The sequence below is a fragment of the Scomber japonicus genome, chromosome 2, assembly GCF_027409825.1.
Source record: "Scomber japonicus isolate fScoJap1 chromosome 2, fScoJap1.pri, whole genome shotgun sequence".
NCBI lineage: Eukaryota > Metazoa > Chordata > Actinopteri > Scombriformes > Scombridae > Scomber > Scomber japonicus.
Genome location: NC_070579.1, coordinates 11,339,377 through 11,604,731, shown reverse-complemented (window position 1 = coordinate 11,604,731; position 265,355 = coordinate 11,339,377). Strand labels below are relative to the sequence as shown.

Below are 265,355 nucleotides of genomic sequence, written 5' to 3'. Positions count from 1 at the left end.
ACTGTATCCTGCAACCCCACAAAATCTAGTTAGTGATGCAAATGTTCCACAGCTTTGGGAGTAAGGCTATCTAGTTAGCCAGGCATGCTAACATCTGCAGCTAAGAGTATTTGCACTGTGACCAACCTTCCAAACTCTTACTTCAACTCTGTGTACACTGATACTTTGTTGAGTAATCCAAATCCCTGAAATATTTTAAACTTACTGTTTGGTAGAGGACTTAAGTGTAATTTTCTGTCTGGCATTCGTCCCTTATCTGATTTTCTCCTGTTTTTTTGCACCAGGACTTACAAGAAGAAGGCCAGGTGTTAAAAGTTGGGAGTTTGGGTGTTCGTTGGGTGCTAATGCAGCACGCTGACCCCTGGCTTCTGACTGTAAACGCCAAGCAGTGGTCCCAGTCACGCTTAACACCTGGCAAACTTCCCTTTTTGGAGAATCAGCACAACATCCCTTTCATGCGCAAGAGATGCAGGCGGGATGTCCTAACGGAGGCAGAGGAACCGCCACCAAAAAAATCAGCCGTGGACAGACAAGAGGGCGAGCACATGCAGGATGTAGATGGATCATCGAGCAACACGGGAGAAAAACTGAATGAGCAGGAACAGACGGAAAAGCAGAACGAGGGGCAAGATAATGAAAGTGGAGACCAATTGGTGAACTTGGAAGAGAAGGGAGGAAAGCAGATGCAGCCTGAAGAGGAACAGGAAGGAGTAGAGGAGGCAGGACAGATAAAAATGGTAACAGTTGAAGAACAGAAGGAAAAGACAAATAGTAGAGGCAGAGAGAATAGTATAGACGAAGGAAGAGATGATGAAGTAGACTCTCCTACAACAGGACAAGTGGATCCTAATGAAGAGTAAGTACAGATCTTGAGTAAGTGATTGTAACTCCTTCACAGTGAATTGTGCATTTCCCTTTGCAGTGTATCACCTCTCCGCTCCTCTTAACCATGCAGGGAAAATCTGACTTTCATCAGCCGACCGTGGCGCATGGTTGATGGGAAGCTGAACCGGCAGGTGTGTAAAGGCATGCTGGAGGCCATTCTGTACCACATCATGTCCCGGCCCGGACTCACACAGCAAGCACTGGCGGAACATTACAAAGATGTGCTGCAGCCGATGGCAGTACTGGACCTTGTGCAGGTAAACACACAAATAATTTCACATCCATAATAGGGATGTCCAGTTTTACGATTAACCATGATTATAAATGTCACGGTAGGATAACTGCAAGAATTTGACAAGTTACGGTATTTCACATGGTTGGAGTAGCAGAAAATCTCTTGCAACTCGCGACGGGAGACACATCCTGTGTGTGTGTGTGTGTGTGTGTGTGTGTGTGTCTGTGTGTGTGTCTGTGTGTGTGTCTGTGTGTGTGTGTGTGTGTCTTGCTTGTGGTCATACTGTATGGCCAGCATGTCACGCATTCAGCTTACCTGGAGTGATACTCAATTGTATACACCAAACAAATGCACCAAGTCGGCAGTGTGGGACCATTTCGGATATTTAAAAATGTCGCTGGAAGGTTGTTGCTAAAGGCTCCAACATCTTCGGGATAATCATCCATCTTTTTCTGCCCAAATCAAGCTTAAAACTAAATTGGTTAAATGTACTAAACTGGCCCTAAACTATAACTCCTCCGGAGCAATCAAAGTCACCGGAATTCAAGCATTTCATCCGTTCTCTGCCTCAGCTATATATTCGGAGCTCTCATCTAGCAGCTGATGTTATAAGTGCCGTGCTGATTATCTGTTTCCTTGTCGTATTCATGCCAGGGTCAGTTATGGGGGATTGTCAATCGATGAGTCACCTCTGCTCTCGAATACTCAAGTGGTCTTTTGGACTTTTTGTAGCCATGAATGATAACTTCTATTCACTATTTTACTCGAGAGATCATTGAGGGCGAGCCTCATTTACATTGACATCAAGTCAAATTTACATGAAAATAAAATTATTTACAAAATAAAAGTATAATAATAGTAATAGTAATAACAACAACAATAATAAATACATCAAATAAAATAACAATATACAGAGCAAGTACAAGTAGATGTAAAATCAGATTTCTTAAAATGTCCAAACCTAAACCTCTTACCAAACAATATCAGACAGTGCTGGTAAAGTTATTTTGTATTCTTACCTGAGATTTTAAATCTTGTGCTGGGTTTGACATTCCCTCACTGGCTGGATGAATGCATGAATGCAGAAGCCTGCTGGGTGAGCCAGCTCTCTGCTAACATGAATGGGGATCAATTAATTTAATCATGTGGCTCATCTCGACTGTCCAAATGTTACCAGATTGAATGGATCAAATTCTGTCCATTTTGCAGGGTTTGTGGAACACTCAAAATCATTTATCTACCATTTTATAGCTGCAACTGTAGTGACGGAGTACGCTACAGCAGAGCTTATGACATAAGCTTGTGCGGCGGTGTTTTTGTAATTACTTTAATTGCCAGTAGGGGGAAACAAAACTCCCAAAGTCCAGCTTTAAAATGATTTTAGAGATATTATACAATCCATTGGGTCCTAAATGCATTGAAATACAACCTTTACAGTTATGTGCTTGACACCATCACTGTCCCCTCTGTAGGCACTTGTAGATATGGGCTGTGTGAAGAAGAAAACGCTGGTTAAAGGTCCTAAACCGTCGCTGTTCACCCGCTCGGTGCGCCAGAAGAAAAATGAGACAGACGTGAAGATAGAGGAACCAGATGCTGTGTTTTATGAGCCCACCATCAGCTGCTGCCTGAGGCTCAGTCAGGTGTTACCCAACGAGCGCCACTGGAACTACTGTATACAGTGAAAATAATTGTGGACATCTTGAACTGTCCCGGTTCGTCTCTGATTAAGTTCACTTCTGGTTTTACAGAAGACGGCTTTGTATATATATTTTTTTCAGTTGTGGAAGTTTTTTGTCTTAAATTAAATCTTTTTTTGTGTGTGTTTTCTGTTATTTGTAACTCAAATTCTGAATAAAAATCCATTAAATAACACTGATGACTCATTGCATATGTGTGTTCCTGCAAAGTGAACATGAGTGACAAGAAGCTTCATGCCAGTGCCTAGGGACCCTTGAACAGAGATGGGCTCTCAATGATGGTAGGGGGAAAACCTGCTTGTTGGACTCTACAGAAAACGCTTCACAAGGCTTGACCCATTCTCTTGATGTTGATAATTATGGTCATTAGTATGTCCAGAGTTACTAGGTTTCCACCCAGGAGCAACGTTAACCAATCATTCATGTTTTCGTGTTGTCTTCTTCTCTCTGTCATTGCTTGTTGCTGCATTTGGCAGTAGGAATGTACACTGCTTAAAAAAATGGAGGGAACACTTAAATCACACATCAAATCTTGATGAAGAAATGATTCAAAGTGAAAATCTTTACTGATTGTATAATTTGTGAAGAACAAAATTACGTAACAGCGATCAATGGAAACAAAATCATCAGCTTATTTAGGGCTGGATTTAAAAATCACACCGAAAATCCAAATGGAAAAACTGAAATCACGCTGATCCAAATTATGAGTTGCCATTTCATCATGGCAACTCATAATTTGACTGTATGGCTCCTGCGTGCCTGTATGCACTCTCAACAACGTCTGGGCATGCTCCTGATGACTTGGTGGATTAAGGCATCAGTGAGCTCCTGGGCAGTCTGTGGCGGTGTCTGATGTACCGATACATAATGTCCCATAGGCGCTCAATTGGACTTATTCCGCGAACATGAGGGCCAATCAAAGGCATCAGTGCCTTCGTCATCCAGGAACTGCCTACGTACTCAGGCCACGGTGTCCTTAAAATACCTCTTTGTAAGACAGATATCCAACAAAGGAGCAGTACATGTCTGTTATCATGGGTGGGCTCTCAGGAAAGTAAGATTGTCCCAGGAGGCTGAGCAATGTTTTTATTTTGACAGCTCTGCACAAGTTATAAGCACCAAACTTCCTGTTCTTTGTCCACTACTTTCAGTTTGGTAGCTGAAGTGTACATTCCCTATAAGCTGACAGATATCATGCACAGATCAATATGTTTGTTTGTGTGATAACTTGGATGTGATTAGTTAAGAGGGTCAGACCACTAGCAGTGAGGAAACTGAGGAAGGGTGGTGCAAATAGCCCAGGGTAAGAAAAAGTGTCCCTGAAAGAACAAGGATGGGGATTTTTCACATTTTTCTTATTGTTATATCACATTTAGAGTCAGGCGCCTCAACCAGTGTAATGACAATCAAGTGTGAGTCTGAGCTTTACAATGGATAATATAACAAGGTTTTAAAACCTTTTTGGCTTTTGAAGTCTTACAAAAAGCAGTGTGTAGTCGGGCTCACATGTCTGTGAACAGCTCCACCAAATAGTGATTTTTCACTGTAAAATTTTCATACAATATCATTTTAATAAACGTTCAATTAATCAATATCTCACCAAAAATCAAAGGGTAAACAAAACTGAAGATAGATTTGTGTATCAGAGTGTTGTATTTTTGTTACCTGGCCTACCTACCTCACCACTACATGCCACTAAATCTCACACTGGTCCTTTAAATGTCATGCCACTGTGTCTCCCTTCTTCTGTCCTCATCTTATCTTAAATCATTACCTTTTGATAGAGTCTGTTATGTCGTAAGAGTTTTGTTGTGTAATTGTGTGATATCTTAAAAAATCAAAACTAACTAAAATACTATTTAAGTAAATGCAATGAATGTCAAGTATGGATGTTTCTCTTTCTTCAGGCTTCAATGAAATGAAAGTGTCAGAGCAGACAGTAGCTTCGGGTGGGAGAAGCACTGTTGAGGAAGACAATTAGATGATGTAAATCTTATTTCCTGAGCAGATACCCAGGGGGAGTGGCCCGAAAGTCAATAGAAAAAGGGAGTGCATTCAGAGTGCATCCACTTTCGGGTTGTTGTTCGATGACTTTTTATTTGTTTTTGTTTTTATCGAGACAATAACTGGAAATAATGTTTAATGGTTTTGTTCTTGTGGTTGTTTCTGCCTTCACTGCTGTCACTGCTGGTAAGTTCAATTTTCTATGAGCTGCAGACTGCAGTCCACCTTAAAAGGGGCATATTCCCTGTATAAATAAGATTGTAATTTCTGTAATTATCTGTGCTGCTTGTTCCAAACCACCTATGTAAATATTTAAAGTTTACTGTTCTGCAGCTGTTGAACTCCATTCAACGTTTGCCTTAAAAGCTCGAAAGCGTGTGTGTGTGTGTGTGTGCGTGTGTGCGTGTGTGAGACGGATGCACTCAGGGGAGATGGAGAAGGCAGCGGATGTGTCTCACTCCTTCCCCTACAGCATGCCATGGGTGGGTGTTTCTAGATCCTGCACAATGTGGGGTTTCCGCATCTTTCTGAAACAATTAAGAAAAAAAGTTGAAGATATTACATAAGACCTTAGACTTATTTAACTAGAAGAACTTACTTCTTAAATCTTATTGCTGGTCTACAAAACACTGAACGGTCTTCGACCAAAATACATGCTCGATCTATTAGTTCCCTACGAGGCATCCAGGCCCCTCAGGTCATCAGGAACCGGGCTGTTGTGTGTCCCAAGAACGAGAACCAAACAAAGTGAGGCAGCATTTAGTTACTATGCTCCTCATCTGTAGATCTGAGGTCTGCTCAAACTGTCAGCTCTTTTAAATCAGGGCTAAAAACGTTGTTGTTTACTGTCGCTTTCTCCTAAATTCAATACCTACTTGCTGGTTTTTATTGCTCCTATTTTGTTTAATTTTTTATTTTTACTTTAAATCGTATCTGTTCTTATCCTAGCCTATATATAATGTGTGTATGTATATATATAGTATATATATATATATATATATATATATATATATATATATATATATATATATATATATATAATGTGTATATATATATCACTTAACTTTTAGTTTTCTTGAATGACAGCATTTGTGTTTTATATGCTTTACAGTGTGTCTAATTGCTCATCTTCAGGGCTGTCAATCAATTAAAATATTTAATCGTGATTAATTGTGTGATTGTCATGAGTTAACTCGCGATTAATCGCAAATTAAGTGCATTTTTAAAAAAATTCTTTCCTAATTTTATTTTAAAGGGATATTTTTCAAGTTTGTAATCCTCTTATTAACATGGGAGTGGATTACTTCATACAAATGTTTAAAAAAATCTGTTGTCATTATGATATCAGTTAGGAACTAGTTACATTCATTCCCGTACACACGCACGCACCTTTGGCGAGCGGGAGAACATCTCTCTGTATCAGCTGTGTGTTTGGTTTTTGCGACTCTGCTTGTTATCCAAAATGTTACTGCTGCATCGCTTCCTTATTTCCAAACTACAGGTTGGACACAATGTAAGCGCGTAAAAAAATTTAACGCTGTTAAAATGACAGCCATACTATTTTGTTACTAAATTCTTCATCTCAGTATTTCATGTCTTTCTTACAGATGCAAACTGTACAGAAAATCCTGTTTTCACTCCGCCCAGACTTGTAGTGAAGTATGGTGACCCAGCCTCTGCCACGTGCCTTGTTTGTCAACATAATTGCACAAGTGACACATTTGGGGTGGAAAAGTCTGTGGGGTCCACTGAAGTAAATGGAACCACGATTTCATGGAAGGTTGACAACCTGACTGAATGGGACACATCTCCAATGTGCCACTATACTGATGATGATGATAACCAGTGTATTACCAGGCTTCCTATAACCGTCTATCGTAAGTAAACTTGCAATAACAATTTAATATATATGATCAAAATAAGAAATAAGTATGTTGGATAGATTTAGTTTTTTTCATGTTTTCACCACTTGTATCTTACTGTGTGTCTCTCTTTTTTTGTCCTCAGATCCTCCAATAAATGTCGATCTCAGCTTCCTAAATCACTCTGGGCCGATGTTTGCAGGCCATCAGTACACTCTGCAGTGTACAGTCGAGGAAGTTGCTCCTATTATTAATCTCACTGTGAGTTTCTACAGAGGACAGACAGAACTACAGAGACTACAGTCCAGCAGCACAACAAAGGAGCCAGTGACTGAGACCTTCACTCTAGGCATCAACCTTAGTAAAGATGATGGAGGCCTGTACTGGTGTGAAGCAAAGCTAGACCTGGGAGCTGAAGGACCACAGCCTCCTCCAGTGGTGACGTCACAAAACATCACCGCCAATGTTTACTGTGAGTGAGAAAACAAAATTGACACACATCTCATCTCTGAGCCAGCTAGTAAAAGTTTTAATGTGACAACAGCAAAACAAACATTTGACACAGACACATAACTCTTTAAAAACAGCTTTATTTGGTCGTCACGTTGGCACCTGTCATGAAGTACACATACACATACAGCTTTACTTAACCGTTTATTCAATATAGGGCTTCATGAACGGTACACTGGTAAAATGTTCTTACTGGCTGCCATGTAACTTAGCTCTCAGCTAGTCTTCTACTGGAGGACACTGTGTATCACACAATAACAACAATGTTGCAGTGCCCTCTATTGGTGACCATAGATAGGCACATCACATCACAGCCTCTTTTGTATCTTTTGTTTAAAGAGTAACATTAAAAGATAGGTTCACAATCTTTCAATTCTGTCTTGAAACAAATCATGTAATCGTTCCTTCTGTTCATACAGGCCATTAGAGGATCCCCTCGTAATGCACTTACAGTGATGGAGGACTGAATCCACAGTGTGTCTATGCAGTCATTTTGTGCAAAACATTTTATCTGAAGCTTATGAGGCTTCAGCAGTCTGAATTTGAATCAGTTTGGCAGCTGAAGCTTCATATTAGCTTCAGATAAACACAGGACGACTGTGGATTTTGCCCCCCATCACTTACATTGTAAATGCATTATGAAGGGATCTTCTGATGGTCAGTATGAACAGGAGGAAGGATTACAGCAAGAAAAACCTGTTACAGGTTTCATTGCCCCCCTGGAGCCAGGCCTGGGGGTGGGGCTCGGTGGCGAGTGCCTGGTGGCCGGGCCTTCTCCCATGGGGCCCGGCCGGGCACAGCCTGAAAAGGGGACATCGGACCCCTTTCCCACAGACCCACCACCAGTGGGGGAGGCCAAAGGGGTTGGGTGCGCCGTGAGCTGGGCGGCAGCCGAAGGCGGGGACCTTGGCAGTCCGACCCTCGGCTGCAGAAGCTAGCTCTAGGGACGTGGAACGTCACCTCTCTGGTGGGGAAGGAGCCTGAGCTGGTGTGCGAGGTTGAGAAGTTTCGGCTAGATATAGTCGGCCTCACCTCGATGCACAGCAAGGGCTCTGGAACCAGTCTTCTCGAGAGGGGTTGGACTCTCTTCCACTCCGGAGTTGCCACTGGTGAGAGGCGCCGGTCAGAGGTGGCAATACAATACAGAGTCTCCTGTCAGAGAGAGTTTCAAGCAGGGCCTGGGGACTCGGGTGTGGGCTCTCCTGTCTCTGGGGCTGAGGTCGCTGAGGTGGTCAAAAAGCTCCTCGGTGGCAGGGCCCCAGGGGTGGATGAGATCTGCCCCGAGTTCCTCAAGGCCCTGGATGTTGTGGGGCTGTCATGGTTGACACGACTCTGCAGCATCGCGTGGACATCGGGGGCAGTGCCTCTGGATTGGCAGACTGGGGTGGTGGTCCCTCTTTTTAAGAAGGGGGACCGGAGGGTGTGTTCCAACTATAGGGGGATCACACTCCTCAGCCTCCCTGGTAAGGTCTATTCGGGGGTTCTGGAGGGGAGGGTCCGTCGGATAGTCGAAACTCGGATTCAGGAGGAGCAGTGTGGTTTTCGTCCAGGCCGTGGAATTGTGGACCAGCTCTACGCCCTCTGCAGGATCCTTGAGGGTGCATGGGAGTTTGCCCAACCAGTCCACATGTGTTTTGTGGACTTGGAGAAGGCATTTTACCGTGTCCCTCGGGGAGTCCTGTGGGTTGTTCTCCGGGAGTATGGGGTATCAGACCCCCTGATAAGGGCCATCCATTCCCTGTATGACCGGTGTCAGAGCTTGGTCCGCATTGCCAGCAATAAGTCGGACTTGTTTCCAGTGAGGGTTGGACTCCGCCAGGGCTGCCCTTTGTCACCGACCCTGTTCATAATCTTTATGGACAGGATTTCTAGGCGCAGTCAGGGTGTGGAGGGGTCTGGTTTGGTGACCTCAGGATTGGATCACTGCTTTTTGCGGATGATGTGGTCCTGTTGGCTTCATCAGACCGTGACCTCCAACCCTCACTGGATCTGTTCGCCGCCGGGATGAGAATCAGAACCTCCAAATCCGAGTCCATGGTTCTCAACCTGAAAAGGGTGGAGTGCACTCTCCGGGTCGGGGATGAGATCCTGCCCCAAGTGGAGGAGTTCAAGTACCTCGGGGTCTTGTTCACGAGTGAGGGAAGGATGGAGCGTCAGATCGACAGGCGGATCGGTGCGGATACAAGCGGCCTAAATGAGCTTCCTCCGTAGGGTGGCTAGGCTCTCCCTTAGAGATAGGGTGAGAAGCTCAGTTATCCGGGGGGAGCTCAGAGTAGACCCGCTTCTCCTCCCCGTCAAGAGGAGCCAGATGAGGTGGCTCGGGCATCTAGTCAGGATGCCTCCCGGACGCCTCCCTGGTGAGGTGTTCAGGGCACGTCCCACCGGTAGGAGACCCCGGGGAAGACCCAGGACACGCTGGAGAGACAATGTCTCTCGGCTGGCCTGGGAAGGCCTCGGGATCCCTCGGGAAGAGCTAGACGAACTGGCTGGGGAGAGGGAAGTCTGGGCTTCCCTGCTTAGGCTGTTGCATCCGCAACCCGACCCGATAAAGCAGAAGAAGACGGTACGGTACTATTGTTTTAAGAAAGACAAAAAAATTTGAACACATCCTTTTAAATAAATGGTGAGAGTACTTTGGGTAAAATAGTTGGTTACTTTCCACCACTTTTCTTTTACAAAATGACTTCTATTTCTCAGTAATAACATGTTTTGTATTTTCCCCATCAATCAACACACAGACAAGCCTCAGCTGAAGGAGAGTCCTGATCCAGAACGGATCACCGTGACAAAAGGAGACCCTCTGCATCTGAACTGCTCTAGTGAGGGAAACCCCAGCCCCTCCTACACCTGGACGCTCCCATCAACCAGTCGCTCCCCCATCAGTGGCAGCACTCTCATTATCGAGGCTGTAACTTCTACAGATGGAGGACAGTACGCCTGTTTGGTCAGAAACTCTGTGGGGAAAGTGACTAAAAAGTTTACTGTGGATGTCAAAGGTGAGTTTAAAGTCTTGTGATTTTCAGTCTTCGAGGTTATGATTGATTGTGAAAACTGAGTCACTGAAAAGTAGTTGTGGTATTGCTTTCTCACAGTAGAGGAGAACGGGGTTGGTAGTCACACTTTTTACTTTCCTTTGAATTCCTCATAAACCATAAACTGAATAAATTCCCTTTTAATTTGTAATGAAAGCCTTAAGTGTCAGGTAAGAATAGAGTGGTCTTACTCTCCTTCAGCCGATTCTGTTCAAAAGATATGGGCCGTCAAATATGTCTCAACCAACCCCACGATGGGGATGGTTGTTTTTTTAATGGGGAAAAATAAAAAATGTTTACAGTCTTAAAAACATATTTAAAATGGTTAGTTTCATTGAAATACAACAACCTAACACATCCCCTGCACCAAGAGAACATAAACAGGAAAAATCATTCCGTTAAGTGCCTTTTTTGTCCTTTATATGACAATATTGTTCATTTTCTCCTCTCTGACTGCTCTGACCATCACATCTGGAGGAGCCTGATCCTTGTTTGTCTTCCTGACAAAGTTCCTGGTCATTTTGCTATCTTAAAAGAAAGAAAGAACTAGATATATAACACCATATATGTGTATGCCAACATGTGACAACCAACCCCGAAGATCGAACATCCCCAACTGGGATTTTTTGCTCTCTCTTCATACTTTTTAATGGTAATGATTGTTTTATTATAAACTCATTGTGTAAAAGAAGAGAAACACTGAAGAGTTGGATATTTACATTTTCTCATGAAAAACACTAAAGTCCTCTTGCCTCAATGTCAAGCAGTTTACTCCAGAAATGACCTCTTAAGTAACATCTCACCTAAATTCTGAAACGTTCAGTTCCAAAACTTTTTAACAGCGCCCTCTAGGACCCGAGATCTGATGAATGTGACAACCAACCCCATTCTCCCCTACAGTACAACACATCACATAAATTAACTTCCTCTGGTTTTGGCATTGTTCTGATGTATATTATCTATTCCTGTTTTCTTTACCCACACCCTTCACCCAACCCCCTGCAGTGAACTACATCCATATTATAATAGGGGTGGTGGTAGCAGTCATCGTTCTTGCTGGCCTTGTCTTTGCTGTGTGGTATCTGAGAAGAAACACATACCGAATGGGACAGTAGAACCTGAAGAACATTTTCATTCTTTGCCATCGCTGTCAACACGTTGCTGAGCCTGTTGGAGAGTCAGTTTGTGGGTGAGGCCTCACGTGTATGGACGACCTGAACCTGTTGCTACACCATGCTAGGTTATGCTGCAGTTAGCTGTAAACCACAGATGTACACAGAAAGCATCAGAAGTCCCTTTATATGAAGAGTAACACACACATACTGTACATGGGTCAGTGACAAATAAGGGCTGGCTAGATGAGGAAATCAAAAATGTCAAAAAATTGTTTTAAAAACAGCATCAGGTTTGTGAAAATGTACATTTTGTATTTATATATATTTTTTTAGTTGTCCGTCATTTAAATTGTCATACGTTTTGTCAATAATGACCAGGACATATCCTAAGAACTATTTTCTTTTCTAAATCATTGTGTGACAAATTATATAAGATTTGTAACAAAACACAGTTCACATTTATTTTCCCGTATATAATCAGATTGTTCTGATTCACTTCCTGATCAGGTTCCTTCTCCAGTTAAGTTGTTTGTTGAAGAAATGGACACTGAAACTCAAATATGACCGTCAACAAGGTTCAGTCACCTTGATTTTTATTTCAGTTTAGAAAAAAGAATATCTAATAACAAGAAATGATTAGGATAAACTAGTTTATTATATTTTAATTCCATTTAAGAAACAATCATTGTAATTTCATTTAATCAATGAACTAATTTCTTCAACTGTAAATTATGTGCTGAAAAAAAAACATTTTACAACAACAATTTAAAAAAATGTAACTTGTGTGTTGTATCATAGAAAAAAGCAAAAAATGATGAGTCACTTTTTCCTTGTTAAAATTTGGCATCTAATAGGAAAATGTGTTTTATTTATGTAGTGTGATTTCAATTTTGTTTATATTAGTAATGAATTAGCAGAAATATAAATAATTATATTTTACTGATGTTATGTTTGAGTTTCTCCTTTAAATTAAGTATTGGATTTTTAGGTATTTTAAAGCTACTGTACATGTTAAACACTATTTTTTATGTTATATCTCTAATTAGAATCATAAACAACTGATATCTTGCAAAATTAGCATCATAGACTATTTATATTTGACAGCATTGTCCTCTAACAGAATATGACTTATGACAGAATATGGATTTGGTCTCAATATTTGAAATGTATTTTTAAAGTAAATATTCAGTTTAATGAATTCTTATGAATCATCAGTGTTTTTCTAGGGTTACACCATTTGACATTTAAACTGAGCAAACCTGACTAAATCCAAAAAACATCAGTTTATGAGTAATTGTTAAGAGCTTCTAACCTTGTCAGGCAGCAGTTGTGATCATCAGGAGTCTTTCTCTGTAAAACCACTTCCTGTTACATGACCTTCTTCAAAATGTTAACAAAATGGCCTTTTAAATGATGGTTACACTTTGAGACACTTCATGTGGTTCACTTGACTTAACATATTCTGAACAATTGTATTCCATTAATCTTTATCTAATATTAAAAACTAATAATGTAAGATCATGTCAAACTAGTTAATGTGGTGTTTTATTGCGAATTTGAGGTTTTTTAAAGCAAGTGTAATTTTTTGGGTCAAGTTTTCATGGTTATACCACTTAGACATTTTTGCCATAATCCTATAATGTTTCAAAATGGATTAAAAGTATATATTTTATACTGGGTCCACAAGAAATGAATGTGTGCAAGGTATTCAGAGGTTTATTTTCAAATTTGAACCCCTTTTTTAAATTTGACTAAACCACATGGACACAAAGAAAGTAGCATCATGTCGTTGACCAACATAGTTAAAAGCAGGTTTGAACCAACATATGGAAGTTACTTTATTAACGGAGAGATGTCCGTTGCTTAGATTAATTTAATCTATTTTTAAAACTCTATATTATTCACTATGTACGGTGTTATAGGGCCATGTCCTCTGTTAAACTTGATACATATAATATATGATACATATAATCTTTTGCCACTATATTCGTCACATTTCATCTTATAAAGCTAGAGGTAAGATTGTTTATCTGACAAACTAGTGTTTTTCTATATTTGCTTGTTGTCAACAGATCCCATAAAAACACCAAAACATGCAATGTGTCTCCATCTTTCGTGCTTTCCTTCCTTCCAAGGATCATCTTCTTACCTGCTCAGGAGACACCAGCAACAGCAGCCATTACCAACCAAGTTTAAGGTGATAGAGGAGACGCCCTCCTTCAATATTATGATGTCCATCGTTATTTCACACCCCTCTCCCTTCATACCACGCCCCCAAAGAAATATCAGAGTCGGAAGTTTGAAATTCAAAAACAGACTTGAAACCATAAAAAAATTAGATTTGATACAGAAAAAATAAGATTTGAAAACTGTAAAAAGATTTGGATGAAAATTTAAAAAAATAATCTTAATGATTTGATTTTTACACAAATGCATTTTGAAAACCTTCAAATTATTGATATTTGTTAAATTCAAAATGCTCAAAATCAGCATGTGGGTCACAGTATATGTCAAACACACTTATAAATCCATGTATGTGTATATGTGCATACACACATACAATGCCTGGTCACAACACCAGCACACATTAAATATACAAAGGTCCTCGGCCTATGCTTCAGAATGGAAACGTCCAATTGCCTACAGTCAAATAACAACATTGAACTGTCGCTGATTCTTGTCATAAGCTCTACTTATTTTAAGATACTATTCAATATTTCCACTTGTAAAGGAACAAAGGGACAAAACAATTCAACTCACACCTCTGAGCTCTGTATCCGTCTGATGAAAACAGCTCATACTCAGAGTACAGGAAATGGGCTGAATCACTCAGTCTGAGTACACACTGACCAAAGAGAGACCGGAGATTTAAAAAAAAAAAAAAAAAAAAAAGGTTATTTTTGCATCATTCACACATTTACTGTGTTTGTTCTGAGTTTGATGGATTATTTATTTATAGAGAAAAACCTGTTTTCACTCCGTCCAGACTGATTGTCAAGTATGTTGACCCAGCCTCTGCAACGTGCCTTGTTTGTCAGCAATTGCACAAGTGACATATTTGGGTTGGAAAAGTCTGTAGGAAACTCAACAGAAACCATGATTTCATGAAAGGTTGATAGCCTGATTGAATGAGGTATATCTCCCAAGTGCTGCTGCTGATAACCAGAACATGGTACATATGTACATTATATTTATTAAATAATGTATTCCCAAGTGCGCCTTTAAATCAAAAATTATCTCAAATTTAAAACTTCATTCCTGTTACCGGTTGATGAACAATAATATTAATGGTAAAATACAGTATCTAAAGCCACCACCTATAAAATGTGTATGTGATTATGCCATCTTTAATATTTTCCTGATGGCACACATCTCAGTTTGTAGCAAAATAGACAATCAGTGAGAGTTGGTGCAGTGCGGTGCAGTTTGTGGCCCCTTGTTCAGATCTGTATATTTTCTGTGTATTTTGATGCAACCACTGGGACCAAATCCTACACCACAAGTGCCAATGGAAATGGGCTAGTAGCAGATTTAATTTAATAAAACATCAACATAATGGTACAAAATAACAAAAAAACACCTTTTATTGACAACTTTTAAACAATGATTTTTCCCCCCAAGAAATAATTGGTCAGCCACTTTGGTTTGAAATATCTCTGCAACTGTTGGATTTATTGCCATGAAATTAGGTACAAATGTCCACTGTGCACACAGGATGCATCCTAATAATGATGGTGATCCCTAACTTTTCTTCTAGCACTGCTTAATAGGCATGTGTATAAAAAAATATAGCAAAGCTCTGATACACAACTCTATGGCGGTCGCTGTATATATTAACACAGAGGCAGACAACATTAGCTTCCTTTCCACTCGGCTGCAGGATTTATTCTGCTTCACAAAAGTATAGTGAACAAGTATACAATTTTACAGTGCATAACTACGTATTTCTTAACTATTCATTACACAAATACTCATACTCTTTAGGGGAATATTAACCCATCTGTACATATTAACACAGAGGCAGACAACATTAGCTTCCTTTCCACTCAGCTGCAGGATTTAATCTGCAGCACTGCCTCTATGTGCCGCTATGCGCCCCCTGCTGACATCTTTTAGTATTACACAAACACTGTAAGCAGTAAAGTACACTGTAATTGGCATTTAAATCACGGTTTGGGACATAATTATAATGAATTATTATTTTTTAACAATCAACTGTAACATAGTCCCTTAATGAACTGACATTTTTTTAACATCTTTGAAATTTCCTTTATATCACCTTCCAAATATGCTGCATTTTTTAACCTTTTACAGATGCAGTGGTCGACCTTACCTTAAATTAAAGGGGCAATGAATGAGTGGTGCTGTTAAGATTGTTCCAGGAGGCTGAGCAATGTTTATTTTGACAGCTATGCACAAGTTATGAAAACCAAACTTCCTCTACTTTGTCCACTACTTTCAGTTTGGTAGCTGAAGTGTACATTCCCTATTGGCTGACAGATATCATGCACAGATCAATATGTGTGTATGTGTGATAACTTGGTGGTGATTAGTTAAGAGGGTCAGACCACTAGCAGTGAGGAAACTGAGGAAGGGTGGTGCAAATAGCTCAGAATCCAAGAAAGTGTTTACTTAAAGGACAAGGCTGGGAATTTTCCACATTTTTCTTATTGTTATATATGTGTATGCGAAGAGCCAAAGAAATACTGACCTCATATACTTACATGTATTGTTTGTGTATCCAAAATCTGATATATCTATCTTAATTAACTGCTGAATTAACGGTAGACCTCTGTGGTTGTCCAAAAAAACATGTCAGTGTGTCACACCGCTCCTTGAGGAGCATGAATACTGTTTATTTTGAAACAGCTTCAAAGACTAAAAGCAGCGACTTGTTTACCTTATTTACATATGAATACAATACATTATTATATCATTATGAAATCCCTGAGATGTTTCCTTTTTAAATCAGAAGACAGTTTTGGGATATTGTACTCAAAAGGAACATGGCACTTATATTAATATTCCTCATGCCAAATCGTTTCTGAATTAGTAGATTTTATAATCAGGGACACTAGTTTTTAGACTTAGAAATACTTAGATTTATACAAAGCAACCTTATATCTACCAAAACTTTCTGAAATGTCCATACCTAGTTTTTAGGTTAGAAAAACTAGTAGCCTGTATGTTCACGTGTAATTTTAAACAATAGAACTTATACAGTACGCATATACTAGTTGGCTTTAAAGTAATTGAATAGAAAAAGAGATAAATGCTCTGGCGCTTAGTTGTCCCACATTAGTCAGTGTTCCATATTACCCTAATCCAACTTAACTAAGGTAAGGTAAAGTATCTTTATTGATCCCCCTAGGTAGAATTTAAAAATGTACATATAAATATGCAATTGCATAAATTCCTGATATTATATACATGTGTGCAATGTTCCTAGGATTTACATAGTAAGGACAGCATCAGTCTTTTTTAGTGGGAGTGGGAGGTATACTGGGAGCTGTGGTGTTGTGCAGTCTGATGGCTGATGGTATGAAGGAGCCCACTAAACACTTTGAGGCACATGGCTGGATGAGTCTGTGGCTGAACTGCCTCAGCTCAGCGTAGAGAGGACGAGAGGGATTTTGAAGTCCTTGTACTTTATACCTCCTCTTCACTACATTTCAGAGGGAAATATTGTTGTCTCTACTCCACTGCATTTATTTAACTCAATTTGACTGGTCTTGAAATCACAATGATTATGAACAGTATTAACATTGTTTGATTGCAGCTGTGTGCACCACTTTTTAAATCAATGCACCACTACATTATTTTTGAGAGCCATGTATTTCAGATGAAGCACTGTTGGGAAAGACATATAAAAATTTCTTGATCAGCGGGTGGTGGTGTTTGGCTCGGTGGGTGGAGGGCCCGTCCCATGTGTTGAGGCTGCAGTCGACCCTGGTTCGAGTCCCGCGCCGAGCGGTCCTATCCTGCATGTTGTTCCCCCCTCTCTGCCTCCGAGTTCCTGTCTTTCTCTCTACTATTTACATTGGAGGCAAAAAAGCCCAAAAAACATACTTAAAAAAAAAAAAAAATCCTGATCAAGGAACCAAGGACCCGCCTTCTCTGGTGACTGGCCGGATCTTTTTCTGAAAGTGGTTTCCTGACCAGTAACTTTCACATGCCACAGCCACCTGTTATTGACTTTGAAAGTGTGACTAAAAAAACTTAAAAACAAGCTGTGCTGCCAACAATATTCAATAGAAAGAAGGGAGTGGACCACGTTCAGAGTGCATTCACTTTCCGACCACTTTCGTGTTGTTGTTCAACGATTTTTCAGTGTTTTATCTTTTTAACGAGACAATATCTGGGTATAATGTTTGATCGGTTTGTTCTTGTGGCTGTTTCTGTGATCAGTTTTCTACCCGGCATCCATGCGGTCACTGCTGGTAAGTTCAGAGTTTTCTATGAGCTACAGACTTCAGCCAACCTTAAAAGGGGCATTTTACCTTAAAAGGGGCATATTCACTGTATAAATAAGATTATGACTTCTGAAATGATCTGTGCTGCTTGTTTAAGACAATGTTAATATGTTTACCGTTCTGCAGCTGTTGAACTCCATTGAACGTTTGCCTTAAAAGCTCAAAAGCACATTTATATTTCATGTATTTTGTAGTGTTTTTATATGTTCCTTTGCTTTCATTTTCAAATCACAATTCACTCTTCTTATTGTTTAAAGTCATAAGTCATTGTTTGAATCAGTGGAGATTAGATTCATTTATTAAAAGGATGACTAAAGATGAATACATCAGGATATCAGATATCCTGGATGAATAAAAACACATACAACTGACATGTAAAACGAGAATGTTTTAAGGGTTTTTTTCATGGATATTGTTAATTTACAGTTCACAACTGCATATGTATCTACCTTTTCCTTTGTGAGTCTCTCTAATGCTGTTGTGTCTTCTGATTTGCTGTTGTGTTTTTTTATTTGCTATTGTGTTTTCTGATTTGCTGTTATGTTTTCTGATTTGCTGTTATGTTTTCTGATTTGCTGTTGTGTTTTGAGATTTGCTGTTGTGTTTTGCGATTTGCTGTTGTGTTTTGTGATTTGCTGTTGTGTTTTGCGATTTGCTGTTGTGATTTGCACTTCAGGGCCACCGTACCGGAGCCCTAGAGTAGCAACTGAGAGCAAGCGGACTCAACCTCAATCCCCAGCAGAGATTTAGAGAGACCCAACCACCTTTGCCTGAGCCCTTCTAACCCCCGTTTCCCCCTTCCTGCCTGAACTATTCCTTTCATTTATATGCTTTATAGTATGTTTAATTGCTCATCTTTAGGGCTGTCAATCGATTGCAATATTTATTTGTGTGATTGTCATGAGTTAACTTGCGATTAATCCTCTTAACATGGGAGTGGATTACTTCATACAAATGTTAGTTATGTAAGGCAACACATTTTCATGTGTTTTGGGATTGCCCGGTCATTTCAAAATATTGGGAAGAAATCAAATTGAACATGGAGAAAATCATGAATGTAGTGATCCCATCAGGGTTTGCGACCTTATGTCTGGGGCTAAGACCGGACACTGTGAAGGAACCTGAAAACAAATATGTGTTTAATATTTTACTACTAGCAAGTACAAAAGCAATCACAAGGAAATGGAAGGCAAAAGACTCTCCTACAGTCAAAGACTGGATCAAAGTGGTTCAGGATATTTTCATAATGGAGAAGTTAACATTCATTCTGAAGCTTGAACAAGATAAGTTTGAGAGTTACTGGAATGTCTGGACCAACTATCTGGCAACCTATAGGCAAGATGTTGGTTAAAGTGATAGCCCCCCCCCAAACTAGTTTCTGACTTCACTCATCTGGTTCTGTTTTGTTTCTGGTGTAGTAATTACATTTAGTTAATGCTATACATGTACGCAGCAAGGTTTCTTTATTTTATTTATTATTATTACTATTATTTGAGTTACTTTTGCTCTTGTCATCGTTGTTATTACCACCCCTTTGATAAGGTTCTGTTCACAGGAGTAATCTTGGATAAAGGAAGGTACATATGGGGTAGATAAACCCACTACTACTACGGTTATTGTTGTCATTTTGTAATTATCATTATCATTTTCCATTTTTCGGATACTCAAGTTACCTATAAATTTAGGTAGTATACCTGCTCAGGAGTGCTGTGATCGAGAGTGTAGGTACTTTTGTTTTTTTACTTTTTTTTAAAACCTATTTTCTGTCTGTATATTTTTCATTGAAAAGACCTGATGAGATGTACATGTATGAGATATTAATAAGCAAATAAAAAGTTTAATAACAAAAAAAATTTAAATCTGTTAGTTATATCAGTTAGGAACTAGTTACATTCATAAATACATTCATTCCCGTTCACACGCACCTTTGGCGAGCGGGAAAACATCTCTCTGTATCAGCTGTGTGTTTGGTATTTTAAACTCTGCTTGTTATCCAAAATGTAACTGCTGCATGGGGTTTCCCTCACTAGAGCAGTTCATTTTAGTTTTCTTGAATGACGGCATTTATGTTTTATATGCTTTACAGTGTGTCTAATTGCTCATCTTCAGGGCTGTCAATCAATTAAAATATTTAATCGTGATTAATTGTGTGATTGTCATGAGTTAACTCTCGATTAATCGCAAATTAAGTGCACTTTTTTTTATTCGTTACTGATTTGTATTTTATTTTATTTTAAAGGGATATTTTTCAAGTTTGTAATCCTCTTATTAACATGGGAGTGGATTACTTCATACAAATGTTTAAAAAAATCTGTTGTCATTATGATATCAGTTAGGAACTAGTTACATTCATTCCCGTACACACGCACGCACTTTTGGCGAGCGGGAGAACATCTCTCTGTATCAGCTGTGTGTTTAGTATTTGCGACTCTGCTTGTTATCCAAAATGTTACCGCTGCATCGCTTCCTTATTTCCAAACTACAGGTTGGACACAATGTAAGCGCATAAAAAAAATTAACGCTGTTAAAATGACAGCCGTACTATTTTGTTACTAAGTTCTTCATCTCAGTATTTCATGTCTTTCTTACAGATGCAAACTGTACAGAAAATCCTGTTTTCACTCCGTCCAGACTCGTAGTGAAGTATGGTGACCCAGCCTCTGCCACGTGCCTTGTTTGTCAACATAATTGCACAAGTGACATATTTGGGGTGGAGCATGCTGTGGGGTCCATTGAAGAAAATGGAACCACGATTTCATGGAAGGTTGACAACCTGACTGAATGGGACACATCTCCAATATGCTACTATACTGATGATGATGACCCGTGTAGTACCAGGATTTATATAACCATCTATCGTAAGTAAACTTGCAGTAACAATTTAATGATCAAAATAAGAAATAAGTATAGTGAATAGATTTTGTTTTTTTCATATTTAGTCAGCTTTAGTTCCCAACCTTTATATTACTGTTTGTTTCTCTCATAGCATTTTGTTTGTGTCCCCAGAGCCTCCAAAAAATGTCCATCTCAGTTTCCTAAACCACTCTGGGCCGATGTTGGCAGGTCATCAGTACACTCTGCAGTGTACAGTCCACGAAGTTGCTCCTATTGGTAACCTCAATGTGACTTTCTACAGAGGACAGACAGAACTACAGAGACTACAGTCCAGCAACACAACAAAGGAGCCAGTGACTGAGACCTTCACCCTGGACATCAACCCTAGTAAAGATGATGGAGGCCTGTACTGGTGTGAAGCCAAGCTAGACCTGGGAGCTGAAGGTCCACAGCCTCCTCCAGTGGTGATGTCACAAAACATCACCACCACTGTTTACTGTGAGCCTGACAAAATAATAATAATCATCACTCCAACTCCTTAAAAAAACATGAAATCATTACAGACAGATGTTGTATATCTCCCTTTCTCCCATCAACACACAGATAAGCCTCAACTGAAGGGGTCTTCACATCCAGATCCAATCACCGTCATAGCAGGAAGCCCCCTACACCTGAACTGCTCTAGTGAGGGAAACCCCAGCCCCTCATACACCTGGACGCTCCCGTCAGCCAGTCGTTCCCCCTTTAGTGGCGACACTCTCGATATTAAGTCTGTAACTTCTGTGGATGGAGGACAGTACCTGTGTTTGGTCCAAAACGCTGCGGGGAATGTTACTGTGAAGTTTACTGTGGTTTTTTACAGTGAGTTCAGACTTTTAACTGTTCTCTGTTTCTCGTGTCTTTGCCTATATCTTCACCTATACCTTGATCTCTTTACCATCACAACCAACACAACACAATCTGCAAGTTTTCAGATTCTTAATAATTCAAACAGTACATTATCCTTAAAGCTAACTTTTAGTTATAGTTTAAATTGCTGAACAATTATTTAATGTCACAATGTACATTATGTACATATCTGACTATGTATGTTGCTCTGTTTGTGTCCTCAGATCCTCCAAAAAATGTCCATCTCAGCTTCCTAAATCACTCTGGGCCGATGTATATGGGTCATCAGTACACTCTGCAGTGTACAGTCCAGGAAGTTCCTCCTATTGGTAACCTCACTGTGACCTTCTACCATGGACAGACATCACTGGGTCAACAAGATGTTAAGAATAAACCAGTGGAGACACCAATTAATAAGACCTTCACCCTGAACATCAACCCTAGTAAAGATGGTGGAGGCCTGTACTGGTGTGAAGCCAAGCTAGACCTGGGAGCTGAAGGACTACAGTCTCCTCCAGTGGTGTCGTCACAAAGCATCACCGCCACTGTTTACTGTGAGCCTGACAAAATAATCATCATCATCACTCCAACTCCTTAAATAACCATCAAATCATTAATGGCAGATGTTTTTCTCACTTTCTCTTTCCCTTTCTCCCATCAATAAACACACAGATAAGCCTGAACTGAAGGGGTCTTCACATCCAGGTAATATCAACATCACAGCAGGAAGCCCCCTACACCTGAACTGCTCTAGTGAGGGAAACCCCAGCCCCTCATACACCTGGAGGCTCCCGTCAGCCAGTCGTTCCCCCTTTAGTGGCGACACTCTCGATATTAAGTCTGTAACTTCTGTGGATGGAGGACAGTACCTGTGTTTGGTCCAAAACGCTGCGGGGAATGTTACTGTGAAGTTTGCTGTGGTTTTCTACAGTGAGTTCAGACTTTTAACTGTTCTCTGTTTCTCGTGTCTTTGTCTATATCTTCACCTATACCTTGATCTCTTTACCATCACAACCAACACAACACAATCTGCAAGTTTTCAGATTCTTAATAATTCAAACAGTACATTATCCTTAAAGCTAACTTTTAGTTATAGTTTAAATTGCTGAACAATTATTTAATGTCACAATGTACATTATGTACATATCTGACTATGTGTGTTCCTCTGTTTGTGTCCTCAGATCCTCCAAAAAATGTCCATCTCAGCTTCCTAAATCACTCTGGGCCGATGTATATGGGTCATCAGTACACTCTGCAGTGTACAGTCCAGGAGGTTCCTCCTATTGGTAACCTCACTGTGACCTTCTACCATGGACAGACATCACTGGGTCAACAAAATGTTAAGAATAAACCAGTGGAGACACCAGTTAATGAGACCTTCACCCTGAACATCAACCCTACTAAAGAAGATGATGGAGACCTGTACTGGTGTGAAGCCAAGCTAGACCTGGGAGCTGAAGGACCACAGCCTCCTCCAGTGGTGACGTCACAAAACATCACCGCCACTGTTTACTGTGAGTGAGAAAACAAAATTGACACACATCTCATCTCTGAGCCAGCTAGTAAAAGTTTTAATGTGACAATGGCCAGACAAACATTTCACACAAACACATAACTCTTTAAAAACAGCTTTATTTGGTCATCATGTTGGCGTCTGTCATGAAGTACACATACAGCTTCACTTAACCGTTTATTCAATATAGGGCTTCATGAACGGTACACTGGTAACATGTTCTTACTGGCTGCCATGTAACTTAGCTCTCAGCTAGTCTTCTACTGGAGGACACTGTGTATCACACAATAACAACAATGTTGCAGTGCCCTCTATTGGTGACCATAGATAGGCACATCACATCACAGCCTCTTTTGTATCTTTTGTTTAAAGAGTAACATTAAAAGATAGGTTCACAATCTTTCAATTCTGTCTTGAAACAAATCATGTAATCGTTCCTTCTGTTCATACAGGCCATTAGAGGATCCCCTCGTAATGCACTTACAGTGATGGAGGACTGAATCCACAGTGTGTCTATGCAGTCATTTTGTGCAAAACATTTTATCTGAAGCTTATGAGGCTTCAGCAGTCTGAATTTGAATCAGTTTGGCAGCTGAAGCTTCATATTAGCTTCAGATAAACACAGGACGACTGTGGATTTTGCCCCCCATCACTTACATTGTAAATGCATTATGAAGGGATCTTCTGATGGTCAGTATGAACAGGAGAAAAGATTACAGCTGTTAAAGGGTTCATTTCAGCACCCGACCAATTGTGAACACATCCTTTAAATAAATGGTTACTAAAAGAAGAAACTGAAAGTGATATAGAAAGGCCGGTTATGGCCAGTACTGTGGGGGAAATAGTTGGGTACTTTCCATCATCTTTCTTTGGCAAAATTACTTTCATTTCAATAAATCAACACACAGACAAGCCTCAGCTGAAGGAGACTCCAGAGCAGATCACAGTGACAGAAGGAGACCCTCTGCATCTGAACTGCTCTAGTGAGGGAAACCCCAGCCCCTCCTACACCTGGACGCTCCTTTCAAACATTCGCTTCCCCATCAGTGGCAGCACTCTCATTATCGAGGCTGTAACTCGTGCAGATGGAGGACAGTACATCTGTTTGGTCAGAAACTCTGTGGGGAAAGTAACTAAAGAGTTTACTGTGGATGTCAAAGGTGAGTTTAAAGTCTTGTGATTTTCAGACTTCAGGGTTATGATTGTTAGTCACAACAGAGTCACTGAAAAGTAATTGTGGTATTGCTTTCTCACAGTACTTGAGAAATTTAACATGTGACCTCAATGAACTTCCTCTGGTTTTGGTATTGCTCTGATGTATAACATGTATCTATTCCTGTTTTCTTTACACACAGTCGTCACCGAACCTGCTACAGAGAGCAACATCTACATTATTATTATTGTGGTGGTAGCAGTCATCGTTCTGGCTGTCCTTGTCTTCGCCGTTGTGTGGCATCTGTACAAAAACAACCGAGTGGGAAAGTACAACCTGAAGGATGTCTTCTTTCTTAGCCAACGCTATCAACACATTGCTGAGCCTATTGGAGAGTAAATTTAAATCAGTTAAATTTTCATACGTTTTTTCAATATTGAGCAGGACATATCCTAAAAACTATTTTCTTCTCTAAATCATTGTGTGACAAATGATGTAAGATTTGTAACAAAACACAGTTCACATTAATTTTCCTGTATATAATCAGATTGTTCTGATTCACTTCCTGATCAGGTTCCTTCTCCAGTTAAGCTGTTTGTTGAAGAAATGGACACTGAAACTCAAATATGACCGTCAACAAGGTTCAGTCACCTTGATTTTTATTTCAGTTTAGATCTAATAACAAGAAATGATTAGGATAAACTCTTTTATTATATTTTAATTCCATTTAAGAAACAATCATTGTAATTTCATTTAATCAATGAACTAATTTCTTCAACTGTAAATTATGTGCTGATAAAAAACATTTTACAACAATAATTATCTTAAAATTTAACTTGTGTGTTGTATCATAGAAAAAAGCAAAAAATGATGAGTCACTTTTTCCTTGTTAAAATTTGGCATCTAATAGGAAAATGTGTTTTATTTATGTAGTGTGATTTCAATTTTGTTTATATTAGTAATGAAATAGCAGAAATATACATAATTATATTTTACTGATGTTATGTTTGAGTTTCTCCTTTAAATTAAGTATTGGATTTTTAGGTATTTTAAAGCTACTGTACATGTTAAACACAATTTTTTATGTTATATCTCTAATTAGAATCATAAACAACTGATATCTTGCAAAATTAGCATCATAGACTATTTATATTTGACAGCATTGTCCTCTAACAGAATATGACAGCTGTGTAAGCACATGGCTTTGGTCTCAATATTTGAAATGTATTTTTAAAGTAAATATTCAGTTTAATGAATTCTTATGAATCATCAGTGTTTTTCTAGGGTTACACCATTTGACATTTAAACTGAGCAAACCTGACTAAATCCAAAAAACATCAGTTTATGAGTAATTGTTAAGAGCTTCTAACCTTGTCAGGCAGCAGTTGTGATCATCAGGAGTCTTTCTCTGTAAAACCACTTCCTGTTACATGACCTTCTTCAAAATGTTAACAAAATGGCCTTTTAAATGATGGTTACACTTTGAGACACTTCATGTGGTTCACTTGACTTAACATATTCTGAACAATTGTATTCCATTAATCTTTATTTAATATTAAAAACTAATAATGTAAGATCATGTCAAACTACTTAATGTGGTGTTTTATTGCGAATTTGAGGTTTTTTAAAGCAAGTGTAATTTTTTGGGTCAAGTTTTCAAGGTTATACCACTTAGACATTTTTGCCATAATCCTATAATGTTTCAAAATGGATTAAAAGTATATATTTTATACTGGGTCCACAAGAAATGAATGTGTGCAAGGTATTCAGAGGTTTATTTTCAAATTTGAACCCCTTTTTTAAATTTGACTAAACCACATGGACACAAAGAAAGTAGCATCATGTCGTTGACCAACATAGTTAAAAGCAGGTTTGAACCAACATATGGAAGTTACTTTATTAACGGAGAGATGTCCGTTGCTTAGATTAATTTAATCTATTTTTAAAACTCTATATTATTCACTATGTACGGTGTTATAGGGCCATGTCCTCTGTTAAACTTGATACATATAATATATGATACATATAATCTTTTGCCACTATATTCGTCACATTTCATCTTATAAAGCTAGAGGTAAGATTGTTTATCTGACAAACTAGTGTTTTTCTATATTTGCTTGTTGTCAACAGATCCCATAAAAACACCAAAACATGCAATGTGTCTCCATCTTTTGTGCTTTCCTTCCTTCCAAGGATCATCTTCTTACCTGCTCAGGAGATACCAGCAACAGCAGCCATTACCAACCAAGTTTAAGGTGATAGAGGAGACGCCCTCCTTCATTATTATGATGTCCATTGTTATTTCACGACCCTCTCCCTTCATACCACGCCCCCAAAGCAATATCAGGGTCGAATGTTTGAAATTCAAAAACAGACTTGAAACCATAAAAAAATTTGATTTGATACAGAAAAAATAAGATTTGAAAACTGTAAAAAGATTTGGATGAAAATTTAAAAAAATAATCTTAATGATTTGATTTTTACACAAATGCATTTAGAAAGTCTTCAAATTATTGATATTTGTTAAATTCAAAATGCTCAAAATCAACATGTGGGTCACACACTTATAAATCCATGTATGTGTATATGTGCATACACACATACAATGCCTGGTCACAACACCAGCACACATTAAATATACAAAGGTCCTCGGCCTATGCTTCAGAATGGAAACGTCCAATTGCCTACAGTCAACAAACAACATTGAGCTGTCGCTGATTCTTGCAATAAGCTCTACTTATTTTAAGATACTATTTAATATTTCCACTGATAAAGGAATAAAGGGACAAAACAATTCAACTCACACCTCTGAGCTCTGTATCCGTCTGATGATAACAGCTCATACTCAGAGTACAGCTGAATCACTCAGTCTGAGTACACACTGACCAAAGAGAGACCGGAGATTTAAAAAAAAAAAAAGAAGTTAATTTTGCATCATTTACACATTTACTGTGTTTGTTCTGAGTTTGATGGATTATTCTTTTACAATAGACAGATTTACCAGGGCAACTGTTTAGAGAAAAACCTGTTTTCACTCCGTCCAGACTGATTGTCAAGTATGTTGACCCAGCCTCTGCAACGTGCCTTGTTTGTCAGCAATTGCACAAGTGACATATTTGGGTTGGAAAAGTCTGTAGGAAACTCAACAGAAACCATGATTTCATGAAAGGTTGATTGAATGAGGTATATCTCCCAAGTGCTGTTGCTGATAACCAGTACATGGTGCATATGTACAGTATATATTAAATAATGTATTCCCAAGTGCGCCTTTAAATCGAAAATTATCTCAAATTTAAAAAAAAAAAGAAAATTTCCTGTTTCCTTTTGATGAACAATAATATAAATGGTAAAATACAGTATCTAAAGCCACCACCTATAAAATGTGTATGTGATTATGCCATCTTTAATATTATCCTGATGGCACACATCTCAGTTTGTAGAAAAATAGACAATCAGTGAGAACTTCTCTGTGATGGTGGCACCCCTGATTAAGCTGTGTAGTCCTGTTGTTCCTTTTGCTTAGAATGAGGATTGTGAGCATGCCTTTGCTGCTGCCAAGTCTCTTCTCTGCAGCGCTCCAGTTCTGGCTGCCAGGTACGCGCACATGATTATAGAGGGGCAGGGGCTCAAACTCAAAAAAGGGCAGCATGTGTGCGTGCAGAGCGCACACCAATTTTTTTCCCCGGTCCTTTATACAATATGGAAATTAATGTAAAATTAAAAAATAAAGTGCTAATAGAAAGCTAACTACTTAGCTGTGTGTCCTGTGTAGGTGAAAGTGATGCATTTGCTCTTTCTTTTGTATCAACAAATTATTGTCAACATGAGTTCATTCACATTATCAAAGTCACAATAGTTAGTTTATATCTAAACTTCAGACCTGTAGTTTGGGAAAAAGTAAACACGGTGCATTTTATTTTGAAAGTTAACCCGATGTTTTATTTTGTATTTTGTACACGTTTTCCTGTCCCGCACGATCTGCTCTGTGCTATATTGACGTCCGGCAAAAATAGAAGCTGATTAATAGACTAAAATAGAGCGTTTTATTGAAATATTAAACATATTTAAGCACGTTGAATAAGTGGACGGCGACTAGTTAGACCATAACTCACAGGTTCACGTTGCTCCACTGTCACGTCTCCTTATCCATGGGGCATCTCTCTCTCTCTCTCTCTCTCTCTCTCTCTCTCTCTCTCTCTGGCGGCTCTGTGACCGAGCGGAGCCGCAACGGACAGAGGAGCAGCGGCTCAACACACACAACAACCCCGTTTTTGTTTTTTCCCCTAACAGGAATGAATTAATGTTATTTAAAACACACACACACACACACACACACAGGGCACTTTTCAATACGAGGCAAAAAGGGCAGGGGCTCAAGCACCCCTAGGGCCATATGTGTGCACATGCCTGCTGGCTGCACCCAACTTCTCTAGGCCTTTTAAACTGGAGGTGGACGCTAGTGCCCTTGGAGCTTGAGCAGTGCTGCTTGAGGATGGTGCTGATACGGTGTGTCACCCAGTGTACTTCTCCGTGAAGTTTAAAAAACACCAGTTAAACTACTCCACTATCGAGAAGGAAACACTTGCCATGCTTCTTACCCTGCAGCATTTTGAAGTCTATGTAGGCTCGACCTCTATACCGGTAACTGTCTTCACTGATCATAACCCGCTTGTCTTTCTTACACAGATGTACAATAGCAACCAGCGGTTGATGCGCTGGGTACTCCAGGCCCAGAGTTACAACATCCAGACATAAAAGGGGGGCTGAGAATCTGGTGGCAGACATGCTGTCCCGTGGGTAAGAGTGGGTGGTGGCATAAGTGTGCAAGATTTATATTATTTGGGAGGTGGGGTTGATTTTCATGGGTGGGGGTGTTACGTGCTGTGTGGTTTCCTTGTTTCTTTTCCTCTTCTTTAGGTATCGCTACTGCTATATGGTGCAGATGGTTTTGCAATCACGGACATACTGCATCCCAATTCACTGATTATATCTTATAACTTTGGCATAAGACAGACTCTACATCCTACACCTATTTGTATGCAACAAAACATAGGACCGATAAAGGATAAATGAGAGAACTGGAAAGCAGTACATGACTATAATCATGGGTGGGCTCTCAGGAAACTGTGCTGTTAAGATTGTTCCAGGAGGCTGAGCAATGTTTATTTTGACAGCTGTGCACAAGTTATTAGCACCAAACTTCCCCTACTTTGTCCACTACTTTCAATTTGGTAGCTGAAGTGTACATTCCCTATTGGCTGACAGATATCATGCACAGATCAATATGTTTGTATGTATGACTTGGTGGTGATAAGTTAAGAGGGTCAGACCACTAGCAGTGAGGAAACTGAGGAAGGGTGGTGCAAATAGCTCAGAATCCAAGAAAGTGTTTACTTAAAGGACAAGTCTGGGAATTTTCCACATTTTTCTTATTGTTATATATGTGTATGCGAAGAGCCAAAGAAATAATGACCTCATATACTTACATGTATTGTTTGTCTATCCAAAATCTGATATATCTATCTTAATTAACTGCTAAATTAACGGTAGACCTCTGAATACTGTTTATTTTGAAACAGCTTCAAAGACTAAAAGCAGCGACTTGTTTACCTTATTTACATATGAATACAATACATTATTATATCATTATGAAATCCCTGAGATGTTTCCTTGTTAAATCAGAAGACAGTTTTAGGATATTGTACTCAAAAGGAACATGGCACTTATATTAATATTCCTCATGCCAAATTGTTTCTGAATTAGTAGATTTTATAATCAGGGACACTAGTTTTTAGGCTTAGAAATACTTAGATTTATACAAAGTAACCTTATATCTACCAAAACTTTCTGAAATGTCCATATCCATAGTTTTTAGGTTAGAAAAACTAGTAGCCTGTACAGTATGTTCACATGTAATTTTAAACAATACAACTATACAGTGCGCATATACTAGTTGGCTTTAAAGTAATTGAATAGAAAAAGAGATAAATGCTCTGGCGCTTAGTTGTCCCACATTAGTCAGTGTTCCATATTACCCTAATCCAACTTAACTAAGGTAAGGTAAAGTATCTTTATTGATCCCCCTAGGTAGAATTTAAAAATGTACATATAAATATGCAATTGCATAAATTCCTGATATTATATACATGTGTGCAATGTTCCTAGGATTTACATAGTAAGGACAGCATCAGTCTTTTTTAGTGGGAGTGGGAGGCAGGGCCGGCCCGTGGCATAGGCAGTATAGGCAAATGCTAAGGGCGCCGTCCATCCAGGGGGCGCCACAAATGGGGGAAGAAAAAAAATGTAACTTCCACTATCCTTAAAACTACTTGGTATCATGTCTTAATATGATACCCCCACTAATTAGACTGTACCTGCTACCTGGGGGAGGATGGTCGTTTTTTAATGTGACCCCAAGGCAAGGCAAGCAATAGGTCATAACGTCCCAAACTGTCTGGTGCCCAGGGGAGGGAAAAAAAGAAAAGAAGAGGAGGAAAAACGAGACAAAGACAGAGGTAATGTTACAATAAAGATGATGTCATGACATTATTTGTGTGTTGCAGAACGGCGATAACGTCGTTATTCATTAGCATAACATGGTTTGTTAAACTGTTAGTTTTAACGCCAGTTAATGTTATGGAAGAGCCTAAGTTGTTATGGAAAATAGTAATGTAACTACTCCCACCTTACTTCCCAGCAAGCACATTTTGGTTGAAAAGACGTCTAAAAGACGTGTATCTATGGTAACCGGTGAAAAGACGTTGAAAATTGGTTGAAAAGTGAAAGTTTTTTTACCGGCTATATGGAGACGTTTATTCAACTTTCACATAGAAAACATATTTCACCGGGAATTGCTGTATAGAAAATTCCCAGCTTATTTAGTGTGCAGACATAGCCTATATAGTTTCATATTTATGATATTTTATTCAACATTAAATGCTTTGAAATTACGTTTTGTTTAGACGTCATTTCACCTCCTCTCATTTATAGAAAAAACGTAAAAATAATCAATACAATCTCTGTAGAGAGCTACAACTGAGGTAATTATCAACCGACATCAAACAAATGTGTGTTTTGTGACACGTTGATGTTGCAACTGTTTTTAGACGGTTGAAAAGACGTTCAGACCTCATATCAACCTGTTTTCAACCGGGAATCAAACGATGAAATTAGGGTTTGTGCTCGCTGGGTTTCCTCAGGGAAATGTGTAAATATTAGATCTATTCAGCATTTTTATTAACATCTGGTTAGCTAACGTTTTCTTAGCTTGTAATAGTCAATCAAAATGCTATTCCTTTTCCACCCTTTTATTATAGTTGTAAGCCTAGCTGTATGTTGTGTTACAGTTCATATTGTCTAAAGTGTGTTTATAGTGATAAACTTTACATCAGTGTTAAAGTGCACATCATGTTATAGCATAACTTATCATTCCCACATTCTATATTATACTGCAGTTTACTACTTCTTTGCATTCTGCTAATCAGTATTTTGTTGTAATGACAATAACATTGAATCTTATATAGTTTGCATATCAGAAAAAGTACATTGTATATTATACATGTACAGTATAGTGAACATCATGCATGTATCTCTTAGATTTTTCATTTATTATTTCATTTCATTTTATTTTATTCTCATATTAGCCTATGTATCATATCATATTTATTATTAGACTGGTGTCACATACTCCTTCTCTCTTCAGATGCACTGTTGAGGTTTCTCAGTCCCACCCCTGCAAATCTTGGGCCACCTCCAGCATCAAGCGCTCCTCCTGTTGCCTCCACCTCAGCAGCACCACCCAGAAGTGATGCAGCAGCATGTCACTTGTTTACACTTTTTATTTTGTGGGTATTTAATTCTTATACTTTATGTAAGCTATTTATATTATATTTCATATATTCATATCATATTTTTTTTGTATTTCTTTCTAATTTGTTCTAAGTATTTTGATTGGGCAATTTCTTTCTTTAAATAAAAGAATGTCCAAGATAAAGCTATTCAGTTTCTTGTGAGTATGAACACCAGCAGTGGAATTTACTTCGATGCAAGGGGGGCGCCACCTAAAATCTTGCCTAGGGCGCCACATTGGTTAGGGCCGGGTCTGGTGGGAGGTATACTGGGAGCTGTGGTGTTGTGCAGTCTGATGGCTGATGGTATGAAGGAGCCTCCCAAACACTTTGAGGCACATGGCTGGATGAGTCTGTGGCTGAACTGCCTCAGCTCAGCGTAGAGAGGACGAGAGGGATTTTGAAGTCCTTGTACTTTATACCTCCTCTTCACTACATTTCAGAGGGAAATATTGTTCTCTCTACTCCACTGCATTTATTTAACTCAATTTGACCGGTCTTGAAATCACAATGATTATGAACAGTATTAATATTGTTTGATTGCAGTTGTGTGCACCACTTTTTAAATCAATGCACCACTACATTATTTTTGAGAGCCATGTATTTCAGATGAAGCACTGTTGGGAAAGACATATAAAAATTTCTTGATCAGCGGGTGGTGGTGTTTGGCTCGGTGGGTGGAGGGCCCGTCCCATGTGTTGAGGCTGCAGTCGACCCTGGTTCGAGTCCCGCGCCGAGCGGTCCTATCCTGCATGTTGTTCCCCCCTCTCTGCCTCCGAGTTCCTGTCTTTCTCTCTACTATTTACATTGGAGGCAAAAAAGCCCAAAAAACATACTTAAAAAAAAAAAAAAATCCTGATCAAGGAACCAAGGACCCACCTTCTCTGGTGACTGGCCGGATCTTTTTCTGAAAGTGGTTTCCTGACCAGTAACTTTCACATGCCACAGCCACCTGTTATTGACTTTGAAAGTGTGACTAAAAAAACTTAAAAACAAGCTGTGCTGCCAACAATATTCAATAGAAAGAAGGGAGTGGACCACGTTCAGAGTGCATTCACTTTCCGACCACTTTCGTGTTGTTGTTCAACGATTTTTCAGTGTTTTATCTTTTTAACGAGACAATATCTGGGTATAATGTTTGATCGGTTTGTTCTTGTGGCTGTTTCTGTGATCAGTTTTCTACCCGGCATCCATGCGGTCACTGCTGGTAAGTTCAGAGTTTTCTATGAGCTACAGACTTCAGCCAACCTTAAAAGGGGCATATTACCTTAAAAGGGGCATATTCACTGTATAAATAAGATTATGACTTCTGAAATGAACTGTGCTACTTGTTCAAGACAATGTTAATATGTTTACTGTTCTGCAGCTGTTGAACTCCATTGAACGTTTGCCTTAAAAGCTCAAAAGCACATTTATATTTCATGTATTTTGTAGTGTTTTTATATTTTCCTTTGCTTTCATTTTCAAATCACAATTCACTCTTCTTATTGTTTAAAGTCATAAGTCATTGTTTGAATCAGTGGAGATTAGATTTATTTATTAAAAGGATGACTAAAGATGAATACATCAGGATATCAGATATCCTGGATGAATAAAAACACATACAACTGACATGTAAAACGAGAATGTTTTAAGGGTTTTTTTCATGGATATTGTTAATTTACAGTTCACAACTGCATATGTATCTACCTTTTCCTTTGTGAGTCTCTCTAATGCTGTTGTGTCTTCTGATTTGCTGTTGTGTTTTGAGATTTGCTGTTGTGTTTTGCGATTTGCTGTTGTGTTTTGTGATTTGCTGTTGTGTTTTGTGATTTGCTGTTGTGATTTGCACTTCAGGGCCACCGTACCGGAGCCCTAGAGTAGCAACTGAGAGCAAGCGGACTCAACCTCAATCCCCAGCAGAGATTTAGAGAGACCCAACCACCTTTGCCTGAGCCCCCGTTTCCCCCTTCCTGCCTGAACTATTCCTTTCATTTATATGCTTTATAGTATGTTTAATTGCTCATCTTTAGGGCTGTCAATCGATTGCAATATTTATTTGTGTGATTGTCATGAGTTAACTTGCGATTAATCCTCTTAACATGGGAGTGGATTACTTCATACAAATGTTAGTTATGTAAGGCAACACATTTTCATGTGTTTTGGGATTGCCCGGTCATTTCAAAATATTGGAAAGAAATCAAATTGAACATGGAGAAAATCATGAATGTAGTGATCCCATTAGGGTTTGCGTCCTTATGTCTGGGGCTAAGACCGGACACTGAAGGAACCTGAAAACAAATATGTGTTTAATATTTTACTACTAGCAAGTACAAAAGCAATCACAAGGAAATGGTTGGCAAAAGACTCTCCTACAGTCAAAGACTGGAAGACTGGATCAAAGTGGTTCAGGATATTTTCATAATGGAGAAGTTAACATTCATTCTGAAGCTTGAACAAGATAAGTTTGAGAGTTACTGGAATGTCTGGACCAACTATCTGGCAACCTATAGGCAAGATGTTGGTTAAAGTGACAGCCCCCCCCCCCCCCCCACTAGTTTCTGACTTCACTCATCTGGTTCTGTTTTGTTTCTGGTGTAGTAATTACATTTAGTTAATGCTATACATGTACGCAGCAAGGTTTCTTTATTTTACTTATTATTATTACTATTATTTGAGTTACTTTTGCTCTTGTCATCGTTGTTATTACCACCCCTTTGATAAGGTTCTGTTCACAGGAGTAATCTTGGATAAAGGAAGGTACATATGGGGTAGATAAACCCACTACTACTACAGTTATTGTTGTCATTTTGTAATTATCATTATCATTTTCCATTTTTTGGATACTCAAGTTACCTATAAATTTAGGTAGTATACCTGCTCAGGAGTGCTGTGATCGAGAGTGTAGGTACTTTTGTTTTTTTACTTTTTTTAAAAACCTATTTTCTGTCTGTATATTTTTCATTGAAAAGACCTGATGAGATGTACATGTATGAGATATTAATAAGCAAATTATTTTGTTTAATAACAAAAAAAATTAAAATCTGTTAGTTATATCAGTTAGGAACTAGTTACATTCATAAATACATTCATTCCCGTTCACACGCACCTTTGGCGAGCGGGATAACATCTCTCTGTATCAGCTGTGTGTTTGGTATTTTAAACTCTGCTTGTTATCCAAAATGTAACTGCTGCATGGGGTTTCCCTCACTAGAGCAGTTCATTTTAGTTTTCTTGAATGACGGCATTTATGTTTTATATGCTTTACAGATTCCTGATTTTTATTTTATTTTATTTTAAAGGGATATTTTTCAAGTTTGTAATCCTCTTATTAACATGGGAGTGGATTACTTCATACAAATGTTTTAAAAAATCTGTTGTCATTATGATATCAGTTAGGAACTAGTTACATTCATTCCCGTACACACGCACGCACCTTTGGCGAGCGGGAGAACATCTCTGTATCAGCTGTGTGTTTGGTTTTTGCGACTCTGCTTGTTATCCAAAATGTTACCGCTGCATCGCTTCCTTATTTCCAAACTACAGGTTGGACACAATGTAAGCGCGTAAAAAAATTTAACGCTGTTAAAATGACAGCCGTACTATTTTGTTACTAAGTTCTTCATCTCAGTATTTCATGTCTTTCTTACAGATGCAAACTGTACAGAAAATCCTGTTTTCACTCCGCCCAGACTTGTAGTGAAGTATGGTGACCCAGCCTCTGCCACGTGCCTTGTTTGTCAACATAATTGCACAAGTGACATATTTGGGGTGGAGCATGCTGTGGGGTCCATTGAAGAAAATGGAACCACAATTTCATGGAAGGTTGACAGCCTGACTGAATGGGACACATCTCCAATATGCTACTATACTGATGATGATGACCCGTGTAGTACCAGGATTTATATAACCATCTATCGTAAGTAAACTTGCAGTAACAATTTAATGATCAAAATAAGAAATAAGTATAGTGAATAGATTTTGTTTTTTTCATATTTAGTCAGCTTTAGTTCACAACCTTTATATTACTGTTTGTTTCTCTCATAGCATTTTGTTTGTGTCCCCAGAGCCTCCAATAAATGTCCATCTCAGTTTCCGAAACCACTCTGGGCCGATGTTTGCAGGTCATCAGTACACTCTGCAGTGTACAGTCCAGGAAGTTGCTCCTATTGGTAACCTCAATGTGACTTTCTACAGAGGACAGACAGAACTACAGAGACGACAGTCCAGCAACACAACAAAGGAGCCAGTGACTGAGACCTTCACCCTGGACATCAACCCTAGTAAAGATGATGGAGGGCTGTACTGGTGTGAAGCCAAGCTAGACCTGGGAGCTGAAGGTCCACAACCTCCTCCAGTGGTGACGTCACAAAACATCACCACCACTGTTTACTGTGAGTCTGACAAAATAATAATCATCATCACTCCAACTCCTTAAAAAACCATGAAATCATTAAAGACAGATGTTGTATATCTCCCTTTCTCCCATCAATCAACACACAGATAAGCCTGAACTGAAGGAGTCTTCACATCCAGATCCAATCACCGTCATAGCAGGAAGCCCCCTACACCTGAACTGCTCTAGTGAGGGAAACCCCAACCCCTCATACACCTGGACGCTCCCGTCAGCCAGTCGTTCCCCCTTCAGTGGCGACACTCTCAATATTAAGTCTGTAACTTCTGTGGATGGAGGACAGTACCTGTGTTTGGTCCAAAACGCTGCGGGGAATGTTACTGTGAAGTTTACTGTGGATTTCTACAGTGAGTTCAGACTTTTAACTGTTGTGTTTTTTAATGTCTTTGTCTATATCTTCACCTATACCTTGATCTCTTTACCATCTTCTTCTACACAACACAATCTGCAAGTTTTCAGATTCTTAATAATTCAAACAGTACACTATCCTTAAAAAGCTAACTTTTAGTTATAGTTTAAATTGCTGAACAATTATTTAATGTCACAATGTACATTATGTACATATCTGACTATGTGTGTTCCTCTGTTTGTGTCCTCAGATCCTCCAAAAAATATCCATCTCAGCTTCCTAAATCACTCTGGGCCGATGTATATGGGTCATCAGTACACTCTGCAGTGTACAGTCCAGGAAGTTCCTCCTATTGGTAACCTCACTGTGACCTTCTATCATGGACAGACATCACTGGGTCAACAAAATGTCAAGAATAAACCAGTGGGGACACCAGTTAGTAAGACCTTCATCCTGAACATCAACCCAAGTAAAGATGATGGAGGCCTGTACTGGTGTGAAGCAAAGCTAGACCTGGGAGCTGAAGGACCACAGCCTCCTCCAGTGGTGACGTCACAAAACATGACCACCACTGTTAACTGTGAGCCTGACAAAATAATAATAATCATCACTCCAACTCCTTAAATAACCATCAAATCATTAAAGACAAATGTTGTATATCTCCCTTTCTCCCATCAACACACAGATGAGCCTCAACTGAAGGGGTCTTCACATCCAGATCCAATCACCGTCATAGCAGGAAGCCCCCTACACCTGAGCTGCTCTAGTGAGGGAAACCCCAGCCCCTCATACACCTGGACGCTCCCGTCAGCCAGTCGTTCCCCCTACAATGGCAGCACTCTCGATATTAAGTCTGTAACTTCTGTGGATGGAGGACAGTACCTGTGTTTGGTCCAAAACGCTGCGGGGAATGTTACTGTGAAGTTTACTGTGGTTTTCTACAGTGAGTTCAGACTTTTAACTGTTCTCTGTTTCTTGTGTCTTTGTCTATATCTTCACCTATACCTTGATCTCTTTACCATCTTCTTCTGATCTGCAAGTTTTCAGATTCTTAATAATTCAAACAGTACATTATCCTTAAAGCTAACTTTTAGTTATAGTTTAAATTGCTGAACAAGGATTTAATGACACAATGTACATTATGTATATATCTGACTATGTGTGTTCCTCTGTTTGTGTCCTCAGATCCTCCAAAAAATGTCCATCTCAGCTTCCTAAATCACTCTGGGCCGATGTATATGGGTCATCAGTACACTCTGCAGTGTACAGTCCAGGAAGTTCCTCCTATTGGTAACCTCACTGTGACCTTATACCATGGACAGACATCACTGGGTCAACAAAATGTCAAGAATAAACCAGTGGAGACACCAGTTAATAAGACCTTCACCCTGAACATCAACCCTAGTAAAGAAGATGATGGAGACCTGTACTGGTGTGAAGCAAAGCTAGACCTGGGAGCTGAAGGACCACAGCCTCCTCCAGTGGTGACGTCACAAAACATCACCGCCACTGTTTACTGTGAGTGAGAAAACAAAATTGACACACATCTCATGTCTGAGCCAGCTAGTAAAAGTTTTAATGTGACAATGGCCAGACAAACATTTAACACAAACACATAACTCTTTAAAAACAGCTTTATTTGGTCATCATGTTGGCACCTGTCATGAAGTACACATACACATACAGCTTTACTTAACCGTTTATTCAATATAGGGCTTCATGAACGGTACACTGGTAACATGTTCTTACTGGCTGCCATGTAACTTAGCTCTCAGCTAGTCTTCTACTGGAGGACACTGTGTATCACACAATAACAACAATGTTGCAGTGCCCTCTATTGGTGACCATAGATAGGCACATCACATCACAGCCTCTTTTGTATCTTTTGTTTAAAGAGTAACATTAAAAGATAGGTTCACAATCTTTCAATTCTGTCTTGAAACAAATCATGTAATCGTTCCTTCTGTTCATACAGGCCATTAGAGGATCCCCTCGTAATGCACTTACAGTGATGGAGGACTGAATCCACAGTGTGTCTATGCAGTCATTTTGTGCAAAACATTTTATCTGAAGCTTATGAGGCTTCAGCAGTCTGAATTTGAATCAGTTTGGCAGCTGAAGCTTCATATTAGCTTCAGATAAACACAGGACGACTGTGGATTTTGCCCCCCATCACTTACATTGTAAATGCATTATGAAGGGATCTTCTGATGGTCAGTATGAACAGGAGAAAAGATTACAGCTGTTAAAGGGTTCATTTCAGCACCCGACCAATTGTGAACACATCCTTTAAATAAATGGTTACTAAAAGAAGAAACTGAAAGTGATATAGAAAGGCCGGTTATGGCCAGTACTGTGGGGGAAATAGTTGGGTACTTTCCATCATCTTTCTTTGGCAAAATTACTTTCATTTCAATAAATCAACACACAGACAAGCCTCAGCTGAAGGAGACTCCAGAGCAGATCACAGTGACAGAAGGAGACCCTCTGCATCTGAACTGCTCTAGTGAGGGAAACCCCAGCCCCTCCTACACCTGGACGCTCCTTTCAAACATTCGCTCCCCCATCAGTGGCAGCACTCTCATTATCGAGGCTGTAACTCGTGCAGATGGAGGACAGTACATCTGTTTGGTCAGAAACTCTGTGGGGAAAGTAACTAAAGAGTTTACTGTGGATGTCAAAGGTGAGTTTAAAGTCTTATGATTTTCAGTCTTCAAGGTTATGATTGTTAGTCACAACAGAGTCACTGAAAAGTAATTGTGGTATTGCTTTCTCACAGTACTTGAGAAATTTAACACGTGACCTCAATGAACTTCCTCTGGTTTTGGTATTGCTCTGATGTATAATATGTATCTATTCCTGTTTTCTTTACACACAGTCGTCACCGAACCTGCTACAGAGAGCAACATCTACATTATTATTATTGTGGTGGTAGCAGTCATCGTTCTGGCTGTCCTTGTCTTCGCCGTTGTGTGGCATCTGTACAAAAACAACCGAGTGGGAAAGTACAACCTGAAGGATGTCTTCTTTCTTAGCCAACGCTATCAACACATTGCTGAGCCTATTGGAGAGTAAATTTAAATCAGTTAAATTTTCATACGTTTTTTCAATATTGAGCAGGACATATCCTAAAAACTATTTTCTTCTCTAAATCATTGTGTGACAAATGATGTAAGATTTGTAACAAAACACAGTTCACATTTATTTTCCTGCATATAATCAGATTGTTCTGATTCACTTCATGATCAGGTTCCTTCTCCAGTTAAGCTGTTCGTTGAAGAAATGGACACTGAAACTCAAATATGACCGTCAACAAGGTTCAGTGACCTTGATTTTTATTTCAGTTTAGAAAAAGGAATATCTAATAACAAGAAATGATTAGGATAAACTCTTTTATTATATTTTAATTCCATTTAAGAAACAATCATTGTAATTTCATTTAATCAATGAACTAATTTCTTCAACTGTAAATTATGTGCTGATAAAAAACATTTTACAACAATAATTATCTTAAAATTTAACTTGTGTGTTGTATCATAGAAAAAAGCAAAAAATGATGAGTCACTTTTTCCTTGTTAAAATATGGCATCTAATAGGAAAATGTGTTTTATTTATTTAGTGTGATTTCAATTTTGTTTATATTAGTAATGAAATAGCAGAAATATAAATAATTATATTTTACTGATGTTATGTTTGAGTTTCTCCTTTAAATTAAGTATTGGATTTTTAGGTATTTTAAAGCTACTGTACATGTTAAACACAATTTTTTATGTTATATCTCTAATTAGAATCATAAACAACTGATATCTTGCAAAATTAGCATCATAGACTATTTATATTTGACAGCATTGTCCTCTAACAGAATATGACAGCTGTGTAAGCACATGGCTTTGGTCTCAATATTTGAAATGTATTTTTAAAGTAAATATTCAGTTTAATGAATTCTTATGAATCATCAGTGTTTTTCTAGGGTTACACCATTTGACATTTAAACTGAGCAAATCTGACTAAATCCAAAAAACATCAGTTTATGAGTAATTGTTAAGAGCTTCTAACCTTGTCAGGCAGCAGTTGTGATCATCAGGAGTCTTTCTCTGTAAAACCACTTCCTGTTACATGACCTTCTTCAAAATGTTAACAAAATGGCCTTTTAAATGATGGTTATACTTTGAGACACTTCATGTGGTTCACTTGACTTAACATATTCTGAACAATTGTATTCCATTAATCTTTATCTAATATTAAAAACTAATAATGTAAGATCATGTCAAACTACTTAATGTGGTGTTTTATTGCGAATTTGAGGTTTTTTAAAGCAAGTGTAATTTTTTGGGTCAAGTTTTCATGGTTATACCACTTAAACATTTTTGCCATAATCCTATAATGTTTCAAAATGGATTAAAAGTATATATTTTATACTGGGTCCACAAGAAATGAATGTGTGCAAGGTATTCAAAGGTTTATTTTCAAATTTGAACCCCTTTAAATTTGACTAAACCACATGGACACAAAGAAAGTAGCATCATGTCGTTGACCAACATAGTTAAAAGCAGGTTTGAACCAACATATGGAAGTTACTTTATTAATGGACAGATGTCCGTTGCTTAGATTAATTTAATCTATTTTTAAAACTCTATATTATTCACTATGTACGGTGTTATAGGGCCATGTCCTCTGTTAAACTTGATACATATAATATATGATACATATAATCTTTTGCCACTATATTGGTCACATTTCATCTTATAAAGCTAGAGGTAAGATTGCTTATCTGACAAACTAGTGTTTTTCTATATTTGCTTGTTGTCAACAGATCCCATAAAAACACCAAAACATGCAATGTGTCTCCATCTTTTGTGCTTTCCTTCCTTCCAAGGATCATCTTCTTACCTGCTCAGGAGATACCAGCAACAGCAGCCATTACCAACCAAGTTTAAGGTGATAGAGGAGACGCCCTCCTTCATTATTCTGATGTCCATCGTTATTTCACGACCCTCTCCCTTCATACCACGCCCCCAAAGCAATATCAGGGTCGAATGTTTGAAATTCAAAAACAGACTTGAAACCATAAAAAAATTAGATTTGATACAGAAAAAATAAGATTTGAAAACTGTAAAAAGATTTAGATGAAAATTTAAAAAAATAATCTTAATGATTTGATTTTTACACAAATGCATTTTGAAAGTCTTCAAATTATTGATATTTGTTCAATTCAAAATGCTCAAAATCAACATGTGGGTCACACACTTATAAATCCATGTATGTGTATATGTGCATACACACATACAATGCCTGGTCACAACACCAGCACACATTAAATATACAAAGGTCCTCGGCCTATGCTTCAGAACGGAAAACGTCCAATTGCCTACAGTCAAAAAACAACATTGAACTGTCGCTGATTCTTGTCATAAGCTCTACTTATTTTAAGATACTATTTAATATTTCCACTGATAAAGGAACAAAGGGACAAAACAATTCAACTCACACCTCTGAGCTCTGTATCCGTCTGATGAAAACAGCTCATACTCAGAGTACAGGAAATGGGCTGAATCACTCAGTCTGAGTACACACTGACCAAAGAGAGACCGGAGATTTAAAAAAAAAAAAAAGAAGTTAATTTTGCATCATTCACACATTTACTGTGTTTGTTCTGAGTTTGATGGATTATTCCTTTACAATAGACAGATTTACCAGGGCAACTGTTTAGAGAAAAACCTGTTTTCACTCCGTCCAGACTGATTGTCAAGTATGTTGACCCAGCCTCTGCAACGTGCCTTGTTTGTCAGCAATTGCACAAGTGACATATTTGGGTTGGAAAAGTCTGTAGGAAACTCAACAGAAACCATGATTTCATGAAAGGTTGATTGAATGAGGTATATCTCCCAAGTGCTGTTGCTGATAACCAGTACATGGTGCATATGTACAGTATATATTAAATAATGTATTCCCAAGTGCGCCTTTAAATCAAAAATTATCTCAAATTAAAAAAAAAAAGAAAATTTCCTGTTTCCTTTTGATGAACAATAATATAAATGGTAAAATACACTATCTAAAGCCACCACCTATAAAATGTGTATGTGATTATGCCATCTTTAATATTTTCCTGATGGCACACATCTGAGTTTGTAGAAAAATTAGACAATCAGTGAGAGTTGGTGCAGTGCATCCATGTTCGTGGCCCCTTGTTCAGATCTGTATATTTTCTGTGTATTTTGATGCAACCACTGGGAGGCGCCAGAGTTTTAAAAGAAAACTCCATATCCTACACCACAAGTGCCAAAGGAAATGGGCTAGTAGCAGATTTAATTTAATAAAACATCAACATAATGGTACAAAATAACATACAAAAAACGCCTTTATTGACAACTCTTAAACAATGATCCCCCCCCCCCCCCACCCCAAGAAATAATTGGTCAGCCACTTTGGTTTGAAATATCTCAGCAACTGCTGGATTTATTGTCATGAAATTAGGTACAAATGTCCACTGTGCACACAGGATGCATCCTAATAATGATGGTGATCCCTAACTTTTCTTCTAGCACTGCTTAATTAGCATGTGTATAAAAAAATATAGCAAAGCTCTGATACACAACTCTATGGCGGTCGCTGTATATATTAACACAGAGGCAGACAACATTAGCTTCCTTTCCACTCAGCTGCAGGATTTATTCTGCAGCACTGCCTCTATGTGGGTTTCAGGTTCCTCCTGACCGCTATGCGCCCTCTGCTGACATCTTTTAGTATTACACAAACACTAAGCAGTAAAGTACACTGTAATTGGCATTTAAATCACGGTTTAGGACACAATTAAAATCAATTATTATTTTTAACATACAACTGTAACCCTTAATGAACTGACTTTCTTTGAAATGTCCTTTATATCACCTTTCAAATACATATGCTGCATTTTTTAACCCTTACCTAAACTTAAAGGGGCAATGAAGGGGTGGTTATACATAGAGAGAGGGTTAAACATGAATATACATTTGTTTATAAAAATGTAAAATTCAGTAAAAGGAGGAAGAGCCTTTGTGCTGTGTTACGTGCCGTGTGGTTTCCTTGTTTCTTCTCCTTTTCTTTAGGTACCCCCCCTCCCCTGATTAGCGCAGCTGTGGCACATCAGGCCTGCCTGTGAAGCTGGTGCATCATTAATCGGTTTTCCCTTGCTTTGGAAGCTCATATTTAGTTTGACCGTTAATAAATTGAGTTTTCTCTGTGATGGTGGCGCCCCTGATTAAGCTGTGTAGTCCTGTTGTTCCCTTTGCTTAGAATGAGGATTGTGAGCATGCCTTTGCTGCTGCCAAGTCTCTTCTCTGCAGCGCTCCAGTTCTGGCTGCCAGGTACGCGCACATGATTATAGAGGGGCAGGGGCTCAAACTCAAAAAAGGGCAGCATGTGTGCGTGCAGAGCGCACACCAAATTTTTTTCCCGGTCCTTTACACAATATGGAAATTAATGTAAAATTAAAAAATAAAGTGCTAATAGAAAGTTAACTACTTAGCTGTGTGTCCTGTGTAGGTGAAAGTGATGCATTTGCTCTTTCTTTTGTATCAACAAATTATTGTCAACATGAGTTCATTCACATTATCAAAGTCACAATAGTTAGTTTATATCTAAACTTCAGACCTGTAGTTTGGGAAAAACGATCCGCAGTAAACACGGTGCATTTTATTTTGAAAGTTAACCCGATGTTTTATTTTGTATTTTGTACACGTTTTCCTGTCCCGCACGATCTGCTCTGTGCTATATTGACGTCCGGCAAAAATAGAAGCTGATTAATAGACTAAAATAGAGCGTTTTATTGAAATATTAAACATATTTAAGCACGTTGAATAAGTGGACGGCGACTAGTTAGACCATAACTCACAGGTTCACGTTGCTACACTGTCACGTCTCCTTATCCATGGGGCATCTCTCTCTCTCTCTCTCTCTCTCTCTCTCTCTCTCTCTCTCTCTCTCTCTCTCTCTCTCTCTGGCGGCTCTGTGACCGAGCGGAGCCGCAACGGACAGAGGAGCAGCGGCTCAACACACACAACAACCCCGTTTTTGTTTTTTCCCCTAACAGGAATGAATTAATGTTATTTAAACACACACACACACACACACACACACACACACACACACACACACACACACACACACACACACACACACAGGGCACTTTTCAATACGAGGCAAAAAGGGCAGGGGCTCAAGCACCCCTAGGGCCATATGTGTGCACATGCCTGCTGGCTGCACCCAACTTCTCTAGGCCTTTTAAACTGGAGGTGGACGCTAGTGCCCTTGGAGCTTGAGCAGTGCTGCTTGAGGATGGTGCTGATACGGTGTGTCACCCAGTGTACTTCTCCGTGAAGTTTAAAAAACACCAGTTAAACTACTCCACTATCGAGAAGGAAACACTTGCCATGCTTCTTACCCTGCAGCATTTTGAAGTCTATGTAGGCTCGACCTCTATACCGGTAACTGTCTTCACTGATCATAACCCGCTTGTCTTTCTTACACAGATGTACAATAGCAACCAGCGGTTGATGCGCTGGGTACTCCAGGCCCAGAGTTACAACATCCAGACATAAAAGGGGGGCTGAGAATCTGGTGGCAGACATGCTGTCCCGTGGGTAAGAGTGGGTGGTGGCATAAGCGTGCAAGATTTATATTATTTGGGAGGTGGGGTTGATTTTCATGGGTGGGGGTGTTACGTGCTGTGTGGTTTCCTTGTTTCTTTTCCTCTTCTTTAGGTATCGCTACTGCTATATGGTGCAGATGGTTTTGCAATCACGGACATACTGCATCCCAATTCACTGATTATATCTTATAACTTTGGCATAAGACAGACTCTACATCCTACACCTATTTGTATGCAACAAAACATAGGACCGATAAAGGATAAATGAGAGAACTGGAAAGCAGTACATGACTATAATCATGGGTGGGCTCTCAGGAAACTGTGCTGTTAAGATTGTTCCAGGAGGCTGAGCAATGTTTATTTTGACAGCTGTGCACAAGTTATTAGCACCAAACTTCCCCTACTTTGTCCACTACTTTCAGTTTGGTAGCTGATGTGTACATTCCCTATTGGCTGACAGATATCATGCACAGATCAATATGTTTGTATGTGTGGTAACTTGGTGGTGATTAGTTAAGACCACTAGCAGTGAGGAAACTGAGGAAGGGTGGTGCAAATAGCTGAGAATCCAAGAAAGTGTTTACTTAAAGGACAAGGCTGGGAATTTTCCACATTTTTCTTATTGTTATATATGTGTATGCGAAGAGCCAAAGAAATAATGACCTCATATACTTACATGTATTGTTTGTCTATCCAAAATCTGATATATCTATCTTAATTAACTACTAAATTAACTGTAGACCTCTGAATACTGTTTATTTTGAAACAGCTTCAAAGACTAAAAGCAGCGACTTGTTTACCTCATTTACATATGAATACACTACATTATATCATTATGAAATCCCTGAGATGTTTCCTTGTTAAATCAGAAGACAGTTTTGGGATATTGTACTCAAAAGGAACATGGCACTTATATAAATATTTCTCGTGCCAAATCGTTTCTGAATTAGTAGATTTTATAATCAGGGACACTAGTTTTTAGGCTTAGAAATACTTAGATTTATACAAAGCAACCTTATATCTACCAAAACTTTCTGAAATGTGCATACCTAGTTTTTAGGTTAGAAAAACCAGTAGCCTGTATGTTCACGTGTAATTTTAAACAATATAACTTATACAGTACGCATATACTAGTTGGCTTTAAAGTAATTGAATAGAAAAAGAGATAAATGCACTGGAGCTTAATTGTCCCACATTAGTCAATGTTCCATATTACCCTAATCCAACTTAACTAAGGTAAGGTAAAGTATCTTTATTGATCCCCCAAGGGAGAATTTAAAAATTGACATATAAATATGCAATTGCATAAATTCCTGATATTATATACATGTGTGCAATGTTCCTAGGATTTACATAGTAAGGACAGCATCAGTCTTTTTTAGTGGGAGTGGGAGGTATACTGGGAGCTGTGGTGTTGTGCAGTCTGATGGCTGATGGTATGAAAGAGCCTCCCAAACACTTTGAGGCACATGGCTGGATGAGTCTGTGGCTGAACTGCCTCAGCTCAGCGTAGAGCGGACGAGAGGTCCTATCCTGCATGTTGTTCCCCCCTCTCTGCCTCCAAGTTCCTGTCTCTCTCTCTCTCTCTCTCTACTATCTACATTGGAGGCAAAAAAGCCCCCAAAAAATAAAAATAAAAACATTTCCTGATCACGGAACCAAGGACCTGCCTCCTCTGGTGACTGGCCTGATCGTTTTCTGAAAGTGGCTTCCTGACCAGTAACTTTAACATGCCACAGTCACCAGTTATTGACTTTGAAAGTGTGACTAAAAAAAACTTGGAGAGGATATGTGATCTAAAAACAAGCTGTGCTGCCAACAATATTCAATAGAAAGAAGGGAGTGGACCACGTTCAGAGTGCATTCACTTTCCGACCACTTTCGTGTTGTTGTTCAACGATTGTTCTTAGTGTTTTATCTTTTTAACGAGACAATATCTGGGTATAATGTTTGATCGGTTTGTTCTTTTGGCTGTTTCTGTGATCAGTTTTCTGCCCGGCTTCCATGTTGTCACTGCTGGTAAGTTCAGACTTTTCTATGAGCTACAGACTTCAGTCCACCTTAAAAGGGGCATATTGCCTTAAAAGGGGCATATTCATTGTATAAATAAGATTTCTGTAATGAACTGTGCTGCTTGTTTAAGACAATGTTAATATGTTTACTGTTCTGCAGCTGTTGAACTCCATTGAACGTTTGCCTTAAAAGGGTTTTTATATTTTCCTGTGCTTTCATTTTCAAATCACGATTCACTCTTCTTCTCATTGTTTAAAGTCACAAGTCAGTGTTTGAATCAGTGGAGATTAGATTTATTTATTAAAAGGATGACTAAAGATGAATACATCAGGATATCAGATATCCTGGATGAATAAAAACACATACAACTGACATGTAAAATGAGAATGTTTTAAGGTTTTTTTTCATGGATATTGTTAATTTACAGTTCACAACTGCATGTAGTACATATTCAGGACAAATGATTTGATTCATTGATCTCATAGACAGTCAGCAATTGAGGTATGATAGTAATATCTACTACAGCAAATAAAAAGGTCTGTCTGAAGGCTTTTTTAGTGTCTGATTCTGAGAAAATGAGAAAAACAATAAAATGACTCTCTTTAACAAAATCAAAACACATTTATACTATTACATGTGACCTCCCTTTGATAACTAATGTAATAACAAATAGTTTTTCACCTTCATGCACTTAGCCTTCTCTCAAACTGTGTGAAGCCCCCCTGTAGAGACCCACCTCCCACTTTGAAAACCTCTGATCTAAAAAAATATATATTAAATTTTAGTAAACAAACACAAAGCTACAGTCTTCCCCTTTTCTTGAACAACAGCATGTGTGTAATGACTGTTTTCAGGCCGTTCTCATCCTCTGTTCCTATGATACACCCGCTATTGTCCAAAACGGCAGAAACAAAACTTATTTCTCACAGTCAAAGGTTGAAATAATTAAAGCTGATGGTTATAATATTCACCCAGCATTATCCAGTCTTCCCGGGACTTATAAACAGGGGTAAAATCTCCTAGTTCAATGTTGAATAATATAGTATAATAATATAATATATATTATGATAATATAATACAAATATTTTTAAAGTAATATATTTATGGATTATTGGATTTAATCAACAGATTAAATTTCTGGGCTATTTTAAAAACTGCCGTGAGACTTGGCGCACTGATAACTATCTATTGACATTTGTATGATATCATCCGAAAAGTAGTTTGCACAACTTTTCGTACAATATTACACAAACAGAGGGTGAGAATACATTGCTGTTTTATGTTCTTTGTAGTGTATCTAATTGCTTATTTTACACCAAGTTTTTCATCTCAGCATTTCATGTCTGCCTTACAGATGAAAAATGTACAGGAGAAAAACCTGTTTTCACTCCATCCAGACTGGTAGTGAAGTATGGTGACCCGGCCTCTGCCACGTGCCTTGTTTGTCAGCATAATTGCACAAGTGATGAATTTGGGTTGGAAAAGTCTGTGGGGTCCACTGAAGTAAATGGAATCACAATTTCATGGAAGGTTGACAACCTGACTGAATGGGAAATATCTCCACAGTGCTACTATACTCATGATGAAAATAATCAGTGTGTTACCAAGCTTCCTATAACCGTCTATCGTAAGTAAACTTGCTGTTAAACAAAACATTACTGCAGTAACAATTTAATATATATTATCAAAATAAGAAATAAGTGTGTTGGATAATTTAGTTTTGTTCATGTTGTTACCACTTATATCTTATTGTGTGTCTCTCCTTTTTTCTCCTCAGAGCCTCCAAAAAATGTCCATCTCAGCTTCCTAAATCACTCTGGGCCGATGTTTGCAGGTCATCAGTACACTCTGCAGTGTACAGTCCAGGAAGTTGCTCCTATTGGTAACCTCACTGTGATCTTCTACAGAGGACAGACAGAACTACAGAGACGACTGTCCAGCAGCACAACAAGGGTGCCAGTTAATGAGACCTTCACCCTGAACATCAACCCTAGTAAAGATGACGGAGGCCTGTACTGGTGTGAAGCCAAGCTAGACCTGGGAGCTGAAGGACCACAGCCTCCTCCAGTGGTGACGTCACAAAACATCATCACCACTGTTTACTGTGAGTCTGACAAAATAATAATCATCATCACTCCAACTCCTTAAAAAACATTGAATCATTAAAGTTGTATATCTCCCTTTCTCCCATCAATCAACACACAGATAAGCCTGAACTGAAGGGGTCTTCACATCCAGATCCAATCACCGTCATAGCAGGAAGCCCCCTACACCTGAACTGCTCTAGTGAGGGAAATCCCAGCCCCTCATACACCTGGAGGCTCCCGTCAGCCATTCGTTCCCCCTACAATGGCAGCACTCTCGATATTAAGTCTGTAACTTCTATGGATGGAGGACAGTACCTGTGTTTGGTCCAAAACGCTGCGGGGAATGTTACTGTGAAGTTTGCTGTGGTTTTTTACAGTGAGTTCAGACTTTTAACTGTTCTCTGTTTCTTGTGTCTTTGTCTATATCTTCACCTATACCTTGATCTCTTTACCATCTTCTTCTACACAACACAATCTGCAAGTTTTCAGATTCTTAATAATTCAAACAGTACATTATCCTTAAAGCTAACTTTTAGTTATAGTTTAAATTGCTGAACAATTATTTAATGTCACAATGTACATTATGTACATATCTGACTATGTGTGTTCCTCTGTTTGTGTCCTCAGATCCTCCAAAAAATATCCATCTCAGCTTCCTAAATCACTCTGGGCCGATGTATATGGGTCATCAGTACACTCTGCAGTGTACAGTCCAGGAAGTTCCTCCTATTGGTAACCTCACTGTGACCTTCTACCATGGACAGACATCACTGGGTCAACAAAATGTCAAGAATAAACCAGTGGAGACACCAGTTAATGAGACCTTCACCCTGAACATCAACCCTAGTAAAGATGATGGAGACCTGTACTGGTGTGAAGCCAAGCTAGACCTGGGAGCTGAAGGACTACAGTCTCCTCCAGTGGTGTCGTCACAAAGCATCACCGCCACTGTTTACTGTGAGCCTGACAAAATAATAATCATCATCACTCCAACTCCTTAAATAACCATCAAATCATTAATGGCAGATGTTTTTCTCACTTTCTCTTTCCCTTTCTCCCATCAATAAACACACAGATAAGCCTGAACTGAAGGGGTCTTCACATCCAGATAATATCAACGTCACAGCAGGAAGCCCCCTACACCTGAACTGCTCTAGTGAGGGAAACCCCAGCCCCTCATACACCTGGACGCTCCCGTCAGCCAGTCGTTCCCCCTACAATGGCAGCACTCTCGATATTAAGTCTGTAACTTCTATGGATGGAGGACAGTACCTGTGTTTGGTCCAAAACGCTGCGGGGAATGTTACTGTGAAGTTTACTGTGGATTTCTACAGTGAGTTCAGACTTCTAATTGTTGTGTTTTTTAATGTCTTTGCCTATATCTTCACCTATACCTTGATCTCTTCACCATCTTCTTCTACACAGCTGTAAACCTCGTCGAAATATCGCGCAATCACGCACAGATCTCTAGATGTGCTGTGTGGGATCTCGCGGGTATTTCTGTGATCGTGCGATATTTCGACAATGTTTACAGCTTTAGCAGTAGCAGCAGAGTAAAAGCCATCAGGTAAGTGTTTAAATAAACTCCCAGTTTACTTAAAAACTTTTCAATGCATCGATTTATGACTAAAGACCCTATTTGTACTACTGTAGAAGTTTGATAACAATCCAGACATTATTAGTGGGGTAATTTACGAGATACACTGGTGGTCCTGTTAGCGCCTGTACTAAGCCATTCGGCTGATGGCTCCAACTCCACTATTTTCCGACCAAATGAAAATAAATGGCTGAGGCGCTTATTAGATAGACCTCATGGTGCATATGGTGCTAGGTCGAACTTACACCGAACCATAGCTTTAAGATGTGTGAAAAGCTTTATTGATTACTATCTCTATCCATCCATGTTATTTTATTATGTTGATATATTTAGTATTGTTCTACAATGGAGAAAACAGTAAAAAGTAAGGAGAAACCATTGAATGAGTTGTTGTGTCCAAACGTTTGACTAGTAGAGTATATGCTAATATTGAGATGTCTGCGGTCTGGGAAGGCATATCCTTGGAGGGTCGCACAGACCTCCATGTCATAGCAGGGGTACCCTGACTGCTGTTAGGTACTGGGATGAAATCCTCAGAGTGATTGTCAGACCTTACGCTGCTGTAGTGGGCCCTAGGTTCCTCCTGGTGCAGGACAATGCCTGGCCCCATGTGGCTAGAGTATGTAGGCAGTTCCTGGATGAGGAAGGCACTGATGCCTTTGACTGACCCTCATGGTCCCCTGACCTAAATCCAATTGAGCACCTATGGGACATTATGTATCAGTACATCAGACATCAACAAGTACCGCCACAGACTGTCCAGGAGCTCACTGATGCCTCAATCCAGGTGTGAGAGGAGATCCACCAAGACACCATCTGACTCATCAGGAGCATGTCCAGACATTGCCGGGACTGCATACTAGCACGCAGGAGCCATACACAGTCAAATTATGAGTTGCCATGATGATTTTGGTTTCCATTGACCGTTGTTACATAATTATGTTCTCAACAAATTATACAGTGTCCCCTTAATTTTTTTGAGCAGTGCATTTACTACCCCACCTTTGTATGCTGTTTTATCTTTGATGCATCTAATAACCTTTTACTCCCTTTTGTGAGTTAGGGGGCTCCATATTTTCAACCCAACGGTGTGAGAGTTGTTAATTTATAAATGTAAAGATATGTTATCACTGAGAGGTGATACAATACACCGAACTGATCAGCATTTTTAAAAGAATGAGCAAAAATTACTCATATCAGTCACTCAGGGAAAGATGTTGGTTGGAATCATCACAAGTTAACTTTATGTGTCTCCACAGGTTTGCCGACAACATCGCCAAGGACGACCACAACACCAAACAGCAGTAACAACAACATACTGGTTCACAGGTTTACTATGTGTCTCATGCTTTTATTCGTTGCTCTGGTTAATTCCAGGGAAATTTAAGATGCAGTTTGTTTTCAGAACAACTACATGTAAATAGACTAAAGAATATAGTTGGGCAATAAAAAGCATTTTATCCTTGTCCATTATATCAAACATCTAATGTCAATACAACCTGCCAACCTAATATAAACTGAGAAAGGGCTGTTAAGAATGCTTACTTTTTACAATATTATACTGGTGTTTAACTATTAGAGCACTTTGGCTTGTATGCGAACAATGTTCAAAGGGGACATATTATGGTATTTGTAATTTTTATAGTGTTATAATATTGGATGCATACATCCAACATAATGGATGCCAACATAATCAATGTTTCAAAACTTGAGGTGAATATATGTATAATTGTCCTTGTCAAAAGACAATAGCAAACATTTCAACCTGCTCTAAAAGCTCAGTTTTGCAAAGTGTATCCTGCATCCTTGTGATGACATCAGATCATCTGAAAAAAAAAAATCACTGTTTAAGAGTTGTAAATAAAAGATGTTTTCTGTATGTTATACCATTACATTGATGTTTTATTAAATTAAAGCTGTTATTAGCCCATTTTCATCGGCTCTTGGGTGTAGGATTTGAATATTTTTAACTCTGGGGCCTCCCAGTGGTCACATCGAAACAGATCTGACCATGGGGCCACTAACATGAATGCACTGCACCAATTTTCACTGGGATTGTCTCATTTTTCTATAAACTGAGACATGTGCCATCAGAAAAATAATGACATGCAAATTCTATAAGTGGTGGCTTTAAATACTGTATTTTACCATTAATGTTCATCAACAGGTAACAGAAATTAAGTTTTAAATTTGAGTGAATTTTCCATTGTTGACTTAAGGTCGCACTGTAGGGTTATTATTTAATATATTCTGTACATATATAATTTTCCACACATGTTCTCTGTTTGAAAGCTTGAACACATTGACGCAATACTAAACTTTCAGCACTGGAGGGCTTAAATGAATTTCATAAAAACTTAAATTTCAGCAAGGAAAGCCAATTTATGGTTTCCAGTTAATGTAACCTGCATGTCTTTAGCAGAAGGGTGGGAAGCAGAGAGTCAGAAAGTAACCCACAAAAACAACACAATGTCTTTGGTGTAAAAACAATGGAAATAGCAAATGGTATGATTCATTCAGGACCATACAGGAACTGGATGGCTGTGTTCCACCTTTGTCTGAAACTGTCAGATGTTGTCACTGCCAAAGAAAGGTTACTAGTTCAGCTCAGAGCGGTGGACTAGAACAGGCTCTGGTTCAGCCTGAAAACACACTTGAGGTGATAAACATGAAAAAGAAAATTCCACACTGCTGTACGCCTAGTAATCCAAAATGCAGTTGCTGTCGGATAGTCACTACCTTCATTAAATTACTGAACAGAAAGTAGGGTGCAAATATTTAATTCTCAGATAATATTCTCTTAACAATTACTGTAACTCAAAGAAATCAGTCTGCCTTGTGTTTCTGATATCACAGGAACAAGGAAAAATACATTCAAAACTAGAATTATAGTAATAGCCAGTGTTGCAGAAAAAACCTTCACCATGGCAAGTTGAAATGTAGGATTCTTCTCAACATTTCTATGCAATTAAACAAAGAACTTAGAGTCAAGTGATAGATTTACTGTGCATCAAAAATGTGATAAATTTACAGGCAACACATCTTCAGTGGATTGATCCAGGAGTAGCCCCCAAAATTGTTACGACCCAAATGTCTAGGAGGGAAGGGAAAGTAACCGTTGGTATTTTTGGTGACTATTTGGAGTTAAAAATAAAGTTTCTCCCATCCACGTCTTTCCTCCCGTCATTTCCTCTAAGTGCCCCCAGGAGAAAAATTAAGTAGGGGAGGAAAAAGGTATAGTGAAACATTAATAATTGTCACACTCAAGCTAGGCTTTAACCATAGCAAACAAATGTTTAGATGAGCCCCATTTCCGCAACAAAAAAGGGAATCGCATGAATAAAGCATCTAAAATAACATTATGAACTCAAGTTAAAATAGAATAATGTTAGTCAATGAAATCAGTAATGAATGCAATGTGTGGATGAGTGAAATATATAATGTGTGCAACCAAAACCAAAACCCTAGCACTGGTGGCTGGTGCAGGCCTGGAAGGAAGACAAGAGAGAGATTAATTAGCAAGGAAGACAGATAAATAGGTTGAGGCTGACAGTGGTGGTAGTTTCCTGATGTCCCCTCTAGCCCCGTCCACTGGCTCCTGAGGCAGGAAGCTTAAGCAAAAAGGGAGAGTGGGACGTCACAGATGTACTTACACATTCCACCCTGAATACAATCTTCGCACTGGACTTTCCTTTAAAAGCCACAGATATCTAAACATCTCAAGAGTTTTGAATTGTATAAACAGGAAATCGTCCGGTGTTTTTGGAGTTCGGTGTACTTTCCACTTTGTCACATAGTAAAACGAAGAATGCATGTCTGATGACCTGTCATGCATACAAACAAGAAAATGTTCTATTCTTACATGAATTGCTGGTATCTAAGGCCCATTTGTAACTTAATATAAGTTAACATATTTAGAAAATAGCATGATCAACTCAACTACAGAAACACTTAGAGGCAGCACATATTAATGTTGTGTTTGTGTAATTTTTCTTTTTCCCTTAGAAAATGGCAAAATAGAAAATTTCTTCCAGTTTCTCTTTTTTTCCCTAATTAATTATAAGCTACACACAATGTAGCTTATAATTAATCTTACAATTATAAGGTAAATAATCTTCTAAAATTGCAGACTTGTCGTATAACTCATTTGAAACATCAATATTATGTCATATAAAATATGTGCCTGTGTTTTTTTCTTTTTCTTTGGGGTTTTGTGATAAGTGATCTTTTTTTTCTTTTTCTTTTTTTGTTGTTGTTGTTGTTCAGGTCATTTATTTATAGTGAATTCCACAGACAGTCCTGCTGCCGAACATACACTGGTGCACCAAATGTGTATTAATCCACACAAGAAAATAGTCTCCAATAAATTAACAATTTACTATTGTTTGGGTACATTTGATTAAAACTACAGTGTCCTGCTGCTGTAAGAAATTACTGAGCCCCTTTAAGAAAACATGAACTATATTTGTAACCAGTTTTTAAAGTTTTATGCCTTCAATATAGAAAAACACTAGTAACAATCTTACCTTTAGCTTTATAAAATAGAGTGACAATATATTACATTTGTATCAAACTTAACGGAGGACTTGGCCTATAACACTATACATAGTGAATATATACTTTTTTTTTAATATTGAAATAATCTAAGAAATGGACACCTCTCCATAAACAAAGCAACACTTCAACATGTCGGTTTAACCTGCTTTTAACTCCTCATACAGGTGCTACAGCAGTTGGGTTAGGCTACATACATTTGTGGTTTACAGCTAACTGCAGTTTATGAGCATAACTGCAGCACATGACATTGCAACTGTGTTTTGTAGTGAGTTTCCCCCAAAAACTTCTGAACTGAGATGACTCCTGATGGCAAAAATGTCCAATAATTGGGCCAGAGTCTTGATGGGATATTCAGAGAATGATCTGAGTCTGGTCAACCGTGACTGGGCACACAATAAAGTTACATAAGGTTACATCACAGACGCCTGAGCACATCAAAGCCACATTCCCTGTGAGAATGGAGCAACATTTCTTCATGTGAGCAAGAAGATGTGGCCGTGGCAGAGGTAGATTTAGAGGTGGCTGTGGAGATCAACTTACGAGTGATCCAGATATTTGTTTTCACTGTGGCAAAAGGGGACATTGGGTCAAAGACTGACCAAAGAAGAATCCAACTCAAATGGCTGATTGACTCAAGGCGGCGGTGCAGGACACATGATGAGAGACATTAGAATGGTGATTGCACCACACACACACACACAGACACACACACACGCACACTTCTTGTTGATTCTGGCATAACACTATTAAATTTGACACTTTTCCAACAACTCCAAAGATTAAGTCTGTAGGGGCATCTGGTGAAATGTGTATCTTGTTTCAACACCAGAGGGAATTATTGTTACTCTAAGAAGTGAATTTGCTTTCCCTGACACGCATTATGTACATTGGGGAATGGCCATACCTGTGCTGGGGGAATGTAGGCCAGAGGGAACATAAGGCCCAATTTTGATGGGAGGAACATTTCTTAGAAATGAGGGAACATAGAAGCAGTGTTGGGGAAGACATTAAGATAAAAATGTCCAGAACAAGGAATCAGGGCCCAGTCACCAGTTACTGACTGATAAAAACTTGGAGAGGATATGTGATCTGAAAACAAGCTGTGCTGCCAGCAATGTTCAATATAAAGAAGGGAGTGGACCACTTTCAGAGTGCATTCACTTTTCGACCACTTTCATGTTGATGTTTTATGTTTTTTGATCAAATAATGTTTAATAGGTTTGTTCTTTTGGTTGTATCTGTGATCGATTTTCTGCCCGGCTTCCATGTTGTCACTGCTGGTAAGTTCAGACTTTTCTATGAGCTGCAGACTGTGATCCACCTTAAAAGGGGCATATTACCTTAAAAGGGGCATATTCCCTGTATAAATAAGATTATGATTTCTGTAATGAACTGTGCTGCTTGTTATAAACAACCTGTAAATATGTTTACTGTTCTGCAGCTGTTGAACTCCATTGAGCGTTTGCCTTAAAAGCTCATATTTCATGTATTTTGTAGTGTTTTTATATTTTCCTGTGCTTTCATTTTTAAATCACAATTCATACTTTCCCCCCATTATTTAAAGTCATAAATCATTGTTTGAATCAGTGGAGATTAGATTTATTTATTAAAAGAATGAAAGTGATGAAACAGTAAAATCACTATTTCTTCAACAAAATCAAAACACATTTAGGCTATGTGACCTCCCTTTGATAACTAATGTAATAACTATTTAAGATTTTTTCACCTTCATGCACTTAGCCTCTTAACCGTCTATTGTAAGTAAACTTTCTGTTAAACAAAGAATACTACAGTAACAATTTAATATATATGATCAAAATAAGAAATAAGTATGTTGGTTAGAATTAGTTTTTTTCATGTTGTCAGCTGTAGTTCACCACTTGTATCTTACTGTGTGTCTCTCTTTTTTTGTCTTCCCAGAGCCTCCAAAAAATGTCCATCTCAGCTTCCTAAATCACTCTGGGCCGATGTTTGAGGGTCATCAGTACACTCTGCAGTGTACAGTCCAGGATGTTGCTCCTATTGGTAACCTCAATGTGACTTCTACAGAGGACAGACAGAACTACAGAGACTACAGTCCAGCAGCAACACAACAAAGGAGCCAGTCAATGAGACCTTCACCCTGGACATCAACCCTACTAAAGAAGATGATGGGGTCCAGTACTGGTGGGAAGCCAAACTCGACCTGGGAGCTGAAGGACCACAGCCTCCTCCAGTGGTGACATCAGGTAACCTCACCAACACTGTGCACTGCAGTGAGTAAAGTAAAACAAATTAAAATACATAAAAGATAAATAAATAAAAACAATAAAATAAAATAAATAAAATGAATGTCTCACAAGGTGTCAAAGGCCAAGGAGAAGAGATGGGTTTTATGAAGAGATTTAAAAACAGACAGAGAAGAGGCCTGTCTAATGTGCAGAGAAGTATGGTGGGACAAGACCAAGACCATTCAAAGCAAATAAATGAAATTTAAAATGCATCCTAAAGTGTATGGGCAGCCAGTGGAGTGAGCCTACAATGGGGGGAATGTGCTCGTGTTTACGTGTCAGTTAAAAGACGAGCGGCAGCGTTGGAGGACCCACTAACCCCCACATAGGGCCTGATTTACTAAAGGTCTCTGCGTGTAAAAACGTGCGCAAACTTGACATTACGCGCGAAAAAATGTGCAAGCTGATCTACTAACACGCACTTTCAACTGTGCAAGATAGTATGTGTTCTGCTCTCAGAATCATTTTTATGATTTAATGTACTTGTAATTATTTAATTAATGTATTAGATTAAATTTATGGTAAGAAATTCTGGATAAGAAACACCAAAACACACCCGCTCTGTTATAGTTGTAAAGCGATCTGGAATTTTATTTTGAAGGCTACATAACGGTTTATACGGTTTATACTTGTAACGTAGCAACCAGCAGTAAGAAAGACGGCTGGTCACTCTGAATCCTCTTTTCTCATACTCACGAAAGCAATAGCTGTAAGTTTGTTAATTTGATATTTGATGTAATATATAATATAATATGTAATGTTAAGTTTAGTATTGTAATGTGTGATGTTTATTGACTGGGAAGTCATAGAAGTGTTAAAAGTAATTTGAGAGCTGATGTAAAGTGAGCTCAGCCTACTGTTAAGGTAAACGGCTCATTTGTGCCGTGTAGATTTTCAGCTATTCTTTAAATATTATTACTGTTTATTAGTTTTCTTTACAGCGTGTCGCTAAGGTTTTGTAGCTATTGTCTTTTATTTGCAGTTTCACAAGCGGTATTTCAACAAAAACTAAGGAACTAAAAGGAGCAAGACGCTCTGATCCTGGCTCAAGTGTTATACCTGAGTTTGGCTGACTGTTAAACTGATAATGTACACGAAGCACATAACACACAGGGAGATCAGTACAGTATGCGTTGTCCGTTTGCATTTCAACCCCAGTGTGCAAAATACAGGGAGGAGAAAATGCAAATATGTCTATCATCTATAAATATTATATTACCTTTGAAGGGCAGATAGGCCTATTAACCGGCTGATCACTGCGCTCATGCCTTCTGTCCCTGTGGAGACTGGAGAGGAGGAGACGGAGTTGACAGAATACGCAGGACGGATTTTTTCCTCAAGTGTTAATATTTTGGAGTGGAATATTATTGGCAATATTAGTTTTTTTATATAACTCAATATATTTGTTAACCTCTTCCACTAGAACCTGATCACATTTCATTTTGCGCTTGCAGCTTTCTGCTCGTCCAAACTCTCCATTCAGACACGCAAAACCCTCATTTAAATACTGCTGTCTCCACCCTGTTGCACCTGTTTTCATTTACGCAGTTATTCTAAGTAGATCACCCGCAAAACACACGCAAACGAAATGCGCAATCTATTGCACTGTAAACGCAATTTAGTAGGCCTACCCTTTATTTGAGATCTTAGTAAATCAGGCCCATAGTGCATTACAGTAATCCATCTGAGTGGTAACTTGGATTACTGTCTCAAAGCGCTGCCTCGGAAGAATTGGCTTTATTTTGGCCAGCTGCCTCCTTTGGAAAAAGCTTGTTTTATTGTTGTCTCACGTGTTTTTTATTCAGAACAGAAAAAACTTACAAAAGCCGTCAGTAGGGGGCAGTATAACATCTTCTCAACACTGTCAAATTACTTTTTCCTACAACACTCCCACTTAATTTTACACTGGCATTTAAGCACTTAAGCAATTTCCATAACTAAGATCAGTGTTCAACCTCACAAATAATGTCAAAATAATAAATCCTTCCAAACTTGCATTTGTTTTTTTCTTATTATTTTTCCTCTTATTTCCTGTTATCTTGCGTACTGTTTTCCTAACATAACTTTCTGCCGAAAATATCCAAAATAAAGGAACATCTACACCTTTTCTTAACACAGATCATCTATTTATTAAATTAAAGAGTACGGGTTAGACCTGCTCTATGTGTGAAGTGCCTTGAGATGACTTTTGTTGTGATTTGGTGCTATATAAATAAAGATGGATTGATGTTTATGCACAGGGTAATTACTAGTTAAGCTGTCCTAGACATTTGATATTTTCAGCAGATATATCGTTTTAAAACCCTATTTTACAACCAGAAAACATTTCTCTTTCTCTCACATGCACTGCATTGACAGTCACACAAATACACACAATCCCTCTCGTGCGGACACTACATGATCACGCAATCACTCTCTAATGTGCGTGCTTTTGCTCGCTCGCTCCAGATACTCGAAGGTTGTATATCATTTCCTGCCGTCAGGGAGGGAGCCGGTATCCCAGAACTTCCTGGAGAGTTGAGGTGTCTGCATTTCTATAAGTCTTGTGGCATATTCAACAAGCTTTTTATTGTACAGGTTCTACAAGCAAGTTGGTGCTTTCTGTAGATTGTTTCAGAGTGTGTTTTTAAATTTCAGAGTGTGTTTTTAAAAAGCAAGTACCAGTCATTTGACGGAACAACTTCCACTTCTTCCACTTCCACTTAACACTTTACAGTGATTCCTGTAGCAGAGCTCACAGCTTTGGTATGTGCTTCATGCTTTTCCTCTCTGCTCTAGTTCGAGTTCATTTGCAGGGCAAAAATGAACTGTGAGGACAGTTTGTTTCCACAGCAACATAGTTTTCTACATAGCTCGCATCTGATGCTAATATATCAGTTCTCCACATGAGAAGCTGCCTGTTGTGTAAGAGCAGTTAATTCTCATAATGTAATAGCCTACTAATATTTAATTACTATAATGAAAGCTACTATACTACTATACTACTATAATGAAATATTGTCTACAAAATGAGCAGTGCATCATGCTATACTTAAAGAAGCCAATAATAGTTATCGGCTTAATTTTGTTCCTAATCTGTATCTTTTTGTTTAAATAAAATTCTGCATTGTGTTTATTTCTTCAGTTAAATATTGTATTTCAGTAGGCCTAGTCATTATTCTTGAGTCAAGATAACAATCAAAGTATGTTCACTGTCTTAAGTCTCAATCCATTTCCTCCCATTCAAAACTTGGATTGCAGAAAAGGAAACAATTAGAGTCACATCTCAAGTACATGTACAAATGGACTGTACTTATATAGCGTCTTTGGCCAACCTGCTCATCATGAATTTAACCAGCAACAGGAGCAATTTGGGGTTAAGTGTTTTGCCAAGACATGTGGAGCCGGGAATTGAACCGCCGATCTTCCAATTGGAAGACAACAGCTCTACCTCCTGAGCCACAGCTGCCCTTCACAGCCTTTGAGGCTTCTTTGGTTAAATTATTTTATAAGCTGCTTAATTTTTTTAATTCCATGTTTCATTTGAATGGTTGTATGGAATTAATATGATGGTCAACACCTTAAGTTATTAGTAGGGACATTTTTCTCTAATGCCATTATTACATAAAAATTTAAATAATAATCTGTTTTTCTATCCAAAAAAAACTTAATTTACCATATCAAAATCCTTAAGATTGTGTCCTGTCTCCCATTGAAATATCTATGAATAAATAATTACGTTTAGCTGCTGGATGCCTCCTCCTTTGGAAAGTTGCATTTTGGACCAAGATTGACTCCCAAACAAGTTGTCATGTAAAAAAATAAAAAAATAAAATCATGGTAATTAGTAAACTCAGCACATCAACTGTGATTCTTCTATATCAGGAGCTGTGTTGAGACTGTCACTATCAACAAGCGTATCCGTGTATTCCCAAACAGGAAGCATTGGATAACAAAGGTGATCTGGCTTCTCCTGAAAGAGTGCAACGTAGCCTACAGATCTGGGAACAGAAAGCAGTATAGTATGGCCAGACACAACCTCAAAAGAGGTATAAAAACAGCAAAGGAGGCATTCAAGGAGAGGGTTAAGAGTCACTTCACTTCAAAGGACCCAGCAGGTGTGTGAGAGGGCATCCAGCATATAACCAACTTCAGGGGTAGCGGAGACCCACTGACAGCAGTGCATCACTGGCTAAGGGACTCAATCACTTCTTTGCCCAATTTGAGAAAGGACCAGACAACGCTGATTCACCCCATCTGGACACTGCTGACGACTCGTTTACCCTGCAGGTCAAACGAGTCCTGAAAGCTGTGAATATCAAGCAGGCAGCAGGCCCAGGTGGGATCCCATACAGGGTTCTCAGGCATTGTGCTCACCAGCTCACAGAGGTCTCTCCCGGGTGCATACTGCTGTTCCAGCCTGTCTGAAAACTGCCACTATCATCCCAGTGCCCAACCTTACCAACATCAGCTCCCTGAAGGACTACAGTTCAGTTACAGATCTGTAGTCAGGACACATCAAATCCACCCTCTCCCCCGTATTAGACCAGCACCAGTATGCATACAGGGCAAACAGATCCACTGAGGATGTCATAAACACAGCCCTCCATACAGAGACCCACCTGGAGCAAAAGTGGACATATGTTTGGATTTCGTGGATTACAGCTCTGTGTTTTAACACTATCATCTCCAGCAGGCGGGTCAGGAAAATGCAGGGCCTTGGTCTCAGTAACAAACTGTGTCTGTGGATTAAGGACTTTTTCAGCAACCGCCAACAGAAACGGAGACTTGAACCTTTCATCTCCCAGAGCCTGACCCTGTTAATAAAATATCAGATAGCTACTCATTAATGTTAAGCCAATATAGTGCTACGTTGACCTAAACTGGGTGATTTTTAGTGACTGACATTACTGTAATGTCTATGTGCATCCAGTTTAAAGTTTAATATCTAACTGGTACAAAGTCCTTCCTTCACGTCCAGTCCCAGTAACACCAAAATACAGTGATGAATAAAACAGCTACAGCACAAATATCTGCCAGAAAACATTACTTTATATTTCAAATTGTCATTGGAAGCTGTCATTCATTGTTGTATGTCTTTATATAAGTCATGTAAAGAAGTGGTACTGCCATAAAAAAGCATATATTACTTCTGAGTGTTTAAAAGTTTAAGATGTAGCAAGTATGACTGATCTATGTGATGTCAGCAATTTAACACAGAACTGACAGATGGTGCCATTCGTGACGTATGTGATTACATTTAGTAATACTGTCATCTGAAAGTCATGCTGTTTCTTGCCCATTTCAGATGAAGCAATGCTTCCTATGAAAAACTCCTTTTTTAGATTTAAAGGTTACCCAGGGTCAACTTCCCCTAATGCCAGCAAATGTTCTACATTAACCTCAGTTTTACTTCTGTTTACTTTGGAGAACTGGAAAACTGATTTCAAGTAAATCAAAGTGCATTTACTCTAAAAAGATACATGAACACTTTCATTTTTGCCTAGAGAGCTAAATTAGAAATCTTCTCAAATTAGTTACTTTAAGTAAACAACAAAATAGAAATACAATGAAAAAAAAGCCACTAATTTCATGCAAATATATAAAATACGGAAAGATAAAACATATAAGTGTTAATAGGAAATCTACTTTTCAAGGTGGGATCAGATCACTTATTTATGATGTAAGGTGAGAAGTTAATGAAACTTCTTTTCATTATGTGTTATTGTTGTATTTATGTAGATATTTATTTGCTGGTTCTATTCACACTGATCTAGTTGTTTTTTAGTTTTTGTTTTATTCTGTTATTGATGTTGTATATTTAAGATGTTATCTTAAGCTCACTAATTAAGAAACGATAACAGGAAACATGATAAAACTGAAGCAGGATAAACTTTACTTTAGTGTAACAGTCTAAGAGGCTTTCAATAATGAAACAAAGACAGCCAGTGTGAGTCATGCCACAATGACCTTTAATTATAAAACAATAAATAATATAGTTAGAAAAGGGAGCCAACCATAATGAGAGAAACTGGGAGTATGACTAAAAACAAAAACAAGAACACCACAAACTTGCTACCACATACCTCAAACTATCAAAATGAACTCCCAAGGGACAACTACTACTTTGACTGAACTCCACCAACCGCAATATTGAGGACCACAAGGGTCACAGAAAGGGTAATAAGGCATTTCATTAATTAATAAAGTTTTGTCTGTAAAAACATGAAAACAGCACTATTCAAACTGGCCTAAGGTTACTATGATTAACTCATTCATACTTTGAGCCAGGTATTTAAAAATCAGTTTCTCCTTTTTTTCTTCTTCTTTCTTGTAGAATTAATAAAAAAAGGTGCATCAGGATATATTTTTGCATCCTTACATTACCCAACAAAAACGCATACAATGTGATAAAATAATAATAATACCACCAAAAACATACAGTATACTAATAATTGTTACCTGTTCAGCAGCAAGAGCAGGAACAGCCACACTGCAGACCGTCATATCTGTGCTCACTGACCTAAAATAACCTGATCCCCCTCATAGACCCCCCCCCCCCCCCCCCCCCAGAGATAGGAAACTCCATGTTACACTAGGGGGAAACAACCACTGTCCAAAGGCAACAAAGTACACCTATACTTCTTGGAGTGAGACACAGGCTATTAACCAGCTTCTGAAAACAGCTCGACCACACTGGTTTGAGAGTGTTAGACTATTAATCTTCTCATGAAACTCTCCAAAAGACAGAAATGAAAATGTCAAACATGTTAAACTTTTGATTTCTGTCTTTTTGTAGATCCATAAAACAAATCATAGATTTTTAGTTTTCTTTTTCAAACGTGTTCTTATGAATAGTATACATTAGTAAATGAGTTACGAGCACTGGCAAATCTATAAATCAGACTTGACATTAGCCACTTTCTGTCACTGCTCTTGCCTGAGCATGAAGAGCATGAAGTGAAAGTGCCAATGATATCTGGCTTTCTCACGTGGCCTCGGACGCCGAGCTGAACTGGGGGAGGGGTCGGCATTTGACACAGTAGAAACAGAGAGAGTAAAAAAAAAAAAAAGTAGAAAGGCATAACAGCTGAAGAGAAATATGTGGAGAATAACGAGAATGTGAGTTCAAATGAATGAAGTTGACCCGGTCTTTAATCACTTACTGAGAGCAGTTGTGGCCTTGGGTTTGCCTCATACAGACAGGAAAGGTTATCAGGAAAGTGGAAGGAAGTCAGATTTGCTTGTGCATTTCTTTCCACCAACAGATATGAAACTTGGTTGCTGGTGTTTTAGACTAGAGGCTGTGAGGTCCCATGGTGGAAAGTAACCAAGTTTATTTACTAAATTAGCTATGCTTTTGAGGTACTTGTACTTTACCTGACTATTTCCATTTTATACCACTTCATACTCTGCTGCATTTCAGAGGGAAATATTGTATTTTCTACTCCACTACACTGTACATTCATTTGAAACTAGCTCCACCTCCAGCAGCTACAACAGTCACATGCTGCTCTAACACTGATGCTTCAGTATCAGTGATTGAATGATGTCATACATAACAATATATCAGTCAGAGGAACCAAACCACTACTTTTACTGTAATACTGATACTACATCACTCATAATACTTATTGTAATACTTAATACATTAAGAACACAATACTTATGACTTAGAAGACTTTATTGTCATTGTACAATTGCACAACGAAATTCTGTTGGCATTTCTCAGGCAATCAGACAATCACAGGAAGATAAATTAAACCATAAAAGGACGAAGACAATCACTATGTTTACTTTAACTTTATCAAGATCAGAATACTTCTTGTACTTTTACTGCAATATTTTAACTACATTTCGCTGCTAATATTAGTACTTAAGTAGCATTTTTTATTTGTTTTATTTGTTATGGATCTCTCTCTCTCTCTCTCTCTCTCTCTCTCTCTCTCACTCTCTCTCTCTCTCTCTCTTTCTTTCTTTTCTTTAAAAAACAAATTAACGATTTTAGCGTTTTTATTTGTTTCAGTAGGTAAACTTGGTATTTTTCATTTAAGGAAATGATCTAAGTCCTTCCCATCACCGATAGTTTCACAGTGAATCAGAGGTCTGTAAGGACACATTAATAGTCTAGAGAGAACTGGGTTTTCCCAAAAACCAGTGACGAGTAGGCTATCAATTTTCCACCCATCGACGTGAAGTCAAAATCGAGTCGGCGTTACTTTCGATTTCAGTCTTGCTCTAGTCGTAACCTTGGTCTGAGCGATTTTCTTTTAGGGTCAGGATCTCCATTTGCTCACAGGACTAAGAGATAATAATGTTTCTCCGTTACGCGTTGGTCGTTGTTTCTGTGCTGAACTTCCTGCAAAACTTCCATGTGAGCTGCGGTGAGTTTCCCACATTTCGTTTGTTCGCCATATAAAGTGATATAAAAATGATAGACGTTAAGTAGATACATAGTCAAGATAGTTTAGCGTGTTGTTCTGTTGATTTATTTGCTTAATTTTGTGGTTTTCAGCATTTAGTTATGGCATATTATGAAATTACTGGTTCAGATGCAGTTATAGGCTATATTCATGTTAGGTTTGCCAAAATGGGGTTTTCTGTCATTATTGTTCGCTATATTGTAATGTGGGGTACGACATATATAGCCTTTATAGTGTTGTATAGATGTTAACCTCACACGACGCTTAAATATAATGCCAATTAAAGATAATTTAGAGTATATACTTATCAACCTGGGAGGGAAAGTGTATGTGTGTGTGTGTGTGCGCGCGCCCGCGTGTGTGTGGCTGGCTGGGTGGGTGGGTTGGTTCCTGTCATACTCTCGGAGACAAATTTCATGATTAGAGCAGTAAATTGAGCTGAACTGGGAGATAGCTGATTTTTTTTTTTTTTTTGGGGGGGGGGGGGGGGGGGGGGTTCAATGATTTTAAGATTAGGGTTAGACAAGTAGAGGTTATAATTTAAGATTAGGAAATGAATGAATGAGTGTAATGGCCCCTGATTTTGGAGTCTAATCCCAGAGCAGCCAAAGCAAAGGAACACCTTTTTTTTGGATGGTTCACATGTGCGGAATTTAATTTGACTGTATTGTATGACTACTGCCAACATTAGTAGTAGTAGAAGTGATTTATTTTGGTTCTTATTAACCATTTTCCAAAAAGAATACACATAGAAATAAATAAAAACAATAAAACAATAAGGCCTTAAATCAAAGAGAAAACAAAATAAATATTACATTACTTGTTAATAACATTTCACTCAGTAACACTGCCTCAGTTGAAATGTCTTCATAAATTTCACTCTTAATCTCAATTGATAAAAATTCATTCAGATTCAGTCAGCAGTTTGTTGGAGTCACTTTTGAGAAAACATTCAGGGCTGCAGCCCCACAAGCCGCACCTTCGCTCCGCCCTTGGTGTGTGTGTGCTGAAAAACACACGTAAGCAGGACAACTGCTAATTTTAGGATTACAGACTATCTTTCATACAAGAAATGTAGCTCAAACAAAAGCAACTACATGCATCAAGTGCTCCACATGAATGACACATTTTTAAAAAACATAAAATATAAAAACAAACAACAACTCAGAAAATATAAATTAGTTGAATAAACACACACACAAACACAATGTGTGTGTGTGTGTGTGTGTGAAATGACCGTTTCATGTGCTTACATTGTGTTCAATGTGATTTCTAACTTTTAAATCCAGTTTTGTTGATCTCAGTATTTCATGTCTGTCTTACAGATGAAAACTGTACAGAAAAACCTGTTTTCACTCCGTCCAGACTGGTAGTGAAGTATGGTGACCCAGCCTCTGCTGCATGCCTTGTTTGTCAGCATAATTGCACAAGTGATGAATTTGGGGTGGAGCATGCTGTGGGGTCCACTGTAAAAAATGGAACCACGATTTCATGGAAGGTTGACAACCTGACTGAATGGGACATATCTCCACAGTGCTATTATACTGATGATGATGGTTATCAGTGTATTACCAGGCTGCCTATAACCGTCTATCGTAAGTAAACTTGCTGTTAAACAAAGAATATTACAGTAATTTAATATATATGATCAAAATAAGAAATAAGTATGTTGAATAGATTCAGTTTTTTTCATGTTGTCAGCTGTAGTTCACAACTTTGTGTCTTACTGTGTGTGTCTCTGTTTGTCTCCTCAGATCCTCCAATAAATGTCGATCTCAGCTTCAAAAATCACTCTGGGCCGATGTTTGCAGGTCATCAGTACACTCTGCAGTGTACAGTCCACGAAGTTGCTCCTATTGGTAACCTCAGTGTGATCTTCTACAGAGGACAGACAGAACTACAGAGACTACAGCCCAACAGCACAACAAAGGAGCCAGTGACTGAGACCTTCACCCTGAACATCAACCCTAGTAAAGAAGATGATGGAGACCTGTACTGGTGTGAAGCCAAGCTAGACCTGGGAGCTGAAGGACCACAGCCTCCTTCAGTGGTGACGTCACAAAAAATCACCACCACTGTTTACTGTGAGTGAGAAAACAAAATTGACACACACCTCATCTCTGAGCCAGCTAGTAAAAGTTTTAATGTGACAACAGCAAAACAAACATTTGACACAGACACATAACTCTTTAAAAACAGCTTTATTTGGTCATCATGTTGGCCTCTTTTGTATCTTTTGTTTAAACAGTAACATTAAAAGATAGGTTCACAATCTTTCAAGTCTGTCTTAAAACAAATCATTCACAAAACATTTATTCCTTCCTTCTGTTCATACAGGCCATTAGAGGATCCCCTCGTAATGCACTTACAGTGATGGAGGCCAAAAGCCACAGTGTGTCTATGCAGTCATTTTGTGCAAAACATTTTATCTGAAGCTTATGTGAGGCTTCAGCAGTCTGAATATGTCTTATCAGGTGGATATCTGCCACATTTACAGACTTTTTATCATCACATTCCCTCTTTGTGTTTCATTGTTGAGCTGTGGTGGAAGTATAGTAACAAAAAGAGGGACTTTAGACCTTATGTTGAAAGATATCGACTGGATTTGAATCATTTTGGCAGCTGAAGCTCCATATTAGCTTCAGATAAACACAGAAGGAGGACTGTGGATTTTTCCCCCCATCACTTACATTGTAAATGCATTATGAAGGGATCTTCTGATGGTCAGCATGAACAGGAGAAAAGATTACAGCTGTTAAAGTGTTCATTTCGGCACCCGACCATTGTTTCAAGAAAGAAAAAAAAATTGTGAACACATCCTTTAAATAAATGGCAACTAAAAGAAGAAACTGAAAGTGATATAGAAAGGCCGGTTATGGCCAGTACTGTGGGGAAAATAGTTAGGTACTTTCCATCATCTTTCTTTGACAAAATTACTTTCATTTTCATTTCTAAATGATGACATGTTTTGTACCCCTCCCCCTCCCCCAATCAATCAACACACAGACAAGCCTCAGCTGAAGGAGAGTCCCAGTCCAGAACCGATCACCGTGACAGAAGGAGGCCCTCTGCAGCTGAACTGCTCTAGTGAGGGAAACCCCAGCCCCTCCTACACCTGGACGCTCCCGTCAACCAGTCATCCCCCCATCAGTGACAGCACTCTCAGTTTCGAGGCTGTAACTCGTGCAGATGGAGGACAGTACATCTGTTTGGTCAGAAACTCTGTGGGGAATGTGACTAAAGAGTTTACTGTGGATGTCAAAGGTGAGTTTAAAGTCTTGTGATTTTCAGTCTTCAGGGTTATGATTGTTAGTCACAACAGAGTCACTGAAAAGTTATTGTGGTATTGCTTTCTCACAGTAGAGGAGAAATTTAACACGTGACCTCAATGAACTTCCTCTGGTTTTGGTATTGCTCTGATGTATAACATGTATCTATTCCTGTTTTCTTTATGCACACTCCTCACCCAACCTGCTACAGAGAGCAACATCTACATTATTATTATTGTGGTGGTAGCAGTCATCGTTCTGGCTGTCCTTGTCTCCGCCGTTGTGTGGCATCTGTACAAAAACAACCGAGTGGGAAAGTACAACCTGAAGGATGTCTTCTCTCTTAGCCAACGCCATCAACACGTTGCTGTGCCTGTTGGAGAGTAAATTTGTGTGAGGCCTCACATGTGTATGGACTTCCTGAACCTGTTGCTATGTCATGCTGCGGTTCTGCTGCAGTTAGCTGTAACCACAGATGTACATGGCCTAACCCCAACTGCTATCGAAAGCACATGGACTCCCTCTATATGAGGAGAAACACACACATGCTGTAAATACGGTTAAACGGTTTTTTGTTTTTTTCACATATATTATTTACCATGTATAGTGTTAAAGGTCCAAGTCTTCCGTTATGTTTGATAAAAGATGTAATATATTGTCACTATTTTGGTCACATTTTATTTTATAAAGTTAAAGGTAAAATTGTTACTAGTGTTTTTCTATATGTACTGTCCGATGTCCCCATCACGCCTGTGACTCTCAGCCCCAAGTCCATTCATTTCTACTAAAACAAAAAACTTTTTTAAAGTAATTTCCTACAGCAGCAGGGTACTGTAGTTTTAAGCAAACGTTACTAAAACAAGGGTAAATTGTTTGTGAATTTATTGGGGACTACTTTCATGCACGGATGAATACACATTTGATGCACTAGTGTATGTCCGGCAGCAGGACAGTGTATGCGGGATTGATTCAAAATAAACAACAGTGCTTTTATCACATTCATCACACTTGATTCTCACTGATTGGTTTTTAAGTGGTCGTCAGGCTTTTTGGCTTACCGCTTGCCTTATCTTTTAACAACCACGAGTCTGGTACATACAGAAAGGAAGCTTTACAAAAAACACGCAGGCACATATTTTATATGACATAATATTGAATGTTTCAAATGAGTTATATGACTGGTCTGCAATTTTATGCAAGATTATTTTTGTAAGATAAATCATAGGAGAAATTGTATGTATCTTATAATTAAATACTGGGACCATTTTTCTATTTTACCATTTTCTTAGGGAAATAAAAAATGAATACACATAATACACAACATTAATATGTGGTGCTTATTCAGCCACATGGGGCCTAAATGTTTCTGTAGTTGAGTTGATGGTGCTGTTTTACGGTTTCTCTCTATTTCATTTTGCTTGTGTCACTGCAAATAACTTTTTTTTCACATTCATGTCCACGTGTTAAACCACTGAAAGCACAGGGCTGAACTTCCTCACACCAACCTACAGCTACTAATGGAGCGACAGTCGCCTCATGTGCATGTATTCGTGTGTATTTATGTGTGTGTGTATTTTGGTTCTACTGTGGCTGAGAGAGGTATGCATACAAGCAGAAACTTTGTTGTACTTATAAGCATACTGAAAGCACAATAAGCTTTGTACAGCATTGTCATCTTTGTTATTAAAGTGAACGAAAAGACAAAACTAACAAATGAACTAACTTTGTACATAACACTCACATGTATCCTCATTGTCTTTTTTATATTTGTATGTTCAAGTTGTTGGCATGATAAATAATAGACCAGTAAATGTTAAACCAGCAACATGTGTAAAAAATACTGCATTATCTTCTTGTTTGTATGTACAGTATGAAAGATCGTCAGACATGCTCACTACGTTTTACTGTGTGACAAAGTGGAAAGTACACCGAACTCCAAAAGTAAGATGGCCAAGAAATTATAGATTTCCTGTTTATATAATTCAAACTCTTGAGGCATTTGGATATCTGAGGCTTTTAAAGGAACGTCCAGTGCTGAGATTGTGTTCAGATTGGAATGTGTAAATATATCCCAGAAATGTTTCACTCCTACCTTTTCCCTCCCCTCCTTACTATTTCTCCTGTTGGTACTTGAAGGAGATGAAGGGTGGAAAGACGTGGACAGGAGAAACTATATTTTTACCTCCAAACAGTCATCAATAATGGATAAGCAACTGATGAAGTACCCCAGTCATACCTAATGAAACCTGCATTGTTATCCAACTGCTGTTCATTTAAAACACAGTAGGTCTGCTGCCTGTCTTAGCGTTTCCTACCTTGTGCATAACAACCCTGAAACTGAAAGGGAATGATTAAAACTTTTAAAGATGCTATCATGGATGGTGTTTATTATGTTGTGGGTATATTTTCACAGTATCGTCGCAACCAAAAAACTGAAAACACCGTCGGAGGAAACATCTGTGCATCCTGACCTCAGGCACAATTTCCCATGTGTGAGTTTTCATACCTGATTCCTTGTTTAGTAAGCACTCAATCAAAAATCTCCTTGGCTCACAAGCTCAGATCAAAACACAGACTACTGGATGTAGACAGTGAAGCAGTGGGACATAAAGTACAGCTGTGACATACTGACAACATTAGACATCCATGAAAACACTGAATATATACATGGCCTACTTGCAGTGGTGGAAGAAATGTTTAGATCCTTCACTTCAAGAAGTGCCAATACAACAATGTAAAAATACTCTATTACAAGTAAAAGTCCTTAATGAAACATACTACTTACGTAAAAGTACGTACAGTAGGTATGAGGAGCAAAATGTAATCAAAATGTTACAGTAAAAGTAGTGGTTTGGTCCCTCTGACTGATATATTATTACATATGACATAATTAGATTATTAATAGTGAAGCATCAGTGTTAGAGCAGCATGTTACTGTTGTAGCTGCTGGAGGTTGAGCTAGTTTACACTACTTTATATACAGTTAGCTAGTTTAGCCCAGTGGTTCCCAACCTAGGGGTGGGGCCCCTCCAAAGGGTCACTAGATAAATCTGGGGGGTCATGAGATGATTAATGGGAGAGGAGAGGAGAAAAAACAAAGTTCTGATACACAAATCTATTTTCAGTTTTTGGACTTTTTTCTTTCATCATTATTTTTCGTCATATTGCATCATTTGAACATTTATTAAAGTGAGACCATGTGAGAAGTTTAGAGGGGAAAATCCCTTTTCGGTGGAGCTGTTAACAACTCAGACATCTGAAATGTGACCTCGACTACACACTGCTTTTTGTAAGATGTCAAAAGACAAAAAGGTTGGAAACCACTGATTTCATCTTTAACAATGTGCTGTACTTCATCTGAAAAGTAAAATCAAATCAAATGCTTAAGTAAAGTAAAGTAACCTCAAAGTAGTCCTTAAGTACAGTACTTTTGGATCATTTGAACATTGATTGAAATAAAACCATGTGAGAAGTTTAGAGGGAGAGTTTATGGTACAGAGAGTTTCAGGATTTGGGTGAGATGTTACTTCCACAGTCATTTCTGGAGTAAACCATGTGACATTAAGATGAGACGACATTTAGTGTTTTTCATTGGAAAATGTAAATATCCAGCTCTTCAGTGTTTAGGTAGGTTAGGTATAGGTTTTTTCTTAGTTACGCTACAAGATTTAGTTATTAGCTTTGCTGGTAGCAAAAAATCCCAGTTGGGGATGCTTATCACATTCTCTTTGGGGTTGGTTGTCACATGTTGGCATATATATATGGTGTGATTTATGTTGTCCTTTATTTATTTTTAAAGAACAAAATGACCAGGAATTTTGTCAGGAATACAAACCAAGGCCAGATTCCTCAAGATGTGATGCCCAGGGGCAGTCAGAGAGGTTAAACTGCACTATATTGTTAAGGATTTATAGGAATGGGTTTTCCTGTTTATGCTCTCTTTATGCAGATGTGTTGTTGTATTGTTGTACCTTTTTTGATTTTCCCCACAGGGACAACCAACCCCATAGTGTGTTACTACCAACCCTATGATGGGGATGGTTGTCACAAGTACACAAGACATATTTGATGGTTTTGAACAGAATCAGCTTAAGGAAAGTAAGGTCACTCTATTCCTACCTGACACTTTAGATTTCCATTATACATTAAAGGGTAATCTATCCAGTAGACAGTTTATGAGGAATTCAAGGGAAAGTAAAAAGTGTGACAACCAAACCCCTTCTCCCCTAGTTGAGTAAATGTGCTAAGTTACTTCCTACCACTGCACATGTCATAATTACCAATTAATGCAATGTATTTAGACCTTTACCTTGAGCCATGTGCCATCCTCCTTTAACCAGGAGCGCCTGAACATAATGAGCATACAGGATGAACAAAACCAACACAGCAGCGACTCGGAGCTGCCACTGGTAATGAGATTAGTATAAACAGCTTGGTGCTGCTAATCTTTGGTGAGAGGATTGAGAAACCATCATCTTGTCTTCTTGTGTACGGACATTGAGTCGGTGTAGTGCCACAGCTGAGCTTTATTTTTTTTTTTACTGCAGCCAAAACCTGAAAGTCCCAAGGAGAGACGGAGAGAAGGAGAGAGAAATACCTGGAAGATGAGTACCGGAGCGGGCATCGACTACAGCGTCTGGGATCACATCTATGTGTCGGACGATGAAGATGTGACCAGTCCGTTTGTGGACACTCCGAGCCTGTTCAGGATGAGACACCGGGTCAGCCTTGAAACTTATTGTAGCCGTGAAGTTTGGAGTCTTTTACCTGGTTAGTTTTTAGATCAGAAATCTGTCATCGGTGAAATATTGTGACAGTAAAATGTAGTGAAAGCATTGCAGTAAAAGTAGTGGTTTGTCCCTCTGATTGATATATATCATCATTAGATTATTGATACTGAAGCATCCGTATGTTAAGCAGCATTTTAGTGTTGTAGCTGCTGTGGGTGGAGCTAGTTTAAAATATATGTAGTTTATTTTAATCCAGTGGTTCCCAACCAAGGGCGTGGGCCCTATCAAAGGGTGACCAGATACATCTGAGAGGCTGTGAGATGATTAAGGGGAGAGGAAAGAAGAAAAAACAAAGTTTTGATCAGTTTTTTTTAAACTTTTTCTTTAATCTTTGATTTTTGGTGAAATCATTTGAACATTTATTGAAATGAAACCATGTGAGAAGTTTAGTGGGAAAAATCCACTATTCATCACTATGTTAACAACTCATAGACATCTGAAATGTGACCCAGACTACACACTGCTTTCTGTAAGACCAAGCCATAAAGGTTGGAAACCACTGGTTTCATCTCTAAAGCTGTCAAATGTCCCTCTGATGTAGTGTAGGACAATGCTTGAGTAAATACTTATTTACTTTCCACTGTTAGAAGACCCCTTCATAAAGCACTTACAATGTAAGTGATGGAGGCCAAAATGTATTTAATCTGAAGCTAATATGAAGTGTCAGGTGCCCAAATGAGTCAAATCAAGCAGCTATCTTTCAATGATACAGTCTCTCTTTTTGTTAATACTTCCACAGGGAAACACTGTCTGAGGAAACAGTATGAACAGGAGGAATGATTACAACAAACAAACAGTTTCAGTGCTCATTTGATTGTTTGATTGTTGTTTACTATCTGCATTGGTCAACCTCAGTTTGTGTGGTTCAGTTTCTGTGTGACTAATGGGCTTAGCTGCTGCCCAGCTGTCACATGACTTGTTTAGTGAAAGGTCTAGAGTGACTTGCAGTCTTCACTATCACTCTGTTTGTTCTTTTTTTTTGGCCATGCTAGCTGCATTTCACAACCATGACATCAGTCAGTTTGTGGTCCAAGCTGAAATATCTCACCCTTTACATTCACAGTAACACTCAACATCAACATGCTGGCATCATCATTATGAGAATATCAGCATATGGCTGTGAGCATTTAGTTAACGTCCAGCCTCTTAGAGCTGCTATCATGGCTGTCATAGTGTTCATTTTATTTTGATTGCTGTGTTTCTTAAATCTAATATTTGGAGAGAGTCAAAGTTTGCAGACTTGTGGGGAAGTCAAAATAACACCAATAACTGAAACATTATTGGCTGGTTCACCAGAGTATGAGGGTCAGTATCATCGCTCATTTCAGTTTGTGACCGTACATTACATTACTACAAGTGAGGCTGAACAGGTCATTCTGATTCATATCCCTCATGTATTTCATAGCTCATAAACATGCCTAATGATTTCCACCCACAAGACATTTGAGATCTTTCTCCCACATAGCTGCTGATTTAATGTTGTTTAAAAAGGAAAAACAAAAAAGTCCTCAGATTGCAAAATGTTACTTTTAGGTAATGAACTCTTTCACCATTTGTCAGTATTTCTTTGTGTGTCTGTGTTTGTTTTTCCATCTGATTCCTTTATTGAGTATCTTCTCTCCAACTAATGCCTTCTAGCACTCATCCTCTCCTCTGTGTTTCACTAGTTCATCATTCCCACCTTTAACCAGCTCCGTTTTATCTTTCTTTTTCATGTGTGTACTCTGTCCTGCCATCAACAGTCCCGGCTGGAAAGGATGATCGATTTTCAGCAGAGAGGGGAAGAGCTGGAGGATCATTTTGCAGAATGCAAGAGGTTTCTAGAGGAAGCTCAGGGACGGCTCAGAGAGCTGGAAGAAGGAAGGAAGGAGGGAGAGGAGGACGAGGAGAAAGAGGCTGAGCTAGAGAAAATTCAAGCCGAGGTGAGAAAACTGAAGAAGGATAAAAAGTCGTTTGAGAAAATGATAGAGGAATATCGTCGAGAAGAAAAGAACCTGCCGTGGAACGTTGACACAATCAGCAAAGAGGGTTTCAGCAAGGTAAGGCGTGACATCAAGATACAGTGTTACTTCAATTGGTGTCAGTATCCCAATTTACGTGCTCCTTTATCTTGTTTTCCAGAGTGTTCTCAACGTTAAGCCTGTCACAAAGGAGGACACACGGGAGGAAAAGGTGGAGAAGCATAAGGCCTTTGTGGAAAAATATGCAAAGGAAATCAGACACTTTGGTATACTTTCTTTTCCTGTTATCTTTTTTAATTTTAATTTTTGCCTTTATTTGGTAGTCGATGGCAGGCCAACAGGAAGCAGGGGGGTGACCTGAAGCAAAGGTCCCTTGCTTCATCTATCTTTCCTGTTATCTTACATTGTTTCTTCCCTTGCAGATATTCTTTCAATGTTAAAACTTGTTCAAAACACTTAGACACTAACCTTTCATTGTGTAGTTAAGTGTTAAAACAAACAAGAGTAGTAGTTTCTCTTTAAAAATGCTCAGCCCATGGAAAGAATTGTTTCCACTTATTTTTCCATTATGGTTTGAAGTGTGTCACATAAATGCTTAAAACACTATTTTTGAAACAGGAACAAGGTTCAGTGTTCTTATAAACAGGAACACAAATCATACTTGACTTCCCGTTTTAAAAACAAAACCTTAAGAACTCCACTTTAAGGAAGCATTTTGCTGTGTGTGTGTGTGTGTGTGTGTGTGTGTGTGTGTGTGTGTGTGTGTGTGTGTGTGTGTGTGTGTGTGTGTGTGTAACAGGTATGATGCGGCGTTGGGACGACAGTCAGAAGTATCTGTCAGACAACCCTCATCTGGTGTGTGATGAGACGGCTAATTGTCTTGTTGTCATCTGTATTGACTTTGAGATAGATGAGGTGAGTGCCGTATTTGTCTCCACTCACCACGAGTAAAAGGTGTGTACATATTTTGATTAAAAAAGAACAAAAATACTAATTAGACAAAGTAAAGCCTTGTAAATCCTGCTTGTCTCTGTTGTAGAAACATGGACTGATGGAGCAGGTCGCCCACCAGGCCATCGTCATGCAGTCCATCTTAGATTTGGCTCGAACGCTGAAGGTTGACCCACGAGGCTGCTTCAGACAATTCTTCTCCAAGATCAAGGTAAGTAGTTTATTTCTATGAGGAAGTTCTTTGTGTTTGTTTGTTTGTACCGTTTCATTGTTTTCACATCCGTGTCAGACTGCAGACAAGTCATACCAAGACGCGTTCGACCGTGAGCTGGAGCTGCTGAAGGAGCGTATCCGTACCTGTGCACAGCTTCGGATGGAGAATGCTATGAAGGAGCTGGAGGAGGAGGAAAAGCAGAAGAGGCTGGGTCCGGGTGGTTTAGACCCTGTAGAGGTCTACGAATCACTGCCAAAGGTAAATCTCACAATTAAAGATCTGGGATTTCAGCCCTGACATACAGGAGTTGTAGATAGATAGATAGATAGATAGATAGATAGATAGATAGATAGATAGATAGATAGATATAGATAGATACAAGCAAACAACACTGAAATGTCGCCCGCCCTTGCTCTAACCTCTACTTATTTAAAGACATTATTTAATATTCCAACTGATAAAGGAACAAAGGGGTAAAACGATTCAACTTACACCTCTGAGCTCTGGATCGTCTGCCTGATGGTAACAGCTCATACTCAGAGTACAGAAAATGGGCCAGAGTTGCTTTCAATCAAATCTGTAACAGATTAAACTTCTTTTTAGCCTAGTAATTAACATCATGTTTTTTAAAAAAAAGAGTAGGAGCCACTTTAAACTAGTATGTTCACTTTGGATTACGTCAGCAGAATGTAATACAGCCTTTACACTGCAACTAAAAAACTGTGTGTTGACCCTCACGACATCCAGCGAGGCTGTGGGTGTGTGTCCCATTACACTTTCAGTTTACACACCACAATTGTGGTGAAAACTCATTGTTTTGTGCTAGCTGAAGCTACAAGGCTTGTTTTGAGAAAACATGGCTTCCCTTCACATAACATTCAAATCCTATTTACGTTGATATAAAGTGTGTTACCACTTGGATAATCAGTGAAGTCAATACTCAGATCAGTAGAACGGACTCCACCCGTCAAACATGAGCTCTCTGTGCAAGGTAAATAGCATCATCTACTTTCCATAAGTGTAAAATATAAGCTTGAACAAATTTCCTGTTTTGTGACGTGGAAAAGTACTCAGCTCACAATGTAGCACACAAGTACATAAAAAGTTTTTGTTTCACAGGAAATGCAGAGAAGCTTTGATGAGAAGAACATTCAGATGCTGCATGACATCATTAACAAAATGGACATTGAGGTGGGTGTGCCATTGAAAAAGTAACCTAATAAAGGCCAGAAAGTGTCCTAGATTTATACAAAATGCTAAAAACGTAGGTGTTTGTTCATTAATTCATTTTATCTTTCTACAGGAGGGAAAGTACCACTTGAAGAGGTGTATTGACTCTGGACTTTGGGTCCCTGACTCAGGAGAGGGTGATGATGAAGAGGAAAATTATGAAGAGGATGAGGAAGAAGATTAAACAGAGAAGGAGGAACCTGCTGTAAATGAATGGCTCCCTTTTGTTCCACCTTGGTCAACAGCGCCATCTCATGTCTGTTTGTGGGTATAGTTGTGTTGAGCAGAGACAAAAATTTGAACCACCCCTGAACACAGATCTGTGCAATGGACTCATTTTGGACACAAATTAAAGTCGTGGCTGCTAAATAACAAACACTTTAAAATACAATACATAATTATTCTACATTGAATAGGAATTTAGTTAACTTTTAAAAAGTTTTTTTTCTTGTTGAAACTATCAGAGGTTTCAATTCAAGTAGAAACTGATGTGAAGTACTTTCTGTCGTGGTTATAAAAGGTTATCCTTCAACAAGGTAGAGACTCCAGTCGTCTCCTGTAAGGATGTTGGTGTGTCATATAAAACCGGACTAAACTTTGCATAACTGGGAAGTTTTTAGTCTGCTATGAGCCTGTTTGACAGAATGTAAGTCCAATTAAGATAGTTTTATTGTTGCTGCTGTGATGTGACTACATGCAATGGTTCCTGTGTGTACTCATTTGTGGTTTTTACTACTTAAAACCACAATAGCAATATTTTTTTGTTTTTACTGTTGTAGGTATGCAGTTGTTTTAATCATGTGTTGTGAATATTGTACAATAAACCAGGCTTATTTTCTGCCATACTTGTCTCAACATCTCTCTCTCACTTTCTCGCATAATTAATCGCTGGGTCGCTCTCTTTGTCTTGTTCTCCCTTTCTCTCCTTCATATTTGATTGGTGGGTCTGATTTAGTGGTCTGAGGTGCTTCTGATCTAATTATATGTACAGTATTAGTCAAAAGTTTGGACACACGTACTAATTTGTTTTTTACCAGGGCTCCAGATTTTCAACCCAGCAGTGTGAGTGTTGTTAATTTATAAATGTGAAGACATGTTAACACTGAGAGGTCATACGATACACCATACTGATCAACAGTTTTAAAAGAATGAGCAAAAATGCATCATGTCATTCCCTCAGGGAAAGCTATTGGTTGGCAGCATCACAAATTAACCATGTGTGTCCGCAGGTTTACCAGCAACATCTCCAAGAACGACCACAACCGCAAACGGCAGTAACAACAGCATACTGATTTACAGGTTTACTATATGTCTCATATTTTATATTTGTTGCTCTTGCTAATTCCAGGGACATTTAAGACACAGTTTGTTATCAGAACAATATAATTATACTCTAAAGAAAAGTTGGGCAATAAAAAGCATTTTATCCTTGTCCATTATATCAAACATCTAATGTCAATACAACCTGCTAACGTAATACAAAATGAGAAAGGGCTGTTAAGAAGACTTACTTTTTACAATGTTGTACTGGTGTTTAACTACTAGAGCACTGTAGCTTGTATGTGAACAATGTTTAAAGGGGACATATGAAATGTTTTATTTTTCTGTTATTTTAATAGTGTTATAATATTGGATGCGTATAATAAACATGGTCAAAGTTTCAAAACTTGAGGTGAATATATGTAAAATTGTCCTTGTCAAAAGACAGTAGCAAACATTTCAACCTGCTCTAAAAGCTCAGTTTTGCAAAGTTACATCTACTGCATCCTTGTGATGACATCAGATCATCAGATCATCTGAGCATGCCCACAAAATATCCTCCACTCTGTACTCGCTGATCCATGGGTTGTTTGCTTTGCCCACTCTATACTATCATAGTCCAGCATGTTAACATGCTAAATGCTCTCATTGTAACTTAACGACACAACTGAGGCTGATGAGAATGTGTTTGAGGTATTTGGTCGTAACAAATGTATTGGACAAATTTAACTGGCTAATGATATCGTTAAACATTGATATTGCGCCATTCAGTCTAGTAGATGTTGAGATACCTCACTGAAAACTGCACATGCAAATTAAACAGTGGGGTCAGAAGAAAAGTTAGGGATCACCATCATCATTAGCATGCATCCTTCGTGCACAGTGGATATTTGTACCTAATTTCATGGCAATATATACAATAGTTGCTAAGATATTTCAGACCAAAGTGGCTGACCAACTTTTTTTTTTGAAAAAATCACTGTTTAAGGGTTTTCAATTAAGGTGTTTTCTGTATATGTTGTACCATTATGTTGATGTTTTATTAAAATAAATCTGCTATTAGCCCTTTTCCATTGGCACTTGTGGTATAGGATTTGAATATTTTCTAACTCTGGCGCCCCCCAGTGGTTGCATCAAAATACACACAAACAGATCTGACCAAGGGGCCACTGTACGAGCTGCACTGCACCAATTTTCACTGTGATTATCTAATTTTTCCAGTGTGAGACTTGTGCCATCACAATAATGTTACAGACACATAACATAATCAGGCACATATTCTATAGGTGGTGGCTTAAAATACTGTATTTTACCATTAATGTTAATATACATCAAGGTAACCGAAATTAAATTTTAAATTTCAGTAAATTCTCCACTCTCTGATTCAAGGTTGCACTGTAGGCATACATTATTTAAAATATACTATAAATATGTGATTTTCCACACCTATGTCCTCTCATTGAAAGATTATACACATTGATACAATACTTAACTATTGGCACTGCAGGGCTTGTATGATTTCATAAAAACTTACAATATTAACAAGAAAGGAAAGGTAATTTCCAATTCACCTGACCTACATGTCTTTACCAGAAGGGTGTGTTGACTTGTGAATAAAAGGACACCAGAATCTCAACAAGTGCTGTTTAGTTTGGTAGGCCAATAGTAAATAACAAAAAACATATAGTAACAACAATGTAGTGGCCATCTTTCTCTAACGCTGCCTATCACAGTATTTACTTTACAACACTGCCATCTAGTGGAATAAAGTAGCAAAGATACAAATGATGAACACATCTAAATAACAGTCCTTATGGCACTTGGGCTTGTATATAGCACGTGGCTGTTTGTGAGAGATGTGGCTGTGTATTGATCTCGTAGTGTTACAGTCTTGTCTAGCCACAGAGTAAGAAAGAGTTCAATTTCTCACCATTGTTGGGTTAGGGTTAGATTTAACAGTTCGATTAATATTGAATATTAACATATAACTATTTATTTTTACATACATTTTTAACATTTATATATAACATGTTTTACACAAATTGGTGTCTTAAATGAAAGAAAAATTAGCTAAATGTGAGATAAGTGAGCTAATCAGCTATAAAGCTGTGCAGACTGATACTTATAATATTTTCAATGATTTTACACACAACCCAGATAAAATGCAACATGTCTGTAAAACTGCATATTCATAGTATGAATTGTGGTTTGTTTGGTTAGTAACTGGTTTTACTTTTTGCATCAGTAGACTATCATACAAAATTACGTGCGCTGAGGCAGAGACAGTTCACAAACTACAACTGGTAGCCTATTTAATTGACGTGACGGGCAAAAGAGGGCGATGTGGGCGGCTGTGGATTTAGATAACGTTAGGCTACCATATCTATCCGCCACTAGGCTCCCTGATAACAGTCAACTCGGGTGCATCTCAGGATGAGCTGCAGCTAAGAAGTTAAAACCGAGAAGTCGTAGCTTTGGTCTCGGCGATGTTTATTTTATTAGCAGGGTCTCCATTTGCTCACAGGAAAATAATGTTTCTCCGTTACGTGTTTGTTATTATTTCTGTGCTGAATTCCCTGCACGACTTCCACGTGTGCTGCGGTGAGTCTCCCACATTTCGTTTTTTCGCCATAAAGTGTTAAAAATGTTCCCTGTGGACGACATGAATGATCTATAAATAGTGAAGTAGACATACAGTCTAGATATGAGAAGTCAAAGATAGTTTAACGTGTTATTCTGTTGATTTATTTGCTTATTTGTAATGTACTGATTCAGTTCAGATTCAGTTGCCAAAATAGGGGGTTTCTTTCATTATTGTTTGCTATATTGTATATTAATGTGCTTTTAGTGTATGATACTACCCTCTATAGTGTTGTGTAGTATTAATGTCTTTCTCAATTAGTTTTTTCTTGCACTGTATGCTAAACCTCACACAACATGGCTTGGGAGTTTTGTGCTTTTAAATATAGGCTAATGCCAATAAAAGCAAATTAGAATTTAAGGGTAAATACTTCAAACTGAGAAAATGGGTGTGTATGTGTGGGTGGGCAGTTTCTGTCATAGGCTACTTTCATTGGAAACATTTCAGACTTCAGAGCAGTTAGGATACATGGGGACAGCTTGTCAAACTGGAGACAAAAGTCGTGTTCACAAGTGGGAAAAAGTCAGTGATTAAGATTAGGGTTAAGCAAGTAGAGGTTATAATTTGCGGTTAGGGTAAATGTCATCAGGAAATGAATGAATGAGTGGCCCCAGAATTGACCCGTGCGTGTGTGTGTGTGTGTGCGCACGCTGAAAAACTTGAAAGCAGGATAATTTTAGGTTGACTGGCAACATCCAGCCAATCTATCTAAAATTCATGTATAATAAGATGGAAAATGAGACCTGCTTGGTAAGATAAGACAAGACAAGATAAAATAAAGTGAAAATACAATAGAACAAATACTTCAACTGTGACAATTTGGGACTTACAGTATATAAATTAGTTGAATAAACAAACTAAATCTCTGATGAACTGTTGGCTCCTTGAACATTGATACATTGACACAAACATACTGTAATTTCTGACTTTTAAATCCATTTTTGTTCATCTCAGTATTTCATGTTTGTCTTACAGATGAAAGCTGTACAGTAAGACCTGTTTTCACTCCGTCCAGACTGGTAGTGAAGTATGGTGACCCAGCCTCTGCCACATGCCTTGTTTTTCATAATTGGACAAATAACCCATTGGGGGTGGAGCATGCTGTGGGGTACACTGCAGCAAATGGAACTACGATTTCATGGAAGGTTGACAACCTGACTGAATGGGAAACATCTCCAATGTGCTATTATACTGATGATGATAATAATCAGTGTACTACGAGCCTGCCTATAACCGTCTATCGTAAGTAGACTTGCTGTTAAACAGCAGTAACAATTTAATATATATTATCAAAATAAGAAATAAGTATGTTGGATAGATTCAGTTTTTTTCATGTTGTCAGCTGTAGTTCACCACTTGTATCTTACTGTGTGTCTCTCTGTTTGTGTCCTCAGAGCCTCCAAAAAATGTCGATCTCAGCTTCCTAAATCCCTCTGGGCCGATGTTTGCAGGTCGTCAGTACACTCTGCAGTGTACAGTCCACGAAGTTGCTCCTATTAGTAACCTCATTGTGACTTTCTACAGAGGACAGACAGAACTACAGAGACTACAGTCCAGCAGCACAACAAAGGAGCCAGTGACTGAGACCTTCACCCTGGACATCAACCTTAGTAAAGATGATGGAGACCCGTACTGGTGTGAAGCAAAGCTAGACCTGGGAGCTGAAGGACCACAGCCTCCTCCAGTGGTGACATCACAAAAAATCACCACTAATGATCACTGTGAGTGAGAAACAAAATTGACACACATCTCATCTCTGAGCCAGTTAGTAAAAGTTTTAATGTGACAATGGCAAAACAAACATTTGACACGAACAGATAACTCTTTAAAAACAGCTTTATTTGGTCATCACATTGGCCTCTTTTGTATTCTTTGTTTAAAGAGTCACAAAGGATAGATTTACAATTTTTAAAGCCTGTCTTAAATTCAATAATTCACAAATAATGTAATGGTTGCTTCTGTTCATACAGGCCGTTAGAGGATCCCCTCGTAATCACTTACAGTGATGGGAGTCAAAATCTACAGTCATTTCGTGCAAAAAAATGCATTTAAAAGTTTATCTGAAGCTTATGCAAGGTTTCAACATGCTGAATTTGTCATATGAGTTGGATGTCTGTCTTTTTAGCATCATATACCCTCTTTGTGTTTCCATGTTGAGCTGTGGTAGAAGTATGATAACAAAAAGAGGGACTTTAGCATTAAAATGTCTGTAATGTTGAAAGATATTGACTGGATTTGAATCATTTTGGCAGCTGAAGCTTCATGTAAGCTTCAGATAAACATAATTTCAAAATTACTTCAATTTCTCAGTAATGACGTCTTGTATCCCCCCTCCCATCAATCAACACACAGTTGAGCCTCAGCTGAAAGAGAAAACACATGACATCAGTGAACTTCCTCTGGTTTTGGCATTGCTCTAATGTATAATATTATCTATTCCTGTTTTCTTTAGCCACACCCCTGACCCAACCTCCTGCAGAGAACTACATCCACATTATTATTGTGGTGGTAGCAGTCATCATTGTGGCTGTCCTTGTATTCGCCGTTGTGTACTATCAGTACACAAACTACCGAATGGGACAGTTTAACCTGCCGGACGTTGCTGTGCCTGTTGGAGAGTAAATTTGTGGGTGAAGCCTCACATGTGTGTGGACGACCTGAACCTGTTGCTATGTCAAGTGCTGCAGTTAGGTGTAAACCACAGATGTACACAGAAAGCATCAGAAGTACCTGTATATGACGTGTAACACACACACACTGTTCATGGGTCAATGAAAAATAAGGGCTGGCAAGATGAGTAATTCAAAAACGTCTTAAAAATTGTTTTAAAAACGGCATCAGGTTTGTTAATATGTACTTTTTGTATTAATGTTGGTTTTACGTAATTTGAAATGTCATTTGCAACATGTTTTTACAAACGTAGGACTCAATGCGCCTGAAAATATCCAATGGTGTAACCACAAAATAATGATAAATAAATATTTTATCTTTACCTACAGTGTGTTTAAAATTTTAAAACATCAAATGAAAAGAAAAACATTTGGAGTATTCCTTCAACCAGTTGCCACAAGCACATTACGAATGCATTCCCCAGTCAAAGTTAAAATTTCCAAGTGAAACAACCTGTTTTCAGTGGTGACCCCCTTTAGTTCAAAGCATTCATGAGGGCATTTGGCCATACTATTCTTGACATAGCTGATGGGGGGGGGGGGGGGGGGGTGACATAAAAAATACTGAAGATAAAAGAAAATCTTTTGCAAATGTGAGAATGTCAAGAGCACCCAAACCAAAGGGGAGTACATTTGCCACAAGTGTATCATCATCTGCAAATGAAAAGTCACCTGAAAATGGTAAGCACTTCTCTCACTCTAACAGCGATGCCTCTCAGAAGACATGTATACTGTGAAAAACAACACAGATTGTCAGACTGTCACAAAATTAGAAATCAGCCTTATAAGGAAAGGGTGGATTTTCTCAAAGAAAATGTTCAGATTAGATTAGATTCTTTATTGTCAGTTTTCAAAACATACAACGAAATTCAGGAGCGCGGAGGAAATGTATAAATTATTGCACATTTAGCGGTGATGTGTTCCGGGGTTTTGCTTTCTGTAGAGAGCTGAGCTGCTGCATGTAATGCCGCTTTTCCACTACACAGTTCTAGCACTAGTCGGGTCGACTCGACATGGTTCCAGGAACGACCTTTTCCATTACAGAAAGGTACCTACTCAATGTGGGTGGGGTCGTCATAGCACGGCTCCGCGAAACTGCCGTGACTTCGTTTTCTACTTCTATGCGACACAAACACATAAACAATGGAGGACATGGAGGTGATGGTGTACTTGCTGCTGTATGTGGCTTTCTATCACACACAAAAAAACAAAATTGAGCCGTATGACTGTAACACTGTTGCCGGTATTTAAAAATGCCGGGTTTGATTCTTGTGTGGGACGGCTCATGACTCTTCCAGCGACAACTCTTCTGACCAATCAGTGGCTGGCAGTCTGCTGACGTCACATTTAGTATCAGCTCGGCTCGCTTGGAACCTCAGCAGAACAGGTACTAAAAAAGTACCAGGTACCAGGTACTATCCCTAGTGGAAACGCAAAAAAAAAAACGAGTCGAGCGGTCAAGTCGTGCTGGAACTGTGAAGTGGAAAAGCGCCATAAGTGCACCGCTATCTTGCCAACCATGTCAAGGACTGTGTTTTGGTTGTCTGACACAAGGACATTTGAGTAAAGCTTGTAAGAAAAAAGCTACATGTGAATACTGCCCCAAGAAACATTCAAACATGCTTCGTCTCACAAAGGAAGAGGACAATGAAGCGGTGGGCAGCAATCAGAAAGACACAACTGAAAATACTGCTACAAATGAATCAACACATATCTCAGGTAGGACCTGTGGAGCTACCGGGGCTGGAGATGACGATCGTGTTCTGTCGATTGTACCTGTATGTGTCAAGTTAAAGAAAGGCAATTACATAAAAGAGACTTATGCATTCATGGACAATGGAAGCCAAGACACATTCTGCTCTGAAAAGTTAATGAAACTGTTTGACATTGAAGGGAAGAAAACCCAAATCCAGCTTCCCACAATGGGCCAGGAAAGGGTGGAGCCAAACTACCTTCTTTCAGGGTTAGAGGTGCGTGGTTTAAAAGAGAACATTTGCATTCACTTACTTGAGGTTAACATAAACAAAGACATTCCAGTGTCCAAAGAGAACATTTCAGTGCAGGAAGATTTGAAAGAGTGGCCTCACCTTCATGGAATAGAGCTGCCTCCGATAGATGCACTTGAACTTCTGGTGCAACAATTCAACCACGATTTTCCAGAGAAAACTACTGAGGAAAAACTTGAAGTGTCATGAGAAGACATACAGCTTCTAGACTGTGTTAATGAAACTGCAAATAAGTTGATGGGCATTACAGTATAGGCTGCCCTTTGAGAAACAAAAATGTGAAAATGCTAGGTAACCACAGCATGGTTGTGCAGAGAGCAGAGAACCTGAAAAGAAACTCGTCAAAAGCAAAGACTTTCACAGAGAATATCAAAGTTTTATGTCTGACCTGTTAAAGTACCAAATGACAAGACTGAAAAAATGTCTGAAAATGGGCAAGTGTGGTACGTACCTTATCAGGGGGTTTACCACCACCATAAAAGAAAACTAGGAGTAGCTTTTGACAGTGCAGTATCTTATCAAGGGAAGTCATTGAATGGAAAGATTTGGCAAGGTCCAGATTTGACTAACACATTGATTGGCCTGTTATGTGGATGATTGCCTTCTGTCAGTGCCAGATGAAACCCAAGCATGTGATATGGTCAGGGACTTGACAGCACTGTGTGAGAGTGGAGGATTCCATTTAACTAAGTGGATGAGTATTCTTCACCTCAATACCTGAAACAGATAGAACAAAAGAGGGGAAAAGACTTGGATATAAGTCATGATGCATTGCCTGATGAGAGAGTCTATAGGAGTAAAGTGGTGCACTGAGTCAGATGTATTCAAGATCAGGATAAATGCAAAAAAAACACCACAGACAAGATGTGGTGTGCTTTCAAGTGTAAGTGCTATATATGATCCATTAGGGTTTTTGTCACCTGTCATCCTCCCAGCAAAAATTATTCTGCAGGAACTATGTGGCAAGAAAGTTCCTGGGATGAAGATATCCCTGCTGAACTTGCTCAAAGAGTTTTTATAAAAAAGTGGCTTTCCCACCTCACAAGGTGTCATGGCTTCACAGTGGACAGGTGTTTGAAACCAGCTGGATTTGGAACAATCACATCTGCACAATTGCATCACTTTGCAGATGCAAGTGAGAGAGTATATGGAGTTGTTTCCTCCTATGATAATCATAACTACAGCCATAACGAGAACCACGTTAGCATCCACAGTTATGAATAATGTCCTGTAAAGTTGTGTCTGCAGCTAATTATTGATGAGCTGCTATTGCTGGACATTGTAAAGAGAAAGAAAATGAAAGAAAGAAAAACAGAGTTCAGAGGTTTTAATAATACTGACCTATCTAAAGAAATCCCCTCTAGGTGTCATCCTGCTCCAATTTACAGCGCGTCAATCCGTGGTGAGAGAGGAGCAATGCCTCATAAAAATAAATACAAATAAATACATCAGTTTCCAAAAGCAGATTTTGTTGTATTGTATGGTTTTTTGGAAGAATTTTGATTGGCTTCTAGCCTTTTTATTGTTCATCAAATCGCTCTGAAAGTAATCCCAACGATATCCATTATCGTTGTCATTGTGGTATGGACCCAAATTAGAACAATAGGCTATTTAAAATTATATATTTATAGTTATTGTTACAGTTATCATTCTCAGAGTTTTAAACCAGTTTATTGTCATTTCACATTATGCATTGTAGTTTATTTGGTTAGTGATTTGATTTTCTTTGCATTAGTAGACTAAATTACGTGCTCTTTCCCTATCCTCCTACCTCAGACTTTGAGTGGAGAGACCTGCAACAAGATTAATTCGTCCACAAGGTGGCATAATATCATTAATGTGATGGGGGAAAAAGGGAAATGGGCGTTTTCCTGTACATTTAAATCCGCCACTGGGCTGAATGCACTTAAAATCCACTTGTCAACTCGGGCGCATCTAATGGTTAGCTAAGAAGAAGAAGTTAAAACCAAGTAGTCGTAGCCTTGGTCTCAGCGATTTTCTTTTATTACCAGGATCTCCATTTGTTCACAAGACCATCGGAATATAATGTTTCTCCGTTACGTGTTTGTTATTATTTCTGTGCTGAATTTTCTGCACAACTTCCACGTGTGCTGCGGTGAGTCTCCCACATTTCGTTTTTTCGTCATAGTGTTAAAAATGTTCCCTGTAGACGACATGAATGATCTATAAATAGTTAAGTAGACACACGGTCTAGATATGAGAAGTCTAAGACAGTTGAACGTGTTGTTCTGTTGATTTATTTGCTTATTTTTTTGATGTTCTCAGCATTTGTATTTGAGATAATGAAAATTGGCACTTAATCAAATGACTGGTTTCAGATTCATTTGTCAAAATTAGGTTATATTTCATTATTGTTTGCTATATTGTATATTAATGTAAGTTCAGTGTATGATAACCTCCACAGTGTTGTGTATAGAATTAATATCCTTTTTATATAATCAATTAGTTTTTCTTGCACTGTAAACCTAACACAACATGCTTTGGGAATGTTGTGCTTAATTATGGGTTAATGCAAATTTGAATTTAAGGCTAAATACTTATTAAACTGAGAAAGAAATCACTTAGCTAAACAATCCACTCTTAAGGGAACAATACACACCATGTGAGCAGTTGCAAAGCTCTGCTGACTTCAGGCTAAAATCACACACCTTATGAGTATAGAATACTCATTTTGAGAAATGAAAGTTCTGTTGTAGCCTGTGGTTTCGTATGAGTACATCTTTTAGGTATATGTACTTTAAAATGTGTCCACATTAGGCTTTAACTTTCTGAAAGCAGATGAGGGTCCTTATAACTCAGAAGCAAATGCCATCTCATGAGAGCACAAGGATTAAAGATATCTGGAGATTTAAAAAACAGTTTGTCTCTTAACTCAGTGACAGGCAGGCGGTATCTGTGTGTCTATAATAGACAACTTTTGGAGACAAATTTTGAAAAGCGTGCCCAATTGAGGCAGGACAAAGATGATTTTTGGGTCACTGGTTACGGTTATCGCTGGGGTAAATCTACAGGAAATGAATGTAAGTCTATGTAATGTACTCAAAAGTGACCTAGGTGTGTGTGTGTGGGTGTAAAAAGACATAGAATAACTGTTAATTTTAGGTTTACAGACCATATTAGGTGGTCCAGCAACATCCAGCCATTAAGAAGAGATGGATAGGAAAAAACTATAAATTCATAATAATTATAATAACTTTCATAAAAGAAATGAATGTACTTCACATGAAAAACAAAGCAAATAAAATGAAATCATGGAGAAAAAAAATTATGTATCATAAGATGAAAAATGAAACCTGTTTGCTAACATTAATAAACACAAGATAAAACAAAGTGAAATAACAATAGAAACAATAGAATGCGTACTTCAATTAAAACAATTTGAGACTTAAGTAAAAACTCAGAAAATATAAATTAGTTAAATAAAAAAACAAAGCCTCTGAACTGTTGGCTCCTTGAACATTGACACAAACACACTGTGGGTTAAATGATCGTTTCATGTGCTTACATTGTGTTCTATGTGATTTCTTACTTTTACATCCAGTTTTGTTCATCTCTCATGTCATGTCTGTCTTACAGATGAAAACTGTGCCGAAAAACCTGTTTTCACTCCGTCCAGACTGGTAGTGAAGTATGGTGACCCAGCCTCTGCCACGTGCCTTGTTTGTCAACATAATTGCACAAGTGACCAATTTGGGTTGGAAAAGCCTGTAGGGTACACTGAAGAATATGGAACCACGATTTCATGGAAGGTTGACAACCTGACTGAATGGGACATATCTCCACAGTGCTATTATACTGATGATGATGGTAACCAGTGTATTACCAGGCTTCCTATAACCGTCTATCGTAAGTAAACTTTCTGTTAAACAAAGACTTTATTACAGTAACCATTTAATATATATTATCAAAATAAGAAATAAGTATGTTGGATAGATTTCGTTTTTTCATGTTGTTACCACTTATATCTTATTGTGTGTCTCTCCTTTTTTCTCCTCAGATCCTCCAAAAAATGTCCATCTGAGCTTCCTAAATCACTCTGGGCCGATGTTTGCAGGTCATCAGTACACTCTGCAGTGTACAGTCCAGGAAGTTGCTCCTATTGGTAACCTCATTGTGACCTTCTACAGAGGACAGACAGAACTACAGAGACTACAGTCCAGCAGCACAACAAGTGAGCCAGTGACTGAGACCTTCACCCTGGACATCAACCCTACTAAAGAAGATGATGGGGTCCAGTACTGGTGTGAAGCCAAGCTAGACCTGGGAGCTGAAGGACCACAGCCTCCTCCAGTGGTGACGTCACAAAAAATCACCACCACTGTTTACTGTGAGTTTGACAAAATAATAATAATCATCACTCCAACTCCTTAAAAAACCATCAAATCATTAAAGACAGATGTATATCTCCCTTTCTCCCATCAACACACAGATCAGCCTGAACTGAAGGGGTCTTCACATCCAGATCCAATCACCGTCATAGCAGGAAGCCCCCTACACCTGAACTGCTCTAGTGAGGGAAACCCCAGCCCCTCATACACCTGGACGCTCCCGTCAGCCAGTCGTTCCCCCTTCAGTGGCGACACTCTCGATATTAAGTCTGTAACTTCTGTGGATGGAGGACAGTACCTGTGTTTGGTCCAAAACGCTGCGGGGAATGTTACTGTGAAGTTTACTGTGGATTTCTACAGTGAGTTCAGACTTTTAACTGTTCTCTGTTTCTCGTGTCTTTGCCTATATCTTCACCTATACCTTGATCTCTTTACCATCACAACCAACACAACACAATCTGCAAGTTTTCAGATTCTTAATAATTCAAACAGTACATTATCCTTAAAAAGCTAACTTTTAGTTATAGTTTAAATTGCTGAACAATTATTTAATGTCACAATGTACATTATGTACATATCTGACTATGTATGTTGCTCTGTTTGTGTCCTCAGATCCTCCAAAAAATGTCCATCTCAGCTTCCTAAATCACTCTGGGCCGATGTATATGGGTCATCAGTACACTCTGCAGTGTACAGTCCAGGAAGTTCCTCCTATTGGTAACCTCACTGTGACCTTATACCATGGACAGACATCACTGGGTCAACAACATGTCAAGAATAAACCAGTGGAGACACCAGTTAATGAGACCTTCACCCTGAACATCAACCCTCGTAAAGAAGATGATGGAGGCCTGTACTGGTGTGAAGCCAAGCTAGACCTGGGAGCTGAAGGACCACAGCCTCCTCCAGTGGTGACGTCACAAAACATCACCACCACTGTTTACTGTGAGTGAGAAAACAATATTGACACACATCTCATCTCTGAGCCAGCTAGTAAAAGTTTTAATGTGACAACAGCAAAACAAACATTTGACACAAACACATAACTCTTTAAAAACAGCTTTATTTGGTCATCACGTTTTGCTTCTTTTGTATCTTTTGTTTAAAGAGTAACATTGAAGGATAGGTTCACAATTTTTCAAGTCTGTATTAAAACAAATAATTCGCAAATCATGTAATCATTCCTTCTGTTCATACAGGCCATTAGAGGATCCTCTCATAATACACTTACAGTGATGGAGGCCATGCAATCATTTTGTGCAAAAAATGCATTTAAAAGGTTTGAATTAGTCATATGAGTTGGATATCTGCCACATTTAAAGACTTTTTATTATCAAATTCCCTCCTTGTGTTTCCCTGAGCTGTGGTGGAAGTATAGTAACAAAAAGAGGGACTCTGGCTCTAAAATGTCTGTAATCTCGATTGGGGGCGGATTTAGTCATTTTGGGGCCCAAGGCAAACACAGACGCCCTTTTAAGACCCACGTTGTGTTTTAGTTTTTTAGCAGTGTAAAACCTTGGTTAAGGTGACTGTGAATCTGCTGAGTTGGTGATGACTGTAAAATGTCATCATCCTCTTGGTCTGGCTGGATGCTCACAGCCATCACTGTCTCAGTCTGAAAGCCAACACACAACATAGTGTTACTCTTGTGCCCAGTGGTATAAAATAACTAAATGCATTTCCTCAAGTACTGTACTTCAGTACAAATTTGACATAATTGTACTTGAGTATTTACAATGTATGCTACTTTGTACTTCTCTTTCACTACATCTCAGGGATAAATATTTTTCTCCCAACAATGATTTTGAATATGAATGTTTGTGATAAACTGAACAGGTTGAGACATTTCTCTGATGTCTTGAGCTAGATTGTCTTTAAATCTCTCGTGGGTCATATGGAAAATTCATCACAAAGTTGAAAACAGCTTGTTTTTCTGACTTTTTACAGAAATATTGTTTGAGAGGAGAACCAAATTGCAAACACACAATGATCTTACACAGTATGATGCATTGATGTGTTTTACACAAGCCAACAGTAGCCTATATTAAGTTGTTTTAAGAAAGACAAACAATTGTGAACACATCCTTTAAATAAGTGTTGAGAACGAAAATGTTTGAGAATGTTAATTTCTTTCCGGACAAGAGACCATGCATACTTTCCACCACTTTCCTTCGACACACAGACAAGCCTCAGCTGAAGGGGAGTCCTGATCCAGAACGGATCAACGTGACAGAAGGAGACCCTCTGCATCTGAACTGCTCTAGTGAGGGAAACCCCAGCCCCTCCTACACCTGGACGCTCCCGTCAACCAGTCACTTCAGTGGCAGCACTTTCAGTATCGAGGCTGTAACTTCTACAGATGGAGGACAGTACATCTGTTTGGTCAGCAACTCTGTGGGGAATGTGACTAAAGAGTTTACTGTGGATGTCAAAGGTGAGTTTAAAGTCTTGTGATTTTCAGTCTTCAAGGTTATGATTGTTAGTCACAACAGAGTCACTGAAAAGTAATTGTGGTATTGCTTTCTCACAGTACTTGAGGAATTTAAGTCAGTGAACTTCCTCTGATTATCTATTCTTGTTTTCTTTACCCAAAGCCCTCATCCAAGGCCAGGCAGGGAACTACAGCCATATCATTATTTTTATTGTCGTGGTGGTAGCAGTCACCGTTCTGGCTGCCCTTTTCTTCGTTCGTCGCAAACGCCGTCAACGCTGTCAACACTTTGCTGTGCCTGTTGGAGAGTAAATTTGTGTGAGGCCTCACATGTGTATGGACTTCCTGAACCTGTTGCTACGTCATGCTGCGGTTATGCCCGTAAACTGCTGTTAGCTGTAAACCACAGATGTACATGGCCTAACCACAACTGCTATCGAAAGCACCTGGAGTCCCTGAATATGAGGAGTAACACACACATGCTGTAAATACGGTTAAAATCAGGCGTAAACCAACATACTGAAGTGTTGCTTTGTTAATGGAGAGATGTCCATTGCTTAGATTATTTCAATATTTAAAAAAAAAAAAAAAAAGTTGGTACAAATGTACAAATTGTCACTATATTTTATATTTTATAAAGTAAACTTTAGAAATTGGTCACAAATATAATACTTTTATTTTTTTTAAAGGGGCTGCTGTATTCCTACAGCAGCAGGGTACTGTAGTTTTAATCAAACGTAAAACAATAGTAAATTGTTATTATTTATTGGGGACTATTTTCATGTGCGGATTAATACACATTTGATGCACTAGTGTATGTCCGGCAGCAGGACAGTGTCTGTGGGATTGACTCAAAATAAACAACAGTGCCTGAACATTTATCACACTTGGTGCGTGTGGCTCACTGATTGGTTTTTAAATAGTTTTTGGAAAACAGTGGAGGAAGAAGCTTTTTGGCTTACCGCTTGCCTTATCCTTTAACAACCACGAGTCTGGTACATACAGAAAGGAAGCTTTACAAAAAAACATGCAGGCACATATTTTATATGACATAATATTGAATGTTTCAAATGAGTTATATGACTGGTCTGCAATTTTATGCAAGATTATTTTTGTAAGATAAATCATAGGAGAAATTGTATGTATCTTATAATTAAATAGGACATTTTGCGAAACTGGAACCAATTTTCTGTTTTGCCATTTTCTTAGGGAAATAAAAAATGAATACACAACATTAATATTATTTATTGAATACAAAATGCTCAAAATCAGCATGTGGGTCACAGCATGTCATACACACTTATAAATCCATGCATGTGTGAATGTTCATACACATATTTTATATAATATATTTTTATATATATTAGTTATTTGGTCCAGCACCTGCGTTTTTACTGCAGACGCGTGTGTCTACTACACAACTTTCCAATTAAGTCTACTAACCATTTATTTTATCTGTAAAGTTGTGTGGTGTGATGTTCCCGGTTTTTCCATATATGCTCAACAGGTTTGTAGTGCAGCCACACTTCAGGGCATTTAGGTGGCATCTTGGCTGCTGAACTGCTAAACGCACTCACTCAAAATCACAGCGACTTCACCACCACAGATGGGTTGTAGCTGCTGCGGCAGTGGGCCAATCACATGTCACATTAAATTGAAGAATTCTTGTGTTGATTGGCTGTGAGCAAGTCCATACAAATAGTTATATTTTCTAGCTCTGAGTGCAAAAATTATTAATAATTGTAGGTATCTAGGTAACTTGTTTTCACCAACCCACAGCTAATGGAGCAACAGTAGCATGTATTCATGTTTATTTGTGTGTGTGTATTTTTGTGCTACTGTTGCTGAGTAAAAATGAAAAAGAGGTATGCATAAAAAGCCAAATCTGCATTGTGATTGTCAACATACTGAAAGCTCAGTAAGCTTTGGACAGCTTTCATATTTTTAAAGTGAATGAAATGACAAAACTCACAAATAAATGGTGACACTTTTGTACACAACACTCACATGTATCCTCATTGTCTTTCTTATATGTGATTTATATTTTAAAGTTGTTGGCATGATAAACCAGTAAATAAAACAGAGACGTCTTAGAAGTATTGCATTCATCTTCTTTATCTCTTTCATAATGTTAACTTAAAATATTATAATGACAAATTGACCTTAGATATCAGAAAATCAATCATAGATGAACAACTGATGAAATAGCCTTACCTAATGAAAGTTGGTCTGCTGTCTGTTTTAATATTTCATGCCTTGTACATAACAAAACTACAATTATAAGGAAATGATAATAGCTTCTTTTTTTTGGTGCTATCACGGATGGTGTTCATTTTTCTTTGGAAATATGTTCAAAGTATCATCACGACCCAAACACTGAAAACTCTGTCAGAGTAAACATCTGTGCTTGTTGACCTCAGGCATGATTACCCATGTATGAGTTTTCATACCCATTTCCTTGTTTACTATACACTTAAAAAAAACATTTATTAAGATGAAACCATGTGAGAAGTTTAGAGGGGGAAATCCCTTTTCGGTGCAGCTGTTAACAACTCAGACATCTAAAATATGACCTCGACTACACACTGCTTTTTGTAAGATGTCAAAAGACAAAAAGGTTGGAAACCACTGATTTAATTAAAGTGATCTTTTTAGACCTCAATCAGACCCTCACCATGGTCTTTACCTTGAGTGATACCATCATCTCAAAGTCATGTGACTAATTTTAGGTGGCTTGGCTCGCTGCCTATATAAGCATCCACATGAACAAACCTTCTCCTGTAACCTGGAGAACCTCAGCCTGTCCTGAGCCATAAGAAATGGTAATGGTCATCAACTTAAATATAGTGAACAATATCTTTACAACCCTCTTTTTTATGCACTGCAAGGAGTGCTTTAACATAATGATGAGCATACAGTGCAAAAAAATTGCAACTTGATGACGCACAGAGAGCAGGTCTAGACTCTAGACCGAACTCAATTTAATTCAGAGATCCAACATTCCCCCATGAACAAGCACTTGGCGACATAACAGGAATAACATAACAGTGCTTAAAATACTATTTTCGAGACATGAACAAGGCAGTGTTACTGTCATTCAGGTTCAGTGCTCTTATAACATTGAATACAAAGCATACTTGACTTCCCCTTTTGAAAACAAAACCTTAAGAACTCCACTTTAAGGAAGCATTTTGCTCTGTGTGTGTGTGTGTGTGTGTGTGTGTGTGTGTGTGTGTGTGTGTGAATGTGTGTAACAGCCAGGTATGATGCGGCATTGGGACGACAGTCAGAAGTATCTGTCAGACAACCCTCATCTGGTGTGTGTGCTTCAGACAATTCTTCTTTAAGATCAAGGTAAGTTGTTCAGTAAGTTTTTCTGTGTTGTTTGTGTAGTTTATTTCTATGAGGAAGTTGTTTGTGTTTGTTTGCGAGTGATTGCACTGTGCTAATTTTACTTGACCTCAGTTCTGCATTTGATACTGTAGACCGCAGTATTCTGATAAAGAGGCTACGTGACTGGGTGGGCATATACGAAAAGGTTAATGGTTGACTAATGGACAGAATAAAATACACAACATTTTTTGACCGAATAAACATTCAGTCTATTGAGCAAAAGCTCAATAGACTATTTTATCTTATGAATGAGCATGTTCACACCTGTGTCCAGATGGTTTAGACCCTGTAGAGGTCTACGAATCACTGCCAAAGGTAAAACTCTAAAGATCTGGGATTTCAGCCCTGCCATATGGGAGTGGTTGGTAGTTAGGTAGGTAGGTAGGTAGGTAGGTGCACAACACCAGCACACATAAGACTACATACTAGGCCTATACTACAGGTAGAACTGTAATTACAGCTACAAAACATAAAGACACTGTCATCGATATCTTTGATATTCAGTTGTCAGACAACTGCACTATTATAAAACTAATTAAATTAAGTGTCTTCAAATAAACAGCCTAGTCAATGATTCCTGGGTGATAAGATCCAATAAGATCTGTATCAGATTAAACCTCTTTTTTAGCCTAGTAATTAACATTATGTTTAAAAATAATAGTGGGTTTCCAGAGCCACTAACTAAGATGTTCACTGTGGATTACATGAGTAAAATGTAATATAGCCTTTACACTGCAACTAAAAAACTGTATGTTCACCCTCATGACATCCAGGGAGGCTGTAGATATGTCTTCCATTTCAGTCAGATTACACACCACATCCTGTTGTGTCTCACTTGGATAATCAGTGATGTCAATGCTCAGATCAGCACAACGGACTTCCCCCGTCAGGCATGAGCTCTCTGTGCAAGGTAAACAGCATCATCTACTCTCCATAAGTTTAAAATATAAGTGTGAAAGTTTCTATTCTATGACATGGAAAATGGCAATGTAGTAAAATCAAGTCAAAAGAATAATGAATTTGAAATTATTAACACTGGTGTTCACAATGCATGTTAAAGTGACAATATGCTGACATTTTAAACAGGACAATGATTGTTTTTCCTTCTTCACTCACTCAAATTCAGTGTTGAGATGACAGTAGAAAGTACTCAGCTCACAATGTAGCTCACGAGTATGAACAGGAAATGCAGAGGAACTGTGATGAGAAGAACATTCAGATGCTGCATGACGTCATTAACAAAATGGACACTGAGGTGGGTGTGCCATTGAAAAAGTAACCTAATAAAGGCCAGAAAGTGTCTTAGATTTATACAAAATGCTAAAAACGTATCTGTTTGTTCATTAATTCATTTTGTCTTTCTACAGGAGGGAAAGTACCACTTGAAGAGGTGTATTGACTGAAATGAATGGCTCCCTTTTGTTTCACCTTGGTCAACAGCGCCATCTCATGTCTGTTTGTGGGTATAGTTGTGTGGAGCAGAGACAAACATATAAACCCCTGAACACAGATCTGTCATGATTTGCTGCACCTATCATGTGTTTGATTGATCAATTTAAAGACTACCAAGAGAGTAATCTGTAATCTAGGCTATATCAGCCAATATCAACTGGCCTTAAACTGATCGGAGCATCCCTACCAAGTTGTACTTTACAGTCAAATTAATCTTTGTTTGTGTCCAGTGCAATTGACTTATTTTGGACAAACATGGACACAAATTAAAGTCGTGGCTGCTAAATAACAAACACTTTAAACTAGAATCTATAATTATCCTACATTGAATAGGAATTTAGCTAACTCTTAAAAAGTTTCTTCTTTGTTGAGACTATCAGAGGTTTCAATTCAAGTAGAAATTGAAGCTTTTAGTCTGATAAAAGTCTGTTCGACAGAATGTAAGTCCAATTAAGATTTTATTGTTGCTACTGTGATGTGACTACATGTAATGGTTCCTGTTTGTACTCATTTCTGGTTTTTACTACTTAACCTCCTAAGACGCGAGTGTAACCCCTGTGTTGGTGTGTCTTCTCTTTAAATAAACACTTGAAGCTGCTGGTTGGGGTAACAGCCGGTTTATTCTGCATGTATGACAAAAAGGGACAGAAGTAAGAAGTAAGTAACGCTGTTCTCCCTCTCGTGGGCACAGTCAGTCTCTTTCGTTCAAATCCTCGTTTACATTGACAATCATAAATGAGATAGAGTTACAATTCAAATAAAATAAAATAAAACACAATACTTTCAGGTTGATCGTATAGTGGTTTTTTGTACTGAAATATCTGTGAATAAAATAAAATAGAATGTGTATAAAATAAAAATAAAAGAGTGTATGTGCTATAAATGCAAGTTCAGAAGAATGCATTTTAAAATAAAATACATGCTATGTTTCTGACATATGGCTATTACCTTTTTCAAATATGTTTTATACTCAACAAACCAGTAGTTACATGAAATAACCACAAAATAATTTTTAACACACACACATCTGCTGTCTTGGAACATTCACTCACATACCTGCATGTATGACAAAAAGGGACAGAAGTAAGAAGTAAGTAACGCTGTTCTCCCTCTCGTGGGCACAGTCAGTCTCTACAGAAGAAACAACATTGTGTTACGCTAATACTGTTAGCTCCATGCTACTTGTTTCTCTCGACGCCAATACAAAACAAAAACACAGCGAATCCGCGGAGAGCATGGAAAAATCAACAACAACGTACAACAAGTCAGTATACAGTATAATCTTGATGTTACATGACTTAAACAACTGTAAATAAAGTTTTAGCCCAGGAGCCTGTGAGAAACGTTACCTTTCGTTCAAATCCTCGTTTACATTGAGGATTTCCCACAATCCCTTTCTCTATACCCGTTCCAGCGGCACACGCGATAGACAGCAGAGGGCGCTCATCCCACATTTAGCTGGATTTATACAGCTTCTTTTAACTATGTTACATACACCCCTCAGAAATCCTGCTAAATTGGGGTACAGTAAAAAAAATACTCAAAAAAAAACACATGTATATAAGCCACAAATTACTGCCTGTGCAGCCATAAGCACACTACTCAGTCAAAATCAGTTATAAACTTTCCACTAGGGAATAAGCGAGTAAGGTTTTGGCCAATCCCCTTACCAACCTAGACACAAAAGATGCCGTGTACACCTCTCATATAATAAACAGTGCTCAATAGCAGAGATGACTTACGTATCATAGGCCACAGTTAGGCAAAAAAAAACATGTATCTGGATCACTCAAACTACCCAGAAAACATATTCCTCACAAAAGAAAACAGTGAATCAACTGTTGAAGCTGAATCATCTATGACCTGTCCATTCATCTCACAAATTAGCCTAGCTGGAGGTTTTACAGGTCTACCTGACCTAGTGTTAAGTGCAGGTGGCTGTACCCTAACAACATGGTCTTGTGTGTGTGTAGGAGGCTGTGTATCAGTCAAGTGTTCAGGGGAGGGGCCCTGGTCAGGTGGTATAGGTGACATTGACACTGAACTTTCAGCAGTGGCCGCAAGAGCAGGCGGCTGGTCAGCACACTCCAAAGAAGCAAGGGCATCCAGGACCTCACTCACAACATCTGGGGCCACAGTCACTTCTGCACCTGAGGGTTGAGCCTCAACATCCCCTTCGGGAGAACAATCAGGCAGGACGGCCGTCACAACCTCGTCAATCCCATCATCCATGTGCATGAGCCAGTTAATGGTCTTTGTCTCACTGTCCTGAACATCGGAAGGAACTGCCGGTTCACACACTCCACTCCCAGCAACAGATGAGCAGTCAGAGTCCACAATGTCATCACCTCCTGCAGGTAGGAAACTCACAGGGAGCAGAAGGTTTCTGTGAACAACTTTTTCTCTTGATGTGACAGGATCTCTGATATGATACACATTGATTCCATGCTTTACAGACACCACTTCAAACACTGTGGATTCCCATTTGTCTGCAATTTTCCTTTTTCCTCTCTCACCACGGTTTGCAAGCAAAACTCTGTCCCCGACAGTGAGAGGGGAACCTTTGGCTTTGCGGTTGTAGTTCTGTGCTTGACGTGTCTGTTCAACGTGACTGTTCTGCTGGGCAATGCGTGCAGCTTCAGATAAGTCATGTTTCAAACGTGCAACAAACTCCTGATGGTCAACAACAGTATCGCTGGGGAGGGCATGCTGGAACAAAACATCAACAGGCAACCGAGGGATCCTCCCAAACATCAGGAAAAAGGGGGCAAATCCTGTTGTTTCATGCTCAGTGCAGTTGTAACAAAAAGTCAGCATCTGAAGCATTTGGGGCCACCTCGCCTTGGATTGTGGGGGCAGGGCTCTTATCATATTCCCAAGAGTCCTGTTGTACCGCTCAACAACACCGTTCCCCATGGGATGGTACGGGGTGGTATGCGATTTCTGGACGCCAGCCATCTCTAGGAGCTCTTTAATGAGCCGACTTTCAAAATTGGCTCCTTGATCCGAATGGATGCGTTTAGGGAAACCATAAATGCAGAAAAAGTCGTTCCAGAGACGACGGGCAACCTGTTTTGCTGACTGGTTTTTGCATGGGAACGCATGAGACAGTTTGGAAAAATGATCAGTGACAACAAGAACATCCACACATTTCTTGTCAGTCTGTTCTGCAGTCCAGAAGTCAATACATACAAGTTCCATTGGTCCAGAGGTGCGTATGCTTTCAAGTGGAGCACGATCGTTGGGCTCAGGGGTTTTCCCCACTACACAGCGAAAACAGTTCCTCACATGATTGATGATGTCACGTTCCATCCCTATCCAGAAAAACCTCTGCCTGGCGAGGGAGAGTGTACGAGCCTGGCCCTGATGACCAGCCGAATCATGTAGGCCATGGAGGACTTGGGATTTCAAGGAGTCTGGAACAACAAACTGGAGAGTGGTAGTGTTCATTTGTCTGTCTTTCTTTACCTTGTACAACACACCGTCTTTGATGGAAAGTTTGGGCCAGTGTCTCAAGAGTTTCATCACACCACGAGGTTCCTCCGTACGCTCACGTCTAGTGGGTCTCCGGTGACGCTGGACGTAGTGGAGCACTCTGCCCAGAACAGCGTCCTGCTCTTGTAGGTTTATCAGCTCACTCCTTGGTGTAGAAGCAGCCTGGTCGACATTGAAAAGTTGGGGAATAGCTGGACCTGTGCCTCTCACTCGGCTGACACCACCTGAGTCATGTGCTTCCAGAACAGCTGACACGTCCTGTGACTGCAGGGACCCTGAAGGAGGAGGTGAGAGGACAGCTTCTTCCTCGGGCTGATCAGTGACAAACTGACAGTTGTTAGTGAATCTAAATGCATCTTGTACTGTCCTATCCACCATCCCACTGACTTGGTTTAATAGGAAAGCATAAGGCTCGCTCACAAGACGGTGGCTCATGCATGACTGGACAAATGGCTCTCTGCTTAGCGCGTCAGCAACTACATTTTTTGTGCCAGGGACATAGTTTAGATCGAAACTGAATGCTGCAAGCTTTGAAACCCACCTCTGTTCGCATGCATCTAACCTAGGCTTAGTCAAGATGTATGTTAGGGGGTTATTATCGGTCCAAACTGTGAAATGCCGTCCCTTTAACCAGTGGCTAAATTTGTCACAGACTGCCCATTTAAGAGCGAGAAACTCTAGTCGATGCGCTGGATAGTTCAGCTGGGCATGGGAGAGTGTTTTGCTGGCAAACGCCACTGGCCTGGCGATCTTTCCACCAGGAGGCAACTGTGAGAGGACAGCTCCTAGGCCATCAAAGGAGGCATCGACAGCGAGGATGAACGGAGCATTAAAATCTGGATGAGCTAATGTGGCACTGTGTAATAGCCCATGTTTCAAAGTTTCAAATGAATCCCTACACCCATCAGTCCAGTCAGCCTGGGACAGTTTCACATGACCTTTTTTAAATTTAGGCTTATGGCCTCTACCTCTCTTTGGTGTAGCAGCGGGTTCCGCCACCAGGTTGAACAGTGGCTTAGCCTTAGCAGAGCATCCCTCAATGAAGTGATGATAGTAGAGAACCATCCCTAAGAATGATCTGATCTTCTTAGCGCACGGCGTTTTTCCATCAGACTCCATCAGGTCAGATTCCTGGACATTGCTGATAGCCTGTACCTTATCTGGGTCAGTCCTGACACCACCCTCACATATGATGTGTCCCAAAAACTTCACAGACCGGCGGAGGAAGTAGCACTTTTTAGGTGAGAGCTTCAAGTTGTTCGCTGCGAGGCGTGTGAAAATCATCTGCAAACGCTGAAGAGCAACACATTCAGATGGAGCAAAAACCATAAGATCATCCAGGTAACATAATAGACTTGTGAAGTTCTCATCCCCGAAAATTGACATCATCATTCGCATGAATGTGGCAGGGCTGTTGGTCAGGCCTTGGGGCATCCTGTTATATTCATGGAGACCGAATGGAGAAGAGAAAGCTGTGTATTTTTTGTCATTTTCATGAAGTCTAACATTATAAAACCCGGAGGTCAAGTCCATCGTAGAAAAAAACACATTACCACCGAGTGCAGCGAGTGCGTCTGTCTGGTGAGGTAATGGATGCGCATCTTTCACTGTTCTTGCGTTTAACCATCTGAAATCATTACAGATGCGGAGATCACCGTTCGGCTTGACAACAAGGACAAGGGGAGATGAATATTCACTCTGGGACTTCCTGATTATCCCCAATTCCTCCATTTCATTTAGAGCTGTCCTGAGTTTATCATAATGGCATGGTGGGACTCGCCTGTACGGGAACCTGAAGGGTTTGTCATCCACCAGGCGGATTCTGTGGACAAAATCTGGTGCTTCACCACAGTCCATTTTGTGTTTTGAAAAAATTGATTCAAACTGCACAATGATCTGCAACAGTTTATCTTTCCACTCAGGGGAGACTTCACAAGATGAGAGATCCAGATCCTGAAGGCCCATTTCGGTCAAGACATGTGATATCTCTTCCTCTGACCGAGGTGCAGGTGATGAACTCTGTGTGTGCTGCACGTTGGATTGGATGCTGACAGGTTCAGGTAAGTCCTGCACAGAAGAGCAGTTGGACACATCTGCAACTTTAGCATTTCTTTTCAAGGTGAGTATTTTTTCTGTGGGATTCACTATTTTGACTGGAACCCAGCCATCACCCCATAAGTGAGTGACAACTCTCCCCACTAGAATATGTGCAGGTCTGCATTTGGACTGAGTGGGTTCAATTATTACTGTGCTGCCCACTGCAGAGACATCAGGTGCAGACAGCTTAGCCCACACTAAATGTTCAGACATGGGCTGTAGATTCACACATTTCTTGAGTTTAGCTGTGCCGATTCTGTGTGACACTGTCCCGCCCTCCCTGTCATTTGAGGAAGACAACATAGACAACAATTGAGGCAGGTTGTCCTGAGCATTGCAGGCTGAAGATGTGACGTTCTGGACTTTAGCTGTGTCTTTCACCTGTGAGATCAGCCACTTGATAGCATTGTTGCCCAGAATCATGTCATCAGCTTGGCCTGGCACAACTAAAACAGGAATGATCACTTTAAAGCCATAAACAGATACAGTCAGGTCATATATGGCAGTAGGTGCGACAGGGTGACCGCCACAACCAACAATGACATAATCTTCAGCAGATCGTTTTTCAATGTTTGGAATCGACTGGGAAAGTTTGGAGTCAGCCGTCTCACTTACAGTGCATGCCATGGATCCACTATCCACCAAAGCTCTGAGGACTTCACCACCATCAGTAGACACATCTGTATAGAACAGTTCATTTGTCTCTGGAAGTCTTTGCAGGTTTTGCACAATCAGTGTCTTGTTTGATGTCAACGAGCTACTGTAGGTGTGACACAAAGTTTCATAATCGTCTTCTGTCAAGTCCAAGGTGGGAGGTTCACTGACATGATCTGCGCTGTCCTCCCCTGTACGCAGATCATTCAGTTTCCCTGCTGACCACGAAGAGGAGGGCGTCTCCCCTCTGGGCAGGTGCGTCTTGAGTGGCCAGGTGAGTGACACAGGAAACACAGTCTGTTCTCTCGGCAGTGTGTGAGGGCTGTGTGAGAGCTGTCTTTACATACAGAACATGGTGTGTCAGTCAAACCCTCAATTCTAGGAGCCCTGTTGTTGTTTGGGGTTCTACTGGCTCGGGCTTGGCCCTGGAGCAGCACTTTTTCTAGCATGCTAATCAGTCTTTCAAGAGTGGCGTTGTCTTGACTAACATTCTTTTTTAGCTCAGGAGTGTCAGAAACAGGAGTATTAGGGCTAAACTCAGCTGCATTAATGTTGATCCTGTTACCCTCTCTCTTAGAAGACTTGACACACTTCTCAAGATGATATTCATCTAAAACTTCCTGCACTTCACGAGCTGACCATTTATCAACTGTCTTGGAGCGAAAAGTAAGAGCTAGGTCTCTACTTGGGCAGTGTCTGATGAACATACGTGTGACTTCTACACTGGGGTTGTCAAAAACTTTACCCTGCTCTCTGAGGCAGCTAGCAACAACATCAGCAGCTCTGTTCAGTCTGAGCCAATACTCATATGAGTCTTCTTGGTCTTTTGGTGTTGTGGAATAAAAGTCAGCTAGAGGTACAGTGGAGCAATAGCTAGAGCTGAAGTGTTTGCGCAAAAGTCCATAAATTGCTTGTGGGTTGTGCTGTACATCAATGTCACCATTTCTTATTCCAAACCGTACAACATCTTTTGCTCTGCCTCGTAGGTGGATGAGGATTTCCTCTGCTTGATTCTCCAGCTGTACACCACTTTTCCGAATGTAGGTCCTCATAGATTCCTCCCATTCATCAACAGTCAACACATCTGAACTCTCTCCTCGGAATGCAGGTGGGTCCTTAACTTCTCGCTGAGTGACCAGCTGGACATGGGAGAGGTCCAGTGTGCGTCCAGGGGTGAAGTCTTTATTATCAGATGTCTTGACATTGTCTGTGTGCATTGCAGATGTGGGACTAGATGTGGCAAGATGTGACATAATGCTATCAGCTACTTGTTGCCCAATCTGCTGTGCAATGGCGCACACTTGGTCAGCTAGTCTACCATCATCAAGAGGAGGGCATGGAACTGATGTATCAGTGCATTGTGGTGGATTTAAATCATCTAAGGGCTGAGCCTGAGGTGTCACTACACTCCCACATTTGAAAGGACTATGCACAGAATCATCATCATAACCAGACTTATCTCCCGCCCCATGGTTACCCAAAGAAAATGGAGCTGGTGTACTGTGAAACCCTCTACCTCTGCCAAAACCGAGGGGGAACACATCAAAGGTATCAGACTTACTGAAACTCATACTTGGTACAGGTAAAACAACATTCAAAGAAAATAACAGCCCACGGAGAAAATAGCTGTGATCTATATCAAACAGTCAAATACACTCAAAAAATTGATACAGCTCCAAGGCGGTGTAGCGACGAGAAGACATCCACCCGGTCCGGCGTGGTCATGGACGAGTCACGGCACCAATGTAACCCCTGTGTTGGTGTGTCTTCTCTTTAAATAAACACTTGAAGCTGCTGGTTGGGGTAACAGCCGGTTTATTCTGCATGTATGACAAAAAGGGACAGAAGTAAGAAGTAAGTAACGCTGTTCTCCCTCTCGTGGGCACAGTCAGTCTCTTTCGTTCAAATCCTCGTTTACATTGACAATCATAAATGAGATAGAGTTACAATTCAAATAAAATAAAATAAAACACAATACTTTCAGGTTGATCGTATAGTGGTTTTTTGTACTGAAATATCTGTGAATAAAATAAAATAGAATGTGTATAAAATAAAAATAAAAGAGTGTATGTGCTATAAATGCAAGTTCAGAAGAATGCATTTTAAAATAAAATACATGCTATGTTTCTGACATATGGCTATTACTTTTTTCAAATATGTTTTATACTCAACAAACCAGTAGTTACATGAAATAACCACAAAATAATTTTTAACACACACACATCTGCTGTCTTGGAACATTCACTCACATACCTGCATGTATGACAAAAAGGGACAGAAGTAAGAAGTAAGTAACGCTGTTCTCCCTCTCGTGGGCACAGTCAGTCTCTACAGAAGAAACAACATTGTGTTACGCTAATACTGTTAGCTCCATGCTACTTGTTTCTCTCGACGCCAATACAAAACAAAAACACAGCGAATCCGCGGAGAGCATGGAAAAATCAACAACAACGTACAACAAGTCAGTATACAGTATAATCTTGATGTTACATGACTTAAACAACTGTAAATAAAGTTTTAGCCCAGGAGCCTGTGAGAAACGTTACCTTTCGTTCAAATCCTCGTTTACATTGAGGATTTCCCACAATCCCTTTCTCTATACCCGTTCCAGCGGCACACGCGATAGACAGCAGAGGGCGCTCATCCCACATTTAGCTGGATTTATACAGCTTCTTTTAACTATGTTACACGAGCTCTTGTTTGATATGCATTTATTATTTCTCTTTGCTATTTGGGCTCATTAGAACCTGATAAGTATAAAAACTAAGCATCATCTTTTGACATGATATACTTTTAGAGAAAAATTATGTCCACATACAGTATATGGACACTCGGTCTGAATTTCCATAAAAGCACATTGTAAACACACATCTGCGCATGCGTTGTGTATTGATATCAGCTAATCCAAGCAATATTTTCATGAAGAGCATCAATATCTCGGGAACCCATTGGTCACTTTGGACCAATCACACCTCTAATGAAAGTCCACGCCCTCTAGAAAGTAGTGCAGTTGGCTAAATATGTCACAATAGCACAATTCAACCACTAGATGGACACAAAGACCATGTGTTCGCATTGAGGACGAGGCAAGCTGTGCAATTCATCCCCCATGCCATAAATAAATGGAAACTGGCTTGAATTGACTCAAAATGACCCAGGGACATTGGAGTAGCTGTTACTGGGAATATTAAGTGACCAGTTTGTGTGCATATCGTGAAATTAAAGATACGAGGACCGCTGTGACTGTGGGATGCGCAGAGGAGCGTTTTTTGCAAATAGCGCAATCAGTTGCTTGGTGTTTGACTTGTGTTTTGTTGAACTGTAATAGTAGTAGTGCTGGCTCGATAGCTGACTTTCTTCTGAACAAAACGGTGTATCATATGACTATATTGGTGCTTGTTTAACTGCTCTGAGGCGTTTTTCATTTTTGGGGGGCACTGTTGCCCTCGCGGGCGGGGGCTGTCGAGCTTAGGCTAAGAGGTCTGTAGGCTACCATATGTGTACATCATGTTTAGCGGCATACTAAATCGTTACTGTTACAAATTTTTGTATAATTTTCATGTCATGCCAAACTTACAATGCTTTTATACATATCTAAATCAGAATAAGCAATGAAATATGATTGGGCTTTTTACCTTGTCGATGTTTGTGTTTGGAGTGGCCACCTGAACCTTCCCTTGTGCTCGCAGCTATTTTGAATTTTTCCCATAGTGTGTTGTACTCTTCTGACACCACTAGATGGTAGTGTAAGTGTCCGCAATCCGCATACGACCATAAGGCCCCGGTTAAGCAGAATTAACGACTGTGGTAATATGACCCAAAATGTGATGTCCACGCATGTGTACGTCAGGTCTTAAGAGGTTAAAACCACAATATCTAATTATACGTACAATATCAGTCAAAAGTTTGTACACACCCACTCAGAGGTTTATCTCCTCTCTTTATCTCCTCTCTGGGAGAGGACAGGGACAACTGTGTTGTTTTTTCACATTATAATAGAGAATACAGTTCCAGCATCTTTGCAATAATAAAGATCAATCTAAAGAAATCACCTCTGGGTGTCAACCTGCTCAAATTTACAGCGCATCAGTCGGTGGTGATAGAGGAGTAGCAGCAATGTCTCTGCATGTACTGCCTAATCCTAAACACCGATTGGCTTGTGTGTGGTGTCGTCAGAAGCAGAAGAGGCTCACGGTCGTAAACATCTAGTCACATGTACTCTGAGATGGACGCGCAGGTCAGGAAATGACGTAAACGGACCGTATATGGTTTGTTATTTTTGTTATTACATTACGTGTTGGACTAAATACATGGACATATTGAGGAAAATATTCCGGTTTTATGGAAACGGATTTCATATTTCACAAGAATGGATACTTGGCGAGCTGTACAGAAAGTCCTGTGTCATAAGATGATCGTTGTGGATAAAGGGAAGACTTTGAAGGTATGTAGGCATTATAGCTTTTCTCACTTAGCTGAGTGGCTAGCCGAGCTAATCGCTAATACTATTACGGCTGTGAGCAACCATATAAGTCGTGAGTGGTCTTGAATGAATCAGAACAATCTAAGCTTTCCAACAATGTACGGCATGAATATATATGTTTAAGGGTTGGTGTTTAAAACATTCAGAAGAACGTGTGGCTACCTCCTAACATCCGTCCCGTTCCGTGAACGGAACAGCGTGCGTTAAGAGGTTAATGATCAAATATCAAAATCCGAATAGCGTCAGAAAGTCAACCCACTCTCCACATTTCCACATTTCCATTGCTACCGTTTTGATACTTCATGGTACACAAACAAATAGCATCTCATATGAAAGCTAAGACCCTGGCGAGTTCAACAGTACCACTATTATTGAGCTAAAAACTCAGTGAACCAGCAGCCAAACAATACAAAGGTCAATAACCACTTATCTACAGCTACTAACCGATATTCTGTCTTACCTTCGAAGTTTTGTGATGAAAAGTTGTATTTGAGAGCAAAAAACGCTGGTTTTAGTAAGTCCAACACGGCTCTACTTGTTTACAACTCCATTTCACCCAGTGCCAGCCTACAGTAGCTGCACCGGAACAACAGACAACCCTGGCAACCCGCACTTCCGGCCGCTAAATGGCTGGTACAGTGTACACAGAACGTGTCAGAACGTCATTGTCGAACCCGTCAAAAAAATTTAAAAATATTAATTCAGACTAAATATTATATTATAAATATATATTTTTTTATGGAAAAGCAATACTTTCATTCTGTACCCCTCAAAACGCCCTGTGGCTGTATTATTTTTTAAAATATATAGCTTTTAATAACTATTCTACATATTCAACCTTTAAAATAAATAAATACAAAAAAAGGTGTTCATCATTCAGGTTTAGGGGAAGGATTTTGATTGGCTCTCAGCATTTTTATCGTTCATCAAATCGTTCCAAAAGTGATCCCAACGATATTGTTCTCCATTGTCGTTGTCATTAGGGGAGCACAGGGTTGGTAGCCACACCTGTTACTTTCCTTTGAATTCCTCATAAACCATATACTGGATAGATTCCTTTTTATGTGTAATGGAAACCTAAAGTGTCAGGTAAAAATGGAGTGTCAGCTGATTCTGTTCAAAAGTGGACCATCAAATATGTCTTGTGTACTTGTGACAACTGTTCCCATTGTGGGGTTGGTAGTCAAACACTATGGGGTTGGTTGTCCCACTGTTATTGTAATGGGAGAAAACGTAAGCAAACTAATAGTTTCATTGAAATACAACAACCTCTCCTGCACATCTCCATACACAGGAGAAATCATTCCTATAAGTGCAAAACCCTTTTTGTCCTTATATAACATTATTATGCATGTTCAGCTCTCTGACTGCTGCTCTGCTCTTAATCCAGAAATTACCTTGGAAGTAACATCTCACCTAAATTCTGAAACTTTCAGTACCAACATTTTTAAAGAGCGACCTTTACAGACCAAGATCTAAAGAATGTGACAACCAATGTAGGCAAGTTGTGGTATGGACTATCCACTTGAATTAGAACAATATTTAAAACTATAGTTATCGTTACAGTTATCATTCTCAGTGTGGATGACCCTTAAACCAGTTCATCGTGGTGGTGTGCAGACTGATTTTAAATAATTATCAATTATTTCACACATGTTAAAACCGAGAAGAAAATGCAACGTGTCTGTTAAACTACATACTTCACAGTATGAATTGTGGTATATTTGGTTAGTGACTGGTTTTCCTTTTTTCATCAGTAGACTATCATACAAAATTAGCTGTGCTAGATTCCCCATCCCCCTACCTCGGACTTTTAGTGGCCCTGACCATATCCTACTTCTGATTGTGGGACCTTCACATGAGATCTGCTAGTTTACAAACTACAACTGCAACAAGGCCAATTGACCCACAAGGTGGCATTATTGATGCATGTGACGGATAAGAGGGCGATATGGGCGTTTGCAAATTTAGACAACCATAATCCACCACTGGCCTGGATTCAGTTCAAAGCCTCCTGTCAACTCGGGTGCATCTAATGATATGATGCCGCTAAGAAGAAGTTAACACCAAGAAGTCGTAGCCTTGGTTTCAGCGATTTATTTTATTACCAGGATCTCTATTTGTTCACAAGACCATCGGAAAATGTTTCTCCGTTACGGGTTTGTTATTGTTTCTGTGTTGAATTTCCTGCACGACTTCCACGTGTGCTGCGGTGAGTAGATTTGGGTCGTCAAAGTTTAGCGTGTTGTTCTGTTGATTTATTTGCTTATTTTGTATGTTTTCAGCTGTGTATGAGATTACTGGTCTGATTCAGCTGCCAAAATTAGGGTTTCTTTCATTATTGTTTGCTACATTGTATATTAATGAACGTTTATTATAAGGTTATTAATATCTTTCACTTATATTCTGTTTTTCTGGTAACGTAAACGTTACACAAAATGCTTTGGGAGGGTTAGGTGTACAGACCATTTTAAGTTGACCAGCAACATCCAGCCATTAAGTAGAGATGGATGTTCTACTTAGGACAATATTTAGGACAATTATTACAATAATTAAAATAATAACTTTAATTATATACTAGCTTTTATACAAGAAAGGCAGTTCAATGTGTTTTACAACAAAATAAATTACATGCATGTACTCAACATGAAATACTTTTTTTAAACATAAAATCTTGAAAAAAAAAATCATGTATCATAAGACGAAAAAAGAAACCTGCTTGGTAACATTAATAAACACAAGATAAAATAAATTGAAAATACAAATATGCGTACTTCAATTAAGATCATCTGGGACTTAATAAGCGAAAACTCTTGAACATTGACACAAACATACTGTGAGTGAAATGACCGTTTCATGTGCTTACATTGTGTTCAATGTGATTTCTAACTTTTACATCCAGTTTTGTTCATCTCAGTATTTCATGTCTGTCTTACAGATGAAAACTGTGCAGAAAAACCTGTTTTCACTCCGTCCAGACTGGTTGTTAAGTATGGTGACCCAGCCTCTGCCACGTGCCTTGTTTGTCAACATAATTGCACAAGTGATGAATTTGGGGTGGAGCATGCTGTGGGGTCCATTGAAGTAAATGGAACCACGATTTCATAACCATCTATCGTAAGTAAACTTGCTGTTAAACAAAGAATACTGCAGAAATATTTATATTGGATATATTTCGTTTTTTTCATATTGTCAGCTGTAGTTCACAACCTTTACATTACTGTATGTATGTTTCTCTCATAGTGTTTTGTTTGTGTCCCCAGAGCCTCCAAAAAATGTCCATCTCAGCTTCCTAAATCACTCTGGGCGGATGTTTGCAGGCCATCAGTACACTCTGCAGTGTACAGTCCAGGAAGTTGCTCCGATTGGTAACCTCATTGTGATCTTCTACAGAGGACAGACAGAACTACTGAGACTACAGTCCAGCAGCACAACAAAGGTGCCAGTGACTGAGACCTTCACCCTGGACATCAACCCTAGTAAAGAAGATGATGGAGGCCTGTACTGGTGTGAAGCAAAGCTAGACCTGGGAGCTGAAGGACCACAGCCTCCTCCAGTGGTGACGTCACAAAACATCACCGCCACTGTTCACTGTGAGTGAGAAAACAAAATTGACACACATCTCATCTCTGAGCCAGCTAGTAAAAGTTTTAATGTGACAACAGCAAAACAAACATTTGACACAGACACATAACTCTTTAAAAACAGCTTTATTGAAGGATAGGTTCACAATTTTCAAGTCTGTCCTAAAACAAATCATTCACAAAACATTTATTCCTTCCTTCTGTTCATACAGGCCATTAGAGGATCCTCTTGTAATACACTTACAGTGATGGAGGACTGAATCCACAGTGTGTCTACGCAGTTATTTTGTGCAAAACAATCATTTAAAAGTTTATCTGAAGCTTACATGAGGCTATCTGCCACATTTACAGTCTTTTTAGCATCATATTCCTTTTTTGTGTTTCCCTGTTAAGCTGTGGTGGAAGTATAGTAACAAAAAGAGGGACTTCAGCACTAAAATGTATGTAATGTTAAAAGCCCCCTATCTCTTACATTGTAAGTGCATCATGAAGGGATCTTCTGATGGTCAGTATGAACAGGAGGAAAGATTACAGCTGTTACAGGTTTCATTTCGGCACCTGGCCATTGTTTCAAGAAAGACCAAAAATTGTCAACACATCCTTTGATTAAAAATTTCCCCTCTCATATAATGAAGTACAACTTATGGCCAGTGCTGTGGGTAAAATAGTTGGGTACTTTCCACCACTTTTCTTTTACTCATACTAATTTCAAAATGATGACATGTTTTGTATTTCCCCCTCCCATCAATCAACACACAGACAAACCTCAGCTGAAGGGGAGTCCTGATCCAGAACAGATCACCGTGACAGAAGGAGACCCTCTGCACCTGAACTGCTCAAGTGAGGGAAACCCCAGCCCCTCCTACACCTGGACGCTCCCGTCAAACAGTCACCCCCCCTTCAGTGACAGCACTCTCAGTATCGAGGCTGCAACTCCTGCAGATGGAGGACAGTACATCTGTTTGGTCAGAAACTCTGTGGGGAAAGTGACTAAAGAGTTTACTGTGAATGTCAAAGGTGAGTTTAAAGTTCAGTAATTTTCAGTCTTCAAGGTTATGATTGTTAGTCACAACAGAGTCACTGAAAAGTAATTGTCGTATTGCTTATTCACAGTACTTGAGAAATTTAACACATCACATGAACTTCCTCTAGTTTTGGCATTGTTCTGACGTACATTTTCTCTTCCTGTTTTCTTTACCCACACCTCTCACCCAACCCCCTGCAGTGAACTACATCAACATTATAATAGGGGTGGTGGTAGCAGTCATCATTATTGCTGCCCTTGTCTTTGTTATGTGGTATCTGAACAGAAACAAATGAATGGGACAGTAGAACCTGAAGGATATTTTCATTCTTTGCCATCACCATCAACACGTTGCTGTGCCTGTCGGAGAGTCAGTTTGTGGGTGAGGCCTCACATGGACTTCCTGAATCTGTTGCTGTGTCATCCCTTAGCAAAAAGTGGTGTACTTGAAGTTCATTTATTAAGTATGCTTGAGTGTAAGTATAAGTATAGCAAGTATACTACGGACCATGTACTTGTAGTGTACTAGAAAGCATACTAATTTAATACCTCTTCGGACTAAATTGGAACATTTTTCAGTTTATAAAAGTATACTTTAAGTGTACTTTATAAGGTCATTTTAAGTTGACAAAAGTAGACTTTCAAATATACAACAAGTACACTCATCTATATACTACTAGTGTACTAGGTATATACTTCTAGTCCACATTTTAGTTTATTGAAGTATACCTAAAGTATACCACAAGTACACTCTTCTATATGGTGCCATTGTACTAGTTATATACTATATGATCTTGAACATATAAGTTAATAACAGGGGTAATACCTCAAAGCTAATGTGTGTAGTGAAAAACATTTTTATTTTTCTAAATTAAATGTAAGCACAAGTCAATGACTTGACCTTATTCTGTACTTGGATCAGGATATACTAAGCATTAGTACTTTGTGGCAGAAAGAAGTAAACAATATACTAAAGTACAAGTATAAGCTTTAGTATTAAACCTGCAGTTGTTAAGTCTTATAAAAGTAACTTTTTGTCATATTTGCTAAGACTGTCACTATGTAAAGACAGCATTACATGAAACTAGTAATCTGTAAAAAAAACAAACAAAAGAAAACCCAGGCTCATTTAGCCCCACCTACTGCTCCTACTGCAAATTGCCAGAATCCACTGCAGCCGGGAAAAAAAAGAACCAATCAGAGCCAGGATTGTGTCTGATGGAGTGTCTGACAGCTGTCAATCATTGCTCATGCACACAGGCCCCTCCCCCTTCCTCCTCACAGGCTCCTCCCCCTTCCTCCTCAGCTTGGTCAAGCTCATATCTCCGAGTTTCTAGGTAAGGTATAGCCATGTGAAAGTCACTGTAAAGCGTTTTATATCTAGCTGTGTGGAGTGTAGTTCATGTATTACTGATCACGTGCACGTGGTTTGTGTGCACGTCAGCCTCCTCTGGGGGAGGGACTTTGGAGGCAGGGCAGGAGTGCAGCGGAGAGGGAGGGGGAGGGATCTGACAGTTGTACTTCTTCAAATTTGATGCTAAAGTCCTCTCTCTCCTCAAAGTTACCAACTGCAGCTTTAAAGTATAAGTGTAAGTCTTAGTATTAATGTACTTAGTCTTAGACTTTTCTTTATACTTTTGTGAACAACTGTTTTATTGAAATTTTAGTTTCACATGACAAGGTCAGATAATACAGACAGCATTCCCCCTCCCCCCTCCCCCTATATTGTCACTACATTTTATAAAGCTAGAGGTAAGATGTTAATCTGATAAAACAAGTGTTTTTCTGTATTTTCTTGTTGTGAACAGAAAAAAAAACACCAAGACATGCAATGTGTCTCGTCCCCACCCTGTCTGTGACTCTCAACCCCAAGTCCATTCATTTCTACTGAAGACGTAAAACTTTAAAAACTGGTCACAAATATAGTTTCTTTCCTTTTTAAAAAAAAAGAGACTCAATAATTTCCTACAGCAGCAGGGTACTGTAGTTTTAAGCACACAAGAGTAAATCGTGAATTTATTGGGGACGATTTTCATGTGCGGATTAATATACATTTGATGCACTAGTGTATGTCCGGCAGCAGGACAGTGTCCGTGGGATTGACTCAAAATAAACGACAGTGCCTGAACATTTATCACACTCGATGCTCACTGATTGGTTTTTAAGTAGTTGTCAGAAAACAGTGGAGGTCTGTGGAGGAAGAAGGTTTTTGGCTTACCGCTTGCCTTATCTTTTAACAACCACAAGTCTGGTACATACAGAAAGGAAGCAAAAAAACATGTGACAAGATAAATCATAGGAGAAATTGTGTGTAGCTTATAATTAAATAGGACATTTTGAGGAACTGGAACCAATTTTCTGTTTTGCCATTTTCTTAGGGAAATAAAAAATGAATACACATAATACACAACATTAATATGTGGTGCTTATTCAGCCACTGGGGCCTACGTGTTTCTGTAGTTGAGTTGATGGTGCTATTTTACGGTTTCTCTCTAATTCATTTTGCTTGTGTCACTGCAAATAACTTTTTTTTAAAGAAAGTTTGTACGTGAATAGATTAGTATTGTGAAAATTGTCACATTTAGTCCATGGCCACGTGTTAAACCACTGAAAGCACAGGGCTGAACTTTCTCTCACCAACCTACAGCTACTAATGGAGCGACAGTTTCCTCATGTGCATGTATTCATGTTTATTTGTGTGTGTGTATGTTTGTGCTACTGTTGCTTAGTGAGAATGAAAATTGCATAAAAGCAGAAACTGCATTATGAATGTCAGCCAAGCCCAACAAGCTTTGTACAGCTTTATTTTTGAAGTGACAAAACTCACAAATAAAAGTTGCTGAGTGAGAATGAAGAGAGATTTGCATAAAAGCAGACACTGCATTATGAATGTCAGCATACTGAACGCCCAATAAGCTTTGTACAGCTTTATTTTTGAAGTGACAAAACTCACAAATAAAAGGCAACACTTTGTACATAACACTGACATGCATCCGCGTTGTCTTTTTTATATGTTCCATTGTATGTTAAAGTTGTTGGGTTGATATATAACTTCCTGCCTATACTACTGTAATACTGTGACAAAGTGGGTGAAATCATTTGTCACCATTTTTTCACTATGACTATGCTTGTTAATTGCTTGTTTAACCATTAGTTTACCACTAATCATATGTACTATCCTGGGTTTGTTTGTGTTTTGCATTATATTTGGTTAGATTTAAATTCAGCAAACTTTTGGTTAAACACCAAGCAGCTGATGGGCTTAAATATGTCTTTCTAAATACGTTAATTTAAAATATTATAGTTACAAATTGGCCTTAGATACCAGCAATCCATGTAACAATCAGAGAATCAAGTTTTACTGTGTGACAAAGTGTAAAGTACACCAAAGCACTGGACGAGGACATTATAGATTTACTGTTTCTAAAATTAAAAACTCTTGAGGCATTTGGATATCTGAGGCTTTTAAAGGAGCGTCCAGTGCTGAGATTGTGTTCAGATTGGAATGTGTAAATATATCCCAGAAATGTTTCACTCCTACCTTTTCCCTCCCCTCCTTACCGGTACCGTACTCCTGTTGGTACTTGAAGGAGATGAGGGGTGGAAAGACGTGGACAGGAGAAACTATATTTTTACCTCCAAACAGTCATCAATAATAGATAAGCAACTGATGAAGTAGCTCAGTTATACCTAATGAAACCTGCATTGTTATCCAACTGCTGTTCATTTAAAACATTGTCTGTCTTAGCATTTTATGCCTTTTGCATAACAATCCTGAAACTGCCTTATCTTTTAACAATCATGAGTATGGTAGATACAGAGAGGAAGCTTTAAAAACACAAGAACACACACACAAAGAAAAAAAAATATGTAGGCACATATTTTATATGACATAATATTGATGTTTCAAATTAGTTATACGAGTCCACAATTTCATTCAAGATTATAATTCAACTGAACAATAGTGTAGATTGTTCATTGTAAGATTAGTTATAAGAGAAATTTCCTATAATTATATAGGAACATTTGAATAAACTGGACCAATTTTCTATTTTGCCATTTTCTAAGGGAAATAGAAAATGAATACACATGCTTGTGACACAGCAAATAACTTTTTAAAAAGAGAGTTTGTACATGAATAGATTAGTGTGAAAATTCTCACATTTCAGTCCATGGCCACGTGTTAAACCACTGAAAGCACAGGGCTGAACTTCCTCACACCAACCTACAGCTACTAATGGAGCAACAGTCGCCTCATGTGCATGTATTCATGTATATTATCTGTAGTTTAGTTATGGTGCTATTTTACTGTTTCTCTCTGTCATTTAAAAAATACAATGCCACTACCAATCCAAGTCCCTTAAAATGATACTGATACCAAGTGTATATGTGCATACACACATAGACTGCTACTACAGTGACAAAGGTAAACCAAAGACACAGACAGACAGACAGACAGGCAGGCAGGCAGGCAGGCAGGCAGGCAGGCAGGCAGGCAGGCAGGCAGTTCTCAGAAGTACTCAGTTCACAATGTAGTTCACAAGTACTTTAACAGTTTTTTTTTCACAGGAAATGCAGAGGAGGTTTGGTGAGAAGAACGTTCAGATGCTGCATGACACTAGGAAAATAATCTAATAAAGGTCAGAAAATTTCTACAGGATGGAAAGTACCACTTGAAGAGGTGTAATGACTCTGGACTTTGGGTCCCTGACTCAGGAGAGGGTCAACAGCGCCATCTCATGTCTGTTTGTGGGTATAGTTGTGTGGAGCAGAGACAAACATATAAACCCCTGAACACAGATCTGTCATGATTTGCTGCACCTATCATGTGTTTTTATTGATCAATTTAAAGACTACCAAGAGAGTAATCTGTAATCTAGGCTATATCAGCCAATATCAACTGGCCTTAAACTGATTTGAGCAAGTTGTGTTTATTAGTCAAATTAATCTTTGTTTGTGTCCAGTGCAATGGACTCACTTTGGACAAACATGGACACAAATTAAAGTCGTGGCTGCAAAATAACAAACACTTTAAACTAGAATATAATTATCCTACATTGAATAGGAATTTATTGAACTGAAAGGTAGAAAGTGATGTGAAGTACTTTCTGTCGTGGTTATGAAAGTTTATCCTTCAAGGTAGAGACTCCAGTCCTCTCCTGTCAAGGTGTGTCATATAAAACCGGACTCATTTTTGCATAACTGGGAAGTTTTTAGTCTGCTAAGAGCCTGTTTGACAGAATGTAAGTCCAGACTAAGATAGTTTTATTGTTGCTGCTGTGATGTGACTACATGCAATGGTTCCTGTGTGTACTCATTTGTAGTTTTTACTACTTAAAACCACAATAGCAATATTTTTTTGTGTTTACTGTTGTAGGTATGCAGTTGTTTTAACCCTCCTGTTGTCCTCGAGTCAAGGAAGGAAGGAAAGGAGGAAGGAAGGAAGGAAAGGAGGGAGGAAGGAAGGAAGGATGTAAGGAATGGAGGAGGAAGGGAGGAAAGAAGGAAAGGAGGGAGGAAGGGAAGAAGGAAGGAAAGGAGGGAGGAAGGAATGGAGGAAGAAGGATGGAAGGGAGGGAAGAAGAAGGAAGGAGGGAAGGAAGGAAGGGAGGAAGGAAGGAAGGAACAGTCAAAACAGAGGGAGGATGACACAAGGGTTAATCATGTGTTTTAGATATCGGAGAATAAACCAATTAGTTTGTTTTTTATTTATTTATCATCTTTGAATCCTGACTTATTTTCTGCCATAGGCTACTTGTCTCTCCATCTCTCTCTCTCACTTACTTGTATAATTAATTGCTGGATCGCTCTCTTTCTCTCTCGTTCTCCCTTTCTCTCCTTCATAATTAATTGGTGGGTTTGATTTAGTGGTCTGTGCAGGTTTGGGTTGTTTTTTTTTTGGGCAAAGCTTTTTTGTGCAGTCACTTTTGTAAATAGAAAACAATCAGTGCAGACCCAGGCCATAAATCAAATCTAGATAATGCCTATAAAAGCCGATGGGAGAGAAACAGAATAGAATCACAGCTTCATGCAAAACTGCTCATGTGAGTGTATTTGCGTAATGTCTGTGTAGCTGTAATTGTGACAATCCGGTCCTCTTATGATGCGTGAATGTTATACTAATTAATTTTTAAAAAGCACCATGTGATCATCAGAGGCTGTTGTGCTGATATTTTGTGTACAATCACAGTCTGTCCTACAGAGCCGAGACATCAGTCGTAATCGCAACTATTTTGTCAATTTATCAATCATTTCAAGTCATTTTTTCAAGCAAATATGTAAAATATTCTCTGCTTTTAGCCTAAACTGTGAGGATTTTGCCATCTTTACTTGTGTTATGTTATAGTAAACTAAATATATGTGAGGTTTGTACTCTTTGTCAGCCAAAAACATAGTAATTTTAACACTTAATCTTTGGTGTTTCTCACTATTTTCTGATATTTTTACAGCCTAAATGATTAATTACTTATTCAAGAAAATAAGTGAGTGATTAATTGATAATGAAAATCAATTTGTAGTTGCAGCCTTTACTGTCTGTTTTGTTATGAATGGATTAAATTCACTAAGTGTAGGTTAAACACAAAAATAGAGCTTTGTGGGTGTTTGCTCTCCAGCTCATCCATGTACATATTTGCACCAAACAGTCCAAAATAAATAAATTAAAAAAACAAAAACATGTTGCTCCTCATGGATAATTGTTCAGTATGCCCTTGAATGACTGTAAAAGGACACAGTCGATAGAAAATGGGAGAAAAGAAAAGAGGGAGAGTGACTAACTGGAGAGAGAGTCATTATTGTGATTATTTAGAATGAGTGGTGCACTACAATAAAAATGTGCTGTGTGTGTGTGGGTGTGAATGATGGAGAGAAATGACTCCTGACTGTTGAAGCACAGAATCGGCGTGTGGCTGCTAATAAGAGAGAGAGAGAGAGAGAGAGAGAGAGAGAGAGAGAGAGAGAGAGAGAGAGAGAGAGAGAGAGAGAGAGAGAGAGAGAGACGGGCATTGCCAGAAAGAAAAGAAAAAAAGAAAAAGAAAAAAAAGGCAGGGGTGCCGATGGGGGAGAGGAGGAGCGGAGGCTGTTGTATGAGATTAATGGACACACTACAGGGGAGGAGATGAGATGGGAGGGGAGGGGAGATGGGCTTCTCCATGGAGGCTGTGGTGGTGGTGATGGTGGGGGTGGTTGGGGGAGACCACTGTGGTAAGAGAGAGGGAGAGGATAGACGGGGAGGGAAGCTGGTGGTGAAGCCGCGGATATTCATGAAGACGCCAAGTGTTTTCTCTCTCTCTCTCTCTCTCTCTCTCTCTCTCTCTCTCTCTCTCTCTCTCTCTCCCTCGCCGTGGTGACACACTGCTAGTCTGCAGAGAGACAGAGGGAGCGGGGAAGAAGGAAGGGAAGGAGACAAGTGAAAGCAAGACGAGGTCCAGCCCATCTTGCCATTGATCTTGAGGCGATCAAGGTGAGCCTGTTTTTATTCTTACATGCTGCAGGCTGTGACTGTCAGCGTGAATGTGTTTGTATGTGTGTGCGTGTGTGTGTACATGTGTGTGTGTGTGTGTACATGTGTGTGTGTGTGTGTGTGTGCGTGCGTGTGTGTGTGTGTGTGTGTGTGTGTGTGTGTGTGTTCATGTGTGTGTGTGTGTGTGTGTGTGTGTGTGTGTGTGTGTGTGTGTGTGTGTGTGACATATCTATTACAGTGCGTGTGCACACAAGCATGATGGCAGGGCTGTCCTCATGTATGCATGGTGTCAGTGTGTCATTTATTTATTTATTTATTTATATATTTATTTATTTCATGTATTTGGGTGTTTTGTAGCAGAAGAGCAAGCTGCTGCTAGTTGAGCTGCATATTGATGCATTGCTGCTTGGTTTTATAAGCTGCTTTATCTGTAGTGGAGGTGGTACTGGTGGCAGCCATGGTTTATTTGTGTGTGTATGCTCAAAATTCTCATTGTCTGTGCATATATATGTCACTGTGTCACTATGCATTTGTCGATTTCTCCACACTGACACCCCCCCCCCCCTTCTCTTGTGAATGTGTGCAGGCTCTGATGTTTGCTTTCATTGAGTGGGTGTGTTCTTGGTGACCCTGGTAAAAGTCGTCTCCACCACTATCTGTCTGTGTACCAGCTCAATCAGAATCTGATATGCTGAATCTGTCCTATCCAATGAAATTAGGTCAGCTCGGACTGCTATGAGTAATTATATAACATCACAGAGCTTTGATATTGCAGTATCTGCTCGGAATTAGCCACACGCAGGTCCTGCGTGGCCACGACAATCAAAACATTTTGATATGACAGCCTTTCTTCATGTTTTACCACTTTTTGCAGGTTTGGTTCTGAAATCATGATTATTAGTTTTGAGTGTTTTTTCCATACAGGAGCTTTTAACTGGGATACATAATTGATCTTTTTTACCCAAATACAACTGCAAGATGATTTGCATTACTTAGTAGTACTGTATATACACAGGGAAAGAATGTTCTCATATTTGATGATGCACCAAATTAATTAATTACATAAAAGCAGGACAGTGAGTTCTGAAACGAGGCAGGAAAGATGACTCAAAGACCAAATTAGCTGTGAAATTCTGGTAACTCTTTAATTTCTGCTTTCAAACAGGGAAACTCAACTGAAGAGGAAACACGAGCATGGATCCTGACACATCAAACCTGCAGTTTTGAGATCTGGACTTCTCATATAAGCCAATCATACACAACATTTTTCCCTATGCAGACTTTGGATCCAGCTGACCAATCAGACCGTTGAAAACCTGACCTGAGACAGTAGAGACCTGGAGCAGATTCTCCTACAAACCTTCTGGATTTTGGATTCTTAATTATTGGAAAACTGCATTCATGTGGGAGCAGGTTTACAACTGGGAAACATGCATATACTCCATGTTGGATAAGTGTCTCAGAAAACTTGGAGAAAGGATTTCTTCTTGAGTATAACAACAGTTGCATCATGAGCTCTGACTGGGATGTCGCACTGGCTCGTCTGGCCAAAGCAGGACAACATGCAGGCAGATATCTTTCCCCACAAACTGCTCGCTTACACTAAAATGGAGTAAGGATTTTCTTTTCTGTTTTTTCTTTCTTCCACTTTTCACTTGTGTGAAAAAACAACAGCTCATAACAAAGGTCATCAACCTCTGACTGAACCTGGAACCTCTAGAGGGGCACATAAATGCATCTTTAGCGTTTCACGGCAGGAGGACGCCCGGTTTCAGCCATCTGAAGACTGAGGTGTGGACGGAGCGTGAGGTGAGGTGAGGCGGTTGGCTGGCTGAGTCAGCTCCAATGGGGGCCGGTAGTGACCCGGTCTGACCCCGGTTTGGCCTTGCAGTGACCTTTGACCTCTCCGGTCCTGGCTCTCCACCTGCTCTGCTGCCTGGGTTCCGGAACGCTCCGCCCTGGGGCCCAGAACGAGCCAATCAGGATGAAGAAGAGCCGCAGCGTGCTGTCGGTGACTGGAGAAGAGGTGAGGAGTATAAACAAATCAGGGATGTATACTTGAGAAACATAAAAATCTCTGTCACTAGTTAAACACCAGGCTCAGCAGACTGGATTATGTATGCATGTTTTCTTGAACGCCTATTATGACATACAAACCCCGTGACTTTCACACATCCAGGGCTCCCTTTGTTCTCGTCGTCAAGGTCTGTGGACGCACTCAAAAGCCGGAGTGGACAGTCTGTATCCTCCAGCCTCCACTCTCATAGTGTGAACAACTCAGTCAGTCACAGTCTTCTATGTAAATGAGCCCCAGCTAAATGAGTGCTCTATGTAAATGAGTTATTTTCTTTTAAAGGTAACGTCTTGGCTGAAGGACATAATAACATGCATTATTCAAACCGCTTTTTTATTGATTATGCTGAGCAAGTGCCCATACATTTGTGTGTGTGTGTGTGTGTACTGTATGTTTGTGTGTATGAGAGCATCTTTCCACATCACATCTGGGTCTGGACGACATCAAACGCAGCATGGAAGCAACACGGCACTGTTGCCTAGCAACTGCTACCATTCCCCCAGTGTTTTGTTGCTACGGTACTGCAGTGCAGATCAGCCTCTAAGAGCTCAGTCTGTAGAGGCCTTATCCCAGACACGCACACACATATCCAAACACACGCACATGCACACATAACACACATACAATGATCTTTTTTTTGGTTTAGTTTCTGTTTTTTGTTTTTACTCATCAGATTTTCCACAAGGTACATTAACAGGGCTCGGTAAAGTGAGACGAAAGGACAACTGCATGTACCCAGAATTCTTTATTTTCATTTTTTTATTGGATATACAATATTATTTTTTATTTACAAAGAAGAAGAAAAAAAAACATCATTCATATTTTATCTTTTGTCTCTGTTTCCCCTCACCCGCTCTCCCCCTTCCTGTCTCACAGGGCAATGACACAAATATAACAGGTGCTGGGGAGAAGGCGGAGTCATCTCGCTACAGCCGATCCTATACGTCCGGAGCCACACTGGGGGCCGAGCTACGCAGAGGAAGGACCAGAAGACTCTCTTCTAGTCTCCAGGTACTGGAAGGAAACATGGGCACATTAACACGCTTGGGGGGTAAAAATGAACCGTGGGCTCCTGTTAACAACCACTCATCCTGTTTGTGCATCACATATTCTGTTGCCTCCAAGTACACAATACTTTCTTCAAGAGCATTGTACATTAAAATGTTAATGCAACATATACTTTAAGGACCTTACCAGTGATGTAGCATGCTTTACTATAAATCATGAACTGTATATTACAGCTAAGCATTTTGAACACCATGTTACTGTCTGTGTTTTTCTCCCTTTGCACAAATCCACTGGGTTTCATTCATGTCTGTACAATATTATGACTTAGTTGAGTTGCTTAATTCATAAAAGTTATACTGTCATAATGAGGTAAAGCATTGGTAATGTAACACTGAGAAAATACTAGGTAGAATTTAAGACTGCACTAACAATTTAAAACTGCACTAATCAATATTTTTATGTTAACAAAAGATGATGTGACTGTGTGTACATTAAAGAGGTCTCTCATGGTGACTAAGAATTATCACCGGACTCTTATCAGCGTCACTTCTAGCAGCAGGGAGCTGTTTTAAGTGAAAGAAGCTCCCCACTGTACATTACCTGCTCAGCATCCATGGCAGACAAAGTTAGGGACTAGCTGGTGAACTTAGTGCTGAAGCAGTAGATAAAGAGACGGATATTTCCCTCCAGAGTTGGTGATGACCAAAACAGAGCTGAAATTAGACTGAATATTGCACTTAAATTTGCACGAATTACAGAACCAGCACTAATGTTGTGGCTGCTGTTGCTTTATTTACTAGGCGTGTAAATAGGCAACTGTTTGCTAACATATTCATCACACAAGAGCTTTACAATGTGATCATATGTCAATGTTGTTTCAGTTTGTCCTGTTGAACAATGCTGCACTAATGCTGCTTTAAGTGAATAAAAATTAAACCAAATGCAAAAAAGTCAGTTAATTGATTTTCATATTGGAAACAAATAGCTGCAACTGTATCAAAAATACATTAAAAATATGTTTTATTTCCTTTATTATTTAAAGGTTCATCACACTGTGTATGCAAGTTTTGGATTCTTAATTACAAATCATGTATATTTGTTGCTGAGTATCCTGAAATGCATACCATAAAGTTTTTAATAAACGTTTTAAATGTATTTTTTTAATATGTATGCAGCTGTTTGTTTCCATACTTTTACATACAGTATAAAAATCAACTAACTGACCTTTTTGCATGTTTACATTTAGTTTTGATTCACTTAAAGCAGCGTAAATGCAGCATTATTCAGCAGAACAAGCTGAAACAACATTGACTTATTATCACCTTACAAAGCTGTTGTAGTGAACATGACAGCAAATAAACACCCAGCAAACACAATACAACATTAGCATTCATTTGGAGTTGTGTATCTGGCAATCTGGCAAATTTAAGTCCAATATTTAATATAATTTGAGCTCTGTTTTTGTATATACGTATATATTATGTATGTTTTTCGAGTTTGTTGTGCTGAACAATGCTGCACTTACGCTGCTTTACTAAACTAAAACATGTAAAAAGGACTGTTAGTTGATTTTTATACTTTATGTAAAAGTATGTTAACAAATAGCTGCAACTGTTGAAAAAATGACATTAAAACATTTAAAACTTTATGGTATGCATTTGAAGATAGTCAGCAAATAAAAACATGATTTATAGTTAAGAATCCAAAACTTGCAGACACAGTGTTATGGCCCATTAAATAATAAAGGAAATAAAAGTTTGACTTGACTGGAGTTAATGTTGCATATCCCCCAAACATTTGTAATGAATCAAGTCATATTAAACCAGATAACAGTGAACTTGGGCTTTCTTGAGGTAGTTGCTCCAGCCTTGTATATCGATAAATTGACAGGTATCTACTATCCTCTGTGCTCTCATACCTTTCTAACTCTTCAGGTTCCCTGCTGGCTCCGCCCTCGTGACCGCACTCGCTCACCGGAGGTCTTGAGCAACGTGCCGCGTCCCACAACTCTTCCCCTCCGCATCCCACCGCGCATCTCCATCACACAAGCAGACACTGACAGGTTCACGCACGATGACACTTTACACCAATTTCATCCTCCACTAGAAAGCTTTCCTCTCTCATCATCCAATCTTTCCCCTTTTTCTCTTCATGTTCCAGTTACGAAGCAGAAAATGGCGTGTCTCCGGGTCACACCCCTCTGGGCTCACAGAGTCCAGGCCTCACCCTGCATACCTTCCCCCAGGGCCAGAGAAGAGAGTCCTTCCTCTACCGCTCTGACTCCGACTACGACATGTCGCCCAAGACCGTTTCACGTAACTCCTCCCTGGCCAGCGAAGGGTGAGAGACATCAAGACTGAATGAGAGGGAGAGAGAGAGTGTGCATGTGTGATGCCAATATGTTGATATTTTCAAGAGAAATACGGCTCTCACCTTTACTCCCTCCCTCTCTCTCTTTGTCAAATCTCTCTGTCCCTTCTTCTCTCAGGCACACAGGAGAGGACTTTATTGTCACACCTTTTGCTCAAGTGAGACTTACTATTGACAGTCTTGTGTTGTGTGTATTATTTAGTAAATTATTCTGTAATAATTCTGTATATATCCTGTGATACTGTGATGATTTAGGTACTGGCCAGTCTGCGATCGGTACGGAGTAACTTCACCGTTCTTGCCAACGTCTCCACGCCGACAGTCAAGTCAGTATCATCCTATAGCACTGAAATATCTCACTTATGCACATTATGACAGTATGTTGTCCTCTGTCTAAAAAGGGAATGAGGTAGTTTGACTTTACCTCTACCTGTTCATTAGGCCTGTCACAATAATTACCACTCCCCCGCCCCCCCCCCCCCCTTGCATTATTATGTTATTATATTATCATTATATCAGTGGTATAAAATGATCTTCAAATGACAATAATATTGTTTATCGTGATTATTTCTGAGACAGTACCCCAAACTAATAAATTAAAACTCAATGAGAGATTAGTAGTAGTTAAACCTCACAGTTTGAAGGCCTGAGCCTGAGGAGTACTGGGAACAAGCTCCTTTAAGGCTTATTGAAGTCTTTTAAGATGGTGAATGGTATGTTTACCTGGACCCCAGGAAGAGTAGCTGTTGCCTGGGTAACAGCTAATGGGGATCCAAATAAACTAAACTAAACTAAACAGTATATCGCCCAACAAAAGTAGTTATTGTGACAGGAGTTTGTATCTCACATCACACTCATGACACACATTTTGGGACTACAATAACATAACTTAATGTAAACTCTTTCACTAAAACAGTATCTAACTACATTCACCTGCAGCCTCAGAGTGATGACTACTTATTTATTTAACCATTTCAAACTTTGCTAGTTAAAAAGTGTTGTGTCACCTCTGCAGCTAGCTTAAGCCAATCTTTGGTTTCTTGCCAGTCTTACTAACTGTTGCTACTGTTCTCAGGCGGTCTCCTCTGGGTGGACTGTGTCCGAGTCCCAGGGCGACACTATCAGACCAACAGTACCAGCAGCTCGCCCTGGACACACTGGAGGAGCTGGACTGGTGCTTAGACCAGCTGGAGACCATTCAGACACACCGCTCCGTCAGCGAAATGGCCTCCAACAAGGTATGCCAGCATCTATAAATCATATTATAATGATATCTGGACATATGTGCTTATCACAGCTATATAAGCATCATAGTGTTTAATGGAAGATAGATTATTTTGATTTATTATGAGTTTTATCTATCTATCTATCTATCTATCTATCTATCTATCTATCTATCTATCTATCTATCTATCTATCTATCTATCTATCTATCTATCTATATATCTTATTGATCATTACTTTACTTTCATTGTCAAAGATAAAACATTGATTAAGTTGTAAGTGCATTTTTGTCAAAACTTTAATAGCCAAATTTAAGAGGTCATCAACATAAATGTCAGTGAAAAAAACAAATTAATTATCTTTTTTTTATTATTGTAAAGCATATTTATCAATGTGAGCCTTAAAAGTATAATTAAATTCTTATTTTCACCAATATGACAAAACAGTTTTACCATACTATTTATTACAAGTTTGCAACAAGTTTTACTGAAACTTTAAAACGTATTTAATTTCCCCCAAATCCAAAAAAAGACCTGCTGTATAATTGATTATTGATTATTACTCCTCTGATACACAATCTCACAATCAAAACTGACACGCAAGCACAGAAATATCAGACTGACTCATATCTCTGTTTTGCTCTCATTCTGCCACAGTTTAAGAGGATGCTGAACAGGGAGCTGTCCCACCTGTCAGAGATGAGTCGCTCCGGTAACCAGGTGTCTGAATACATCTCCAGCACCTTCATGGGTGAGTGGGACCACAATCTGATTGCGGTCTGGACCACATTTAAGACTTTTTCCTAATAAAAAAACTAAACAATGAATCATTCTGTGTGTGTGTTTGTCCATCAATCTGTAGACAAGCAGAACGAAGTGGAAATCCCGTCTCCTACTCTGAAAGACAAACCGATGAGTCACATCAGCGGAGTGAGGAAACTGTCTCACAGCTCCAGCCTCTCCAGCACCTCAATGCCTCGCTTCGGTGTCAACACAGACCACGAGGATGAGCTTGCCAAGGTCTTGTTGTCTGTCTGTTTTTTTTTCTGGCTCACACAAGATAAGTTATACAAATCAGCCTTGTTCAGACTTGGACTGTGTTGTGTGCACACTGAATGATTCGAGTTGTCTCTTGTGCACAGGAAGAAAAAAAAAGAAAAGAAAAAAAAAAGTTGGCGCCTTTGTTGACTTCAGCGTTGTGGGGAAAATTGCGGCCTACACTTCTTGTTTTAGTGATTTACTGCTGAGGCGCTGCTGTTAAGACATCACATCAGGGGGACTGAAACAGGAGATTCCCTGCAGGACCTGCATTTGATAAAAACATAATAGAATATGATAGTAGAAGAGTTTATTACACATTTTACTGGAAAATCAACAAGAAGCTTTTTTTTTAAAGGGATAGTTTGACATTTTTGGATTAATGCACACTCATTTTTTCTTGCAGAGAGTAAGACGTATAACATTCTTGGGTACATTAAATATATAACTAGAGGTGATTAGCTTAGCTCAGTATAAAGACTCAAAGCAGGTAGTTGGGCTCCAAAGGTTTGATAGTTTTATCTTGTTTGTTTAATCCAAAAGTGAAGTGTAAAAAGGACAAGCTGTGGTTTTACAGGCAAATTTGTGCCGAACTGTTGCTTGAGAGCAGCCTCTTCCTGACCTCCAAGTGCTGGTAGGCTCGCTCTTTCCCCCTGCCTCCCATCTTAATGCTAAGCTAAGCTAAGCTAATCACCTGCTGTTCTCAGCTTCACAAACCTGTGAGTGATATCAGTCTTCTCATCTAAGTCTCTGTAGGAAAGCCACTGAGCAGATTTCTGAAAGGAAATGTTGAACTATTCCTTTAAGAGGGCAGCTACTCTCTACTCAGAGTTAAGCCACTGGATGTTTTAGATTAAAACGTCATATAATGTTGTACTTCCATGTCTGCATCACATAAAACTGGAATCCACATTCAGTCTTTTCTTATTTCTTTTCTTCTGCTTTTTTTTTTTTTTTGTGCTCGGCGCCTCATTGTTTACTTCCATCCAGTCTGTAGCACCAAATGTTTGGAAAGCTGAGCAGTAGGACGGAGACTGTCTCCGATGATTCTGAGTCTTCATTTAGCACGACATAAATCAGATGCAACTCAGCTCCTCTGAAAAACATTTTTTATGCCCTGTCATTAAGAAACTCGACCCTTCATTCAGTGAAAGACGCCGCAGATATTCCCCCGGTACATCTCTGGCACACCTGGTTTGAAGGATTGAGGTTATTTTGAGTAACATAAAAGGGATGTCTGCTGTGTGATCATTGTTCAAAAGGCAGCAGGACTCACTGACAGAAGCTGGACGCTGGATGTATGACCCAAAATCTACATGATGATAAATCCTCACATACACATTTAGAGTATATTTCTTACTTGTGTTGGCTCATGTTTGTCCTAATTAATTACTAGACTTCTAGTTATGGTATCTTTTCTCAGGATGGGATTCAAACTACTTTTGCTGATAAGGTCCATAAGAGATCCATAATGGCAGTCATTTTGATAAATCTGTGCATGAGATGAGGAATTTAAGCTTTTAATGACCGTATTTTGTTGATTAAGATTTTTTAATATATATATTTCTGACTCAATAATTCGTATTATTTTTGTTTGTGTGTTTAATCAGGAGTTGGATGATCTGGACAAGTGGGGTTTTAACATATTCAGATTAGCAGAATTCTCCAACAACAGACCTCTCAGCTGCATCATGTATGCCATCTTCCAGGTATAAAACATTAGTGTGTGTGTGTGTGTGTGTGTGTGTGTGTGTGTGTGTGTGTGTGTGTGTGTGTGCGTGTGTGTGTGTGTGCATGTGTGTATTCTGCAGAATCATTGCAACCTAAAGTGTTTGTAGGTTTGCTGATATACTCCTGTCAAAGTGTATGTGAAGTTAAAGCTATACCTCCTCTCCTCCCTGCTCAGGAGCGAGAGCTGCTGAAAACATTTCGTATCCCAGTCGACACCTTTGTCACTTATGTGATGACCCTGGAGGACCATTACCATGGAAACGTAGCGTACCACAACAGCCTACATGCTGCAGATGTCACCCAGTCCACGCACGTTCTCCTCTCCACACCTGCCCTTGATGTATGTCGACGTGTCTATACACACACACACACACACACACACACACACACACACACACAAACACATTTCAGAGGACGTTACATTGACTCACATTAACTTCCTGGAGACTTGCCTAAACTGTAACCTCAACCCTAACCACTTCTTGCGTAACTCAACTCTTACTCTAATTTTAAACCAAGTCTTCCACCGACAATTTTATGATTTACTTCCTTTTTGAAGGGAAGCGAATCCTGATAGTGTGCCTGTGTAAGGGTCAATTATGTTTTTTTGTCCATGTGGTTTAATCAAATTTTATAGGGTTAAAATTTAAAAATAAACGTAAATGTATGAATTTTAAAAAAATAAGCAATTATTTGTATAAATACACTTAAATACACTGTAGGTGGTTAAAATATTTCATATTCATCATTCTTTTGTGGTTGCACCATTTGACATTTTCATGAACATTCAGTCTTACTTTTGGTTTAAAAAAAGGTGCAAGAGTAACACAAGTTGGTTTGAGCTTGGAAAAACTTAGCTACCCAACTTACCCGGGTCCACCAAGGAAAAAATGCTAATCTTCTGTTTGTCATGACCAAAATACACAATCAAATACATCACAACAGAACTTTATTATTCTACCAAAGCTGGGATATTATTTATAACCTAACCACAGTGAATAAACATAAATGAACCCTTAATAGTGTATATAACACATCACAGACTTAACAGAGAGGTTGAGTAACATACAAATCAATAAATCAGTCACATTCAGAGACAAAGGCGAAAAGCAACTGTAGATCATAACTCTCTTTATTGAATGCTGACATAAAGCTGACATAGATAAAGCTGAAAACTGGCGTGGATAAAAATAAAACTTTTTTTTTCTGTTTATAACGCTGTCAGAAAGAAACTTCAAAAGCCCCTTTTTGATCTAAAAGTTCCTGGAACCAGAGAAACTACCCAGAGCCATGTTTCCACTGCAGGAACTTTCCAAAGGGGCTAAAAGAAAGATAAATTTACCCTCCAAAAAGTCCCTGCTTTGAGGGGCTTTTACTCTCCAAAAGCGCAGGCGGAGTTTGTAGGGCTGACCATCACTGACGAGAGCAGAGCACCACTTCATTCATAAAACTAGGAAGTACTCTAGTATCGATATTAGGACGAGGGGAGGGCATAATCATCCCTTTTTAACATTAAAAACACTTTTAAGTTGAGCTTTCCAACATTATTTTCTGATTGTTTCATGCAAAGCAGAAATAAATAACCATCAAACACTCAACAGATGATTTACTGCGGAGGAAGACGCTCTTAAGTTTCAGTTTCACTTTCTTCCTCTGCACTTCTTCATTCAGTCATTCATTCATTACATCCAACTCATGCAACAGTAAATACAAAAAAGCAGGTTATGTGATGTTTTTTTACTCATTTGTTGTCATCATTTTCTTAATTCTTAATTTCTCACTGGTTGCATGATCAGATGAACCTAAAGCTGCTCAATTAATCGAAATTTGATCGTGATTACGATTTAGGGGCCAAACGATCTCAAAACTAATAAAATCGAGGGGAAACGATTTTTTAATAATAATGAGATAGCGCTCAATAACAAAGGTTTTATTTTGAAAAGCTTAGACAGGAAGCCACCGCAGCACCGTTAGTTTGACAGAAGCTGAAACACACGGCGAAATGTTTTAACTGTAAGTAGAAGTGCAGAGTTTCCAGCCTGTGTCAGACGATGCTGAGTTTACTGACTAATTACTAATTATTAAAAACCAGGAAGTGACGTGTGAACTGTCGTCATGGTAACCAGCTCAGCTCTAATATCTCCAAACATGTTCTGCTGTGTGTTGCGTTAAGCGGCAGATAAAAGGCTGCTGCTAGGAGAGAAAATTAATTAAGCTGAATGGACAATAAATGCAGCATGTTTCTAAAGTAAAAAAAATCGTTTGACCCAAATAATCGTGATTATGATTTTTTCCATAATCGAGCAGCCCTATCATGAACCTGGTTCTTAGTTCCTGAGATAAGTTCCTCTGGAGGATCTTGGTGCTCTGGTGGGAAAATCCTCCAGTGGAAACACCTCAAAGGCTCTGAACGCTGTAATTAGTCTTTCTGAAGTGTTCAGTGCAGCGACATTATAATTACATCATGTCAGCGTAATGACAAACTGTTATAACGTTACAAATCTAACAAGTTGTACTCGTGTGGTTTACTTGAGGTTAAATTAAGAGCTTTTGGCGCCAATATAACACAATAATAACACTGATATATAAAACCTCTCATTTTTCTTACTTCCTGGCTAACATCAGGTTATAACAGCTGGATCTGTCGCTCTACAGCAGCGTTAGTTTTACACTGACAGTGACATTATTAACTAAATAATAATATAAAAAAGATATAATAATAATAATAATATTGATGATAATAATAATAATAATAATAATAATTGCTTTTTTTCTATAGCACCTTTCTAAACTGATCTTACATGGTGCTCCATATAATAGCCTACAAAAAACACCATTTAAGCAAAATAAAATAATAATAATAATAATAGTAATAATTATAATAATATATTTTATTTATAGAGTGCTTTTAACAAAACTCGCTATACAGAATCATGTACAATGAAAACAATAAAACCATATAGAATAAATGAAAACACAATTAATAAAAGCAATGCAGAGAAGAAGAAGAAACAAAACAGAACAAACAAAACAATTAAAAGAAAACATTAAATCAAAACAAAACAATTAAAAGCGGATTTGAAAAGGTGGGTCTTGTGATTTTAATTTGATTATGTCAGTTCGGTCACGGAGGGATTTGGAGAGTGAGTTTCAGAGAGTGGCTAAACTAAACGAAGAAAAAAAAAGGGGTCAAGCATAAATAGACAAATATAAAATGAACATATTGAAACATTGTCATTAGTTTGTGTCAGTTTTACATCTTATTTAAACCTGATTTATTCAAACTATGTGTCCTCCTGAAATAAAGGAACTTGATGATTAGTCTTAAGGTCGCTGAGCTGTTCTGCTTCCCTGAACTCATCTTCCTTCCTGTCCCTCTTCCAGGCCGTCTTCACCGACCTGGAGATCCTCGCTGCTCTCTTCGCTGCAGCTATCCACGACGTCGACCATCCTGGAGTTTCCAATCAGTTCCTCATCAACACTAGTGAGCGAGACGAGACGAGACAAATGGTGAAATATGTCTTGATATTAACATTAACTGTGCTTACACTCCGTCCTCTGTCCCTCAGACTCCGAGCTGGCCCTGATGTATAACGATGAGTCGGTCCTGGAGAACCACCACCTCGCCGTTGGCTTCAAGCTCCTTCACCAGGAGAACTGCGACATTTTTCAGAACCTCACCAAGCGACAGCGCCAGAGCCTTCGCAAGCTCGTCATCGACATGGTCAGAGCCTCGTCCTCCTCTCACACATCTCACACATCTCATATTCAATTAACTTTTGTGTCGTCCTCCTGGGTCAAATTGACCCCATCTGATTTGACTGTTCCTTCCTTCCTTCCTTCCTTCTTTCCTTTCCTTTCCTTCCTCCCTTCCTTCTGTCCTTCTTTCCTTCCCTTCTTCCTTCCTTTCTTTCCTCCCTTCCTTCTGTCCTTCTTTCCTTCCCTTCTTCCTTCCCTTCCTTCCTCCCTTCCTTCTGTCCTCCTTGCCTTCCCTTCCTTCCTTCTGTTCTTCTTTCCTCCTTCCTTCCTTCCTTCCTTCCCTCCCTCTTTCTCTCTTTCCTCCCTTCCTTCCTTCCTTGCCTTCTTCCTCCCTTCCGTCCTTCCTTCCTTCCTTCCTTGCCTTCTTCCTCCCTTCCTTCTTCCTTTCCTTCCTTCTTCCTCCCTTCCTTCCTCCTTTCCTTCCTTCTTCCTCCCTTCCGAACTTCCTTCCTTGACTCGAGGACAACAGGAGGGTTAAGAACTTATTTAACTCCTCCTTTAGCTATTTTAATATTTTGTTTTCCATTTCATCAAACTGTAGAACAAATACAGCGCACACATTTCATCACTCGCTCCATATTTCTTATGACAAAGCAGCTACTCTTCCTCTCCTTCCTCACCAATTATATTACTAACAAATCTAATTTATCTTTTTTTTTTCTTCCCAGCTATTTCTGGTTAGTGCCGTAGTTCTGGCTACTCTCTCCCCAGCGGTCCTCTGGCTGCAAATGCCATGAAAATCTCATTATTTATCATGTGATAGTTTTAAAGTGGTCTCATTCATTATTGATTAGTTTTAGGTTGCGCTTGTGTTCTTAGGCTCTTAGGATGTGATGTTTTATATTATTTATTTAACAATTACATGCTGACTCATAATTAGTCTCCACACCAATTCACATTCATAAACTCCCCATCAGTCGTTAATAAATGTTAGAGATGTCAGAGAGTGTATTCTTTATTTATTCATGGAGAAAAAAGACACTATTTTATGATCCAAGAATATGAAGAATACAACATCATGTTTGAATGGAGTTTTTTTTTATTTTGTACATTTGAATATACAAAGAATGTGTATCAGCTGCACAAAAATGTTTTAAAATGATGCATTTTATTTCCATTTTTGTATACTGTGCATCACATTAGGATAAGTCAGGCTAAAAGAAATATGCATACCATCAGTGGTGGAGGTGAGGCGTTCAGGTACCTGCAGCCTCTCTGAGCCTCCATCAGAGGTGGAGGTGAGGCGTTCAGGTACCTGCAGCCTCTCTGAGCCTCCATCAGAGGAGGAGGTGAGGCGTTCAGGTACCTGCAGCTCTCGTTTGTAAAAAATGGCTCAAATTTGACCCTGAACAGTATGTAAGGGTTAAAGATGATAAAATGTCATCTTTTTATGCTGTAATCTGTTGCTACACATCTTGAACCAGGGCGCTCTTCATTAAGAGATTTTAATTTCAGTGTTTGCTTGTTAAATAAATATTAAAACAGTTAATAAAAAATAACACATTTTTAATTCAAGTGTTTTGAAGAAAACTTTTCAACATGACAGCCAAGAATTTCTGGTCTCTCTGTGAGTCTCCACAATAATGAGCTGATGATCTCAGATAGTGTAAGAGCTGGATTTCTTCCCAAAACTGAAATATGGACAAAACTTTTAACCATTTATTACAAAGTGCTGTTTGAGTTGTAGTTACTGGTTTAAACTAAAAGTGAAATCCCCTGTTTAGACTTAATTGACTTCTGTGGCCTTCTTCACCCCTACTTTTGTTTCTCTTTTGGTTAATTGAGTTTTAGTCTTTTATTTATTTGATACATTTGCTCACAATAAATTACAAGAGAGCGGTAGAAAGACATTAAATGACGAGTTCAAACAATAATGACGGCTACTGTGACGGCTTTTTATCAACAAAAAAGAAGTTTAAGGAAATAAAACAAGAGAAATAAGAGCAGAATATTATCCTTCCTTCATAGTTTTTCTTTCTCTCTTTGTCTCCAGGTGTTGGCCACAGACATGTCCAAACACATGACGCTGCTGGCCGACCTGAAAACGATGGTGGAGACCAAGAAGGTGACCAGCTCTGGTGTGCTGCTCCTGGATCACTATACAGAACGCATACAGGTACGTTTCCATCTACACAGACCAGTATGGCTGCACAGGACATGATATGTGTGTATATCTATTGTTAATGTGTGTGTGTGTGTGTGTGTGTGTGTGTGTGTGTGTGTGTGTGTGTGTGTGTGTGTGTGTGTGTGTGTGTGTGTGTGTGTGTGTGTAGGTACTAAGGAACATGGTGCACTGCGCAGACCTCAGCAACCCCACCAAGCATTTATCGCTATACAGACAGTGGACAGAGAGGATCATGGAGGAGTTCTTTCGACAGGGTGACAAGGAGCGAGAAAGAGGCATGGAGATCAGCGCCATGTGTGACAAACACACCGCCTCTGTGGAGAAGAGTCAGGTAATTATTATCCTTATTTGGATTCCCATCAACGTCCACAAATTGGTCACTAGTCTCCCTGGGGTTCACACTGATCAATAAGACAAGAAGAAACTAAATGAGCCACACGTAGAGATCAGAAAATACGTGAAATAACTTCTAAGTAAAAGGTAGAAAATACAAACTTGCAATAAAATCAAGAACAAAATTGTCAAAATAAAAAGAAAGTAATCAAAAAGTTCTGAAACCACAATAACCAAAAGCATCATTTATACAACCAGAGTTCATCAGATTTCTAGATTTACCATCTCTCTCTCTCTCTCTCTCCCATTAACTGCATCATTGTTAAAGCTATAAATCCAAATTCATGATGAGTTAGAAAGTGCATATCTTCTGGATGTTACATTAGTTCTCAGTCAGAGGCTTTTATACATTTCTTCATATACAGGGTTAGGGTTAGGGTTAGGGTTAGTCATACAGGAGGTGGAGAAATAACAGAAATATCTCCACTTAGTGATGCAACAGCCCTGAAATAAGAAGCTGTTTGGTAAAGCTGAAAACTTCTGTTAATGGTGAGATTGGCAGATGTGTTATTGGACTTCTTTTTTTCTTTCCTAGACCTTTGCTGATGTGTCATTCAGAAACACGGCAAAGATGTGTAATATGGAAGTGAAGTGAGGGAAATAACAAATTTCATAATGTTTTGCCACACAGGAAGGCTGCATTGGCAAAGAGGAACAGATGTCATAAATAGATGTGTACCAACACTAAACCAAGAAACACAAAGATACTCGCTGGAAAAATGACCGTTAAGAGTTGAATCAACACCTTCAGCAGCCAATAAAACTCAAAACCTAAAATAGTATTTACTGCAGGGATGCTGTGTTGTATCAAAAAGTTGTTTTTAGCATATTTGCCACCAGTGTTTCTTATTAAACAGAAAGGCAATGAGTTTATTTGAACCTGCTAATAACCAATAAGTCTTTGTATTGAAACATAACATTAATATTAAAAGCAGCTGCAAAACATGCGTATAACTTTTAATTAAAATCAATAATAATAATGCATTTTATTTAGAGGCGCCTTTCAAAGCACTCAAGGTCACCTCTCAAGGCACATATAACACAACAACATGCAAATATGCAAAATGTTCTACAGTATAATTAAATCAAACTCTTGATTTGACCTCAGATTTATGTGATTAAATAATACTGATTGGGCCTTTAATAAAAGCTAAATGGTAATTTAATGTGTCTGTTTATTTAGTTTGGTATTGTGACAGGAAGAGACGGACTTGGCTAGTGGTTGCGCTGCAGTTTTTTTGTCTCCCAACATTAAAAAAAAACCCTTTTCCTTTCATAAATCTGGCAGCGTAACCATGCCTGGAAAAGCTCACGATAAACTCTGGCATCATTAATTCTTTTGTTATTGTGTTTTGGATACTCATATGAGAAATGTTTTGGGTTTTTTCCCCCCTGTGTCCAACTGGCAGCGGCTACAGATATATCACTCCTTTAATCTCCGTGATGTTAAACAGTGACATCTCTCTCTGTCAAGGCTGTGGTCACCGATTCTGTACTTGTACTTCTTCTGTTTGTTTGTTATTGGGGCCTGTCGGATTTCTCTGTGCTTTAAAAGAAATGGTTCAACATTTCCGGTAATGCTCTTACTCGCTAGTTAGTTGAGAAGATCGATACCACCAAAATCATTTATCAGTCCAACAAGAGACTGGAGAACAGTTAGCTTAGCTTAGCATACATACTATAAACAATGGGAAACTGCTAATCTGGCTTTCTCTAAAGGTAACAAAAAAAAACCTAAACTAAAACTAAACAAAAAAGCTTATGTGCAAAAATGAAACTTTTATGGCTTTACAGTCTGTGACGCAGGACTATTTCATGGCTAAGTGCAATGATTTCCTGGAGTCACCGTATACATAACGCCCCATTAAGCCATTTTTTCACAGTTCAAACCTTAGTTTGTTCATTTCAAATATGCTAAAATAAAAAAAGAAAAGCTTTTGGTAGAAAACAAAATAGAAATGTAGAAAGACAACAAAAATAATAACCACTCAATGTTCGAAAAGGGTGTAGGATGAAGGGAGGAACTTTTAGTGAGGTGAGGAAGCAAAAAACACAAGAGAATTAAAAAACAACTAGAATTTAGAAACATTCATTCATTTATTCATTTTCCATACCACTTATCCTCTAGATCAGTGGTCTCCAACCCTGCCCTGCAAAATGTAGGTATCTTCCCACTCTAACACACCTGATTCTAATAATTAACTCGTTAACAAGCAGCTGGAGCTTGTCAAAGGGCTTGATAACGAGTTCATTATTAGAGTCAGGTGTGTTAGAGTGGGAAGATACCTAAAATTTGCAGGGCAGTAGCTTTCCAGGAGCAGGGTTGGAGCCAATCCCAGCTGACACTGGGCGAGAGGCTGAGTACACCCTCAACGGGCTCCCAGTCCGTCACAGGGCTAACATATCGTAGACAAACAACCAGTCATTCACACCTACGGGCGATTTAGAGTCACCAATTAACCTGCATGTTTTGTGAGGCGATAGTCAATCAATCAATCTTTATTTATATAGAGCCAAATCACAAAAATAGTCATCTGAAGACACTTTCCATAGAGCAGATCTGAACCGCACTCTTCAAATTAATTTAAAGAGACTCAACACCAAGAGCCAGGCTAGCTGTTTCCCCCTGTTTCTAGTCTTTATGCTAAGCTAAGCTAGCTCTGTATTAAACAATATTATAAGAGAGAGGTTCTGATTTTCTTATGTAAGAAAGAAAGTAAATGCATTTCCCCAAGTATCCTTATGGTGCATCTACTGTATTTACTGTGTGACTCTCTTTCTCGTCTAGGTGGGTTTCATCGACTACATCGTCCACCCGCTGTGGGAGACGTGGGCCGACCTGGTGCACCCAGACGCCCAAGAGCTGTTGGACACGCTGGAGGAGAACAGGGAGTGGTACCTGAACACGATGCCTCAGTCTCCCTCGCCTCCACCGGACAGACACCTCCAGCACGACCGCTTCCAGTTCGAACTCACCCTGGAGGACCTGGAACACAACAACCACAACCACATCCACCTGACGAACAGCGACGGGACGAACGCTGAAGGCCAGAAAGACAGCTGCAACGACGACGACGACAGCGAGGATGGAGAGCCGAACCTCGAGGAGCAGAACCACGTCGAAACTGAGAAAGAAGACGAGGAGAATCACAACAGCGAACAGAATGGAGTCCAAGACGAAGATGAGGAGACGGAGGCTGGAGATAGGGTGGGAGAAGAGGAGGATGAAGAGCGCGGAGAGGAGCAGATAGAAGAGGAGGAGAACCCAGGAGGGCAGACGGATGAAACGGAAGGAGGAGAGGAAATGAATGATGCAGCGGAGGAGGATGAGGAGACAAAAGGAGAGGAGGAGGAGAGCGAGCAAAATCAGGAAGGAGAGGGAAATGAGGAGGATGAAGCGGAGCAAGAAGAGGAGGGTGATGAGCAAGAGGAAAAAGAGGATGAAGGTGAGGAGGCAACAGAAGGGGGAATGGATGGAGAAGAGGAAGGCGAGGGGGAGGAGGAAGGAGAGACTGAGGAGAATGTAGAGGAGGAGATAGAGAGAGAGGAAGAGGATGAGGACAAAGTTGAGGAAGAGGAGGAGGCAGAAACAGAGGAAAATGTAGAACAAGAGGAGGAGGAGACAGAGGAGAAAGCAGAGGAGGAAGAGGGAGAAGCAGAGGAAAATGTGATCGAGGAAGAGGAGACAGGAGAAGCAGCAGAAGAGGAAGAGGAAGAGGAGGCGGCAGCTGAAGATGAAGATAAGGAGGAGGAAGGAGAGGAGAGTTAGTTAGGGCATAAAAACTTGACAAGATCAGAGAGGAAATTCATTTAAAAGAGGAGATAAGAAGGAAGAGGAGAGGCTGCAACGGTCAATAACGTCACTGCGGAGGAAGAGGATGAAGAGGATGAATAGACGTCCCTTCTTTCCGGATAACGTGCTCGGTGGTCCAACTTTGGTCATGTGACGCTCTCACGGCTGAAGGCTCGGCGTTACACTCCGCTACTCAAAACTTCACAGCTAAAACATTTTTTAAGTAAGTTTTTAACAAACGCCTTCCAGGGGACGGCCTTCTCCATCGAGAATCAGCCGGTAGCGAGTCTTCATCACCTGATATCTGTACACTCATCACTGCCGTAGGGGGTAATAACTAATAAACCAAGGGGGGGTTTAAAAAGTGGGGGCAGGAGGGGTGGTGGGGCAGTTTTAACGACTTTTTGTAGCGCCTGAAAAATCTTAAAAACCTTGAACATGCAAATAAGTGTGTGCCTGTCCTCCTTATCTCACGGACCGCTTCCCATCGTCTCGTTTATGAGATCCGTCAATAAGAATGTCAACTTCTTCTGAGAGGGAGGGATGGAGAGAGGGAGGGATGGATGGAGGGAGGGAGTGGGGGACAAAATAAGCAAAAAAATGCAAAAAATGACAAAAAAAAGGTCTGGAAAGTGTAGTCTGTCGTCTTCTATTTACTACAAAAAACTTTCCACTTGTGATCAGGAGTGCCGTGTGTGACTCCTCTGGGCTAGGAGCAGTTTAACCTCCTCACATACTAACCTTAAAAACCACTGTTTGTCGTTTGCGGTACTGTAAGAACAAAACAAAAAAAAACCTGGACCCGGTGCAGCTTTTTTTTTTTTAAAGATGAAATTAAAAAAGGCTGACCCTGTTGTATGTGTCGATGTCGGTTCATGTTATTTAAAAAAAAACAAAAAAAAACAAAACAAAACCCAAACAGTGTTCATGCCATCACAATGGTTTTCACGACTCCCCAAGTCTGTGACTGTGACCCCCCCTTCCCTTTCACCCCCCCTCCCGGGTGAATCGTGCCAAACTGTTACCACGACGACCAGCACTGAGCAATTCAGCCTTCCTCCTACAAGGTGGCTACTCGTCCATGAAGCAATGAATTGTGGGACCAGGCTTAAAAAAAAAAAAGGGTGTGAAGGTCTTCCACAAGTTGATTTTTTTGTTTTAGTTTTTGTATAAAAATAAAAGAAAAAGAAGAAAAGGTATTTGGCACTTTATCACCCCTGTTGCATATATGTACATAATAAACATGTATTTTAATCTGCTGATGTCATATAATAAATATGATCAATGAAGTTGATGGGTTGCCGTTGTCAGTTGCAGATATTTGGGAACTTTTCATGACATCTTCCTACTTTTATCAATTATTAAATATTAAATATGTCTTCTTCTTTTTTTAAATCCTTAGTGGTTTCCAGGAAAGAAATGTAAGATTTGTTGTTAATTATTAGACTAATTACAATAATTCAAGACTAATCCATTTAATTGCTTGAGGGTTTTAGTCATGCCCTCAGACTGCCAGGGTCACTCTGTCCAACACGTTGTATAAAGTTTAATAAAATCCATCCAGGAGTTAAAGAGAGATTTATGATGGAGGACCTCTGGCGCCATCATGAGGTTCACATTGGTATTTCTGAGTGAAATGTTTCAGTAACTGTTGGATGGATTGTTGTCGACGTGTATGTCCAACTGAGGATGAATCAAATGATTTCAATGGAAGATATTTTGACTTCTCAAAGCAGGAAAATCACAGCTGCTGCACTTTACTTAGCTGAGCCAGTTCCAGTGTTCTGGTATCGAGCTCATTCACTGACTGGGATTACTGGGACATTGTTAATGTCAGGTCAACATGTCTGCAGTGTGTTCTCATCCAGCAGCATCATCAGGTCAAGATTTAAATTTGTCCAGTACTGTGATTTATGACTAAATATACAACTAACATTTAGCCTCAGCTGAACTTTGTTTTCAGTAATAATTAGCTAATATTAGCTGCGGTGGTCTCTCAGAGCTGATAAATGAGGCTTTAAACGTTTGTTAGTCGACAGAAAGTCAAGCTGAACATCCAACAATGTGAAATAATAAATCATAAACTGATATTAACTTGACTTTAAGTGAAACAAGTCTTTTGAAGAAATTCTTACTTTCCATGCAGATAAATACTAAATTAGAGTTATTTCCATGAAACGTTCTAATAAAATAGAGATTATGGACTCATAAAATGAATGACAGTAACTGTTTTATGTGATGATACGGCTGTTATCTACTCTTTGAATAGAAACTTGAAGTCCTATTAGTGTTTTCATGTGACCTTAACCCTCCTGTTGTCCTCGAGTCAAGGAAGGAAGGAAGGAAAGGAAGGAAAGCTGGAAAGAAGGAAGGAAAGGAGGAAAGGAGGAAGAAGGAAGGAAAGGAGAAGTGAAGGAGGGAAGGAAGGGAGGAAGGAAAGGAAGGAAGGACAGAGGAAAGTAGGAAGAAAAGAAGGACAGAGGAAGGAAGGAAGGAAGGAAGGAAGGAAGGAAGGAAGAAACGAAGGAAGGAAGGAACAGTCAAAACAGACGGGGTCAATTTGACCCGGGAGGACGACACAAAGGTTAAATGATGAGTCCATTAACGGAGAAATCAGAAACCAATTTAGTTAATTTACTGTTTTAGTTACTTTTTCAAGCAAACACTGACGAGCTCTAGATGCACTGAGCTTGTCTCTGCCGACAGATATTTCAGTTTTAGACTATTACTTAAAGGACCAATATATAATATGTTTATTGTTCTAACTCATAAAGCAACTGATGTATTTTTAGACATTAAGTGAACATACTGGTTTCTGCGGCTATAATACTACTCTCCTCTCTTGTGTGTGTTTTGGTTTTGGCCAGTGTGTGATTCGACCCGTCCAACCTGGCGCATCATTTTAACACATTTTGTATTCCTGTGTGAGATCAGGTTGACGCCCATTTCAACACCTCAGATTGCCAGATATGACACACCGGCACATAAACGCAGCATGCTGTAACCATGGAGACAAACAAACAAAATGGACCAACTGAGATCGATTTCACCAGAGCTAAAACCTGTGAACTCAACTTAACCTTCGTGTCGTTCTCCCGGGTCAAACTGACCCCGTCTGTTTTGACTGTTCCTTCTTTCCTCCCTTCCTTCATTATTCTTTCAATTTTTCCTCCCTTCTTCCTCACCTTACTCCTTTCCTTCCTCCTTTCCTTCCTTCATTCCTTCTTCCTTTCCTCCTTACTCCTTTCCTTCCTTCCTCGTTCCTTCCTCCCTCCCTCCTTACTCCTTTCCTCCCTCCCTCCTTACTCCTTTCCTTCCTTCCTCTTTTCGTCCTTACTCCTTTCCTTTCTTCCATCCTTCCTTCTCCCTTCCTCCTTTCCTCCCTCATTACTCCCTTCCTTCCTTCCTTCTCCCTTCCTCCTTTCCTTCCTCCCTTCCTTCCTTCCTTCCTTCTCTCTTTCCTTCCCTCCTTCCTTCTCCTTTCCTCCTTTCCTTCCTTCCTTCCCTCTTTCCTTCCTCCCTCTCTCCCTCCCTCCTTTCCTTCCTTCTTCCTCCCTTCCTTCCTTGACTCGAGGACAACAGGAGGGTTAAATGTAGCAGTTTATATGAGTCAACTTGGGCTTTAACACATTCTGATTCATATAAATGGATCAATTAATTTAGAAAATATTTGCAGATGAATCCAAAATAAAAAATAGTTGTTAGTTGCAGAATTGTCTTAATGTTAAAGTCTCTTAATGTCAGCGTCTGCCTTTGTGTTGTACGAAGGGTTCGACTCTGAAAACCTGAAAGACTGAAACAAGCTGAGTCAGTTGAGGGTGATTAAAAACACATTTTTAGATTTGGATTCAGAATATTTGATAAAACAGAGTTTGAACTTTGGCATTTGTATTTATTGATGAAGTCATACTGACACATGGCAGAGCAACACACGACAGACAGAAATATGGCAGATAATCAGTCCTGCAGAATAAAACCTGATTAAAACCAAAAAGCAGAAGTTTCTTAACAGTAACGGAGGAGATGAAATTGCTCTGGGATCAAAAATAGCATCATAAAGTTTCACAGACTACAAATTAAACACCGATCTGGTCAGAAAACAATAACCCAGTTGACGATGTATTGATGAAAAATTCAAGATCAAGGTCAAAATCAAATAATAAGGTTCAATAAACCCTGCATCAGATTCATGGGAACATTATATTGTCTCTTATAAAATGTTTTTACATCTTTGAATAGCAAGAATACAAAAAGGCTGCTCACACATTCACTTCATAAAGAAAAACCTCATTCATAGCATAAATACACAGAAGTGTAATGATGAGCTCAAAATATGGACTTTACCTCAGAATTATGATTTCTGGACATTAATCTTAAAAATGTTTATTTTCAGGTCTGCATATACAGATTCAGCTTTGTTCATCCATTAACTTACAAAAAAGAGGAAGATACTTAAATAGAGCGGCTCAAAACAGCCCAATAACACAACTTAATGTTTTTTCTGCAGTCTGTCAAAAAAAAAGTGACTGAAAAATGGCTGAAGCTGCATATATCATTATTATTATTATTATATTGCCTAACCCTTTTAAAGTGTGTGAAAAGGGTTTCGGCAATTTTCCATCTTAAGGCACTTAAGAAACAAACTGTGATGTCACAACAGTATTAAAAGCAAATAAATACAAATATTCACTGGCAGATATTTCACTAGGCTGCATAGTCAAACTTTAACAACCAGCAGAAAGTTAGAGATTAAATTTCTCCATAACTGAACAAAATTTCCCAAAGTATCAAACAAAAAAAACCTTAATTTAAAACTATTATGTTTCAAATCAAATGACCCAAGAGGGAAAAACTACACAAGAGTGCCGCATTTCATTACAATATTCTCTACTTTCTTTTATTGATCTGTATTTCTCTTCTGTCGGCACTTTTTCTTTTTAAAGTTTCAGTTCTGACACAATGCCATTAAAATGCTGCGTTCACATTGGCTGAAAGCACAACACAAGGGTTAGGGTCCCGTTTAAAACAGGTTGTCTTAAAGGGGACATATCATGCACATTTCTATGTCTATATTTATATTCTGGGGCTCTACGTGAATATATTTGATGATCTAAAGTTTAAAAATAAACAACAAACTTTAGTTAACTTATTCTGGCTCTTCATGCAGACCCTCAGTTCAGCCTCTGTCTGAAACAAGCCAAAAGTAACCCCTCTTAATCATCACTTATCACCTATAGAAGTGTGTGGTCGTGTATTTGTTTCTTTTCTTAAGACCTTGACCTCTTTCTCATTATCTTGCTGTGGTCAGGACGTTTCTCAGCCAATAACAGTGTGCACAGTGTGAGATCAGGACTCTAAATATATATATATATATATATATAAAAACATAGTGACCAGTTTACATTTCTGTTTCTGTCTCTCGAGGCCGAACTACAGACACGCAGAGCAGAGCAGAGAGGCCACAGCATCTTTCACACAACATCCAGTAATGCTTCTTCACCTTCCTGAGTGTTTTTATTTGTGCTTTTGAACGTAACCACCATGAAACAATCGGAAAATTATGTTTTATTTATCTGATTCACGACTTTCTTCTCACTTGCTCCATTCTCTCTCTCTCTCTCTCTCTCTCTTCATTCACTCTCTAGCTCGGCTCAGGACCAACCAAAATCCTGCATAGTATACCTTTAAGGACATACTATATTTGTTCCACGTCTGTTCCTATAAATGCCACTAAACACTTAATATGCTACACACTGGTTCTATGAATTATTTTACCACCACTGTGATGAGATTGTGTCAGAACTGAAACTGAGAATATTGTAACTACACATCTTGTATAGTTTAATTGCAAATTTTACCTTTATCTTTTTTTCAATACATTTTCTTTTTGATTGATTCTTGGAAGATTTTGTTAAGCTGCTGAAACAAACAGTATCTAATCTCACAGAAGGCAGCGATCGCAGTAACAACACAAATAAGACAACAGCAGAAGACTGAAAACCTGAATCAGACACGATCAGGGATGTACCGGACCCACTTGAACTGTCAAAGTCTCTTATCCTTTCATACGTGGAACACAGTTTACCCACCTTTCTTTTAGAGTAAAGCAAGTCTTGAGATTACTTTTTGTCCACATCAGTTTGCTGATCTTTTTACGTCTTATCTCAAAAGGGCTTCATTTAACTCTCTGTATTCAAAATCTAGATTTCCTGGTCTAGATCCTTCACAGGTGAAAGTTTTCTGAAGCAAAGTCTCTCTGATGGTTTTGTTTTTAGTGGCCGATTAAAGATGTCCAGTCAGGGAAGTTGTCTACCTCTCCGGTCTCGTTCAGCTGTTGGTCTCCGTGTGTCAGTGTCAGCTTGTAGCGTAGACGCACGTTACGCTAATGAAACGAGGACAGGAAGTCAGTCACGGAGTTAGATCAGTCTATGTGTGAAAATGTGTTATTATGATGCAAACCCTCAAACTCACCTTCTGTGGATTAGCCAATAGGAGGACCTGAGAGATGGCAGGTGGAGGCAGAAGAGGGTTGTAAGGAGGTAGGATTGTCCCTGACGCAGGCTGAAGTTTCACCGACATGGTCTGCAGGTATTAAAACTGATTATTAACTGAATGTTTCAATCACAAACAGCTCGATTTGCACACAGAATTATGTTTAATAGAACAGGAACGTGCATAAAATATCAACAAAGACAAACAACAAAAAGGAAAGAGCAAAGTTAAAAGTGTGGCAAGTGTTTGGAAAGTGTCTGAAATGTGAAGTGGAGGCCTGGCTCCAGCAGGGGGCGCCTCGGACACCCAGACGGATCTCCTGACGTCACTCTGATTGACAAGAGTTTTTGCACTGTTCAATTAATTCAAGACTTTAAAGATGATTTTATCTCATTGGATGCAATTTAAAATGACAGAAAACCAGTAGTAGTAAATTATAACTAATGTTTACCATCTGCAGCAGAAAAGGAAATGAATCTGTAGACCTTTGTAGATTAAATTTAAGACTTTTTAGATTCGTCTCAGGCCTTTTTTTTAGGTAAATGAATTCACTGCTTTTTGTGAGTTTTCAAGACCTGCAGATACTTTGCATTTAACATCTTTTGGATGAATTTCAACACTTAAATCTACAGAAAAGAGCATCCATCCAGCAGCACCGATATCAACACTTGAGACACGACAGATGTGCCAGCTGTTATCTGGGCCACAGGTGGTCAAACTATGGAAACCTTTTTGATTGGAAACATGTATTTAAGTACAAAAGACTAAACTTACTGAACTATAAGACCGAAGTAGACAAATTATTTGCATGATTGATAATAATTAAAAATATATTTGGTAATTGTTCGAGCTAGAAGATGTCAAATATACTTAAAGTTCAAATAAAGATCTCAAAGCCTAAAGTTGCATCTTTAAGTGGCTCGTTTGGTCTGACCAACAATCATATCCTCATATTTAAGAGAATGTAATATGTGAATATGGAAATAGTTGCTGGTTCATTTTGAGGACTCAAACAGATGAGAGCAATTTTGTCAACCACACTTTATAATATTTCGATAACAGATTTTAAATGTGTGTTTATATGATCAGAGGTTTTTTTTACCTTTGGAACAGCAGCTTGAAACAGGAAGTCTCTCACAGTGAGGGGTGAGGTGTTCACAGTGGAGAGGACGACTACAGCAACGTCGGGGTGACCCAGTGGAGAGTCTTTGGCGAAATGGAGCGAGACGTGTACACCGCCCTGATCAAATAAAGTGATTGGCTCCAGTTGACCTTTCAGAAACAAGAAGGACACACACTTAACCGTAAAGTCAAAGGAGAAAGCTTCAAAACAGGCGGGTGATATGGCTTTTCCTTCATTTATATTATAATTTCAAACACTCGGAACGTACTGGATTTGATGGTCTCCATGGGAACGAAGATATTTTTCAGTACATGTTGGTGACACAAGCCCTCCTCTGATTTCACTGGAGACCCAGACATTTCATTTGGGTGTTTCTGAGAGTTTGATGATGACCCCGAACTTGTAAACTGTTGATCTGAAGGAAGTGACCTGAAAAAAAAAAAAGAGTTTAATAATGATACGGATATAAAAAAGGGCAAATAATGTCTAAATGTACTAATAACCTGCTTTAAACAATCATTAAAGTAAAAAACATAGTATATCTTGATTGTAGTATGTTAAAGAAGTGTTTTCAAACCTGAACTAGAGTATTAACATAAACTAAAACATTACATCTTAAAATCAGAGACACTGATTTTACTATCTGTGAGACTTTAACCTTCCTGTTGTCCTCCACTCAAAGAAGGAGGGAAGGAGGGAAGGAAAGGAAAGGAAGAGAGAAGGAGGGAGGGAGGACAGATGGAAGGAGGGAGGGAGGAAGGGAGGAAAGGAAAGGAAAGAAGGAAGGGAGGCAGGAAGGAGGGAAGGAAAGGAAGAGAGAAGGAGGGAGGGAGGGAGGACAGATGGAAAGAAGGAAGGGAGGAAAGGAAGGAGGGAAGGAAAGAAGGAGGGATCCTTACCATATGTCCATCCCATTTGATGAGGCACCGTTTCCTCCGCACCCACGGGCTCTCAGCACAGGGCCTCTTCCCCCAAACTGCTCAGCATTCATTATCTGAACGTCATCATTAAGCTGTCAATAAAGAACACACCATTTAACACACTTTACCAAATAAAACCACTTTTAAACCTTTAATATTTAACTTTATATCCAAGTCTCACCTGCATTAGTTCTTCAAAATACGACTTCGGACTCTCTTGGCTGGGTTTTGAGACCAGATGATGTAAGTCTGTAATTACAGGACGACACAATGAAATATATTGTTCAATTCTACAGAGAATAAATTAGAAAAAGTGGGGGACATGGATGTGGGAGGATACCTAATTCTGTAAAGTCCTGGTCAGCTGCTGAGAGGAAGGGGTTGAAAGCAGGTGAAGAGGATTCGAAGGTCGGCGGTGGCGGTGAATCAGTGTTTCTGTGTGTTTGCGGCGAGTCCAGAGCCGACAGGTCGATGAGGTGGTAGCTCTTAATCTCTCTGGGACTTGTAGGAGCTAAAATAAGAAGGAACGGGGTCAAATACAAGCAGAAGAGAGCAGTACCAAACACACAGTGAAAGCATCCACAGATAATGTGAACAAAATCAGGCATTTTGGAAGCAAATCATTACATTTATTGGTCACTTTCTCTTCTTCTTCACTTTTACTTCTTTCACTTCGTCCGTTACACACTCCTTTCCCAACCCGCTCTTTGTAGACGGTCACTGCGAGTGTCAGCTCGTCGTTAGCCGCTAAGATTCGAGCCAGAGCTGCATCGTCGTCCACCGTGTCGCTGGCCAGGCGGAACAGACTGGGCCTCAGCCGGTCACAGCGTTCGTACAGCGCCTGCAGCAGAGAGAGCCAAGGGTCAAATAATGTCAGCGTGGCAGCATTTATATCTCACTTCCACACAAACACATTCACTAGCAGAACAAATATTTGTAGGTTAGCTGGACTCAAACATAATTTCCTGTTCTCAAATGTCACACCTCTAGAAATGTATTTATAGTACATGATACTTGTTTTACTGCAGAAGTCAAAAGACAAAAAAAAAGGCTACCACAAATTTATTTTTATTATTCTTTAATCTGTCTACTACTTTCTAAATCAATCAGTTAACGGTTTTGTCTATAAATTTAAAGAAAAGTGAAAAACACCAGTAGCAATGTCTCAGAGCCCAAGACCAGTTTTTTGAATTGTTTAGTCCAATAAACAGTTAAAAACCCAAAGATGTTTAATGTACTCTGATTTCCCATTTTTGCATTAATCTGCTGTCAACTGACAATCTATCAACTCATCTTTCCAACTGTACAATAAAAGTCTACACATAGTGGTTTTAACTTCCCAGAGTAGGACTATAAGCCCAAGTAGTTAATATAATATATAACTATATGTAATATTGATATCAATGGTAAAAATCCAATGCTAATAATATTAACTGTGGATTTCTTCACTGAAGTCCTGAACTGAAATTCATGCAAATATCTCATATATTATTGTATTTAAGGTCTAAAGGCATCTAGAAATCAAGCTGAAGGCTGAGCTAAATGTGTCATTTTAGGTCTAAATGCGGAAATCTGTCCAGTATTGAGCGAGAGCACCACAAGACGAGCTCCAATGTAATCTTTTGGGAAATGATGCTGATGGTGGGGCGGGTCATTAAGGATTAAATATACAGCCTACTTCTTAACAACAATGTTGGGTAAATCTACCAGCGACCTGACGTCACAAAAGCACCAAGCAGCGGGCCACAACAAGCCAGAATCAAAAGACGGGGCAGGTCAAATTATTTCATAAATGTGGGACCCGCGGGTTAGAAAAAACCCAGACCCACGCATCACTACCCAGGGCACATCGTTTCGTTTATGTCTGAGACTGTGATTAGCTCAGCGTCTCTTCATGCTGGAGTCAATATTAACATTAGTCACACGGTTACGTGTTGTAATTCCAATCTAAAAATCTCAAAAGTGTTTTTTTTTTCTTGCAGAAATGATTCATAACTTCCTCTTTTGTTAATCATCTCCATTTACAGGATGTATTTACAGATTTATTTTGTGAACCATTACGAGGGTCGGAAACACCAGATTGGAAAAACACTGATTGATGTATAACATTTAAATGTGAATGTTTTAACCTTCAAATTACTGAATAAATGTTTACTGGTTCAGTCCAATCACAGGGAGGTGAATCAAGTGTCAACCTGTTCATTAAGCAGCCACTAGATGGCGATAGAGAGGCTTTAATCACAGCACTGGACTCAACAAACCTCCAACCCTGCGGCCGGCTGGTGTCTTGTTTATTTGGCTCTATCAGATCATTTTAATACCTTCAAGTCATCACTGGGCTGTAGCGACGGTCCCGTGACACTGTGCTGATTCAGCATCTCTCTGAGCTGCTTACTGCTGCTCTCCACCTCCTGCAGAGTAGATTCACGCTTTGACACTTTCTCTGCTTTCTCCTGCTCCTAAAACACACACATACACACACAAGAATGTGAACCCAATTCATACATTTATAAATATATGTGTATGAGATGACGTCTACTTCCATCATATGCACAACCTCACCTCTTTGATTGTGTTTTTAATGAGTCTGTTGGCAGTTTCCAGATCTTCAAGACGTTGACTTTTCAGTAATCTGGCTAAAAGCTGCAGAGAGACAAACACATGTAATCACTTCATATTTCTGTGTTGTTGTTTTTTTTACTTTTTATTTATTCCACATATTTGAAAAACATGAAGATGTACATACAATCACAAATAGTTGCTACTGAGAGAATATTAAAAATAAATATATAAATTTAAAAAAAAAAAAAAGGAGAAAAAGGTGCTTAGAGTTCTGATATAATTTTTGTTATAGGTTCCCATCTTTTCTCAAATGCCGTAGTTTTCTCCATCGTAAATATAATTTGTGTGTTTTTATTAATTGATGTGATTTTAAACACACACACACACACACACACACACACACACACACACACACACACACACACACACACACACACACACTCACTTTGGCCTTCTCCTCCTGGTCAAACACTGAGTTTGTGGTTCTTTGTGGCGGAGGAGCCATTATAACTGCATCTGGTAGTTTGGGATCTTTCTTTACAATACCTGAAACAACAAGAACAACAAGTGTAAGATGGTTTGATTCTTGAGAAAAAGCCACATTATTACACCTTAGTATAGAGTATCTATTCTAAACTGAACATCAGGCTAATCTCAGATTTTAAAAATGCTGCATCCAGACCTTGTTTCTTGAGCATAGAGTACGCTTCCTGGATCTTGGGTTCTTCTTTAAGCCAGAGCGTCCAGCCGTAAAGAACCTCTGTCACTCGGTCTTTTACTTTCTGGGAGGTCCACGCACCGAAATACTGCTCAGGAAAGATAAACATTACATCTTAAAATTAGAGACACTGATTCATCTGTGAGACTTTAACCTTCCTGTTGTCCTCGAGTCAAAGAAGGAAGGGAGGAAGGAAGGAGGGAAGGAAGGGAAGAGAGAAGGAGGGAGGGAGGAAGGAAAGGAAGGAAGGAAGTACAGAGGAAAGAAGGAAGGGAGGACGGAGGGAGGATAGAAGGGAGGGAGGAAGGGAAGAAAGGAAAGAAGGAAGGCAGGAAGGAAGGAAGGAGGAAGGACTGAAGGAAGGAAGAAAGGGGAGGGAAGGAAGGAAGAAAGGGGAGGGAAGGAAGGAAGAGAGGAAAGAGAGAGGAAGGAAGGAAGTAAGGAAGTAAGGAAGTAAGGAAGGAAGGAAGGAAGGAAGGAAGGAAGGAAGGAACAGTCAAACCAGACGGGGTCAATTTGACCCGGGAGGACGACAGGAAAGTTAAAGCAGTCAAATTAGATAAAGATAAAGACAAAGTCAGCCAGACAGACAGCTTTTATATGGCTAATACATTTAGCTCTGATATTATAACTAATGTAAATAATGTTCTTGTTTTTAATGGAGATGATGAAACTGTCTCTGTAATCATTTTATATGATTTAGTTGGAGTTTTGTTGTGTGGTGATTCAGTTTCATGTTTCTGGTAATTGCTTTGTTCTTTATTTTAACCGCAGCTTTGTACAGTAGATGACTGGTGGTTGTTAAGTTGTGGTGCTAAAACCAAAAATAAAACTGAACACTAAAACCGAATCAAACACAAAATAAAATCACACACAGATCAGACCTGATGAAAGTCACTCAGCCAAAACATTAACATGGAGATCAGTTAGTTAATTAATTGATTGGCTGTTAACTATTAAATTAACCAGCATCTATTTTGATAATCGATTCATTGTTTAGGAATCAGCTTTTAAATGTGGATATTTTCTGATTTCAATGACAGTGAAATTAATATTTTTGAGTTGTGAACAAAAGATGACATTTGAGGATGTCATTTTGTGTTTGGGGGAGACAGTGATCGACATTTTTTACTATTTTAAATATTTATAGTATTTTTAAACCAAAAAAACACCATAAATTCAATCAAATTATACATTTATTGCAGCTATTAACATGTTTGTCTCACACTAGATATATCTCTGTGAGGTTAGACATGTAATGTTTGCTATTTTTGCCATCTGAGCACAAAACTCAGATCAAATGAGAAAAAAGAGCATTAGACAATTATTATGTTTGCTATCAGAGTCGATGACATCAATGAAGCAGCCTTAGTGCACACCCGACTAGGAACTCTACTCTTCAGTTCCTCTTTTCTGCATTAAAGGGCGTCTTTGCTTTTTAGATACATGCATACGTATCCAGCCTGCAACCTACTTTACATACAATCACATCCAACATGTTTCGTATTACTATATTTGCACATTACATGAACTGTTTGTACTGTCAATATTTGCACTTCCAGGTCAAGTGCTCTTTTAAAAGTGCTCTGCAAATAAACTTTATTATGATCATTATCTGACTTTATTAACCCTCCTGTTGTCCTCGAGTCAAGGAAGGAAGGGACAAAGAAGGAAGGGACAAAGAAGGAAGGAAAGGAGGAAGGGAGGGAGGGAGGGAGGGAGGGAGGGAGGAAGGTAAGAGGGAGGGAGAAAAGAAAAGAGGAAGGGAGGATGGAAGGGAGGGAGGGAGGGAGGAAGGAAGGAAGGAAGGAAGGAAGGAAGGAAAGAAGGAAGGACGGAGGAAGGAAGGAAGGAAGGGAGGGACAGAGGAAAGAAGGAAGGGATGAATAAGGAAGGAAGGATGGAAGGATGGAAGGAAGGGAGGGAGGAAGGAAGGAAGGAAGGACAGACGGAAGGAAGGGACAAAGAAGGGACGAAGGGAGGAAGGGAAGGAGGGAGGAAGAAAGGAAGGACGGAGGAAAGAAGGAAGGAGGGAGAAAGGAAAAGAGGAAGGGAGGAAAGAAGGAACAGTCAAAACAGACGGGAGGACGACAGGAAGGTTAATTGTTATAAAAAAGCTTCACCAGAGCAAATTCCTTGTTTGTAGTAATTTAGCAATAAACCTGTTTTTTGATTCTTATATTTGGCTAATCATCACTAATCATGTTGCCATAACGACAGACTGACTGTGTTTACCTTTGGTGTTAAGACTTTGATGAGCTCATTCAGAAAGCGAAACTTGGCAGCCTCTCTGTGGAACCTCTTGCCACAGTTGTTCATACACGCCTCGAGAACCTGAAAAGAGAAGCAGAGAAAATATGATGTGCAAAAGCTTCGTAAACAAGTGGAAATGAAAAAAAAAAAAAAAGAGAAAGATTTCCTTTTGTTCTCTTGTAAACCAATAGAAACGAAACTGATTTGTCACAGCCTCTTTGTGGTTAACCACCTCGGCATGTCACATGACACGAAGCACATGAACCGTCGAGAAACGTCTCCAAGGTGCACCAACGTTAAAGTGAAACGCTGTAAAAGACAACTAACTGTGTTTCTGCTGGATCGGATTCAAATGAAGATTAAACTCCTCGTGTCACTCGGGGCTCATGTGATAAAAATTAGTCACAGCTATTATTCACAGACGGTCATCCCCCCTCTGCTGCAACAAAGGACTGAACCTTTGAAGGCCCTGTGAATAATGTCAAGAATAAGCCATGAGAATACTTTATGATTACACAAAGATACTATAGCTACTGTTTGATTGAATGATCGGAGATTGAATAATATTTTTTTGTTATTTTTTAAACATCCTGTTGTCTTCCTGTTAATAGAGCAACTTTTTCCTCCTGGGTGAATTTAGACTGTGTTGACTGTTTATAAAGCTTTAAAGGTTTAAATGATCACCCGTCTCTGTGTTAGACCCTAGACCACTTATTTTTCATAATGAATTAAATGACCTTATACCTTTTTTTCAGTTAAAAAAAAAAGCTGAAATTCTGAATTGTAATATCAAAATTTATATCAGATGAAAATATGTTGATAGGTTTATGTCAGATTAAATCAAATATGTGATTAATGTTAAGAATAAGCCATGAGAAACAGCAGAAGTATACTTTATGATTGCACAAAGATACTATAGCTACTGTTTGATTGAATAATATTTTTTTGTCATTTTTAAACATCCTGTTATCTTCCTGTTAATAGTGCTTACTTACGTACTTTTTCCTCCTGGGTGAATTTACAGTAGACTGTGTTGACTGTTTATAAAGCTTAAGGTTTAAATGATCAACCAACTCTGTGTTAGACCTTTTTAGTCAACTTTATTCCAACATAGTATCACACATTTTACACTTATTTTTGATAATGATGTCAATATGCCTAATTTAAATGACCTTATACCTATTTTTTTCAGTTTAAAAAAAAAGCTACAATTCTGAATTGTAATATTAAATTTAAATCAGATGAAAATATGTTGATTTGTTATCACAGACTGGTTTAGGTCAGTTTAGGTCGGATCCTGTTTTGAAACCATTTTGAATGTTTGAATGGAAGCACATAATCACTCCAGTTGTCCTCCTGGTTTGAATTACTTTAACAACTTCTTCCTTAAGTATAAAAAACTGACATTTTAAATGATAAAATTAGGGCACAACATGTTACTGGTAGCTTCGCAGATAAAATACTGAAGTTTTGACAACAGTATTATCATCAGTGTGTCATCGGTGTGTCATGTAAGTCTGATTACTTACAGTGACAGCTTGCAGCGACTCTTTTTCTTGGGGGGACTGGATTTTATGACCGAGGAGACGAATGGCTATCTGTGGGCTGAAACACACAGAATGAGATTAAAAAGAGGTGCAGAGCTTCAACACATACAGTAAGCATGCTTCAGTACTTCTGATAGAAATGGTTGGAAACCTGCTAAACAGGATTTTTATCATAGCTCTGATTGGTGCAGCTTTCCATGCAACTCAAATCCAACATGGTGTTAAATATACTGCTCTAATATATATTCATAAAACAAGAGAAAAAAGGTTTAAAAGGGTGAAAGGAGCCGTAGAGTTCCCCCTCACTGTTGCACTAAGAAATATGACAACATGGATGTGAAGCAACTCTTTCTCAAACTCTTTAAGTAACTTCCAGAAGCAACTGGTTTCCCTCTAAAACTTGAATTGGTGTTCATTGTTCATCATCAGGAGATCCATATAGGGTTGTTCTCATGAAATGACTCTGAGCTGAAAGCAATTAATCAATTAGTAATTCATCAGAGGATGAATTGGTTACAATTTTGATATTTATTTGATTTTTTGACAGCAAAAATGCAAAATTTTCACAGTTAAAGTGACTATTTGATACTTTTGTTTGTCATAAATGTGATTATAAAGAATATTTTTAGGGTTTTGGAGTTTTGGCTGAATAAAACAAAACCTTTGAATATGTTAACTTAGGTTTTGGGAAGGTTATGATGGTCAATTTTCAATATTTTCTGTCATTTTATAGATAAAATGATTCATTGACTAACTCAGGAAGTATTAAAATTCATATTCGTGTTGTGCTCACCCGTCCGTCTCCTGGTTGACGAGCTGGTAGAAGCCCTGGATGCAGTCCCATCGGTCCTCCTGGTTGTTTGGGTTTGTGGCCTGATCTGAAACAATGAGACCAGAGAAACAGTTTAAACACACAGACAAGAACATTTAGTGACAAACCGGATCAAAGACATGTAAATATGCAAAATAAGAAAAGATAATAGATTTTCACAAGGAAGTGAAAATAGACAGATCTCCACAAAAAGTAGGGAAAAGGTGCCAGTGTTTCAGTTAATGATGCGTGGTGCGTAATGTAGTATAAGGTTAGCAACTGGTGGTTACTTTATTAATGAATGAATCTGTTGAATGCTTATTATAACTTTTGTATTTTAACAATTACCAAATGAGGAAAATGTATTTGTTTTTATTCCAAGTGCAATCAACATTTTAAACTAGTCTTGCTCCGTGATGTTTTATAGACTAGTCAGTACCAGTCTATCAACTACTACTGTACAATACTTTTATTACTGTTCTGAGTTACTGATGTTTGATTCAAGTCTATTTGTGGCTGTCTTTAACACTTTTAATCACACTTCATTTCAGAGGAAGACTTTGTGGTTTTCACCTCTTCATTCAACTGACTGATAGAGTAACTACTTCGAATACACTGAACATGAGATAAACTCATTAAATACAACATTTATCAGGTCTAGATCTTATCCTGTATCTCTAAAAGGTGATTGTTTCATTTCATTTAAAGAATAAATATGTTGACACACTTCTGATCACACTGGAGAGCTCCTTCAGCTACAGACTGCTTCACACTTCCTCCAGCTGTTAGAGAGCACAACCCGCACTGATCCCTGTAAACCTCACACACACCTCCAACCTGGACAATATCACAAACTGCACCTAATGTTCACTACTGTGCAATATCAGTATTTCAGGTATACTACTAATTTCAGCTCAACTGTGCAATATATTTTCAAACTCAGGTATATTATCACTCAACATCAATATTACTCTTGTACATAATGTTACAATATTCTATGTACTACTATTGTTTTAATTGCTTTTGTGCTTATTATTTATTGTTCTTTATTCTTTTTTATTGATGCTCTTCTATCTCTACTGTCCACTTTGCTGCTGCAATACTGTTGGAGGAATATCTTATCTTAACCCTTACATACTGTTCAGGGTTGGATTTGACCCATTTTTACATTTGACAGTTGTAAAAACATCCTATACACTTTTCTTTTAGCCAGACTTTCCCAATATAACCTACAGTATATACAAATAGTGTACATAGTGTGTGCATGCTGATACACATTTCTATATATGCAAATGCACAAGTTTGGCATGTATATATTAAAAAATAATCCAAAAATCAGCTTTAAAACATACAGTTGTATTAATCATAGTCTATAAAATGTGAACTGGTGTAGAGACTAATTGCACGTCAGAATGTGAACAGTGTGTAAAGGTTAAGATGTTCAGAAAGAGGATGTTGCTGTCTTCCCACCTTGCATGCAAAGGTCACATGCATGTCTACCTTCAACTATCTGAATGAAGATGACCAAAATTGAGGACATGAAGATTTGTAGTTCACAATTATGGCACTAATGTTGTTTTACACCTTCTACAGCGAGTCCTAACATTATAAACATATTTAACTGCTTTAATAATAAATCCAAAAACTTCAACATGCAAAAAACGTATAAACTTATAAACGCTCCTCCACAGTGCGCGGGCACGGACTTAACGCACGACGGACACGCGCACGCGATAGGCAACTTCCTGTTCCAGCTGTTACTTTCTGCACTAAAACACTAAAAACTTACATTTTTAAGAGCTATAAGAAATATAAGAATTAAAATAAAGAAAAATAATCAGAGTTAAGCCGCAAAAACAAAGTATCAACACTTCAAAATTACGTAAAAGAGACGTAACTGTATACTGCAGCTGATAGCGCTGTGAGACGTTCACGGACACTCAAATAAAAAGCTCAAAAAAAGAAAAACACACAAAAAAACAAGCAAACATCTCTATATTCTCCGTTTACTTACTGAGCCATGACTCGTAAGTTTCCTGGCTGTCACCGGTCGCCATTGCCGCCCGTCTGCTGCAGGATCCTGGGTGGTGTTTTTTTGTTTTTAGCTGCTGATGTGTGCGTCCGTCTCTGAAGGGAAGAGCAGCTGTCAAAGTGCCGCCTGCAGCCTGGCGACATGTGACACTCACACACCCAGTCACACTCCTGACACACTAACCAATTTATGTCACACCCCCGTCCCCCTCCTTCCCTCAATGTGGTGACAGCACCTGATACACTCACCACATTTAACAACACACACAAAGCAAAACTGTAAACTATATGTCCTTTAACAAAAATGTTAAAAAAGTGGAGCTTATAAGCTAATATAAATATTAACCCTTGCATGGTCACATTTGACCCATTTTTACATTTAAGAGCTGTAAAAACACCCTATGCACATTTCCTTTACCCGGTCTTTCCCCAATGTGACCCACAGTATACAAAAATGGAAATAAAATTCATCTTTTTTTTATGTACAATGCACATTTCTTACCTGTGTTTTTTTGTTTTGTTTCCTTTTTGGTCTGTTTGCTGTACGGATGAGAGTAGTGATGGTTGGAGTCCGGTCTTGAATGCACCTGAATTTCATTGTATGTTCTGTACAATGACAATAAAGTAATCTTTAATCTTCAAAATGTTCTCTTGGACCATAAAATAGTTAATACCTTTTATAAGATAGTAGTTGGGTTTTTTGTTGTTTTTTTTATGGTGTAGAGGTGAAGACTTTCAATAAAATACATTTAAATAAGTATTGCTTTGTTGTATTTTCATGTTTTAGGTAAAACAGGACATGATATTGTGTGATAATAGTGGTGTAAAACCTAAAAATTTACACTCTCTGAGCTCTTTGAAACATTAATCAAGGTTTAATCACATATTTATTGATCAGTCTGATCGATTATTGATGCTTTCTAAACCGATTTTTAAACTAGACCTAGAAAATACTGCTTGGGTGTAGAATATGATCAGTATGTAAGTGTTAAAAAACACAGGGCTAAACTGTGAAACAAAGTCCTTTATCAAAAAGTGGAGCTTATATTAAATTGCCGTAGCTTGAGCTTCCCTTGAATATGTCCATGTTGCATTACTTGTACTTCATCTGTACTTTACTACACTGCAGAGGGAAACACTAGTTACACATTTTACTCCACTATACTTACTTCAAAGCTATAGTAAGTAGCCATTTTTCAGATCCATATTTCTTTATTCTATTTATTTTATTTAAGTGCAATATCTTCCATGCTAAGCTATTATAGCTGCATCTCACCTTTTACACTATGTCATATTTTTTAGCTGCGTATGTCTTGTTTTTATCTGGTTGTTATGTTTTTATTTGTCTTTAAAAGCACAAATGGAGAGGCACCTGTAATCTCATTATATATCAAATATAATGACAATAAAGTTTTCTATTTCTATTTGTGCAAAACTATCACTTAATAAAACATGCAGGGTTATAGATAACTGATAACTGTATACACTCACTGGCCTCTTTATTAAGTAGACCTGTGAAATCTAATGCAATCCAACACAACATCTGCACTTTAAAAATTAACCATACTCTTGCAGCATCATAACCTCTCTCACTATTATATTCTATGCAACGGTAAAATGTCACCTTTTTTCTGCACATTTCTTTTCTTTTCTTATTCTGCATGTATTACTTTTTTGTAATATGCATTTTTTTTCTTTATGTGCAATACATAAACAAACAGCTCCGCCATAAATTCTACATTTATAAAGTTTATACATTTTAAGTTTTTGTTGACACTGTCAGGAAGATGATAATTCTGCTTTATGTGTATTATTGAGGTCATCGTGGGTGATGGTTGTGTACAAGGGTGCATTATACTGAATGGTGTTCATAATATTTTGTCCACTCCATTAACATACATGAAGGTGGCATATATGAACTATTGGGTATAATTTATTAAAAAAAAATCTTATGTTAAATTCAACTCAAAGCTTTAAATCGTGATGATTTGACGGTGAAACAGCTTGGCAGCAACTGTCAGTAAGGTTTAGCATCCGCATTTACGTTAATGAGTAAGATACCACTCTTAATCATTAACTCTTACTTTTCTCAAAATCACTCAGTGAAATAATATTTGTCTCCTTTAAGCATGACTGGCTTAAATCTTGCTGTTTCATGTTTGGTCTGGAAGCCTTTTATGAAAACATCTGCATGCTGGAGTTCGTTAACTGAATTTCTCGAGTAAAAACATTTGCATAAAAATACCGAGGTACTTCCCATCCTTGGTTATCACCTGGTCCTTCAAAGTCTGAAGAAGCATCAAATAAACACAAGCACTGAATGAAAAATAAATAAATAAAAAGAGAGCATGTGCACAAATCATAGTTTCCATCTTTTATAAAATATTTGTAATAGTTCAAGTATCATTCAAGTGTCATTCAGCTTATTTCAGTGGGATAAAGTTCAATGTGGTTGTGTCCCACTTAGTTCAGGCAGAATCACCATGGCGTGGCGTCTGTGGTTAAGCGTGTCTCTTTAAACAGTCAACAGCTCCCATCCCACCCATGTGGGTTGAGGTGACATGAGGTGACATGAGGTGACATGAGGCGACGTGGTGACAGGCTGTCTGGTTGTTAACTCGTTTCTGAAAGCTGCAGAATTTTCTGGAATCGATGGCCGACCTCTGCAGATCCCAGAGACACCATCATCTCAGCCACACTGGGACCTTGCTGCGGGTCAGATGAGAACAGAGGATCAGCAAAATAATGCAATCAGTCACGATAAAAAGCATCAGAATGAATTTCCTCTTTCTGCAGGGTTACTATGGTGACTGAATCGCTGTGGATTAACTTGGCCTTTAGTCGTTACGATCATAGTAAAAAAAGAATCATGTGTTACTTTAACATGCTATTTTAAAGTTTAGCTTAGTCATGTTATGGACAGAAATAATATTTAAAAAAAGACAAAAGGCTATTGCAACAGACTAGAAAGGATCTCCGAGTCGTTCGTTGTGATTATTACTGTACAGACAAAAATGATTGAATTTTCCGTGTTGCAGTTTGCGAGCTGTTCCTGTTTTTAAAAATAGAAATACAGTGATGTGTGAAAAGTGCAAGTAAGTTGTGAAATATGACTGCGCAGTATTAACAGTTGAAAAGCTTGTAGGGCAGATAAGTGTTCTTCAGGCAGCTGTAAAAATAACTATGCAAACATCAGAAGTACAAACATGTAAGGGTTTTTTTTCTTAGTCGGAGTTGAGTCAATCACAGAGAGACAAACTGGTTTGAAGGAGAGAAGGTTTCTTTAGTGGTTTTTCAGTTTGTTTGTGCTGTGATTTGACTTTGCTGATATTAATGCTTCAAGGTTGGAGAATTCATCCATCTAATGCTGGAAAGGTGATGAAAGACAAGCATTTTTACATTAAGATAAATATTGCTGCAAAATCTTAAAAAAACATGTTGAATTAATGTTTTACATTTGTGCAATTGGAAGATCACAATTTGGTAGAGGTGCTGCTTACAGAAAATGCCTTAATAACATTTAATTGCTAAAGCCTGAGGCAGACTAAGTATATTTTTGGGGGCTTGTTTGCCTTTAATGTACAGGTTAGTAGAGAGAGACAGGAAACTGGAGGCAGAGAGGGGGGATTGACACGCAGGATAGGACCACTCGGTGCAGGATTCAAACCGGGGTCACCTGCAGCGAGGACTGTAGCCTCAACACATAGGGTGGGTGCTCTACCAGCTGAGCTAAACACCACCACCTCCTGATGCAGACTAAATGACTTTCGCCATCATTTGCCTCTTCCAGACAAAAAAAATCCCCGTCTGCAACGTTACAACATCAGCAGTTTTACGTGTTGCAAAAGGTCATGTAGTTCAAAACTGCAACTGACCTGCAACACCTTTGTTACCACCTTTTTCAGTCACTTTAATCAGCAGGCAATCAAAAAGCGGCACGTCTGTTAAAGTTAAAGTCAAACGTCTCATCAAGTCTCACTCAGCTGGGGATATGTGATGAAACACTCAACACGCATGTAAAAAGACCACAAACACGGCTCCTGTTGAAACGCTGGTTAAAGTTAGTAATAACCAATTAACCACTTCTGCTAAAACTCCTTCCTGCAATGAAGCTTTGTCAAATTCCTATGAAAATGTGTCTTGAGTCTTGAATTACCTGCAGACCACTGAGAGCCAGCCGTAGCAGCTTCATCACCTCTCTGTACTTGGTGGCTTTAGCCTGCTTAGTCAGCGTCTTCAGATCTTTATTGAGTCGATCCACTGCCAGCTCCTCTCCTCGCTCCTCTATCAATCTATAAACACAGAGACACTTTCAGAATCCAGCTGAAACTGAAGCAGCATGAAGGTGTTGAAAGTGAGAATTGCAGTTGGAAAGTTATCAAAACTACATACTTGAGCACTAAAGAGGCAATTTGGTGTGCTTCTGCAGTGAGTGCTGCCACCTGCTGGCTGGAGACAGAAGGACGCACCCACAAGTAAGAGTAAACAGGACTTAGGAGCTCCTTCAGGGAGGATATGTGACCCTGCAGAGAGGAGGGGAAGAGACAAGTTTCAGTATGACAGAAGAGAAAGAAAGACAAGCAAAAAAATCCAGATCTGAGAGACTGGAGGAAGAGGTCATGAATAAAAGACTAAGTACAAGCTTACTTTAATAAAATGACAGAAGCTTTGAGGTCTGACTTCAAATATTAGATGCCAAAAACTAAAAAGATGTATTATTACCAATCAAATGCGTTTTCAAGTTTATACTGTACATGTTCATATTTCCATGGCAACCACTATCTAGACAGCTAAGTTTACCCTGTAGGGATAATAACAAAACTAATGAAGACTTCAAATTTAAGTTTAACAGACATGTTTCTTTATTATTTAAATGGTCTGAACACATATCTGTATATCTGCTGGCTGTTACTGTTACCTTGCGTAGATGTAGAACCCGCCTGATATAATCCTCATGTAGGACTTCTTGATCCTGGATCTCTGCTGTATAGGCCTGTCGGATTTGTCCTTGCAGATCGTTTATCAGTAAACGACACTGCTCCTCGTCTTCAATTCGCTGCTCCAGGTGGATTCTGACACAATCAGAGAGAGATTGATGAGCTTATCAAGTATTATAACTCAAAAAGAGGAAAAAAGGCCCCATAGGCTTTATAGATTTCACTTCCTCTGTTTAAGCAATTAACGGAAATTTACATAATCAAGATATGACTGCAGTTGTGCAACCTGTTCCGCACTGCTGCCTTTTTTCCATCCTCAACACTAATCAGGTAGAAATGTAAAATTTGAGTCAAAGGTAGCACTAGAAGAAAGCAACACACTGGTAGCTGAATTAAAAAAGGGTTTACTCTCTGTACAACAAACATTTAAGACATCGAACGCTCTTCATTGACCGACTTGAATCAAATTTCATTCATTGACATTCTTTTCCATCCCTTTTCAGGTCAGTGTATCTGTAGCTGAAACTAGACATGTTAGCATGATATGATAAAACTACGCTTATGTGGAGCTGAGGCTGATGAGGATTTCAACCAGGTGGTGTCACCATGTAAAAACATCCAGGGGATCATTGCTCAGTATTCAGTAACTCATGTCAATCCAATAAATAACTGTCAGGATATTTCACTCCATCAAACCGACTGATAATCTCAGAGCTACAGACGTCATCACATCTCATGATCCACCAAGAAAAGTGGAGCTAATAAGAGTAATGTTATTTCCGGGGAGCCTAGTTCTTGCAAATCCATTACGTATGCGTTTCTGTAATACAATTCATTGCTCTTCCTGTTAATTGTATTTTGTCTTCATTCATAGAGTATACCACACTGAATAGGTACCTTGTGAGTAAAGGCCTCTTCTATACAAACTAGGTTAATGTCCCATAGATGCATTATCCTGCTTATGGACCTAATATGGTGTCTATCATGTCCATTATTAGATATAACTCTTGCCTCTCTACCAGTGTGATTATATGACTGGCCTCAATCTACTGCATGTATGAATACTGTATTGTACTTTGCTGTACTGTATAATGACTTAAATGCATGTCAATTTTGTTTCACATCCACCTTATTTTAGTATTCCTTCTTCTTGTGTTGCATGCTGACCCTGATAAAGACCGCAAGCTGAAACAACTCGGTCTCACAATAAAGCTCTATCTTCATACTGCCTTGTTTTTTTAAATCCTACACATTCTTGTCAATCCTCCACTGAGCCAAATTGTTTTGCGAGAAAGCACAATGTCAGAGCCACAAGGTCCACATTTAGAGGGGAGGGAGTGTCTTGTTCCTTATAGAAGTAGCACTTGCGGATGGTCGGCCTTCTCTGTATAAGCAACAACACATTAGCAGTACAACCCTTCCTCTTTAACCTCTTTAACCTCTTTAACCTTAACACTGGCTCAAAACAACACCAGAACTGTACCCATAACTAAATCTACAACTTCTATGTGTATCACCGTCAGACTCTATTATGGACTTTTACTCACTTTTTGTATTAATAATGTGCTATTTATAGTTCTAAATGTAATGTTTATTTTAACCCTTTCATGCATGAATTATGATAACCTCAGTCAGGAGTTTTCTCATTTCTCTTTAGGCATGAAAAAAAAGATATACTATGACATTATAATAACATAAATCAACTGATCTACAACCAGAAACATTACTGCAGGTTTAGTGGTGATGTATGTGATGATGCACTAGTGTTCACTGTGGTGGCTGAAGTGTAACTATGCCATCAAAATCCTTTCATACATAAGAAAACAGCTTTTAAACAGCTGTCCACTGCAGTGACCGCTATGCGTGAAAGAGTTAATATTATTTTTTCTTTTCTTTTTTCTTCTTTTTATTGTGCTTGGCTAAGTTGTTGACCTGCAGGGGACTACAGATAAAAACTAGCCTCTTAGCTAACTCTGACACATTACAGTGCAATTCGAACTAAAATGTTGATTGATGTGTACTGTCCCTGCTAAATAAATCTTAAATAAATAACATTTTTAAGTGTTTAGTGTTTAAGTGTGTTTAAGTGTTTCTGGAGTGTTTACCCCTTCCTTGTAAGTGTCCTACTATAATGTTTATTTTATCCCATAATGTAAAGTTAATACATGAATAAGAAGCTTTTATGTGCTGTTATAATGAGAAACATGGCAATAAAGAAAAAGAAGAAAGAGTTTTGGCTTACTTGTTGAACTCTGGTAGTTTTTCCAGGTCTAACAGAGCCGAGTGCGTCGTGATCTTTGAAGGATTAAACTCAGAGATCAGCTCATCTATCTTCCGTCCCATTCGAGTGGCTACAAGGCAACACAAGTAATTTAGAGGCAAGTAATTGTTCTTATTATAATAGTTTCAAAGCATTATTTTCCAGCTGCAAGTTTCTTTTTCTCTTTATTCACTCCCTGATTAAGTGTCCATCACTCACTGTTGAATCCAGATCCACAGTTAGTCGTGATATCCAGCAGTGCCTCTGGCAGCACACCGTCTCTCTGGTAGCTCTGAATGAATATATCTCCTTGTCTCTTGGACAGTTTACTGCCGTCTTTGTTCATCAGGAGCGGCAGGTGTCCGAAGGTGGGCGCCTGCCACCCGAGAGCGCGGTACATGAGGAGATGTTTGGAGGTGGAGATGAGCCACTCGGAGCCCCGCAGAACATGGCTGACCTTCATGTGATGATCGTCTACTATGTTAGCGAGATGATAGGTGGGAAAACCGTCTGCTTTTATCACCACGGGGTCGCCCTCCACCTGGAAGAGAGGGCAGAAGGTATGGAAACAGAGACTAAAGCAAAGAAAGAGCATTAAATCAGTGCATGACTTGAGTTTTGGTTTGTGTTTTTAGCTGCAGTCAGAGGTTTGTGTTACTCGTTCGAGTTACATTAAGCTCTGTTGGTAAAGCATGCTTCAAATGCCAGAAATAAAGAGTTTGAAGTGAATAAATCAATTTATTGGATTGAAAAAGCACGAAAAGCACGCCTTGGTTTTTGCTGAAAAAGTGGGGAATTAATATTTCTGCAGCAAAATGTTGAAGAATCTCTCGAGCGTGTCCCTGATTCTCTGCTACATAATTTAGTGTGAAAGATATCACAGAGACAAGAAGAAACTATACATAATGGAGATCTTGATTAAACAACTGAGAAATCACAACAAATATAAAATCAATAAATCCTGCCCGACCTCGGCCACCTCGTGACGATTCCACCCGAAGATCAGATCCTGAAAAGGCTCGACTCCCGTTTCTAGACGGAACCTGATCACATGCGGCGTTCCCTGAGCGAGCTTCTGCTGAACCTGCTCGGCCCGAAGGTGACGACACCTGTTATCATACCTGGAGAGAGAAAGAGACATGGTCAGTGACTTAAAGGATAAAGATAGTGATTGCAGAGCCAAAGCAACTGTAGTGACTAGTCCTAAACTTAAAGCCACTACTGGCTGCTAATGGCTGGATGTTCTGACGTGCACTCAATACGCAGACTACTTAACTGGTTGATCTATTATTTATTGGTCGTGTAAACACAACGCTTAGGTTTCGTTTGTTGCTCTTAATACAAAATAACATAATAAACCAAAACAACAGAGAATAGCTGCGACCTGAACGCAGTCAAAAAACTTTTTGCCCTCACCATCAGCGCACCTGTGGTGATTGGCATGACCCTATAAGAATAAGTCAGTGTGCTGCCAGCATAACCATGCACCCCCTGCTGTTTGGGAGGAGCACCACACTCACATTCATATCTGGCTCCTACAGCAACAATGAACTGATCTACTTAGAAGTATTGTGTGTATCCAAAGCCTGATATGTTTTATTCCTCTGTGCCATAGAGTTCTGTTCTTTGTACAAAAACTATTAAAAACATGTCAATGAACAGTTTGACTCATTGACTTTTTGGACAACAATGGAGGTCTATGGCACAGTAGAATAAGCTATACACATAAAACGCTTTTAAAGGAGGATCAGTTTATTGTGGGTTTGGAAATAAGAAAAACACAGAAAACCAGCAGTCATATCTTAGTCGTACTGTCTTTTTTCAAGTCTGTGAGAACTTGTGAATATCTGTGTGCGATCATGTAATGCAGCCACCTTGGTGTCTGTCCACTCCTCAGCGCCTCTTTTTTGAGAAGTTCGAGTCTCTGTGAGCTGCAGAAACAATAGTAGGCGTAACCGCTCTCAACAAGCTGCAGGGCGGTTTGATTGTAGAGGTCTAGTCTCTGGGACTGCAGGTATGGACCCATCTGCCCACCTTGACGAGGACTCTCATCTGGAGGTATACCTGGAGGTGGAAATGAGTTTAGCTAAAATTATAACAATGACCATAAATACAGACAAAAGAAACTACTTTAATTAACGTTTAATTACTAGGAAACTAGTAATCATTTAGGGTTACTGAGCACAGAGACATTTAATTGGTATATTATACAACTATGGACCAGTGTGTCCTACCAGCCCACTCCAGCATATCCTCTATGGACTCTGCAGCTCCTGGTACCAGTCTGCTCTGATCAGTGTCCTCCAGGCGCAGGATGAACGAGCCTCCGTACTTCTTGGCAAAGATGTAGTTGTAGAGAGCAGTGCGGAGGCCTCCGAGGTGCAAGAACCCTGCAGCACAGAACGACATAATGTTATAACATCAGACTGCTGAAGAAGACAATAATGTAACTAAATAGGCCTGGTCCTGGTCATGTTGCATGCCTGTGTCAGGTAATCACAGCCAAGTGTCCTCCTTTATTCTCACTACCAGAAGGGGGAGACAAAAGTCCTGCACTCCAGCTTTAAAGCATTTACTAGCATTACAATTCAGCAGCAAATTCAGAGGAAGCGTTAAAGAAGACTCTTAATGTTGAAAGATATCTAGTTGACTTGACTAACTCTGATGGCTGAAGCTTCATAGTAGCTTCAGATAAACTTTGAAATACATTTTTAGACAGAAGGAGGACTTTGGATGGATTTGTCCACCATCACTAAGACTATAAGTGCACAATGAAAGGACCCTTTAATGGTCACTATGAGCAGGAGGAATGATTACAGCGAGAAAGACATGCTACAATGTTCATTTGGGCTCCTGACTGCTGCTTTGAGACTTAAAAGACTGTGCAGAAAACTAATGAGGGGAATATAAACAATACAGAATAAAATAATATTTTGGACAATAACCTATTTTCAACCTTGTGGCAGCAGCTTGGGGAAGACTCTCATGTTTCAACAACAATATCCCCGTACACAAAGCCAGATCAAAAAAAAAAAAGGTTTTCTGAGTTTGGTGTGGATGAATTGAGTGACCTGCACAGATCTCTGACCTTGACCCCATCCAAACCCTTAAATTAGGATGAATAGGAATTAGAAGCCAGGTCTTATCACCCAACATCAGCAGCCTGTACCACTACTCTTATTACTGGCTGAATGGGAGCAGCATCTCTGCAGCCAGACCCCAAATATTATGGAAAGCCTTCACATAAGATTACAAGATGATCAAAAAGTGCATGTGTGTCCTTTTCAGATTTCAGATTAGACTTGAAACCATATTCTCGACATGCATCAGACAGATTATCAGTAAATTGATGTGTGCAGGTGTGTTTGATTTGTTGGTCCATGATGTAAAAAATGCTGCAGTGGAAAAGACAAGAAAGTCTATAGTTGACAGCTCCAGATAATGTTATGGGGCATTTAAAGGCTGTGTGTTCAGATGCACTACACCTTACCTGTAGGACTGGGGGCAAACCGGACCCTCACCTCTCCTTGGACCGTGGAGCAGCATCTTAAAACAGCTTGAGTCCGTCTGTGTCTGACTGATGTGGGACACTGAAGTCCTCTGAGAGCCACAGTGTGACAAGATCTCAGCCAGGACGACATGACAGCTGAACACACGTTCTGACGGTCACACCGGTGTTACGCTTCAAAGAGTGACCGTGTTATATGGTGACTTCCAGCCGAGTGTGTCTGTGATTTATCGGTTCAATATGAGACACTTTTCTACTGAGGATAAGTGTATAATATCACAAGAGAGACTGCAAATGTATATGCTAAAGTTTGTTTCCCACATTACAAGAAATGACTGAATGTCACCAGATAACACGGTCACTCGTTAGCCCGAAACACCGGTGATATAATCGCATCATGTGAAGTTCATCCCCTCAGTCCAGCTCGGTAAGTGAGCACAGTGCTGACTGAAAACTGCATTTTGACAGACGGCAGCAACATAATCCTTTTCAAAGTTGTCCCTCACATGTATGAACGATCATCTTTGAGTCATTCTTCTTCTCTGTCGAAACAAAAACAGGAAGATGAATGTAGCCATCTTTGTAGTGAACACTGCCACCAGGCGGAGGAGGTTATTATTTCTTCCTCAATTTAAGAGGCTGGGGGTGGCTCTGCTGATTTTACACATTCAGTCTTTATAATCGTGAGCAATGCTGTCCAGTTTATAGGTGTAAAATGGAGATATATATTAAATATAGCCGACTTCTTTTTAAATGTCAGATATTAGGAATGAAAATTGACTCTTCTACTTCTACTGACTCTTACATTTCCAAAAGTCTGGTCTTGTACATTTTTTACTGGAATTTATGTGCTAGTTTGTTGTTAGTGACTAAAATTGTCATATGGTGTGTCGTGTGACATGAAAGGTATTGTGTATAAAATGTTAATTACATTATAATCTCTTTTTTTATCAACACACAAAGTAAGACATTTGTTTTCAATCTTTCAATATACTTCAAATTAATTTTGACATACCTTAATATAAAAGTACCAAAATGCTTGTAATCTTTTTCTTTTTTTTGATCAAGGTTTTTTTTATTTCCAAATATGACAGACAAAAGATATACAATTTTCACATGAAACACTCAAGTCTAGTTCCTGTACATTCAGAACAACATCCCAATGCCCCCCACCCACAGGTACTGGATCATCAGTAAATTTCCATAAATCCAGACATCCACACAAAAAGTAAATAAAAGAAAAAAAAAGAAAGAAAAAAAAAGAAAAAAGAAAAAAAAAGCTTGTAATCTTTGCTGACACTATTTCCCATCTTCCCCATTGAAGTTTAGGTAGATAGATAGGCGTACCTCCTACATCTACTATTTGGACTCTATCAGATATGTCAAGATATGACTGTATCCATTTCAAGGCCTCCACATTAAAACCTATTGCCTCTAATTTATGCAGCAATTTCTGGTGATCCACTGTGTCAAATATGCAATTCTTAGTTGAACAAGACTGTCTAAAATCTGACTGACAATCATCTACCTTATCAAACTGGTTAACATACTTAGAAATCTGTTCAGAAAGGGCCATTTCCATAATTGTACTTAATAAACATATACACACAGGCCTATAGTCACTTAGCTCAGTCGGACTGCCTTTTTTATTTAGAGCAGTAACTCTGGCCATTATAAATTCCTGTGGGACTTTTGATTGTGAGATTGAAAGATTAATTATTTGTGTAACAAATGGAGCAATAACCACTGCAGCTGCTTTCAGGAATTTCACTAGGATAGCATCCATGCTGGTGTCTAAGTCCCTGAGTATGTTGGTGATTGTTGGGGTTGTTACTGAATTAAAAGAAAATCTGATCTTGATGTTCCTTGATGTTCTCTCATCTGCAATCATACCTTTATCAAAACTAATACTTTGTTTATCGAACGTTGCTAACTGCATTGTTGAATTATTTTCATATTTTACCCTTGTCCTAGGGTAAGGCTTCTTTGTGTCAACTATCATTGATTTTACTCTATTTCTAACATGTTTGTATTTATTATAAGTATGCGTCTTATTGTTACACAAATATTCTCCCAATACAATTTCTCTCTGATAAATAGTATCTATAATGTCCTTATTTATCCTAGCATTTTCATCAAAAACCTGAAAAAAAATACTCAGGAAGTGAACCAATGCTTTATCTACATCTTGACTACAAATAACCATAGACCAATCCATGCTATTAAGCATATCCTTGAATTTGTCATACCTTTGAAAACTATTGATAACAGCAGACAAATCCATGTTCTTAAGCATATCTTTGAATGTGTCATGCCATTGAAAACTATCCATATCATTACTTGGGGTCAAGCTCTTACAGGTAACTGTACAGTACGTTACATTATGATCGCTGAGTCCATATATGAAGACACCACTTTTAGAGATTTGGTTTGGGTCTAAAACCATAATAAGATCTATAGCAGTGCTACTGGTTTTAGTAATTCTAGTCGCCTTATTTATAATTTGTGTGAGACCAAATTTCTTCTGTAAGTTTAATAGTGGCTTATAAAGTTGGTGATCGTCCTTCAATACATTGATATTGAAATCACCCATTAAAACAACGTTGTCGTATAAAAAACCAATACGACCCAACACTTTTTCCAAGGTTTCAATGAAGTCATTACATTTCGGAGGTCTATATAAAGCACCAATCAGTATTAATTTACTTTCAGGAACTGAAATATCAGTCCAAGCTGCTTCAAGGTTATCATTTTCGAGGTCAGCTCTTCGCTTCCATTTTATACCTGACCTCACATATATACATACTCCTCCCCCTTGTCTGTTTCTGTCCTTACAAATGACTGAATAGTTTTCAATTGCAATATCAGTGTCTGGGATGGAAGCGTCTAGCCAAGTTTCAGATAAACACATTATACTAGGATTATTTAGATTTGCAAATATACGAATTTCATCTATCTTTGTTCGTAAGCTGCAAACATTTAGATGCAAGCATTTCAAACCCATATAAGTAGCCATCTTCACTCCCACAATGGTCAGCATGCTCTTCGTGTCAGTCACTGGAAGAAGTCCCATAAGCGTCTCTTCCGGGTCACAGCGGGCCCTTGCCATCTCTGCGTCTGCCGTGCACAGCACTCTCTTCTGCATCCCCTTAGGTAGGCTTCAGGGCTGTACATAATAGAGAGAATGCCAATCAGTGGACAGCTTAATATCAATTTCAACTCACTTATTCGTGATGTGGGTCTAAGAAGGACCATGCCTTTACACAGGGAAATAGGAAGCGATGCTTACATGTAGGAGGCAATGTGGAAGGGGGCTGATCTCCTCTGTGTTTGAAGAGGCCAGCTTCGTTAAAGACAAGATCGATTTCAAAACAGGGTTGGCACGTTGCCACTTCTGCCTCTCAGCAAGATTCACCACACCTGTGGACAACAGTACAGTCAAGGAAAACATACTTTTGGACATCACAAGTTACAGGTTTGGCTAAAAGCAATAAATAATGATGATTAAATATAATTATTATAAAAAATCAATAGACATTATTAATAAGAATTAATGATAGTGTAAATCATTAAATCATTAATCAGTAAATTCTGATTAATAATTGAATTAATATCGGCAACCAAAATTATCATATTGAGCAGAGGTTGGCAAAATTAATTATTGCACAACATTAAACAGAATACAAAAGCATTTATTTAAAACAACCAAAGCAAAACACACAATTTGTAATCTTAGCTAAAATATACTAAAAGAACAAAAATGCACAATATGCAATATAAGTGCACTTACACAGATGTGTGTGTCTGTGTGTGTATTTGTATTGAAATGGGAACTGCAAATAGGTGACAAGACGCTAAATGGCGTAAGATGGTGACTAACCAGACAACATGGCCGACACAGACAAAAGGCCATTCCACGTGGTGCCTTGAAACCATGTGCGCTTCCAGAGGCAAAGTTTGCAAAGTTGGGTTTTAAACTTAACTGTGTGGGGACTCTGTTTAAGGCCAATTGATGAAGCATAAAATGTACCAGATTAGGAAGAGGTTATTACACGCAAGGCCTCGTGACTGGATGTAACGTGTGAGGTATGCTAACATCGTCTTAGCAGCGTGGCTATACAATAACCTGACGATTAATAGGACATCACAACAACAGAGGTAAATGAACAACAATAAACAAATCAGAACACGTACATCAATACAGTTAAACAATCTTACTTAACCAAATGTGCTACTCTGCTATTCAGCACTGTTTGCTAGGCAAAGCATAGGCAAAGCACAGGTCTTACCGGTCTTTGGAGTGAGAGAGGTGCGCCTTTGCTGGCAATCGGTAAGGTGGTCAGGCTGTGACAAGCTTTGGCTCCGGCCTGAATGGTTCTACTACTACTAGATTTGTGTTTGTCTCAGTTTACCGATTACCTGTAGCGACGCGGTGGAAAGAGAAAGCAGCGAACACGTCCTCTGTTTTTTATATCCTGGATGACGTCATTACATATTACGTATTACGACTGGGTGCGTGCGTACCATTTTCCCCGCCTTGATGTGGTTTTGTTCCTTCCTCCACACAACATCCTACCACACCGGGGCTATTTTTATTTGTCTATTTTGATTAAAATAGACAAATAAAGAAACCATTACACTACACATCCTACTCTAGTATATTACCCTAGAGTCTTGAAACATGTGGTCGTCCAATGAGACCCAACACAGACCCATCCCCAGTACAATTCAAGTTCAAGTCCCAGTTCAAAGCTCCCTCCCTAAAGTCAGTTCATTCAAATTCAAATTCCAGTTCAATATTATCTCCTCCAAGTCACACTTCATTTTCACAATATCATCCTGTGACACCATGAATAATTATTTCTTATTCTCTGTTGCTCCTTGTTTTCACATCTTTATTGAACACTCAACTTAAAAACAAATGACTAAAACCCTGTTCTAAATAATCATTTGTGTCACATACCAATAACAGTCAATTACCTCATTTAAATTTTAAAATAACATCTCCTCCTTCTTCCGCATTGACAAATCCATTATATATAAAATAGATAAACATTGTTAATTTCAAAATCTGAACTGTCGGATACAAATGCCTATTCTCAGTATATGTTTACTGGAAGCTTCGGGTGATTATACACTATTTTCAGGTGATTATACACTAATTAAAACATATTTATGAATATTATATTCAATTTCTGCCATGTCCATACCCCTAGATGTCACTAAATTCCACATACTACATTTTTAGTTATAGCAATGCAACTTGGATTTTTATTAGAAAAAAGGGAAAATAAGAATAACACTATATGCTAAATTGATTTCGCCTGTTTTAACAAACATATCTAATACTTTGCACTTTTTTATTGAGAACATTACTGCACTTCGTACAAATACATGGACCAATGAAAGACAAACAACAAAACAAATTAAAAAAACCCATCAGAAAGTAACAAAACATTAAATAATATAAAGACTCAAATGAGTGACTAAATGACAGGTTAAGTATGTGATCTTCTGCAGGTTGTACTCATTAACACATTAAGGAACAAACGGAACAACACATTTTTGAAAGGAAGAGGACTAAGTCCGTTGACTGCAGCAGTGAGAAGCATCTGGGGAACGATCAGGTGGATGCAAAGCCCGGGGAGTCGTCATATGATGGAGGGAGCCAAAGAGATACTAAGGAAACACTTAATTAGACACAAGTAATTTAGTCACATGTTTATCAATAAAGGTTTTCACAAGGTATAAGGTTTTGCTATTTTATTTTTCTCCAGACATTTGTGACAGTTTCTTGAATATCTTAAAGGTGCAGTGTGTGGGATTTAGTGACATCTAGTGGTGAGGATATTGAGTGCAACCAACTGAATACCCCTCCCCTCAGCCCCTCGTTTTCAAGTGTATAAGATAACCTATAGAAACTGCAGCACCTGGGGGACGATCAGAGGGACGCAGGGCTGAGGGACCTTAGGGAGCTTAGGGAGCTCAGGGAGTCGTCATATGATGGAGGGAGCTGAAGAGACACTGAGGAAAACAGCAAGTCATCCAGTCACATGTTCTCAATAAAGGTTTTAATAATTAAAGTTTTGCTTATTTTTTTCTCCAAAAACGTGTGACAGGTTATTGAATTTCTTGAGTAAGGGACTGCAACTCTGACTTTTATTAGAAAAAGGGGAAATAAGGATAGTATAGATTTTTGTTTTTTTGTTTTAAGGAACACATTAAATATTATCAGTTTGTCACTTTTTTATTGAGATAATAGAATATATATTTTTGAGCATATAAACCCATCTCCCTGTTTCCTTCAATTTCCTCCTACATTCATCTATTTTTTAATGATTTAGATGCATTGAAGAAAAACCAACAAAAACATTAATATTGATATAAACTCACTCATAAAAAGAGAATCCAAGCAGGAAAACAGAGCGATTTCTCCCCTTTTAAGATACAATATATCGTCTAAGATTTACCATTATATTTAGATTAAAACATGACCTGATACCCAACATCAAGACTAAAGGGTTTCCAGATGTAAGCACTTAGTTATTTTTCAGTGTATTTTTATTTTTATATTGTAATTTGGCACCATACAGATATAATTGACTTGACTTTTTAAACATTTTTTAATCTATTCTTACGTCACTGTAAGAGTGAAGGTTAAGGGTGGAGTGATTACTTAATTCTTTACACGTTAGTTATGAGTACCTATAATCCTGAATGCTGTCTGTTTGCTGCCTCAGATGTTTAACCAACCTGTTTAACCTGATCTGTGTGTGCATGCCACAGTGTGTGTGTATGTGTGTGTATATGTGTGTGTGTGTGTGAATGTCTTTTACCTCTCAGTCACTGCAATGTTTAAAGACCACATTTTGATTTCACCGCTCTCTTTTATCACCCTTTATTTGCTTTGGCATTGAAGCTAATTCACTGACTTCTATGAAATAAATATGAACTTATATTCGGGATTATTACCACTGTATCACCTTTAAACGCCTTTAAAGGGATAACATCTCATGAGTTGTTTATGGTCAACATGTTTTAGTGGCTACACAGGATGACCGGGTTTTATTCAGATTCACTTCATATTCAAATTTTATGACATGAAAGACAAGAGCTTCTTTTTAACATTTATAATAAATAAATCCATATATATCTGAATTTTGCAATAATATCCCGTTGTCCTGTCTCTGATCTTTAAATAATTGGTTATGTCAGATATAACGCCCACACTGCTTTTATTGTAAACAAAGCTACAGGCTTATATATCAAAAATGAAATACCATGAAGGTGTAACCTGCTGAACCTCCTGAAAGAGCAGAAAGAAACTTTATACTATGTGTCTTCTTCTTTCTCTTGTCTAACTCCCTTTCACACGGGCATCCATACACAAAGCTATGTTAAAACGTGCCCACACACACACACACACACACACACACACACACACACACACACACACACACACACACACACAAAAGAACAATCCTAATGCAGTGCACGCCCAGAGCAGAGGAGCCGATCTGGTCCTGCCCCCTTGTGCTGCATGGGGGAGCTAGCTATCCTTACCTGTGTCATCGTCACAAGACAACACACCCTTCAGACATTAACAGGTACACCTGCGTCTCAGGTGTCAGAAGGGAGAAAGAGAGAGAGTGTTATAACCTCTGCAATTTAGAGCACTCAAGGACTAGATCTGGTAAGAGATTCAGCTTTGATTTAATGTCAATGTGTTGTTTTATTTCCTACGTAAATGTGATTTTATGTAGTTATGTTATTTTACTTCTAATGTAAATCTGTCAGTGTGCTTTAAAGAACCTTATTTCTACAGTATGTGCTTCTCACAGACAACAGAGCATTAATGGTTTATACTGGATGTTTGTACAATGATTAATACAATACATACAATCAGTGAAGAAATCAGTGAGGTGATCACTTACTATAATATTGTCCTTATATATATTGTGTGAGTGTGTTGTGTACCTGAGGCAACCACATGCCGTTTGGGGATTTCATCAGTGGGAATAATGAGTTCTGCCTCATTAAATTGGGTTAGAGTGAGTCGTAGCATATCTGATTTAAAATATGTGACTTTTTAAATGTAATGCCCTTTGAGAGGAAAAAAATGACAAATGAATAACAGGAAAAAATCATTGAATAAACTCAGTGGATTGTAACAGCAGAGGATTCAATTATTTAAAGGACAGGTTCACAAGTCAGTCTTAAAACAGTCAGATGCTCAAATAAACACTGAAAGAGGTTTTCCATGTCATAATCATTCCTCTTGTGTCTACTAGCAATTAAAAGATCTTTAAATGTAAGTGATCGGGGATAAAAGCAACAGTTTGTCCACACCGTCATTTTGTGCAAAAATGCATTTAAAAGTTTATCTGAAGCTAATTTGAGGCTTCAACAGTCTGAGTTAATCATGTCAAGTGGATATCTGCCACATTTACAATATATTTTAAGCATCAAACTCCCTCTTTGTGTTCCCCTGCTGAGCTGTGGTGGAAGTATGGTAACAAAAAGAGGGACTTTGGCCCTAAAAAAGACTGTAATCTACATAAGTGCATTATGAGACGACCTTTTAATTGGCTCAGTATGAATAAAAGGAATAATTATGGCAAGAAAAACCTGTTTCAGTGTTTGTTTTGGCACCTGACTGTTGCTTTTAAACAGACTTGAAAAATTGTGAACCAGTCAGTTAAGTTTTTGATTTAAGTAAAACTACGATAATGTAATATAAAAATACTGCATTACATGTTAAAGTCGTACATTCAGCATTTTACTAAAGAAAAGTTTAGAAAGCATTTGAAATATAATTAAAGTATCTAAAAGAATCCGTCATAAAAAAAGTGCATTGTCAGTGTTACATAATAGGCTATATATAGTATACATTACATTATATCATCATTATTATTACTGCTTTGAGCTCGTAGCGACGCAGTTTATTTTATATGCTGATGATACTTATACTGATATTACATGCTTTTTGTTGTTGTTTTTTAAATCAGCAAAGTTATTAGTACCTTTAAGTGCAACATTAACGTTCAGTACGATCCAGACCCTGTAAAGCTCAGAAAATGCCAGTTTGTGGATCTTGAGTTTAGATTATTTCGTCACTTTTTGTCACGGTGATCCAAAGTTCAAATAATAATAATTTAAGATTACTACATTTGTCAGTTTTAGTCTATCATTAGTAATAATAGCTCATAATTATATTCTCCTTTCAGTCCTGAGTGAATGTTTTACTTCTACACACCTCCGTTTTAAATGTGTATCTTTCTTAAAAGAGAGAGGGAAATGAGCAAAGGATTTGTTTTCTTTGTTTGTATATGAGAGACGTCTTTTAACCTTTTTAACCTTTTCAGACGCTTTCACATTTTCACACCACTGTTGTTATAAGGTCCAGCTTTGGAAATAGCCTATTAATCACAGTCAGAGTCGGAGCAGTGTTTATCCAAACCTGTGAAACTGGCAGGACTGATCCTGAACAAACACTTCAACTTTAACCATTATTTATTCTAACACAAAGATGTATGTGGCAATATAGGAACGAATCAAAGGGTCAAAACGTTGGGAGGCAACTTTTGAATGTGTGTGTGCATGAAATCTTGTCTTGGTGACATTGTGGGGACTCACCTCTCATTTGGGCCCACATGGTTAACATTTTAATATTTATATATTAACAGTGGCTCAAATGATTGTGTGTAATGTGAAATAGTTTGTGTGTAGAGACAAATCTACAGAGACGTATCACCAGCTCAGCAATTAACTAATCTCTAATGTGTTTTGTGTTTTGGTTTTCTGGTCTCATCTGATTCCAGTCACAGCAGATAGTCGCTCTGATAAATGAGCTACCTGCCCGAAACCGAAAACACATAGCAGTTAGCCACGAGTCAGTGAAGGATTTAGTACAGTAGCGACCAGTTATTCCTGTCAGGAGTTGGAGGAGACCAAAACAGAGCTAAAAGGATACTGGAATATGTCGAATATGTTTTAATATCTTCACAGTATTGTTAAAGATTGGGAAATATTGCTGTTATGGCGAATAGACTATAGTTGAATTAGGTCACACTGGGCATCAACTGGATACTGGACTCCATTCACTCAAATAAATATTGTTCACCTGGTGTTTTAGCCCTAAAAGTTTTCTAGCATCCAGGTTTGCTTCTCTGTTGTGTGGCCAGCTGCACAGGTGCTTTAAACCAGGCTCAGACTACAAGAGTTTGGGTTGATTTAGTCCTGATTCACACTTCCTGACAATCGGAGGAGAAATCTGGTCTCGGACCTTAATTGGTATCAGCCCAGTTTTTCTTGTAAATGTGAGAGAGAATCCTTCAGAACTGCTCGTGGACTCATCAGGGCGGCCCCAAATAATTTCAACGTATTTGATTTTTCTTTTTTTAAGAGTTTTAAGAGTTCCGAGCAAGACCACAATAGACAGTTACAATCTCACTTCCAGTTTTTTCAGTTAATGAACAGAAAACCTGTGTTGATTGCATCTTCCTATTTTTTCATCTACTCATTCAGCCTGCTTTTGTTTCTGTTTCTCTCACTACAAAGCACTTCGTATAAATCTATTTCCCCTGTGAAACCCATTGAGTTCACATGGGATCACAAGACAAGGTTAGAGAGGAGAGCACCTGTGAAGTTTCTCCTTATGTGTGTGATGCAACATGATTTCATAACCAGTCAGGATTTTAAAGCTCTTGTAGTCTGAGCTGTGTTTACGTGTTTCTTCTGCTGGTCCTGCTTGTGTGTTCCCACTCGGCTGATAAAGTTTACATCGGAAAATCACTTTTCAGGGTTGTCGGAAAGTTTTATAAATATAAAACCTTCATGAGTTAAACATGTATTCATACAAAGAGTCGCTGACCTTAGTTTTGAGGTCAATGATGACATTTATCTCAAGAAGCCTCTGGAACAAATTAGCATCAAGGCCAGCTCTTGTTATACATCCATGGAGCTTCTTACAGCTTCCTCATCAGGATCTTTATCTTAAGTAATGTTATAAACTTACAAATAATGTATGTGGGCAGTTATGACAGGAATTTAATTCAGATCCATCAGGTTGGACTGGATCACTTACAAGCTGATTACTAAACACTGAGTGTCACAGAGCAGTAGAAAAATAAAACGCTCCGCAGCCCAAACCTCCCGAAGCCGTGTTGTTACTGTAGATCAGAGAAATTAATTAATTAGATCTCAAACACATAATAATACTGTTAGATTGTATATTGTGTTTTCAGTTTGTTTCACTACACCAAAGCTACCAAAAAGTCATTTGATACCGCCTTTAACTTTAGAGTTGAATGGTCGTTTAACAAGAGTCAGATGCCCAAATAAACACAGATTCATTGTTTTGCTTTTCATACCTGCTAAGATTTAACCTCATAATGAACTTTCCGTTTAAATGATAGGGGACAAAATCTGATATCCTTCTGCCGTAAGGTTATTTGAGGTTAAAATGAGGCTTCAGCTGTCCAAATCCTTCTAATCAAGTCAACATATTTCAATTTTCTTACTAAAAATGCTATAACTGTGGAAGATGTTCACTTTTGTTTGACTAACTCAACTGTGGATTTTGTCCCCCATCACTTACATTGGAGGGGATCTTCTAATGGCCTGTACGAACATGACTTATCACTGCCAGCAAAACCTGCTTCAGCGCTCATTTGGACACCTGACTGATATTTTACAGACTCAGAAAAAACAGCGGTTCAAAACTGTAACTAATAATCATAAGTCAAGTCAATGCAACGTCGACTTAAGTGACAAAAATACGCCTGTCTGTGTGAATGCAATGAAAGCAATCAGTGTATTGTATGTTCTCACTTTACCATGACGGACTACGTGACGATGTGAATGAATGCGTCATTTCAACATAACTTAGATTTAACTCATACTGCACCAGTGTACACACCTCCGAACCCTTGGACTGACGCTTGACCTTCACATACTGTTCATAATCTAAATCAATCCACTCATGAAAAGTGTCTATATCAAATTTTGAGCCACATATCTGTTTAAAAAGCATCAATAGTCGATCTGGCTGATCAATAAATGGGTGATTAAACCTTGATTAATGTGTCAGAGAGCAGAGAGAGTGTATTTTTTGGGATTTACACCACTCATTTTTGAAGGAAAAACACCTACTATAACACAAAATCATGTCCTATTTTACCTAAGAAATGAAAATATAATTTATATAAATATATAAATTCAATAATTATTTTAATGTATTTTATTGAAATTACAAGAACTTTATGGAGCTGTGGGGTTTATTGTATAACCATTACAGCCATCAACCTTCACTGTACATCATGAAAAGAAATCCACATACAGTAACTACTATCTTATTAAAACTATTATCTATTCATTTAACTAAAAGCCATGTCAATAGATACGGGTCAAATTTGACCCAGAACAGCCTCAATGGACAAAAGTATAACATTTTAATATCTGTCCACTTCATTAAAAGTAATCAAATTTCAGGGTAAAAGAACGTTTGGGGTGTTTTTACGGTGTTAAATGTCAAAATGGGTTAAATTTGACCCAATCAGTATTTAAAGGGGTTAACCGCTCTTATTCAGTGATTTTTGTGCTTGACTTTTGAACCTGGACACTTCTTTCTTGTGATATAACTAATCAACCATAGATAAAAGACACCAGCAGTCTTTATGTACCACTGTAAACAAGATCTATTCTTTATTCTGGACCAAATATGTTTTTCATAGCGAGTTCATGTGCTCAGTGTCTTTGTATCCATTGTTCGGAGATGAATGGTTTAGGGTTTCAACATTCTTTCCACTAATGCATCTATTGTCTCATCATCTTTGCACCGCTATGTTAAAGGTCGTCTATGTCACTGAGCGCCGCTCCCTGATTCCTATCAGCCATCGACCATATTGGCTCATTCAGTGTCATCTAACCAAGTCTGTGAGCGTTAAACAGCGCTGACAGCTTCAGACAACAACCGTCTGACAGATGAATGTGTTCAAATGAGTTTTTATGTAATATTTTAAGTTTTGACAAGACTTTTTATTCTTTTTTTGTTATTATTTTTATGTTATTAGGATCCCCATTAGCTCCTACAAATGGCCGCTAGTCTTCCTGGGTCCAATCAAAAGCCAGAATAACAAATAATAAATAAAATCAAAGAGTCAGTCAAATAAAAAGGTAAAACAAGCCAAATATAAAGATCAGAAAAAGTGAAAATAATATAAAACAATTTTAAAAAAGTAACTTTTTACAAACAGAAACAATTTTCAATTCAAATGTTCCAAAATCAATAAATACCAAAATACCATCTATCGAGATTAATCAACTTTTATTTTAGTAACCTTTTTAAAAGAAAATCTAGACATGATTTCAGAGGTGGAGGAAGTTGTCGGACATTGTGATAACGATTATATAACCACAATTCTTTCATGCTGTTCATAATGTTCTGATGAGATAATTGGTGGTGATGTTCCTCTTTTTTTTAACATGTTGCATTGTATTGAACTTGACCTCAAAACTAAGAGGATAAAAATGATGTGATTCAGATTTTTTTTACATGCTCTAATCAACCTTTGATGAGACTAAACCTGCTTGATTCAGATTACGATCCCAGATCTGCTCATCTTGAAGGACTTGTGGGTGTAGTGACTCACTGTGCTTTCTCTGGTTTCCTCTCCAGTGATTTTCGACACAAAGCCCTTTCACCCCATGAGACTTGCCACATCATGAGGTCGAGCTACATATTCCTGTTGGTTTACCTGGGGATCTGCTTCGGTAAGAGAGGATTATGATATTAAGATCTTACCCTTACTTTCTCTCTCTCTACCTCTCTTTCTCTCTCTCTTATTTTTTTATAAACCCCATGAAAAGACAATGAGTTAATCCTACTAACTTGTATTGTCTGTGCAGCCAAAGCCTGATATATCTGATTTCTTGGTATCACGGACTTCTATTGTTGTCCACAAACTATTGAAAGCACATAAATGAGGCATACCATTACACTGATTCACCATCATGACCATAGATACTGCCATTTATTTTAATCCTATCCCATGTATATGAATACTGCTGCCTCCAATACTCAGTAGAGCACTGAATGTGTATTAATACGCCAAAGATTGGATATTGGTTGCCTATTTTTTTTTTAAAGCTTTACGAACTTTGGGTGGAGACAGGAAAGAAGAGAAGTTGTAACATACTAAGAAACGTACGAACACAGTGTTGGTTTTGCTCTTTTTACTTGAATCGTAGACAATAAGAAATGAATGTTTAGGTATTTGTTTGGGCTGCACCCATTGCGTCAGTTGTGTTGATTGACACATATGGGTGTGGTTTCATCTTATTATACCTGTTCATTGGGGTGGTGGTGGGAGTTTAGACAAAGAACATGTTTGTAGGGCTTAATATCGCATCAGGTATTGTTCAATAATTATAGTTCAACAACCGCTTGTCAATCTTTTTAGTTTTTCATTCAATAAATATTGTTAATCTGGACTTCAGCATAGATTTGTGTGGACATATATGAGCCTATTAAGTCTCTACAAGAGTAGTCACTGCAATAAACAGTACACAGTATTGGCAGCGTTATTATTTAAATGATGAGTCTTATTTTATTCAATATTTATATGAAATATTTATTTCCTGAAATCCCATGAGAAGACAAAAATGAACAAGGTCGGTGTTAGTCCGTCTCTTCTTCTTCTTCTTTACTGTGTCTGTGGCCCCAACTTTGTTCCTAATGAAGACCTAAATCTTTAAAAACACAAATGTCTAGTTTCTTTACAGCTGAGCACTGTAGTTTTAACAAACAGCATCAGTCAAACAGAAACTAGCGCATTTGTTTGGGACTATTTTCAGCTGCAGATTTACTGTATACACAAATTTAACGCATGAATGAACATTTACTGCAGCAGAACGGTTTATGTGGGAATGACTTATAAACAGGGAAGGAACATGTCACCAGTGCTACAGTGTGTATTTAATGTGTATTTAATAGTTTTTGGACAACAATAGAGCTCTACGGCAAAGAGTAATAAGACAGACAGTATATGAAGCTTTGGATATACTGATAACATTTGTTAATCATCATCATTTCATGGCTGTTTTTTCAGAGTTTTTACAGGATTTATTGACAATAAGTAAAAGCTAGATTGTTACCAACACCATCCTTTAAAGATTTGATATGTGTACCTTGACTTTTTGGGCCCATATCAGTATTTTCCTTCCTATTTTGATCAAATACAGTCACCCAGTGTAAATAGGCCCAAAAGCCTTTGACTGATGACACACATTAGGTTTTGGTGTTATTGTCTCAGAATCAAAGAGCATTTTTTTAAAATCTATTTATCATTTTTACATTCAATATGCATCACCAGTCAAAGGTGTCGACACACTGTCTCACCCAAGTGAATAGGAAGGTGTGTCTGATCTTTTGACTGGTGCTGCACATTCAAGAGGATAATTAAAGGAGAAAGATCATGATTCAATGAAACTTTACACTTGTCTCTATCAGTATTGCTAGAGCTCAAATATCTAACTGAAGTAGACTTTAAAGTGGATGATCAAGATGAGAGAGAGCTAAATAATTATCATTTATTGGGATAACTCAAACAACAGTATCCAAGGGTGGAAATCTTTAAAATGTCTTAATTAGTAAAAATGTAATAAGTGTGTGTTCCCCAAAATCTCATGTCAGCTTTAACAATGAACTCTGTCTTTTCCCAACAGGTTCATCAAGAGAACACAGGTAAAATCATGAACTTAAAATCTTTCAATGGTAACATCATCTCTGTTGCAAAGCCAGCAGAGAATAAAATGTTCTTTTCTTTCTGTAAAGACTTCACGCTGTTCTAAATATAATATCATCTTTTGTCTCTAAATATTTGCCTGTCTGCTTCACTGATGGAAATTCACAGAAATGCAGCGTGCGTTACGAAAGGAACCTGTGACCAGGTGAGTGCAGCCTGTTGAAGCATTGTCACATTAACAGATAAACATCAAAAGAAAAGTGTTTTGCTCCTGTTCTTCTTTCTTTCTCTTCCCGATTTTGTTCATAAATCTGGATTTAAGATTATAATCAAATCACGCCCAAAGCTACAGGTAAACACGTCATGCTCTGATTTTATCTTATATTTGAAGATGAATCAACAAACAATAAGACGACTGCTGTTAACAACAAGCATTGTGACTCTTGTGCTCGCTCCATGTCTGCAGAGAAACTCAGAGATTTTTAAGTTTTTCACTACACAATATATTAATTTAAAATTTGCTCCCTTAAAGTTTCGGTTCAGGGGCAAAACTGGCAGAAATAAATGACATTAGTGTCATTTACTCACATAAACATGGTGAGGGCATGCAAAATCAATATAGTCAGACCAAGGATAATTATTAATGATTTATACATTAATGATTAATTAATATTTTGGGGCAATGGTTCTTCTTCCTGTGAGTGATTCAGCATTTTAACCAATGACTCACCACCATGCCCTCAGAGTCATGGTCCGCTTGTATCTTCACTGTCTCAGATCTACTGTCGTCAAACCGGCCAAATCACATACCAGCAAGTTCAAGAACAGTTTGCACGTTGTTCACATGGCAATTATCTTAGTCAGCCTGATAATATGCATTCGTTTATCAAAATATCTGGTCGAATGGAGGCTCGGACAACATTACTGGAATAGAAAACAATAGATCGGCCTGCAAGAAAGATCTCTATGGTGAAACCTGTTCATGTTGTTAGGACTGTTTTTACACAAGTGTTTTCCTTCATAATGCATCATTTTGCAGGTTTTGTAGTATTTGATAGAACAGTGACACACATATAAGTGTCTTACAGTCACCATATTTAGTGTCAACATTGTGCACATTGTGAGGAAAATAGGCTGTGCAGACACTTACTGAAATATTATATGGGCCTTTTACACAGAAGACAAAAACAGAGGTATCAGTGTACTTATTGATGGATCTGGTCCAGCATGCAAACTAGTAGGGCACCATGAATGACACCCATGTCCATAATGCAAATTATGGCCAAATTTACCTGCGGGTACAAATAAAGACATCTAATCTAATTTAATCTAATGCATCATAAACATACTTACATTGTGTTATAATCCATGTATAATTAGAGTTATCAACACATTATACAGCATTTTATCATAAGGACAAATATCTTAATTATTCATAATTGCTGGTTACTCTCTGACTTTTTGGATCATAGTGTATTATAATCATCTGTTATAATAAACTATTTAAAAGTAAATAGACAAAAAAGGCAAAGAAAAAGAAAAATATAACACAATTATTGAAATAAGGTGTAAGCAGCAACACGTGATATCATTTACATGTCACATTAGAGAATGTTAACAATGTTAAAACAGCTTAAAATAACGTGCCAACACTGAAGCGAGCGTTACTCAAATGAGCATATTATACATGAAGTATGCAACAGGACAAAGCATCCAGGAAGTACAGAGGTATGTAGACGTAACGTGAAACAACACATGAATCTCACTGAGATAACTACACAAGATACACAAACTACATGAGACTCTACAGCAGCTGGAGAAACAAGTTCACATACATAGTTCACACGCAGACACTCACATAACAGCAGCAGAGAGGAAGTATATTGTAGTACTGACAGATCTGACCATCAATCACCTACTGTTTTAAATGAGAAGTAAATTAATTTTACTTTTTTTCTGATATGTATTCATATAGAGTTCCACTAATGTTAGACTGATTGATAAAAGGCACTTCTCCAAAGAGCAATAATACAGTTCCCTTGTAACTCCTCTTGTAATCCGATTTGAGTTTGTTAACAAAATCTGTGTGAGAGTGTGTGTGTGTAATCAGGTTTTTACAGCTTATTAGTGGGTTGTATTTCTTTAGAAAATATTTTTAGTCTATATTTAGACACCCTGAAATTTAGTCAGAACTGTAATGGTATAAAAACTATGTCTATATGCATTGTTAGTGAGCGTTCAAACTTTACCATCTGCTCAATAGATTTCCAATGTGCTTTTGGCTGGTGAGTGAAACAAATCTAACAGCCACTTGCATATTTTATCAACATTTGGCTGGTGCTATTTTGTGCTCTGTCTATATAAGAAAAAAAAACCTTCAGCACCAGTTTTGTTTTTATACTGTATATCTGAATCGGATTGTTTTTATCTTGTTTTCTCCGTTCCCTTGTTGTAAATGTTGTGCTGTCAGTTTAAAAAAAAACAATAAAAACCCAATAAACCTCATTCCTCTGGTGTCGAGCCAACACCAACACACCACCACAATCTGTCAATCTGCTCTGGCTACCTGGGAAATGTCCTGTCAGTACATCACACATGTCCCTGAACATGATGTACTAATCACATTATTAACTGAGATGCAGTAGATAGGAAATCCAACATTTCTTTGCCTCCATAATTTGGTTTTCTATTTATCTAATTGTGTCCTTATTCTTCCTTATTCTTGTCATTCTTGTCATTCAATCCAAGGTGCGAGATCCACCTCATTACTTCCTCCAATGTGTGGGATTATCTCCAAATGACACAGGGAAAGACCACATGCGGCGGCTGAAAGGAATGCTTGAGGGGGCGATGGACCTGTACACCTTCATGGTACGCCATAAGACTTAACCACAGCAAAGGAATCTCCTTCAGTACACTAACAGTGGAAGGAATGCTGCCACCATTTTCAACCTGACTAGTTGGTTTTGTTTTTTTTGTGTGTGTCATGGAGAGACTTGAAGAGTTCTCCGAGTGATGTGGATCAACAATACAATACAATACAATACAACGCCTTAAAGTCTTCTGCTATTTTTGGGCTGGATGTTGAAAGATGACTTCACAGTTTTTAAAGCCAAGTCATAAATTAATAACTGTGTGCCTAAACTAACATTGACACATGTTTTCCATGTTGTAATCATTCCTTCTGTTCATACTGATCATTAAAAGGACCACTTCACTTACACTTACAATACAGGGGAATAAAATCCAGCTTCATTAGCTTTGGAGTGAAACAATCATACACATTGCAGTATATTTCCACTGACACCTCTCCTCCTCCTCCTCCTCCTCCTCTACCACAGAAATCCAGCATGACAGGAGTGCCAATTCTCAGTCTGCAGGGGGCACTGGATCTCAAGCCCGGAGCAGACCCCCTCCAGAACGAAGCCCTGGTCCAGATGTGGCTGGAGGTCAAGATGAAACCACTGCTGAGATCCGTCACCAGACACTTCCTGTCCTGCCTGAGCACCAAAAACTTCAGCTGCTCCACCTACCAGACCGTGTAAGCCTGTCTCTGCCCTCCTGTGTGTCTCTGTCACGATGGCCTTCATGTTAACAGTGTTCTCATCCTCCTCTTCCTCCTCTTCCTCCTCTTGCAGGGTGAGGGAGTTAAGCCACCATTTCTCTGAGATGAATCCAGTCAGACAAAAGTGGATCTACACATTCTTCATGTATCCCTTCCTGTCTGGAGACAGAGTAGCTGGTAAAGACTTTATGTTAATAATAATTATAACTTCTAATTAACTACAAATTACCGAGTTCACACCTCCACTAAAGCTGCTCATGTTGAGAATTTAACATTTGTTTTATCTATCTTTATCCAATTCTGAATCAAACTACAAACATTTAGACAGTAATATGTGAAAAACTGCTAAACTCTGCCCAGAAATGTTATGCATAATTTCCTCTGAGTCAGATGCACAACCACTTAATGATGATCATTTAAATTTATAATGTTGCCATAGAGCCATAAGTAGGCAAAATGTGATCAAACTTTGCAGAATCATTGGTTGATTTGTGCATGTCATCAAAAATGTAGTTTTAGCTGCACATTGCATTTAAAGGAAAGGTTCACAATTTTTCAAGTAATATTAAAAATATAATATTGTACCTTTCATATAAGAAATCTATCTCCAAGTGCTTTACAGCAGAGAAATGACATCCACCAAGTGCTTCACAAAGGACATAAAAGGGAGTAACAAGTATTAATCTAACATACGATGGAAAATATAATGCACTTGATAACATTAATAGAATTGAGATCAAATAAAGCGAAAATACAAGTATAAAACCTGCTGACACAAAATAGAGTAGTAAATAAAATATAGTGACATAAAATAACAAAACATAGTTAAAACATAGAATAAATAGAATTTATAAAATCATGATTTTATATACACAGACTGATGACCTCTGCCTCGTTAAACGACAGTCAGGTGCCTGTATGAACATTAAAAACAGGTTTTTCTTCCTGTAATCCCTTCATAATCAAGATCCCTTCATGATGCACTTACAATGTAAGTGACGTGGAATGAAAAGTCATCATTTTGAGGAAGACAATGGATAGTGCTTCCCTAGAAGAAAAGAAACAAAAAGAGGGACTTTGACACTAAAATGACTGTAATGTTGAAATACAACTGCTTTATTTGACACATTTGGACGGCTGAGGCTGTTTTAAGACACACTTGAAACATTTTAACATTTAACAATTAGGATGTTAGGAGGCTTTTTTTAACATATATGTAGGATTTATTATCTGCTTTAATTTGTGTACATGTATATTGTATATGTGTTGAATCAGTGTGCATGTTTCTGTACAGGTTGTGTGAAGCCGGATGAGAGCAGCGAAGATTGGCTGATCAAGAATTTTGGTGCTTTCAGAGCCATGGCCCGAATGGAGGACTTCTCAAAACTCAACATGGTCTTCAGTGGAGTGAGTTTGACTTTGCTTTAAGGTTTAGATGATGGTTTACAGTTTTGAGGTACCAATCAGCGAATCTAACCTCTCTCTTCCCCTTCCTCTATCTTGTTCTCTTTCTCCTTCGATACTTTTCTCTCCACCACAGATGGAAGTTCTTCAACTGCTCTCCCCAGCACAGAAGGCTGAGCTGCTGTTGAGGCCCGAAGTTGCAAGTTTAGACAACGGCACCTTAACCCTGGTCTTCCACAGTTTGTTGACAGGAGATACTAGACCTCCACCCACCATGAGCCCTGGAGGGGGCCACAACTGGACGAACCCAACTTTCTATCCGGCCAGCCTCTCATATGAGCCCCCACACGACAGCCTCACAGAGGTACTGTAGCAAGAATCTGTAGATGTTTCTTAACATTACTTATCAAGTGTTAGATATATTGTTTTCACCATTTATTTGAAATTATTTGTTTATCTCAGTAAAGGTGAATGTGCAACTGACAAGTGAACTATAACACAGACATCCTGATATATAATTTAAAGAGCTCTGGTATGAACATCAACTATCTACCAATGGATCCATGTGTGCAAATTGATGTAGTTTTCTTCAAACCTGAAAAGCATTTCCCAAAAAAAAACATCTTCAGTAAAACAGTATAGTCAGGTTGTATTTTTGGTCAACGTCTATAAAGTACATTTTAGACCATCTCGAAATTACTTTTAGTATAAAACAGCTAACGGTGCAGCCATAATATTATCATTTTGAGAATTTCAAGATACTATAGTACAACTTCAGTGAACTGCTCTGATATAATGATAAAATGTGTTTGGTTTTTTAATGTAACTATAATCAATACTTTTTAAAATCATAAACAATAGGTCAAATGACAATATTCAAGTTATTTAAAGTTATTTGAAAGGGGATGAACTCACATTTTCACCTGACTGAGCAGTTGAGTCTTTAAGCATCTTTTGGCTCATTGTTTTGGTTTTCTGAGCCGCAAGTTTACAGTAAGAAAGTTTTGATAAACCTGCTGTACTTTTCCAGCGTCGCACCAAATACCGCAGATCGAAACATTTTATTATCTCTTCTCTTTTGTCATACTCTCAGGTTGCAAGTCGGTTCATGATGGCTCTCAGACCTGTTGGAAGCTTCGTTCATGACTTTGTGTCTTTCACACATCAGGTACAAGCACTCACACACCAACACACACATAGATTAAAAACTATTATGCATATTATATATCGTATATAGCTATGTATTTGAGCCATGTAAAATGACTCTCTCTTCTGTGTTTCCAGAGGAACATGTCAGAAATAAGAAGCGCCACCCTGACCCAGTTTCTGCTCAACTGGACTCTGTCTGAGCTGGCAGACTTGTACCAGCCGCACAACACATCTGTAGTTCCAGAAATGTTAGAGTTTGATGTGACGAATGTGGAGGACTGGTATCAGCACGTTGTGATGCCGGTGTTACGCAGGTTCTTGCCAGACGACCAGGCCCTGATGCATAGAAACATCACACTCGCCTTCCACGAAGTTTTGTATGTCAGACTAACTCCTTTTTATTTGCATTCTTCATCACTAAATACATTTTTTCACTGTGTTTTGTTTATTAAGTGTTGAAAATTAGATTAAGTCAAAATACAAGTTCAAATACCTATGAAGCATGTTGACTGGAGACTTCCACCAGCCGGGATCGCTAACCTTCACCGACTAACGAGAGGGTTTAACCCTCTGACTAACTTGAATGGGGATTTTAAAAAATCAGTTATGTGGCTCTTCTAGACCTACGGGTGTGACTTCTTTTTTTAGACTTTCACAATGTTATCTCACTGGATGGATCAAAAATTCTGATGAAATTCGTCATTTTGCGGGGGTTGTGACATTCCAAAAAATGTATTTGCTGATTTAAAGATGTCTCCTCACAGTCTAAGAGTTTGGCCATTATGTCAAATTGGCTTCACAGCCTGGTATTAGGCAACAGCTACTATGTCAGCTGTAAGATAAATAAAGCAAAAATATGCAAAAGTGGGTTTGTTGTGGAGGACTTCTGCCCCCTAGTGACAAAAAACAAAATTGTAGCTTTAAGAAATCATCCACAGGTCGGCCGGTGTGTTTCTGTGTTATAACGTCTGTTGTGTATGTTTGTGTCTCATTTATCTGCAGCTATTTGGATCATGGTATGAAAAATGAAAATGAAACAGAAATCGAGGACGTCTGTAGCATCACCCTTGACAAGGCACCTTGCGGGGTATTTTTAAAATTTTTAATTTCTATATATACCAATCAAGTTTGAATGTTTGAAGTCCATTTAAACTTACATGAATATCCATCTCCTCTTATCTTCTCGCGCCTCTTTCAACCCCTTCACCTATCTTTCTTTTTTCATGTTACCAGTTGACTGATACAGTGGAAAATGTGGCCCATATTTTGCACTGTGCTGCTCGTACCAACCTGACATTGTCCGACACAACGGCCATGATACTAATTGAAGAGCTGATGATGCACCTGAACTCGCTGATCAAAGAGCTGTCCACGGCGGTGAGTATTGACCACTTAATAAACGCATCTATCTATCTATCTATCTATCTATCTATCTATCTATCTATCTATCTATCTGTCTATCTATCTATCTATCTATCTATCTATCTATCTATCTATCTATCTATCTATCTATCTATCTATCTATCTATCTAATAATTTCTATTGCTAGGACTAATTTTAATACGCTTTTTACAATGAGTGCATCTCCATTTTTTCCCCCGTCTGCAGAACTTCAAGGAGGTGGCGGCCGAGTTTCAGGAGATCTTTGGAAAGCCAGACTCTCCGTCTCTGACCCAGAGCCACCTGGACGACCCAGACTTCATCAAGCTCTGGTTCAAGGTGAAGCTGATGCCCCTCCTGCCTGATGTGCCCATTGAGCTCCTCTCCTGCCTCAGCACCAAGAACTTCTCATGCCCCGTCTACCAAACCATGTAAGTTCACTGTTTTCAGGTTGTTTTTTTATTTTACATACAAACATTATGGTGCAGTTACAATAATTTTCTTTTTCTTTTTTTGTTCTTGTACATGTGCAGTGTTAGAGCACTTAGTGAACACATGAGATTCATGCATGCTGACCCGAAGCACAGTCATAACATGTACAACCACTTCATCTTTCCCTTTCTGCTGCATCACAACACATCAGGTGAGTAAAGTGACAGTAGCAAATGTATGGAGGTAAAAAGATAATCACAAATTTGAAATTATTTTGCAACCAGTGGTAGAAGAAGTATTCAGAATCTTTACTTGAGGAATTACAAGAAAAAGTACTGCATGAATAATCCTACTTAAGTAAAAGTACATGAGTATTGGCAGTAATACAGTAGTAATTGTATGTGACATCATTAGATTATTAATACTGAAGCATCAGTGTTAGAGCAGCATGTTACTGTTGTAGCTGCTGGAGGTGGAGCTAGTTTATACTACTTTATATACAGTTAGCTGGTTTAGTCCAGTGGTTCCCAACCTAGTTTCTGATACACATATCTTTTGCAGTTTTTGGACTTTTTCAAATTTTTAAAATTTTATGTACATGTGTTTCAGACCCTCAGTGTCTCTCAACAACCAATCATAGCGCAGAATGGCTGAAGAGGAACTTTGGTTTCTTCTCAACATTTGCCCCCATCACAGACTTCTACATGCTCAACAGAAACTTCTCTGCAGTAAGTCAGAAAAAACAAAACATGCTTCATCTAAAACTAAATTAACCTATGTCTTCAATTCAAATATTGATATCATTAATACAAATTAAAATAATCTCTTCTCTTTTCTCTCCTCTCCAGCTGGAGGCTCTTCCCGTACTGACACCGAAGCAGATGGCAGAGCTGCTGCTGTTGCCTCTTCCGACTCCTTCACATGTTGTTATCAACCAAGTGTTTGACTTCCTGATGGAGTCCCATGGAGATGGGAAGCTTGAGGAGGTCCTGCACTTCCTGGCAAAGCTTGCTGAAGAGGTTACTGCTTTTACTATGACGACTTAATAATGTTCATCAATTTTGTATCTGTCCTTGATGACCAATTGTAAAATATTTGATTTCTTAGGTCACTCCACCCTGCCATGTCTACAGACAAATGTGAGTACTTTCAGATGTTACTGTTCGCCAAATTTTGTGATATTTTGAATTGTCAAACACAATCACAAGTAATAAACTCACTAATTACTGCATTGCATTGCAATACTTTCAGAAAATGCTAAAATACAGTCCAATAGGGTTAATTTTCAGGAACATTATTTGAGAAACTTTATGTATAAAATAAATAGACAGGGATGTTTTCACATTGATGCAAACCTAAATAAAATGCAATATTTAATTTCTTTGGGCTTCCAAGGATATGAATGACAGAAATGAATTAATTAATGTAACAACCCTGTCCTTATTTCTATTTGTTAATCTATTTGTTTGTTAGAAGCAAGACAGTTTCAGTTTTCTTTAGGATATTTGATACCAAATTCAGCAGATTTTGTAACTTTTAAGTAGTACAGTATAAATGGTCAGATCTCTAGTTTCATGGGAGTTTTGTTTATTTGTTTTGTCAGTTTTGAGCGACTGTACAGAGCCGTATCATCTGTGCCTGCTGACATGGAACCAGTCATCTGGGCTGGCATAGACAACCTGATCAGTGTTGCGCCCGAAGGTTCGTCTCTTTTTCTTTCATACTCACACATACCCACAACATTTATGCAGTTACCTCTTGTATACAAAAGTCAACATTTGGCGTAGGTGCAAAGATAATTTAATTTAAGATTATTTTTTGTTATCATGTGCACACTGTGGTTGACTGAATGTTTTGTCTTTTTCCCCTCTATTGTTTCCATTGAACAGAGTGTCTGCCAGAAAACGTCACGGTGAGATTTCTTTATCTCAGCTTATTTATATATTCACATTGAATGTATTAAACTGTATTTTGTAGCCCTGTTTCATTATTTTTTATTACATTTTTAAACCTTTCATTTCCAGTGCCCAGTAACCACGTTCAATGGTAAGAGCTTTTCATGCTTGTCTTATTTTTTTACTCATTACATGATTATAAATGCTTTTAGATGTATTATTACTTAACTTTTTTTTATTCTGTGCTATTTGACAGGCACTAACATCTGCAGAGGAATCAACAGGTATTTCATTCATTATGAACTGAAGTCACAATAGTCCATGTTGTTCAAGTTGCGGCACTAACATGTGTTTAACTTATATTCACAGCTCTGATTTACACGCTCACTTGAACACATCGATGAACGTTCCCTGTCACTTTACCTTGGAGGAATATGCTTGTGCACAGGTGACTGTTTAGGATTTATTCTGGAAATAGCTTCTATACAACCTGACGTCTGTTTGAGTAACTAACATGTGACCTGTCTCATATCCAGCTGGACAACTTCAGCGCCCATCAGCTGGTGTCTCTCCTGAAGTGTAATCTGCCCGGAAACAGCAGCCACTCCACAATATTGTGGAAGATGCTGCTCACCAAGGTTTCGTCTGTCTTGGATCCAGCTCTGGACATCCTGGCGAACATGGTCAGTAGTTTCACGTACAACTACATCATATCCTCATTTATCCTCAAGTAAAAAAGTGTGAATCCGTTTTGAAAGTAACGTAAATGAAGGACGAGAGCTCCAATTGATATTATTCAATCAAATCTTATTGATTGATTGATTGAGTGTCGCTTCACCTGGTCCTTGATTTTGACTTAGATTCAGTGTTTAGCATAAGGATCGATTGATGTACAAAGGAATGCTTAAGCCTGATCTTATTGAATGAGGGTACTCTGAATCTACAGTATAGTTTGATGGTAACAGTTGAAATTCTTTGTTTAAAACATGGTTATGATTATTAGAGATGATATTGGGGTTGGCCCACAATTTTTGGGCAGATGTTTAATTGCTGTAACAATTTGGCTCTAAAAAGGTTGTAGGCAAACTCGTGAACCATACAATGTTGCAGTATTGTAAGATGCTCATTCTGACTGAGGTGAAGAAAAGGAGAAGAATTTGTCTGCTCACCCCGAAAGATCTGAGGCGGCGAAGAAAGTATATCCTCTGCTTTGTTCTTTTGCAGACATAATCTATATGATCTTAACAGGTTATCTATCCATACTCCTTGCGGGAAGACACCTGCCTGATCTTGTCAGTGTGAATTAGACAAGGAGTTCTGTGGGAGTTGGGTGGTGATTCAAACACAATTTCCTCTGTTTTCTGTTTGTTGATCTCGCTCTACCACTTTGTTCACCCCCTGCGTGTACCTCGGTAGTGCTTGATTGATTTAAAAGAGACAGAAGGACTGTATCATCAGAGTACTTTATAATGTACTGATTAGGTGTTTCTATATGACAGTCATCGGTATACAAGGTAAAAAGCACTGCTGAATTCACACAGTCTTCCTCCATTAGTTATGATGGCAGATGAGAGGGTTTTATTAACTTTAACAATGTGGGTTCTGTTAGTGAGAAGGAGGCATACCAGTGGATTAGAAAGGGATTCAGTTTCTGCAAGATCATCTTGGACACTGAAAGATTTGTTTGTATTGTGTTGAACACTGATGATAAGTCTAAAAATAGGGCTCTAGCGTATATCTTGGGTTTGTCCAAGTCTTTAGATATTAGATGGACCAGTGTGGCGACAGCATCCTTTGTTCCACTGCCCTGATTATAGGCAAATTGCAGGTCAAATTGGTCTTTCACAGTACTGACCAGGTACAAGAGCAAAATTATTTCAAGTGATTTCATGATCACTGAGGTCAAAGCTGTTGGCCTAAAGTCCTTGTTTTGTTTTAGACATGGGGTCTTTGGTATTGGACTAATATAGGAGGTTTTCCGTAGTGAAGGAACAGTATGTGTGTCAGTGGATGCCTGAAAGATTGGTTGCCACACCGTTGCCAGTTTCTTTAAGAAGAAAAGAGCTGCATTCATCAGGCCCTGCAGCTTTCTTTGGGTTTGTATGTTGAAAAGTTTTTCTTACATCCTCAGTTGTGATGATATTGGGTTGATCTCTCCTACAGACCATGCCTCCTCCATCAGCGTCACAGATTTTGGATGTGATTGGAGAGATCAGGGTGTTGATGCTGACCGATGAGCAGCTGAGGAACAGCAGTGTCGTCGCAAAGTGGTTCTCCGGCCGTCTGAGAGGGTTCCTGCCGTCTGCGTCTGGAAGGTTCCTGCACTGTCTGAGCCGCAGGAACATCAGCTGTCAGTCCTACCAGCAAATGTATGTGATCATCAACAGATTTACAGCTCTACTTTTATAACATCATGCATGTATCTCATGTTTTAATGTCTGTATGTCTATCTGATATTTTAAAAGTTCAGTTTCAATGACACAGGTTCACATTTACTGTTTTGATGGTGGTCTGTTGGACAATCAATCGTTCTTTTGGTCCAACATTTGGGTACCTTCATTTGAATATTGAATGGATTGCCATTTTTACTTGATACAAACATTGATGCCTCCAAGTGGGTGCATCCTCATGACCTGACTTTTCAATTTAGTGCCACCAGCAGGTGAAAATTTCTCCTAAACAACACTTTCATAGGTTTTATGTAATTTAAATGTAATCCTAATACAACATGCAAACTTTATCCAAGTTTACAGGCTTACATGATGCTAAATGTTAACAGTCCACCAGTAGTGATGTGAGATTTACTGCTACAGGCTACCATACTATACACGTCTAGCATCAGTGACTACAAAAAGTAAAACAAAGAGCAAGCTGAGTCATTTTGATGTTTGCTGTACTGTTATTAAAGTACTGCAGACTCAGCACAGTGTTAGCAATCATGTCTCATGACAATAAAGGAGCTAAGACATTAATTGTAGCATTTTTCAGGCTAGTGTTAGCATTAAATCTTCAAAGTAAACTTAATACAAATGCAGATAACAGCTAAGGCAGACAGGTTTATCTTAGGTTGGCAGATGTTTAGCAAATTAAAGTAAAACTGAGTTGAAATCTTAAATCTAAATCAGTTTACGACTTGTGAGCGTTCACATCATCAAACAACTCAAGACGATTGTTTGATTAGAGAGTTGGTCAAGTGATGGTTAAAAACACTGCACAGACAACATAACACCATATCCATTAATTTTGTGTTTAATCAGCATAAAAGACCCATGATCTCATAACCTCTTAAAGTAACTCCGATATGACCGACATCAACTTTCAGTATGGAGTCGACAACAGGGGTGCTTGCACAAATTCATTTTATTGTGTTTCCTGTGTCTAAAAACAACAAACTTTTGTTGTTTCAGGAGACTTCTAACAACATAATTAACTTACATATAAATAACTTCAAAATGACTTAAAATAAAATTATTGTAACCACAGCTCCCAGCTTCTCTGTAGGGATCTAAGAAGAGCAAAGTTGTATCTCACATTTTTCATCAACTCCAAAGAAGTTAGTTTACAGCCTCGAATGGAGACGCTTACTTTAGACTATTAGATAAACCTTAGAGATATGAAATTATAACTTTATTTATTAATTAATTATTGTCATTAATTATGGCTTTGACTTCATTTTCAGACTGCGGGTATTCAGCCATCAGTTTGACAACATGACCTTACATCAGCAGCACGTGGTCTTAAAGAGCTTCGTCCTGCGTTTCTTGTCTCATCCACTCTCAGGTACTCATGATGATGACTCTTTTTTTTTTCTTTTTTTTTCAATTCACATTTGTATGATTAGAAAATTAAAGGGGTGTTAGCATTCACTGATTTCTCTCCATCTCCTCAACATGGTCCAGGTCCAGGCTGTGTGTCGGGATCCAACAGCAGCGCAGAGTGGCTGAAGAAGAATCTGGGTCCATTTTCAGTGTTTTTGCCCCTCAGAGAGCTTCTGCTTCTCAACCCACAATTCAACCCTGTAAGATTTAACTTTCCCAATTAACAAGGAATCTAACAAATTGGTCAATGCCTTTTTATTTTTTTTACATTATTCCCAAATAACAGCCACATTTTCTTTCCCTCTCTTCTTTCTTTTTAGCTGGAGGTCCTTCAGTTGCTGTCTCCAAAGCAGAGTGCAGAGCTGCTGGTGTTGACTCTAAATACTCTTCCAGAGAAAGAAGACATCATCAATCTGCTGTTTGATTCCCTGACTCAGCCATCTCAGGAGAAGAAACTTCCTGAGTTCCTGTCGAGCCTCGTCATGTTCCTTCAGAGGGTAAAAAGATGTTCTTCATGTCTTCATTCATGATTTACGCCATCGTTAACTGCTGTTTGAAAGTAATCATTGTTCTTTTCTGCATTTACAGGGAAATCTTTCCTGTTCAGCATACAAAACACTGTGAGTTATTGTCTAAATATATTCAGTTTCATGGAGGATACATACATAATTTTATATATATGACTTCACTGTGATATTAACACCACGTGTTGCTGTGTTACAGGTTTGCCAGATTGGACTTGGCCCTGACTACAGTTTCTCCTGATATAGCGTCATCCATCACCTACAACAAAATTGACTTATCCAAGCACATACCGCCTGGTGAGAGGCATCATCCTCAAAATAAATGCAAACATAAAAAGAGTATATAAGAATACGCTTTAGTGTAGAAAACCTTTTGCCACAAGGCCCCTTAAAGTCAAGGTGAAATGAAAGTTTGAGTCTTTAAAAATATTTTATGAAGTAATTTTCATTTATTTGTGCTTTCATTACAGGTTGCATCATATACAATGGAGAGGTAACTATGTTTTTTTGTCTTTTAGTCTGTTATTATTAGTAATGTCTTATGAAAACTGACTCATAACTATGTTAATCTCTTTCTCCCCGAAGTGCAAAGTCACCATGATTAATGGTAAGTCTTCTTATTATCTACACTAATCCATTTATAAAATGATGTAACATTTTAATCTTACTAATCACAATTAATTAATTTATTGCTGTTATTCACAGTAACCAACATTTGCATTGGAGTGAACAGGTGAGAGATTTGTAAAGCAAAATTAAACCTTTGTAATTTTGAGTTAACCAAAACCCTGTTTTGCCATTAGATTAACATTTGTGATCACATTTACAGCACAATGCTGCAGCAGCACCTTGACAGCGGGAAGATGAATGGACGTTTCTGTCACTTTGGTGTTGAGGAATTCGCCTGTGCCGAGGTAAAACACGAAAACATCTTGGATTAACTTGCCATCTTGAAACTACCACTCTATATGTGACCTTCACTATATTTTCTGATATTCCTTTATCACTTACTTGATGTCATTCTTCTCTTTCTTTACAGCTGTCAGCTTTAAAAGCCGAGGATCTGGCAGAGATTTTAAAGTGTAATCGCACCTTCAGCTCCAGTGGCTCCAGACCCGTCTGGAAGCTTCTCCTCTCTAAAGCCTCTCATGTGCTGGATGAAGCTCTTGATCTTCTAGCCAACATGGTAAGAATCAAAAATACTCCTCACTTTCTCTTCTCCTGATCAGAGCAAGACACCAGATATTTTTATTTTTATTTTGTAGACACTGGACCCCAGAAACCCTGCACTGTCTATGGTTTTGGACTCAATACGAGAAATCAGACTGGACACCTTCAACATGGCTCACTTCAACGATCCTGCCTTCATACAGCTGTGGTTCATCCACAGGCTTCGCCCGTTCCTGCCTGCTGTTTCCCCTGACTTCCTGTCATGTCTCACCACGAGAGATTTGAGCTGCAGAACCTACCAACACATGTAAGCAGTTCCTGCATCCATCTTCAACCAGACTGCTTTGACTTCAGAGCAGATCTGAATCTCACTTTTGTTATGTTGAAATATCATCACACACTGCATTAATCAGATGACCCTTCAACTCATTTTTAACCCCAGTGTGCAGATTTTGAGCCATCTTAAGCCGCACATGACGGTCCCCATGCAGATGACTGTCTACACACACTTCATGAAGGTTTTCCTGACCAGGAACGACACAGCTGGTACGTTCTTGCTTTGTTAGCTTAAAGATGTTGGTGGTTGAAGAAACAATGGTTTTGTTTCATTTGTTTTGCGGAAGTATCTAAGTACAAGTATTTAGTCTCACTAGCACACGCCAGAAAACAAAACTGCAGGATGGATGAAAAAAATGTAGAAATAACTATTTTTAGGTTCTTCCCAAAAAAAAAATTGGCAAAACACATGTTCACTACACCTCAGCCTCATCTGTGCTTCTGATGCATTCAAGACATATTTGCATAAGATTGAAGATGTACAAAATAAACCAAATCAGAAACACTCTTGAATTATATATATATATGATTATCCACATTGCTTATATACAGTTAGCTAGTTTAGTCCAGTGGTTCTCAACCTAAGGGTCATGCCCCTTCAAAGGGTCACCAGATAAATGTGAAGGGTCATGAGATGATTAATTTGGGGAGGAAAGAAGAAAAAAACTAGTTTCGGATATACATACCTTTTGCAGTTTCGGGAGTTTTTTTCTAATCTTTGATGATCATTTGAACATTTATTGAAATGCAACCATGTGAGAAATTTACTATTTGGTGGAGCTGTTAACAACTCATAGACATTTGACATGTGACCCTGACTACACACTGCTTTTTGTAAGACGTCCAAAGACAAAAAGGTTTGAAACCACTGGTTTCATCTTTAACAATGTGTTGTATTTTGAATGCTTGGTATATTATCTATTGTGTCAAATCTTCATCCGAAAAGTAACTAAAGCTGTTAAATAAATGTGGTGGAGTAGAAAGTACATAGTGAAGTATAAGTACCTCAAAATTGTTCTTAACCTCTTAAGACCTGGCGTACACATGCACGGACATCACATTTTGGGTCATATTACCACAGTCGTTAATTCTGCTTAACTGGGGCCTTATGGTCACGTATGTGGACACTTACACTACCATCTAGTGGTGTCAGAAGAGTACAACACACTACGGGAAAAATTCAAAATAGCTGCGAGCACAAGGGAAGGTTCAGGTGGCCACTCCAAACACAAACATCGACAAGGTAAAAAGCCCAATCATATTTCATTGCTTATTCTGATTTAGATATGTATAAAAGCATTGTAAGTTTGCCATGACATGAAAATTTGACAAAAATTAGTAACAGTAACGATTTAGTATGCCGCTAAACATTATGTGTACACTGTACAGAGGGACGTAGTTTCGTTGAAAAAACCTCTTAAGCCCGACAGCCCCCGCCCGTGAGGGCAACAGCACCCCCTATAAATGACAAACGTCTCAGAGCAGTTAAACAAGCACCAATATAGTCATATCACACCATTTTGTTCAGAAGAAGCTCAGCTGTCGAGCCAGCGCATCCATTTACAGTTCAACAAAACACCGGCTACAGATCCGTCAAATAAAAGCTGAGAATTCACTGATTCTAACAATGTAACTCCCATTACTGTCCGACCAAAACTCGCGGAATAAACCGTCAAAGAAAAATCCAAACAAACTTCCCATTGTAAATGTATAACTACAGTCATACCTTCGCTGCTTTTATGGTTAAAAGTTGTGTCTAGTCGCATAATATTCCTAGTAGCAGCTACTCCAATGTCTCTGGGTCATTTTGAGTCGATTCAAGCCATTTTCCATTTATTTACATGGCATAGGGGATGAATTGCATAGCCTGCCTCGTCGTCCTCAATGCGAACACACATACGGTGTTTGTCTCCATCTAGTGGTTGAACTGTGCTATTGTGACATATTTAGCCAACTGCACTACTTTCTAGAATCTAGAGGGTGTGGACTTTCATTAGAGGTGTGATTGGTCCAAATTGACCAATGGGTTCCCGAGATATTGATGCTCTTCATTAAAATATTGCTTGGATTAGCTGATATCAATACACAACGCATGCGCAGATGTGTGTTTACACTGTGTTTTTATGGATATTCAGACCCAGTGTCCACATATGTGGACATAATTTTTCTCTAAGAGTACATCATGTCAAAAGATGATGCTTAGTTTTTATACTTATCAGGTTCCAATAAGCCCAAATAGCAAAGAGAAATAAAAAATGCATATCAAACAAGAGCTCAGGTCTTAGGAGGTGTACTTAGTGACTTTTCAATCACTGTAAAACTACGGTACTTGCTCTCTCTTTATCATAAGGAAACTATAATCTTCATACGTTTTTTTTGTACATGTGTTTCAGACCCTCAGTGTCTCTCAACAACCAATCATAGCGCAGAATGGCTGAAGAGGAACTTTGGTTTGTTCTCGACATTTGTCCCCATCATAGACTTCTACAGGCTCAACAGAAACTTCTCTGCAGTAAGTCTAAAAACCAAAGCATGCTTCATCTAAAACTAAATTAACCAAAGTCTCGACTTAAAATATTGATATTATCAATACAAATTAAAATGATCTCTTCTCTTTTCTCTCCTCTCCAGCTGGAGGCTCTTCCCGTACTGTCACCGAAGCAGATAGCAGAGCTGCTGCTGTTGCCTCTTCCGACTCCTTCACATGTTGTTATCAACCAAGTGTTTGACTTCCTGATGGAGTCCCATGGAGATGGGAAGCTTGAGAAGGTCCTGCACTTCCTGGCAAAGCTTGCTGAAAAGGTAACTGCTTTTACTATGACGACTTAATAATGTTCATCAATTTTGTATCTGTCCTTGATGACCAATTGTAAAATATTTGATTTCTTAGGTCACTCCACCCTGCCATGTCTACAGACAAATGTGAGTACTTTCAGATGTTTTTAGCAAACCTAAATAAAATTCAGTATTTAATTTCTTTGGGCTTCCAAGGATATGAATGACAGAAGATGTTCAGAAAGTACTGCATAAAGCAAATATAATCAGATTTAATTTGATACCAAATTCAGCAGATTTTGTAACTTTTAAGTAGTACAGTATAAATGGTCAGATCTCTAGTTTCATGGGAGTTTTGTTTATTTGGTTTGTCAGTTTTGAGCGACTGTACAGAGCCGTATCATCTGTGCCTGCTGACATGGAACCAGTCATCTGGGCTGGCATAGACAACCTGATCAGTGTTGCGCCCGAAGGTTCGTCTCTTTTTCTTTCATACTCACACATACCCACAACATTTATGCAGTTACCTCTTGTATACAAAAGTCAACATTTGGCGTAGGTGCAAAGATAATTTAATTTAAGATTATTTTTTGTTATCATGTGCACACTGTGGTTGACTGAATGTTTTGTCTCCCCCCCCCCATTGTTTCCATTGAACAGAGTGTCTGCCAGAAAACGTCACGGTGAGATTTCTTTATCTCAGCTTATTTATATATTCACATTGAATGTATTAAACTGTATTTTGTAGCCCTGTTTCATTATTTTTTATTAAATTTATTAAACCTTTCATTTCCAGTGCCCAGTAACCATGTTCAATGGTAAGAGCTTTTCATGCTTGTCTTATTTTTTTACTCATTACATGATTATAAATGCTTTTAGATGTATTATTACTTAACTTTTTTTATTCTGTGCTATTTGACAGGCACTAACATCTGCAGAGGAATCAACAGGTATCTTATTCATTATGAACTGAAGTCACAATAGTCCATGTTGCTCAAGTTGCGGCACTAACATGTGTTTAACTTATATTCACAGCTCTGATTTACACGCTCACTTGAACACATCGATGAACGTTCCCTGTCACTTTACCTTGGAGGAATATGCTTGTGCACAGGTGACTGTCTAAACTTTTCCAATTTTTACTACATTTATACATTTTAATTAATGTTTAAACCATTTGTTAAAACCTCACCCTTCTAATTATCCTCACTAACATGTGACCTGTCTCGCATCCAGCTGGACAACTTCAGCGCCCATCAGCTGGTGTCTCTCTTGAAGTGTAATCTGCCCAGAAACAGCAGCCACTCCACAATATTGTGGAAGATGCTGCTCACCAAGGTTTCGTCTGTCTTGGATCCAGCTCTGGACATCCTAGCGAACATGGTCAGTAGTTTCACGTACAACTACATCATATCCTCATTTATCCTCAAGTAAAAAAGTGTGAATCAGTTTTAAAGGTAAAGTAAGTGAAGGAGGAGAGCTCCAATTGATATTATTCAATCAAATCTTATTGATTGATTGATTGGTCTTTGATTTTGCCTTAGATTCAGTGTTTAGCATAAGGATCGATTGATGTAGAGCTCCAATTGAGATAGTTTGTTCAATCAAATCTTATATTGGGTTGATCTCTCCTACAGTCCATGCCTCCTCCATCAGCGTCACAGATTTTGGATGTGATTGGAGAGATCAGGGTGTCGTTGCTGACCGATGAGCAGCTGAGGAACAGCAGTGTCGTCGCAAAGTGGTTCTCCGGCCGCCTGAGAGGGTTCCTGCCGTCTGCGTCTGGAAGATTCCTGCACTGTCTGAGCCGCAGGAACATCAGCTGTCAATCCTACCAACAAATGTATGTGATCATCTACAGATTTATGCTTACTTTAGACTATTAGATGGATATGAAATTATGACTTTATTTATTAATTAATTATCGTTGTTAATTATGGCTTTGACTTCATTTTCAGACTGCGGGTATTCAGCCATCAGTTTGACAACATGACCTTACATCAGCAGCACGTGGTCTTCAAGAACTTCGTCCTGCGTTTCTTGTCTCATCCACTCTCAGGTACTCATGATGATGACTCTTTTCTTTTCTTTTTAAAAAAAAAATCACATTTGTATGATTAGAAAATTAAAGGGGTGTTAGCATTCACTGATTTCTCTCCATCTCCTCAACATGGTCCAGGTCCAGGCTGTGTGTCGGGATCCAACAGCAGCGCAGAGTGGCTGAAGAAGAATCTGGGTCCATTTTCAGTGTTTTTGCCCCTCAGAGAGCTTCTGCTTCTCAACCCACAATTCAACCCTGTACGATTTAACTTTCCCAATTAACAAGGAATCTAACAAATTGGTCAATGCCTTTTTCTTTTTTTTTTACATTATTCCCAAATAACAGCCACATTTTCTTTCCCTCTCTTCTTTCTTTTTAGCTGGAGGTCCTTCAGTTGCTGTCTCCAAAGCAGAGTGCAGAGCTGCTGGTGTTGACTCTAAATACTCTTCCAGAGAAAGAAGACATCATCAATCTGCTTTTTGATTCCCTGACTCAGCCGTCCCAGCAGAAGAAACTTCCTGAGTTCCTGTCGAGCCTCGTCATGTTCCTTCAGAGGGTAAAAAGATGTTCTTCATGTCTTCATTCATGATTTACGCCATCATTAACTGCTGTTTGAAAGTAATCATCGTTCTTTTCTGCATTTACAGGGAAATCTTTCCTGTTCAGCATACAAAACACTGTGAGTTCTTGTCTAAATATATTCAGTTTCATGGAGGATACATACATAATTATATATATATGACTTCACTGTGATATTAACACCACGTGTTGCTGTGTTACAGGTTTGCCAGATTGGACTTGGCCATGACTATGGTTTCTCCTGATATAGCGTCATCCATCACCTACAACAAGATGGACTTATCCAAGCACATACCACCTGGTGAGAGGCATCATCCTCAAAATTAATGCAAACATACAAAGACTATATAAGAATAAACTTTAGTGTAGAAAACCTTTTGCCACAAGGCCCCTTAAAGTCGAGGTGAAATGAAATGTTGAGTCTTTCAAAATATTTTATGAAGTAATTTTCATTTATTTGTGCTTTCATTACAGGTTGCATCATATACACTGGAGGGGTAACTATGTTTTTTTGTCTTTTAGTCTGTTATTATTAGTATTGTCTTATGAAAACTGACTCATAACTATGTTAATCTCTTTCTCCCCGAAGTGCAATGTCACCATCACTAATGGTAAGTCTTATTATCTACACTAATCCATTTATAAAATGATGTAACATTTTAATCTTACTAATCACAATTAATTCATGTATTGCTGTTTTTCACAGAAACCAACATTTGCATTGGAGTGAACAGGTGAGTTTTGTAAAGCAAAATTAAACCCTTGTAATTTTGAGTTAACCAAAACCCTGTTTTGCCATTAGATTAACATTTGTGATCACATTTACAGCACAATGCTGCAGCAGCACCTAGACAGCGGGAAGATGAACGGACGTCTCTGTCACTTTGGTGTTGAGGAATTCGCCTGTGCCGAGGTAAAACACAAAAACATCTTGGATTAACTTGCCATCTTAAAACTACCACTCCATATGTGACCTTCACTATATTTTCTGATATTCCTTTAACACTTACTTGATGTCATTCTTCTCTTTCATTACAGCTGTCAGCTTTAAAAGCCGAGGATCTGGCAGAGATTTTAAAGTGTAATCGCACATTCAGCTCCAGTGGCTCCAGACCCGTCTGGAAGCTTCTCCTCTCTAAAGCCTCTCATGTGCTGGATGAAGCTCTTGATCTTCTAGCCAACATGGTAAGAATCAAAAATACTCCTCACTTTCTCTTCTCCTGATCAGAGCAAGACACCAGATATTTTTATTTTTATTTTTATTTTGTAGACACTGGACCCCAGAAACCCTGCACTGTCGATGGTTTTGGACTCAATACGAGAAATCAGACTGGACACCTTCAACATGGCCCTCCTCAATGATCCTGCCTTCATACAGCTGTGGTTCATCCGTAGGCTTCGCCCGTTCCTGCCTGCTGTTTCCCCTGACTTCCTGTCATGTCTCACCACGAGAGGTTTGAGTTGCAGAACCTACCAACACATGTAAGCAGTTCCTGCATCCATCTTCAACCAGACTGCTTTGACTTCAGAGCAGATCTGAATCTCACTTTTGTTATGTTGAAATATCATCACACACTGCATTAATCAGATGACCCTTCAACTCATTTTTAACCCCAGTGTGCAGATTTTGAGCCATCTTAAGCCGCACATGACGGTCCCCATGCAGATGACTGTCTACACACACTTCATGAAGGTTTTCCTGACCAGGAGCAACACAGCTGGTACGTTCTTGCTTTGTTATCTTAAAAATGTTGGTGGTTAAAGAAACAATGGTTTTGTTTCATTTGTTTTGTGGAAGTATCTAAGTACAAGTTTTCTCTTTATTAAATATCAGTTTCTTGCAGGTTTTTTTTAAATCTTACATTGCACATTTTGGTAAAGTTGTGTTTGTCATGTGTGCCAACGTGTTACAGACCCGAGCTGCAGCTTACACAGTAACAACAGTGGAATCTGGCTGCAGAAGAACTTGGGAGCTTTCTCTGCTCTCGTGTCCTTCCACGACATACAGAAGCTCTACCCCGACTTTTCAGCGGTACTCTTTTCGGCATTTCGTGTCCTGTTATCATATTTTTTTGTTCATATGATTTTGGTTTACACTCTATTTTGACTGTTTGTGTTTTTTTGTGTATATGTGTGTGTGTGTGTGTAGATGGAAGCATTACCACAGCTGACAGTCAGACAGCTGGCTCAGGTGTCCTCCACACCAGGTCAGCTCACCTCTGCTGCCCAGGTTGATATGGTGACGAAGCATGTCCCCGACAGACTCCTGTCAGCCTTCTTTGATGACTTCTCACCTGCTATCATGGTGAGTGTGCGTCATATTGAACATACAACGACCAAACTTCCTGTTCAACCTGGGTGTCTCGAGTCCCGATAAATATCTGTAAAACACTAGAATGTGATTTTCAACATTCATGACCAAATTGTCCCCATTTTCACCACAATTGAGATAATAATTATGTTAATATACTTGTTTTCAGCACAGAACAGTAAAAACATACTAATTGTCCTCCAACATGATGAAAACAGCTATGCATAAGAGCATACTTGTGTGTGTGTGTGTGTGTGTGTGTGTGTGTGTGTGTGCGTGTGTGCGTGTGTGCTGAACATATTATACAAAATTTGGTCTTAGGTTGGTACTAGGAAATTAAATTATTGACAAAGAACATTTATCTATACTAATTACTTTTCCTGCAGGTGATTTAACATTTATTGGTGGATGGTGACATGATTGACAGTCACAAAGTCGTTGCATTTCTTAACCTCATGTTGTAATCACTTGTTTTCTGCAGGGTCATCAAAATAAAATCCCCTCTGTGGTGAGGTCAGCCATGTTACAAGTCGTGTTTGATCGTGCAAACCTGTCAAGTCACTCCGTGGGTGATTCAGTTGTTTTGGGGTGGCTCCACAATCGGCTGCGCCCCCTGCTGGTCGAGCTGTCAGCAGACCATGTTGCGCCATTCTTCAAAATACTGGCAGGAAGAAACTGCAGCATCGAGCAGCAGGGGTATGCTTCAAACTGCTTAAACAGAATAATTGATTACATGTTACTGGAATTAAACCACATCAGTTTTATTTTGATATTCATGTCAGATGTTTTTAGCTGTGAGAAGCTTTTTGGATCACATCGAAATCGACCTCCAGGGAATATCACAATAGATACACTGCTCCATTAAGGTGCAAAAGTTAAAATGATAGAAAATTAAAACAAATTAATTAAAAGAAAATTGGGAGAGAGAAGAAGAGAGAGGCATAGTGAAAATCAAGCAACATGTAGCCACTATAATATAGGATGTTTAACTTTTGTACCTTGGAGAAACAGTGTACCTTGACTTTTTTTTTGGAGAATATATTCAGCCTATTTTGTAGACATTGATTGCTCAACTGTACATCATTGATTGCTTTATTGTCCTTTATCTATTTCAGTGTGTATGACCTGAATGGGACGATCTCAACTCTCGGTATGAGAACGCAGAAAGAAATCCACAATCACATCGTTAAGTCTCTCAAAGGTAAATAAATCACACCAAAAGGAAACCAGTGAACTGTTGTAGTTTTTGTGGAGTGACACTTTACCAAATTATGCATTACTTCAGTCACATCTCTCACGCATCTCTGTAACAAGTACAAGAAGCCATCAGACTATTTAACCCAGTACAGTATTAATCACATGACAGTTACTGATCTAACAGAGAGGTTTAAAAGTGTCCTGTGCAGGTTTTGACCACTAGTAGCCAGATAGTTTGTTTTCTTTTACTCATGAAATAAAAGCTAATTCAGTAAAGTACAGTAAGTTCAGAGCTTACACAGCAGTCTGAAGAGTTTGAATCTTCACTGAGCAATTTACTAGGAACACCTGTGCACTAATGCAATCCTAATGCAATGCTACTCTAATATAACAGCTCTGCGATAAATTTCTACTTTTACAAAGCTTAAATATTTTCATTACTTCTTGACATTGTCAGAAAGGTGATAATTGTGTAAAAGTGTATTACATACTTACATTTTTAGCATTTTCTTATTTCATTACAAACTCCTCTTTGCCATTAGAGACTCGGGGGAAGGAGTAAATTAACATAAATATCATGTTTATACCTGTAACACACATGAAACTAAGGCTTTTTTTTGGTATAATCTTGTACAGACAATTATTTTTTAACATGCATGACAGTTAACTGCAAGAAAATGTGCATTGTTTAAATTAACAATAACTCATAACTTCTTATTTACCATCTTTTAAACCAAATCTACCCCCGATGCCATCCTCTTTCATATTCTCCTATCCTAGGACCATCGCCTCTCCGTTGCTATGGTGACAACTTCAACCGCAGTTTCTACGGATACCTGAAGGGTTCATTCTTGGGTTTTGAATTCCCCAAACTGACCACCTTCCTGTCCCTCATGCCTCCCAACAAAACGCATCAGGTGTGTGCCCAGAAATAAAGCAGACAGCATTAGGAGGTTTCAATTACTAAGATGAAGGATATGAAGAGTAAATACAAATGCAGAAGAGAATGACTGATCTGATGTTTGCTGTGCTTCTAGTTGGTGAACTCCATGCCTCTATCCGATCTTGGGGATTTCCTCCGTCGTCCTGACATTGTCGACAACGATGAACAGCTCTGTGTGATTTACAAAAACTACATGAAGACACAAGTGTTCCTGGAGATGGTATGTCCTGCACAAACTAACACATGCACAGAAATACAAACGCTTTAGTGATGATAATGTGTGTGATAATCACATGACTGTAAACTACAGGAGGCTCTTCCGGCAGCGGTGCAGCGGCCAACGCTACCTTGCGTCTGGCCCATGGCTCTCAGTAGCTCCGAGAGGTCAGAGGTCAATGCCTGGTTTGACAAAAGCCTCAAAAACGACATAGTCTTCCTCACAAAGAGTCTGCTCAGCTCCAACACCACACAAGGCGCCTCCTGCGTGGCCTTCCCAAAGTTGTATGTATGCTCTATACACCACTCGTATGAAAAATTGTGTGGTTTTTCTGTAAAGGACAAGTTCCCAATTTTGTCTTAAAACAACAGTCGGGTTTCCACATGAACACTGAAAGAGGTTTTTCTTTCTGTAATCATTCATACTGGCTTTTAAAAGATCTCAAATGTGGTCTCTTTCAATGGAAGTGATGGGGGCCAAAATCAACAAGTTATTTTTTGCAAAAATACATTTAAAAGTTGATGTGAAGTTTATATGAGGCTTCAGCAGTCTGAAGTGGATATCTGCCACATTTCTTTTTATCATCAAATTCCCTCTTTGTGTTTCCCTGTTGTGCTGTGTTGGAAGTATAGTAACATAAAGATGGACTTTGGCATTAAGAAGGCTGATATATTATTGATTTTAGCTTTACATAAACTTTTAAATACATTTTTTCACAGTAGGAGGCCCCCCATCACTTATATTAATAATGTAGTATGAAAGAACTCTTGACTTGAAAGATTTTGATCCGGTCTTGTAAGATGTTTGCAAATGTTCTGATTTCACCCTGTTTTGTTTCAGCGTCTTAGTTCTTGGTGTGCACAACTACACTGCTGCAGACTTTGTGGAGCCAGATGTGTACAGCACCATCAGGTCCTACCTCACCTCAGGTCAGACTTAAGACTAATAATAACATCTCCAAATTCATGTAATATTTAAAAGATTATGTCTTAATTCAGAAATTCACAGCTGTCAGGAGAACAAAAGTGTCCACACCGAGAAGAAAACTTTTGAGTCTTAATTATATTTTATGTAATCTCAAAGCAAAAAGCCTCCACTTAAATAACTTTTGTTTGTCATTGTAGTGACGGTGCCAAAATGCTACAATGCAAGTGACCCAGAACTAAACTCAACGGCCTGGTTTGTTGAATACATCGGCCCTTTCATGCCTTATCTCACTCTGGAGGATCTTCAGTCATTTGGATCTGCAGAGGTGCTGAATTTAACTAAAACTCCTGCATATAAATGAACAAAGACAGACCAACTCGTCAGTGTTCATAACTCCTCTTTCCTCTCTGCAGGTTATCCAGGTGTTCACCGTGAACCCCTTGAACATCGCCCTCCTCAACCACAGCGTCTTACCTCTCAACCTCACCAACTACTACACAGAGCTGATATATCAAGAGAACAGCAATTTCAACCCCTTACTGTGAGTCTAAACCTTGAAAGAACTGAGAGTAGGAGCAATATAGTATTATATTTTGTAAATGATATATAGTAAAGTTCATATATGTGTCTCTTATGACATTTGAGGGGTTGAGGCCGGAAGTTAATATGCATTTTTAAGTTAAGCCCTTTGTATTAAATTAAATCTGGGACTATTTATTCATATCTTGCATTGCACTGTAGCTGCACTGTCTTTTTATATTATCTTCTGTTTCTTCTGTTTCCCATCGTAATGCTGTTTAAATAAAGCACTTTGAATTGAAAGTTGCTACACAAAAGAAACTTGCCTTGTCATATTTGTGTGCTGAACCACTCCCAACTCTCGCGCACTCTCTTTCTGCAGTCTTCCTCTGTTGTGTCGGTGTGTTGCTCCCGGGCCAGCCTTCACTCAGCTGACTAAAGAAGAGAGTATGGTCGTTCTGTACAACCTGACCAATGTCTGCACAGACCTGGACCCACAGGTAATAAACACACCCAAAGGTCACGTTTGCACTAGTTCAGGAACTAAAGGACCTGCAGCATTTAAAAAAAAAATCGTATACTGCAATTGACTTTTTCTTTTGTGTCTAGATTTCTGCTGCTTTGGCGAGTAACCTCGGTGAAGACATTGATTCCACGGCCATTACTGCCCTCGGCAACGAAAGCACCGGCATTTCCACTGGCCAGATCAAGGAAATCAAGCCTCAGGACATACTTGCTTCCCTCGCCATCCTTAGCAATGTGATCGGCTGGAATGAAGGTCAGGCCAGGGCCATCATCCAGATTCTGATGTCTTCAGGGATGATGCAGGTAGCTGCCCTCTGCCTGTCAGTGTTATTGAATTCATAATTTTCCAAGGTTGTGTCACTGACCACTGACTGGTGGAAGAACTAAGGACTAAAAGTTCTGCAGGACTTAAGGAAAAGTACATAAGAATTAACAGCAAAACATACTCAGTATTTAAGTGCTCATTCCTTCTTTCTGACTGATATATTATTAAATATGACATCATTAGATTATTAATACTGAAGCATCAGTGTTTGATCAGCATGTTACTGTTGTAGCTGCTGGAGGTGGAGCTAGTTTCAAATACTTTATACACAGTTAGCTAGTTTAGTCCAGTGGTTCCCAATCTAGGGGAGGAGGCCCTCCAAAGGGTCACCAGATAAATCTGAGAGGTTGTGAGAGCACAAGATCACAGTTCTGATCCAGAAATGTGTTTCCAGTTTTTTGATGTTTCTTTTTTGGTGAAATATTGGATTATTTGAACATTTATTGAAATGAAAGCATGTGAGAAGTGGTGGAGCTGTTAACAACTCATAGACATCTGAAAATGTGAGTCAGACTACACACTGCTTTTTGTATTATGTCAAAAGATGAAAAGGTTGGAAACCACTGATTTCAACTTTAACAATGTATTGTATTTCAAAAGCATGTTATATTGTCACATTATGTCAAATCTTTATCTGAGTAAGTAAAGTAACTAAAGCTAGTCAAATAAACAAAGTGGAGTAGAAAGTACAATATTTCCCTCTGAAATGTAGTGTAGCGGAGTAGCATCACATGGAAATACTCCTGTAAAGTACAAGTACTTCAAAATTGTACTGAGGTACAGCACTTGGGTGAATGTACTTCACCGCTGCTCAGCAAACCAACAAAAATGAAGTTGATCTCATTTGTGTGCTGCTTCCACCATCTTCCTCTCCCCAGATCAACAGCGCGTCATCATTGTTTACGCTGGGCTCTCTTGTTACGGGCGTACCAACGACAACGTTCACCAGCATCAGCAGCAGCCAGCTGATTCTCGCAGGCCAGAACCCATCGTTCCTGTTTCACATGGTGTCCGCTCCGGTGGTTGTCCAGCAGACCTTTGTTACTCAGGTATGAGTTAAATGTATTCTGTTAACAGATTTAATAGGATAAATGAATGTAAAGTCATGTTATTTATGAAGCCCATAAGTCATACATTTCTTTCAGAGGGCTTACTTTTTTTTTTTTTTAAACATAAAGCAGTCTCTCTGCTTAGAACGGCGATGAATATATAAAGAAACTAAATCTTTATAGTAGTAGTACACAGAGAGAAAGTACAGGCAGAGCAACAGTTAACAAAAGTAAAATTAAACGAACATAAGCTCTGTCAAATATAGAAAGCAGATATTCAGAGCAAATGTGAAAATGAAACACGTATCTGTCTGCAGCAATTGTATAAAAACCTGTCAAACTGTTTCATGTGAAAGAAACTAACTTGACAGCAGTTTGGTGGATGCTACAGTATCCAATGCCTCAAACACAGCAGTCACGTAACATATCAGCTTGTTGGATTGTCCAGTTTGTGCAAAAGTGGTGAGTTCACCTAATTTCCTTTCATCTACTCCCAGATCATAGCCACGAACACTAACAGTGAGGTGATCATAGACAACGTTCCTGATGAACTGGCCACTGAGATCCCCCCTTCTCGGCTGCTTGGCTTCACAAGTAGTAGTAGTACCACCATTATTAAAAAACTCAACAAGAAGAAATGGAAACGGCAGCAGGTAGCGAATCCAGCACTGAAACACACACTTTTGTTCTCAACACACCCGCTGCTTCACTGTATGTCATTACACACTGTTTATCTATTCATTTTTATTTCAGGCTTCGTTGTTCTTTAATGTGATCGGTGGGGAAAGTGCCACCACTGCGCTGGGAAGTGCAGACGAGTGAGTTTCAAAATGAGTTTTCAATGAAGCTACAAAGCAAGAGTTTACACCAAATAACGTGTGTGTGTATGTGTGTGTGTTTGCAGGTTGTCATCCTCTGTGCTGCAAGGGTTCACCTGTATTGGAGTAAGGACTATAAGAAGGGTGCAGATCAGAAGGCTGATCAGAGCTTGTCGGAGGAGACGCACGAGGAAGGTTACACTGGTGGAGACTCAGGTGAGAGAGTAGGGGAGTGTGTGTGTGTATATACCTGACAGAGAGATGTAGACCAGCAAGTGTTAATTTTGCGGTTTTTAAGATCATAAGACATCCTATTTTTTATAGTAAAATCCTGTCAAAGGTTTCCAGGTGTCTAGTTTACACCATAGACTCACTGTATAAAAGAAACTAGTGATTGAGACATAAACACATTTTGAAAACGTTTACTGAGGTTAGAAATCAAGTGAGAAGTTGGTCAATTCTCCATTGACTTGTATAGTGACGGAAGTCCTTTTGACACCAAAACGGTCGCCCCCTGGTGGCCTTTTGCTAGAATGCAGTTCTCATTTACTTCCGCGTTGGCCTCATTTCAGAGGACTGGAACTCCCCGCCTGGTTTACACGTAACCATGATTTTTACGGCATTCAAAAGATTATTTTTCAATGTAGTGACGGCCATGACAACACATTTTTATACAGCTGTTCAAGTGCTGTTAAAACAAGACTTTTAAGTTGTATTTAACATCGCTTTCCAACCAAATAAAGCCGTTTTCAACATAAACTTTAAGATATCTTTTCACTTACAAATCACCAAATAACCGCTCACTGCAACAGTAAAGGAAACGCTGTATTATTGATTAACGCTTCATGCTTTTTCACCAACAGCTGACCTGCATGTACAACTACATCAGAAACGAAACAGACGCCACCAGCTTTGAGCTCTACCCTCCAGACATGCTGATGTATTATGAGTGAGTTCAGAATTGATCAGTTTCATTTCTGTTGGCTTCAGGTTAAAACAGGCCAGGATGTAATAGGGTCAGTGACAAATAAGGGTTGGCAAGATGAATAATTCAAAAATATCTGAAAAAATTGTCTTAAAAGCAGCAGCAGGTTTGTTAAAATGTACATTTTGTATTTTTGTTGGTTTCATGTCATTTGAAGTTACATTTGCATCATTTCTTTTTTTTTTTTACCAAAAGTAAGACTGAATGCTCCTGAAAATGTCAAATGGTGTAACCACAAAAGAATGATAAATATTAATATTTTATCAATTTACAGTGCATTTAAGTGTACTTATACAAAAATATTTACTTCATTTAAAAATTGAAATGGTTCCTGATTTACATGATTCCCCAGATTAAATTTAATATTTAGAATAAATAATAAACCAAACTAGTTGATAAGGTGTTGTAATGAGAATGTAGTGTTTTAAAGCAAGTTCAATTATTTGGTTCAAACTTTTAATGGTTACACCACTTAGACATTTTTTTTGCCATAATATATAATAATATATTCTCTCAAAATAGATTAAAAGCAGGAATTTTCCTTTAAAGTTAAGTTAAAGTTATTAATATGTTTATTTTCACATTTTAACCCTTTTAAATTTGACTAAACCACACAGACAAAAACAAAAAACGTAATTGATCCAATAACAGATCACTTTTCATTAGTTACTGTCTGTTTCTCTCTACAGCTACTCCTTGGTGCCACAGGCCAGCTGCAGGTCCTACTTTGAACAGCTGGCAGATGCAGACTTCTGGATCTTCTCCAGGGCTCTCGGATATAAACGGACTGCTCTGTTTAACAACGCTAGGAGCTGTCTGGTGAGTCCATGAACAATAATCAACAACGTCAAAGTTCAGATTAAATGAAAAATGCTTTTTTTAACCGTTTAGTGTGCACCTCTTTAGCAATATATGCCAAAATAATACATTTCTTTGTATTCTTATATCAATATCCAGCGATTTCTTCATGTAAAACAAAATATAATATCATGAAATCCACCCAATCAATTAATTTCAAGTAATCGTTTTTTTGGCAGCACAGAGTTGAGATTCATTATGACATGCCCACTTTTTAAAATGTCACTCTCCACATGTTGTTTCATCTGGTCTTTATTCCATCCAAGATTAGTCTTGGATCTGGACTACGGCGGGCTATTAAACTAAATTTAAACTGGGTTTCTCAGACATGGTTTGGAATAGTAAGAATATACTATTTGGCCTAGTGTTGACACATGAACTGTTTTTGTAATTGTTAAGTTTCTCTAGGACTGCATAGTCCAGATATCTTATATCTAATATTTCAATATTATATTCTATTATTATTCCATATATATGTTACATTAAGACTATTTCTGTGTAAAAACACAATTTTGAGTTTCATCAGTGTAAATCTAATCCAAGTCAGATACCTTGTACTTCTCTTTTAATGTTCTGATGTGTAATTCATCTGTTTTACATTCCTTATCTTTCTAAGGGTATCAACAGCACGAGTTTGACTGAGGATAATATATCAGTTTTGGGAAACATGTGCTGTGCTCTGGATGGGTCCTACATTGAGAACTCTGACCCGTCCATCTTGGAAAAACTCAAGAACTGCCCTAACCTCAATTATAATCAGGGTGTTGCTGTTCAGTCTCTGCTGCTGAGCGGGAAAACACCGTACGGGTACGTCCACAGCTGCAATACAGTCCTCTATTAAATCAAATAAAACTTTATTTATATATATATACATATATATATGTATTGTATGTGTACTGTACTGTACTGAAATAAATCCCCCATTTTTCTCTTTTTGTTCTATATTTTTCTTTCCAAAAAAACAGAAGAAGAAATATAGGTTATTGTCTAAGATTGATAATTTACTAACATTTATACTTTGTGTTTTTCCATCATCAGAGTCTCATCAACATGGACTTTGCAAACTTTGAAGGACCTTGATATGTTACCGCTGTATTTGAAAACAACCTTCTATGATGAATTTGACAAAGTGAGTAACAAAGGAACATGTGCATGTCTTCATTTAATGGACGAGGTGACGTCATCTGTAGGTGTTTGACTCATTTTTGTTTTTTCTTTAAATGTCACGCAGAGAACGAAGCGGAGATTCATGAGGTACTTCATGAGGATTCTCAGGAGGAACAGAGTGAGCAGATACAAGAGGAGGCAGTTGAGACGTCAAATTAGAGCATCACTTAGAAAGAGGTCAAAGCGATCTACAGGTTAGTCTCTCTCGCTCTCTTTCTCTGTTATTGCCTCTGCTCATTTAGTCATTTCCACAGGTGTAAAGTATGTTTTCATCAACCACTAGTCCCTCACTGTAACTCGTAACTCCTCTCTATGACTCTTCTCTCTGTTTTAGTAAACGAGTGCACCGTAGGAAATATCACCCAGGTGACCATCAGTGATGAGGCGTTCCCCTTCGACTACGACGAAGTCAGCCAGTTCAACTGCTGCCTGAGTGCCACGGTCGTCAAAGATAACTTGGCTGCCATCACTGAGAAGGTGGACGAGGAGGAGTATCTAAAGATTGTTCTCACCAAGCTGCATGAGGTGGGTGAAAGCAGCCAGTGTGTTTGGTTTGTAGGAGCCTTTTTAAACTGTGCTTACTCACTAAGTTAAAAAATAATAATTAAAATCAATAAATAAATGGATAATGGAAAGAGAATGAGTACCTTGAATAAAAGCATAAAGACGAAAAAGACTTCATGTCTTTATGATGACTAACAAAGTACCAAAGAAAAGAGACAATGTGCTTTATAGATACCAGGAGTTGTTGGACTTTTTCTCTATCCTAGGATTGTTGCTGAAATATTGGATCACTTGAACATTTACTGAAATGAAACCATACGAGAAGTTTAAAGGGAAAAATCACTATTTGATGGAGCTGTTAACAACTCATAGACATGTGAAATGTGACCCCGGCTACACACTGCTTCTTGTAAGACGTCAAAAGGTTTAACAGTGTGATGTATTTTAATGTATCGTTAATGTGTTCTAAGATTTTTATATTATCCACTTTGTCAAATCTTCATCTGAAAAGTAAATACAGCTGTCAAATAAATGTAGTGACATAAAGGTTTAAAGTAGCATCAAATGGAAATACTCAATTAAAGTACGAGTGGGTTGATTTGTATTAAAGACAAAACATCTGCATTTTTAAACATAATGTTGCAGTTATGTGGTATGCATTATAACCAGCACAAACCAGGACATACCTTTTAAACTAAATGTGTTATATGACATTATCTGGATACCACTTATTGTTTTTACATTCAGAGAATTTCATGAGCAGGTAGTAAAAAAGCCCACAAAATTTAAAAGGAGTGTGGTCTGAACAGAAAGAAATGATGATGATAAATTGATCAAATTGCTTCCTATAGTGCACATATCTGAATGTGTTTGTAATAATAACATAATTGAACAATCTTTTAAATATTAAACTAAAATGATACAATAATCTGGTTGAGAATAGTTTTGAAAAAAGATTTTGAGTGGCTAATTCGCATTTTTTCTCCATTTCTGTGGAATCTTTAATAAATGAATTGACTCTAGATTTAGATTTTCTGGCGGGTGATGTCTTCTCACTGATTCTCACATATTTACAGGGGTACTCAGGCATCTCAATCCCAGAGGATCAGGTTCAACTCTTAGGAGCAGCGTCCCGCCTGGCCACCGTTAATGACATCAATCTATGGACTATCACCAAGATCGACACGCTCTCTGCTTTGATGGACTCGTCCAATGGAGAGTGGGACCCGAGCCTGGTATGGAAAACAAGTGAAGTGTGTTGAGCGTGTTGTAAGTTCTGTATACTCTTTGTTGTTTGTTCTCATCAAAGCACGTTTCTCCTCATCCAGGCGAATGCCATCATCTCCAAGTATCTGAGTAAAGAAGGGAACAAACTCGGCAGCGCAGAGATCAACGTCATCGGAGGAGTCAACCTGTGTTCCCTGGACGCTGACGTCCTAAAGAATATTTCCCAAGAAAGCCTGAAGTAAGAAGTCTGTGTTTGTGTGTGTATGTGTGTGTGTGTGTGTGTGTGTGTGTCCAAACAGTGTTTAATGCCTGCTGACATTTCAACTGACTGTTCATATACTGTAGTTATGAGGGCTTCATGTAGGTTACACCATTGCATATGCTGATGTGGGTGAAGTCGGGCTTGTTTAACCAAAAAAACCTAACAAATAACAAATCATGATTAAACGTATAGATATATGTATGGTTCTTGAGTACTAATAAGTAATCGGTCCGTTTAAATAGTAACTGGTAACTGTAACTAGTTTTAGACAAAAAGAAATAAAAAGTCTCAAAATGTTTACTTGTCTTTTCACTTGTTGGTCGGAGTGTTTGGTTTTCCCATCTCATACCTGGATGTGTTTTTGTAACTCCTGCAGAGATGCCGACGCACTGACAGTATCCAACTGCACCCTGGAGAAAAAGAAAGAACTGTTCAGCATCGCCCAACTAGCATTTGCCGACAGCACCCGCTCAACTGTCTCCCAGACCTCCTACCAGCTCACACAACCATACCTCGGTAGGCAAACAGACACAAACATGAATACTTTTACACTGCATGCAGATAAACTTCAGCTTAACTCACTGTTTTTTTTCCGCATGCAGGCGGTGCAACAAATGCTTATGTCAGAAGTTTGGTGGCCTCCGACGTCAACATGGAAATGGATACTTTCACCAGTCTAGATGAGAGTGTTGTACAGGTCAGTGGAGCACGTGTGTCAAATTAAAACCTCTAGTTGATGCTGTCTCACTATTTAGATATAAGTCCAGACTGTAATTATAATTTTAACAGTGTTTGAGTCAATGGGAGGCAGGAATTAAATTACTTATAAACTACTATAACACTTATCAATTACAGGTATCATTTGATGTTTCGATATTACTTGACATCAATTTATTTTGGTCGAGACCTTAAAGGTATTGAGTACCGATACCCAGCCCTACTTATAAAGTGCTCTGTTTCTGTAGCTTGTGGCAGACAAAACACTGCTACCTGTATGCTTAGTTAGGGCTGTGTCTCACTGGTGTTGATCAGTTTTTATGTTGTGTTTGATTTTTTTTATTTTATGTGTTTTTATTCGCACAAGTGTAATATTTATTTGCTCTGCTCTCTCTAGGACCTCAGTGTTGATGATGTTAAAAGTCTTCTTGGCACCAATCTGCCAGAGTTGAAGTCCTATGAAAACGAAACAGTGGTACAGAACTGGATCACCAGCAGGTTCCAGTCAGAGCTTGAAACGCTGGGGCTGGGGCTGACAGGGGGCAGGGCTGGCTCGGCCTCAACCACCAATGCTCCTGCCTCTACCAAGGCTCCTGCCTCTACAAAGGCTCCTGCCTCCACCAAGGCTCCTGCCTCCACCAATGCTCCTGCCTCTACAAAGGCTCCTGCTTCCACCAAGGCTCCTGCTTCCACCAATGCTCCTGCCTCTACAAAGGCTCCTGCCTCCACCGCCGCTGCTAAAACCACTCGCTCCTCCCAAACTACCACCAAGGGTGAGTACTGGAAAAGTTGTGTGACAAAATAACTTAAGAAACAATTGACAGTCTGCTATAACCCTCCCCCGAACAGTCATTGTCCAATCATAGCTCAGCAATTCGTAACTCAGCACATCAGGCCTGTCAAACTTTGGATTTTGCAGCATATTGAAGTGGTGTGCAGAAACATTTTTACTTATTATACTTACTATTGCTGGCACTTAACTGCAATACACTAACATTGCTGTTTCTTAATTTCCGTATCTTCTACAAGCACAACTTCATGTAGGTAGCCATCAAGTGCATATTTAAAGCAGCCATGTTATGCACATTTTTAATCTTTGGCCTCTACTGGAATATCGTTGCATGATTTATAAAAAAAAAACTTATTTAACTCTATCTGGCTCTTAATGCACCGTCCCAGTTCAGCCTCTGTCCGAAAACAGCCTGTTTTAGCTCCTGTTTCTTTAAGGCCCCCCAGTTAGCCCGCTTGGCTCTGATTGGTTAGCTTTTGGAAGCTGCGTCACGACCAGGCGGGGAGTTACGGTCCTCTGAAATGAGGCCAACGCAGAAGTAACTTAGAACTGCATTCTAGCAAAAGGCCACCAGGGGGCGACCGTTTTGGTGTCAACAGGACTTCCGTCTCAATACAAGTCAATGGAGATTGAGAGATTGGGAGATTGAAGAAAAATTCACCAACTTCTCACTTGATTTTTAACCTCAGTAAACGTTTTCAAAATGTGTTTATGGTCTCAATCGCTAGTTTAAAGCCTTCTTCAATACAGTATGATGTTCATTTGTGAAATTTTGGCCTCCCTGATTTTAAATTTGACACTAAAGCAGGGTATGCATTAGGGCGTGGCTCCGTCGTGATTGACAGGTTGATTGCACAATGTCCTCGATCCAGCCCTCGCAACCATAGCAACCTCCCCACTCTGCCCATGGCCCCGCCGCATGCCCATATAAGTAGAATCCGTGTTTTTATTTTTCCCAGCATGCACCTGAAATTTTCAAGATGGAGCTGCCTAGATTCGAAACTATTTGCATCCGAGCAGCAGTCCACAAACCAATGGGTGACGTCATGGATGTTACGTCCGTTTCTTCTATACAGTCTATGGTCACGACCGACTTCTGGCCGCTCAGGAGGCTATATCAGCACGCCATAAATCAAACTATAGTAGTAGGATTATTCTCGGTCATTACTAAAAAAGTCAACTTTATATGAATGATTGAAATATAATTATAACAGAAAATCACAATAATCATAATATGGCCCATTTAAGCCCTTTTTACACTGTATCTGCTTTAAAAGTCTGAAACATTAAAAAGTCTGACGGAGACAGACTTATCAACAAACTGATGGAGCTAACATTAGCTAAATCAGCTAATTATTTGGGTAGCTTGCTACAGCTAAAAATATCTGTTAGAAACAGTTAAAATTTCAGACAGCAGAAGCCTGTTTGGTCTGTCTGTATTAAATTAAGGACAAGTTAAAAAGTTGTAGATCTGTTGCCAGTATCATTGTAAATTAAGTGTCTGGTTAACATGGAAAGACAGGTGTTGCAACCATAACTAAGGAGGATGGTTGTCTAAATAGCCACTAGATGGCAGAAATGTTCACAAATTGGGAAGCTGCTTTCACGCATTAGCATCTCACTCTTCCAGTAAAGACACTCCAATCCTCCTCCTAACTGTAGATCAATACATTGTAAATGTAATAAGTTATTCTAAATCAAGGGAAAATACAGCCTTCCTCATCTCTAATGTACATTTTTCTGTTTCAGGTAACAATGGCGCCCGTGTCCGAGCAGACCAGGCAGGCTTGTCCTTCCTTGTTGTCCTCGCATTCCTCATCGCCTCTCAGCACTTTGCAGTCCTGTAGGAACGGGGCTCTAGTGCACATAATTTGTTACAAACTACGCTGTATTGCTTACTACTACTTGTACACCATATTTCATGTGCAATAACATTAAATGTAAATAATGTATTTTGGATTAATTAGTCCTTAATGTCAGAAATGTGTACACAGACACCTACTCATTTTAAACTGCATTTATTTTGCTTTAACTAACCCTTTTTCTTATTGTCTTGATGGTTTGATTAACTGATTTGTTAAAAAATGAAGGTTTATTGAAAAATGAAGGTTTAATTGAAGAATGAAGGTGAAAGTTCATATCTATTTTTATGATGCTGTAAATTCTTTGTATCCCTATGAAGCACTTATTGTATTTAAGCACCCATAATCATCGGTTGATCCATATTAAATGGTGTGCATGGGGCCACTTCATTTCATCTATGAAGTAACACATTATGAATGGAAATTATTGCTATATATTGGAATAAGCCTGATATTTAAACTACATTATGTAACACCTTATGTCTCTAGTCCAGGGTGTCAAACTCATTTTTGTTTAAGGGCCATATACAGCCCAATTTGATCTCAAGTGGGCCAGAAAAGTAAAACCATTGCATAACCTATAAATACTATATATGTAATGTATTTTTACTATAATAAACCATCTATTTACAACGCAGATGAACAGCCTGAGATGCCTTAAGAAAAACAAACTTTTTTTTCAACAATAATAGGTCTGTCTTATACAGATTATTTTGCACAGAAACTGCTGATTGACAACATTTTGCACAATGTTAAATATATGAATGGTTTAAATATGACCATGATATGTATTCATTGATTTTTTTTCAGACATTTGTATTCTGGTCAGGGTGGAAAAACCTCTGAAGCAGTATTTTACATGAAATAGGCTCCTCACATTTTAACTTGCTCCTGAAAACTGACATCATACTTTGCAAAGTTATTATAAATCATTGCACACTGATCAAAGCTCATCCACCACTTGGTCACAGTTTATTAATGTTTTTAAGGGTATTAAGGGAGAACACTTTAAGGGGGTTACAGTATTTATTCTGTACATTAACATCAACAACTAATTTAAGTCAATATAATCATCAGGAATGTAAAAGTAAGTTTAAACTTTAACTTTCTCCAGTCTAACTTTGTGAAGCTCTTGCAACTGAATAAGAGACACAAGCTGGTATATAACAGTGTCGGTGAATATTTCTATTACTGTCAGATTCAATATAACTAAGTTTAGCAATTTTTCCAGATTCAACACTGGTTCATTCATTCTCCTGGAGGCAGAAACGCTGTTGTCTGCAGAGTGGTGAACTGATGAACCCAAGGAAGGACACCAGATCAATTATAAGCGTTTATACACGCCAAGTACAGTCTTGCAGGTAGGACAGGTGTGCTTTGCATCTTTCAGCCGGTTCACACAGAATGGGATGAGACAGCAACCTAAAACAAAGCTGGAGAGAAGAGCAGCAAAAGTCAGGAGCTCATCTATAAGGTTAAATATTATATTCTTTCATCATTTATCAAAGCATTTTTAAAATTGTTATGCCTTTTACACGCCAATTTCTTATGGTCACACAAGAATTTATAACCAAACACAATTTAATCAATTACCTATTGTTAGTTTCAGACCTTTTTTAAAACCACACTAGTATATATGTCTACTGAGCTGTTCCTACTTATTGGTCCAAAGTGAAATATCTTGACAGTTATCGAATTTACTGCCATAAAATCTGTTAACAGATATTCAGATTCAGATATTGTTAATTTGCACTTTAACCCGTACAACTTGCACTTTATTAGGTCTATCAATCAATCAATCAATCAATCTATCTATCAATCTACCGGTATCTATCTATTTATCTATCTATCTTTGGTGGTCGCCCATGAACCCACTGACAGGTCAAAAATGTCACTTGTCAGATAGTTAGAAACGGATAACCAAAATCTACTGTGCCAACATGCTAATGCTGGAAACCCTCCAGTTAGGCTATTCTGTCCTGTTCACACACATTTCCATAGATTTCAAGATATCAACAATACTACCATTGTAGTCACACCGGAAACACGGAAATCAAAGCTGTATTACCTGTTTTAAATGTGTTATATATGCATTATATTTTTGCATATGTACATTTGCAAAATCACATATAGCCCATTCTCCATTATCTACATCTATTTTAACTATGAACACAAACAGTGAAGTCAAGTAGTATGCACCGTCATGTTTCTACCCAGAAGGGAAAAATCAAACACTGACTCTAGAGAGGGTCTCTGCGTTTTTTGTCAGTTTCACAGCCAGCATAGGTTCTACACCAATGGTCACCAACCCTGAGAGCTACTGCCCTGCATGTTTTAGGTATCTGCCCACTCTAACACCCCTGATTCTAATAATAAGTTTCATATGGAATTATTGCCATTGCAAAACGTGCCATTATCAGTCAGTAGGGGCCCCCTTTCCCAAGTTTTCTTTGGGGTCTCCACACATTTTTGATAAGTTTGAACAACGAATTATTTTGTCTCTTTTTCATCCACTCAACAAAAAGTGTTCAAGAATATTAAAATGGAGTAAATAATGCTTCATTTCATACCCGCAGAAGAAGAGGCCACCACAGAAAAGGTAGGTGAGTAAACCAGAGGAGTAATCCACCTTGGAGAGGACAGTCTGATGGCATTTAGGACAGGCAATCTGAACCGGATTGTCTCCCAACGGGCCGACTGTCACTAGACCACGAGGATGGACAGACGACAGAGAGGTGAATAGCATTAGATTCCCATTAATGTGACAGGAAATTAGAGTGATGTGACTATAACAGAGAAGTCCACAGGTCTAAATGTTTTCTGATGTGACTGAGCTGCTCCAGATCACAAACACACTCACCAACAGTTGCTTGTGCAGTTGCCATCGTTCCTGTAAGCAATTCATATCTGGTTAAATATTAGTAAAACACAAAAACTACATTTATACTTTTTATACTTTTTTATGGTAACTTTTGACGTATTTTGGTGATCACAAAGCTTCTTATCCAGTGAATTGTTGATTTTTGATTATTTAGCAATCTGACCCCTCTTTACACCTTAATAAACCTTAGTAAAATACGTCATATTTAATGTAGTTAGGTTGTTTTATGTATAAAATAGTTTGAAGTTGTATAAGTAACCCTTATAATGTATTCAACTTTAATCACTCTTCACAATCAAACAGGAAACACACATTTTGTCTCTAGCATTGATATTTACAGAAATATAAGGTAGTGCACTTAAATTCACAATGTGACAACAAATCTAAAAAAAACCCCTCTAAATGAACAGTGACTTATCTAAATGATTTAAATGAGTACTCACAGTTGTAGAAGAAAGTTAATTCTGCAGTTGGTACAGTTTTCACACAGCTTTCTGCAGCGATACACCTTCCCCTGCCAACCTCGTTTTTCTTCCCACAGCAGTCATGAGATTCGTCTCACTGACCCAACCCTCTCACAAACCCACTGATTGAGGAAATAGTCTAACAGGAACAACCGTCCTACTATTTCCCAGATTTGTGCATGAGAGAAACTTGCTGTTGGATTTTTCCCATAGATGTTAACGCAACCTTTTAGATGTCCTTTTTTTGGGAGATGCAGTGGAAAAAGATTAATGGGGATTTTTTTTTAAAGAAGAAGCTGTGTAACCTACTTTCTTGAATGGGAATGATTTTATTCTTAAAATCACCATCACAACAACCACCACATGTATCATCAAAGCAAATAATTACAGCTATTGTCTTCTGTCCTTTGTGCTGCGTCAGATTAAGGCAGATAATCCCACACCCGCCCAAAAAAATCAAAATTTTTAGATAAAAAAAAAAAAGAGTAAAGAAGAGCATAATGTGGACCGGGTGTTTTTTAAGGTGTGAAATGACCTGGTTTACTGCAAAACATCTCTGTTGCTAGGAGACGTGCAATGTATGAAACTAACTAAAGACAAATAAGCGTCCATTCAGACTGAAATTAATAGCACATGCTCCCGCTGCTGCAAATTAGATTAAATTAAGTTTAACTCTTTGGTACCTCACACAGTGCCAGTCTGTTATGAGCCTGTATTTTCCTAAACTTATTTAAAAAGAAAGAGAAAATCTGGGCTTTTTTGGGGAGTGTTATATTGGGCTAGTGGTCTAAAAAGACAAAGCACATAATAATAAATACCCCAGGTCTGAATATGGATGGACATTTCCTGTGCCTCTATTTTTTCTGTGTTGCATCTAAAAGTAAAATATTGGTACAACTTTACACTAGAGCCGGACTGATATATGGATCAGCCAATATTGACCTTATGACACATATATCGGTATCAGTGAATATGTTTTACAATATTTTACGGTAATTTAAATAGGCAGCATTTTATGTGACCCTTTTCTTAACTTACATTTATGTATTCCTTTATTAGTCCCACAATGTGTAATAAGAACAAAAAATAAGTACGAAAAACAATAAGAACAATAATAGTAGAAATACATAATAAAAATAAAAATGATCGTGACTTTATTTACAAGAGTGATATTGGTATTCATAATATTGGCAAATATGCTTTGAAAACCATATTTGAGGGATAATTACGAAAAAATTATGTGTTATGTAAATACAGGATATATTCATCATCCGTGTTAAATAAACTGTCAGATTTTGTCAGTCAGCTAGGGATGTGACGAGTTTTCGTGTCACGAGATTAAAACGTGATATTTCTCGTCAAGGTGAGCGCTGTCTCGTGAATTCGTGATTCAGTGGGCGGTATGGAGCGTGCACGCATGTTGATGAATACAACTCTATGATTTTACTCAGGAGTAGGGTTTTTTACTCATTTTTAATATTTACATGTTACTGAATACATATATTGCTGTTTTTAATCCTTTGGAATCAATGTCCTCAAAAATTGCAAATAAATCATTACGTGGACTTTATTTGGAGCACACATGGGCTAAAATGGTGTCAATTAACCCTTTGAAGGTCACACCAAGAAAGTGCTATTTAAAAAGTAATTTCTTTGCTTTTACTACCTCTTTGAGGCCATGACAACATAAAACATGGATATGTTAGAGACTCATTCTGTTTGTGTTCAAGATGAAAAAATGAAACTGAACTTCAAAAATGTCTCTAGCCTGATCTCTTATGTCAGCAGTGATTTGTGTTATTCTTCATTTATACACTAGCACAAAACCTGTATCTATAGCAACTATTATGCAATATGATGGTCTTTTGTGTGTTACACAGATCATACAAGTGGTAAAGATTGAAAAGTTAAATGGCCTACAGCCCATGCCAGACTTTTAACTTTTTCATAAAATATCTTTATTTTATATTCCAAAATCTCCATGAATACATTTTCAAATGAGAGATAAATCTTGCTTTATAGTTTATAAGAAATTATCCCCCTTGTAAATCAAGACAGTATCCATGAAAAACACTTAAACCTAGATTTTGGTGGGTACATTTATCCTAACAGCTGAAAACATCTGCTAGAAATTTAGAAGAGTTATCAAAAAGTTATCAGATACATTAGTTTAAATAGGGTAACTAGTAATCTGTAATCCATTACATTTCCAAATGAACCTTCCCAACCCTGGTTATTATTTATTTATTTATTTATTCACCTTCCTCCCGCTGTCTCCACGCAGTTCAGTTTATGTTAAACATCCTAAATACCATCACTATTATCGACACAGCACGGGACCCGGCTAATTCCTGACACCACACCACACATGCGCATTGCATGGGACCCGGCTAATTCCTGACACTGACAGATCCTCTTTCAAACCGCCATTTATTCTGGGAGGGATGATTGCTATAAAAGCCTCCACCACTTGCATTTACAAGCTGTGTTAAACCACCCTTCGTCAATTAAAGTAACAGTAATTTATATTTTCTATGACTAATTTATAAAGATATTAGTTTAAATGTTTAATAAGTGCAATCACTCACCTTATTTCTGCTCCTCACCCAGATTTAAAAATCCCGCCTTTTTACCGCCAAATAGTGAAACAGAGATGAAATGAAGGTGAAGGTATTCATCCGCAGCTTGTTTGTTCACTGTGCTTCTATCTGCTTAATCTCTCTCTTCTTCTGTTAATGGGGAGCAGAGATTAAAATAGCAGTGTTACAAGGATTTTACATCATTCTTCCCGGTTCCCTTATCAAATCAACACCAAATTTACAGGACTATTTTTCAGCGCGCATTAATATTGGCGCCCCACCAGAGGTCAGACATTGCGAGGCTATGGGCTCACTAATTACTACCAGCTGGTCACCGTTTCTGTTTTTAGCAAATGCATTATAACAGCATATTACTGATTTAGAAAGGGTTCATAACTAACAAGCCAATGATAAACCATTTATAAAGCCTTTATAACAGGACCCTTATTGTAAAGTGGTAGTGGTCTTACTCTCCCGAACCCTTACATACTGTTCGGGTCAAATTTGACCCATTTTGACATTTAACAGATGTAAAACACCCCAAATGCTCTTATACCCTTAAATTTGATGACTTTTCCTGATATGGCCCAAACTGCACAAAAATTAAGAGATTTTAAAATGTTATACGTTTGTTTAGGTGCTTCAAATTTTTGCTCCAGGTCAAATTTTGACTATTAGGCTAATTATTAAGTTTTAATAAATAAGTGTACGTCTGTGATAATCAAGCAACCTAAGCAACCTAGTCGGAATAGGAACAAGGTATTATTTGTTTTTTGTATTTTATTAATAGTTATTATATAATAGTTAGTATATAATAGATTTATGTTAAGTAATATTTGTTCAGTATTGGGCTTCTGTAAACGTTCATGGTAACGGTTAAAGGAAACTGATAAATGTATTACGGTTAAATGCTAATGTTAGATATAAAGCGTCTCTTGTTAAATCACAAGAGATATAGGATATGTTAGTGAGTGTTAGAAACCTTTTATTGATGCCCATCGGTACAGTTAATGGAGTTTGACTGACGTTTGTGCTCGTGATTTGTGTTATATTTTATTTGTTTATTTATTTGGTTTTACCTGCAGCTCATATGGTGTTTTTTGAAAGAACACAAGGATAAATATTTGTGTTGATACAGTGAACATAAATGATAAAACCCAGATAGTAAGACAACATTGAAAACATGGGACTAATAAAGGAGTATCTTATCTTATCTTCCTATTTACTGACTCATCACCCAAGAGTTTCCATTTCTGTTGAAACAATTTGTCAGAATACTTGGAATAAATATATTTATAGTCTATCCTTCTCTTCTTGCAGTTTTCATGTCATGGGAGGAAAAGCAATTGGTGTTACTAATAACTCTTTTCTATTCAGGTATGTCAGTAAGCCATGATAAAATACCAGAACCCTGAAACTCAAGCAGCTAAGTGGAATTCAGGGATCATTGAATGACAATTGTAGATTTGTAGATTTTGTAGATTTATTTATTTAAGAAGGTATTAATCAAAAACATTAACATGTAAATACACAAGATTATAGCCAGTGGCTAATTTCCATCTTTAGTGGGCTGGGGGTCCTTCTGCTGCTCCTTGCTATGCTGACTTCTGGCATCTGTGTCGATCGTCCTCCTTCCACTGGTTCATCCGCCATCAACCAGAGCGCTGACCATCTGAAAAAAGTAATGTCTTAATATCATGTATGGATCCCGCTGGTTTGGGTGGGTGGGAAAACCTTCCGTCCTTCTGCAACTCTGATTGAATCAACCTGATATGCTTACCCAAACCAATCTCATTCATTCCTAAACTTAACCAACCAGATCAAGAAAGGCAAAACAGAGATTCTTCTCAACTTTGGTCTCTGGTCTTCAGGTTCCCGGTCCTTCCATCTTCACTTCATGGTCTTCTGGCTCTTCAGGAGCGTCCCACCACCCTACACCCTGTTCTACACCTGAAAATACAGACAAGACAAGAGACTCACAGTGAGTATACTGGTGATGTTTCAAAGTGTGCATCTTCTTCTGGAGTTCAGTGCAGAATGTTACAGTGTTGTCTTCCCACCAGTCTCTTGTAGAAAAGGATGTAGGCCGATTTCTGCCTCCTCGTGTTCTTGTGTTCTCCATCTTGAACACCAGGTTGTCTTCTACGGGGCAGGTGTAGCATGTGTCCATGGTCTTTGCGGTCTCCTTCAGCAAAAAAGACAGACCCTTCATCTGCTCCACGATTGTTGTTATAAATTCATGAGCGTCCTGAAAACACAGAATCACACGGATGAGTTTAAAAACAGGAGAAACCATCAGGAGTGTGTGAAAATAACCAAACATAAAACCAGGTGACTCACTTTCTGCTGATGATCCCTGAACTCTGGAGCCTGGACAGTGACCGTCTCCTTGAAGGATTGGAGGAGACAGCGTTTGCTCTTGGCGTCAGAGGTGTGAGCATCTCTGATTGTGATGATGGTCCTGCAGAGGGTGTATGTGAAAAGAAGCAATGTGTTAGATATCTTATTACATTTTGATCTTAGAGTTTGTAGATATAATTTAAGAAGTCATTAGGGTGTATGAGCTGCTGTACCTAATCAGCTGAGCCTTAGAGACTGTACTCCAGACCCTCCTCTGGCGGCTGATGTCCCTCACGAAGTCAACCAGTATCAGGAGGCTTTGCAAGCTAGAGTTGATGTAGCAGGTGTTTCCGATGTTAGGGTTAGGGTTAGACACACACACCGGACACACACACAGTGAGTCAAAACACATGTTTCTTTTCTATTATAACCTTTTCTATTACAATTTTTCTATTAACCCTAACCCTTAACTGACTGTACATACATTTTTGGATCATCGCTCACATTATATACTGCTTTTTCTTTTCAATTATATATTTTTGTTGTTGTTGTTGTTTTACTTGTGTATTTACTACTTGTATATTTTTATATAAACAAATATATTTATTGACTTTCTTCTCATGTCATTCTTTCACATATATTCTTTCAAGTGCAATGAGAGATTGAAGTGTAGACTGGTCAGTTTCTAAATAAAGGTTAAAGTAAAGAAAAGAAAGTTTAATGGTATAATATCAGATGTGTCAGTATGGTATGAATTGATGTTACATGCATAAATAGTTAGTAGTGGTAGTGGTAGTTATACTGCAGGAGTATTGCTCAATAGTTGTATTTGGGTGGCTCTTAAAAGAGCCGTTTTTGGGGTGCCTATGAAGGTCTCCCGAACCCTGATGGCCTCTCTCGCAGAGTTGTTTGCTCCAACTCTCTACAGACCTGGCCGTGGCTCCACCTCACTCCCTGCGATGCTCCCCCCAACACCAGGTGTCTGGGCTGTCATCCGCAGGAAGTTGTGAAGAAGACAGGTCGCCTTCACACATTTCTCCGCAACTTCCGGGTGGACCTCAAGGACACGGTGGTACATCCTCCACTGAGACGCAAGGATGCCAAAAGCATTTTCAACCACCAACCGGGCCCGGGACAGACGGTAGTTGAAAATCCTCTTGTCTCTGGGGAGGATGCGTCCAGGGAATGGCCTCATGAGGTTTCTCCTGAGTGGAAACGCCTCATCAGCAACAAAACAGTGAGGCTGAGGTCCTCGGTGCTCAGCTGCTGGTAGAGGCTGGTCAGCAGGCAAGTGGAGGGTTCCAGCATGAAGTGCCTGTCCAAAGGCAGAGTTGGCCAGGATACCTCCATCGCTGGAGAGGAAAATTCCACCTCTGCTGAAATTGCTTTGAGATGGACCTCCACTTCTCTGTGGTGGGCACGGCCATGAACTCCTCGACCAGGCAGTCCCAAAACGCACTCACCACAGCAGGAACAATGGCAGAGACAGTAGATATGCCCACATGGAAACTGTTCGCAATGCTCCTGCAGGAGTCTCCTGTAGCCAGGAACCTGCAACAACATAGGATAGATGGGTCAGGCTTAAGTTCTCCAAACTTTTATCTATTCTACATTTAAACTTAAATTAGAAATTGCAAGCTTTGTGGTAAAAATATGTCCATGTATATTATGTTAAAAATGCTCTGCAATCACATTATAAAATAAGAACCATATTATTTCATAATATCTGGCAAGAAAGGTGAACAATATTTTTTCTCTCCCCTTTCAGACTAAATACATTCATTTGACTGAAGAAAAAAAATGAGTTTAGCTTAATATGCACAATATATGTTTCAGTATGCGTGTATCTGTACAGTCAGTTAAGCTAGCAGTTAAGTTAGCAGTATGAGGTTACCTATGCTATATATTTTTACATATTCATTTTGCAGCAGGCTAATTAGTTGACGAATTATGAAAAGGCAACTCACCTCAGACAGATGGACAGGCGCTCTGCAGCTGGGATGGAGATCCTGTAGTTGGTGTCCAGGCGGGAGATCATGGCACCGACCCGAGCTAGCAGGTCCTCAAACTGGGCACCAGTCAGCCTGAGGTACCGCTGGAACCGGCTGTCATCCAGACGGAGCTCCTGGAGAAGACGGTGAAATTCCCCCAGCTCCGTGCGCCTCCGGAGGATGTCATGTATCCAGACACGACGGCGGGTGGTTTTCCGGCGCTTCTCGGTTTTATACAGTAGATACAGTGCAGCAACGGTGTTTATGTCCGCCATGATATAAACAATCTACGAGCCGTTTTTTTTTCGAGCGACAAGCGCGAATGGAGCGAATGAAGGGGCGGGACCATAGACTGTATAAAAGGCGGGAACTTGCTGTGAAAGACGGGGGCGTTGGATTTACGTCACAGGTGCGCCGCGCCGGGCGGAACAATAATAATTTTAAGTCAATTATTACGTTTTTATAATCGCGGGAGGCCAAAATCGATAATACGATCAAAATTAAATTAATCGTCCAGCCCTACTTGGAGCTACTTTCAACCAACAGTCATTTTGTGCGATAAAATATTTTTCACTGTATGGCAATTAGCTTGATAACTACATAAGAAGATATAACATGTAAATAAGAAAGCTTTGAGTTGTTTGAATAGTTTTCTTTTTTCACTGTTGATGGAGTGGGCTCTAATGGTTAAACAATAAACCCCACAGCTCCACAAAGTTCTTGTAATTTTCAGTTTCAATAAGATACATTTAAATAAATATTGCTATGTTATATTTTCATAAATAAAATCTAGAAAATACACCTCTTTGCTCTCTGAAACATTTATTGTATTATAAATATATCTGCGCTCCAAAATTTGGTGTAGACACTAAGGCCCAGCTCCAAATTGACCTGGTCTAAGTATGCACACTCACCCTCATTACATTATTTTATTCCTTTGCTTGTTTTATGCTGCCTACTTTATGTTTGCTTATTGTCTTATTATTTTCTTATGATGCATATTGAGGTGAGATTCCTTCTATAAACCTTGAGAAGTTTTCTAAATCTTACACTGCATTGCTGCTGCAGTAGTTCCTGATGTTATAACACTGAGGTCATGCTGTATTTTCAATTCTGATAGAAATCAACCATAAAACACAGGAGAACACTTATGATGAAAGATTTTTTATTTTAATCAGTAAAAACCGGTGCAATATTTCACATGTAAACAATTGCAGCATCTCATTCTTAATACCTGAATAGTTACGTAGAAATTATATTTTAGTGATTCAAGGATTCCTGTAAAAATAGATCAGTTTAACAAAACAACTATATCCCCTTCAAAAAAAAGAAAAGAAAAGAAAAATCTTGCTGATTATTTCAAGTGATCAAAGGCTTCTCCTACAGATCAGCGCCTCAGCTTCATTAGTAGCCCTCGCAGCCGTCCTGCAGCCAAATTCTACATCGCTGACTGTGTTAATGCGCCTGCTTCCTGCTGTGCATTGATATAAAAGTAGACGTGGTAGAGAAGACATCATTACTGACTCACAGCTTGTAGGGCAGCAGGTTAGTGCATACGTCAGGGATGGGAGAGAATTTGGCTGCAGGGTCAGTCGCTGTATAAAAAGTTTCAGGATTCTCCTTCACCATTAACAGAAATTACATTTTTGCAAGCGCAGCATCAGAAGAGAGTAGTTTAAATCAGGCGTTTGGCACTGATTTCTCATCCTAGTGTGTTCCTAAGTGTGTGGATGAGCCCCACAATCATTACAGTGTTACTTGTCTCTGAGAAACACTGCAGCTTCATTCAATACTTATCCATCTTTTTTATCTTTTGAGTGCTTCCTTACTTCTGTTCTGACTTAGCAGCAGTCTTAAATTTTTATCACAACTGCTATTTCGTCCTCATGACAAAATGTAGCATGTCGTGTCCTCCTCACTTCAGCTTCTTCAAAGTTCCTTCCCATTTCTCCACATCTCAGGTCTACTCACACCTCTTTCCTCTCTTCATTTCCAGGCCCTGCTGCCTCTGCTTTTTTTCTCTCACAGGAATCCCCCGCAGACTTAAGTTCAGGAGGCCATGTGGCTTCTTTTCTGTTCTGCCTCTTTTCTCTCCACCTCTGCCTCTGTCCTGTCTTTCAGTGCCCTCAGCAGGATCCTGAGCAGTGTGTTTTCATTCAGCAGGTTTTCGGAGGTGTCCGCCAGCTCCTGCAGCCGTCTCACCGCCTCCCCGAGCTGTCGGCTTTTCTCCCGGTGCTGTTCCTCTAAGCTGTGCCTTTCTCGCTGCAGCTCTGTGTTCTGGGCCCCTAAGCTGTTCGTATAAAATGTCAGTCGCCGGTTCTCTCGCCACAGCTGCGCCAGCTGTTGTGAGAGGCGCTCGCGGGCGTTATGGAGTGCCTGAACCTCTCGCTGGAGCACCAGAAACTCTGCGCGGAGGACAGAGCTGGCTCCTGACCCGTCTGGCTCGGCTGAGGACGTCGCTGGTTTGTCTGCGTAGTGCGGAGAACCACAGTGCTGCAGGATGAAGTGGAGGAGGTTGGGTAATGTGATGGGCAGGTCGTCTGGAAACTTCACGCTGAGGTTTTTTCTTAAAATGAAGCAGAAATAGAAAAGAGTTAAAACAATTCTGCTGGAATTAATTGATATTTTAGTTAAATATTAGTATTTTGTCCTCGTTTTCTTTTTGTGCCCACACAGAAAATCAATATCCCTGTACGGTAAGTATAACTAATCAATCAAGACTGTATTCAGGGCAGTGTTGAGGTTACATTAATTACAGAGTACTATATGATACATCTACTCCTGTCACTGCCAGCTGACATCTGGGTATAAATATAAAATGCAAACTGAGATCTCAACAATGATTATTCTCACCTGTATTTGGGAAACAGAAGAATGGTGGGGACATGATCCACCATGAACTCCCAAGGAAGGTCATTACGGGCAACATTCACCCTACAAAAAGGAAAATGTAGTTATATATATGTAGTTATTTAATTATAAGTGGGACCAGAGAACTAATGTCGAACTGTTTGTTTATTTCTGCATTGAAATTAAAGCTGTAATTCAACTAAAAACTCACATTACTGCCACAATAGTTTCATGAACAGTCGAACATACCGGGCCACAGTGATGTTGCTGTTTCCTTGTAGTAATCTGGCCAACTGGATGATGACGTGGTTGAGAACGGAGCAGAAGCCGCACCACTGAGTGTAGTAGAACAGCAGCACGTCCTACAGGAGAACAAACACACTCATTTATATTTTCATGAAATTGACACAAATTCATCTTTAGACCCGATTGTGAGACTCCTGCAGCTGTGATGGAGGGTCAACGTGAGGACGGAAATATTGGACATCGTGGATAATTAACAGATTCAATGATTTCCTGGCTGCTGTGTTGCCTGTAAATGCAAAACATCTGTAAAACAATGAGCATGTGTATCAACCTTTTGAAGATATAACACAGTTACACACTCATCCTGTTGGCAAAGTTAATTAAGGACACTATTAATCAGCAGAGATCCTTTAAGCCTTCCTTCTCGTAAAAGTGACATACTTCCATTAAAATAAGACGTAAATCCCACATATGTGTATCTTACTTTTCTGTATTTTAGTCATTTTTAGTTTTTCCTGTGGATAGTTAGAGATGTGTTTTATTTTATGTGTGGCTTGGTCTTGACTGGGAAGGAATCTATCTATCTATCCATCCATCCATCCATCCATCCATAGCTCCTCGTTGTCTGTGATAGCTGTGATAGTGATATCAGCTGATGTGTGTATGAATTTAAGGACTGTGATAATTTCCATTTTTTTCCATTTTAGCATCCCTACTCATTTATTTACCTATTTATACACATGAATCATTGGGGAGACATAACTTCAATGATGCTTTCCCTCTCCTTGTGCTGTGTGGTGTGAGGGACAGAGTGAGGGAGTAGCAGGCAGAAAGGAGTAATATCTCACCTTCTGAATGTCCATGACGGAGGGCAGGAAGGAGGAAGTGGTCAGTTCTGTGATGAGGCGTGGCGGCGGTGTCGGCTGGTGTTGTTTGGTTGGATGTCCGGCTTGTTCTTCTTCTCCTCCTTTTTTGTCCTTCTCTCCAACCAAGTGTCTCTGCAAGAGGCTGTGCGGAGCGCTGAAGTTCCTGATGAAGGCCTCTTTAACAAGAAACACACACAGACGTACAGTGAGAACAGAAAAATCCTGCCAGGCTCACTTTAAAATGAGCTCAAGTGAAAAAAGTGATCAACAATAATGAAATCCACATCTCTGTTCAGGAGAGCGTCTAAATATTCTGTTTCAAAGTGATAAAGACCAAATCAGAGGTAATATCTTTAATAGCGACTGTAGTATGCTGTGTAGATACATTTAATTTTGGTGGTAACATACAATATACTATCTTATATATTGACTTTAACTATAATTTCATTAATAGACAAAGATATATATATTATTAGATATACTATAAACACAATTTTTAGCACGTTTACAGTTGCTGTAAAAAAACCCAAAAGCCTGTAAAGTGAACAGAAAAGCTTGTCAATAAGTAACGTTGAACTTTTGATGACCGGCTTTTATCAGAGCAGAAAATCACAGCAATGAATAATAAATCTAGTGATGCCTAAATGACATTTATCTTTGTTTTGAGGCTCATGCTGGGTCACTGTGACATTTAGAAATAACAGAGCCATTGTTAATGTTATTAGAAACATCTGCGTTTATCATTCTATAAGTCAAAATGTCGGCTGTGATAAAAAAAAAAAAAAAATTCATCTTTGAAAACGAAACATCCAGAGATTAAAACTGAAAGAAGTAAAAACAGATTTTGTCCCTGATGTAAATGTGAGCTGTAAAATTAAAGGTCTCAAGCTTATTGGATTAAAACCCTGATTTTCATTATTTCATTCATTATTTGGAATAACTTTTCTTCCTTTACACACTGGGCCCTATGTGTATGAAATAAGAGCCTCCTAAGCCCTCATATATGATTTAAATTAGAACTGACATCATTATACATCCTCCTGGAGCCAACTATATCGTTAAAACTCCCTTTGACCGACTCTATTGCAGATTTTTAGTTGTGAGTTTTCCCTGGAAGCATCTGTGTGGATTTATGCAAAACACAGCAAAACACCATGAAACACCACGAAACAAAGATGCATCAGATAATCTGCTGATAAGAAAAAAATATGCAAAGCTCAGGTCTCTTTCATTGGCTGTGACATTACATCAAACTATGAGTAAAGAATCAGTCAGACATGATGACTGCAGGACCTTCGATTTAATTATCACAAACTACACTAGAGCCCGACCAACATATCACAGATATATCGGTATGAGCATACTGTATGTTGTCCAATATTTACTGATATTTTTATTTTATTTTTAAGTTATACAGGCAGCATTGTATGCATATTTGATCCTTTTTTAAATTTAAGTTTAGTATAAACATAATTTTTTTATTCATAATTATTTATAATGATTAAATTCCCAGTTACATTGACTGTTTCAGTGCACTGATGTCATTTGAAACCTCCATTACAAATCTTTGTGTGTTTGATGACCAAGATTTTATTTGATTTTATGATGATTTTATTTAGGTTTATTCTCTATTCTGAACTTTGAAATTAATTGATGAATAAAAACTATTTACAGTATTATTTTTTTTTTTATCTCTATCCTCACTTAACTTTGAGTGCCAAACTTTTTCCCAGCTCTACATGAAAGTTTGAGGGACTCTGCAAATGTATATATCCTGTATGTAGAAGATTATCAGCTGATACGCTGATGCTGACTGATGTTTTTTTGTACTCCCTATTATCCGTATTGGCCCAAAGAAATGCAGTATTGGTCGGGCCCTATCGGACACATAACACATAAATGTATCACAGCCTCTTTAATGACAAGTGTAAGTTCAGCTGTGTCATGTTTTAATTTATTCATTATTGTTGTCCTGTAAACTGGATGAGAACGATCAATGTCATTATTTTAGGGTGAATGTAGCAGCATTTTCTTTACTTCTGCACATCATAAATAGTTTTGAGTGAAGAAATTTGCCAAATATGATAAACTCATAGAGGAGTAAGAGTTATGAATATTATCAGACCATGTGAACTAACTAAGTCACTGTTCTAGTCTTACCCAGAGACTCCGTCAGTGTAACGGCTGGGCTGCGGTGGAGAACGTAATGAACTTCATCCTTCAGGTTCACGATAGTCGCAAACGACCCGTCTCCGCTCCCGTCGGCGTGGTAACGAGGAGTGCTTCTGTTGACCGAAGCTCCGAGCCTCTCCGCCAGAGGCCAGTTCAGAGCAACGTCGAGCACGTAGAACCTGAGCGTCCTATTGGTCTGACAGCGGAGACCTGTGATGCCGTCCCCCTCCTGCTGAGGGGCAGACGATGGAGGGATGGAGGAAGGAGGAGGCGGAAGGGGAACTCTTTGTGTTTCCGACCCCTTTTTGGCTTGTGAAGAAGATTCATTGTTGAGGTGAGGTTCTACTTTTCTGCAGCAGGCACTGTACTGAATGAACGGGCTGTAACTGTTAAGAAAGTTGCTACAACCCGGTGAGGTCTCGGTTTTTACGGAGGCGGGGGCAGGTAGTTGGTGTAGGCAGCAGTGTTGAAGATAAGACCGCAGCACGTCTCCTCCTGGAACCGCGGAGGGGAACGAGCAGTGCGTTGAAGAGCTGGTCGAGTCCCGCCGTGACAAGCTGAGGCACACCTCGCACACGCTCGTATTGGACTCCGGGAGAATGACCGACTGGCAGCACGGCGAGCGGGAGGAGAAGCTTTTGTCTGACGTGGAGTGGTGTTTATCGCTACAGGAATGATAACGCACAGCGATGTCTGCAACCTGAAAAAACAAGAAACAGAAAGAGTGAGAGAGTGAGGGAGAATACGTTCATCTTCTGTGATTTTTATTTTTTTCTCTCATCACTGCGCACTAGGGCAGAATCAAATATCACAATATTTTTGAACAAATACCTCGATATCGATATTTTGACAATATTGTACGGACAAATGAGATTTTTGAAACTCATCAGCACATAATGACGAAGTGGATAAAGGCAGATAATAGAAGTCTGTTAAGCTCAGAAAATGACATTTTTAATGTAATGCCGCCTTTAAAAGCAGGAAAAGACACTTATTCCATATCTTGATATTACGATATTTAAAATCTAAGATGATATCTATAAAATATCACGATATGGATATAATATCAATTTATTGCCCAGCCCAACCAAAATAAATGGATACCAAGTAGTATCGAAACGTCTCCCATCAAATGATACCTGCAATCGATCCTTTTTGCACTCAGAGCTAGAATATGACTATTTGTGTGGACTTATTTACTGTACAGCCAATCAATGCAAGTGTTCTTCCATTAATAAATATTAATAATTTGACTTTCAAAATGCATTTGTGTAAAAATCAAATCATTTAAATGTGAAGGAGTGGTGACATTTTATGCAATTTAATGTTTCTGTTGACATGATAAGTACTCAGTTAGTATCGAGTATCGGTATCACTTTAAGGGTCCTTGGTTGGTACTGGTATTGTCCTTTCTTAAACGACACAAAGCCCTACCGCTCACCTGCTGCAGGATAGGGTTGGACGTGTGTGCGAGTGGATTGTGTGGCAGGAACAGCAGCAGCGCAGGACCTTTCGTCAGCTCGTGCTCCAGGAGGCGGGACTTTGTTTCTGGGGGCTGAAGCCACTGGAGGACGGTCTCACGGTGCTCAAACACCCAGCTACAGATGGCCTCTGATGTGAAGTTACGCTCCCTTCGAGGGAAAATCTGAGAGAAGGAAACAAACAAACAGCATACGGACAACATTTAATCAGCATTTTATCACATTTACCAGGATTTTTAATGTACAGTCTTTCATGGTGTGATGACCCTGCTTACCAAAGAGGAGTTAAATCTTCTGTGGAGGTAAACTGTTTCATCTTCTTTCAGTGAGATGGCGCCTGCCACGTGTCTGTTGGTCACCACCCCGAAACGTATCACGCCACGGAAATCTGCAACAGCACAACAGAAACTCAGAACTGACGACTGGAAACTTTCTGTCACTTACTTTTTGACAAGCAAACAACATACAGTACGCAGCGCTGCACATTACACATGTTTTATCATTTGGAGTCACATGGGATTATTATTTGTAATCTAATCTTAAATACATGATATAAAACTGGGACAGAATAATCACCAAGGCAAGTTTTGTGAAGTTTGGTCAAATCTTTTAATGTACATAAAGAAACCTAACAGGAAGTAAATACTACTCCTACAATTTCTTTTTTTGAGGAAAATGTGCTACCCCATTTATTTGATACCAAATATTTACTTATTTTAAATTGATTTACTGTAATATATGGTCATGTTTTTCATTATGTTTTATATATACTTAAAAACTTAATGAAATATTTAATTACAAAAACTTGTTCAGAGTCTAAAGCTCTGGCCTTAAAGCTGCACCATCACTTCTTACCCCTTTTTAGAGCCTGCAGGGCAGAGGCCAGAAACGTGATGTATCCTGGCGGCTGAGGAGAGGAGTTAAACTGGAAGAAACCCACCACTCGAGGCTAGAGACACAGAAGACACAGCCAATTCAGAGCACATCATGAGGAAATACAGTTTAAATCAAAGTAGACACCAGAGAAAAGACACTCCTCGCTCCTTGAGGAAAGCTAATATTAGCAAATTACATAAGTGTAACAGTTTAAAGTGCACGTGTGAGCTCAATCAGGAGCAGCTCACACGGTTTTAGTCAACACAGACGACCTGAAGAGCAAAGCCACTGTACTGTACCTCATGACAGGAGAGGAACTCCTCCAACGTGGCTTTCGACGGGAGGTACGTTAACGGTGTGATGACTCTCAGGATAAAACTCTCCACATACGGAGCCACAAATGGACCCTTGTACTCTATAGGCCCGAACCTGCAGCACAGAGAGGCAGAGATAAAAAACAATATAATGGATCTTTAAAGGTGATCAGCCACTAGCAGCTCGCTCGGAGCAGTCGTGATTGTGTTAAAACATTCAAAATTAAATTACACTCAGGAAATGAAACACAAACAGGGATAAAGAGACAACAAGATGAGACTTTGATGAGATGACTTTCCTTATAATAATTTACAGCTAAATGGCCATAAATTGCAAATATTTTCAGTAATGTTTGGTTTTATTTTTCACACAGTTCATTCTTCATCATCTCCCGCCTCTGTTTGCACACACATCTCATTTAAAGGTTGGGGATTATTCATCACCGTCATAAACAAAGACACTCCTCTCTGTCTCACCGTCTATAGAACAGATGGATGATCGGGTACTGGTAGAAGCGGTTATGCTTCCTGCATTTCCCCTGACTCCACCAGCAGTTAACAGCCACAAACTGCACCTGTGTTTGAGAGAGAGAGACGGAGACGGAGAGACGGAGAGAGACAGAGAGAGAGAGAGAGAGAGAGAGAGAGAGAGAGAGAGAGAGAGAGAGAGAGAGAGAGAGAGAGAGAGAGAGAGAGAGAGAGAGAAGAGAAAGAGAGCGAGAGAGAGAGAGAGAGAGAGAGAGAGAGAGAAAGAGAGCGAGAGAGACAGGGACAGAGAGAGAGAGTGAGAGAGAGAGAGAGAGAGAGATAAACAAATAAAATCATTTACAGACCTCAATCAGGTTATGGTGCGTTTTCATTTTGAGTCATGTCTAAAAAGGCCTCATGACAAACTGGCTCTGAAAATGTGTCTGAAAAACTAGACCCAAGCAGTTAGAGAAGTCCACTATATGTATAGTTTCTCTGTGAATTAAACAGTCTTTGATTTTATAATTATAACCAATTCTTAACTCTGCATAAATTAAAGTTTATGATTTTTTTTTTTGTTTTTTTAAATGGCACACATGAAAAATTACTGCTCTAAACTCAAGTATTACTTTAGATAGACCCTATTGTACAACATTTTATATATACAGTATGTATGTATCAAAATACATACATATATAAAGTTATAAAATCAGGTCATCAGAATGTCAAATTAGTAGAAGTCTTATGAGCTATATTCAGATGTAAGATGTCGACAATAATGTTTCTATAACAACCAAGTACTCAGTATGCCGTCAGTTGAGGCTTTAATCTGATATGTAAACAAACCCAGAGTGCTTCTCGTTGTGTTCTCAGCTGATCCGTACCTGTTTGGCCAGCTTCTTCGCTACCAGCTGCACTTCCTGCCGGGCGGCCATCGAGTGAGCACACCAGGGAGCGTAGAAGAAAATGAGAGACACCTCGGCCACGCTCCTGAGACGCTCCATCTGGAGAGGAAATTAACGTCACGGACATGATGTACTCTTTAGTCGCTGTCCTAGATTCAGTGACTGTTTGATGTGTGGCGTTCAGGCGTCCGTCTCTTTGAGTCTTACCTGATCCAGTTGACCCAAGTAGAGGTCGACTACCGGGGCCTCGGCAGAGAAGAACCGCAGCGGAGGCCGAGCTGCTGCCACCACATTCTTAGCACGGCTGCAGAGAGATGAAAAAGTAAATCAGGACTCATAACGACACCGATAATGACACATGAGTGATAAGACGGTATACATCATCTTACTACCACTCACTTTGTTCTGTTTATTAGAGCTGGAGCTGATCGATAGATAATAAAAGTCTGTTTTTAAGTCAAATATTCCAGATCTTTAACCCTCCTGTCGTCCTCCCGGGTCAAATTGACCTCGTCTGTTTTAACTGTTCCTTATTTCCTTCCTTTTTCTTTATTTTTTCCTTCGTTCTTCCCCTCCTTCCCTCTTTCTTTGCTCCCTCCTCCTTCCATACTCCTTTCCTTCCTTCCTCCCTTCCTTCTCTCCTTCCTCTTTTCCTCCTTTCCTTCATTCTCTCCTTCCTTCCTCCCTGCCTCCTCTTTTCCTCCTTACTCCTTTCCTTCATTTTCTCCTGCCTTCCTTCCTTTCCTTCCTTCCTTCCTTCCTTCCTTCCTTCCCTCCCTCTCTCCCTCCCTTCCTTCCTTCCTTGACCTGAGGACAACAGGAGGGATAAACAAGAGAATTTTCTGCCTTTCATATTGGAGTAAATTAAATATCTTTATCTGATATTCCCAATAGAGAGGATAACTTATATATTAAAGGCTAAACATGTTTTTGAAGAGTATATGGAGGCCCTTTGTTAATTATGTTAAAGATTTAGATTTAACAGATGATCAGGTGATTTAATAACTTCTGGGATTAACACAGTTCCCAAATAGTTTAATTTTAGTACTTATTGTATTTTCTATGTACATGGTGGTGTACAAAAATGTATATGTTTAAAAAGCTGTGTTTTTGATGTGTTTGGACAAAAAAGAACATTTGATAACATCACCGTGTTATAAATATATGATCCCTTTCTAGTCTTCCAACCACTCAAAGCACTATAATTTACTTTTTACTTCATCATTCACCCATCCAACACACTGACGATGCCAATCTTTTCATCAGGATCTAATCAAATGCACAAACACTCACACATTGAGCAATGTGGGGTTCAGTATCTTGCCCAAAAGACACTGAAGACACTTTGACATGCTGACTAGAGGACCAAGGGACCAAAACGCTGATTTCCGATTAGAGGACAACCTGCTCTACTTCCCTCCTGAGCCACAGCTGCCCCATAATGACAGTACTTGTTAATAGTTGCCTTACTATTTATATGATTCATTAGATGAATTAGATATTATGGTTATTTTATTCATTAACAGGTGCTCAATTGATTTTTCCAAACACTGTACTACATCAGGATACGTATCAACATTACAGATTTACAAATCTAATACGCTGGATCGATACCAGTGTTGAAACATAATGACCTTATTAAGCAGAGCGGGTATACAATATAAATCCAGACCATCAGAAAGGTCAGCGTTTCTAATCAATAGCACCACAATAATGCCTGACTTCACACTGTCTTATATAAAACTTATTCCACACAGTATAAAAAGAGAGTGCACTGATATCTGACTAGTTAATATATCATAATCTGCTTCGGGAGAGAAAAAAGTTGTATCTGTACCTTCCTACATCTCAAAATAAAAAGGATATCTATGACTGGAACTAATTATTATTATGTTTCTTTAAAGATCAAGGTGACGTCCTCAAACGTCTCAAAACTGCCCCTGAACAGGATGTAAGTCTGGATGTGAGAGGGTAATTTGTCTGTATTTGTTTAAAGTTTCAGTGTCTCTCTGTGTGTGTGTGTGTGTGTGTGTGTGTGTGTGTGTGTGTGTGTGTGTGTGTGTGTGTCCGTCCACAGCTGGGTTCACTGGAAGATAAGTGTGTGTTATTTATTACAAAGCTGTGGTAGATACACTGACACTAATAAAAATACACTCACCGAGCACTTTATTAGGAACGCATGTGCAATCTAAAGCAATTAAATACAAAAGCTCTGCCATAAATTATACTTTTACAAAGCTTATACATTTACATTGTCATAAAGATTATTATTTGGTCTACTTTACTTTTAATAAAGGTTGTAGTTAATAGTGAGGTCGTAGTATGTGGTGGTGTCCTGGAGTGCATTAGACTCTCATCTATGTTAATGGACTGCACTATAACTAATCAATGACTATAACCATCAATATAATGTTGTTTTCCCACCAAAAAAAGTTCAATTATACTGTTAAAATTTTTTTAATATTATTTATCCTCCCTTCTCCCTCGTTACAAATAAAATCCATAATCTAAAATTATACAAATTTATTTAATCTCAGAAGTTAAACAGCTGGACACAAGATGCCCCCTACTACATTTTAAGTCAGTGTATGCTCACTAGAGGTTTCAAGCTTATAGATCTCATATAAACACATACCTATAGCGCACAAATGTACAGTATTATTACTATATAGCGTATATATACTGTAAATTGTATAAATTCTCTGCAGTAGGAGCAAAAAAAATTGTATGGGGTGCAACCAGTAAACACTAACTTCTCCGTAACAATAACTTACATCATCTGACCAAAACATCCAATATTGAGGCTCAATAACGATCAAAACTTTTGTTAAAACTCCAAAACAATTGAAGCAGTGGCATGAACACTGATAGTGCACTGTCTGTTTAAAAAGGTTTACAGCATTGGTTAATCCTCTTGTCCTTTACAGCACACGTCAGATTAGCTCCAACAACACAGCATCATCTCTACGGACCTTCACTGTTCCTCCATGGTCTGAAGTTTCTACATTTTTTTCTCTCATTTTGATTATCATTTTTTGGTGGGTATCTTAATTTAATGTGGGATTAGCATTATGCTTCTGCCTATACCTTTTCAGTCATTAACATCATACATTAATTACTTTATGCTGTTATTTAGAAGCTATATACTTATTGTATACTGTAAGTACTCTTCTGTTTGTTGTGTTGTGATGACTGAATAAACACTACTACTACTATCATATATAAAGGAGTAGCTAATTAACTGCTAAAGTATAACCACAGTGTTGAGTCAGTCTCATTAAGGCCTTGTTAAACATAAACATGAAGCTCAGACTAAGGGTGATGATAATAATAGTAATAATAATAAGTACAGGTGCTGCTGCTGGTTGTTGTTCACCTGCATGTGAACTTGACAGCCAGTATGCATTTTCACAAGTAGAATAAAGCTTTCACAACTTCTGAAACTGTCTATGTAGAAAATACTTGTTTTGTGCCTGCCCCCCTCACTTCTCAAACCAAAGTTACACCCTTGAGTGGATTATTTTATATAGAAAGGAGTAGCTAATTTGTTGAGTTAGTCTCATTAAGGCCTTGTTAAACATAAACCTAAACATAAACATGAACATGAAGCTCAGACTAAGGGTGATAATAATAATAAGTACAGGTGCTGCTGCTGGTGGTGGTGGTTGTTTACCTGCATGTGAACTTGACGGCCAGTATGAGCAGGACGCTGAGCACCACAGCCCCGCAGAGGAGAGCCGGTCTGCGGGCCATCAGATACAGCACCTGCCGGAGAGACTGCCGCACCCGGCGCAGCATTACAGGCTGTCGTCAAGCTCTCCGTCCCATTTATACGCCCAACGCGTCCATTTGCCTAGACTGGGGGGGAAGGAGGAGGGTGTGTTTTATCTGTGCGTGTGTGAGTGTGTGTGTGTGTGTGTGAGAGAGAGAGAGTGTGCAGACAGACAGAGCTAACCTGGATTGGACATCGGTGCTGCTGCTGTGTAAGGTTTTCAAACACGGTCAGACCAACCTTTCTTCCCCACGTAGACTTTTCACTTCCGCGACTACGACGCAAGGGAGCGTGTGTGAAAATGTTGCCGGTTGGGTTATTGTTGTTGACGCTGCCACGAAAATGTCGATAAAAAAAACAACACGATTATTACTGAAGATACAAATATATTAAAGACTTATAGATCGATATAGACGTCCTAAATATATTTTTTAAATTCATAATTTCTTCATAATTAGTGTGTTTAAAGCTAGTTATGCGTGTTGCGTTGGATGTGATTTTTTTGAGACAGTCCCTATGGTGACAAACGTTGCTGCCATGGAGACGGAGCAGCGCTAGAGGGCGACCTTTTATTTTAGTGTTTTATTACTAAATCTTTATCGTTATAATTATTTATTTAAAGTGGTTTGAAGAAGTACTCAGACATTTTACTGTACTGAAAAGTGGCAATATCTGTTTTTGGACTCAATTTTTCTTTTATTTAACTTTAACTCTCTTTTATTACCTAAATGTTTCTTTTCTTTTGTTTTTTAAATCTATTTTAACCTAGTTGTTTTTTTTACTCTAACATTTTCTCTTATTCCCTCTTATTTTTTATTATTTTTTTATTTATGTATTTTTATTTATTGTGTTTACATTTTCTAAACATTTTTAGCATCCATATTTTCTCTTGCATGCATTGGTCTCAATTTTTATTCCTTTTCTTTATGTTATCATTTGTTCTGTTTTATTATCAGCTTGTAAATCGACTATAAAGCATTTTGAACTACACTAGCCTGTATGAAAGGTGCTATATGAATAAAATTGGATTGCTTGAAGTTTGAATATCACTATGTTTGAATACATCTGGTATTAGCTAAATTTTAAACCACAGTATTCACAATCAGTAACAAGTGCATGGCCAAGTAGGTTTACACATTCAAGGTGCTGTGGTGCATAACAGTCAAAATATACACATATTAAAGTCCTCCTCCATTCAAAAATGTGTTTTTCTTCTTGTTCCTACAGTTTAATGTTTGAGCTTCACTGTGCAGATTGATGCATGTGCAGAGTTTGACACTTGAAGGCTATTTTAACTTTTCAGCTGCTGAAAGTGGAAAGTTGAAGATGGCATTATTGTGAAATCACAACTAGTCTGGAGGTCAATACTGATCCAGTGATGCTGCTGCTTGAAGCCTCCAGTGCTCATACACTGAGAAAAGGACTTTACAGACCAGTAGGAGACATTATGTGTGTAGCAGTTCAATTTATGAAATGAAATATGCACTCAGAGTTTACTCATTTTGAGTTTTTGTTGATATTATTTTATTTTATGTTTATTACTGAGGTAATATTAAGTGGTGGTGGCGAGTTCCTATTTGAATGAGTTCCTGTTTTTATGATTTATTTTTGTTTGTTTGCTCTGGATATGTAAAGCACTCTGTGTTGCATCGCGATGTATGAAAAGTGCTATTCAAATTCAGTTTGATATTGAATTGGACCTAATAAAGAGGCCAGTGAGTGTATTTACAAATATCAGCCACTTCTTGATTTTGCCACTTTCAATTAAGTGCCATTTGATAATCAAACCACACAAATATATAAATGAACACAAAAACAAACCCACACAAGTGATAACATTATTTAAAAATCTTTATTTTTTATTCTTTTTTTTTAGTCTTTGTCATTAGATAATCAAAAAAAGATAATTAACAGAACAAAATCACAGTGTAGAACTTTAGTGCAAATAAACAATGTAAAAATAAAACATCTTTGATTAAGCTCTACCACCCATCAAATGGATATAGTATCCCATGAGGCTACTACATCAATCCAGTATAATATCCAGTATACCGCAAACAAAATTATTTCGAATAAAAAAAAAAGAAGTATGATGCAATATCTGTCAGCAGTATAAGCGAGTAAAATCTGCTACGAACAATTTCTTTTTAAAACAACCGCAAAAAAAAAAGTAAGAACATATTTCCTTTAAAAAAAAAATCTAAGTGCCACATAGCTTTCGAAAGGAACTACTGAAACTCCTGCAACAGACTTCAGTGTTATATGTTCCTGTTTTTCTCCTGTTTGAGGCTCCAGATCAGGCCGCAAAAGAACAACTAACATCCTCTCGTTAATTTGACACATTTGCACAATCATGTTTCCAAACCTTTAAAGGAAGAGTGAATTTTTGGACGGCTCTGTAGCACCGAGATTGCCGATAAGACCCCTAAAAATTCAGACTTTTATGCAGAATATAGATTCATGTACACTAATAATAATAATAATACTGCTTCATTCAAACTGATACTATGTTTAATTGATTTTGGATTACGTGCTGTGAAGACATTTGATTTGTATATGCATGAAAAAGCTTGCTCGTCTCACTGCTACAGAGCCATCAGCTTATAAAGAATCCATGATACCAATCTTCACCAAACACCAGCTTTTTGCAACATGACTCGTTGTTTGCATAACTGCCCTCTGGACCATTAGGCAATGTGGTTTGTGAATGCAGGATGCAGGCAGAGAGAGCGACAGAGAGAGACAGAGAGACAGAGAGAGAGAGAGAGAGAGAGAGAGAGAGACAGAGACAGAGACAGAGACAGAGAGAGAGAGAGAGACAGAGAGAGAGAGAGAGACAGAGAGAGAGAGAGCTGCAGTAATCTCCTCTTTGTCAATAACAACACAGATATTTTACTGTCTCTCATCTCGTCGGGTTTTTGTTTCTTTCTACAGTAGCTCAATGCCTCTCTTGTTCCACATGCCAACTACCTAGCCGATAGAGAGAGAGAGAGAGAGAGAGAGAGGGACAACAAAGGAAGCGAGAAAACTTCCTTTCCTACAGCAAATAAACCAGTCTCGTGTGAGTTCGCTGCTGAATATAAAAACACCTCTATTCTCCGGGAGCTGGATATCTGGTGATTTTTTTATTTGCTGCTAACTGTGCGGCAATTGTTCGGGCGCTGCGGTCACTACATGCAGTCTGTCACAGCGCCTGCGTTTCTGGGTGCATTAGCTGCTGCACCACCAGGTCTATGTTAATGATGGGGCTGAAGTAGAGGGCCCAGTAGAAGAGGCAGTTGCACACGAACTGAGGGACGAAAGGCCACAGGAGGGCAAAGGCAAACCCCTGAGATAACATCTTCCACATGTGGTTCCACATCTTGCCCGGCAGTGCCCTGAGGAAAGTGAGTGAAAAAAAAAAGTGTGGTTAATGTAAAAGTAGTATAATTAATAATCAAGCTGTTGTATTGATTAGTGTATATTCTACTAGAGTAACTGGCTGGTTCACAAATTTTCCAAATATGTCTTAAAACAACATTTTTCTTGCTGTAATCATTCCTCCTGTTCATACTGACCATTAGAAGATCCCTTCATAATGCACTTATAATATAAGTGATGGGGGGGGGGGGGGGGGGGATCCATAGTCCTTTAATCTGAAGCTAGTATGAAGCTTCAGCCGTCCAAATGAGTCAAATCATATAGATCATCTTTCAATGTTACGATCTTTTTAGTGTCAAAGTTCCTCTTTTTGTTACTAATACTTCCACTGCAGCTCAATAAGGAAACAAAAAGAGAAAATTTGATGCCACAAAGAGGGAATTTGATGCCAAAAAGACTGTAGATGTGGCAAATATCCACCTGATATGACTAACTCAGACTGCTGAAGCCTCATATAAGCTTCAGATAAACCTTTAAATGAATGTGGATTTTGGCTCCCATCACTTCCATTAAAAAGCATCTGAAGACGATCTTTTAATAGTCAGTGTGAACACATGGAATAATTACAGCGAGGACAATCGTCAATCTTTCAATCTTCATATGGACACCTGACTATTGTTTTAAGACTGTCCTTTGATGTGTAGCCACTGTCATTGTTTCTGCTTCTGTTTCCACTGAACTCAGGTTTCAGTACTAATTTTGGCACAGTCCAGGAGTTCACATTAAGTCCATGTTCCAGGTACAAAAACGAGGAGGGGGGGGGGGGGGGTTGCAATACAACAAAGACAGCAATGAATAAAATCTGTTTATAATCATTGCAAGGAAGTGTGTTTCAATGAACAGGAAACATTATGATTGTGTGTGTGTGTTGCTGCCTCATTATGCATTTGTCCATTTAAACTGCAGATTGTTGGCTCAGTGTTGAGGGTGTGCTACTATTTCAACTACATTTTCCAGTAATCTTGGAATCTATGTAAAATTATTTGCAAAATCACAAATTGTTTCCAGAAGTGGGATCATTTTTTCCACTAAGTAGTAACCAAACACTACAACGCTATATTTATGCCTCAATATTTATGTTGCTATATTTAATTTTTCCACTTCCTACTGTGTGTGGGCTTCTATTAATTTGATTAGACTGACATTTACTGTAAGGGATTCACATGCAAAATAAACTGATATATATACACACCACTTATTCCATTGCTTCCACAACTGCACTCCACCAATGAGTGCATAAAAATGACAACGCTTGGTGTCAATGGGATGACCTACAAAACTTATTGGTTTGTGAAACTAAATGGAAACTTCAGGCAGAACCTTGCACCAAATTATGATAAGCTCCAGATTACAGAGTTGTTTCAATCTAATAATGGAGAAGGTCTATTTCTGACTGTTTGTGTGTGTGTTAGTGTCACAAACTCCCAGCTCTCCCACTCTGTGTACCTGATACTGGCTCTTGTCCAGATCCTCCACAGAGCGCAGCCTTCCAGCACAGACAGAAGCATGGCGTTGACAATAATGAAGCGAGACGTCCAGTAATGAACGCCCAGCCAGTCCCAAGCAAACTCTGCGATCAGCTGGTACGGCAGCAGCAGGTACTTGACGAGAAACTCTCCCCACTGCCGCCAGCTGGGCTCCACCTAATGAACAGAGAGAATACAGAGAAGACACAAGTGGACAGTTATGGAAGAAATTATTTAAAAAGGTGCTTTTAAATTAGACATATGAGAAAAAGTTCGTTTTTATATATTTACAGTAAGCTTTACCATCATTACATCATCTGAGCAGGTAATCTATAACCTCAGTAGGTATATTTATGCACAGATTAACAATTTGCATGTAAATGAAGACCATTCTAGTTGCATTCATTAAGTGAGAATAAGGTTAACATCGCTCATCACAGTTAGCATAATTCCTCTTTAGCACCTCTAGTCGTCTAAATATGGCTTTTAGCATTCTAGTACCATTTTTAGTATAGTTTATATGAACATCTGAATAAATCTACTTTATTTTAACCGGGTTTTGTTTGGTCACCTGCGTGTAGAGGAAGCTGCTCTCCACCGACTGGTCGATGCGCGTGATGGCCGGACAGCAGGTGTGCAGGAAGGGCAGGAACGTTTCCGAGTAGTCGAATAAATACAGATAGAAGAGCGTGAGGCGAGGGGAGCGCTTCAGTGCGTACAGCAAGAACAGAGACTTCCCCGCATTAGCCGCCTGGCAGAAATGGAGAAAGATAAAAGTTAGAAAGCAGTCGATTGATTCTACATATTAAAGCGTTTTGTCATATAATCAGAGTATTGACCTTGTACTCCCAGAGGTTCTGCGGAGGTTTGACTCCCAGGACTTTAACTCTGTCCAGTTCAGCCACAACAGCCCGTCTGTGAGCCTGATTTTCGATGTTGTAAGGAGGCTTTGACAACTCTTCGTCTCCCAGCATCAACAGAAGCCTAAAGAAAAGGAATAGGGTTAGGGTTAGGGTTCTGGGGTTTTTCTCTTTAAAGTTAAACTGGTCTATGAAAAGCTCAAACTTAATAGATAATAAAAAAGGGTTAAAAATCTAAAATTGTTGTATTTTTTTTCTACCTTCCGTTGACTTTCTCCTGCAGGAAGGGCTCCCTGTACAGCTGAGCCCAGGGTCCCAAATGTTCCAGCCAGGAAACGACTTCCTCCGGCGTCCAGCGAGACACGGGCTTACTGATCAGCAAGTCGTGCTCCTCCACCACGCCACTGCTCCAGTGATACACCAGCACCATCACCTGGAAACACACAGATCAGGTTTACAAGTGAAGTAGTTGATTCTGAGTTTTAACAGGTTTGTACAGCGGCTAAAATTCCTCACATGTCAGACGAGTGTTAACATGACAAACACTGGTGCTTCACAGCTGCACATATCACACATCACCACTAGATGTCACTGTCTCTGTTTTAACTAAAACTGAGAAAATTTTGGTTTGACTCGACACAAACGTTAATGATTTGAATTGTGACCTTAATACATTTTATAAACAATATAATACTCACTAATTTTCACAGTTCTGAGCATTTATAGTTAAACATGATCACAGCCACAGTGTGTTATTTATAAGCCAGGCATGTGTGTTTTTACATGTTTTCCCATCACCTGATTTCCTCAGTTATGATAGATATGGAATGAGCACACATTAACCACATTTACTCTCTTTAATTATGCTCCAAAATGATGTAATCCTCTACCTAAAGCTATAAGAGATGTGGGCTATGAACATTTTTAAACAACAGCTGACATATTTATTTAATCTTTTGTCATTTAATTAATGTCATTTTAACTTGTTTTTTAGTTTTATTGTGTCGTATTTTTTTATTTTTCTCTGTAAAGCACTTTGCTCTATAAATAAAGTTTATTATTATTAAAGTTTAGATACGCCTCATATTGTTGTGTTATCTGTGTAACAATGACAAAATCACTGCTGAGGAGAAGCTAAAATAAAAATAAATCATTTTAAGACGTTGTGCATCATCTTGGCACTTTCACCCCTATTTGTGCTGTTTTTAAGTTTTTTGAGATGAGTAAACTGACAGATGTGTAAACTTGAGTCTAGAGAAAAAGGAGCCACGTACTAGACGGAGAATGTCATTTTGAAATGATATTAGCACAAATTTGGCAACTTTTGGCAACTTCTGACATCAAGAAAGAAAAAAAATAATTGAACTATGAATCTCTCTGTTTACAGGTGATGTTTTTTTAGTATGATGATTCATAGGAGTGAAAGAAAATAAAATCTTAAACAAACAAATAAGTGGGTTAAACACACTCATGACTCAAAGAACTGGTCCAGGCTACGGGTCATTTTCCTAAAATGACCCGATTCAATAATGATGTTCATCTATGAACTGGGGTCAAAAATGAGGACCATGCTGTAATCTATTTGCTTACTCCCAGAAACCCCCCCCCCCCACACACACACACACACACACACACACACACACCCACCCACACACACACACAAATTGCCGCGTGGCAAGACACACACTGACGTTGCTCCCGAGTGCCACATGAACAAAATAAACATGGTCTGTGTACATGATATGAACGGCCGACCTGTTCATTCACGACTGTAACAGCTTCGAAACATTACAAAACACTGCTGTTTGAAAGGTTTGATGATAAAGGCATATTTGGTGGGTTTTTAAATTATTAAATTATGTTTAAAAGGACCTCATACATCATTCTGTCTGTATTCTACTAAACATTAGAAATGTACTGACAATGAGCAACAGAATGAGCTCAAACCCTGGACTGTGCATTGTCTCTAATAAACTACTGCAAAGTGATCCAATGACTCATTAAGTTCTCAGAAATGACATTGATCCACAACAACTTCCAACGGACTGCAGCAGGAAAATGTGATGTCTATTTTTTGGGGGGAAATAAAATCACTTTCATGTCATTTTCTGTAAAACATCATCACTACGAAACATTTACAGTAGTAATTCATACATAAAGCACCTCTATGAAGACACTAATAACACAAATGTAACTTCAAATTCAGAGTTTAGTTTAGAGCTGCAACGATTAGTCAATTAATCAGTTGGATGATTGACAGAAGCTATTTCTTATATTAAATTATGGTCATTTTTAAGCAAATACGCCAAAATTGCTGCTTTTATCTTCTCAAATGTAATGACTATTAATTATTTTCTTTTTCATGCATCACAGTAAAGTGAATATCTTTGGGTTTTGGACTTCTGATTGGACAAATGATTAAAATGAAATGAGACAAACTAAATAAAGAAAATAATTGGCAGATTAATCAATAATGAAGATAATAATTTGCTGCAGTTCTAGTTCAGTTTTTGTTCAGCTAAGCGAAAAAATGTAGTCAGGTTGACCCTAAATGTTCATATTTTATATCTCTTATATTTTATATCCGATCAATAAATCAAAGAGCAGCTGGTGAATCTGAATTGGAGGAGTTGGCTAGTTATCAGGAGCTCAGTTTGGAAGCCACCTGCTATTTGAGGTCATTTGACTAGACAAGATAACGCGGAGAAAGTTTGGTTGAGTTGTTTTGTTTGTTTTGTTTTTACTGTTTGATACTTACGGCCACGCATGAGAGCGCAGTGAGGACTCCAGAGAAGAAGAAACCGGCTCCTTTGTGCTGATTGGTCCTGGATCTGCCCAGATTGTCACCATACCTAAAAAAACACACGTGGATAGTTAAATAAAAAGTACTTCCCTTTGCCTCAGAACAGAAATAAAGGTGAGCACAGAGTAGTAGGTGTATCTCAGATTATAAATCACCTCTGGAAGGCCAGTAGACTCCGGGAGACTTTGGGGTTATCCTGGATCTCTGTTCTCCTCCGCTGCACAACCTCACCGAACAGCTTGTCTGTTGCATCTCTGGAAAAAGAGAAGCTTTAAGTTAACATGTGGGTAAAAATAATGAAAAGAAAAAAGTGTGTAATTTAATTTGTGAATGAAAACAGTTTAATAAAACCTCCTTTAGTTTAGTTTAGTTTAGTTTATTTGGATCCCCATTAGCTGTTACCCAGGCAACAGCTACTCTTCCTGGGGTCCATGTTTGAGTGATTTGTGCAAATGTAAACACCCTGATCAAGTCTTTCCCTTTCATACAAGTCACTGTGCACCTTATCCATGGTTGTGATAATAATAATAATTCAGTATTCGTCAGTATAAAGACATTTCCAGATCTTTCTTAAACCACCACACAGCATCACTTCCTGCTTCAATGCCTCGAGATTCTCAGCACGACAACATACTGTAAATAGAAAACCATCACCATCCATCATCCGTCTGCACAGCTGTCGAGTTTGAATAATAAACCAAAACAACAAAGAAGCTCTGGACGTAACGCTGAAAAACCTGAAATAGGGAGGAGGAGACTGTGAGGTCGGTCACGGTCGAAGAAAAGAGGGAGACTACATGAAACGCTGATTTTGCAGCTCCCAGTATAATCCTCCCACTCACACTGAAATAGACTGATGCTGTCCTTATTATTTAATCCCAGGAACAATGAAGACTATATATAATCTCAGGAACTTCTGCATATTGCACATTTATATATACACTGCAGATATATTAACACAGAGATTGTTTTAATGTATATAGATTTTATTTTATCACTTTCACTACTACCTTTTTTCCCACTGTACTGTTGTGTCAATTTGAATTTCTCCCAATATGGGATCAATAAAGATACATCTTATCTTATGTTAAACATGTTTGTAATAATAAGTGTATTATTCAGCATCATTTCATTGTCACATTCTGACACTATACTGAAAGCTTTGAATCTGCTGTTGGTGAACGTGACTGGAAGTGTGATCTAGGACGACTCAACCATTTTGGACGGACCATCTCACCGCTTTACTTTCACTATTGTAAACCTTCATCTGGACCAGCCTCACGTCTCACAGTGTAAAAGGGTTTTAACTCTTGTTGAGAAGCAGCTTAAATGATGTCAGTGAAAAATAAGGGTTGGATAGACGAGCAATTCACAAATATGTTTAAAAATGGTTTTAAAAGCAGCATCAGGTTTGTTAAAATGTACATTTTGTATTTTTGTTGGTTTTATGTCATTTTAAATTACATTTGCACCATTTTTTAAACCACAAGTAAGACTGAATGCTCTTGAAAATGTCAAATGGTGCAACCACAAAAGAATGATGAATAGTAAATATTTTATCCACCTACAGTGTATTTAAAGTGATGGTTCGGCGTAATTTCGACCTAACGTCATATGCGCCATGATGTCTATCTAAACACCACCTCAGCCGTTCATTTTCATTTGGTCGGAAAATAGTGGAGTTAGACCACACTGGTGGTCCCGTTAGCGCCTGTGCTAATCCATTCAGCTGATGGCTCTAACTCCACTATTTTCTGACCAAATGAAAATAAATGGTTGAGGCGCTGATTAGATAGACCTCATGGTGCATATGACACTAGGTCGAAATTATGCCGAACCATCGTTTTAAGTGCACTTACATAAATGTAAAAAAATGTAAATGGTTCCTGATTGACATGATTCCCCAGATTAAATTTAATATTTAGAACAATTTTATTTCATTACCTTTATTGAATATAAAAAAGTTAGAATGTAAGATCATGCCAAACTAGTTGATTTGGTGTTTTATTGAGAATTTAGCGTTTTAACCAAGTTTAATTTAATTATTTGCTTTTATGGTTACACCACTTTGACATGTTTGCCATAACCCTCTAATATATTCTCTCAAAATGGATTAAAAGCAGGAATTTTATGCTGAGTTCACAAAAAAAAGTTATTTATATGCTTATTTTCTAATTTTAACGCCTTTAAATTTGACTAAACCACATAGACACAAAAAAACGTCATTGACCCAAATACTGAGTTTATCTGGAGGTGTATTTGAACTTCACCTCTCACACACATTTTTCCCCCTGCGGTTCTCCGCAGTATGTGAGAGCAGCAGAATCAACGCCGTGGTCGCAAATCAAACATCGGAGCGTTGATATGCGTCTAGCTGTGAAAAGCATACCTCAGCAGGATGTTGATTTTAGGAAAGCCTTCCCACTTCTCCCGACACTCGGGGCACTCGTTCTTGTGAGAAGATTCCCACCACAGAGCCAGACAGTGGCGGCAGAAGTTATGGCCGCAGGTCAACGTGGTGGGGTTCACCAGGATGTCGTAGCAGCAGTGGCACGAGAATTCATGTTCGGAGATGTCCGAGGACTTGGAGGGAGGAGGAGGAGGATCATCCATTAATGCCTCCAATCTGTCATTTGATAAATCTCCCTCCATCTGGTGCAGCATCGCCAAGCCTGGAAAAGACGAGACACAAAGTTATAAGAGATGGTGCATTTTATTCAATCAATCTCAATCAATCAATCAATCAATCAATCAATCTTTATTTGTATAGCGCCAAATCACAACAGAGTTATCTCAAGGCACTTTGCACATAGAGCAGGTTCTAAACCGAACTCTTCAGGTTTTAACTTTAAAGAGACCCAACATTCCCACATGAGCAACAGTGGTAAGAAAAAACTCCCTTTTAACAGGAAGAAACCTCAGAACCAGACTCCGAGTGGGCGTATTTCCTTCTTTGTAGACTGTGGGTCACATGAGGAAAAGTGAATATTAAAAAAAAAGGCCAGATTTGACGTAAAAGGTTAAAAAGGTTCATACCAGTTGCTTTACATGTTGTGTCATATTTACACTGCTTCATCTATTTATGCTTGGCCATGTATTTGATTTGATTTGGTTGAGTGGTGGTTCTCCTCCCAAACGCTACGGGGAACATGGTAAAGGCCGACTGGGCACAGATTTATAAGGTCATGCCAATCATAACAGGCGGTGGCCGATGGTGAGAGAAGTTTTTTGACTTAACTGTAGTGACTATGCTCTATACTTTAGCCATTAGCAGCCAATATAGGCTAAAGTATTGGGCATAGTGACTACATTGTGTTTTTGTGTATGATATTCTGTTAAATGGTGTAGAATGTATTATGAGAAGCACCTTGTAGACTTGGTTTGTAAAGCTACTGTAGAAATAAAGCTCATTATTATTATATATATTATTTATATATGGGGTGGCTGTGGATCAGGAAGATTGGTGGTTCGATTCCCGGCTCCTCCAGTCCACATGTCGATGTGTCCTTGGGCAAGACACTTAACCCCCAAATTGCTCCCGTTGCTGCGCCAACAGTGTATGAATGTGGATGAATGGTTAACTTCCTCCTGATGAGCAGGTTGGCCCCCTGTGTGGTAGCTCCTGCCATCAGTGTATGAATGAGTGTGAATGGGTGAATGGGTTGTAATGTAAAGCGCTTTGAGTGGTCGCAAAGACTAGAAAGGCGCTATATAAGTACAGTCCATTTACCATTCAGTCCATATATCTTTGTTACTACAGTAGATATTATAGTCAAGTATAATTCCTGGTGTAACCTTGGCAACCAAGACATCATACCCCATTATAATTCAAATTTACATTAAATCCTGTCATTTCCCCCTGTTGTAATTGAGATATCATGTGTTGGGGGTTTTTTTGCTTCTTTTTGGCTTTCATTCATTTCTTCACAGCAACAAAATATTAGCAGACTTTTAAAACTTGCTTAAACTGTTTAAATCCATCAAAATCAACATCAAGTCTGCATTATTGGGTCAAACTGCATTTAAATGGCAGATTTAGTGAAGCCAAGTGAAGCTGATTCTGGTGCATCTCTCTTGACTTTTTGGCATGATCGCTGCTTTTCTTATGACACTTACTTTATACCTGGCATGAACCTGTGGTGTGATTTCTGCTGTTTAAGTTGGCATACAGCACATGACAGTGGTGTGTACAGTGGCGGCAAATCGTGGTGCCAGGATGCCGCTTGTGGTTTCTACTCACTGCTCACTACACTACACGTGGAGCTGATGACTGCAGGGTGACAACACTTCAACATGCCGCCTCATCAGCCGCTCGTCACTCGATACGTACCAGCTGTCAACATCACACTGAGGCATGCACTTTCTCTCCAAATGCACTTCTATGCATTCGGCTGCTAATTTTTTGTTCTTTTATTTGGTTTTAGGGCTAAAAGGAACAAAATTTGGGTTTTTTTATGTGTGGTTGCATGCAAGTACACAAGAAAATTACAATAATCTTAATCTTAATTACATGCAAATATGTATTAAAAAAAAAATAGGAAGTGGTACCTGGCAGTGATGACAACTTTTTTTTTTTTGGTGTCATAAGTTGGTTACAGTAACATACCACTGAAATTTGGCACATACCACAGGGAGTAAACCATCATACATATATACGTACATACAGTAATTGGCCACTTCATTACCAATCAATCAATCAATCATTATGTGTATAGCACTTGTCATACATGCATGTAACACAAAGTGCTTTACATATTTGGAACAAACAAACTTTAAAAATAGGAACTCAGGAAATGCTATCTGCAATGAGGTAACACCAGATGTAGCATAACAACGTAAAAATAAATAAATAAATAAATAAAATAATTAATGAATAAATAAACTAAAATAAATAGCTAATAAAAGATTAAATTCTATTTTTCTGAAGTTTATACGGTTTTTGTTTTAACATTATAAAAAAAAGTGCTAATTTACTTTATATGTATTAACGAGGTCGTACTAAGGTGGATTATATTGACTGGTGTTCATAATATTTTGTCCACTCCATTATATATACACAATATACAAATATTATGAACACACCAGTCAATGATAATGCACTTCAGTAGCCACCACCACTTTATACGACCTCAGTAATAAACATATAGTAAAAAGACAATGTATAAACTTCATAAATGTACAATTTAAAGCAGATCTGTTGCATTGGATTGAATTAAATTGCACAGGTGTAACTAATTAAGAGGCTGGTGACTGTATATACCATACAAAATGGTGATATATTACCAGTGACATATGTAAATAATATAATATAATATAATATAATATAATATAATACAATATAATAAAACAATAGGAAGAGGTATACATGCTCACTTTCAAATAATGTTTCAAACCACAGAAAATATATAGAAACCAAAAGTAAACAAGCACGCAGGTTATAATAGCTTCAAATAACGAGCTTATTATTTAAAAAGCACTGAATAATAAAGGTTAAAACTCATCAGCATAATACAATAACCCAAATAGAAACTAAGAAACATGCTTAGTTTTGACACTAAGGTGAAATAATTGTGATAGCAGACCTGTGAATTAATCACATCCTGGTTTGAACATTAGCTGTAAACGCTACTATGTGATAGCTGTAGCAAGTCATCAGCTATCAGCTAGTTAGCAGCAGTATACACAACATTTTATTAACATTACAGAGGCCTAAATATAGTGTGTTGAGCGTTAAGATTGATGTTTTGTCATCAGGCATCAATGGAAAGCTACAAGCTAACACTTCACCCAGTTACCTTTGCTATGTCAGCGTCCCTCTGTAACAATAACCCGTGTTTACCTTTTCTCAGGAGCGTCCTCTGACAGGTGACCCGCAGGAGGAGGACATCACTGTCAACTTAGATAACTTAGAGTGTGTTTGTAGAGAAATAAAAACCCTTAAATAAAGCAGTCAGTGTCCCCGGGAGCGCGCATAGAATGTTTCTGCTCTAGTCGCTGTCGCCATGGCTGCGCGCCGCCGCGGAAAACCCCTCGTGAACACGCCTACGTGCACGTCGACGTGTCATGCGGATGGTTGTTGGTGATGAAACTCCTCCTCATTGGGTTTTCACACACACCTACACTCACACGCACGCATATACACACAAACACACACACGCACACACACATAAACACATGCACAGACACAGACAGAGACACATACACACTCAAACACGCACACACAAACACACACAGACACACGCACTCACCCACCCACACAAAGACACACAGACAATACAGTCACATACATATTCACACACACACACACACACACACACACACACACACACACACACACACACACACACACACACACACACATATTGGTCTGTAGTGCACAGTCCTCAGTTATGATGCAGCAGAGTTTGCCCTGCAGAGACCTGATCTTTGTCCATGTGGCTTTTAAAAGCGGCTCTGGTGCAAAGTTCAGATTAGCTTCACCTCTCTGGCTCTGAGGCAACTCACATATGTCTCTTATTTCTGACCAGGATAATAATCAAAAACAGTTACTTATTAACAGAGGATGATCATACTACAGTGTTTCTACAGATAAGTTAGTCCTAAATCACAAAATTATATGACAAATTATCTTATCTTGATATTGAAGCCAAATATCGCGATATCGATATATAATATACGATATGACTTTGATTTCACATTTGTTTGAAATTTAAAGTGTAGCAATAGTGAAAATTAAGCATTCTTAAACAATAAACGACAACATGTGTCTTCCTCAAGCTTGGCTCCTCCACCAGAGGAGTTTGAGGGTTCTGCGTAGTATCTTAGCTGTTTGTAGGACTGCAGTGTTCTGGACAGAGACGTCAGATGTACCTGGAATCTGCAGGAGCCTCCCACAGCTCCCATTGCTGTGGGGAGTAAAGTCAACAGTGGTGCCATTGGTAATGCCAATGGCACCACTGTTGACTTTACTCCCCACATCTTTTCTAGCTCCTTTTTCAGCTCTTGATATTTTTCGAGCTTCTTATGTTCCTTCTTCCTAATGTTGCTGTCGCTCGGGATTGCATATGTCTATCACCTCCGCCTTCTTCTGTTGTTTGTCACGATGTCCGTTAGTTAGCCATCACCAGTTTGTTAGTCTGGATCTGGAAATCCCCCAGGATCTTAGCTCGATCATCCTCAACCACCTTACCTGTGTCTTCCATTCTGACCTCGGGCCTTCCAGCCCAAACTCACTTCAGATCTTCCTGGACACTATGCCAGCCAGTTCGTTATGGCGTTCCATGCACTCTGTTCCTGCCTTCATCTTACACCTGAATTGTCTCAGGAGCATCTTTGCACCCTGAGGTCCTGTCTGGTGTGGTAGACCCCCCACCTCCATTGATCTTTTAGTAAGCGTCTGTTCTTGTGCCACCATGATTAGTGCTTCTGTGCTGTGTCTGAGTCCAGCCTTTTCCAGCCACTGGTAGGATTTCTTGATATCAGCCATTTCTTCTATCTGTCGGTGGTACGTGTCATTTGGATATCACCAGCAGTGACGTTTTGAGCAATTTAGTCTGAGGAAGAGCAGATTGCTTGAAATGTCACTACTGGTGATATCCAAATAAATTGCCTGCATTGTGAGCTGCAGTGTGCGGACTATTCTCTTGTTCTTTATTATCATTTATCAATATCATTATTATTATCAAAGTTAGCAATTAAAAAAAAATCTATATACATCTACACAGTGCAGAATAGACAATTAAACAATATACACAATGTGAAGTTAAGTTATGTACAACCTCCCACATGCCCCCCCCCCCCCCACTTTTCAAATTATTTTATTATTATTATTATTATTATTATTTTGAATCTTTTCCTGCATGGTCGAAAATGGTCTACATACATATGAAAGAAACAGTGACAGCTGCCTTTATTGCATTTTCACAAATAGAATAAAGCTTTCACAATTCTGAAACTGTGTTTTAAAGAGACTTTGGGCCTCTCTGAGATAATCCAGTCCAGATTGTACCAGTCTAGGTAGGTGATACTAGCCTTTACTTTCTGGCAGAATATATCATTATGACCAATTTAAGTATTTCCTGGATTTTGTATCACCATAGTCCCTAAATGTATGTATGATGTATGTATAACATTTTTTACTAGAGGAC

The 265,355-nt window shown here is 38.7% G+C and overlaps 17 protein-coding genes across 18 annotated transcripts in view; 12 read left to right on the top strand and 5 right to left on the bottom strand.

Moving 5' to 3' along the window:
• The window catches only part of LOC128367699 (general transcription factor 3C polypeptide 1-like), a 24,574-nt gene extending 21,579 nt beyond the window's left edge, over positions 1 to 2,995 (top strand). The window contains exons 38-40 of the mRNA XM_053328314.1: positions 285 to 856; positions 956 to 1,142; positions 2,593 to 2,995. Of these exons, the coding sequence (XP_053184289.1) occupies positions 285 to 856; positions 956 to 1,142; positions 2,593 to 2,805 (972 nt within the window). The 3' untranslated portion in view covers positions 2,806 to 2,995. The remainder of the gene's footprint in view (positions 1 to 284; positions 857 to 955; positions 1,143 to 2,592) is intronic.
• Positions 2,996 to 6,510: 3,515 nt separating this feature from the next.
• Positions 6,511 to 11,470, top strand: LOC128367659 (pregnancy-specific beta-1-glycoprotein 8-like). Its single transcript, XM_053328274.1, has 4 exons — positions 6,511 to 6,701; positions 6,832 to 7,158; positions 9,935 to 10,192; positions 11,234 to 11,470. Exons 1-4 carry the CDS (start codon positions 6,638 to 6,640, stop codon positions 11,341 to 11,343), a joined length of 759 nt encoding a protein of 252 aa, XP_053184249.1. The 5' UTR covers positions 6,511 to 6,637; the 3' UTR covers positions 11,344 to 11,470.
• A 6,240-nt stretch (positions 11,471 to 17,710) lies between these two features.
• On the top strand, positions 17,711 to 21,796 carry LOC128365307 (immunoglobulin superfamily member 10-like). Its single transcript, XM_053325992.1, has 4 exons — positions 17,711 to 17,783; positions 20,823 to 21,149; positions 21,255 to 21,502; positions 21,764 to 21,796. Exons 1-4 carry the CDS (start codon positions 17,711 to 17,713, stop codon positions 21,794 to 21,796), a joined length of 681 nt encoding a protein of 226 aa, XP_053181967.1.
• A 5,948-nt stretch (positions 21,797 to 27,744) lies between these two features.
• Positions 27,745 to 37,418, top strand: LOC128365299 (vascular cell adhesion protein 1-like). Its single transcript, XM_053325981.1, has 5 exons — positions 27,745 to 27,799; positions 35,684 to 35,950; positions 36,099 to 36,425; positions 36,535 to 36,792; positions 37,045 to 37,418. The coding sequence occupies exons 1-5, from the start codon at positions 27,745 to 27,747 to the stop codon at positions 37,416 to 37,418; spliced, it is 1,281 nt and encodes a 426-aa protein (XP_053181956.1).
• Positions 37,419 to 39,137: 1,719 nt separating this feature from the next.
• On the top strand, positions 39,138 to 39,869 carry LOC128365289 (cell surface A33 antigen-like). Its single transcript, XM_053325969.1, has 2 exons — positions 39,138 to 39,477; positions 39,694 to 39,869. The coding sequence occupies exons 1-2, from the start codon at positions 39,138 to 39,140 to the stop codon at positions 39,867 to 39,869; spliced, it is 516 nt and encodes a 171-aa protein (XP_053181944.1).
• Positions 39,870 to 47,366: 7,497 nt separating this feature from the next.
• Positions 47,367 to 50,180, top strand: LOC128365279 (vascular cell adhesion protein 1-like). The gene is made up of 5 exons (XM_053325958.1): positions 47,367 to 47,439; positions 48,788 to 49,060; positions 49,211 to 49,537; positions 49,639 to 49,808; positions 50,148 to 50,180. The coding sequence occupies exons 1-5, from the start codon at positions 47,367 to 47,369 to the stop codon at positions 50,178 to 50,180; spliced, it is 876 nt and encodes a 291-aa protein (XP_053181933.1).
• A 14-nt stretch (positions 50,181 to 50,194) lies between these two features.
• On the top strand, positions 50,195 to 57,902 carry LOC128365268 (vascular cell adhesion protein 1-like). The gene is made up of 3 exons (XM_053325946.1): positions 50,195 to 50,477; positions 50,596 to 50,853; positions 57,595 to 57,902. The coding sequence occupies exons 1-3, from the start codon at positions 50,195 to 50,197 to the stop codon at positions 57,894 to 57,896; spliced, it is 843 nt and encodes a 280-aa protein (XP_053181921.1). The 3' UTR covers positions 57,897 to 57,902.
• An 8,164-nt stretch (positions 57,903 to 66,066) lies between these two features.
• Positions 66,067 to 85,621, top strand: LOC128365260 (uncharacterized). The gene is made up of 18 exons (XM_053325934.1): positions 66,067 to 66,325; positions 67,687 to 67,941; positions 68,101 to 68,430; positions 69,353 to 69,610; positions 69,827 to 69,998; positions 73,565 to 73,574; positions 73,956 to 74,024; positions 74,163 to 74,336; positions 76,148 to 76,444; positions 76,527 to 76,577; positions 77,406 to 77,528; positions 77,607 to 77,789; positions 78,651 to 78,722; positions 78,835 to 78,898; positions 82,488 to 82,622; positions 83,638 to 83,904; positions 84,057 to 84,383; positions 85,115 to 85,621. Exons 1-18 carry the CDS (start codon positions 66,238 to 66,240, stop codon positions 85,282 to 85,284), a joined length of 3,045 nt encoding a protein of 1,014 aa, XP_053181909.1. The 5' UTR covers positions 66,067 to 66,237; the 3' UTR covers positions 85,285 to 85,621.
• LOC128367648 (hsp90 co-chaperone Cdc37-like) lies at positions 74,220 to 79,216 on the top strand. Its single transcript, XM_053328263.1, has 8 exons — positions 74,220 to 74,336; positions 76,148 to 76,444; positions 76,527 to 76,632; positions 77,166 to 77,281; positions 77,406 to 77,528; positions 77,607 to 77,789; positions 78,651 to 78,722; positions 78,835 to 79,216. The coding sequence occupies exons 1-8, from the start codon at positions 74,220 to 74,222 to the stop codon at positions 78,943 to 78,945; spliced, it is 1,125 nt and encodes a 374-aa protein (XP_053184238.1). The 3' UTR covers positions 78,946 to 79,216.
• A 3,675-nt stretch (positions 85,622 to 89,296) lies between the features above and the next one.
• Positions 89,297 to 114,682, top strand: LOC128365250 (vascular cell adhesion protein 1-like). The gene is made up of 7 exons (XM_053325923.1): positions 89,297 to 89,453; positions 90,935 to 91,204; positions 91,356 to 91,685; positions 91,788 to 92,045; positions 92,299 to 92,631; positions 93,869 to 94,120; positions 114,501 to 114,682. Exons 1-7 carry the CDS (start codon positions 89,384 to 89,386, stop codon positions 114,593 to 114,595), a joined length of 1,608 nt encoding a protein of 535 aa, XP_053181898.1. The 5' UTR covers positions 89,297 to 89,383; the 3' UTR covers positions 114,596 to 114,682.
• Positions 114,683 to 123,676: 8,994 nt separating this feature from the next.
• LOC128367551 (cAMP-specific 3',5'-cyclic phosphodiesterase 4B-like) lies at positions 123,677 to 141,251 on the top strand. The gene is made up of 17 exons (XM_053328142.1): positions 123,677 to 123,787; positions 124,712 to 124,846; positions 126,778 to 126,905; positions 127,004 to 127,183; positions 127,332 to 127,371; positions 127,469 to 127,539; positions 128,289 to 128,451; positions 129,094 to 129,187; positions 129,299 to 129,456; positions 131,085 to 131,183; positions 131,381 to 131,545; positions 134,590 to 134,689; positions 134,775 to 134,929; positions 136,958 to 137,080; positions 137,238 to 137,420; positions 140,271 to 140,461; positions 141,197 to 141,251. The coding sequence occupies exons 1-17, from the start codon at positions 123,746 to 123,748 to the stop codon at positions 141,249 to 141,251; spliced, it is 2,082 nt and encodes a 693-aa protein (XP_053184117.1). The 5' UTR covers positions 123,677 to 123,745.
• Positions 141,252 to 147,541: 6,290 nt separating this feature from the next.
• On the bottom strand, positions 147,542 to 159,866 carry LOC128367714 (ADP-ribosylation factor-binding protein GGA3-like). Its single transcript, XM_053328326.1, has 16 exons — positions 159,716 to 159,866; positions 157,684 to 157,768; positions 156,873 to 156,948; positions 155,326 to 155,424; positions 153,055 to 153,178; positions 152,818 to 152,918; positions 152,373 to 152,453; positions 152,132 to 152,269; positions 150,438 to 150,651; positions 150,151 to 150,321; positions 149,992 to 150,059; positions 149,790 to 149,902; positions 149,159 to 149,319; positions 148,870 to 149,039; positions 147,747 to 147,857; positions 147,542 to 147,657 (listed from the first exon to the last, which is right to left on the bottom strand). The coding sequence occupies exons 1-16, from the start codon at positions 159,756 to 159,758 to the stop codon at positions 147,547 to 147,549; spliced, it is 1,866 nt and encodes a 621-aa protein (XP_053184301.1). The 5' UTR covers positions 159,759 to 159,866; the 3' UTR covers positions 147,542 to 147,546.
• Positions 159,867 to 162,310: 2,444 nt separating this feature from the next.
• ears2 (glutamyl-tRNA synthetase 2, mitochondrial) lies at positions 162,311 to 170,621 on the bottom strand. The gene is made up of 10 exons (XM_053328153.1): positions 170,420 to 170,621; positions 169,164 to 169,319; positions 168,804 to 168,993; positions 167,900 to 168,050; positions 167,149 to 167,470; positions 166,912 to 167,020; positions 164,651 to 164,804; positions 164,125 to 164,255; positions 163,889 to 164,024; positions 162,311 to 162,441 (listed from the first exon to the last, which is right to left on the bottom strand). The coding sequence occupies exons 1-10, from the start codon at positions 170,568 to 170,570 to the stop codon at positions 162,346 to 162,348; spliced, it is 1,596 nt and encodes a 531-aa protein (XP_053184128.1). The 5' UTR covers positions 170,571 to 170,621; the 3' UTR covers positions 162,311 to 162,345.
• Positions 170,622 to 173,466: 2,845 nt separating this feature from the next.
• On the top strand, positions 173,467 to 224,439 carry LOC128365242 (uncharacterized). Its single transcript, XM_053325910.1, has 64 exons — positions 173,467 to 173,590; positions 173,774 to 173,912; positions 186,164 to 186,182; positions 188,932 to 189,054; positions 189,525 to 189,724; positions 189,822 to 189,925; positions 191,043 to 191,155; positions 191,289 to 191,516; positions 192,246 to 192,320; positions 192,437 to 192,678; positions 193,304 to 193,388; positions 193,535 to 193,678; positions 193,910 to 194,112; positions 194,215 to 194,324; positions 194,723 to 194,841; positions 194,962 to 195,132; positions 195,221 to 195,252; positions 195,717 to 195,814; positions 196,003 to 196,025; positions 196,138 to 196,159; positions 196,265 to 196,292; positions 196,378 to 196,456; positions 196,545 to 196,691; positions 198,172 to 198,377; positions 199,688 to 199,788; positions 199,908 to 200,026; positions 200,147 to 200,323; positions 200,415 to 200,446; positions 200,550 to 200,647; positions 200,821 to 200,843; positions 200,936 to 200,957; positions 207,958 to 207,985; positions 208,080 to 208,164; positions 208,290 to 208,436; positions 208,522 to 208,733; positions 208,869 to 208,972; positions 209,165 to 209,283; positions 209,401 to 209,556; positions 210,044 to 210,258; positions 210,678 to 210,763; positions 211,540 to 211,676; positions 211,797 to 211,922; positions 212,013 to 212,203; positions 212,760 to 212,848; positions 213,044 to 213,171; positions 213,260 to 213,387; positions 213,748 to 213,865; positions 213,975 to 214,193; positions 215,094 to 215,264; positions 215,762 to 215,917; positions 216,018 to 216,082; positions 216,169 to 216,298; positions 216,946 to 217,031; positions 217,757 to 217,886; positions 218,542 to 218,732; positions 218,964 to 219,054; positions 219,157 to 219,286; positions 219,427 to 219,617; positions 220,673 to 220,831; positions 220,925 to 221,061; positions 221,462 to 221,601; positions 221,688 to 221,782; positions 222,200 to 222,575; positions 224,342 to 224,439. The coding sequence occupies exons 1-64, from the start codon at positions 173,467 to 173,469 to the stop codon at positions 224,437 to 224,439; spliced, it is 8,040 nt and encodes a 2,679-aa protein (XP_053181885.1).
• Positions 224,440 to 225,656: 1,217 nt separating this feature from the next.
• Positions 225,657 to 227,339, bottom strand: LOC128365232 (lipopolysaccharide-induced tumor necrosis factor-alpha factor homolog). Its single transcript, XM_053325897.1, has 3 exons — positions 227,315 to 227,339; positions 227,025 to 227,157; positions 225,657 to 225,887 (listed from the first exon to the last, which is right to left on the bottom strand). Exons 1-3 carry the CDS (start codon positions 227,337 to 227,339, stop codon positions 225,779 to 225,781), a joined length of 267 nt encoding a protein of 88 aa, XP_053181872.1. The 3' UTR covers positions 225,657 to 225,778.
• An 8,524-nt stretch (positions 227,340 to 235,863) lies between these two features.
• Positions 235,864 to 248,860, bottom strand: txndc11 (thioredoxin domain containing 11). Of its 2 annotated transcripts, XM_053328089.1 has the most exons (14): positions 248,843 to 248,860; positions 248,561 to 248,745; positions 245,095 to 245,191; positions 244,867 to 244,986; positions 243,992 to 244,089; positions 243,500 to 243,629; positions 243,180 to 243,273; positions 242,600 to 242,712; positions 242,285 to 242,488; positions 240,832 to 241,543; positions 238,654 to 238,847; positions 237,809 to 237,921; positions 237,563 to 237,643; positions 235,864 to 237,275 (listed from the first exon to the last, which is right to left on the bottom strand). In XM_053328089.1, exons 2-14 carry the CDS (start codon positions 248,683 to 248,685, stop codon positions 236,759 to 236,761), a joined length of 2,598 nt encoding a protein of 865 aa, XP_053184064.1. In that variant the 5' UTR covers positions 248,686 to 248,745; positions 248,843 to 248,860; the 3' UTR covers positions 235,864 to 236,758. The 2 variants fall into 2 exon arrangements, with proteins under 2 accessions (XP_053184064.1, XP_053184057.1); XM_053328082.1 differs by lacking the exon at positions 248,843 to 248,860 and having other exon boundaries at positions 248,561 to 248,832.
• Positions 248,861 to 251,644: 2,784 nt separating this feature from the next.
• Positions 251,645 to 263,262, bottom strand: LOC128367607 (bifunctional apoptosis regulator-like). The gene is made up of 9 exons (XM_053328222.1): positions 263,048 to 263,262; positions 259,598 to 259,880; positions 257,364 to 257,462; positions 257,164 to 257,257; positions 254,666 to 254,838; positions 254,385 to 254,529; positions 254,117 to 254,296; positions 253,526 to 253,722; positions 251,645 to 252,036 (listed from the first exon to the last, which is right to left on the bottom strand). The coding sequence occupies exons 2-9, from the start codon at positions 259,870 to 259,872 to the stop codon at positions 251,844 to 251,846; spliced, it is 1,356 nt and encodes a 451-aa protein (XP_053184197.1). The 5' UTR covers positions 259,873 to 259,880; positions 263,048 to 263,262; the 3' UTR covers positions 251,645 to 251,843.
• Between the last annotated feature and the right edge of the window lie 2,093 nt (positions 263,263 to 265,355).

Excerpts from the sequence above, each read along its gene's own strand:
- LOC128367659 (XM_053328274.1), top strand. The coding sequence starts at position 6,638 with ATGTGCCACTATACTGATGATGATGATAACCAGTGTATTACCAGGCTT. Across the intron at positions 6,702-6,831 it reads GCTTCCTATAACCGTCTATC|ATCCTCCAATAAATGTCGAT; the intron begins GTAAGTAAACTT and ends TTTTGTCCTCAG. Across the intron at positions 10,193-11,233 it reads GTTTACTGTGGATGTCAAAG|TGAACTACATCCATATTATA; the intron begins GTGAGTTTAAAG and ends AACCCCCTGCAG.
- LOC128365307 (XM_053325992.1), top strand. The coding sequence starts at position 17,711 with ATGTTTGATCGGTTTGTTCTTGTGGCTGTTTCTGTGATCAGTTTTCTA. Across the intron at positions 21,150-21,254 it reads CATCACCACCACTGTTTACT|ATAAGCCTCAACTGAAGGGG; the intron begins GTGAGCCTGACA and ends ATCAACACACAG. Across the intron at positions 21,503-21,763 it reads TTACTGTGAAGTTTACTGTG|ATCCTCCAAAAAATGTCCAT; the intron begins GTTTTTTACAGT and ends TTGTGTCCTCAG.
- LOC128365299 (XM_053325981.1), top strand. The coding sequence starts at position 27,745 with ATGCCTTTGCTGCTGCCAAGTCTCTTCTCTGCAGCGCTCCAGTTCTGG. Across the intron at positions 36,426-36,534 it reads CATCACCACCACTGTTTACT|ATAAGCCTGAACTGAAGGAG; the intron begins GTGAGTCTGACA and ends ATCAACACACAG. Across the intron at positions 36,793-37,044 it reads GTTTACTGTGGATTTCTACA|ATCCTCCAAAAAATATCCAT; the intron begins GTGAGTTCAGAC and ends TTGTGTCCTCAG.
- LOC128365289 (XM_053325969.1), top strand. The coding sequence starts at position 39,138 with ATGGCCAGTACTGTGGGGGAAATAGTTGGGTACTTTCCATCATCTTTC. Across the intron at positions 39,478-39,693 it reads GTTTACTGTGGATGTCAAAG|AGAGCAACATCTACATTATT; the intron begins GTGAGTTTAAAG and ends AACCTGCTACAG.
- LOC128365279 (XM_053325958.1), top strand. The coding sequence starts at position 47,367 with ATGTTTGATCGGTTTGTTCTTTTGGCTGTTTCTGTGATCAGTTTTCTG. Across the intron at positions 49,061-49,210 it reads GCTTCCTATAACCGTCTATC|AGCCTCCAAAAAATGTCCAT; the intron begins GTAAGTAAACTT and ends TTTTCTCCTCAG. Across the intron at positions 49,538-49,638 it reads CATCATCACCACTGTTTACT|ATAAGCCTGAACTGAAGGGG; the intron begins GTGAGTCTGACA and ends ATCAACACACAG.
- LOC128365268 (XM_053325946.1), top strand. The coding sequence starts at position 50,195 with ATGTATATGGGTCATCAGTACACTCTGCAGTGTACAGTCCAGGAAGTT. Across the intron at positions 50,478-50,595 it reads CATCACCGCCACTGTTTACT|ATAAGCCTGAACTGAAGGGG; the intron begins GTGAGCCTGACA and ends ATAAACACACAG. Across the intron at positions 50,854-57,594 it reads GTTTACTGTGGATTTCTACA|AGCCTCCAAAAAATGTCCAT; the intron begins GTGAGTTCAGAC and ends TTGTCTTCCCAG.
- LOC128365260 (XM_053325934.1), top strand. The coding sequence starts at position 66,238 with ATGTTTCTCCGTTACGCGTTGGTCGTTGTTTCTGTGCTGAACTTCCTG. Across the intron at positions 78,723-78,834 it reads TTAACAAAATGGACATTGAG|GAGGGAAAGTACCACTTGAA; the intron begins GTGGGTGTGCCA and ends ATCTTTCTACAG. Across the intron at positions 83,905-84,056 it reads CCTGCCTATAACCGTCTATC|AGCCTCCAAAAAATGTCGAT; the intron begins GTAAGTAGACTT and ends TTGTGTCCTCAG.
- LOC128367648 (XM_053328263.1), top strand. The coding sequence starts at position 74,220 with ATGAGTACCGGAGCGGGCATCGACTACAGCGTCTGGGATCACATCTAT. Across the intron at positions 76,633-77,165 it reads AAAGGAAATCAGACACTTTG|GTATGATGCGGCGTTGGGAC; the intron begins GTATACTTTCTT and ends TGTGTGTAACAG. Across the intron at positions 77,529-77,606 it reads AATTCTTCTCCAAGATCAAG|ACTGCAGACAAGTCATACCA; the intron begins GTAAGTAGTTTA and ends CATCCGTGTCAG.
- LOC128365250 (XM_053325923.1), top strand. The coding sequence starts at position 89,384 with ATGTTTCTCCGTTACGTGTTTGTTATTATTTCTGTGCTGAATTTTCTG. Across the intron at positions 91,205-91,355 it reads GCTTCCTATAACCGTCTATC|ATCCTCCAAAAAATGTCCAT; the intron begins GTAAGTAAACTT and ends TTTTCTCCTCAG. Across the intron at positions 91,686-91,787 it reads AATCACCACCACTGTTTACT|ATCAGCCTGAACTGAAGGGG; the intron begins GTGAGTTTGACA and ends ATCAACACACAG.
- LOC128367551 (XM_053328142.1), top strand. The coding sequence starts at position 123,746 with ATGAAGAAGAGCCGCAGCGTGCTGTCGGTGACTGGAGAAGAG. Across the intron at positions 131,546-134,589 it reads TCTCCACACCTGCCCTTGAT|GCCGTCTTCACCGACCTGGA; the intron begins GTATGTCGACGT and ends TCCCTCTTCCAG. Across the intron at positions 140,462-141,196 it reads TTCCAGTTCGAACTCACCCT|AGAGGAGGCGGCAGCTGAAG; the intron begins GGAGGACCTGGA and ends AGAGGAAGAGGA.
- LOC128367714 (XM_053328326.1), bottom strand. The coding sequence starts at position 159,758 with ATGGCGACCGGTGACAGCCAGGAAACTTACGAGTCATGGCTCA. Across the intron at positions 150,652-152,131 it reads AGCCCAGTGATGACTTGAAG|GCGCTGTACGAACGCTGTGA; the intron begins GTATTAAAATGA and ends TCTCTGCTGCAG. Across the intron at positions 149,903-149,991 it reads ATTTTGAAGAACTAATGCAG|CTTAATGATGACGTTCAGAT; the intron begins GTGAGACTTGGA and ends CTTTATTGACAG.
- ears2 (XM_053328153.1), bottom strand. The coding sequence starts at position 170,570 with ATGTCGTCCTGGCTGAGATCTTGTCACACTGTGGCTCTCAGAGGACTT. Across the intron at positions 168,051-168,803 it reads AGGAGTGGACAGACACCAAG|GTATGATAACAGGTGTCGTC; the intron begins GTGGCTGCATTA and ends TTCTCTCTCCAG. Across the intron at positions 164,025-164,124 it reads ATTGCCTCTTTAGTGCTCAA|ATTGATAGAGGAGCGAGGAG; the intron begins GTATGTAGTTTT and ends CTGTGTTTATAG.
- LOC128365242 (XM_053325910.1), top strand. The coding sequence starts at position 173,467 with ATGGTCAGCATGCTCTTCGTGTCAGTCACTGGAAGAAGTCCCATAAGC. Across the intron at positions 195,133-195,220 it reads TGGCAAAGCTTGCTGAAGAG|GTCACTCCACCCTGCCATGT; the intron begins GTTACTGCTTTT and ends TTGATTTCTTAG. Across the intron at positions 207,986-208,079 it reads ATTTGCATTGGAGTGAACAG|CACAATGCTGCAGCAGCACC; the intron begins GTGAGTTTTGTA and ends TCACATTTACAG.
- LOC128365232 (XM_053325897.1), bottom strand. The coding sequence starts at position 227,339 with ATGGCAACTGCACAAGCAACTGTTG. Across the intron at positions 227,158-227,314 it reads AACTGCACAAGCAACTGTTG|TGACAGTCGGCCCGTTGGGA; the intron begins GTGAGTGTGTTT and ends CTCGTGGTCTAG. Across the intron at positions 225,888-227,024 it reads GGTGGCCTCTTCTTCTGCGG|CTTTGTTTTAGGTTGCTGTC; the intron begins GTATGAAATGAA and ends TCTTCTCTCCAG.
- txndc11 (XM_053328089.1), bottom strand. The coding sequence starts at position 248,685 with ATGCTGCGCCGGGTGCGGCAGTCTCTCCGGCAGGTGCTGTATCTGATG. Across the intron at positions 237,922-238,653 it reads CCGTCATGGACATTCAGAAG|GACGTGCTGCTGTTCTACTA; the intron begins GTGAGATATTAC and ends GTTCTCCTGTAG. Across the intron at positions 237,644-237,808 it reads AGCAACATCACTGTGGCCCG|GGTGAATGTTGCCCGTAATG; the intron begins GTATGTTCGACT and ends TCCTTTTTGTAG.
- LOC128367607 (XM_053328222.1), bottom strand. The coding sequence starts at position 259,872 with ATGCTGCACCAGATGGAGGGAGATTTATCAAATGACAGATTGGAGGCA. Across the intron at positions 254,839-257,163 it reads CTGCGCTCTCATGCGTGGCC|GTGATGGTGCTGGTGTATCA; the intron begins GTAAGTATCAAA and ends GTGTGTTTCCAG. Across the intron at positions 253,723-254,116 it reads GCAGCTTCCTCTACACGCAG|GTGGAGCCCAGCTGGCGGCA; the intron begins GTGACCAAACAA and ends TCTGTTCATTAG.